Below are 272,597 nucleotides of genomic sequence, written 5' to 3'. Positions count from 1 at the left end.
AAGTTAATTAAAAATATTAGCTTGTTACTGTTTAAACTTTCTTAGTGTAAAATATATCATACCTTCACAATAGTGTATATGTGTATATGTGCTGTTTAAAGAAGAATAATAAAGGAAGAGCTATGTACCTACTATCCATCTTAAGAAATAGAACATAACCAGTACCTTAGAAGTTTCCTTTCTACCTCTCCCTGGTGACACTCCTTTCCCTGTCCACCATAAGTAACCATATGTTGAAACTTTGTTAATCATTCCATGCTTCTATTAATTGTTTTATCATATACCTGTATCCTTGAGCAATATATTGTCTAATTCTGCCTTCTTTTACAATTGATGTAAATGAAATCATACATATATAGGCTTGTATGATTTGCTTTTCTGTTCAACATGTTTTTGAGTTTTATCATCTATTGATACACAAAGCTGTATTTCATTCAGTTTTGCTACTCTGGTATTCCTTTGTTATGAGTAGACCACAATTTAGTTATCAATTCTACTACTGATGGGTGTTTGGGCTGTTTCCCTTTTTTTTTTTTTTTTTTTTTTTGTCTTTTTATGAACAATGCTGCTGTGAGTTTTTTTAAATTCACATCTCCCGTGTACATGTGCACAAGTTTCTTTAGAATATAAACCTAGAAGTGGAGAGTTTTAGTATTCATCAAAATAGATTAAGAAATCAAAGCAATGTCAAACCACAGTATTCACAGAACATATGTTTGATGACGATGATGATGATGATGATGATAATCTCCTTGCTGAATAGTGACAAAATAGGAGAGCTCATGCTTTGCTTACTAGCTCTGGCTTCAGAACATTACTAAATATCACCAATCTCACAGAAAGAAATTCCAAGAAACTTAACTCAAGTCCCCAGGTTTTTCCTGATAGGAGACAAGAGCTAAGAGTATGGAAGTCTTAATGAAGGGGTTTATCAATTGATGGTAAAGGTTTGCCAAGTGATACAGAACGAAGAACTGACTGCTATGGGGAAGAATATGGGCTGGATAGGAACAAGAAAGCTTGACTTCTAAGCTGCTTCTATCTATAGATGGCTGTGTGGTTTTTGAGCAAATCAGGTAATATCACTGATTCTCCGTTTTCATGTCCATAAAATATGAAGTTTAGATTCAATGACCTTTGGGTCACTTCCTGCTCTAATTCTGATTCAGTGAGTTTAAGTTCTTTTGGAAACGACAGCTTTGCTCGCCCCCTAGTGGTGTCCTCTGGCCTTGCAACTGGAGAAACCGGTTTAAAATGGTGGTTATTGTCTCTCAAAAACTTCCTTGTACAATGTATTTTAGGCATTATAATTAAAAGGCATGAAAATGAAAGGAAGCTTTTTGTGAAGTTATTAAATTTTTTGAAAACACACATTTAAATAAAAGTTTTTTTTCATTGACAAGAATATTTGGTTTTAACAATAATGTCCTTGAGCTGCACACTTATAATTTTTGCATTTATTTTAATAACTTTAAATACAAAATGAGAAAAAAAAGGTTCTGCCTTCTTCGCCCAAGATGTAAAAAGAAATTAATTAATACATTTCCCTTCTACTAAATTAATGTCATTAATCATTATTTAAGTACTGTAGATAAAAGACCGGAGAGTTCCTGAGGATTAAAGAAAATAACTTACATAGTACCCTGCCCATAGTAGGCATTAAATACAGGTTAGATGAGTGTGAATCTTGATCTGAAAAAAACCAACAACAACACTTTTCTTTCAGCTGGAGCCTGAGTTGTCTAGTGGATTGAAAGTAAAAGAGAATGGCATTGATCTACTTTGTAAAGCTCTTGGGAACAGACTTGCTTAACCACTTTAAGAATGGGTTTCTCTATTTGCAAGGAGGGAATAAAATTCCTGATGCTTCTTGAAATGACAGGGACATCATAAAGATTAGTGAGTCGAATGTTGGTAAAGAATATCATATTCCTTATAGAGCAGTGTTATGTAAAGACTCAGGTCAGTATCATCAGAAACTGGCTACAAGGGCACTATGAAATGCATTACCTGCCATTTTTGAAATAGAGTATAAAATCCCAACAAGAAAAATAGCCCTGCTCACAAAACTATAAAATGTCATTTTTCTTCAAAGAGAGGAAAATTAGAAAAACGAAGACTCTTACCTTTGAATTTAAACACCAAATCGATACATAAAAGAAAAGAATCAGGTTCTGAGTCCTGAATGTTTTTTGTTCTTTCAGAATTTTAATGAATAAATGAAAAATAAGTTTAATTATATAAAAATACTTTGACAGAAGTTTAGCTTTGTCTTTCTGTTGTTGTCTTTTCAACAGTGGCGCTGCCTTGGGAAATCTTTTCCTATGCTCTCTTATCGGTTCACCTGACTCATAGAGACAGCCCAGTTGAGGGGGAAAAAATGAGCTTCAAGTCAGGGAAACTAAATTGTAGCTCTGGCTCTGCCTCTTAAAGTATAAGTGACCTTGAGCAAGCCCCTTGAGCTCTCTGAGATTTACTCTTTTCTATAAAATGGAGGTTTTGATAATAGCAGTAGCTCCGCCCCAGTGCCGTTCTGATGATTAATTAAGAGTGTGTAAATTCTCTTTAGCGACTGCAAAATTATTTCCAAATGTTAATGACTGTTTTTCATATTTTTATTTATTATTATTATTTTTGTCTATACAAACTTACCCATCTTGTCTTTATCAAGTCTTGATGATTTTACCTTCAAAACTCCAGCTCTTCCTCTATATTCCCACCTCTTCTGCCCTGGATTCCACTAGGACCTTTTTATTCACAGCCCCACCTCTCCCTAAACCCCGCCCTGGACTCTCCCCCAGCTCCAGTCAAACCAATCCATCACCAGGGTGAAATTTCTCACCTGAAAATATAGGCACACCCTTCTAGTGATCGGTATTCTTTCTGGCTCCTAATCCACTGCAGAATAAACTCTCAGTTCCTTCACCATCTAGCCCTGCCTACCTGTTCCCTGCATCTTGTGCTCGTCCTTTCTTGTACTGCACAGACTCATAATTCCATAATTGTCTCTTTTTCCTGTCTGCATGCATTTGCACATTTATTTCTCCTGCCTAAAAAGTCCTCCTCCTCCCACTCAGCAACTCTAGTACAATTTTTCTGCAGAATCTTCTCACTGATTGCTGGCAAAATTCTACTTACTCTTCACACCTTTGTTCAAACTCTCTCCCTTTCACATGCTCCCTTTGCACTATGTTGAGATCTTCAGAGTTTTTAACTGGATGGCTGTTCCTCTTTCAGAATGTGGATTCTTAACAAGGGTCGATCATGCCTTTTCATGTTGCACAAGGCCTGCACCTAGCAAACATTTAACTTTTTTTGTTGCATGAATGACTATTTTCTAGTATGCTTAGCCCTGGACTGATTTCATTTTATACATCTTATTTTTCTAGTTTTACAAGTTTTAATCATTTCTGTATACCAGTTTGGCCTCCTTCCTTCACTCTCATGAGTATCAAAAGTTGTAACAACCTTATCTTGGGACAGCATTACTGTATCAAATACAACATTCTTGCTTAAGTTAGGGTATTTATAATTAGAAGGAACAGAGAATTACTCAAGCTAACCCAAGGGAATGGGTGAGGGTGGGGTTGTTTTTAAGACTCTGCAGGGATATCCTGGGGATCCTACGGAAGGCCTCAAGGGAAATGTGGTGTGTACAGAGCAGTTTCTCCATCTCTTGTCACATCTTCACATCATTCTATATATGCCCTCTAGGCCTTCTTTCCCAGCTCCATCTGTTTTCAATTTCCTAATAGCTTGCCTCTGAATTTTGGCTACAGTTCAAGTCCCCGACATCCTTTCACCCTTTGCCCCCGCACTTCCTCTGTTTTCTCAAATTTCACATCCACATGAGAGGACTCGAACTGACACAGCTTATCTCCTTGGGCCAAGCCACATTCATTCATTCATTCAATATTTATGGAACACCTGATATATGCTAGGCACTCTTTTAGGTGCTGGGGTAAAAGTAGTGGAAGAGACAAATAAAAATGTCTGCTGCCACAGAGTTTACGTTCTTCTGGCCACAGACAAGACCCTAAACTGGCTATCCCTAGACCAGATGCCACTTTTCAGCACCATCGTGTGTGGTTGGCAGTGGAGAGAGGCAGGGTCACGTGGTAGAAAATGTGGTCACCTGGTCACCCAAAATTGAGCAGGACAGAGTCCCTAAAAGGAGGTGTGTGCAGGCACAGAGACTTTGGTGCAATTTTTGTTTGAATCTTCTCTTTATTACTCATATTCCCTTACTTTATTTTCCTTCACATCTTAAATATCTCATATATGGTTTTAAAAGCATTCTTTTGATCTTCTTTGATCCATTCAAGGCCACCATGATATCTGAATACATTCTTACATATCCTAAGTATGTGTAATACTGGAAGGGTTTGTAATGTTTTTTAACGCCTGAAGAGTGTAGCCTGAGAGAGGATGGGTAACTTTTTATTCTTGATTTCACTGTATCAGCTCACTTTGCAAATACTAGATGTTGTTATTCACATTTATATCTATAGTTGGGGAAAAAAGAAATGACTTTAGAAGCCTTTAGGACCAAGCCCTAAACTCCATTAAAGTCCATCTTTCTTTGTGAGTCTACCTGTCTCTCTGGGATCACTATGTGCATGTGCACAGGTGTGTATGTGTGTGCACAAAAGTTTATGTGGCATAATATTCTCGCTGCCCCTTGATAGCACCATCTCTATCTCTTTGCTGTTCATCTCTTTCTCTCTCTCTCTCACCTCTTTATCTTTTTCTCCTCCCTCTTCCCACGAACCCTGAGTCCGTTGTTTCTCTCACTTATGTAAAACAGAACTAAAGGCAATGTTTTCTGCTGGTGCCACCACTTCATTGGGCTGGGATTGAAGATGAGTACCTCAGGACTGGATTACCATTTGGTAGCAGCCATCAACAGGTGAGAAGTAATGACCCAGCCAAGGGCCCAAATTGGAAGACTTTTTACAGGAGTGAATAACTGCCACTAAGAGACGCCTTTTCACTCAAAACTTAGTTACTGAAATGCATAATGCGTTATGTAAAATTCATAATGACAACAGACAAGAATTTTTTTTATTAAAAAGAGATCCCAATGTGTAAAAATGTCAAGGAAATCTAACATCCTTCTACAGGCAAGAACCTTTCTTATTAACCTTTAACATAATTATAGCTAAGTACCCTGCTCTGCAGTTCACTGCTTAAACTAACCCAGGTTCATTTAGGCCCATGCAGATTAAATTTGCCATAAATATTCTTTTAGAATCAGAAGTCTGCAGGGATGTCCTGGTTCCAGAACTATAGACTGCAGAGCTACTTTTCATAAACAAATTCTCATAGGCAGTTTCCACCCTGCTTTTAAATCCTAAGTGGATCCATAACTATTTGCTTACAATGTATAGAAAGAAAACATTCATTTAATTTCTCTTATTCTCCCTGTTTCTGTCTTTGACCTCATCTTTTGAGCCTCATAGCAAGAGAGAGGGAGGGAGGGAGGGAGGGAGGGAGGGGGAGAGAGAGAGAGAGAGAGAGAGAGAGGACAATGTTTAGCATAATCCAGACCTGAACAAAAATCCTAAGATTCCCTTTGTCAACAGCCAGTTCTACAACTATGGACTAACTTCATCCGATTTCTCTCAACCTCATAATTGATTTTTTTACCTTCACTTGCCATCTATGTATTATTAACTTGTTTCAAACAGCTTTAGTACAATTCCAAATTCTCTTTTAAAACTTGCTTCTTAAAGAAACTCACTCTTAAAGTGGTATCAGACCTTCCCTCTCTTATTCTAAAACAGTTTTCAATATGTTAAAATAACCAGAGTTTTTAAACAATTAATTTGATTTTTCAACAAACATTTGGTGAGCCCCTACTGGGCTGGGTACTGGGAATACAGCTGAATAAAACAGACAACAATCCTTGCCCTCTTGGAGTTTACCTCCTACTGATGATAGGGGACACAAACAAAGTAGCTAACAATTATGTACTATCTTAAAAGGTGAAGTGTGGTAGAAAAAATAAAGGAAGGCAGGGGGATAGGGAGTGGGAGTTGCAATAGTAAATAAAGTGGCCAGGTAGGCTGAGTCTTTTGAAACAGTTTCATGTTTTCTATTCTTAACTTTAAAAGCAAAGATATATCCATTTATAATCCTCCCACTATAAAAAGGTGAAATACTATTTTTAATTGCTTTTGAACTTATACACCCTTGATTAAGTATTTTTATGTGGCTCTATCACCTGCCAGGAAAAAATAATCCTAAACCAGAGTTCATGGTTTGCTTGTTGTATGCAGCTGCTTTAATTGATCGCTTTATAGCAGCATTCCACTTTCTGAAGTGAATAGCAATCTTGGGCATCAGAAGACCTGTCTCTAAGAGTTGAAGATCCTGTGAATAAAGAGTGCAGTACTCTAGAATATCTGGAACCAAAAGCCTCTGGTGAAGCCACCTGATTTTAGTTTTTTCAGACTAATGCAGAAAAAGCTTACATGCATACACTTCAAATAACAGTACTAACCAACTATAAATATTTGGGGATTAGTATGGCATGCAATTGTCATTGTTTTCCCACAAATGAAAATGGGTTTTGTTTCTCTGTCTTGCTTTGCCTGGATTCTCTTGAGCATCACTCTTACTGGCCAAATAGTCACACGGCATCAGTTCAGCTTCCAGTCAGCCAAACCAGTGGGTCTTAACCTTGGCTGTGACTGGAATCATCTTTTAAAATTACTAATGCATGGGCCCCTGATTCCAATTAAATCAGGATCTCTGGTGGGTAAATATATGTATTTAATTCCAATTATACAAGAGATTCTAATGCATAGTCTGGGCCAAGAACCTGTGCACCTAGCCTCTCAGTCCCTAGCAGCCCCCTACTCAGCACCTCTGAGGGGCTCCTAAGGTCATTAGCGATTTATTACCTCCATAGAGACCTCAGCTCTCACCCTCACTTGCTTTTTCTTTCAACTACTTTCCTCCCTTTCCTTTACTTCTTGTCCCCATTATTTCTGCTTCTGCCTCAGGCCTGCCGGCAGTACCTGGTAAGGTTGTTTGGCCCTATTGGTGGCCAGAGGTGAGCTAGGTTTTCAGCTCTCTGATGCAAAACACACTGATCTAATTACCTGCAGATTGCCCACTCATCACTTCTGCAGCTGCTTCTGTGGTTCTCCAGGGCCTCTCCACCCCCTGCCAGCCTGGCTGCCCTCCATGTCTGGTGCTCCGCTCAGGGCTGGCCCCCAAGGTGGAAAGCTTTGGCACTCAGGAGTCCCGTTGAATACGTACTATCATAGTGTCCTAGTATGCTCTCAGTGTGGCATAGAAGGCATTTCATCATCTGGGCGTGGCCTCTTCCCCACCTCACTCCCCTCCACCACCACCAGCACCTCTCCCACCCCACACACTTCCCCTTACATTATCACGTTTCTCTAGATATACCTGTTTGTTTGTTTGCTTGTTTAATCTAGAAACTCCCTTCCTCATTCTTCAGGCCCCTAACTCAAATTGTTGCTTCCCTAAGAAGCCTTGTCTTACCCCCTTGATTATAGCGTTGTTCACACTGTATCATGATGGCTTATGTGTTTATGCTCCTGGCCGCCCCTCTAGACTTGAGGCAGAGGCTGGATCTTTATCTTCCATATTTTAAAATACAGACTAGCTTCTTGGGAAATGTTGGGTGGAAGAAAGAATGAATAGACTCATAGACTGTGGATGGCAAACTATAGCGAGCCTGTGGACCACATCTGGCCCATCACCTGTTTTTGTAATTGTAGTTTTATTGAAACACAGCCACATCTGCTGGTGTATGTATTGTATAAATATACCCATTTGTATGTACGTATAAAGTTTTATTGAAACATAGCCAAGCTCATACGTATTGTCTGTGGTTGCTTTAGTGCTGCAAGGGTGGACTTGAGCAGTTGCAAAAGAGACCATATGGTCCCCAGAGCCTAAAATATTTACTATCGGGCCTTTCACCAAAAAAAAAAAAAAAAAGTTTGCTGACTCCTGATCTAAAAAACACCTGAGAGATCTCCTATGGCAGTGTGCCAAGTAAAAAGATAATGCAAACCATATAGGTAATTTAAAATTTCCTTGTAGCTACATTTAAAAAAGGAAAAGAAACAGATAAAAATAATTTTAGTAATATGTTTTATTTAACCCCAAATACCAAAAATGTTATCATTTCAACATGTAATTAATATCAAAATGATATGAGATATTTTACATTTTGATAGTACTAAGTCTTTGAAATCATAAAGATATTTTATACTTACAGACCATCTTAATTTGAACTTGTGCTCAATAGCCACATCTATAGCTAATGACCAAATTATTGGACAATTCTAGGCCAAATCCATCAGTTTATAATTGAAGAAATTGGTCCAGAGAGGTTAAGAGTTTAAAGTCACATAGTGGAAGAATCAGGCACTAAACCTAGCTCTCGTTATTCCTAGGCAAGTGGTCCTTCCACAGCATACTGCCTTTGGTCTTATTGTTTGTTTACTAGAAGAGCTATGATAAGGAGACCTGGTTTCTAATTCTGTACAAGCATCAATAAGTTGTGTGACTTTGGGATGGTTCTTAGCTTCCAGGATTTTCATTTCCTCATCTCTATAAGCATTGGACTGAGTGATCTTTAAGTTCTACTGTTATGTGACAATCAAACGTGTTGGTTTGAAAACCAGAATACACCGCAGTCATTTTGCCCAAGAATTCTGTTCCTAAGAAGCTGTGTGTAGATATGAATTCAAGACCATGTAGGTTGTCACCATAACTTAAAGCTTTTAGGGGCCAGAATTTTAGATAATTCATCCATTCAAATTTACATGTCAGTAATCAGGAACAAGCCTAAAGCCTGATACCTTTGTCACAGAAGCTCTCACAACATCAGTGTTATGTTCGCAAGAGATTTTGGAGATGATCCAAGAAGGCCACTGCTGAGCAGTGAAAAAGCAAAGAAAGGACTGGTGTTAGGGCCCATTCAGGGCAGCAGAAGGGTGCTTCCTTTCTCTGCTAACCAGCATCAGGGTCTGTCACAAATGATAGGAGGGTAGGACAGTGAGGAAATTGATCTGGCATAATACCTATGGGAAATTAGGGGATAGAGAACTGTGACCATGATTAGATAATGAAATTTTAGTTTGCAATACCAAATTTTATAACAGAATCAGTAGTATTAAATTTGTAATCCAAATCACAGAAGAAACATAACAGTGTAGGAGAAAGGTTCAGAAATGGAAGTGGACAGGCACCAAAGAGAGCTGCATCTTATTTACAAGTTTGCCTAAGACCAATTGTGCTCGCTTTTAAACTTATTCATATCTTGCCCCTCCTCCACGACGGAAAAACCTTTCTTTCCTTCCAGAGACTGGAGAAGATTGCAGTAGAGGGCAAAAGCTATGTGCTTTGGAGTTGGTATGAACCCCAGATCCTCCTTTTAAAAATGATATGGCCTTGGCACAAGTTTGTGCCTTAGTTTCCTTCTCTGTAAAATGGGCATGATAATAGTACTTACCACATCGGACTGAATATTAAATGAGGCAATATGGAAAAAAGTTTTTAGCACCATGAGTATCACATATTAAGTACTCAATTAATCTTAGCTAGTATTCTCATTCTGAAAACAGGATTCAAGAAGCAGGAGAGGAACTACCAGTGTGCTATACCTGCAAGTGACTGCCGGTGATTCACAGATGCTCTACCACGTTTATGGGAACATTGGTGGTATATACTAAATTGTGTGCATGGAAAGCAGTGGAATCTGACTGTGTCACTGAATCCTCCATTATTAATGCTTCAATATCAGTGACTGGGCAGCTGGACGTGATGGTGTGGAGTTCCCCAGTGAATCTCACTGGGCATTTTGCTTTTATTACTTGCTAGGTAAGTTCTTCAGAATTCTAAAGCTGAGTTTTGCTTCTTTATGACAGTATTTCATTTTCATAAGCTTGTGCATTGCTAGCTGACTTTAGTTTGCTTTGGTTAATCTGCCTTCTTTCTGGGAAAAACAACATGAGAGTAGCTTCAAGTTTACATCCTGTGTTGGGAAACTTGCCCTCCAGGACCAAGAGACTTTATAAAACAGTCCTTCAGCAGTTGTTCAGCCAGTGGAGAAGAGGTGGGTTCCCTTCCCTGCTGACTCATTGATCACGTTTCCTGCAGAATGGATTCAACTCAGCATATTTGGAATTACTGGCCAGAGACCAAGGTGACAGCCCTGGGTGTTCTTTCCTGGGACATTTATCAAGGGAAACTCAGCCCCTTAGATAGAATAGCAGGTTGGTTTTGAACCAATCATCAGCTACAGTAATTATCATCCCTATTTTACGAAACTGAAGGACAGTGAGGTTGAGTAATTTGCCCAAGATCACACAGCAAGTAAGAAGCAGAGCCTGCGATCAACCCTAGGCAGTCTGGCACCAGAGTCTGTGCCTTTATTTCCCTCTTCCCCCATCTACAAGTTAGGAGGTGCCTTTTTATTTTCGACCAGTTTTTTCAATGAAACTGCAAAAATGTAGATTTTTTAAAATTTTTATTTATTTTACTTATTGTTTTTTTGGCTGTGTTGGGTCTTCGTTGCTACACACGGGCTTTCTCTAGTTGCGGTGAGTGCGGGCTACTCTTCATTGTGGTGCGTGGGCTTCTCATTTCGGTGGCTTCTCTTGTTGTGGAGCGTGGGCTCTAGGCGCACAGGCTTCAGTAGTTGTGGCACATGGGCTCAGTAGTTGTGGCTCGCAGGCTCTAGAGCACAGGCTCAGTAGCTGTGGTTCATGGGCTAGGTTGCTCCTCGGCATGTGGGATCTTCTGGGATCTTCCCGGACCAGGGCTTGAACCCGTGTCCCCTGTATTGGCAGGCGGATTCTTAACCACTGCGCCACCAGGGAAGTCCGAAATATGTAGATTTAAAAGTCTATTTTGTTTAATCGAAATGATTTACAATAATTGATTTTGATACTAAGGCAATTTGCACTCTTTTAAGAACTTTTAATTTATTATTAGTTCCTTGCAAAAATTATTATAGAATTATAATATGTTTTATTTTGTGGCTAAACAATGAGACAGATGATAGGAAGTACGCTCCTTCCGCCCCTTATCTTCATGTTGTCTTCCTATACATCCCTCAAAACCCAGGAGTTCATTACTTCCTCCTCTGCTACTCCTACAACTATACACATATCTATAATTGCACTCATCACATTGCATTGTAATTATTTGTGTATCTCATTTATGGCCCCTGCTCAACTGGACAGGATCTATATTTTTCTTCATGTCTGAATTTGTGTAATAAAGTCAACAAAGAACAAATGCTCATTGAACTGTATGTGAGGAAAATGCTTATATTCAAATAGATTTCTTTTATGTGAAATGTCTTTTTCAGCTGATCAGATAGATTTAATACAAGAGAAAGTTCTGGAGTTACATGATCCCTGATACTCTATTTTTCAATTTTTAAAATAAATTTATTGATTTATTTTATTTATTTTTGGCTGCGTTGGGTCTTCATTGCTGCACACGGGCTTTCTCTAGTTGCAGTGAGCAGGGGCTACTCTTCGTTGCGGTGCGCAGGCTTCTCATTGCGGTGCTTCTCTTGTTGCGGAGCTTGGGCTCTAGGCGCACGGGCTTCAGTAGTTGCAGCACACGGGCTCAGTAGTTGTGGCACGCGGGCTTAGTTGCTCCGTGGGATGTGGGATCTTCCCAGACCAGGGATCGAACCCGTGTGACCTGCACTGGCAAACAGACTCCTAAGCACTGTGCCACCAGGGAAGCCCATCACTGATACTCTTATAAAAATTTTTCTTATTTGAAATACTGAGTGTGAAAAAATATGGAATAACTTATCTGCATTCATTCTAGAGAACTGTACTCTTCACATCATGGAATATTTGTAATCCATTCTTCCAACATTAATAACTGTGTGGCTATTCATGTTTATCTACCATTTATTCTAAAATCTTTTGGACTCAACGTTTTTAAGAGTTACATGAAATCATTGTGATCTGATTTTCTTCTTACTATTTCCCTCTTGTGTCTTAGGTATTATAATTAGAAAATGTACCCTTGCTTTTAAGTTTTGTTTTCTACACGCTGTCATGTCTCGTTATTATTCTATGAAGCGAATGTCATTGTACACAGGATAAAATGTTTAGCAAATATACAAACACCAGATTTTAGCTGAAGAAACAAAGAGCACAGTGTTGCAGCTCAATTATACACGTAGAAGCAAATACATTTATGTTACAGCTTACATTTTCACTGTTTTTTTAACAAGGATAAAAACAAAGTAATTATGTTGCATAATCTTTGATTAAAGTTAGTTGAAAACCAATATAACTCTAACATGTTATGTTGTAACTCACCTAGCAGTCAATCTTTTCAGCTTTTCAAACCGCAATTTATGTAATTCCTGCTGTTAAACATATTAGTTTAGCTTGAATTAAAGCAAAATTTAAGCTTATGCTATCTACAGACTGGTTTCTTAAGTTTATTATATTTTAAATTAAAATTTGGAGTTTATTTATGCCATTTTAAGATGATTAAATGTGATTTCATATGTTTAAATTATAAACATACTGGTGTTTATAATATTTTTATTACAAGCCGTACGGATCTTGGACCTCAGATTTCCTAAGGGGCTTTTAGGAACTTGTGGTAAATATTTATTAGAGGATATGAGCTTTCTTTTCTTATTTTAATCTTTCTTTTTTAATTTCATTTAATTTTATTTTTTTGGCCGTGCCATGTGACTTGTGGGATTTTAGTTCCCATCCAGAGATTGAACCCGGGCTCTTGGCAGTGAGAGTGCTGAGTCCTAACCACTGGACCACCAGGGAATTCCCAATCTTTATTTTTTAAGAAAGAGATATTATTTAATTCATCTATATTTATTCTATATTTTCATACGATAATGCAGAGGGGACAGCGTGAATTTATAGAACTTAACTTCCAAATTCCAAAAGGCTTTTTATATTGTGAATGTTTGCCTATAATGAAAGTCTGTTGAACAAGCTGAAACAATTAGAGAATCACAGGATACCAAAAGAACAATTTCCTCTCTTATACTACACTTACAACTAGTCTTGAAGATTTCTAAGAGTCAATCTAGAACCAAACTCTTTTTGCAAACATAGTACTGAATGACTTTTCCTTCATGTGTACTGTTTGATGTGTAAAAGGAAGCCGTAATTTTTGTGAAATCATCTTGCTTTTTAAAAATATGTTTGTTTTTAAGTTTGTGGCTTGCCCAATTTTAAAACCATGATGGGAAAAAATTTTAATGGCCTACAACCTCACCAGCTTCACAAATTGAGATTTTATTATTTTCTGTGTCTGCATAAGATTTGTTTTGCATATTGCTAACTAGCCTGTAACATGAGAATTTTAATAACATCATAGTTTTCTCTATATTCAGCCACTAACTAGGCATTTTAACTAGTATGGGGATGGACAAATGAAGGAAAAGTAATCATTAATCTCTGAAATGGCTGAATCTTTTAAATATCTCCCTTCACGAACAGTTTACACTCTTGCTGCTTTGCTCCTGATGGCAAAAAGCAATGCTAACTTTGGTCATTACCAGTATTTCCTTTTGTGCAAGTCCAAGTTGACTTTGTTCAACTTAAATTCAAGCCATTTTTGTTGATTTCTCTCTGGAGCTTAGAGTGCATTCAACAGACATGTGGACCTTTGATTTATTGGTCACAAATAAAACCTAAAAATCTTCCAAGAGGATAAAACTCATCTTTGTTTCAGCTTATTTTAGCAGGAAAAGTTGTTCTAGCCCCACAGAGACTCTGAACCTTATTTTGAACTTATTGCCTGGTGCCTTTGAGCCATGGGATCAATATTTTGAGGCATTTGTTCCAAGCCCCACAGTTCCAAATCAGTCTCAGCAAGTTGAACTAAACTTTATTTGGCTTTAGCAATTCAAACCTCCAATATTTCTTTCAATACATGATTGAAAGTCAATCATATCTGCTCATAAATGTGTTTAGGTTTTGTTTAAGCACAGGTGTTTTATTCATTTGTAAAAGCCTTGAATTTTTAGGCTTATGAAAAGAGGATAAGCTCATTATAAAAAATAGTCCAAACATTACAAAATTATTGTAGAAAGTCAAGCTCTTGTGATATGGCGAGCCATTATTAACAGGGGAGTAGCAGTATTCCACAAGAATGTTTTCCTGTTTACTAGCATGTATTACTGTCCTGAGAGACCTTTTTTCAATAATTCCTTGACAATTATATAGCTCTTGAAACATACTAATCATACAAGACATACTATTTTGCACATCGTATTTCTCATTAATATCTCTTGGATATCTTTACATGTTAGTACGTACAAAGTCTACTTCATTCTTTTCTTTAGCTAAATGTCATCCCATTATACAAATGTACCATAATTCATTTAAATAAATCCATAATTATGGGCACATGGGTTGTTTCCAGGTTGGTTTTGTTCATTTGTTTGTTTGATTGGTTGGTTTGGTTTGGTTTGCCATACCAATGTTGCAGTGAATATCCTTTTAAACATATCTGTGTACAGTTGGAACAGTATTTTAAAGCATTAAAAAAAGGTAATGGCATAATACTGTTTTCATGTATGTATTTCATTCTTGTTAGCACTCCAGATTATTGTTACCAGCATACCAAACTTGTAATAAATAACGTTTCAAATATTTAACTTGGTGGCTTTAGTTCTAAAGAATAAGTGCGTTTTTCTAGAACTGGAAAATATTGACCCATGAGTGACCTTCCAACACATTCTTTTATTATTCATTGAATGATAGTAATAATAATTCCTTGAGCATTATATAACTTCAGTTTACAAAGCACCTTCATATAATTATCTCATTAATAATATATTAATATAATTATCTGACTTCACATCAGTGTGATGTGTGCAGTGCAGGTTTATAGGAAAAAGTGGTGCTGACTTGGAATTTTTCACTGCCTGAAACAGTTATATAGAGTGTAAGTCCTCTGTTCTGCTAACTCAAGGAGTCAAGGCCACTGTCATAAGAGCGTTATATCATACTGGTACCTTAATGTGAAAAAACACTTATGTGACGCTTCAATAACTGGTGTTGCTAATTTACTATCCAGTTTTCAGGCATTTTTATTTAATTGTCTGATATCCAGAGATTAGACTCACCAGGCATTTATTAGCTAAATGCTCCAATAATTGCTACTCCAGAACCAAGTATTTAAAAGACATTTATGCAGCAGTTGTTAATGATGGAGGAGTCTCGGTGCCACTTTACCTCATTTGGAATTGGGAGAACTGAGAGTAATGGAAGAAAACGAAAGTCTGTAGAATGTAGCACCAAGAGGACAGTGCTTGCTAAAACCTTAGAAATTACTCTCTCCACCGATTATTACTTCTGTATTTTTATGACCCTTCCTTTACCCAGTGCCTATCATGGTAGGCTAGTAATAAATGGCGAAGCTTCTCTGATTTCCCACACTCCTGGTAGGAAGCAGGCTCCTGTGCAGAGAAAGGAAATCATTGTTATGTTGCCTCCAGTTTTGGGAAAGGAAGCAATCTTGAATGACTATTGTTGCAGTAGCTGCAAATTTATGTTGCCTCATTAGTGGATCTATCCCCACCCTGCGTTTAGCTGAGAATGCACTTCTGAACTTCCTCTCTTCCTACATCTATTGTAACATGTGCAGGACCACAAAATCAGCTCCCAGATCTGGAATCTTATGAGATGGTATCCACTTCAAGCCCTGCTTGTTGAATATGATAGCATTTCTAACCAACCATGATTCTACAGAGTGGCTACTGGGATAAACATATACATACTACTATATATAAAATAGATAATCAACAAGGACCTACTATATAGCACAGGGAACTCTACTCAATATTCTGTAATAACCTATATGGGAAAAGAATCTGAAAGAGAATGGATATATGTATAGCTGAATCACTTTGCTGTACACCTGAAACTAACACAACATTGTAAATTAACTATATTCAATAAAAACTTTTTAAAAATCACATTGCTGACAATACTTAGAAATTCTGGTGTTCTCTTCTCATCAGCACCATTACAGGAAGTTGATCTGCCCCTATTTCATCTGTCCAATATTACTTTGTACTTTTCAAAGTATACTTGACTGTCAAGTCAAGCTGGTTTTTTCATTGTCCCATGTGTAATACCTAGTTCATTTCCACCTTTCTGTCCAACCTTATATTTTTTCTCTCTCCTACAAGTCCTTTTTCTCTCTTGCCTAACTGAATTCTAATTGAATTTGAAAACAAACCCTCATGTCCTGATAAAGCCTTTCCTATTACGACAGCCTTTCCTGATGTTTGTACACAGGCAGAGAAACTCAACACCTTTCTGCACATTCTGTCTTTCCCTTCCCAACCTGTGGCTGAAATATCAAGTTTGTACTCTTGACATTCAAACTCTTAAAATAGTAACCTGTTTACTGGATTACAATAATCGTATTAGGCACCAGAGTATAGTGTATGCCTTTCTCATTCTCCCACCTCTGGGCCTTCTCTTTGAACCGAGTAGGGAGATATACTGATGAGCAAGGTTGGGTTTTAGTGCATACCTCTGGACCTATCAGAGGACTCCCATTGAAGTTCAGAGTCAGCTGCAGTTGATCAGTTTCTTACTCACATAGTGTATGGGAATGGTGGAGAGTTTCAAACTGATCAATGGCAAATACCCTACCATTCTTCTTACTTGACTAACAAATTCCTCTTATGTACACAAGAATGACCTTTTGGCCCTCATGGTCTTTTTACAGCAGGTACCTTTGGACACATTTCACTTACTCAGGATATTTCAAGCATGAGTATTCCATGGCTGGTTAAAATTTCACTAATACTTTCTCATTCAGAATAATATATTTTATGTGTAATAAATAAAAAATGTTTCCAATTCAGAAAATTTAAAAATACAAGAAGTATGGCATATCTGGAGGGTGAGCATTTCCTATGATAATTTTATCTCCTGTCTCCTGACTAGTCTTATGAACTACCTAATTTAAGATTTAAAATCCTGGACTTCCCTGGTGGCGCAGTGATTAAGAATCTGCCTGCCAATGCAGGGGACATGGGTTCGAGCCCTGGTCCGGAAGATCCCACATGCCATAGAGCAACTAAGCCCGTGCACCACAACTACTGAGCCTGCGCTCTAGAGCCTGCAAGCCACAACTACTGAAGCCCATGCGCCTAAAGCCCGTGCTCCACAACAAGAGAAGCCACCGCAATGAGAAGCCCACGCAGCGCAATGAAGAGTAGCCCCTGCTCGCTGTAACTAGAGAAAGCTTGCGTGCAGCAAAGAAGACCCAACGCAGCCATAAATCAATCAATCAATCAACCAATAGATCAATCAATTTATTTAAAAAAAAAGATTTAAAGTCCTGGGAATTCCCTGGTGGTCCAGCGTTTAGGCCATAACACTTTCACTGCCATGGGCCCAGGTTCAATTCCTGGTCAGGGAACTAAGATCCCGCAAGCTGCATGGCATGGCCAAAAAATAAAATTAAATTTAAAGTGCTGTGTTACATGTTAATTTTTTAGTATATTGACCATGGACTTTCTAATTAGATTATAAACTTCTCAAGGCCAAGAATCATGTCACCAATGACTTTGGTACCTCTCACAGCACTTAGTATAATCCTGAGCATATCAAGATGTTCAATATGTATTCATTGACTGAAGTCAATGTCATCTTTAGATTGAAGTGCTTAAATTCCAATTCAATGGCCTTTAGGTAAGAGATGGTGAATCAGTTGGGGTCCTAAGGAAGAAACAAAATTCACCCTAGGTGGTTCAAATGAAGAGATTTTAATGAAAAGACTACTCAAAGATATACAGACAAGGATAAGATAAAGTATGGTGAGGCACCCAGCAGCCAGCTACAGAGAGAGAGCCATTTCCCCCCTGGGGATGAAGAAACAAAGAAAGGAAATAGAGTTAGCAGAACCCAGTGAGAGCTGGAGCTGGAAAAAAAGAGTGATCTGACAGAAAATGTGGTTGAAGATTGATGGGCAAGAGCTGGGGTGCCAAAGCAGGGGGGCACAAAAAATACCCCACTTTCCACCCTCAGATCTCCTATGTGTTCCAGCTCACAAAGAGTCATGGAGATATAGTCAGCAAATTTCCGTCTTCTGAGGCATGGAGCAGGGCAGAGAAAGGTGGAGGAAGATTGGTGTGGCTAGGACTTGGGCAGGACTGGGGATGGGGTGAGAGGGAAGGCATGCAAAATAACCCCCATAGAAGGTTTCTATTATAAATGGAAACAAGAAAAAGGACGAATTTTTTTTTTTTTTTTTTTTTTTTTTGCTGCGTTTGGTCTTCGTTGCTGCGCACAGGCTTTCTCTAGTTGCGGCGAGCAGGGTCTACTCTTCGTTGCAGTGCACGGGCTTCTCATTGCAGTGGCTTCTCTTGTTGTGGAGCACCGGCCCTAGAGCTCACGGGCTTCAGTGGTTGTGGCTCGCAGGCTCTAGAGCGCAGGCTCAGTAGTTGTGGCGCATGGGCTTAGTTCCTCCGCGGCATGTGGGATCTTCCCGGACCAAGGCTCGAACCCGTGTCCCCTGCACTGGCAGGCGGATTCTTAACCATTGCGCCACCAGGGAAGCCCCAAGGCTGAATTATTATGTAAAGAATAAGAGAAGCCTAGAAATCTAAAAATTATCTGGGGAAAAACTAAGTCTGACTTAGCCAAATCTAAGCCCTGACTGTTAATTTTCTTCACTAAATCACTCTGAATACAATCTGAATAAGGGAATAAACACTCTGTTACATTCAAACTTTCAATTATTGCAGTTTCAAGTCAAGCAATGAACATGTATAGCCATGACTCATAGCAATGAATAAAATTCATTTGCAGATATAAGTGCCATCACACTCAAAGTGGGGGCTGTACTGCTCAATGGGCGCCTCAGTGGGGTTTTTTTGGCGGGTAGGGCTGTGAAGTAAAATAACAGAACACACATGTTCCTCCTGTGTGGAGGAATTGTTATGAATAATATCAAACTGTTCTCTTTCCACTTAAAAGAGAAGAACGTTTTCACATTTTTTCCTTTTGTTTGGTGCCTTTCTATTGACCACATAAGGTTATGAATATTTACATAAATAGAACGAAAAGGTCTTGTAATCTGCTAACACTTTTAACACATAAAGAAACAGGTTCCCACAAGTCACCTGCCCTTGCTCAAATAGCTGTTCGTGGCAGAACCAGCCCAGAATGCAGATTGTCCACATCCTAATCTGGCCACTCACAGTTCTAGAAATGCTTGATTTAGCTCCAATTAAATGGCAAAAGAGTATAGGGCTTAAGGGCAAAGGTTTGGAATTAGGCAGATTTGTGTTCAACTCCAGCTGGACTTCAGGCAAGCAACAAATAAATTCCTGCTGTGCTTCCGGTTCCTCTTCCATAAAGCGGGGGTGAATACCCACTCCATTAAAGTTATTGTGGGACTAAAAAAATATAAAATGTTCAGCACAATGCTTGGCATGTAGTAGATGTCCAATAAATAAAGCTATTATATAGTAGTTTTCTTTGAAAATCAACTGATAATTTAGTAATAGATGATGGTCAATAAGAATTTGAGAAGCATTTTGTAGGAAACCCTAAACCAAGAAAAGAAACTTTAAGTCAATCAGAAGAGGTAAAGCAGAGAATGAGGGGAATTACTTACCTGGAGTGGAAAGGAATACAACAGACAGTCCTAACGGTAAATGAATTGGTTTTCTTTTTTCTCCTCCGTCGTTACTAAGGAAACACGACCATGAGTCCCACTTTTAAATTATGTTTTTTTGATTAATAGGCTTTATTTTTTAACGTAGTTTATCTTTTGATTCACAGAGATTAATACTAGTGGACTCACGGAAAAGTGGAAAATAATTGAAAAGCATAAAGCACTATACAGATACAAGGTCATATTATTCTTATGAATAAATACTGTGAAGTGCCTGGTTACTAGTTAACACATCAGAAAGAGATGAATCAACAGAACTTCATCTACGTAGGTTTTTAAAGAACATCAAGGGTTAAATGGTGCAACTGCTGGCAAACTTTCCCGGGGACTGACGGATTGCTTATCTGAATTCTATCTAAATGAAGAATTGCAGGCATAGCTGTGGAAACTTACAGACAGCGAGTATTGCACCATACTGGATAAACCAGTTGAATCTGTAATTAAATGGTAGGACCATTGAAAAACGTATAAAACAACCTACTGGGGAAAAGTCACCATAGCTTGTAAGGGAAATTCACATAGAAATATTATGAGGTCTTTAGAGAAATAAAGACTATTGTGCCAAAGGGAAAACTAGCAGGCAAAACTTATAAGACTTTCCCCAAATCCTTAAATGCAAAGACATCTCCTACTATTTAATAAGAAATTTTGATGAGGTCATCAGTGGATTGGCAGTACTTTAAAAATAAAATAAGGATAGAGACCTGGCTTAAAATGAGGAAACAGAGTATATGAACATGTCTTAATGTAGAGAAGCATAAACAGCAGGATTTCAGAGACACCTCTGTGCTGAGACAAACCTATTTAAAATTTGTGTAGGTAATCTGGAAGACAATATCAGATTCATAGATGATAATGAGTTCCTCCAAGTAGAAAGTACCTATGAGAGCAATAGGAGAAATGATAGGAAAAATCTGAGAGTTTGGGTAAGTAGGCAGAAAGGTAGAGGCTTTCATTCCTGTACACTTCATGCTCAGGAGTGTTGACCCCCTTTTTAGATGAGAGGGTCCCAGGGAGATGCTGTTGGTTAAGGGAATGCCACGCACTGGAGGAATGCTCCATGTAGCTGAAGCCTCAGTGTTCACTCCAAAGCAGGTGCTGGGTGAAGGACAGAGGTAGACCACTTTCTCTCTGGCTCCAAACTGTGGGATGTTCTGTCATTCCAGAGAAGTCTTCTTGTAAGAGTGGGAAGGGCAGAAGAACAATGAAGAGAGATCTTCCCCTTAAGGAAAAATGTTTTGTGGACGATTAGCTAAAAACTGTAATAGGTACCCTAATGTACTCTTTTTATTTTTATCTTTTGGCCGCACTGCTTGGCATGTGAGATCTTAGTTCCCCAACCAGGGATCGAACCCATCCCCCTCCTGCAGCGGAAGCACGGAGTCTCAACCACTGGACCGCCAGGGAAGTCCCTACACTAATGTACTCTTAAGGGCTCAGTTAACTCATGCGGTAGGCTTTGAGGTCAACTTTGACTGAGATGTCCAAAGGCCTTTGAAGTTTGACATGAGCCTTTGTGCAAGGAAAGGCATTCTTTAAAGGCTGGGAGTTTACTCTGGTACCTATGTGGTAAATCCAGGGTCAGTGATAATCTGCAGACCAGTTCATGGATGGAAGAGACTACAATGTAGTAGTTCAGAAGGATTCGGAGATCACTGGGCAAAGTAGAAAAGATTTTGTATTTTTATGCTAGATTCTCTGTATTTGCTTTCCTTTTACACTTGATAAGATCACAGAGTTGGTATGGTATGCATCTGTGTAAAAGTCTCAAAGGTTTTGGATGCTTTAAAGGAAAGGAATGCATTTTAGAAACAACTTTGAAGTCAGTCTCTCTAATTCTTACATGGTCTAATGTTGCTTTTCCATGTATATAGTTCCTCTTACACAGCTGATTACAGAAGGAGTAGGAAGAATGCCATTAATTTTCATGCCAGTAAAAGAAATAAAAAACTGACAGCTGCCTTTCATACATAAAAAATGCATTTACTAAGCATTTGCAATGTACCAGTGTTTTATTCTTCATTTAATTATTATAGCAAACCCTTCAGGTATTATTATTATACACATTTTAGGGATTGGAAAGTTGAGGCTCAGAGATATTCAATAATTTATCCAGTCTACCTGGCAGGGCCAAGAAGACTCAAAGTCAAAGTCTGTCTGATTCCAAAGTCCATATTCTTAATATCCATATGTATAAACTTGTTGATGTTCTTTAGGTCCATGTTTGATTGTAATCTGTATTAACACAACAAAAGGAAGTTTAATTAAAATACTTTATCATCTTTAATCTGTAATATTTTAATCTCTACTTTTAAAATCTTTTCATTTTATTCTACATGCAGCTTACCCTGTTAGTAAAGAATCCACCATTACAGATTATAAAAAATATTTTTCAACAAGGGACATGCCACTGAATGTCATGACTATTCATGTGCTGGCTCTAGTGCTTTCAGACAAATTTGTTTTGGGGTGCCCACTCTATTGCACTGAGTAGGTTGTAAATCTTGTTAAAACCAATAAAAATGTAATTTCAGAATGTTTTAAAAGCAATCTCTCATGTCACTGGATTCTCAAATGCTTTCTGTTTCTACTTTCTTTTACATATAGTGCAAAAAAGATTCTGATAAAAATAATTTTATAGTTAAGTATAATATTTTTCTAATTATAAAAAGTAATACATGACTTGACAGAATTTAGAATATGTATAAAGGTATAAAGAAAAAAGTATCCAGAATTCCATTACCCACAGATAAAACATTATAAACATCTAATGTTCTTCCTTTAAATGTATATGAGAACAAAATGTTAACTGTGGATTATTTTGGAAAGTGGTTGAAGAATTTCAAGTAATTTAAAATTATGTATATGTACATTTTAAAAATACTTCTATTTTATATATGTATATATTCATCTAAGATATTCATTGAAGTTTTCAAATATTCTCTAAAGTTAATTCCATTTCTCTATATGGTGACTATGAGATGTTATGACTTTAAGCAAAAATTTGGCCAATTTGTCTAGATGAGAATTGAAAAAAATTAATGTGATTTATACATAATAGAAAATTTGAATTTTTGCATCTTTTAATTTTATTTTTCCTGTTTACAAAGATAATATGTGGTCCTTGTATACAAATCAAATAACACATAAAAGTATTAAAAATAATTAACATTTGTTGAGTGCTTTCTATGTGCCAGGCACTGTTCTAAGGGTTTTGTTTATATTAACTCATTTAATCCTCACAATAACTCTATGAAGTAGGGACTATTATTTATTGTTTTTATTTTACAAATGAGAAAACTTAGGCATTGATAAGCTAAGTAATTTGCTTGAAGTCTTGGTTTAGTAGGAAAACAATCATGCCAAACAGCATGGTTTTTATTTGTTCACTGAGTTGTTTTAATGAGAAACAAAGATGATGAATTAGAACCTTGTCATGGACATATTATAGTTTCATTTTGGGAAATAAAATGATCAAGTTCCACGTGATGTTCTTATAGATGAAGAAGGTAAAGGGAGGGTGGATGCACACCTAGGAGGATCTGGAGCTGGCTGAGCCCTGGGACTCAGGACAGGTAGTGGGTCACTGTCAAGGACATGTAGATGCTAAATGACAGAGTTGAGATTCAAACCCAGGCAGGATGTCCCCAGAGCCCACAGTGAAACACTCCCTTAATTGCCTCTATAACGTATAAAAAAGAAAGACATTAAGAAGAAAACCAAAAACTCTGATTCCACGACTCAGGGACAACAACTGCCATCATTTTGGTAAACATATTTCCAGACCCTTTTCGATGCAAAGCTTACCTGCAGCTGATCTAAGTTTTGGCAGACTGTTCTGTGATCCTCTTGGAACGTGAGACCGTCGGAAGCTTGTGAGGAACTGCTGCTGCAAAGCCATTTCTCACTTGTCTCCACATCTTTCTGGGAGGGTATCATGAGACCATTTCTCACCATCTCTTAGGTTCTGAACAGGCATGAGGTTTTCTGCCTTCCCCTCTGCAATGCAATTATGATGCTAACCACCCAGAATCAGGTCAGACTTCACAGGTTAAGAGCACAGTTCCTTGCTATACACCTGAAACTAACACTACATTGTAAATCAACTATACTTCAATATAAACAAACAAACAAATAAATAAAAAACCCAGTCCCCACAAGGCTGTGCTCACTTAAGACACTAGCCATTAGCTCAGGGGTTCTCAGGCCACCCACACTTCTGACCAACTAGCTACAAATTCAGGTGCTCCCACTATCCCCTCAAGTTTGATAATTTACTAGAACAACTCACAGAACTCAGGAAAGCACTAGACTTATGATTATGGTTTTATTATAAAGGATAAATCAGGACCAGAAAACTGAAGAGACACATAGGGCAAGTTCTGGAGGGTCCCAAATATGAAGCTTCCATATCTTTAGGCTGTGTAACCCTCCCACACATCCTGTACGGTTACCAATCAGGGAAGCTCACCTGAGTCTCTGTGTCTAGAGTTTTTATTGGGGTTTCTTTATGTAGGCAGGATTAATTGACTCATTGACCAAATGATTGAATTGATCTCTAGTCCCTCTCTCCTTCCCAGAGACTGGGGCTGATATCACCTGGCTCAAAGCCCCAGCTCTCTAATTATATGGTTGGTTTTTCTGGCATGGCCAGCTCCTGTCCCAAGTCATTGTATTAGCAAAAAATTCAGGTATGGCCCAAGGTACCCACCATAAATACTGAAGACACTCTTATGCCTTGGGAAATTCCAAGGATTTAGAGGTTATCTCCTAGAAACCAGAAATAAAAATGTCAGCCAAATCCTTTATTATATAACACCACCCCCCTTAGCACATCACTGCAGGCTATAAAACTACTTAGCTGCAGCATGGAATCAGTTCCTCAGCAACAGTGTGTCCCACAACTCATGTTGCATTGTCACCCAGGTCCTTTTGTTTCTGTGTTGTCTTGTGGGACAAGGGACATGAGGAGCTGGCACTTTTGCTGTCTTTGCTTTTGCTATTTATGTAAGTAATAAACTATTTGAATTTTAAAAGGGCTTGTTGTTTCTTTACCAGTCACATGTGTTAGCCTTTCTTGACTTATCGTGTACAGAAATAAGAAAATCCCAAGAGGACAAGTATGGGTATTAAGGTGTTTAATTTGCTTTAGCCATTTTGATTTTTAAGAACACTCAGTGGGGCTGTTCAGTAGGCTAGATGTGAGATCAGAGCATGGAGGGTAGTGAAGAAGGTAAGTTGTGCAGTAGCAATGACTGACATCAGAGGAGAGGGTAAGTTTTCTGAAGGAGACAGTGTAGAGAAGCTAATGGTGAAGGATGACTTTGATGTGAGCTCAGACTTGAATAGTCATAAAATCTTTGAATAAAAAATGACTTTAAAGGTCTTATATCCAACCTCTTACCCGATAAGAGTAACATCATCCCAACAATTGGTCATAAAGCCAGTTTATGCTGTAATAGACATAGTGAGGAAACAATAAGCCAATTATTCTCAGGGCAATCAATTCTACTGATAGAGATCTGATCGTTTTTGCATTCTTTCTCATACTGAGCTAACAGTTACCTTTTAATAAATTTTACCATTGACCCTTTACTACCTCATGTAGCACATATTCACACAGCTATTAACTGTTGTTTGGGACAGACATGCGATGAAGTCAGTCATCATGTCTCTCCTTGGTTTTGTCTTCAGCAAATTAAACATCTGCCTTCACCCACACCTCACATGGCCTTGTCTCGGTTTTCACCACCTTTGTTATCTTGCTATCTCGTTAGCATCTTTCCTAAAATAAAATATCCAGATATTGTTGCATCAGTGAAGAGTATAATGAAATCACTATTTCCAATAAAATATCTTATTTCAATTTCTTCTCTTTGTATAAATATATTTTTGAACTTACACAGTCTTCTTCAAAAAAGGATATGAGGGAGATAGGAAAATAAAATGTATATTAATGTCTTATTCTGTCCTCCTACTGTTAAGTTTTAACATATTTGTGAGTTTTAAATAATATTTTTAAATAATTTGGTTTGGTTTTACATTATGAAGATAATGTGTTAATGGTTAAAAAAAAAAATTCAAACAATACAAATAGTAATAGGGAAAAGTTTTTAAAAATCCCCCTAACTCTCAAACTTATAATCCCACTCCTTAAAGCACAATTTAGTTTACTGTATTCATCCGGAATTTTTTTATATTGGGCATCTTTCCTTATCAGCACTATGGATCTATCTCATTCTTTTTAATAGCTGCATAGTATTTTATTACACGGTTATACCATTTTTATTTATCAGTCCCCTTTGATGGACATAGATGTTGTTTGCTCTCCTTTTTTTATTTTATAACAATACAATAAATTTTTGCATGTGTCTCTTTGAATGCATGAGAAAGCATATCTGTGGGATAATTTCTTTAAAGTATTTAGAACCGCTATGTCAAAATTTATGTATGCCTTCAAGGGTACACCAATTTACACTCCTGCTAACAGTCTGTGGTAGTACAGTGGACCCCTGAACAACATGGGTTTAAACTGCACAGTCCACTTACATGTGGATTTTGTAATACTACGTGATTGGTAGTTGGTTGAATGGGAGAGGTGGGGACGGTCACTGTAAAGTTATACTCAGATTTTCAGATTTTCCACTGGGTGGAGGGACGGTGCCCTAATCCCCATGTTGCTCAAGGCTCAACTGTACTTGTTTTTCCATGTGCCAAACTCTAAATAATTGTTAATCTAACAGCTGACAAATAGAATATGATTGGGGCTGGATTCCTTCTGTTCACCCCACCAGATACACCCTGCACTCTTCTCCCTGCTCTTTGCCCCAGGAAGACAACCTGTATAGACTACATCACTGGACTCCTGTGCCCTCTAGCTTCCTATATGTCAAGTTTAGGAAGGGGGCCACCAGTAGGAGATGGGGAGGGGGTAAGGGGAGAGGTATTTATTGGTGAAGTTGAGATCTTTATTTCCTGGGCTCCCTCCTTGTGAGATCTCTGTGGGCTGGCTATGACCCTTAAGCCAAGGACTCAGCTCCTGTCCACACAATCTTCTCTGTTTCGTTTCTAGCCACTGCTTTCTATTCTTGTCCTTTCAGGCATAGAAGGGTGGTCTGCCCTGCTAAGCCAGATATTGCCCTCTCTCTTATGGTTTTCCTACACCCTGCCCCACCTTTGTAAGTAGTATCTTTATTAAGCATGCCTTGAAGTACCCAATTTGAATATTCTGTTTCCTGCCAGTTCTCATTCCTGAAAGCTCCACTTAGAGAGATTCCCCGGGATGTTCAGGAGGTATCTCTCAAGGGATGCAACGTGAACATAGACCTGAATGATAAGGAGGAGTGTGACTGTCTTAGGCATATGTGTTCCAGGCGGCAACGGCCCTGAGTTTGGAACAAGCTTGTCATAGTTGAAGAGCAGCAAGAATAGCAGAGCAGCTTTGGGCCGAGTGGCAAATATATGGTTTGCTTGTCCAAGAGCCATTGCCTCTTCTTCCTTGCTGAGAGAGCTCTAATTTTGTTCAGACACAATGGGAAGATTCAAGGGATGAACCGTCATTTGTCTAAGCGAATCATGAAAATTCTGTTCCAAAGCGTCAGTGATTGATTTAGGGATGGGCATGTAACCCAGTTCTGGCCAATGAGACATGAGAGGGAATTTTCTGGGGTCCTCTTGAGAATTTTTCTCTCTGGTAAAAACAGGCATAAAGGAGAAAATTCCTGTCTCTTTCTCTCGTTTTCTGCTTTGGATGCTTTTTGTGAGACTATGATGCCTGGAAATGCAATAGTCTTTTAACAACCATGAGACAAAGGGCCAGGTTTAAAAACCAACATATGAAGATAGAAGAGCGAAAGGTTGGAAAGAACCTGGACCCTAATGATACACTGGACCTTCCAAACCAACTGTAGGACCACCTAACTTCAGACTTCTTGTTAAGTAAATAAGCAAATAAAAGCCAATCTTAGCTTAAGTCACCATTAGGTGGGGTTTCTGATCCTTTGCAGTTGACACACCAACTCACACAGTAGCAACGGAGGGGGTGAGGAATGGTAACCAAGGTAAGAGAGGTGGGCAGGGGTTCCTCATGCAGTGTCTCTTAGGCCAAGGCATGGAATTTGGATTTTATTCCAAGGGTAAGGGATTTTTGCAGATGACCCGGTCAATACAGGCATATAATACAGATCTATCTAGCTATCTGTCTATATCAATATACATATTTATCATGTATATGATAAGAATATTATTTATTATTAAAATAATAGATACTGACTAAAGATATATTTACCATTTCCATTTTAAACTTTAGAGAAATTACTATTTACAACCAGATAAAAAGAAATAAAAAGTCTCACGAGTAGCTTATAAACTAACTTGGCTGAAACTCGCAAATGTTGAGAATCTTTTTTTTTTTTTTTTATAAAGCCTTTTAAATTTTATTTATTTATTTATTTAGGGCTGTGTTGGGTCTTCGTTTCTGTGCGAGGGCTTTCTCTAGTTGTGGCAAGCGGGGGCCACTCCTCATCGCGGTGCGCGGGCCTCTCACCGACGCGGCCTCTCTTGTTGCGGAGCACAGGCTCCAGACGCGCAGGCTTAGCAATTGTGGCTCACGGGCCCAGTCGCTCCGCGGCACGTGGGATCCTCCCAGACCAGGGCTCGAACCCGTGTCCCCTGCATTAGCAGGTGGACGCTCAACCACTGCGCCACCAGGGAAGCCCGAGAATCTTTTTTAATGTCTGACCTCTTATGCTTGGGAGACCCTTCAACACAGTTTCTAGGTATTGCTTCCGCCTGCTTTAGCCATGTCAGTCTTTACCAATTATGTTCTGCTTCAGAGAGCTTGCAATTGTCACCTCAACCCCTTATCTCTCTTTGAAAGAGCCCCCAGTTTTTGCCTCAGCCTTGTGTCTTTGAAAAGAAGGCAGCTTCCTTTAAGCATGGCTGTCCTAAATACCTTGGATGGTGTTTTTCTCCTAGCTGGCACCAAAAACATCACAAAATAAGGTAGATCATTTAAAACATTTTCCTCATGGTTGTCCTGTTCCCCCATTCAGCAGAAAGATTATTGGTTACCATGGCAATCAGCTTCCACAGCATTCCATTCTAAGGAACTGCACAGGTAGGGCGCAAGCTTTACTTTGCGTTCTTTACCCCAGCTCTCTGCAGATCTGCATATTTTTCCAGCCTGTACTCTGTAACTGCTGTTTAGAACAATCAATCAACCAACCAAACAAACAACTTGGAGTTAAGCCAGATAATTTTTTCAAAAGCACCATATCCCCTTCTCTTCTGAATATTTTAAAAATTTACATAAACCGTTGTACAATGATTTTCTCACAGCACCAACTGAAAACTTTCTGGTATGTTCTTTCACAAGTCTGGGATTCTAGTTGTATCTCTTTAACCATGTTTAGAAAACAAGTAATGAATTTACAGTAAAAATCAGAGCAGGAGATAGTTCTATGAGATCACTGCCCATGGGCTTTATAGCATATCTTTCCTAAGGATAATTCTCTGACTTCCCTTCCTCTACCACTCCCAAGCCCTCTGATAAAATAGTGCAGATACTCAGAAGGGTAAAAGTTGTCCTCAAGCCATTGCCTTGGAGGTGCCAAATGCTTAGACTTTCACCCCTGAGACCATTAACTACCCTGTTTCTATTCAGAACCTTATTGATAATAGTAAAAGATGGTTTTAAACAGGCCAAACAAATTACTGGCACCCAGTACCTGCTACATTTATGGAGGAGATGGAATAACTTTGGAGCATCAACCAGATAAATTCTATTTCCCTACAACTTTTAAAAAAGTCTTATTACTTTTAATCTTTGCTGATTATTTAGTTTCTTCATAACTATGTCACATAAATGAGGAATCTAGAGATTTCTGTGGTATGGAGAGATATCTTTCAATCTATTATTTCTACCTATGACTTTATTTGAAGCAATAGTGGTATTTTGGTAATGAAAAAGAGAGAACATGGAAGGGGAGTTGCTATTATCTAATGTTAAGCAATTAAAAATAAAATCTGGCTTTAACCCTCTTTCATGGAAGGCTTTTCTATTACCTAGATATCTTTTCATTGAAAAAGACGTATCTCATGACCTATCTATGAACATCCCATTGAACATCACCATCCCCTATTGAGGGCACGGAAGTAAACTCTGTAACTAAAACAGATGCCTCCGCCCACAGATTCTAAAATCAGTGGGTATTCATAAACCTTGCACAAATTTTCAGAGCATAGTGGGAAAAAGGAACTGTTAAAAATTTGAAACTCTACTGAAGTACTTTCTGCCTCTTCCGGTAAAAGAAAATATATTGCTTTCTAGGAAGCTCACTACTTTAAAAAACAAAACAATCAGGATAGGAAATTCATGACCAGCATTTGGGTTACATCAGCTCAGTTTTAGGAGAGAAAATATTTACTTTTAGATGGAAAGCCATATAGAATGGTTCTCTGACTCCTCTCAGAATGGTACTGGAATTGTTTCAAGGGAGGAGAGAGACAATTTATTATTATATTTTCTGAGCAGACATACCATGATACATAAAATGTTACAAAGTTTTACTTATTCCTTTGGGTACATGAACGCATGTATTACCTTATATGCTAATCCCACATAAGTTAGAAAGAAAAATTGACCAATTATTGGTAGAATTTTCTAGATTAAGTGCAGAGGCTAAAATAAAAAATAATCACACAAACTTCGAGTAATTATATCACAGTGCACCCTGAGATTTATATAGAAAAAAAAAGTTGTTCTCAATTTTCAGTTGACAAAAAGAGCAGTTGAGAAGGGACCATGTAGGTTTGAAAAGCAGAAACGCTAATGACGGGTCAACATTGTAAAAGCAGGGAGGCAGATAACATACTGTTTTGACAGCTGAGTAAAGATGAGGGGAAAAAAGATTGTAAACCAGAGGAAGTCATGATAAAAAGGTAGAATGAAGTGTTTGAAAATGGTAAATTGAGAGCTTTAACATTGATGGCAAGAGCACAAAAGAGAGAAAAGTGATTTAGTTTAGATAGGAAATGGCTTGTAGAGAAATTTGAGTAGAGTAATAATTTGTATTTTAATTTGCAAGAGCCAAGAGTTGACTTGATTTGAAGAACGATAGCTCTATTGCTTTAATATTTTATACACACTTAAGAAGCTCCATTTGTCTGATATATAAATTAGTACAATTTCTATTAATATGATATATATATTAGACAAATTGGCAAGCAGGGGTTTGCTTTTGATCAACTTTTGTTATAACCTTAATAGAAACTAGTTTCAATATTTCAAACTATAAGCAAGATCATGATTTTATAATGTGAAGATAACAGAAAGCTTGATTTAGTTGCAACTTGGTCCTAATTCTTTTGGCTAGTGTTCTTTAGTCCTGGGCTCCTAACCTGATCAAGAAAGCGTAAATGCAGAAAGAAGTAAAAACCAATGTTCCTTAATTAGGAATCATGTGAGTAGTTTAATATTAAAAACATTAAAAAAAAACTACACATGATATAAATTCCGTAGAGTTTTAGCTTCTTTTATTTAAACTGCACTGATATCCATTTACAGCTCTCCTAACAATCACCGAATAGGTTGGCAATCCTGTGTCCTGAATTTCCCAGGTCATTTCAGATTGCAAATATTTTGTCTATTGTTAAATGATGTGTTTGGATTTTGGTTTGGAAAACATGGTCACTGAACTTATAGACTAACTCTGAAATAGCACTAGCCTTTGGCATTTTGTAGTAGCTCTGTTTCGGGGCCATGGTTACCATGTTAAATCAGATCAAATCAAAGTTCATTATTTGAGTTGACCTAATAATAAACTATGAAATAACGGAGACATTTAAAAAACTTTGTAGTAATTTGGAATTTGAAGAGCATTCATAGCATGATTTATTATAGACACAAACACACACATAGCTAGTAAACCTATAGATAGGTGGCTCCTCATCTTTGCCATATAGGAAATGAAAAACAGCATACTTAAGAGATATTGTGTTATACGTTATACGGTCAAAACTAAGGAAGACAAAATTAGTCTAACTGTGCTTGTATTAATACTTAAAAAGGATTTGGTAGTCTTTTTTATTTACAATTTCCATAGACTGAAACTCATAATCTTGATAAACCAGAACTGAGAGGGTACACTGGGATTTGCTATGTGTTGTACATGACGATAATTATAAGGGAACAAAGTCAAGATTGACTCATTATCCTATGCCAAAACACTGCTGTTTTGCAAATGAAAACGTTTAGATCATTTGATGCCCCCCACCCCATTATTATCCTTCATATCATTAAGCTGGTGTTCATGGCTCCGCTCTTTATTCTTTAGTGATTTAGGTAGCCACTAAGAAAGAAAAAAAGTTTTAAAGACTACTAAGTCCATAATGGCATTTAATAACTCTTTCGAAAATTAAGGTGCTTTTCCCCAAGTCTTGCTGGAAACATATCTACCACTGTGCTCAGTCTCTCCTCCCACATTTCCGTGCTAGTGGGGACTTGAGAAACCCGGGAAAGCTGCTGAAACAGGGGTGGGAGTGGGAGATAGGCTATCACCCGCTTGACACTTCGGCACTGTTGCTATGAATGATTCACTTGTGTTTGGCACATTTGTTGCAAGGAAATCTCCTCCCGCCGCTCCTCTCGGCTGTCTCCTGCGCTTTGGCCTTTAAGGAGAAGCGAGAGCAGGTGGGCACAGAGGAGCTCGTCGAGTCCTCCTCCCCCTGCTCCTTCCCTAATTTAGCAGTACTTCCGGCCGCGTGACATCATCCCCCGCACCCCGGTGACGTGAACGGCGGGTGACGTGTGTGCGGAGAGGAGCGCGCTGACGTTGCTATTTAAAGGTCCTCCTGCGGGGAGGATGGAGACTCAGCGAGAGCAGCGGGTGTGGGGCGCGGAGGAGGCTGTGGCGGCAGGGAGCGGGGCCAGGAGCCAGCAGAGGAGCAGAGCGCACGGCCCGCGCGCCGCCGACCACTAGGGGAGGGGGGAAAGCAAGGACGGAGCGCCGGACCTGCCGCCTGGCCTAGCTCCCCACGAGGGCCGGCTCGGCCCGTGACCACGAGCGTCCCCGCCGCCCTCGCAGCTGCCGCCTCCTCCCGCTACCCTCAGGGCCCCGCCGGGCCCTCGAGACGGATCAGCGCCCCAGTCCCTGGTGCCCGACCGCGTCCTCGCGGCCGCGTCCCGCCCCCTCCCGCGAGCAGGGGGAGGGACCGCACTGCTCCCGATTCTCCCCGCCCCCTCCCCCGCCCCTCGCAGCCAGCTCCACTGCCGCGCTCGCCTCTTGCGGGCGGCGCTGACCTGGGAAGCGGCGCCCTCCGCTCTGTGAGCGGCCGGTGGAGGCGGAGGCAGCGGCGGGCTTCGGGCCGCCCGGCCAGCGCTGCTCTGCCGAGCAGGAGTTGGAGGCCGGCGAAGGCGGGCGGTGATGGAAGTGTGAGAAGGCGGCGGCGGGGCCCGGGGACTGTGAGGCGGCGTGTGGCAGCGGCGCGGAGCGGGCGAGGCGAGGAGCAGGGGTGGGGGCGCTGGAGCAGCGGCTGTTCTGCGGCTTCGAGCCCCTTTCCCCTGGTCCTGACGCGGGATTAGCCGCCCGCCTCGGCTCGGGCGGGCGCCCGTCGACCCTTCAGCCCCGGCCTTCGCCGCTGCTCGGCCCGCCCCGGAGCTGGGGGCAGGGTGCCGGGGGCCAGCGTGGGGCTTGGTTCTCTGATTCATTCATTCTCCGCCGCCGGAGCCTCGAACTTGCGGTGCTCCGAAGAGCGGAGGGAAGAGCGGCAGCAGCGAATGAAGGGCGCGAGCCGGGCTCCATTGTGCTCGGCGACGGGGGGCGGGCAGGGGCTGAGGGAGGTGGGATCCGGCCCCCTCCCCCTGCTCCCCGGCGTGCGCTGCGCCCCCAGCCTGCTGCCAGCCTGGAAATGGCTCCGTGTGTTCTCCTCGAGAGAATGAATCGATCCTGCCCAGCCTTCTCTTCCTCCTCCCCGCCTCCTCTCTGCTCCCAGTCTTAGGAGGGGGAAAAAAATTAAAAGACAGATTCCAATGTGGAGTGCCGTGCACGTCGCGAGCCGCTGGGTTTGCACTTCGAAGAGATTTTTCTACATAGCTTTTTCTAATGTGAGCGCAGGGAAGCAGTGGCATTACTGCGTTTAGGATTTTTATTTTCTCGTAGGGATCTCTCAAGTGCACGTCGCGTTGGGTTGCACGCTCCACCCCCAGGGACCTGGCGTGGTGGAGAAATTTGAACCCGCAGCCTTAGTAGCACCGAAAAGGCTGAGTTACCTGGGCTCTCCCTGAGTGTGGAGGAGGACAGGAGAGAAATGACCACTGAACTCATTTTTTATAGGACTCCGTGAAGCTGGATTCTGCATTTCCCGATTCATAGACTCGTTTTGTGGAATAGAGTTGACCACCGTCTCCTCCGCGCAGCATTTTAACTCTAATAAGCAAATGCCACCTCTGTTTGAACATTTTGGTATTTCCCAGAGAGAAATCATTTTACCTAAGGGAACTAACTGAATTTTCAGCATCACTGAAATACCTCCACAAAAGGATCTCGGGGGGTGGAAAAGCAACTGCGAAATAACGGACGGAGAAATTCCTTTGGAGTTATTCCGTAGCATAAGAGCAGAAACTTCCGAGCAAGTTTTCGTTGGGCAAAATGGGGTAAGGATTTTGTGCTTAACCCCGCTTCGAGTCTGTTTATGTATGTGTGTTACTGAGCGGTGGTGGTGAATTGTGTTTTATGTTTTCAAGCAAATTTGCCACCTTGCTAACCTGGTCGTACTTTTAAAATATAGGTGTATTAACCTTTTAAGAAGTTATTTTTGTGGAGTGACACCGGAGGCCGTAATTAAGGAACGTACGTCTATTATTGTAACCAGAATGTAGCTTTATTAGTGGTATTTAAGAAGACCACACGTACTGCCCTTTCCTGGTCGAAGTGCCGCAGCAGTTTATAATCAAAGTCGTGTTGTCTTAGGTTTTGTTGCCCGTATCTTCCAAAAAGAAGTCCTGCGTTCTCTCAGTACTTTGAGAATAATCAGGTGCACAGAGGACAATTGTAAAGTAATGAGTGGTTAGACTACAGTCCTTGAAAAGATCCAGTGTAAATTGTTGTCCTCACTGTGCCCTCCTTTTTGCCCTTGAATAGCCGAAGCTAAAATCTATAGAATTGCTCTATTGGGGCATTTAAAACGAAAATCTGAAAGTCTTAGGAGGACTCCACAGTGCCCTGCATTTAGTTGAAGATCAGAGCCTGAATAGGAAACAGCTTTTTGTTGAAGGAACTTGTTCACTTTCTCTGTTTTTTTTTTTTTGCTTTTATGATCAAGTCTTCAGTTTGTGTTAACAATGTCAGATGTATACCTTCTTTCAGATCCAAGTCAACCAAGAGTTCATTTTCCAACCTTTAATTAACTTTTCACACAGTAACTCGATAAAATGCTAGTGACTCTTCCTAATTTAAGCCAGACTTCCATAATATATTAATGGAGTAATGATCTAGTTTCATTGACAGATTTTCAATGATTTTTTGTCAAAGAGGAACTTCTAGAATTTTCTCTCTTTCTCTCCCTCTCTTTTTTGTAGTTGAAAAAACACATCTAAAGTGTAGTTAAGGGACAGAGATTGAAAGGACAGACACTGAAATTGGTTGTGACAGTTTAGGGGTGTGCACACCTAAACTTTCATTCTTAAAACGTTCAGAGGAAAGTTCTTAATAGTACTACCCTTTTTTGTTGGAATTAGAACTTGAAGTTTATTAACTTAAGTTTGAAGATGTAGAACGTACCGTTGTAGGAGTCCATCAGGAACTGATGAGAAAGAGCGATACTTGTTTTTAAAACTTAAATGACAAAGTGATGACAATGTATATAACTTGCATGTTTTGGGATACTGCTAACAGCAATTAAAATACCTCATTCTATTTCTAGTGCTGCTATTAGTAGCTTGGTGATCTGAGGCAAATTGCTTGACCTTTGTGGACTCTTGTTTTTTTAACCTGTAAAATGAAGGTCTTAGGTGAGTTTTAAAATTTTTTCCAGCCTGTAAAAGTGAATTATTTCTTTTTCTCCTTCAGTTTTCATATTTGCTGTTGGTTTCTTGAAGTAAATCTCTCAGATGGAGAGATTTTCTCTAAGCAGTTTTGAAGCATGTAAGCTGGAAAATAATGGCATTTGAAAAATGTTTTGGGTGAATTGTACCAATTTTAATGAGAGAAAATACTGAAAAATACTACTATTCAAAACCTTTGAAATATGGCTTCCCTTGAGAGTCTGCAGCTCTTATGTTTAAAACGTGTCAGAGAAGAAAAATCAAGTGGCAGTTTTTCATGTTGAAGGCGGCATTCTCTCTAAGCTGTGGAGTGGTGGCATCATGAAAGAAAATTCATGGTTTTCCACAACCTTTAAGCTGCATGAATGTCCATGGTTTTACCAAGGGAAGCTTGAGATGAACTTAATATGAAGGGGATTGGTCTTTAAAACATGAAAATAAGCCCCTGCACATAGCCTGGATTTTAGATACTTCAGTGTAATTAAATGTGTTTATAAACGAATTTATTAGTCCTTAATAAAGTCTTAAAGGTGGACTGGAGAGGCAAAGGAGTGAATGTTTATGGCATAATTTTTCTGCAAGTCTGCGTTTGGGGCTGCAATTCTCAATAATAGTGACTTGTTTCATCTAAGTTGTCAAGAGAAGGCATTTGTGGAAGTTTCCACACTTAGTAGGTGTTTGTACCTAATAAGTGTTTGTGGAATAAGCACAGCCTCCTGCACCTACTTAAAACAAAAGGGAACAGAGCTTTAAATGGCCTTTAAAGTTTTACCTAGGCAATCCTAAATTACCTTACTCTGACAGGTATCTAAAATTTAATATTGTGGGTGAAGAGTTTCATGTCTTATGAATACATTTTTGACTAATGTTAGGTTATAATAAAAATTTATCTCTGCCTTAGTTTTGGATATAATTGCAAGTGTAGGGGCAAAATCAAAACAAAAGGAATGATTTTGAAAGAAAATGAGTGATTAGTTCAGGCAAAAAACAAATCTAAGTCTCCTGTAATAGTAGTTTATGAACTATGGTGGAAATGAAAAAGAACAGCTGAAACTGACAGTTGGCAGAATCTGTCAAAGTATCTTGGATGCTGCCTGAACTGTTTTTAATTACAGTGAAGGTGGTTGAAGTATTGGTTTGTGAAATAGGTGTATCAGAACCCCTAAAAATGAGAGCAGGTATGTAAGGTAAAGTCTAGGAAAACTTCCGGGCCCCAGCGAGGAGCCCTTGTTAGGTATGACCCCCAGTCCTCCAAGTAGTATCTCCTAAGGAGAGCAGTGAGTCAGGAGCTATTTTGGAATGATTAGAGTAGGCAACAGAAATCACATAACTTCAGTGAGGTATTTCATGCTACCTTTTGTTTTACTTAGCTCACATTGGCAACTTAGTGACCTCAGCAAGGGAATATTCCCTCCCCCCTCTTATTAAGAGTGAGTTATTTTTAAAATGTGATTTTCCCTGCAAATGAGGTTGATAAGCTGTTTGTGATTTATCTCACCTGCCTGTGGGCGCCTCTGGAAACCCTCTTCTCCACCTCTCCTCAGATAACTTCCTGAAGCATGGAAGTGGGTGGTGCCTCATTGCAACCTGAACCAAGTCGCTTCTTTGCTGGGAGAGGAAGCTGACACCTCTTTCTGCCCCAGGCTACTGGGTGCTGCTCTCCGGGGACTTTAGCTAAAATGCAGAAATCTTGATCCAGCATGCACTGCAATCTGAATGGGCTTTGTTGCAAAGGCAACCACTCAATCATTTCTAACATCAGGAAAGTTAGATGGAAGTCTTAATTATTTGTTCTTTTTACCAGGTTTGAACCCCTATCACATGGCATGTACAGCAGCTCAGTACTGCTGATACAGAGACTAGTAACATGTGCTTCTTCCCTTAGGGAGTTTATAGCTTAGAAGTTGATCTAGGATAATTACCCGAAATGGAATTCATGGCAGTTAAGGGATTGACAAAAGTGTCTTTATACTTAGTTGTAAACTCAGTTTAGTTTTAAGTGATTAAATGTCTCAGATGAAAAGGTGGTTAAAATCTCAGAAGGTCCAACATCCCTACTGCAGTGTGTTTGTTTGTTTTTCCAGACCTATGGTGTTTAGTTGAAATATTTATTTTTAGTTACTCCATTGCTTTGTTTTGTTATTTAAGATTAATCCAACTCACTGGATAGAAGAGTAGGGAAAAAGAGTTCCAAATATTTAAGTGTTTCCTGATATAATTTTTAAATGACTGAATATAAGGCATTTTAAATAGCTTTATTTCTCAGTTAGGATCTGTTTAGTTGAATGAAATGTGCAGTTTCTTGTTTGTGTTGCATATTTGTAATGACCCATGGCTTATACAGTAAAGTGACCCTATAGTTTAAGAGATTGATTATGTTTGTGGAATGATTGAGATTTTCCTAGAAATCAAAAAGACTTCTCGGTTGAGGTTTGAAAAGTTGAGTGCTTTTTGAGACAATATAAGGTTTCATGCTCATTAAGTATCTTCATTTCGAAAGAATCTCCATGTGATAAGCAGCATTTATATACATTACAGGAATTGAGATAAAATTTTCCAATCTTATTGAATGGGCATTGCAAGAGTAAGTAAAACTTTTTAAAGGCTAATCATTCAGTGGTCTTTAACGTGTAATCATACAGAACTGAGTCTTACTTTTAGGTTAAAAAATCTTAATTTTCACAACATATCTCTGTATACTATAAAATTAGGACATCCATTATCACTCTGTTAAAGGAGACAGATTTATCAGTGACCTTGTGCTCTTAATTGCAGTTTGATTTTCCTTTCTTCATCCATCATAAGTGTAACACATTGGTTATTTCTGTGCTCCCTAATAAAATATCTGATTTGAAAATAACATGAAATTGATGAGAATCAGTGCTGCTTGTTTTAAGCAACATTTTTTAGGGAAGCAGTTGAAATTAATCACATGTATATGTTACCTTTTTTTGTGCTTTGTCATTACCCTCCACTTGTGTTTTATTTATTTCTCATCGTGTTTTTAAAAGTTTTAAAAAATCTCACTTCTCTGGTAGGTATAATTTAGAATTACTTTTATAGGTACAAAACTAAATTACTTGTTTTTTTTGGATGTGTTGGGTCTTTGTTGCTGCTTGCCGGCTTTCTTGGCGAGCAGGGGCTACTCTTCACTGCAGTGTGTGGGCTTCTCATTGCGGTGGCTTCTCTTGTCACAGAGCACGGGCTCCAGGCGTGCGAGCCTCAGCAGTTGCGTCTCACGGGCTCAGTAGTTGTGGCGCACAGGCTTAGTTGCTCCATGGCACGTGTGATCTTCCTGGACCAGGGATCGAACCCGTGTCCTGGCAGGCAGATTCCCAACCACCGAGCCACCAGGGAAGTCCCTAAATTACTTTTTAGTGACCTTGCAAAGGAAAAGAAACAAACTATTCTTTCTCATGAGGGTTTTTTTTTCCCCCCAATGATTAATTGTGAACCCAGTATGGCTCTTGTGTAGCTAAAAGAATTTTAAATATGTAAAACAAACATTTGACTTAGTTAAGATCTGAATTTCATTTACACATAATTATCTTTTCTCTTTTAAGATAGGCTACTGGAAGAAGGCAAAGCGTCATTGTTCTCTTTTTTGTATCAGAAAATAAAATTATAAAATCCGAAAAATTAGCAGTCTAGTCAGTACTTTCTCTTCATAGTACAGTTTACCTTTGCACTTTCTCTAGCTTTTGAAAAATCACATTAGTCTTTTAACACCTAATATTAGCTTTTAAAAAATTGCTTTGCTTTATGGACATTTTCTTTTAATGTTCTTCCATAAACCATGAAGCATTTCTGTGTTATCTTTGAAAAGAGTTGGCACCAGTTCCTCAAGGCAGAGCAGTTTTAAGAACTGAGGGCTTTCTGTAAAATTACCAAACAAGAGTTAGACAGAAATTAAACACAAACAAAAAAGTGTGCTGAGGGATCACAGATACCAAACAGCTTTTATTCCTTTGTTAGGTTGTTTTAAGTCATGTTTATGATGTCATGTCTATGGGCACATCTGGATCCATGTGTCCACATGCCTCAGAGTCCAGAGGGCTGTGGAAGAGAGTGTCCTTGACCCCTGCCCCGCCCACAGAAGGGCTTGCTCCTCATTTGTCCCTGTCTTTAGTAGGAGGACGGAGATAGAGAGCCGCAGCTCTGGTACGTATCTCTCTGAGTACTGTACAGTGTGTTTCCTAACCACCTAGGTTGTAGCAGAGCTCACACGTGCGGTGTAAGTTGAAGGGATCTGGGGAATTAGACCCCACTCTTAGTGTACAGAAAATGCCGATTCCTAGCAGTTGGGTATAAGTTGGATGTACCAATTCTTCTTCTGATAACTTTTCTTGGTAAATTGTTGGATCCTTTAACCTTTACATTTAAGCATGCCTCAATCTTACTTAAGTAGTGTTGCTTTCCTTCTGTTTCATTTAAGTATGAAGTTTAAGACGTTTATTTTGAATAAGGCTTTTCTATGAGTTGGTATTTTCTGCCCTAGTTACTTTCAGTTTCCCCCATTAGGCTCTTAATAACGGTCTCTACAAAATTCTCTTAAGTGGATTTGACTATCAAAGAGCTCAAAGTACTCGTATTAGAAAATTTCTGTCCATGTTCCTTTGTGGAAGGTAAGTCTGTACATGACTAAACTTAGGTAGGACAATTATTTTGAACCAACTGTAATATTTGAGTGTGCTTAGCTTATCCTTTTACGTTTCTGTGCTTTCTTTTTGCTTATCTTGTAAAACTGCTGTTTTCTGTCCTCTGTAGTTATGAATCTCTGTCATATGACTTTTAACATTAAAATTCATGTGCTTTGCTTAATCACCCTGCCAGCTCCCAAGATGTTTACAGAATGAGGATTCCACCTACTCTTGTGTACTCAGCTTTGCCAGGGATCTGTATACATTCAGCTGAATGGGAAGACTCACAAATCACCCTTCAACTCATCTTCCTTGAGGTTCTGTTGATTAAAAAAAAAAGTTCTGGATCTTGCAGGCTGCCTTTTTTCCCTACTCAACTGAAAATATATAGGATTTTAGTTGTCTATTTTTATTGTTGCTTTCATTTACTATTTTTTTAATGCTAAATTGATATTTATTGCTATGCCTATGTTAATGTGAGGGTAATAAGACATTAATGGCAGTATTGCTACTTAGTTTTACTTGGTAGCATATTAGTATATTTGGAGTAATTAGTGTATGATCTGTGGGTAAACTATAAGCTAGTCATATGGTAGGAAGCTAGCCTGAAAAATATTTTCAAAGATGGTGCAGTGGTCATTTAGAAACCAGGATGCAAAACCGTATATTCTCAACTATATAAAATACATCTGTACATGCATAAAAAGATTTGAAGGAAATTCATTAAAGTGCTACCATGTTTATTTCTGGGACATACGATTGTGAAATTTTGTTGAGTCTTTCTGAATCTTTACGTTTCTCTGTGATTAATGTATTAAGTTTTAGAGCTTCTCTTGGGTTTAAAGAGTGAAGGTATTAAAAAATACTAATATCTACAGTACAAAGTTACCAGGATCAGTCACTGTTCCTACATATACAGATACTTATGTGTTTGTATCAATTTTAGCTTGTTTATTTCAAATTTTATTTTTCTTTTCAAAATTGGCTAAAGAAATAATTACACCAATGATAGCAAAAATAGTTTCTTGTTTAAGTGTAAGGAGTAGTTCAGAATGTTAGTACTAATCCCCACTTTTTTTGGAGCTAGAGCTCAAAGGGAAAATGTGACTAGGGGGGGTTATGCAGGGGCAGAACATGTGCTATATCTCCAGCTCCTTGGGGTTCCTACCATTAGCTCAGGGGATCCTAAATGGATGCTCACATATACAGGGGGGGTTACTAACCCCTCATAGTTAAAAAAAAAAAAAAATTGTAATTTAATGTAAGCTTAGTGTCTTGATAGTGAGTTTTAACTAAATGTATGTTGTTTTCCTTTTAGATGGTACTGAAAGAAAGTGCATTCTAATTTTAGCGTAATCATTGTCTGCTCAGTGCATTATATTTTAAATACACTGAAGTCTTTCTCATAAATGAATTGAAATGTTATTACATGTGTTTTGTATAGTTTCCAAAGTTGATTCTACAGTGTAAATTCCATCAGTCAAAGCCCTGTTAACTGCTCTTGTTGTTACTGGACACATGAGCCTCAAGAATATGTGAGGAAGCAGGGTCTACTTCTCTGAAGACTTCAGACCAGAAAAAGAATGCTTAAGATGTTATCTTGAAACACTTTTCCTAGAGCTTAATGTTGGACCATGAGACCCACAAGTGGAAGGATCACTTGTAGCATACAGTACAATTCCTGAATCATCATGCAACAGCTGTAAGTTGTTTGATTCCCTAGAATTCGTAAGAGACAGCTGGGCCATATTGTATACAGATTTAAAATTGTTATTCTTTCTGAATCTTTTCCCCCAGAGGTCCCAAACTCTAATGCTATCATTGGCTGGGCAGAAAAATGTGTGAGTATATAAGGTAGAAGGTAGTGAGGATTGGTGGGGACTGTGGGAAAGTGAAGAGAGCATGTCACGCCTGAAGGCATTCATAGCCAGTGTTCTAAAAACCCTCTGGTGAAAGAAATATACCTGAATCCTAATCTCTTATTTATTTGGCAAACACTTTTTGAGCTCCTACCATGTGTTAGTGACTGTGATACTTTGATCTAGGTTGGATACAGTAGGTTTGGAAATGCTTTAACTCTTGACTCAAGAAGGAAGACCAGAGCATAGCAGGGTAGCGGCAGAAATTCACACTAGATTAGTGGTTCTCAAATTTGAACTTGCATCAGAATCACCTGGAGGGCTTGTTAAAAACACAGATTGCTGGACTTCAACCCACGTTTTTGATTCAGTAGGTCTGGAAGTGAGGCCCACGAATTTGCTGTTCCAATAACTTCTCAGGTGATGTTGATGTTGGTCCAAGGACCTTACTTAGAGAGTCATGGCGTTTGAAAAACGAAGCTTACGTTTGAGAAACTTCTGTCCATTCAGAAGCCTCGATGATTCTTGAAGCTTTCTTTTCTCTGCTTGCAAATTGCAAAACATTATAAATTTGAACTAAAGGGGGAAACCCTGATTGAACCTTTTATCTACTGTTTATAAGCTAAAAGATCCAGGACAACTTGAAACTGATCTCTGTCTCTTTAAACCTGATTACCTCCAGCAGTACTTACCAGTTAACGCCCCTTTCTTCAGAGTGACGTCTGCTTTCTGGCATTTCGGAATGTTTTTGAAACTACCTGACACTGCTTTGACTTCTGAAGTTTTTTTTGTTTTTTTTTAAAATTTAATTTATTTCTATTTTTGGCTGCATTGGGTCTTCGTTGCTGCATGCGGTCTTTCTCTAGTTGCGGCGAGCGGGGGCTACTCTTCATTGCAGTGCGTGGGCTTCTCTTGTTGCGGAGCACGGGCTCTAGGCACGCGGGCTCAGTAGTTGTGGCTCGCGGGTTCTGGAGCGCAGGCTCAGTAGTTGTGGCGCACGGGCTTAGTTGCTCCGCGGCATGTGGGATCTTCCTGGACCAGGGCTCGAACCCGTGTCCCCTGCACTGGCAGGCGGATTCTTAACCACTGTGCCACCAGGGAAGTCTGATTCCTGAAGTTTTTATGCTTTTGGAGGAAGTATGATTTCCTTCTAAGTTGTTTATCCTGTTTAGCTATCCTTAAGTTTGTCCACATCCTATCGTATTAGTTTTCTGTTGCTGTGTGACAAATCACCGTAATTTTAGTGGCTTTAAAACAACACCCATTTATCTTCAGTTTCTGTGAGTCAGGAATCCAGGCACCTTAACAGGGTCTTCTGCTCAGGGTCTCACAAGGCAGCAGCAGTCAAGGTGGCAGTTGGGACTAGAGTCTTATCTGTGGATCAGCATCTCCCTCAAAGCTCCCGTGGTTGTTGGCTGAATTCATTTCCTTGCAGCTATAGAACTCAAAGTGACTGTGACTTCAAGGCCAGCAGGAGGAGCCCCTCTCTGGTGCTTCATCTTCTTCTAAAGGACTCGCCTAAATAAGTCAGGGCCACCCAGGGTACCCTCCCTTTTGATTAGTTGAAAGGCAGCTGATTAGTGACCTAATTACCTGTGTGACATCCCATCTTATTCAACCCTTCTACCCACACTTAAGGTGAGAGTTTTATGCAGAAAATGCCCACCAGGGGGCAGTAATCTAGGGGCCATCTTAGAATTCTGCCTGCTGCACCACATCAAATACCTATGGATATTTTCCAAATGCTCAAGTGTCAGTATGACCATTCCATTTTTTTTTTTGTTTTTTTTCAACTTTTAAAAATCTGTAGTCCTCTGCATTCCTGCTCCACTATGGACTGGTTACTCTTTAGACATATTATATAGTCCTCATACTAGACTTTCCCTTAATTATTTTGGGGGGCGGTGGGGAGGCATCATATCTCCTGTTTCCTGGACACTGTTTGTTTTCTTCATTTAGCCTTTTGTTTTACTGAATCTCCTTTTCCTGTAGTTACCTGAAAATGACTAGGTAGGAGATAACTTTTTTGAGACATATGTGAAAGTGCCCTCCCCCTCAATTGAGGCTAGATCTCTAGACAGGAAGTAATTTTCTCTCATTACTGTGAAGGCACTGATCTATTGTCTTCTAGTTTCCAGTGTTCCTGTTGAAGCCTGCTTGTTTCTGATTCCTATTCCTTCACGTGTTACTCTTACCCCACTTTGGAATGTTTTAGGATTTATTTTTTTTTCCTCTGCTGTTCAAAAATTTCACGATGATGTGGTGTGGCACTTTTTGTTTGTATTTTTTTTTTTTAATTGTTCTTTTGGTCACTGCTGGACCATTTCAGCCTGTCAACTTCCCTAAGTTTGGGAGATTTTCTTCTCTTTTTAAAAAATATCATTTCATACATTTTTTTCTCTTTATGACCTATTAGTTGGATGGTAACCTTCTTTTTGTCTTATCTACCAGTTTTTTTCTTTTTATCCTGCCTTCTAAGGAAATTTCCTTGACTTCATCTTCTAATACTTTTATTGGATTTTTAATTTTCACATAATTTTAAATTTCCAGGTCTTCTTTCTCAATATGTCATCGATTTGAGGACACTTATAGTGTTTTGAAGTTTTGTTTTCTGTTCCCTAAATTTTCTTTTGTGTTCCTTTTTTGTTTGTTTAGTTTCTTCTTTCATGATGGAAACTTTCCTGGAATATCTGGTAATCCTGAGCTGTGTGTAAGAGTAAGATACTAAAAAGCTGGTTAGAAGCTCTCTGTGACCCAGTGAGTCCTGTCACCGGTGGGCTTCATGTTAGGCATTTAGGTGGTGAACAGGCCATTTTCTTGGGTGATTTCCAGGTGTCAGTAGTAGAGATCTGTTCTCTGAGATTGTAGGTCTTTTCTTTGAGACTGTTCACTCTAGAGAACAATCTTCCAATGTATATACCTCTTGGCATTCTGAGAGCAAAGTATATACCCAGGAGGCATATTACCTGCTGTAAACTGAAAACCATGAAGGGGAGGGTTTGCAGACTTTCTCTTAATGCTTCATCCTTGTTTTCTGCTATTGGTAAAGGTAGTTGCTTGACTATGGAGGGTGGGAAAGGGGGGAAGGGAACTCTTATTGTTCTGTTACTTAAACTTTGGATCAACTCCCCAGTATCAGTCCCATACCTCACACCCTCTCCTGCAATTCCTTTGCCTCTGAATTCTGGCCAGCAAGTTGTTCACTCTTTAGTTCCCTTTTTGCAGGCACTGTACAGTTTCCTTGGCTTTGCCAAATCACGTACTATTCCTTCTTCCAAATTACTTCTTTCAAAATTGTATTAAAATTACACAGTGGAGTCACTTCTGTTCTTTGGTTTCATGGGTTTATACCTTCTTTTTCCCTTCACTTTCATTTTAGTGTAGTTTCAGGAACGGAAGATATATGTGTGCAATTAATTTGCCATGTTTGACCGGAATCACTGAGCCTTAGCTTTTGAATTTGTATAGGGCATCTTTCAGAATGTGTTGACACTGTTGATGGTTAATTGATTAGCATTTGGTGGATGATGAAGTGTTGACTTTCTAAAAATCTCTCTGATTTCACCAGAAGGCTCAGTGCATGATGTAACCACATCTTAAAATTTAAAAGTTAAAGTTGATCATCAGCCCAAACCGCAGCAAAGCAGAGCACTTACTCTCTCAACGTGTCAGGTAGCTAAGGTGTTGCTACAGTTTGTTCCTTAGCACTGTGCCTCTTGAGCACTTGTAACAAACATTAAGCACTTTATTTGTGTCATGAGTCACGCTGGGCGCTGGCAATACAAAGATGAGTAGACAGTCATGTAAACAAGAAATTACATTACTGTGACTTAAGTGCTGTAATAGAGATGTATGTTGTATTTGCCAGCACAGAGAGGGAAGTGCCCACCTCTACCAGGGAAGGTCAGAGAAAGCTTCACGTAGCCAGTTATGTTTGTTTGGAGCGTTGAAGAACAAACAAGAGTTGATGAGGGCCGGGGGGGCCAGTGAGGAGAGGGAAAATGTGTGAGGAGGTTGTTAGGGTATTTTGGGGAGGGGAGTGGCAAAGGTACAGCTAGCTTCAAAGGCGGCATATGCTAGTTAGAAAGTTTAAGGTAGTTTGGCATAACTCAGATATAATATAAAAGTAGATTTGGCTAGAAAGTTAGTCCAGGGCTAGATGATGGCTGTGTCATGTTAGAGGATTGTACTTTCTGTAGATTAGTGGTCTCCACATGTTTTTGTGGCACCCATATCAATGAAAGATGTTGAGCATATTCCTTCATATGTGTATATTTATAAATTGCATGTCCTACTGTGTGTTTGTAAACACACATACATATATATTATAAAACATAAAAATAGAAATGAAAGAGGAGAAAATAACTTATTCCTGTACCCCACTTTAGAGGCCATTGCTTTACATAGTGGTGAGCAAAGGAACAATTTTAAGCTGGTAGAGTTAATACCATGCTCGTGTTTTAGATTAACTACTCAGGTTACAATATGGGAAGAAGTTTTAGACTTGGAGGAGGGGTGTGTGTATATGAGAGAGAAATGAGTGGGGGTCTTGGAGACCCTCAAATTTAATTGTGTAATAGGTTAATGGCAGCAGCTTAGTCAAGAATAATGGCTTGAATTAAGGTAGAGTAGAACATGGGCTGAATTCAAAAGAGATTTAAGTAGTACTATCTATAGGCGTTGACAATGAACTCTGTTGATGTAGAGGGGTAAGGAGATTGGCTTGGTCAGCCATTAGTTGAGATGGGGAACAAGGAGAAAAGCAAGTTTGCAGTGAGGTGAGATGACAAATTGAGTAAAAATTGATGTATTTATGGCCAACCACGTGGGAATGTCTTATAGTTGGGTATCCAGGTCTGGTATTCAGGAAAAGAGAACTAGGCTGATGATAGAGTTTTGGGAGTCATTAGAATATATAAGTAGTGGTTGAAACTTTGAATGTGGATGAACTCATTCAGGATATTTATAGAAAAGGGCAGATCAGACCTCTCTGGGGGAATAGACATTTAAGGGGCAGCAAAGAAGCTGAGAGAGCTGTCAGGCTAGAACAGTGAGAGAACAGTGTCGAAGAGCCAAGAAAGTGAGTTTCCAGAAATGAGTAGCTAGGATCAAATGTAGCAGAAACATCAAATGAGGCAAAAAGTATCTATTAGGTTGGGTAAGTAGTGGTCCTTTAACGACCTTACCTTGGGAAGTTTGAGCAGCCTGGGATGGAAGCCAAATTGCCACCGGGTGATGGTGCTAATGAAGGATGAGGAAGCAGGGACCATAAGTGTAGGCTTTTCCTTTAAGACTAAGCCTCTCTGAAATAGAGTGTAGCTTCAGCAAGCTCTAGAGTTCAAGAAATTGTTGTGGTTTTGTTTTCAAAATGGGACTAAGCATTCTTCTTAGGCCCTGAGAAAGGAGTCCATAGCTAGGGGTATTTAAAAATTAGAGTACAGAGGGATAATTACTGAGAAAGGAGATGGGAGAGAATGCAATCTGGAGCCCAGGAGAAATAGTTAACCTTAAATAGGAGGCATATCTTCCTTGTAGACTGGAGGGAAGTATGTATGGAAGGATATGATTGGGTTAAGTTTGTAGGTTAAAGGGCAGGAGACTGGGAGGGGGTTCCTTAGCTGGGGGACTCCATTTCCTCAATTCATTCCCTGATTCATGTAGTAAACAAATATTTATTCTAAATGCCTGCTATGCGTCAGGCACTATTCTAAGTATATGAGCTACATCTGTGAACAAAGAGCCTTGCCTTCATGGGCATGTATTCTAGAAAATGATGAAAGACAAGGCCATCTTCTGAGAATGTAGAGCAGCAGTCCCCAACCTTTTTGGCACGGGGGACCGGTTTTGTGGAAGACAGTTTTTCCATGGGGTTGGGGGAGGGATGTGGTTCGGGCAGTAATGGGAGCCCTGCGGAGCGATGGGGCGCGGCAGATGAAGCTTCGCTCACTCATCCACCGCTCTCCTCCTGCTGTGTGGCCCGGTTCCATACAGGCCGCGGACCGGTACCGGTCCGCGGACCGGGGGTTGGGGACCCCTTGTGTAGAGGATGAAGGTTGGTCAGAGCCTTGGGAAGAGAGGTGAAGAATGGGAGAGATTACCGACCATGAACGGTGAGGAGCTTGGAGGGCCCACCTGAGGTTAAAGCCACAGGTTTTGGTGCTCCTCTTGTGGAAACAGTCTAAATCCAGGTTGCTCCTGTACCTGAGGAGCAGAGAACTGTGTCTTAGAAGGGCTTTCCTGGCCTCCATTCTGCTAAAAATGAAGTACAAAAGAGGTATGTCCAATTTTGGTAGTGTTCTATTTAGAGTTATTTTCATATGCCACTTTTCCCCACCCCAGTGGCCCTTTTCCTTCTGTAGAGAACATTCTTATCTTAGGAAACCAACCTAGTAAGTATTAAGTTTGCCAGAATGGCACCAGTTTCTTAACATTTGAAGCCTTTTCTGTGGGAAGCATCCTGGAGCCTAGTCCTGTGGCATGTCCTGGAGCTCTCCTGAGTTCTGGGGCTCCATTTAATATTTATCTCCCCATCCCCAACTTGTGCCCTGTACACACGCCACACACAACACACACATGCACTCATGGGGAACCAGAGTGCAGAGAGGTCCTTTACTGAATTTTTTCTTCTGTCATACTGGGGAAAGTCACAGAGGTTAATTGATTGGCATAAGCACTCGAACATTGCTCTGATGCCTATCGAGAACTCAGTATAGTATTACTATTTTGGAAGCAGTTTTGCAACTTTAACTTACCCTATCTTTCTTACTCTTGATAAATGTAAATATTCTTAGTCTTCTTGGATGGGTGGGCTTTGTTTTCTTTTTAGTCATTCAAAGTACCTGTACTCCTTGGCTAATTCTAATTTCACTATCATGACAGCTTGGATAGCATTTTATTTTTTATGGGGACTTTCATGCTGGAGGAATATGTCTTAACTAGCAAATTGAACAGCATTTTTCTTTTTTGTAGTAGTTAGAATTAGTTAAGAAACAGGACTTTGAAGTGAAATAAATTTTACTTCATCTTTTGTTCTATAAAGTTTATTTCACCATCAAGCTCTAAATTGATGGGACTTGCACCATTTTTTAAAGTTTTTTTTTTTATTTTTAAAATTTAACCTCGAGAGATGGATTTAGGCTGCAGAAGCTCTAGCTGTGATATAGAATAGCATAGCATAATACAGGCAGAGCAGTTTAGAAATCAGATGAGGTCTCTTGAACCAGCCAGTGGCTTCATTTAAATTATTGATCCTCTTAGCTCTGTGATCTTGGGCAGGTTACTTAAGTGTTGTATGTCTCAGTTTCCTCATCTGTAAAATGGGGATAGAATTATGAAGGTTAAAGGATCACATATAAACAAGTTGTTAAAACATTGTGGCAATAGGAACTACTTAATAAATCACAGTTATTATAACTAGAGTTTTTATACAGTTACATTTCTGGTATTAAAATTAAGTTTTGTGTTTTTTTGACTTATAAATAAGAACATGAAAAAAATGTTTTAAGTTCTAGTATTACTGAAAGCCAAAGATAAGATTGTAGACTTTATCGCCTTCTAATAAAATACCCATTAAAAAACCCCTTCCTCCTGTATTTTATATCCAAAGAACTTAAGCTGTTTAATGTTCTAATTTCATTGATTATCTTGAAACATCCTGATTTGGGAGGCCTTGATGGAACCATGAAAATATTAATTCTCAGTAAGGAAGTTGAGGTTTAAATATTATATGTGGGCTTCCCTGGTGGCGCAGTGGTTGAGAATCTGCCTGCCAATGCAGGGGACACGGGTTCGAGCCCTGGTCTGGGAAGATCCCACATGCTGCGGAGCAACTGGGCCCGTGAGCCACAATTACTGAGCCTGCGCGTCTGGAGCCTGTGCTCCGCCACAAGAGAGGCCGCAATAGTGAGAGGCCCGCGCACTGCGATGAGGAGTGGCCCCCGCTTGCCACAACTAGAGAAAGCCCTCACACAGAAATGAAGACCCAACACAGCCATAAATATTATATGTGATAGGAATAATCACCTATTCTACTGTAATTAATTTTATAAGATGCACATACAACTGTTTTTATGAAAACTCTTCTGTATAGTTAAGCCATCTTGTTGGTCACCTTAATAGGTCTACAGAAGATTATTTAAATACCTGATTAGGTCTTTCTTATTAGACATGTTCACCAATTACAAGAATCTTTAAAGTCAGATATTATTAAATTACTCAGATTAGAGTTTAATATAGGAAAAGTTAAGTAAAAAAACAAAACAATAAAACATACTCATACTTATTACCTGAAAATATGTTTCTAAATTCTTATGATAGCATTAGTTTAGACCATAAGTGTCATGAGGGCAGGGACTGCCTTGTCTATTAATTCAAGTAACAGATGTTTATTGAGCGTCCACCGTGCACCCAGCACTTTTTGAAGTGCTGGGAATATTTCAGGGAACATAATAGACAAAAATTCCAGTCCTCATGAGATCACATTTTAATGTAAATTGTATCTGCACTGCTTGGCACATGACAGGTGTTCAAGAATATGTTCCTCTACACCCTTTAGCTGCCCCAGAGGCTGAGTATAAAGGTGCAAATAGTCTCCTTCCCTAGCCAGTTACTGTTAGGGGCTACAAGTCAAGTTATGCTAGGGGGCTTCGTATGTCCCCTCCATGGGTCTGTCTGCAGAGGTCATAGGACCCTGGAGGATTTTAAGCAGCAGAGTGAAATTTCAGTTCACGTCAAAGTGTTGCATTTATGCAGTTGAAATACTTGTTTGACCCCAGAGGGCCTGTTTTTCCTCTTTTAGTAACTGAATGTTGGGTCTAACTTGAATATAAGTTAAAAATTAAAGTAGTATATTAACTTTTTCAAGTAGAGTTTTCATGTAGATGGAGGAAAGAACCTTAGAGATATTCTGCCTGTTTTTTTTTTTTTAATTAATGTTTTGTTTCCCTTTGTTTTCAGATGCAGAAATAACCTTGTAAGTCGGTACCTGTGTTATTTTTAAGTGAAGCAGGTGAGGGCTTTGCCCAAAGTCCCAATGTTAGATGGTGGTAGAGCCTAGCCTTCTATTGCTTGGCCTTGTGTTCTTTCCTCTAGAAAGAAACATACACCACTCAGTACACCATCCATTAGTTAGTACAAGCCAACCTAAAAATCAGTTGTTTAACAAGTTTATACATTTCTTGTATTTTGAAATTTTGAAATCTCTCCCTTTTCTGAATCCTCTTAGCACTTTATATTACCTCTCCTGTGGCATTTATCACTTTGTACTCTTACATAATTATCTTCTATTAGAAAAAAATTTTTTCTAGTTGAAACCTCTCTGAGAATAGGATATGTATGTGGTTCCTCTTTGCATATTCCCCACAGCTCTTAACCGAATGCCTGGTATTCACTAGGTCCTCAAATTATTAAACATGTACTCACAGAGATTATATTTTGGGTCTGGTAACCATGAAAACCCACAAGAATCTATTTAGCCTACAACAATTTAAGAGGCTCTTTGGTTTAGCCTCAAATCTAGGTTTGAATTCTGGCTCCATCCTCAACTTGGCTTTGTGATCTTGAATAGGTCACTTACATCATTTTCTTCATCTGTAAAATGGAAATAGTATGTGCTCCATCCAGATTGAAGATTTAGGTAGTAAAATGTATCCAAAGGATCTAGTGCTTGATGTACTAATAGCCACTCAATAAACGGTAACTATTCCATTTTGAAATTTATTTTCTATTTATTATAAATGTGCAGATTTTAGTAATAGCTCTATTACTATGTGCAGGATTTATAATAACATAGAGGAAGTTCTGTGGTGAAAAGTTGACAATATTTTGGTGTGGTTATCAGATTGTAAAGTCTGGGCTTTTTGGCTTACTAGTTATTTATTTAGGATGTCTGATTTTGGGCTCTGTGGACTGATTTACACTACAAAAACTTAAAAGCGACTGATAAATAAACTGGAATGGCAACTTATTAATAAGTCATTAGAAATACATCCTCTCCCATAGAAAAAAATGCCACAGTGGAACCCTTGCAATCAGGAGGTTGCTTGATGAGTAAAGGTAATTGATTGGATGTTTAGTGCTACAGTAGTCTCATGAATCAATCTTCACCTGCCACTGGGATTGTTGGGACCCCCCTCACCCCCAGAGAGTACTAGGGGCACTGCCTAATCACCTCTCATGAATCACCTGTTCTTACAGAGTTATCTGCTTTTGTGTTGCATATTCTTGAAGGAAAAAGCAAAACACTTGGAGGTTTTATACTTAGTCATTAGCCTGTCATTTCTGCCTGAGTTTACACCCTCACTTTGGTTGGATTAGGGGAGCTTAGATAGACTCCTAAATTTTTAAGATTTAAATTTTGTATTACGAAAAGTTTTAAGCATACAAAAACCTAAAGAGATTTGTATAATTAACCCCTATGCATCCATCATCCAGCTTCAACAGTTATTAACATATGGCACATATTGTTTCATCTGTACTGCCTGTCCCTCTGCACATTATTTTAAAGCAAATTCTAGACATGATATAATTTTACCTGTAAATATTAAGTATGTATCACTAAGAAATAGGGCTATTTTAAAAAATATGTACAGTACTATCATCATACCAAAAAATCCCACTAATAATTTCTTAACATCTAATCAGTGATCAGAGCTCCCCAATTACCTCATCAGTCTTTTAAAATCATTGAATTGTTCAAATCAGCTTCCAGACGTGTTTCACACATTGCACTTGGTTGATACATTTCTTGGGTTTCTTTTAATCTATAACAGCATCCTCCCTTTCTTGCTGTTTATTTATCAAATTTGTCATCTAGGATTTTACATATTCTGGATTTGGCAGGCAGTATCCTCACGGTGTTGTTTAACTTGTTCCTCTGTTCTCCTATCTTTGGTAAACTTGTGGCTAGGTCTAGGCTTGATTGGATTCAGGTTTGAAATTTTTCCCCCAAGAATATGTCATAGGTGGTTGTGGTTTACTTCCTGTCTGTTGCATTATCCCAGAAGGCACATAGCAGTGCCTTGGCAGTTCTCTTTTTGTATGTTAACGTTGATCATGGGGCTCGGTATTATCAACTTGATCCATCAATTATATTCTTTCAGTGAAACCATTATAGTTTAGTTATTTCTAATTTTATTCTCAAGGAGTACCTTGCTGTCAAACATTATTGCCTTTCTTCTAATTTGTTCTTCACATGCAGACAGAATGATCTTTTAAATATTAGTTAGATCATGTACTACCCTGCTTAAAACTCTTCAATAGTATCCCATTACTCATAAACTAACACCTGAACTTCCACCCATTCTGTGAAGATCTGCATAACCTGGGCTTGATCTGCCTTTCTACACGTCATGTTATGCCATTCTGTCCTTTGAGTGGAAGTATGCCTTTGTTCATAGCATAGGCTCTTGTAGTAGACTTCCTGAGTGTGTGATCTTGGGCAAAGTCATTTAACTGCTCTGTGCCTCGGTTTCCGCATATGTTAAAGTCAGTGTTTTAAGAGTATATGCAATAGGATTCTAATGATAAAGTAATACATATAAATCACTCAAAACAATGCCATACAAAATAATAAATACCCAGTATTAACTGTTGGTTGTTGCTGGTGCTGGTGTTATCTCTCTCTCTGTGTTGCAGCCACACTGTATTTTTCAGTTTCTGGAACTGCCAAGCTCTTGCCAGCCTCAAGATCTATCCACATTGTTCTGATTATCTCTTGCTACATAACAAACCACTCAAAATTTAGTGGCCTAAAACAACAGTATCATTTATCTAGCTCACCAATATGCAAGTTGGGTAGAGCTTGGTGAGGACAGCTCATATCTGCTCTATGTGGCACTGTCTGGGGTGGCTTAACTGGGAGCTGCGAGATCTCCTTTTAAATGGGTCATTCATATGGTTGGCAAGATAGTGTTGGCTCTTGACTGAGAACTCAGCCAGGGACCTTGGTTCTTCTCCGCAGGCTGTTTAGCTTTCCTTTCTGCATCGTGGTCAAGTTTGAAGAGTGAGTGCCCCACAAGAACCAGGCTGAAAGCTGGATGGCCTATTACAACCTGGTCTCAGAAGTCGTACAGCGTCACTTTGGCCTCATTGTTTTGGTCTAGCAATCACAAAGGTCTATTCAGATTTAAGGGAAGCAGACATAAACTCCACCTCCTGATAGGCGGATGACATGGTTCTGGAAGAGGGACAGGAGTTATTGTTGCAGCCATCTTTGGAAAATGCATTTTGTCACACACATGCTATTGTCTGAGCCTATGAAACACTATTATCACTCTGATTCCCACTCTTTAGCTAACTATCCAATCTAAATCTCTTCCTCCATTCCTGATGTGCAGTCTCTTTCCCACAGCTCTCTATTTTCTTTGGCAATACTGATCACAGTTGGTAATTATCTCTTTAAGTCCATGAAGGTTAAGGCCTGTTATATACCCAGTACCTTGCATAGAATCCTTTGAAATGTTAAAATGTATTCTTAGTAACTTACAAATATAAGCATCATATATCACATTTTCATTATCAATAGCATATTCCAAACTTTGTTGGAAGAAAGGAACAGAGATGTAGAAACACCAGGAGTCAGTCCTTTAACTCCTCAGAGTTCATCTCCTGTTAGCTTAGGGTGAGGATGGGGTAGAGAGGAGAAACACATATATAAATTTTGTGAGGGAGAGGAGGTAGGAGGAGGAAGCAGTTTGAACGGCTGAATTCCTGCTATTCTCCCTGTACTTTTAAACCTAAACCCACAAGTCTATTTTCTATTCCCCTATTCCTCTAGGATCCAGTTCATGGCAAAAGGCTTCTAGCTGGTCTGACAAAGAAATACTCACAAAAAAAAAAAAAAAAGAAAAGAAATACTCACTACTCTCAGGGAGCAGCCAAATAGATGTACTTTATTCAAGAAAAGCTAACCAGACCCTCACTCAGAAACAGTGTTCTTTTACTTTTGGCACAGATCTAACAAGATTAGGTTCCAGGTTTCTCAGCCCCCAGGAGACTGGGTAGGAAAGAGAGAATAGACTTTTCGAAGTGAGATATAGATAACAGCAAGAAAAACAGCTGTTGGTGCCTCAGATATTGTGGCCTGGGAGTAGTTAGGTGGGGCAGAAGTTTTCACAAATTATAAAGGCTTTTATTAGTTAATAAACATAGCATGCCAGTTGCTGAGTGTTAGAGACAGAAGGGTGAACAAACTCATGGAGCTTGCGATCTGGGGATGGGGGTAGACTTTATGATTACCTTTACTTTTAACCTACATGTGTCTTTATATTTTAAATGATTTTTAAAATGATTTTCTTATAAACATCATATGGTTAGGTGTTCCTTTATATCCAGTCTGACAATCTCTGCCTTTTAATTGGGGTGTTTAGACCATATACATTTAATATGATTATTGATATTATTTGGGTTTAAGTCTACCATCTTACTTGTTTGCAGTTTGTCGCATCTATTCTTTGTTCCCCTCTCTTCTTGCTCTTTTGCCTTGTTTTGGCATACTTACTTGAGTATATTTTATAATTCCTTTTATTTACTATGTTGGCTTACTAACTATACCTCTAAATATGTTTTGTTGTTGTTTAATGATTCTTTAGTGTTTATAGTATGTATTTTTAACTCATCACACTCTACCTTCAGGTGGTATTATATCTCTTCACATATAATAAGAACCTTACAATAGTATAGTGTTTGTGCTATTGTTATACATTTTACTTCTACTAATAACATAACCCTCAAAATAAATTGTTATTATTTTTACTTAATCAATTATGTTTTTAAAATTTATTTTATTTATCTATTTTTGGCTGCGTTGGGTCTTCGTTGCTGCGCATGGACTTTCTCTAGTTATGGCGAGCAGGGCCTACTCTTCGTTGCAGTGCGCGGGCTTCTCATTGCGGTGACTTCTCTTGTTGCGGAGCATGGGCTCTAGGTGCACGGGCTTCAGTAGTTGTGGCATGCAGGTTCAGTAGTTGTGGCTCGTGGGCTCTAGAGAGCAGGCTCAGTAGTTGTGGCGCACGGGCTTAGTTGCTCCGCAGCATGTGGGATCCTCCCGGACCAGGGATCGAACCCATGTCCCCTGCATTGGCAGGTGGATTCTTAACCACTGTGCCACCAGGGAAGTCCCTTAATTATTTTTAAAGAGATTTTTAAAATAAGGAAAAACACATTATATTCACCCACATATTTACCATTTTTGGTGCTCTTCATTCCTTTGAGTAGCTCTAGATATTGATATCCATAAGGTATCATTTTCTTCTACCTAAAACTTCCCTTTAACGTTGTCCCACAGTACAGGTCTGCCAATGGTTAATTCTTTCAGCTTTTGTGTGTCTTGAGAAAATAATTTCACCCTCATTTTTTTAAAGGTTTTTTTTTTTTTGAGGTAAAATTCATGTAACATGAAAGTAACCATTAACTATTTTAAAGCATATAGCATTTAGCACATTCACGAGGTTATGTAAACATCGCCTCTGTCTAGTTCTAAGATATTTTCATCACCCTAAATTCACTTTCATTTTTGAAATATGTTTTTACTGGGTAGAGAATTCTTGATGAGTTTTTCTTTTCATACTTTTAAGATGTTGTTTCACTGTCTTCTGGCTTGTGTTGTTTCCAATGAGAAGTCTGCTATCATTTTTCTCTTTGTTCCTCTGTATGTAATGTGCCCCACAATCCTGAGATTGTGTTTAAGATTTTCTCTTTATCATTGGTTTTAAGCAATTTAATTATGATGTCCCTTGGTGTAGTTTTTTTTCATGTTTCTTTGTGCTTCACATTTGTCAAGCTTTTTGGGTTTGTGGCTTTAGGATATTTTCCAGTTTGTAAATTTTCCAACCGTAATTTCTTCAAATATTTTTTTCCATTCTTCCCATCTTTGAGGATTTCAATTGCATGTATATTAGGCTACTTGAAGTTGTTCCATAATAATTACATTGATACTCTATTTTTGTGTTCTTTTCCTCTGTGCTTTATTTTGAGTAGTTTCTATTTCTGTATCTTCAAATTAGTTTTCTTTTCTTCGGCAGTGTTTAATTTGCTGTTAATTTCATCCAGTATGTTTTTCATCTCCAGAAAACTGATTTGGGGCTTTTATATATCTTCAAGTCTCTCCCTAAAATGCTTATGCTTTTCTCTGCCTTCTTGAACATGTGGACTATCATTATAATAACTATCTTAATGTCCTTGTCTACTAGTCCTATCATCTGTGTCATTTCTGGGTCTCTTTCTGTTGACTGATTTTTCTGTTCTTTATGGATTTAATTCTCTGAGTGTTAGATATTTAGAATTTTAGTTTATTGAGTGCTGAATATTTTTGTATTTTAAATATTCTTGTAGAAGGGCCTAATGAAAAAAGCAGGATATTTTCTAATATTTATATGGGGATAATAACTTGTATAGTTATAACGCTCATCTCAGAGGGAATGAGGAAGTAAAATGTATTTGTTAGCATGACAATAACAAAGATTTACAACCTATGAGATTTTGAATCAGTCAGTCAGTAATTCAAAAATGAAGAAGAAAGAAACTTAAGTCTAGTTTTCATTGCCAGACAACATTCTCTTCTTTGGAAGTAGTGAAAAGTCCTGGGCTTTGCAGTTGGTCTTGGATTTGAATCCTAGAGATACCAGTACTGGCTGTGACCTTTGGCCAATTATTTAAACTATCTCCTCCTCCAAGTCCTTTTTTGTTTGTTTGTTTGTTTTTAATCTAACTTCTTTTATATCTTAGAGTTGTTTTGAGATGGAAATGAGAATTTATATAAGGTATTTACATGTAATAGGAATTCAACAAAATGTTACTTTCTTCCTCTACCTTTTCTCCTTTTAGCTGTTTCATTTTGCAACAGTGCTGCTTTTGAATCACATGTTGGTTTGAAATGGGAGAAAAATAGTCACTACTCAACTACTCTTGTTACTCTTGAACAATTATTGTAACTCTTCCCATGGCAAGAGTTATTCTTGAGCTTTAATTTTCATCAAATTACCAGCAGTTGAAAATACCCAGTTGGCAAACAACTTGCCTAAAATTGCTTTAATACATTCAAATTTGCTTCTATTAAGATTTTATGCTATTTTTTTTCAGTTATTCTATCCCTATTAAGTAAATATATTATTTGAGATATATGATGAGAAACTTATTTTTAACATAGTTGAGAATAAATTAATTCTATAAATGGCAGAGGGTTAATAGATTTTAACTGAAGATTTGTACTGTCTATTAGTGTATTAGTTTCCTATGTCTGCTGTAACAAATTACCACCAAGTTAGTACTAAGATAACACACATTTATTCTCTTACAGTTCTAGATGTCAGAAGTCCAAAATCAGTTTCACAGGGGTGAAACCAAGGTGTCAGCAGGGCTGCAGTCCCTCAGGAAGCTCTAGGGGAGAATGGTCTCCTTGCCTTTTCCACTTTCTAGAGCTGCATTCCTTGTATTCATGGTTCATGGCCTCTTCTTCCATTTCAAAGCCATCAGTGTAGCATCTTCCAATCTCCCTGACTCTTCTCCTTTTGTCACGTAAGCTTCTTCTTTACTTAAATCTCCCTCTGCCACCTTCTTATAAGGACACTTGTGATTACATTTCGGGTCCACCAGCATAATCCAGAAGAATCTCTCCGTCTAAGGAGTCTTAATCACAGCTGCAAAATCCTGTTTACCAACAAGGTAACATTCACAGGTTCTGGGTATTAGGACCTGGATATCTTTGGGGGCAATTATTAAACCTTCCACAATCATTTAAAGAGGATATCAATAAATCCTATTTTTCAAATGGTATATTTGCAGCCCTACATTTAAAAGATCTGTCAATTTATTGAAGTCTTCTGTTGCTCTCCCATTTTACATTGATTATTTACAATTTCACCTAGTGAAGTATGTTTTTTTCTATGTCCACGTCACAAATATTTAGTTGTGATGATTGTTAAGAAAAAGACTGTTTAAAAGTCACATCATTTTCAAAGAATTGATAAGTATTTCCTGAAGTAGTTCATATAGCCCACTTTATAAAACTTGTTTTTATGGAATCTAACCTTTCTGACTGTGTGTGTGTGCGTGCATGTGTGTGTAGGAATCCTGTAATGGTTCAGACAGCTTTTACAGAAAGTATAAAGTACAACTAGTTAGGGAATTACATTTTTAAAACTGAAGGGAAACACTTTCCCAGAAAAACTTCTTTATCAGAGGTGAAGTGTTCAATAAAATGCTGGAAGAATTAAATTCTTAGATGATTTTTGCCAGAAAGAAACCAAATCAAGGCAGGAAAAACAACAAGGAGAAAGTAGAAAGTATCTTCACAAGTGTATAGCTCCTCTGTCATCAAAATATGCGTATTATTCCTGTCATATAATCCTTTTCAGAAATGCCATGTGTGATGAAACCTAGTTAATGTCTGAAGCAGATATAAGATACATTGGAATTAGTAACTTCTAGTCTCAAAGACCAATGTTTTCACCTCAGACAGGCTAACACTATTATTGTTATTGTTGTTGTTATTATTGTATTTTGTTACAGAGGTGAAATCATTGTATCAAAATACAGATCAGAGAGTTATCTTCCCTTGCAGAAGGAAAGCTCAAGAACTATGATAATTGGCATGACTAAAAGTAAGTTTTTGGATTCTTCCAAACCACACTATCATTCCAATAAAGTGTTATAATACAAATTGTCTTCAAAATACAAGTAAAAGGTAAGTGGTGCCAGTGCACATACATATGTCCCATGAAAACACTTAAGTACTCTTAACAGTGCTTAACATGCATAGTAGGCATAGTTGTCTAGCTATACTATCCCACTTCTGTCAACAAAATTTCAGCTCAAGGGCCATGTGAGAGTTTGGTTACATCAGTGAACTCGGGTTTACCTGGTAAAAGAATTCTTTTCCCATCCAAGGAGTCAGTATAGGATAAAGATGTGGGCTCTGGAGCCAGGCTGTGTTTGTGTGCTGGCTCTACCATGTGTCATCTTGAGCAAATTACATACCCTCTCTATGCCCCAGGTTCCTCATCCTCAAAAGAGGGTTAATAGTAACTACCTCACACAGGTTGAGAGGACTAAATAACACAGGCGTAGTGCTTATAACAGTGTCTGACCATATGGTAAGCTCTCAAAAATGTTAATTATAACCAAAGAATTTACCACGTATCCATTTTGTAAGTTTAGGCTTTTGTTTTCAGGCTTAAGAGCGACATATTTGAATTTCTTAGTTTGAATTATCCAATCTACGGATTTCTTCCTTTGGCACAAATGATGGAAGTTGTATGCTTATTGATTTATAAAAGGGAAACGGTTAAGATGTTATATCATTCCAACTGCAAAAGGTTAAAAACTCAACTTTTTTGTCACTATTACTTTTTAAAATTCAATAACTAGTGTTTAAGCTATTCAGTTTTTATTATATTAGTTCTGTAATCTTTCAGTTGCTACAGAGAATTTCCAGTAATTTGTAAAATCAGGAACAAGGTAAAACAGGATGGTTAAAGATACAGTGTTGAAATATGAATAGATACAGCAGACACCTGAGATAAGATCAGTATTAGTGGAAAACAGAACATGGCTGAACTTCTTGACAAATGAGTGAGAAGTGTGTTGAGTTGTAGTCTTGTTTCGGCATAACAGCAAGCAGACAAGATTTTCCCTAGCACTGTCATATGAAATACTGAATAATATGGGGATCCAAAGGGAGTTTGTTGTTAGTCTGTTAAGAGATTCAAGGGAGAACTTTAAATCTTAATTCAGTGAAGGCATTCTTCTAAGGAATTGGCGATAAGCAGAAATTTGCCTTCTGACTCTATTAATAATATAGGGGGAGGGAAGGTTTAGTCTTGGAGAATTTATAATAGTTAGCAGGGTTCTTTTTTTTTTATCTTTATTAGATTATAATTGCTTTACAATGTTGTGTTAGTTTCTGCTGTACAACAAAGTGAATCAGCTATATGTATACCTATATCCCCTCCCTCTTGGGCCTCGCTCCCACCCTCCCTATCCCACCCCTCTAGGTGGTCACAAAGCACCGAGCTGATCTCCTTGTGCTATGCAGCACCTTCTCACTAGCTACCTATTTTACACATGGTAGTGTATACATGTCAATGCTACTCTCTCAGTTCGTCCCACCCTCCCCTTCCCCTCCCATGTCCACAAGTTTGTTCTCTACGTCTGCGTCTCTATTCCTGCCCGACCACTAGGTTTATCGGTACCATTTTTCTAGATGCCATATATATGTGTTAATGTACAGTATTTGTTTTTTTCTTTCTGACTTCACTCTGTATGACAGACTCTAGGTGCATCCACATCACTACAAATGACTCAACAAATACTTTTGATATTTCTGCCAAAGTAGAAAATAGTAGAAAAAAGTGAATGCATTTAGGATACTGGGGATAGGAAGGTGTTGATTTTTTTTAAAGTGTTATGGCCTAGCTTATAAATTCATATAAACTTTGCATTTTTCTCCATAGTCTAGCCATATTTATTTTTGATATGATTTTTTTTATTACCATGATGGAAAATTGTTGTAGGATAACATGCCGTGCTCATGTGCTGTCTGTAGTACCCTTGCCGTTAAGACCACTGCTCTCTTCTTGAGAAATAAGGCTAACTTGTTTTTTCTCAAATGTCTCAAAAAGAGCATTCAGTTGAGGCTCTAGAGCTCTTTTTCACATGATGAGAGGCTATGTTTGAGTAGGAAAGATTTAAGAGTAGATTTTACCACTTTGTCCAGAATCCAGGTTATAGACTTTTATAGAAGAACTGAAGAGAACTGGTTCCTAAATGGTCACTGAATAGTTGGATGAGGCAACCTTAATCCGAGTTCTGTTATTATCCACTTAGATAGTGTGGAATGTCTGCCAAACACAAAGCCTTTAGTAGAATTGATACTTTTCTATTTATCAATTGGTTCAGCTAATATTTGTACTTAATGTTTAGTTAATCCATCATCATCTTCTATGCTGTGTTAGCTGGAGAACCAGTTAGGGAACTTTCTCCAGATTTAGATGATTGGCTTTCTTAGAGTTGATATTTTACAGGATTTCTTAGGACAAGCTTGCTGGTTCACAATTAAAGGCACACAAGTAGTTTTAGATTACTGTTGTATAGGATAACTCTAGGTATTGTTACACACCATAAAGAGAATTCTGAGAAGACCTAGTTGATGAAAAAACTTGCATCAGTGGAGATTTGTGGATGATTTGTAGGAAGTATTCCACAGGCAAGAGTGTCTCCAAATCTCTGTTTGCCAGATGAATCCATTATCACTCAGGCTGTAATATTTTTAACTGTCATTCACTTTTTTAAAAATTTAAGGCATATATTCAGTAAAGTGCACAAAGCTAAAGCTCAATGGATGTTTACATAGCTATTTATTTGTGTAATCACCGAGATAACATTCCACTAACTGTGTTTTTTTAAAGCAAGGAAATACATTGCATTAAAATTGTTTGCTTAAATTTTTTTTCTTATAAATATAGTACATGTTCACATATTGAAAAGTTGAGATAAGAAAAAATAAGTCATTTGTAATCCCACCACCAAGAACTCTAAATGTCTTGGTATATAATCATTTATTCATTTATTTATTAAGTATTTTCTGGCTGCTTAATATGTGCCAGGTGTTTGAGTTGCTGGGAACACAGCCCTGATTAAAAATGGCAAAATCCTTGCCCTTGAGGAGATAACACTTTAGCTGGGGGAGAGGGATAAAAAATAAGAAAATACGTTGTATGTCAGATGGTGATAAGTGCAGTGGGGAACAGTAAAAGAAGGGGGATAGGAAGTCCTGGGAGAGGAGAGGAAGGGGCTACAGTTTTTATATAGAGCAACCAGGAAGGCCTCACTGTGAAAGTAACATTTGAGCAAACACCTGACGGAGGCAAAGGAAGATTCTAGACAGATCTGAGGGGAAAGAGTGCTTCAGGCAAAGGCCCTGAGGTAAGGGGTTCTTGGCATTGTTTGAGAAACAAGGAGGGCCATTGTGGCTGGGCAAAAAACAGTAAGCAAATGGCATTATTTTGTTCTTTTTTATGGCTGAGTAATATTCCGTTGTATATGTGTGCCACATCTTCTTTATCCATTCCTCTGTTGATGGGCACTTAGGTTGATTCCATGTCCTGGCTATTGTAAATAGTGCTGCAGTGAACACTGGGGTGCATGTATCTTTTCGAATATTACTCAGCCATAAAAAAGAACAAAATAATGCCATTTGCAGCAACATGGATGGACCTGGAGATTGTCATACAGAGTGAAGTAAGTCAGACAGAGAAAGACAAATATCATATGATATCACTTATATGTGGAATCTAAAAAAGAAAGGGTACAAATGAACTTACGTACAAAACAGAAGTAGAGTCACTGATGTAGAAAACAAACTTATGGTTACCAGCGGGTAAGGGGGAGGAGGGATAAATTGGGAGATTGGGACTGACATATACATACTACTATGTATAAAATAGATAACTAATAAGAACCTGCTGTATAGCACAGGGAACTCTACCCAATACTTAGTAATGGCCTATATGGGAAAATAATCTAAGAAAAAGAAAGAGTGAATGTATGTATAGGTATAACTGATTTACTTTGCTCTACACTTGAAACTAACACAACATTGTAAATCAACTATACTCCAATAAAAATTAAAACAAAACAAAACAGTAAGCTACAGACAGGTTGGAGAGGGAGCAGGGGTCATATCCTGTAGTGGTTTTTCCTCCTGGGAGGTGATTCCACCTGAGAATCACCTTGGAAGCGGGACTGCCCACCAGACCAGTGATTCTAGGGCTTGGGGCCAGGCGTTTGTAATGCAGCCAGGGTTGAGAAACACTGATGGCAGGTCTTTAGACCATTTTAAGGACTTTGGCTTTTACTATGAGTGAGATGGGAAGCCATTGGAGGGTTTTGAGCAATGCTCCACCTGATTTAGGTTTTGTTACTTTAAAACTCTATATTAGGAAATTTTTTAGACATACAAAAAAGTAGAAAATACAGTCTCCTATACCACCATTTTCCCACCCACTTCAGTAGCAGCCTCATTTTGCCTTACTTGGTTTATCCTAACCTCTCGCCCCCTTTTTTTTTTTTCCTGGAGTATTTTAATACTAGCTTCAGTTTTTAGAAAGATCACTCTGGTTTCTGTGTTGGGAAAAGGCAAGGCAGGGCAAGGGCAGAATATAAGTATATCTTCCATGGATTTTTTTCTCTGAATATACAGTTGACCCTTGAACAACACGGGTTTGCGCTGCGAGGGTCCACTTATGCTTGGATTTTTTTCGCTAGATACATATCACGATACTGCACGATCTAAGGTTGGTTGAATCCAAGGATACAGAGAGCTGGCTGTAAAGTTGTACTCGGGTTTTTGACTGCTCAGAGAATTGGTGCCCCTAACCCTCACGTTGTTCAGGATTCAACTGTAGATAAATTTTTAAACAAAAATTGAATTGTGCTGTGTTAACAGTTTTACATAAACTCTTTTCACTTACTATATTGGACACCTTATGTCACTGAATATTCTGGAACTTTGTTTTTTAATGGCTACATAGGATTCCGTTATGTGGATCTACCATGATTTATTTGATCTTACGTCATTAGATGTTTTAATTTACAATCTTTGCTTATCATAAACAGTGTGGTGATACATCCCTATACCTAAATCTCTGCATATATATATATAATTTCCTTAAGGTAAGTTCCTAGAATGGAATTGCTATGTCAAAGGATATACACAGAAATTTAAAGCTTTTGATATGCATTGTCAAAGTGTTTTTGGAAAGCCTTTACTAATTTATACTCCCACTAGGCGTTTCTGAAAGTGTCAGATTTCCTTAAACTCTAACATTGAATTTTTTCATTAAAAAAAAAAAAAGTTTCCTGTTTAGACAGGTGAAAAAATGATAACTCGTGGTTTTAATTTGCAGTTCTTTGATTCCTAGTGAGGTTGAATTTCATTTCCATTTGCATTTTTTAAAAAATATGCTTATTATATCATTTTCTAGCTATGTGACTTTGGATAAGTCACTTAGGACCTATGCTTTTGTACTATGAAATGGGTGTTGTATACCTGCTTCACAGAGTTTTCATGAACATTAAATAAAAGCATTTTTTATCTCCAGGTTTTTAAACTTTTTGACCATGATCCACAGTAGAAAAAAAAAAAAGACATCCTGCTTTGTGACAAGCATATATAAATATGTAGCCAAAAGTTTCATGAAATGATACATATACCCTTACCAAGTGTGATACACTCTGATGTTTTACATTCTCATTCATTTCTTAAAATGCCCATTAAATTAATTATAACCCTCTGGGTTGTGACCCAGTGTTTGAAAAACACTCTCATAAGCTCTGGAGTACTATATCTTGTCAGGTGCTCTTTTGTCTTTAGTGATTATCTCTTCCAGGTAGCTCAGAAGTCAGCCTCCCTTTACCTCTACTAAATTCATTTTCAGGAAAGCTAAAGAGGAAACAAACAAACAACCAAATCTAGCTTACTGTACTGTTGAATCAAATTTTTGGTCAGTGAAAAATGTTAAATAACTTCGCAGTCAGAAAATTTGTTTGTTTGGGCTTTTGTGATACCATAATGACTGAATTGTTAACACAATTGTTGTGTGATAGATCTAATGCATTTGAGCAAAACACCACATCATTACAGGGATTGATTGTATTTGCAAAGCCCCAAATTGGGACACAGCATCTGCTAGTTTTGCCTATAATTTTTGTTACCTGAAAAGCCGACAAAAATGGAAAACGTAAATCACATTTAGTTATATTTACTACAGCCTTTTTCAATGGAAAAATAAAATAGTATGAAAGCTAGGTAATCCTGAGATACTGGGAATGTGTGGCGACCATGCATAAAATACCAGATGCTGTTCATTGGTAGGACTTGTAGCTAAACTACTTGAGGACCACTCAGAAAGGAGATAAATCTAATTATTAGCTTTGACTAGAGGAAACTTGATCAGATGAAAGTGAGAATCACTTCCAAGCTTGAGGGCTGTTGGAATGAGAATTGCAGAGAGAAACAGAGTGGGAATGGACTGGTGGCGTTTACTATTTGGAAAGCATCCAGGAGTTTAACGTCTTTGAGAAGAGAACTGTGTTGTTACTTTTGACCTCTAGTTTAACATTAAATATGTTTTATCTGTTAAAATTATTTTTTGATGCTAAGACAGAAAAATTTTTTGATGACTCTAAGTTAAAAGTTTGACTAATACACATTTACCATTCTCCTACTCGCCCCTCCACAAAGGAGAAAATTTTGAGGCATGTCAGAAACAATTTGGTACAAAAATATGAAAACTAAATTTTATACCAAAGAACTGTAATTTACCTTTGAAAAGTAGCAGAATATATATGCTATATCTATACTATATTGATTTTTAAACATTAAATGTCATCAGATTTAGAAAAATTACGTAACTCTGCCTTTCTCTATGTTAGTGGGTGTTCACCTTAATTTAGTTCACCTTAATTCTAACATGTGGTTAGAATTGTATATATGAGATGTTTCCATGCATATAGTTTGAGTGATGACTTTGGATTCCGGACTTTTCACTCTCTGCAGCTAAAATAGAGTTTTAAACAACCTTAGGAATAAGGGTAGAAATCTTTGGGGCTCAAATGGCCCAGAAATATATGAAGACCTCCTCAGCCTCACTAGTAATCAGGGATGTGCAAATTCAGCAATGGTGAAATACCATTTCATGCCCATCAAGTTGGCACAAATTACTTGGACCTTACCAAGTGTTGTGAGGAAATAATATTAGACTATTAAAGTATAAACTGGTACATGTGTTGTGAGAAGCAATTCGGAAATATGCTATGGTGCATACCCCGTGACCAGGAATTCAGCTTCTAGTATCTCTCTTGCATGAGTACACAAGTGAACATACAGGGGCATTGTTTGTAATAGTGCAAAAATTGGAACAACCTATATGTCTGTCAGTAAGGAAGTGGCTACAAAAATTGTCCAGTATTTTCCACTTGAAATACAATATGAGTAATACATGTAATTTTAAATTTACTTTTACAGTTTTTAAAAGGTAAAATAAATTTTAATATATGTTGACAATACAGTTGACCCTTGAACAGTGCTGGGGTTAGGGGCACCAACCTCCCACGCAATCAAAAATCTGCTTATAACTTCTGACTCCCCCAAAATTTAACTACTGATATCCTATTATTGACCAGTACTGTTACCAGTAACATTAATAGTTGGTTAACACATGTTTTATATGCTATATGTATTATATAGTGTATTCTTATAATACAATAAGCTAGACAAAATAAAATGTCATTAAGAAAATCATAAGGAAGTGAAAATACATTTACAGTATTGTATTTATCAATATCATTAAGTATATATCATCTGCTTACAAGATGAATCACCTGTCAGTACGTACATTGATATTGTCTTATATGATACAAAACAGTGTAGATGTTATATATATTGCTAACACTAGACATCAAAAGTGATAAGATAATGTGAAAAAGAAATTCATTTTTATTTACAGGTGTAACAATTCATGCATTGATAATGAAGAGGCAACAATGTGATGGCTTTATGGTAGCCTAGTGTTAATAATCAATACAATTGCTTCACAGTAGCCTAGCCTATACACTAATGAATGAATTATTTTTATGGCATACAGTATTACAGTCATATTCATAATATAGTATTAGAAACATTGTTACTTTTGGGGGTTTTTTTGGCCACGCCGAGTGGCATGTGGGATCTTAATTCCCCGACCAGGGATCGAACCCGCACCCCCTGCATTGGAAGCATGGAGTTTTAACCACCAGACCGCTGTTACTTTTTTTTAAACTGCTTACCTGTGATGATAGGCTGATACGCAGTTTCTCCACTTATCAGAGAGAGGGGCATACTGTACAGTAATGTAATTCTTTGAAAGCAAAGTTAAAAAACAGTAAGAAAACTAACTCATTATTAATTTTATATTAAATATTACTCACCTTATACCTATGTGAGGATAGACCAGTATCTACATATATTTTATGCATTCATGACATACCTAACTTTTTCTTAGTTTTTCAATTTTCCTAGGCTATGTGGTTTGTCTGCGAGTTTTTTCAAACTGTTGTGTAATCTGCAAAATATTTTCTAATATATTTATTGGAAAAAATCCGTGTGCAAGTAGACCTGCACAGTTCAAATCCATGTTCAAGGGTCAACTGTATATCCATAATATTTTTAACATATGTAAAGAGATTCAGATTTTACATTCTTTTTTCATGCTATCCACTGTGTATTGTGCACTTAGATCATCTCTCAGTTTGGATGCTAAAATTTTTATCAAAAATACTTGATCTGGGGCTTCCCTGGTGGCGCAGTGGTTGAGAATCTGCCTGCTAATGCAGGGGACACGGGTTCGAGCCCTGGTCTGGGAAGATCCCACATGCCGCGGAGCAACTAGGTCCGTGAGCCACAACTACTGAGCCTGCGCGTCTGGAGCCTGTGCTCCGCAACAGGAGAGGCCACGATAGTGAGAGGCCCGCGCACCGCGATGAAGAGTGGCCCCGCTTGCCACAACTAGAGAAAAGCCCTCGCACAGAAACGAAGACCCAACATAGCAATCAATCAACCAATCAATCAATTAATCAATAAAATAAATCTTTAAAAAAAAAAAACTTGATCTGAATTTAAATTTCATAAAATTTACATTTGAAACAGTAGATTCACATATCCAAGTTGTTCCATACATGCTTATAAGTATTTCAGTAACTGACTTACTTGAGTATCAAATAAACTAATTCACTTTCTCAATTGCCCGAGCCACATTTCAGATGCTCAGTAGTCACCGTATTGGATAGTGCAGTTCTGATCATAGTGCCAACTTTTGCACAGCAGTTTAAAAAAAAAGATCTATATGTGCGTAAAATAAAATGTGGCTGATTTAGTCAGATCTCTCGGTGTTAATGAGAATTCTAGAGAAATGGTGTGCGGTTTTATTGTTTGTTTTGAGCAATTAAAAATATTCAGAATAATACAGGGAATAATGTAACATCTATGCAACCACTATTCAAATGTAGCAAATGTTAATATTTTGCCAAAATACCTTTGGATCTTTCTCTTCAATCATAGGTTTATTTTTTAGAGTATTTGCTTGTTCAGATAGAATATGGATTGCATATTCACTTGGTTAGTTTGTAGTTAAGTGTGAAGGAAAAGAGTACCTAAGAGTATTATTGTTCCTTGAAGTATTGTTGGTATTAGAACTTAAATAATCTTTTAACATTTAATTCACTTAAAAAGTTTTTAGGAATTGGATGTCTACTAGAAAATTACTTATTTTGGATTTTTAGGAATGTGCCATATATATTAACAAGATTAAATTCTCATTAACAAGAGGCTATTTTCCTCAGATTTCCCTAGTGTATACTGTGAGTTCTCAGAATATAGCTTTATTTAGTGGAAATCAACTGGGAAAAGAAGAATGTTGAAAGTACAGTACTAATTTTAAATGTAACTGAGTTACCAGGAATACCTCCTCGTATATTTTAAAACACCAAGTATTTTATCTGAAATAAATAGGGTTTTAAAAGGGGGAGTGGGGCAGAGATGATATCACTTGGGAGTCAGTACTCAAAGGACCTAGCAAGCCAGGTCCTTTGAGTATTGAAGATGTTGCTTAAATATATACATTGAGGGGGTTTACTTGCTCTTTCCTATGAATTTGAACATATTCCTTTGATCTTTTAAATGTAGCTACTGATTAAAGTGCCCAAGGTAAATGAGTACTGTAATCCCTTTTAATAACTAGTGCTGTGCCTTAATGAAAGGACTGAGACTGAGAAAAAAAAAAGAAAACTTAAAATGAAGGCTGTATATAAGGAGTATAAACAATGCTGTTACTGTTGAAGTACAGTTTTATAATTTAGTAATCTTAAACTCCAGATTGAAATTTTTAATTTATTTGATTATATTTTCTTCAGATATGCTAATTAAGTCAAATACCTGATGTCATGAAGATATTTCTGATGCGCAATTGTTATGATACAATGATTTTCTTAAAAAATCTTTCGTTTGAATGTGTAATTAACCAGTTCAAAGACCAAGGAATTCAGATCATACACTTTTTAAGAATTCTTCCAGAAAAGACGTTTTGTAGTTGTTGGTGTCACATTTTAAGTCTGTATACCTATGTTATAGCAATATCCTTTACAATTTTGTATTTGCTGTATAGTAACTTGGAAGTTTAAACAAACACCTGCTATGTTTTTGGTTCATCACTAGATGGCGCTCTTGTGGTACAACTATGTGTGGGGTAGCCATTAGTCGGATAAGCTTTGCTTGCCTCAGAGGAAGCATGTGTTGTTTGTTTGTTTTAAAGAAAATTCAAAATGGATAAGTAATCACCTGTTAAACACATAACATGGTAATAGAAATACATAGCTGATAATATGCAGTCATAATCTTTGAGCCGCATCAAAACAGCTGTTTTAGTCAGTAAGATTTTTCTTACAGGCGTGTGCTGGGAGAGTAGAGCTGGGTGGTGGGATAGGGGAAGTAAACCAATTACCTGATAATCCAGTGGAATTACACTTTATATTATTAACTAGTACAGGACAGTTCTTTTGAGGACATTCCAGTGCTTGAGCTCCAGCTTGTCTGAAGACGTGCTGTGCCAGCTCATAATGGCACTGAGACTAAATTCTTCAGGCATTGCATTTGAGGTTAAATGGTCATTAGTGTCCATCCACTCCTTGTCTTATCCTTGCCCATGTCCTTTTGGCCTTAACACATATTGTCCCACTTCTCTTCCCACTTCAAACTCCAAAAACCAAGCTAAAGGTAGAATGTTTTTTGTCTTACTTCCTGTGTATTTACTTCTAATGAAGGAGGGAAGTGGACATACCTTCAGCACTTCCAGAGCCATAGTTGGACACATTTGGAATTTCTGCTCCTGTCTTACTTTCCCTTTATTCCTCTTTATGAATAATAAGAATGCTTTCAGATGATGTCCTGTTAAGTTAGTTGAGTTCCAAGCTATTAAAAATTGTCACTTATTCTATGGTTCTTTGGCAGTCTTCAAAAGTGGCCCCTAAAGCATTCGTTTCTCAGCATTAACTGTGATGTAAGTGTAGCTTCCTACACTGTGCCACTTAAGAAAATCTTTTAGTACTAGAACAAGTTTTAAAAGTTAAATAGTACTTAAAGGTTTGTAAAGACAAGTACTAAGTTTCCTATCTCATCTAGCCCCATCCCCCCAGGCAACTGCTTTTACAAATTCCCATTTTTATTTCTCTTGGTGGTTGTCTGCATATCACTAATACGCTGTTATACTGCTGTTTCTTGATTAAAAGACCTGGATATTAAATCCTTATAGCAGAAAGTCAATTGATAATGAACTTTTATGATTTCCATGTTTCTTCCACCCATCTCAATCAGTTAGGCTTATAAATTTTTCCATTGATTACCTCTACAGTATTAAATGGGGCCCTAAAAATCTAATTGTATGTGGATCTGCGTTACAAAGTTAATGAATGACCAGTGTGTGCTAGCTAGCCAGAGGAACTGGAAGACCACCAATCACATTTTATTGGGGAGCACGTTATTGCAGAATTTATTATATGTAAACCTCTTTCCTCAATTATTATTTGTGTAATTTTTTAAATGACAACTGCTTGGAACAACTAGGAAACTTGTTTTATCACATAAAAAGCCTAGAGACTGAGTCATCGATTCAATGACATAATCAAGGAAACAGATTCCTGGTTTTTCCATCTGCTTTTGTTCACAATGTTGGCTTTGTTCTCAGGTTAGCTGCCCTCAAGGTCCTAAGATGACTCTTCAGGTCCGAGTGTCACTGCAAACAACGTTATTTAAGAGAACGTACCTTCTTATGTGTGTATCTTTTTGTGAGTGTACCCAGAAGCTTCCAGCAAACTTTCCCTGATTATCTCATTAGCCAGAACTGCTTCAGAGGTCCATTCCTAAACAGACTTCTGGCAAGGAGAATGGGATTGCATTGATGATCTTAGTGAAGCTCACAGTCATGTGGAGGAGGGTAGAGAACAACATCTGAGGTGTGTTAGGAAGGAGCCAGGAGGAATAGTTGGCGGATAGTCAGCCAGCAGTGTCTGTAGCAATGTCAAACTCTTAGTGGAAGGTATCATCTACCTTATACCTTTAACCTCTGCCAGGCTACTTTCTTTTGGAAAATTAAGTGGAAAGTCTGGCAATTGTTTGAAACCATAACTTTCTTCATATCCGCTTTGCTATGTATGTATTATCAATACTTTTACAGAGTTTTAGCCCACGATTAAGACCTTCAGAATTCTTCTTATACCAACTTCCTAGAATTATTTTACGAACCTTCTAGAAAATACTTCAGTAACCTCTTCTAACAGTAAGGTCATTTGAACTACTCATTGCCTTGACTTTTTTTTTTCTTAATTTTTCTTTCTTTCTTTCTTTTTGGTTGCATTGGGTCTTCGTTGCTGCATGCGGGCTTTCTCTAGTTGCAGTGAGCGGGGGCTACTCTTCGTTGTGGTGCGCAGGCTTCTCATTGCAGTGGCTTCCCTTGTTGAGGAGCACGGGCTCTAGGTGTGCAGGCTTCAGTAGTTGTGGCACGTGGGCTTAGTAGTTGTGGCTCACGGGCTCTAGAGCACAGGCTCAGTAGTTGTGGCGCATGGGCTTAGTTGCTCCATGGCATGTGGGATCTTCCCGGAGCAGGGCTCGAACCCGTGTTCCCTGTGCTGGCAGGCGGATTCTTAACCACTGCGCCACCAGGGAAGTCCTGTCTTGACTATTGATGTAAGAAATTACAAAGTAGATGATTCTCTAGGATTAAAATGTGTGTGTGTCTCTCTCTGTGTGTTCTGTGTTTAGTTTTGTTTCTCTAAGCTAGTTAAAAGCATTTCATGCAAAAATCTATTTGCTTTCAAAATTGATTTTTAGATTAATGTTTAATTTCTTAGGAGAATTACTTTGTGTTGTTATATCTGTTTAAGAAATAATACTGTAGTCATGGCTAAGGCCTCAATTTTGTATTATGCCATATATATATATATTCTAGTAACAGTAATGTCAATAAAGATGGTAGAATATACAGATTGGCTTTCAGTGAGATGTGTTTACCTCAAAATTTATCTTTTGATTCTCATATTGTGGTTATAAATGTAAGTCCTATGAGATGTTACTGTGTTATGTGAAAAAGAATTCTAGGATCAGATCACTTTGCTGCATGCTGGGTTATTCAGGGTTAAATGGATTTCTTTACTGCAGGACTTCTCAGAAACTTTAATATATTAACGTACATTATAAATGTTTCAGAGTGGAACACGTAAGTGTTTGCAGAACTTATTTAAGTATGGAACACTCAATTCTAGGACTTTTGTTCCATAGAACATACTTTGGAAAATGCTGGTATTTGATGCAGTTAGTTTTGTGTGAATTGTTATAAAGGAAGTAGTGTGTCTAACCTTTATTTATGAGTGCCATCCAGTTTATTTGAAAAAGTATTAGCACTTGAACACTTGGGATAATCAATGTCAAATGCTTTTCAGATCCTTTAAGAGATAAGTGCTTTAAGATTTCAGGTATAGCTTCTCTACTTCTGCTTCTACAGCTTTTCTCTAAAATGAAATTTATCCACATGCTTAGTGTTGAAATGTACCTTAAACAGACTAGTGATAAGCTCTCTTGATGATTCCCAAAACTTTTCACTTCAGCCTAGTTTTCTCTACTGAGCTCCAAACTAACATTTTAAGTTCCCTTCCTGACAGTTTTACATGCAAACCCTGTAGGCATCAGAACTTGGTCAAAACTGAGCTCATCCTTTCCCTCACCATCCCCCCTGTTCCAGACTTTATTTTCTGTTTACCATACTGCCTAGTGGCACTGTCTTCTTTTCAGTCACCCAGACCAGAAGCCCAGGAGACTCGGATTCCTCCTTCATCTCCTACATCACGATTTGTTAACCTTGACACTGTTGACATTTTTGGCTGGATAGTTTTTTGTTGTAGGAGGCTGTCCTGTGCATTGTAGATGTTTAGCAACACCCCTGGCTTCTTCCCACTAGAAGCCAGTAGCAATCTCCCTCCGTTGTGACCACCGAAAATGTCTCCAGACATTGTGAAATGTCCCCTGGGAGACAACTCACCCCTGTTTGATAAACCACTGGCCTACGTCCAAACTGTTACTTTATCTTATTGATTCTACTTTCTAAATTTACCTTTAACCCCTCCTCATGTCTTCATTCCACTCCCTAACCTCCTATTCTTTTTATTTTTTTAATACTTGGGATCCTTTGTAAGGTTCTGACTAGTGTTCCTATGTCCAATGTTGTTTCCCTTCAACCCACCCTTTTCAGTGCTACTAAATTTATCTTTCTAAAATGAAAAGCTGTTCCTATTTACATCTCTCAGTAGTTTCCAGCGGGTACCCTCATGAACTGGCTTCTCTCTCTATCTCTAGCCTCATTCTTCAAAGGCACACATACTCACTGAGGTTCTTGCTACACATGCGTAAGTACTATGCCCTCTAACCACTGTGCCATGGTTTCAGACTCTCCTTAGGCATCAGTTTCTCCACAGTAGCCTTTACCCACTTATTTTCAGAGGCTCTATCATGGTGAAGAGCATTTTATTTGTTTAACATATCTGTCTTCCCTCACCAGATTGAACTTTTCAAGGGCAAAGACCATCTCTCTCTGTTTTTACCATGTAGTAGATATTCCGTAAAAGGGTGAATCATCTGCTTGTATGCCCTGACAGACGTAGTAACATCCTCGTTACTTCTAGGAATTCTCTTCCCTGTGTATCAGCTGTAAAATTATTTCACTAGTCTTTATCATCCAGATGTTGATGGCTAGGCCTTTAGCCACGGAGATCTTGAACTACAACTTTTTTTTTTCTTTGAATGAACTATAACTTTCTTTAAGAAATCAGCTATTCAGAAAAGAATTGAAGAAAACAGCGTGTTTAGTTGATGTCAGACGTCATTTGCTTGTAAAATAGCTAGTTTACCCTAAAGGTTTTTATTCAGAATGGAATTAAATTGTGTGGAATAATTGTGCAGATTAATTACACTGTGTGAATTAATATGGTGTGGAAAGTATTTATTGGACTCAAAACATCGCATTTCCATTGAATAAGGATTTGATGATTGGTCATATAAGGCTTGCAAAAGCAATATCATTGTCTTAACAGTTTTACTTTTTTGGAAAATACATTTATTAGAACACATTCTTATAATTATCAGCCTACACTATCTAGAAATTTATCCCCTGTCAAATGAAAAAAATATTATCAAGTCAATAGAGACAAGAATGGCCCACTTCCCTTCCTTATGTGTCTTAAAACATAGAATTTTGTGTGAATGAATTTCCCTGTGAATTGGAACTAGCTGCAGTCACTGAACTTTAATTAAAAGGTGAAAAAAAGAAAAGCAGAGGTTGCAGGGCTTTTGGACGATAACCCAAATGTAGCACCAGCCTTACTATGAAAGTCAAGCATTGAGGATGGGGAAAGGGAATGAATAGGGCCTACTCCTAATTTGGAAGAATTCTGCATCCTGGCATAGTGCCTTGCCAGATTATTAATAATTATTTGCTGAATGAACCCATGTATAATGGCAGTTAAGCCGGAAGTGATGACTTTCTGCTTCATTTTTTAGGGAGGGGCATAAAATGTATCACTCACTTCCTTTCAAAGAGCCCAGTTACATACAGGGAAGGTACCTCCCTTTCCTAATAGCTCTCTAAGGGCTAAAGTAAATCATAGGAGACATATGTGACACCCAGCCCATTATTATTAATCCAAAGAATCATTTCGCCAAAGACCAAGATTTGCCTTGCCTGTTTTCTAATCTCACTCTTTTCCATACTCTCTTTTCCCTTCTTTAAATTTAAAATTGGAAAAAATTTTAATTCTTTAAAATTAAAAAATTTAAACTTACTTAATTTTAACATTATATATATAAAATACCAGTTAAAAGTCTCTTTAGGACCTTAAGCTGCTTTAGGAAAGAAAAGTGTTATGTAAATGAAAGAAACATTTGGACTCCAAAAAAATTTTTGGTAAATGCTCTTTACAAGAGAATTCTTACTGAGAACTTGGAAAATTTTGCCTTATAATGCTTCTATCACATACAGATCATCTCATGCTTGTTTTTTCAGACTGTAAAAGAAATCTGTAATGATCATATTTTGAATATATATTTTTGATAAGTTTTGGTTCTTGAAATTATAATTTTAAAAACCTCTATTTATCTTTAAGGCCTTACTTGATCTAAGTAAAAGATACTGTGATGATGGGCTACTTTTTTTTCCATATATTTTTCAGTATAGTAGAGATTATATTGCAAGTAAACTTTCCCAGTAAATTCTTTACCTGTTACCAGAATAATGTAGTTTTAAATGGGTAAAAACTTTTAACTTAGTGAGAGTCACATATAAGATACTTGTATTTTAACAGCATATCGTCAGTTCTAATTATTTGCAGTGGTTTTGTTCTATAAAGTCACCACAAACACTGAATTAATGAGTATTGAACCATTGTCCGGAGGGAAACACAGGGTTAGATTCCTGTGAGCCTCTGGTCACAACATATTCATCAGACAATCAATAATGACCTTGTTTGATGTATGTTTCTGTCTAAAGACACCCTATTTAATATATATTGTTGATTCATTACCATTGAACTCATGGCCGAAAGCACTGTAACTCATGCCTGAACAAAACTTATATAACATTTTTCTCCATGAGGCACATCACCGTCTGCTTACATCTAGGAACAGACAGCACTCAGCACTGTGCTTGGGGGCCATTTGAAACAGTGAAAGCACCAACAAAAAGAACAAAAATGCAGACTTCATGGTGCTAAACAGATTGCAAAAAGGACACTTGTTTATAGTATGAGAGCTGAAACAGGACGGCAGAGTGCTGCCTTGATCAACCTCAGGTGGAAAGGTGCATGTCAGGTCACTGGAAAAGACCAAGGAAGTACCTCAAGTATGGATTTTGGGGTTACAAATGCATTTTATTGAGTAGGCAAAATCACAGATACAGAATCTTCAAATAATAAGGATTGACTGTAATTGTTTTAAAGAAGCTTATAATACTGAGTATTCAAATTTAAAAGAAAGTTTCTCTTATTTTCAAGGATGTGGGAATTTTTGGGTAAGTGGAATCATACAGTTTTCATGTTCTATTGTCCAGTGGAATAAAAGTGGCTGCTTTCATCCTGTCATTTTGTTTTCTCCCCCACAGGGAACAACCCATCTTCAGCACTCGAGCTCATGTCTTCCAGATCGACCCAAACACAAAGAAGAACTGGGTACCCACCAGCAAGCACGCAGTTACTGTGTCTTATTTCTATGACAGCACAAGAAACGTGTATAGGATAATCAGTTTAGATGGCTCAAAGGTAAGTTACATTTACATTAAATAATCTTGCTGTTTTGCTTTATATAGTATACACTTCAGTTTCATTCAGAAGATTTTTTTCTTCATTAAAATAAAATATTTCCTTTTGAGCTTTAAAAACTTACCTTTTAAAAAACAAAATTGGGGGCTTCCCTGGTGGCGCAGTGGTTGAGAATCTGCCTGCCAATGCAGGGGACACGGGTTCGAGCCCTGGTCTGGGAAGATCCCACATGCCGCGGAGCAACTAGGCCCGTGAGCCACAATTACTGAGCCTGCGCGTCTGGAGCCTGTGCTCCGCAACAAGAGAGGCCGCGATAGTGAGAGGCCCGCGCACCGCGATGAAGAGTGGCCCCCGCTTGCCACAACTAGAGAAAGCCCTCTCACAGAAACGAAGACCCAACACAGCCATAAATAAATAAATAAATAAACTACATTCCTTAAAAAAAAAACAAAATTGATCATTTTTAGGGTAGCAACTTTTTCATCCCCTAAATTAAGTGGATTAACCACCTTATATATATGTATTGAGTTACATGCCAAAATATTCTACAAATTTGAGGTCAGTTTATTTGATAAATATTCATTGCATATCTGTTGTGTCAGGCACTGTGTTAGGTGCTAGGAATATAGTTTTCAACAGAATGGACACAGTTTCTACTCTTGGAGCATGTAATCTAGTGAGGAACTAGACTTCTTTTCAGATATACTTCTATAGTCTAGTAGGCAGTTTAAAATCCCTAAATCATAGGAAGTCTTTCAATATTAAGTTCAATATTCAATAATAAAGCTGACATCCATTATTCAGAAGAGAAGCGTATGGACAAGACCTGTTTTTATTTGTTAGGAGAGGCAGATAGTAAAATGTTTACGAGCATGGACTGCCTGGGTTTCTATCTCAATTCTACCATCTACGAAGTTTTCGATTTGGGGCAAATTATTTATTTATTGTTTACTTCTCTGAGCTTCACTGTTCTCACCTCAGTAGTAGTTGTAAGGATTGAGTTAGTATCTACAAAACACTTGGTTACCTCAGTGCCTGATGGAGTATACCCTTCAATAGGGGGGAAGTTCCATTTTTTCCTCAATGAATTTTGAATAATACATGTAGATAATTCCTAGGAAATTTTCACAGTTCAGTGTAGAGTTAAGACCACAGACTCTGAAGCTGGACCATCTGGTTTGAATTTTTCCTTTAATACTTAGTAGCCATGTGACCTAGAGCAAGATATTTAATGTCTTCATGTCTCAGTTTTCTCATCTGTAAAAAAGGACTAATGTAAATAACTACATCATTACACCGTGGGATTATTGTGAAGATTAAATAAATTAATTTAGGCAAAAGCACTTAAAGTGTGTATAGTAATCACTATACAAACACTTACTGCTATTGTTATTATTAATATTATTCAGCTTTTAATTATGTATTGCCTAGTGCTTTGGCGGAATAAAAGATAATTTAATTTAATGTTGAACTTTCAGTCTGTTTTTTGTATGTGCTCATTCCTTATCTCCTTAACTGGATTATAGGACTCCAGGGGCTATTTGCACTTTGTCTTGTATATAAGTGACTAACATGTATTTATTTGAATAATTGATCCTCTTTTCATTTTTACTCAGGATTTATAGGACTTGGGAAATAGCAATAGTTAATTTCTCTGAAGCTTTATTTAATGAAGAATAATTTTGCCACATTTTGTAACTGTTTAGTGAAATTAACAGATATTAATTATTATAATCTCAGACCCTAGAGTGTTAATTTATTTCTTTTCCCTGACTTGAACCTTCAGTTCTCTGTAATTTGTATTTCTCTCTTGGCCCAAACCATGGATAAGATGTGGTTTTATTAGAGAGGGCAGTTAAATGATATATAAAAGTGAAGTAGGCCCAAGTCCATTGTGATTAAATAATCCTCATGTGTTTTTCTCCTGAAGCAGTATGAACTATTGCTTCTGTCATTTCCATTTTTGAATACTTTGTAGCTTGTAATTATTAGGCTCTTATATAACTCTTGTGAAAAAGTTTTTTTATTTCTTTTAATAAATTCTACTCTCTGTACTGGAGTTATATTTTCTATCACATTTTCCATTTTCTAGTTACTTTTCTAAACTGATGCTATTAACTATTGCAGTTTCCTGCAGGAGTAGTTTTTTGGTAAGCAGTAGTGGTTTATTTGATGCAGCTAAGTGGGTGAGTTTCTTCTCCCCACCCTCACTTCTATTTCTGCACAACATGATGAGTTGGGAAAACCTTAGGTGCCCCTAATTAGAAAACGTCCATTTGTTCTCACTTAAGGCCTTTTCTGTGCATGTCAAGTTTGCTTGAAGGTTTTCTAATCCTGCTGCAGAGACATCAGTATGGCCAAGGGCCAGGATCAGGGTACTATATGATTGGTAATGACACAGCATTTCTACTTCTTTTCCTTGAAAAGACAAGAACTATGGGATTGAGAGACATATTTATTTTAAAGAACTAAAAATTTTTAAAAATGGATTTATAGTAGCATTCTATTTTAAGAATTCTAATAAATAATTTTAAGTGCAGAATCATCTATTATTTTAAAGTTTTATTCACTGATTAAAGAATCCCCAAACAAGTCATATGGTTGGCAAGGAAAGGTTCAGAATGGGGATTAAAATGGAACTCTTAAACATAAAAGCAGAAAGAAGTTAGTCTGAAATAGCCAAACCAGAAGGTCAGTGACCAGCAGCTCGTGAGTCACAGCTCTTACATGCCTTATAAAGCCTGTGGTCGCCTCACTATGTGAGAGTTATTAGGGTCAGCTGTAAGATGCCCATCTCTCCTTGGAAACACTCAGATCCCAGCTCACATGTACATGTACCCTCCTCAGGGAACACTCAAGGACCACCAAATCTAAAGTAGTGCTGGCCAGCCCTTGCCTTCCTGCCTCTCAGTCTTGATCCCATCCTGGTCTATGGTCTTCACAGAACTTAACCACTCTCTGAAATTTCATTGGTCAGCTACTTGTTTACTTGTTCAGTGACTGACTCTTCTTGCTCTAGAATGTAATCCACAATTACATTGCTTCTCACTGTTGTATCTCAAGTTCCTAGAGTTGTGCTTGGCATTTAGTAGGTACTTGCACACGCAAGAGAAGGCAAGCCACGACTCTCTTACTGTCTACTTTAGTAGGACAAATGTCATGCATCCATTATAACTTCATCAATACCTGCATAGCTCATAAATATTTACTGTTTATACTGTTGTTCATGTGGTATACAGATTTAGTTTTGTTCTGGAATGCTTGATTCTTATTCCACATTTAATAGTTCACCAAATAACTGCTTATGGATTTGATAACGTATCTATTTTTATTATTACTGGGATCACTTTGTAATCTCAATCTCAGTTACAGAGTCATTAGACTACTTAACTAAAACTGATTCTACACCTTAACAGTACTGGCAGAGGGCATGAACGAACTGAAATTAATGTGTTAAAGAGTAGTTGAAGTTTATTAAAGTGATCAGCAAAGTTAATATTTAATAAAGTACTAAAAGACTAGTTTTCTAAGAAACTCTGTTATAAACAGAAGTGATAGTGATTCTCATTACCATGATTTTATACCACTTTATATGTAAAGAAGCAAAGTATATATTTAAGGGTTTGTTTTTCTCTTGAGTAAAGGAAAACTTACTAAAGGATTGAAAGTCTTTTCTGTATCACAGTATATTTCAGGTAAGTTGGCTTTAAGAAAACTCTTGTTGATGGATTTTAGAAAATAGTGATCAAATAGAAAATTTGTTCTATTGCTGCCTTCATTTTTGAAAGATTCTTTGGAGAGGGGGACCTTACTTTTAAATAAACAACTATTAAAACCTACTTGCTACTGGTGAATATCATCCAAAATTCATAGATATTGATCCTAAATGTTCAAAGAGAAGACACCGACCACATTAAAAACTCTTTAAAAGTTTTTGCATCACAGGAAAACTTATTTTGCTTGTAAAATATTAAAATTTATGAGAGAGTGCCATTATATTTATAGTTCTATTATTACCATATTGCCACACTGTCGCTTAAAATGTTAAAAACTGTTTCTCTAACTCTCTTTATATATTTAACATTGTGGCACAATAGGAGTCCTGAGTTTTTATGTAACTGAATAGTCCTGTGCTTAAATGCCTATTTGCGAATTTTGGGCTGGTTACTCATACTTGTTTTATTTTTCAGGCAATAATTAACAGCACCATCACCCCAAACATGACATTTACTAAAACATCTCAGAAGTTTGGCCAGTGGGCTGATAGCAGGGCAAACACTGTTTATGGACTGGGGTTCTCCTCTGAACATCATCTTTCGAAAGTAAGTTAAATCATAAGATCTGAGTGGAAATCTTCATCTTCAAGTCAGACGTCTTAAATAATATAATAGAAAATGGAGAGTATAAAATGTAGGAGAAATTTCTTTGATATTTTCAGAACGGCTGTAGTGACAGCAGAGCAAGAAGTGAGAGATCAGTGGATCCCACTGTCAGCTGGAAACATTGTATACGTTAAAAACAGTCACCATTGATGGAGGAGGGTTTTTGTGGTTAACTAGGTATGATAGGAAATAAACTGTGGGAACTATCACTTCAGAATGGACTTTGCTCGGGAGTTAGCACCCTTGGTTGATGTTCTGTAAGATAGGTAGACACCAAACGCTTCTGAATTGTGAAAACTCAAGCTGATAGTGATATTTCAGACATAATAGCAGGCACACGTAAGTTACTGTTTAGGAAAGTGGTGCTTTGGCTGGGTGAGAATTACTCTGAGCTCTCTGATGCAACACAGAGTAAGATCTAAGAGACACCATGAGGAGTTCTCGGAACTGACCAAGTAAATTACTGTGGCTAGAATGGCTGATAAAATACAGAGCATCACCAGGCTAAATACTGGAAATAAAACAGTTTTCCTGCACATAAACAAAAGCCATGCAGTGTTCATACCAGCAGCATCTTGAGTTCTTGTGGATGTCACAAAGAAAGAGTTTATAAGGAAAAGGAAACAATCTCAGGATAACAAGATGATCAAGGAGATGAGGATTACTCACTTTTACCCTTCACATTTGATGCTCACCAGACCCAAAGAGTTATGCTTAAAACTTCTCTGTTTGAAGCATTCAGTTAAAAGAATAACCCTACATTTGAACCATATTTTATGTATGATTTGGTATACATAGGATCTGATGGCTTGAGAGTTGAAATTGCTCAAGTGCAGGATAATCAGGCTCTTGTTAGATATACACCATTAATACTTAAGTTAAACCTAAGCTGTTCGTTATAGAAATCATTGAGATTCTTAAAAATTATTTCTTTTAAAAACTCTTACACTTTTGTGAATATTTATTGACTTGAAGTTATAATTAGATAGTTCAATAGTTAAAATAATCTTTCTTTCCTTTTGTTTTAGTTGTAAACTTTCCTTAACACTATTGTTTTCAAGTGCTTTTGTTATCTTTTTGATATAAATTAGAGTTGAAAGCTCAATTTTATGACTATTTTAACTTTTGTCTTGATGATTATAAGTTATTCTCTGTAAGATGATTAAAACAAACAAGTGTTACCTGATTTCATTTCTCTTACACCCATTATATTCTCTAAATACATTTCTTGAACTGTGGTAAAGTTATAAGTTTTAGACTTACAGTATTTCATCATAGCAGGGACACAGGCATCGAGTTAAGCATTGCCCCTCCATAAACAATCCCCTTAGGAAATTACATGTTCATTCTAATAGTTTTGCCGTTACTCAGAACCTTTTTGGAAATTTTCTTTTGAAATTGTCTATTAAAGCCCATAGCAAAAACATTAAAACTATAATTATATTACACTTGCTGAATTTCTTGACAACAAAGGAACTAAATTGTGGATTAATTTCTCAAACCTGCATGAAATGATTTTTGAGCCTAAGTAATTTTAACTATATTAAGTTGTTGTTGTTTTTTTACTACATCTTTCAAGTTACTGGGCAGATAGCTAATGTGGCAAAGAAATAGTTTATTAAATTCTGTCAATCATATTGTCTCCGCTTATCTGATCTTTTTTCTGAGAATAGCTTTTATAGTTAAAGAATTTTATTTTTCCTCTTTAAAGTTAACATATGCTTTTGACCAAACTGACTGGTAGCGAATTCTAGTATTGTATTGTGAGGGTGGATTAACCATTAGGAAACAACTCAGTAGCTCCTGGAGCCAACTCTAGTTTGTTTATTCACTAGACTTGGCTCCAAGAGCTTATGATCAGTCTCTTCAGAATGTTTTGGTCCAAAGATCACAAAATCATGACTTATTTTCCAAGCTACCTTGAAGATTAATGTTGGTGCTTTGTAAACTATAAGGGACCCAAAGGAGTACATAATCTTTTACATGAATGAAGCAAGCATGTAAATATTCTGGCTTGTTTTTTCACCAAAATCATACATGAAATGAAACATTGTAAGAGTTTGGAGAAGGCTCTGAAGGCAGTTCTAGACAAGGTACTCTCAAAATATGAGAGAGCAGCAGCATTGAAAGAAATTTGTGGTCTCCTAAGGTTGATGTATGAGGAAAATTCCAACTATGCTTGGATTGTTAGAGTGCTTACAAGTTGTATTTTGTTATCATGGAAACCTAAACCTATAAAAATTAGCAACAGCATGGGTCTTTATGAAGTTGAGAAGACTTTTAAACATTAACTACTTTGGAATGCCAAATTAGTGTAAGAAAAACTTTGTGTATTATTTCAAATTACATAAAGAGAAATTAATTATGGTTTTGCTTTTATTTCAGTTCCAACAATGTGAATGAGACCTTTTTAGCTCTATATTCAGACTTTTTTTTTTTTTTACAGTACTGAGATATTCTCTTTAATTAGATAAGTATAATAATACAGATTCAGTTTCCTGATCTACAAGTTGTAGGTGGGGGTAACAAGGTTTAAGAAGGAAAGTTGTAATAATGACAACTTTTATTTTGACCCTCCTCCGTCTCCCTATTGGCAGGTCAGAGTATCATGAGACTTTCCTTACAAAGCTTTCCTTCCCAAGATGACAGTGAAATCCGGGTTGGCTTATGGGGTTCGAAGAGGGACCTATAATTTCATATTTTTATTGCTAGCTATAACAGATGTTTTGAGTTGCACAAAGATTTTAGATTTTTTAAATTTGGTTATTTTGTAGCCTTACCTTATTCTCTCTGAGAGCAGTGGCAGACTAGTTTCCACTTCCAGTTCCTAAATAGATACTGTTTGTGGCCATGACATTTATTTGATTACCATGGGTTCCTAAGAGTTAGCATTTCATATAAAGTAATTTTTTTAAATTGTTACCAATCTTAAAGACCTTTGTGGGGTCCTGCTTTTCCTTTCTGCTGCTGTGCATTAGCTGTTTAGGAATCTTTGGAAATGAAGTTTTAGTAATGTCAGTTAGCGACAGTAGTAAACGTTGCTGTTTGTACTGCTGCAAATAAAATGCCTTACATAATACAAGAGTTTATATTCTAGTAAAAGTTAAAAGCATGCTCCAGATACAGAGATGATTAGGAGTGGACACTTAAGCGATTTAGTTTTCTCCATGAGAAACAAACATAGTGTACCCATCTTTACTGATTCCACTCCCAACCTGTACCCCCACCTTGGTCTTAGTAAGGTATATCTGAACAACCAAGGAGAGACAAAACTAAGTTAGCTGACACCAAATTTTAACTTAGTTGTATCATGATTTTTTTTAATGAGATTTGTCAGTGTACTTTATAGTGCGCAAATGTTTGATATTAGGTTTATTTTCCTGTCATTTTCATATTATGCCTGTAATTGATTTGAGGGCTAAGTTGCTGTGTAAGAGTCAGTTATTCCGTAAAATGGAAGAAAACTAAGATAAAAGTGGGCATTAAGACCTATTTGTATTTGATTAATGTATATAGTCTTTCTGCATTCAGTTTGCAGAAAAGTTTCAGGAATTTAAAGAAGCTGCTCGACTAGCCAAGGAGAAATCACAAGAAAAGATGGAACTTACCAGTACACCGTCACAGGTGGGTATCTAATTTCTATTCTTACTTATAAGCCTTGTTCATTTTAGATGGTATCCTTTATGCCAGAGATAAGTTTAGGAAAATAATGGCAAAATTAAGGTGATTGGATTCCAAAGTAGACACAGAAATGCACCCTTCAGTTAATCCGTACTAGTGGAGAAAGGGTTTTTTTCCTATATACCAATGTGTACAAGAATCTCCGGGGGAAAAATCTGTTTAGTAATTAAAACTTAGTTTTTTAATGTGCATACAACTTAAAAACAATTGTATATAAAAAACATAGATTGCCCTATTGTTTGTATTCTGTGTTCTGTGACGGTCAGTCGGGTGCAGCCCTGCAAGAGAAGACATAGGAGAGGCTTGGGAAAACAAAAGTTTATTGTCCTCACAGGTCCTAGAAACAGGAGGCACGACACATCTCTGGGGGGGCATCAGGGATGCCTCAGGGTGGTCAGAGGGCAGAAAGCAAGAGTACAGGGGAACACTAAGGCTAGAGCCTGTATTGGGGTTTCTGTTGGTAATGGTAGGGCAGGGTGAACAGTTTAGGACTGGCTAGTCTGAATGATTTCAGTGGGCCGTAAACTAAAGAGTTAGTTCCTAGTTGCCTGGTACTGGGCCCCTTGGATGATTAAGGCAGAGGAATATTGTCTCCTGGGATGGAGGGGCCAGAGAGAGGCGGTATGGCCTGGAGTGGTTAATTTGCATATCAAAGCCATGCTCCCACCTTAGCCCCCTGCTATCTCTAAGAATTGGCTTGCCAGAAAGGTTTTTTAAGATGTCAAAACATCACAATAGGGACTTCCCTGGTGGCGCAGTGGTTAAGACTCCACGCTCCCAATGCAGGGGTCCCGGGTTCGATCCCTGGTCAGGGAACTAGATCCCACATGCCGCAACTAAGGTTTGCATGCCACAACCGAGGAGCCGGCGAGCTGCAACTAAGGAGCCCGCCTGCCACAACTAAGACCCAGCGCAACCAAATAAATAAATAAATAAAATATTAAAAAAAAAAAAACCCCAAACATCATAATATACAGAAAATAGAAATATATAAACAATATAGTTTGTTCTACCTGATTTTAAGGTGTGTTTAAATCTGACAGTTGGGACATTTTACATGTCAGCACTGAGACCCAAAGGTTGTAGGTTTTAAAAAAGTATCCCTTTTTGGGATTGGAATTGATACTATGTATAAAATAGATGACTAATGAGAACCTGCTGTATAGCACAGGAAACTCTACTCAGTGCTCTTTGGTGACCTAAATGAGAAGGAAATGCAAAAAAGAGGGGATATATGTATACGTGTAGCTGATTCACTTTGCTGTACAGTAGAAACTAACACAATATTGTAAAGCAACTATACTCCAATAAAAATTAAATAAATAAAAAGAAAAAAAAAGAAAAAGCATCCCTTTTTCCTTTAACAAATGAGTTAATACCTATTACTTGTCCATTGTAGTCTTTCTTCAGTTGGAAATTAATTACATCTCCAAATAAAATTCATTAAATAGTTACATTTCAGTACTTTCACAAAGGTTTTAATGTAATAATATGACTTATAGAAAGCCAATAATTTTCAGCTTTTTAATAATAGACTTTTCTAAAGTTAATCTTTATTTCAATTGTCATCTTAAGAGTAAGGTTCAGCTTTGTGCTGGGTTCTTCTCTAGAGTAATTGTTTGTTTTTGAAGTGTACTTAAGAGATTTTATAAAAGGAAGGATTGGATGTTACAAATGTTTCTGTGGAGTATGTCAGTAGTAGCTGATTTACATAAAACTTTCTTAAGTAAGTAGATAGTAATTGCCTTGGAATTTTGTGACTAGCCAAATGATTGGAACATTTTAGAAAATATTTTGCTCTTCACCTTCCTCCCCACCCCTGGCACCCAACTCTATTTGGTAAACCCTACTGGTATAAATAGTTTTGAGTGTTTTCAGAGGAAAGAAGAGTTCTGTTGAGTATGCTTAAAGTACATACTTCCTCATAAACTAAAGGTGTACTCTGGATTGAAGCCAAAGCTCCATGATACCTCCTCTGTACTTGCAGTGACCTGGAATAACAAGAATGATCATTTTGAAACTTCCCTTGAATCTATCTTCCCTAAGTGCTGTGATAATGTAGTGATGCTTTTAAGCATAAAAGCCTATTTAAAATTTAGTACCAGTACACGTTGGGAGCTCCAGTTCCTCGGGTGAATGATTCTAGTGTCACAAGAGGATGCTATAACACATTCAATAAGAGAATACTGAAAAAACTCCAATAAAATTGTAATGGTTTACACTTTGCCATTGTACTTAGTTCCTGCTTCTCTAATCATAACTTGTTTTTGTTTAATTGGTCATAAAGTGTTACAAGTTGCTGCTAAGATACCTGCTTCTCTTTGGTGGAAGGAATGTCTTTAAGCCTTTACTTTCTATCAAAAGAATATATCAAAGATGTTTGTATTTGGAAAGTGCTGTGAAATATAAGGAATAAAGAAATGTCTTAAGTTCATTAGGATTTGAGAGCCAAAATATGCTGACCTTAATTTATATTTTTAAAATATTTGAAGTCTGATTGTTAATTTATAGAGCCAGAGAAATAGGGGGGAAATGGTATTTTCATTTCTCTTTCCTCTCCTTTCTTTTTTTTTTTATGACAGTCCCTTACAGAGGTCATTACTATTTCTGTTTTGACTCGAATTGTATGACCTCTGGCCACTCTGATTCTATTCAGCTAGAAAGCACAGCTTGAGTCTCACTGGTTTAACCCAATCTACTAAATTAACGCTCTGCCTGAAGACTAGAATATTACTCAGGAATTCAGCAAAGGGGATAGAGAGATTAAATGGGATAATTGATAATAGTAGACACTGAGTTGGTCATAGCTTTTGCTTTTATTCGAGGTGGTATAACAGACCAGTTAGGCGTATGTATTTTCAAGTCAAACAAACTTAGACATAAATTCTTTTTCTGCCACTATGTGATATTGGAAAAATTGCTTAACCCAAGTCTGTTTATACATCTGCAGCATGAGTATTATATTACTTACCTTACAGGATTGTTGGGTGGAATAAGTATGATAATGGCAATGTCATGTTGACACTGTCATACAATAATGGCAGTAATGTAGATTCTAGAGCTTGGCTTTGATCTGGGCTCTAACCCTTGTTAGTTTTCTGAACTTAGGCATGATGGTATTTTCTTTAGTCCATAAAATGGGAATAAGGACAATATTTTCTTACAAAGTTATTGTGAGAATTAAATAAGGATTACAAAGTGCTTAGCATATAGTAAAGGCTTAATAAATGTTAACAGCTGAGTTTCCAATGTGGCTGTAATGATGAAGATGATGATGTAAAGCCTTGACATAGTTATTTAGAAAAATACAGATGCCTTAATTGAATAAAGTCTATATCAGAAGCCCCTGGAAGACATGTTAAAACACAAATTGCTGAGTCCCAACCTTAGCATTTCTGATTTAGAAGGGCTGAGATGGGACCTGAGAATTTGCATTTCTAACAGGTTTCCAGGAGATGCTGATGGCTCGGGGAATCAGACTTTGAGAAATAGTGCTGTAGACAAACCATTCCATCTCCCTAAAGGCTTGTGATGAAAGGAGTCTGGCATTTAGAACAAAGTTGGCCAATTCCCTCTTAGACTCTTGAGCTAAGGTTGTATACTTGATATAAATATGTGGTCATATCAGATAATCTTCATGTTGTCTTCATCAGGGTAACATCTCTAGGAATACTTTGAATCACATATTAGTTGTCAGTTTCTTTCACATCTCTCTTTAAATAACAGACATTAATTTAGAACTTTTCCTCTGTTGGAGATCTTATGTTCTCATGTTTCCATGGGAATATTTTAAACAGTCAATTTGATATAAAATCAAGAGAGATGATTGACTTTAAACTTGAAATTTCTTACATAGTTCACAGTTTTAAAAATACTGTATTTCAGTTAACTTGTTAGGCACTTTCCTCAGAATATGCATTGAAGAAAAAGGGGCTATATGATCATATAATCCACATTTTTCTTCATTGGAGTTTAGAAAAAAAATAATTTTTAGCTGTCAGTTGACTAAGACTTTTAAATTGAGTAAAATCTATTTACTCCATCACTTGTTTGTAACCAAACAAAAGTCATGGGCTTTTTTTTCCATTTAAGATATCAGGTTGTATAGCATTAAACATATTGTAGTAGCTATCTTGATTTATATTTAGTATGTCTAAACCTCTTCCTCAAGATTTTTTAGAATTCACTTTATAGAAAAAACGGATTATATGTGTGTGTGAGTGTGTGTATTCAAAGAAAAATAAAGTTTATTTAGCTTTGTTATAAATACCATAATTTTTAAAATGTTCATTTTAACGATAAATTATATTTACCCAATGGCACTGGTTTATTGTAAGTGATTATTAGGCTCTCTGTGACTAGCTATTTGATCCTATGAAAGTCAGTTGATCTCTTTGGCCGTGGTTCTTGAATCTGTAAGGTCAGAGGTTTGAACTATATCATTTCTAAGGACATTTCAAGTGCAGTAAATCTCGAATGTTTTAGATTTTCCTGCTATAAATGGATTTTTTGAAAAGTGGTCTGCATTAGCCAACTGTTACTATCGTAAACTATATTATTTATATATATAGCCCACAAATATACCATTAGAATTAGTGAATGCCTATACATTAATATGATGCCTTCTTAGTATCATATGACAAGTGTGGTTTTACTGAACCAAATACCACGAGAACAACTTTTACAACTTCAGGAAAGTTTCGCTAGAGTTCTCTGGATATTTTTTTTTTGCTCTCCAAAGTAAGGGCAGTGGAGATATGTGTCATTAATCCTGTTACTTGTCCCAATGGAGTATTTATCTGTTTCTCTATTGGGTTTACCTGCTAGGTATTGGCAGTGAGAATAGAGAGGGAGGGAATAGACATAATGGTGAACTTGACTGAACTTGGAGGAAATGTAAGAATTGAGGAAATAGTGAAGGCAAGAGAGAATGGTAAAGTAAAATATTAAGTTAGATGTTTCTGAAACTTCTATTCTTGGTTTGTAACATGAACTTCAAAGGAGGATATCTACTTCAGAGAATGAATTTCAATCCAATTGGACATACAGGTGAATAGTGTGTAGTTAGAAATTCGGAATTGGAACTAAGTCTCAAGAATCATCAACAAATGAGTAATAGTTAAAGCTGTAGGTGAGAATGATATCATCCAGAAAAAAATAGGATGGAAAGACAGGAGAGACAAGGGTCAAAAATTGTCACTTAAAGATTGTCACTTAAAGGGACTTCCCTGGTGGCACAGTGGTTAAGAATCCGCTTGCCAATGCAGGGAACACGGGTTCAAGCCCTGGTCCGGGAGGATACCACATGCCGCGGAGCAACTAAGCCCGTGCGCCACAACTACTGAGCCTGCGCTCGAGAGCCCGTGAGCCCCAACTACTGAAGCCCATGCGCCTAGAGCCCGTGCTCTGCAACAAGAGAAGCCACTGCAATGAGAAGACTGTGCACCACAATGAAGAATAGCACCCATTCCCCGCAACTAGAGAAAGCCCGCGTGCACCAACAAAGACCCAACACAGCCAAAAATAAAAATAAATTAATTAATTTAAACAAAAAAAAGATGGTCACTTAAGGAATTTGAGGGAGATATAGGGAAAGACACAGAAGTAGGAAATGAACCAGCAGAGAATGTTAGCACAGAAGTCAAGAGAAGAGCATTTTAAGTTGGAGACAATGACTTGGCAGTGCAGGGAGCAGAGTTCCACTAGGTTGAGACTTTAAGAGGACTTTAAACCTAACACAGTGGAGTCCACTTGTAAATACAGGGACTGTTGGTGAAGGAAGGGCAATGTGAAGCACTTTCTAGAATGAAAAGGAGATAGTTAGTGACTTTAGGTTATTCTTGAGGCCAAAATGCTTAGTAATAAGAATAAGGTAACAAATATTTTGTTCTCTTGTATGAGGAGAAAAAGGGTTAGCGTGATAATCTCAGGAGGATATGGAGCTAAGAATTTTTTTTCTGGAATGTATGTGTGGGAGTGACTGGAATGTGTTCTTAAATGGAAGGAAGGAGTTAGAGAAGGAAAAAGAGACGAGAAGGAAGGGATCATTGATGGAGCATTGTGCAGAAGAGGGTAATGTGAGAGGGAAGGGTGGAAACAAATTAGCTACTGATTTGAGACAAGAGGGAAGGATAAAAACAGATTTAGATGCAGATAGGTGGGAGATCGAGGAAGTCTATGCCAGTTTATTTCCATTTTTTCTGTGAAGGAAGAGTTAGATCATTCTCTGAGAGGAAGGACAACCGAAGGAAGAGAAAGCTTGAACAGAGGTTTGAGACTGCTGTTAGGTAAAGAAAAAGAAGAGTCAAGTGGGAATAAGTAAAATTAAAGAATACTCGGCACTTCAAGAGCATAATTGAAGTCAGAGCTCAAAATTATTTTCATGACACTAACCAGCATATTTAACGTATTTTCTCCCATAGCATTTGGTAGCTTGGGCACATGAGAATAGGGAATGATGATATGAATTAGAAATTGGCAAGACGGGTGTTGTGGAAGGTAAGGAAGCCCGGAAGTTGGGATGATGCTACTGAGAATATAATTAAGGTGATTGACTTTCTATTGCAGGCTGGGTATGGAGAGAAATAAAGCCAAGTTGAGCCTGACAACTAGCATAATAGCAGAGGGCCAAGAGGATGTAAGTCTTGATGAGGTTGAAGAGCAGGTGGAAAGGGAGTGGGACAGGTTGGGAGGATAGGAGGTTGTACAGCGTAAGCCCTCTTATCTGTTGGAATCAAAACCAGTAGTTGATGAGTTAATCTAAAAAGTCAGTTAAAGACTTTTTTTAAAAAAAAGATTCTTTTACATTTATAAATTAAAATTCAATAATATTATGTTTCATTTGTTCACCAGTATTTTGATTTAAAGCTGAAGGCTTTTCTTTGATTATTAATCTTTCTTACATAAATCATACCAGTAATTGATCGTCTGCAATTTCCTGAGTTTTTTTTTTCTTTCAGTAGAGCTAACCCTTGACACCCCATCCTCCTTCTATGGCACGTACACCTGAGAGTAGGCTGGTGACACCACCCTGAAGACCTGGCCTGGAGTGAGGGCCAATATCATTTCTCTTCCATGTGATTCAAGATATTTCTGGGGCTTCCCTGGTGGCGCAGTGGTTGAGAATCTGCCTGCCAATGCAGGGCACACGGGTTCGAGCCCTGGTCTGGGAAGATCCCACATGCCGCGGAGCGACTGGGCCCGTGAGCCGCAATTACTAAGCCTGCGCGTCTGGAGCCTGTGCTCCGCAACGAGAGGCCGCGATAGTGAGAGGCCCGCGCACTGCAATGAAGAGTGGCCCCCGCTTGCCACAACTAGAGAAAGCCCTCTCACAGAAACGAAGACCCAACACAGCCAAAAATAAATAAATAAATAAACAAATACTTTAAAAAAAAAAAGTTAAAAAAAAAAAAAAGATATTTCTGGAGCTTTTTGCTTTTTGCGGGGGAGGGCTTCCTTGCCACTTCATAAATGAGTAGAGAGAATTCTTAAGCACTTTCTGAATCTTACATCATTGCTCAGGTTCCTTTTTTATAGTGTGGTCACATGTGTTAGTTTTGGCTTCCTTGCTACTCTCACATTTTAATATGCAAACTTTTTTTTCAATCTGACTGTTATTTTTCTTTTTCAGATTATTTATTTTGGTGTGGGGTGTGAGGGAAATTTCCCAGAAACAGTGAGATGTGAGTTTTATTTTCTCAAACTAAGGATGGAGAGGTGATAGAAGTTGATTAAATCTCAGTTTTTATTTATATTTTACACTTTATATTTTTTTGATCAACTGTGATCAAAGAATATATTATTTGATAATTTTTTCCTTAAACATTTACCATAGAAGTGGCTAGCCATATTAGTTTAGGAATCTCTTTCTAAAGAGGAATTATCCTACTTTCTCAAAAGTTTGTAGTCTAACAGATATACCTCCATGCTTTTTATTTTAATGTTTGATTTAAAGATATAAAATGTAGGTTTTATGAAAGTTAGGGTTTTTAAGGAATAACTAAAGTGGAATGTTTAGGAAATTACACAAAATTTAAACTAAAAAACAACTAGATGTTTGGAACATGTTAAATAAAACAAGTTTCACAGTGCTCTTTTTAGCATATGTAAAATTTCTAGAAGGTTTCACACAACACTTTTGGCTGCCTGCGCGGCTACCTAGTTGGAGTAGTTGGAAGGCAAAGGAGTTTCATTTCCCTTATGTACTGTTGGAACTATTTCTTGTTCTCTTGAGCAAATGTTAATTTTTTTTAAACATCCTTAAAAATGAAACATGCTTTGGGCTTTTGTTTTCATTTTAAGTATAGTGTCTAGGGTAATTTCAATATGCCTTTTGTTAAATATAGCTAATATTCGAGCTTTCCGAAGAAAAGCTTGCCCTGTTGAGATGCTGGAATTGTTGCAACCTCTGTCCCTTTCTTCCTTCTCTCCTTCTTAGCTTGTCTCTGAGAAGTGTCTACTTCAGTAGCATCAACAGTTATAGCCTCCCCAACACCCATGCCTCGTAATCTTTCTTATTTCACCCCAGAAGGTAATAAGAACCAGAAATCACACTACTCCTCCTCTGACTCTTTCTTTTAATCCTAATCTATTTTTGGCCCTCACACTCTTATCAACCAAATCTAACAAATCCTTAGTTGCTAATACTGGTTATGCCCTTTCAGGTTAACAAGGTAATTTTTTCTGTTATCATTTCCACTGAATTAGGTCTTGGCCAACTTACTGTTTAGTTGATTGGACAGTCAATCTTGATTATTTTAGTTAGGCCTTTCTTGGGGAAAAATTTTCCCGATTTATTGAAACCAAATATGAATACCTCATGGTCTCTTACTGGCTGCTTAAACTTTTTCAGGCTAATTGACATGGTCCATAATTGATCTAGAGATAGTCATTTTGGATACTATTCCCTCAGTAGGATTTGACTTTGTTGTAAAACAAAATTTCATGTTTTCACAGTATACTACAAACTATTCATACACTGACTATCAGTTAATAGAAACAGTAGATTCAGAGGAAAGATTTTAAAAGAATGAAATTAAAGGTCAAACTACAGGTCCCATTAATAATTGAAAAATAGTTAAGTGAGGATGTGGAATCAAGAAAGTCGTCTTTTGATCTTTGATAGCTTGTATAATTTATAGCACTATGGTACTATTAGTTAAAATATTTAAATGTAAAATAAAACACATACAGCAATATAAAACCAGAAGCCCCAGAAAAGAAAGTTGGTCTCACCACATTAATATCAATATTTTCCATATTTCTTTCTAGTGTTTCTTCATGTGCAATAATTTTTATGTAAAGTATATAAATTATAATAATCTAGATATCTCCTTATATTGTCCTCTTTTTTCTAGTTATAAGCATTTTCCTATATTACACATATTCTTCTTATTTTTATTTGAGGAAATCTTATATTCTTTCAAGTTGACAAATTATGACCATCCCCAACTACTCCCCTATTGGACACTGATGTTTTATTGTGACATTTTATTGGTCAGAGATTGCAAGGGGTCTGTCAAGCTGCTCTTTAACAATCTGGTGCTAGGATGTCCCCTGGTTACTAGGGTTATCAAATGACTCCTCATTCTGCCTTCTAATATCAAATTTAGATAATCTGATGATGGCAGTCATAAGAGTAGGTGTCAGAGTGACCTTTGTTTTAAATCCCATCTATTTTCCAGTGGGATAAACTAAATTTACCTTGATAGAAATAAGATAGGAAATATTGCAAAGAGAAATAATTTCATTATGAGTAGCAGGCAAGAAAAGCTGAAATACATTATATATAATGTGTTATAGAAATATTTCCAGTTACTTTTCTAAATGACTCTTGGAATTGAAAGCTATGGAAGATCAAAAATATTGACTTGTTGAAGATTTCGTTCCCTTTCTCTTCCTACCCTCCCAAATAAAAAATAAAATCTTCTTGCATTTTTGTCCCATCTTCTTTTTCTTCTCAAGTAATTATTTGAATATCTTATTTTAACCAATTAATTGCTTATATAACCTAAAAGTTTTTCAGTTCTTTGAAACTACATTTCTAAATTGGTTATGTTTACATTTTTTAATTGTATTGTTTCAGTTAGTTTTCTTGTGCGTTGCTTTGCTTTAAAATTTTTTCTCCTTCAAATTTCATTTTTACGTCTTTGACTCCAATTTCAATTGAAATATAACTATATTTCATAAGTAAGCATACATCAGAGTCAGTTTTAACTTTTAGATGATCTTGTGTATTTTAACAAAAGTGTAACACTTTTTTATCCCCACTCCCTTTTTTTTTTTTTAAAGGAATCAGCAGGAGGGGATCTTCAGTCTCCTTTAACACCAGAAAGTATCAATGGGACAGATGATGAAAGAACACCTGATGTGACCCAGAACTCAGAGCCAAGGCCTGAACCGACTCAGAATGCATTGCCATTTTCACATAGGTACAGATTCAATTCAACCATTATGATTAAGTAAAATGTGTAGAAACTTACTTGGTTTCAGATAAATCTTGTGAAGTTACAACCCTGAGTGAAAATTCCAGGTCAGACTTTTTTTTTTAATTGTTAACCTCAGAAAAGTTTTAATAATTTATAGTTGCCTGGATGGACTGGAGTGGACATTTCCATTATCTTTGTAGAAAAAGGGCTACTGAGCTAATTATAGTACAAATTGTTTTTCAGTGAAACAACATATTATTGCAAATCTCTTCTACTTATTTCTTAACCCAGCCCCTAAAAGGCCCTCTTTGTTAACCTGGTTTCCATTTTCATGTATGTTCTTGAGGGTTATAAAAAATTTTTTAAAAAAATAGGTTTCCTATTCTGAAATTAAGCTTTGCCAGTCTTAAAGGTGATCTCACTGTATTATTTCAAAGAAGAAGACAAGTTATTGGTGTAACTTCCAGCATGGACCTGTTAATGTTAATGTCAGGTTCATTTTTGCACACCACCTAACAGGAGATAAATCTTCACATGATTCTGAATTTTAAAGAATTTGATACTTTAAAAGATGCAATTTATCCTAAATATGTTCAAAACCAGTTACATTAATTATTGGCCATATTGTGGTATTTTTAGGATGTAAGGAGGTCTATGAAACTGTAAATGTAAACAAATACCTCTCAGTCATTGTCTTAAAGTTAATTTTTATCCTTCTTTGGAAACTTTTGACCTAGATAATTTTAATTAAAATTCAGAAAAAAGTTTTCCTTTGTTGTGCATCTCTTTGGACCAGTTCAAAAAGATCAAATTCTTTAGCATATTCAGAAGAATTGTGAAGTGAGATATTCTAAACTCTCTTTTTCATGAGAATTTTAATTTTGATTGTATTGGTTGAATATTAGGGGCACAGGACTAAACTTATTAGAGACTAACATTGAGCGACCTCATAGTCAGGCTGAGGAAGAAGAAGGAATTTGTTAAGATTTTTCTAGGAATGAACGGGGAAAAACTCTTTGACTATGAGGCTATTCTAATTTGTTCCTAAAAATGCTAATAATTTTGCATAAAAGAGTTAGGCATATTTTAGAATTTTCATAGAGGTAATGCTTTAACTATTGCAGTATAAATGTGTTCTCTTTTCTATAGCTAAAAAATGACTGAACACGTGAACATTTTTGGTTCTTCCAATCTGAAGACTATATGTTTACATTGATTTGTAAACCATACTGGTTTTTAAAATACGCAATTACTACTAAAGAGCAATGTGATTCATATGCAGTTTTAAAAATATTTGTGTTGAGGGAAGCAAAAATTTCTTTCCTATTATATTTAACATGTCCAATTAATAAATAGATGTAACTACACTGAACATAATTATAAACTTGATTTCTTTGGCTGACACTTAAATGAGACATGTGCATTGGATACTGTAGCATTATGAAATAAGAACTTTTATATTTATCATTTGTAAAAGCTGTTTCTAGTTTACTTTATGCACCTAAAATTTTCTGAGTGTTTATTATTTTGCTAATCCTTAGTGTTTGGAGTTATTAACTGTGATTGGTCATCTGTTGATTTTCTCTGTTTTGGGGAGTCAAATAGGAGTTTACTTTCTTTGATGTGAAGGTACAGCTTCTTTGACTACTGGAATATATAATTAGCCAAGGAGATATTTGAGTTCTGAAAATGAAATTTAACAGGTCAATTTAAGCTTTTAATTACATTAAAGGCATTATATAATCTTACAGTTTTCTTATTATTTAAAAAACACTTTAGCATAGGATTTTAGAAGACTTATTCTCTGAACTTGTTTTTACATCAATCAGTATCAATGAATATTCGCCTAGTTACTTGATTGAAATTAAGATTTCTACCTGAGATAGAAAATTGAGTATTTTACAGCTAATGTTAGAACCTCAAAATAACAGAGGGGACCTCAGAGATGGTGTAATCTAGGATTTTTCAAACTGCAGTGGTTTGAAATCAACTTAGGTTATTCATGGCATTCTGAAAAAATGAAATATAAAATGAATTAAGAAACACCAGGATAAAACCCACATTAAGAGATGAAATTGTGTTTCAGTAACATACATATTTAAGTGTGGGCTGGATTATAGGGTAAAACGTCAAAGTTTGAAAGCATGGGCCTTTGACACATCCCAGAAGTTAGGTGATTTGTCCTAGGTCATAGAGTTCATTAGTAACAGCTTTAGAACTACAGCTCAGCTCTTTTGATCCTACTATGTGCTGCCAGTTAGTTAATAGTGCATTTTAGTCTAATCCCCAAAACAAGCACATTGTTGTATCAGGAAGTTAATAACTGTCTCTATTTTGGGAGAACTATATAGAAATAAGATCAGTGTTTCATTAATGAGAGACACAAAGAATATTAAAATAATTTCTATTCAAATCTGAAACTCACAAATGTTTAAACTTGATACACTATCCTTTTTTCCCATGGCAGAGAACATTTAAAATCTATGTTTTTAAGGCTTACTTATACTATTTATTTTTGTCTTTCTTCCTTAGTACTTATTTCAACAGAAAAGAATGAATAGGAAAAAAGATACTTTGCCAACATTCCTCTGTTCTGGTTGATACCATTTTATTGCTAAATTAGGAGCAAAATCACTAGAATATCTGTGTGGTTTTTGTTTTTTCTTTTAAAGATGGAAGGATATAGGGAACAATGATCTAGCCAGTCAAGTTGATTGAGTTGATTGTAGTAATGGCTACTTAGCAAGCCAGCTTGTGCTCTTCTTAAAATTTAAATTTTATGCCTAAATCTTATTAATTCATTAATTAACATACCAAAAGAAAACCCTGATTTTCATTTGGTCCTGAAAATTTAGTAATGTGTTTATAGTTTATTTACTCTCTGTAAACTTTATTTATTTTTTAAAAAGTATTACTTAACTTTAAAGAGAAAAGCAAGTTTTTTTGTTAGTCTTTAAACTAACACAAATTTTCAAGTATATTTGAAAGAGATGGTACTATAGTGAACTCCCATGAGCACGTCTCCCAGCTTCAACATTTAGGAAAAAATGGCCAGGCTTGTTTCATTTCTAATCCTACCCACTCTTCCACTTTTGTATTATTTTTAGAGCAAATTCCAGACATATAATTTCATCCACAAATACTTTTTTAAAATTACTTTTGAACTTTTTAAAAACTTATTTCCTAAGCTAGTACAACTTTTTATATTCCATCTAACTCACTGACATTATAGAGTTACCTTTATTTACTCTTTTCTTTGTTTTTTTAAAAATTACACTGCTGAACTAAATTTTAAAATGTATGGGCTGCTCAGTACTTAGTCAAGTGCTATATAGTACTGTGTTGTGTCCTTGTTATAAACTATGCAAAAACATTTGCATTGAATAAGTTTAGATAAATTAACACTTTTTTTAGTATATTTATTTAAATGCTTTTAAAAGTCTAGAGGTGTGTAAAATAGGAAGATTATGAGGATGAAAATGTTTACTAATTTCTTTGGGGAAATGGTAATAAATTTTATCTAAATTGCTATTTTTTCTTAAAAAATATTTTTTTAACCTAAATGATAATCTCCTTTTGGGACTGAACAGGTGTACACTCTGACCCACTGAAGTGTTCAGGGTGTCCTTTGAGACTGTAGTCTTAGATTAGCTATATGGTTGACCCTTGAACAACACAGGTTTGAACTGCTAGGGTCCACTCATGAGTGGATTTCTTTCGATAGTAAATATTACAGTATTACAGAATCCGCAGTTGGTTGAATCTGTGGATGTGGAACCATGGGTACAGAGGACTACCTGTAAAGTTATGCATGGCTTTTTGTCTGCACGGAGGGTAGGCACCCCTAACTCCCTGCATTGTTCAAGGGTCATCTGTATACTAAATAAAATAACTACTATATGCTTGATAGTATTTATATATATATGGAGGAAAGTTTTGTGCTCTCATTCCAGGAGGGATTTGCTTCATAGCATCAGCTGTCTGGAATTTACTTGTTATTTCTTAATAAATTCTAGGATTTTTTTAAAAGATTTAAAACTATCTAAAATTCTCTTGGAAATAGTTAATTTTATAGTTTCCCAGTGCTGTTAGAATGTAATACTGAAATATAATACTGAAAACGGAAACTTTTTATTTTGTTCACTGTGAATTTATGATCCTCAGATATATAGTGATATATTGATAAATAACTGCTGTTATCCTATTTTTGAGAGTTGAAAGCAGATATGTGTATACAGCAGTAGTTCGTGAAGCTATTTTTGTACTGATAAATTTTTAAAAGTTTGATTATCTTAATGGAAAATAGGCTGTTTTGAGCACCAATTATATTTAAATTCTTCTAATGTTTAGATAATGTATTCTCATGGTGCTGCTAGAATTTATGCATTTTGGGGGTTCTGCATGTATCTTCTATTCTGTTAAAGAGATTTTTTTCTGCCACTTTGTGTGTTTCCAACAGATATTCATTAAAGGATATGTGTAGAATCATCACTCCTTAGTATGTTGATTTTGCTTTAAATCAGTATAACTACAATTTTACCATAATCTGGGTGGGTTTATTCCATTTGTATTTAATAGAGTCATTTCTTCATTTATTTTCAGAGTTTCCAAAAGCTACTACTTTAAAACTGTGATTAGGGATTTTTGTAATCTCAAAAACTAAATTTCATTGGAAAATATACACACCATTTTAGTTTTATGTTAAAAAACCAAGCAGTATTTTATCTTGAATCAAATATATTTTGTACGTGCTTTGAAGATGATACAAACAGGAAAAAACTGAATGACTGTTAAGAGCTCTGGGGTACTATATTCTCCACAGCTGTGCCATTTGTCTCTCTTTTTTATGGATAGTAAGCAAAACTTCTAAGACTATAGTTATGAAGTAAAAGAGAAATAATTTCTGTGGATAACTCTTGTTTGAATAAAACTGTGTATAAAGCTGGGGGTTGATTTCACAAGAAGTGCCTTATCATTGATAAAATTACAGGTGAAAAATTTAACTTGTAGGATTCCCCTTATTATTAGTTACAATTGACTTGAATATTGTTATTCCTCTACCATCGAAGCTCAAAATTAGAATTAGTTTTTAAAAATTAATTTGAAGGCCAAGACAATTTGTGAGAGATCGCAACTAAACAATTTGGAGATGTCAGAATTTCCTGTAGCATAATTGTGAACAGATAGCATTTTGTAAGAGGTGCTGTGGTAATTTGGCAGTATATATAGGTCTGCATTTTCTGGGAACTAAGAAACAATTCATATATTTTTGAATAAGACACAATAAAAAATACAGTTTAGTGACTAAGACTGTTTATTAGGTTTTTACGTATGTATACTTAAATTTCCTATCTTAAATTTTTAAGAACTAATTTTTATTCTATTTTAATGTCTTCTAAAAGATTTTGAAGAAAATATAAAAATTTGCTAATGCATTTTGTTGGGAATTATCACTTAATATGGATTATTTGCAAGAAGAAAAATACTATTCGTATGAGATAAGGACATTACTAACCCACCTTCAATAGGGATCGGTCCCTTCCCCTTCTTCTTCTCTGCCTTACCATTGTAATTAATGGGAAGAATTTTCACCAGTCCATTCCTAGTGATTGTTAGTTTGTATTTTCAGGATGATGGGCTTGAAGTTAGAGGTGTGATCATTCACAGTGGAACAGATTGATCTTAGGTTAGTTATGACCTTTTTCCCGTGGAGGGCTTCTAAAAATTCTTTTTTCCTTCCATTTCTGTTCTTAGAAGACCATAGTGGGGCTTCCATTGGAAGGGAGGTGTGTGATAACAGTTCTGCTCTAGGACTTAGGGAAAAATACTCTTCCTTTGGATTTGGCTTTCTATCTTTCCTCTTACTAGAATAGTAAGGGACAAGATGAAGTAGTGAATGTAGGCACAGGCCAAGCAAGTCACATAAATGTGTGAAGTTTGTGATGTATATGACGGTATGGAATCGTGAGGTCTGTGGTAAGGTGGAATGTACACGGTTCATCTGAAGATACTAAAGTTTTTAAAAAATAAGGCCAAACAGAGAGATGAGGATTAGATGACCCATCTGGTTTCTAGCTTAGACTTTCAAAAGGAATCTTTGTGATTTGCATATGGTTTAGCCCAAGGTAAGGATTTTAAGCAAATTCCCAGCTAGTAATATCCGTTGTCATGACGCCTTATTAAATTCTTGGTGGTGGTATTTGGGAGGATATGATTTGCAGATTTGGAATCCTGGATATTTGCTCTTTGGTGACATATTACTCTGATAGGTGTTATTACTAATCTCAGACACAAAAATCTGACCATGTCACTTTTCTCCTTAAAATATTTCCATGGCATTATGTATGTAGACCAATCCATGGTCATCAGATGAGGCTTCCCCAGCCTCATCACTTTGTGATTCTGTAGTAGTTACTTGCATTTACTTGTAACTACTTACAACCAAGCAACCATGCTATTGCTCATCTGCAAGTCTTTGCTCCCTCGTTTTTGTAACGTTCTCCCTTCTCTTTAGAGTGGCTGCATACACACACACACACACACACACACTCCATACTTCCTTGCACCCCACCTCTGCCTCTAACTTGATCACCAACTGGTGAACCCTGGTATATCCTCAGAAGGTCCAGCATCGTCTCCTCCAGTAAGCTCTCTTTCATGTCCTCAGACTGAATTATGTCTCCTCTATTAAATCCCTTTTGCCTCTAAACTGACATATACAGGTTAACATTAGCTTTTCAGTCTCTCCTGGAACAAGGATTGTGCTTTATTCATTTGTATCACTGGTGCTTAGTACAGTAGACATCCATTAAACATACGAAGGAAACAATTTCCCTCACAGAAATTGAGTATATGCTCTGAATGCCCTTGGTACGGTGCTTCAGTCAGCTAAAGTTACACCTACAATTTCATAAGACCTTGAAGTTAAAATGTAAAACTAGTTATATTCTTTGAAAAGCAGTCACTCTTGTCAAACTTAAGACTTGAGTTTAACTGACTTCGTCTAATTTTCTTCAAAATTTCGTAGTTTGTGTAAAGAAATGTTAAAGATAGTGTTATTAATAAACAGTGTTATTAAGTACCTAATAATGTGAAAGATACTAAAATGTGCATTTTCAATGTAATAGAATCATTTTTCATCCCTTTCTTGAGAATAATTTTTCTTATTTCAAAAGCAGTGCAGAGTAATTCAATGATGTATTTTCTGTGAAATTAGGCAGTATTTATATTCTGTGTTTTTCAAACCAGTTAGAAGCAAACTGTGTTTTTAAAAATATCATCTCTTATAAAGTTCAGCACAAGTACTTACTATTTGACTCAAAGAAGTGAATTTAGGGACTACAGATTTTTTAAATTGAGAATTGTACTATGTACATTTGGCAAAAGTAAAGATGGAGACCAACTCTTGCTTTGTGGGATAACACATTTCACAAGGAAATAAGCTGACAAGTAATTCACTGAAACATATTGAAAGTAGTCCTGTTCCAGGGACTATCTTCCTTGTAGAGTATGTAAAATGTGAATACAACTAAACCATTGAAATACGTGTAAATTTTACTTTTATTTGTTTATCAGTTTGCCATTTTCCTTTAACAGTTTAGATTAGCCGTATATTCATTGTAGACAAAATAGTTAACCTTTTTGACTCTGGCCTAAATTGAAGTCTAGGTGTTGATATTAGAACTTTGGAGATAGAAGGAACCTCCACTATTAATAGTCCAGCTACTTCATTTTACAGAAATGGAAGCAAGTCCAGGGAAGAGGTATTCAGCATCACTATTTGCTGATGGCTAGATAAGACCAGAAAGGACTCCAGAGTCAGTGGTCATTAGGGTCCATCCTGGTTGTGGCAGCTCTCCTTCTACTAAACTCCAAGAGGGTTTGTTTTCTGTATGACCTTTCTGATACTCGACGTCTCAGTTTTTAATCATTGTTGAACGCATATTTAGCACCACTTGCCAAATTCCCCTGCTAGAGTCTTAGCTTCCGGCTAAGCCTTGTTGAGTTGTATTGGTACAATATTAGAATTACATTGGTTATATTGGTACCAGTATTTCTTGGTAGCCCATATTTTTTCTAGTCATTTAGGCATGTAAGAGATAAGGAATAAATGTGTTGCATAAAAAAAAATGTATATGCTCTTACTGTTACTGAGATGACAGAAAGGGGTAAATAAATTGGTGCAACTTGATCATTAGCATCAAAAACATACCATATACTAGGCAGGGCTAAAAAAAATACTGATATAAAGAATAATTAGTTTACCTTTTTAATTCTAATGGGGTCTACTTAGCTATTAATATTCCTATTAATATTGTTAATAACAGTTTTATTGAGATACGATTCACATACTAGGCAATTCACCTGTTTAAAGTGTATAATTCAGTGATATTTGGTACAACCAAAATTGTACAACAGAGTTTCTGCAACCATCACCACAGTCAATTTTAGAACACTTTCATTACCTCCCCCCAAAGCCTGTACCCATTAGCAGTCACTTCCCTATTTCGCTTCACACACTTCCTGCCTCCCCCAGTCCTAGGCAACCACTAATCTACTTTCTGTCTCTGTAGATTTGTCTGTTTTGGACATTGTGTATAAATGGAATCACATAATATGTGGTCTTTTACGACTAGTTTCTTTTACTTAGGATGTGTTTTCAAGTTTTATCCATGTTGTAGAATGTGTCAATACTTCATTTCCTTTTATTACTGAATAATATTCTATTAACCCACTCATCAGTTGATAAACATTTGGATTGTTTCCACTTTCTGGAAGTTCCACCATTGTTATGAATAACGCTGCTGTGAGCATTTGTGTACGAGTTTTTGTGCGGACATATGTTTTCAGTTCTCCACGTATATACCTAGTAGTGGAGTTGCTAGGTCATATGGTAATTCTATGGTTAACCTTTGGGAGCAACTGTCAGACTGTTTTGCAAAGCAGCTGCACCATTTTAAATTCCCACCAGTGGTATATAAGTGTTCCAGTTTCTCCACATCATCATCAACACGTTATTATCTCTTTTTTATTATAGCCATCTTCATAGGTGTGATGTGGTATCTCATTGTGGTTTTGATTTGTATTTCCTTGATGGCTAATGTTGACCATCTTTTCATTTACTTATTGTCCACTTGCATATCTTCTTTGGAGAAGTGGCTACTCAGATCCTTTGCCCATTTTTAATTGGGTTGTTTGTCTCTTTGTTGTTGAGTTGTAATTACTTATATATTCTAGATGTTAACTCCTTATGAGATAAATGATTTGCAGGTATTTTCTCCAATTCTGTGGGTTATCTTTTTCACTTTCTTGATGGTGTTCTTTGCAACACAAAAGCTGTTAATTTTAATTAAGTCCCATTTTTCTTTTGTTGCTTGTGCTTTTGGTGTCATATCTAAGAAACCATTGCCTAATCCATGGGCACAAAGATTTACACCTGTTTTCCTTGAGAGTTCTGTGATTTTAGCTCTTATGTTTAGATCTGGCCAATTTTGAGTATTTTTGTATATGATGTAGGATAGAGACGCAGCTTTATTCTTTTGCATGTGGATATCCAGTTATCCCAGCATCATTTGTTGAAAAGACTGTTCTTTTCCTACTGAGTTCTCTTGGCATCCTTGTCAAAAATCAGTTGACCATAAATGTTTATATCTGAACTCTCAGGTCTATCCCACTGATCTATCCTCATGCCATTCTTCATTATTGTAGCTTTGTAGTAAGTTTTGAAATTGGGGATGTGAGTTCTCCAATTTTATCCTTCCTTTTTTAAGATTTAAGATTATTCTGACTGTTCCGAGTCCCTAGGATTTCCATGTGATTTTTGAATCAGCTTGTCAATTTCTGTAAAGAAATCAGTTGGGATTCTGATAGGAACTCCATTGAATCTGTAGAAAAATTTGGATGACCATCTTAATAACGTTAAGTCTGTCAATTCATGAACATGTGATGTTTTCCCACTTAGCTCCTCAATTTCTTTCAACGGTGTTGTTTAGTTTTCAGAGTATAAGTTTTGCACTTCTTTTGTTAAATTTATTCCTAAGCATTCTTTTTGATGCTGTTATTAGTGGAATTGTTTCTTAATCTTATTTTCTAATTGTCATGCTGTATCTAGAAATACAGTTGATTTTGTATAGTGATATTGTGGCCTATAAACTTGCTAAACTCATTAGTCCTAATAGTTTTTTCATAGCTTCCTTAAGATTTTCTATATACAAAATCATGTCATCTGCAAATAGAGATAATTTTACTTCTTCCTTTCTATTCTTGATGTCTTTGATTTCATTTTCTTGACTAATTGCCCTGTCTAAAACCTTCAGTACAATGCTGAATAGAAGTGACAAGAGTGGACATCTCCTTCTTGTTCCTGATCTTAGGGGGAAAGCTTTCAGTCTTTCATCGTTAGGTATGCTATTAGTTGTGGCTTTTCGTAGATGCTCCTTATGATGTTGAGGAAGTTCCCCTATATTCCTAGTTTTTTAGTGTTTTTTCCATTAATATTTATTCTGATTGGTTAATGATTACCTCCCGTCAATTGGTAGCTTTAGGAAACTATGCTTTGACAAATGTAGCCATATGCTTTCCTTACATGGAATTGTTCTTAAAAGGTAATTTTTTAAAATTAATTTTTTTATTGGAGTATAGTTGATTTACAATGTTGTGTTAGTTTCTGCTGTACAGCAAAGTGAGTCAGTTATACATATACATATATCCAATCTTTTTTAGATTCCATTCCCATATAGGTCATTACAGAGTAATGAATAGAGTTCCCTGTGCTATACAGTAGGTTCTTATTAGTTATCTATTTTATATACAGTAATGTGTATATGTCCATCCCAGTCTCCCAATTTATCCCTCCCCCACTTCCCCCCTTGGTAACCATAAGTTTGTTTTCTACATCTGTGACTCAGTTTCTGTTTTGTAAATAGGTTCATTTGTACCATTTTTGATAGTTTAAAGGAAAAAAAAGAACTCGATTTGAGGGGAAGAATTTTCTTTATAAAACTGTCATTAATTTTTAAAAGCTCATCACTAGGCTTCAGTTTTCCTATCTAAAAATATGAAACCTTCCAGTTTTCTAGCTTTTTATCTCCAGAATATGTGAAGCAGCTTTTATAGACAGTGGGAATGGTGGTACATTCACTTCTTATCTGATTTTGTAAGTGATATAGTTGACTTTTTTCTTCATATTTTTTAATTAAGAGAAAACTGATTAAAATGCCCTTTTTTTTAAGAAGAGAAAGAATGTAAATAGTCTTTTTAAAATGATAACTGGATAAATCATAGCATTATTTCAATAAATATAAAGCATGTCCTTATTAAATATGAATAGAAATACACATATTAAGTTATTCATTGCAAATAACTCTGATTTCTAGTGTAAATATTACTCTTGAAAAGACTAATCCTGCATTTTTTCCTTATAGCATTATAGAAATGTTAGCTGATGATTATTTTAAATCATCAGTTACGTGATCAGTACTTGTTTTATGCCAATAGTGTTCTACCTAGTTTACCATGAAGGAGTTGTGTTTCTGGATGCATATAGTCTAAAAGAGTTTTCAGCATAGTTGTACATTAACCTTTAAGCAACATAAGCATGTTATAATCATGCCGCAGGACATTTTAAAGCCTGCCTTTGCATACAAAGTAGAAAATTAAGTTACTAGGTAAATTTAGTCAGATTTTTTTAGTGTCATTTACCAGGGGAACCAAAGTTTTTTTTTATTAATTTAAAAATTTTAACAATAAAATTTCTCCATGATACTTAATATGAAACCTTAGACACAGTTATATAGAGAGATTTCCTTCATAGCTGCTTTGGCATCTATAACATGAGTTTTATGGAAAAGCATGTTAGCAAAAGTGACTTTAGAAAGTATATATGATCCTTTGGGTTAATAGTTTTTTGTAATTGGATCATTTTAGGGTATGCTTTACTCACAAGCTAACTTATTATTAAAGAGACGACCTGAAGCCTCTCTGGCTCTATGAAATAATAGATTTTTTTTTCTCTAGAGATATAGAGAATGAATATTATTAATTTGTTAAATTACAGGAAGAAACACATCATTGGGTATTATCTGAGTGCACAAACACTGCTGTTGTATAGTAGCCATACCTTTTCAACTTCTTTTAAAAGGTGTAGCTAAGCCATTCTGTCATTATTACATATTGTCAGAAAGTCTTAGTTTCCATAGCAAAGGAGATGTACTTTATCCTACAGGTCTCACAATCCACGGGACCTACTAGGTGTCAAGCCCTTAACTAGTACTAGACATATATCACATTTTGGTTTTTTGGAGAGAAATAGGTATCTTGGGCAGAAACAATAAAGAAGAAAAATCACATACCTAAATGAACTCATTTCCCTTTCCCCCGCTTCCCACTTTAAGAAAAATTTCTGTTTGAACGTTTTTTCTTTTTATGGAAAAGCTGGACTCCTTACTTCCTTACATCCTTATACCTGCTGGATAGGGTTTTTTTTTGAAAGTCAGAAAAGATCAGTCCTCCAATTTGGATTTTTTTCCTACTGTGGAAACAACCAGTTTTCCTTGGTAGATGATTCCTGTGACCACCTCTAGTTTTGGAACATAGTGGAGTCACCATTTCCATGGAAGAAGAGGATCTGCAGTTTATCCTAATTGAAAAGATGCAAATAGACCCTGATGAGAGAGAGTAACTGACATGGAAGAAACATGACACTTTAAAAAAAATGACACTTTAAAAAGACCCAGTCGTCACAGATTTAACTTTGAAGAGCCAAAAGAATTAGTACCTATAAGGAAGATACTGAAATGTATCAGTTCCTCACCATGCCTAGATAGCATTTAAGATATCTCTGAGTAGCAGAAAAAAAAAATTACTTGGCATGGCATCTTGTGTTTCGTTCCTTTGGCAAAATGCTATTATACTTGCTCCACTTAATTTTCAGAAGTCTTAAAAGCCCTTGATGGAGAAAATTTTCTGTTTCTTAAAAATCAAAATAGCTATTATTCCTGATAAAGATAGTGAAAAAAATAAGCAACCTAATTTTTCTGGACTTCAAAGTAGAAGTGGTTCTTAGATGCTGTTTCTATTAAGACTGTAATGTAGTTATTTTCCTACATGTAATCTGATACTCATTTCTTGGTCCATTTCTTTTGTCGTCATATGACAACACTTAACTCCCCACCTCACAGGGATGTTGTGAGGCAAGTTTTAAATGTTTCTAAGAAAAGTGTAGAATTTATAACTCTTGACTGTCTCTTTGTTGGTAGTTTCTACAATCATAAGATTTTATTTTAAAATTTACAAGTGCTTTCCTATAGTTATAAATGGATATTAGGTGTATTAAAATGGAAGTAAGATAATGAAGTTGTATTTGATTTATCACTGAACATCCTTGTAAATAATTTAACTAAATGAAATGTTGCATTGATTTTTTTTTTCAACGAAGAGCTTTTATACAATTATAATTAAAGAAAAGCTAAAGTAAAAGTGTCTGGTTTCCCCTTTTATTTAGTTGAGATTTAATTACTCATGTCTTAGAGAGATGAAAGGTAACCCAATTCATCAATTTCTAATGAATAGAAAATGAAAAATACAATGAAATAGATATAATTTAAAGGAAAAAGTTATAGAGAGGTGCCCAGAATTTGGGTTTTGAGTAAAACTCTGTGTTATTAATTAGATAGAGGTGAAATTTTAGTAACATTTTCATTAAAAATAGGATTAATATAGGAATAAAGATTTGATAAGCACTTGCTTCACATCACAGCAAAAAGGGTTATAAAGGAAATTTACCTTATTAAGTAAAGGAAAAGTATTTAAATATTAGCTAAAATTCATGCATAGAAAAAACTTATTAGCCTGCAGAATTTGATTTCATTTATACAATTTCATTTTCATAACATATTTTAGAAAGTAATTGTATAACATATTCTCTTCCACATAAATCAACCAGCCCGATTTTGCAAATCAGACTTAGATATAGTGTGTGAATTATCAGATAATGACTCCCAGAGTGAGATTTTTAAATTGCTATCAAATGTCTACTTTCTGCTGCTTTGTTTTCACTGTGTACAGTATCAAAAGACAAATCAATTCAAAGTGAATCTTTGGAGTCAGCCTTATAATCTGGCATTTGTAAACAAATAATTTAGGAAATCTTTTATAAATTGCCATATTATTTAAATGTGTGTTTTATAACTTATTCTGTATGCTTTAAAAATGGGAATGGACATAGTCCTGGGTTAAGCGTGTTAGTATCAAGAAAGCATTTGAAACCAGAATACCGTATTTTTTGAATGCCTCACTTTAAAAAAATTGAATGGCTTTAGATGAACTTTGTATGCTTCGTTTTACCAGAGATCCTACTGCTCCCTACTGTCGTATATACCACAAAATTCACTCACTCATGTTGTTTGAATTATTAGTTTCTTTAACTTGGATAGGGAGGTGACTGTTGAGGGGCCTTTCTTTGGCTAACTTGGTTTATCCCTCTTTTCAACATTTTATAATTTGCCCTCATTTAAGCATTTTATGCATATGTTCATATCAACTACCAATATGAATCATATACATTGGTTCATAGTGTATTCCTCTTTATCCAGTTTAATGCTGATATGTTTGAATACTGCAGGGAGAATAATATTTTGGAAATTCTAACCTCATAATAATGAGAAAAACACTGTGTAAACAGCTAGTTTGAGGATAATTATGAAATTATTCGTAAATTTTATGTATAAGCATTAATAAAAATAAACTCCTTTAAGAATAATTCTGAACCTGTTTTCTCTTGTCCATACTGATTTTTTTTAACATCAAAAACACTGAGAAGTTATTTTTTGATTAAAAAAAGTAGAGAGTGCTTTCTTTTCCCCTTAAATATGATAGCATCTAATATAGTACGTGTGTTCTTCTAACCAATCTATCATAGAAAGCAAATATTAAAGTTGGTGAACATGTGCTTCAGAAATAATGAAGAAATATAACCACATTAGTCATTACCTTAACAGTATTCTTTTTCTGATGTTTAAAACTTAGAAGGGCTATCTTGTATCAGTGTCCATTTTATTATGGGAACAGTTTATAAAATACATCCTGAGCCTGACATAATTCTAGAGAGAATAATTTCCTGGGAGGAAATGTGAATAATATAATGGTTTTGTGATTACTTTGTTGGTCTCTAAAAATAAAACATGTTCTTACCATCATATACCTCTCAAAAATAAAAAGGTGAACTTGGGTTCTTCTGGCTATGCCACCAGTACTATTCTTTCAGGCAAATTACTTAATCAAATTACTTGAGCTGGTTTTCTTATCTATTAAGTAAAAGCGGAGGGGTGGGGGTGAGTAATGATTTATAAGGTCCTTTCTCTTGATTATCTTGAAGTGATCCTGCCTTTAATCCAGGAAATAAGATATCCTCTTGCAGTGTTCTGTGGCTGGGCGTGAGATTTAGTACCGAGTTTATAATCATTAAGAACTTTGATATGTTACTGTGCTACATAAAAAATTATACTACGTAGGTCAAATTAGCCATCTCTGTCTTTAAATAGAACATTAGGAAAAAGAAGTCTTATGCTTTTGCATTATGTGCACACATAATTAAAATTATTTAAATTCCTTCCAGATGACACTGGATTCAAAATGTGTGATCCATCGGTTATTACTTTTCAATGATAATAATTTTCATTTAAAATTAGAGCGCTAGCACAGGAGATAGCATAGTATTGTAATGTCCTGGATTGGATTATTATAATTGGATGAATTTCTGAACTAAATACCACCTAATAACTAGACTTATAGATTGAAACCCATAATGACAAGTAAATCTTCTATACTTGGGAATGGATTTTAGCAGTATCAAATCATAAACAGCAAACTGAAAGAAACTTGCTTTATGTAGTGGCTCACTTTGAAACATGGTATTAACTAATGGAAAATGGTGAGGTCGGATATGCTGTCCTTTGAGAAAGTAAGATGTAAAAATTTAATAAGTAATATATTGCTACAGCTAGAAATAATAGTGTAGGCATTTAACACTTCAAATAGTGTTGTTTGATGTCTCATCTGTGAATCATACCTCACAGTTTAATACAACTTCTAAACTAATTTGTAGAAAGCATTATGCCCAAAAAGGCGAGGGGAGAATAGTCCTTGCTGTTAATTCACTGAAGTTCAGTGATACCAATTGAGGGAAAAATCATCTTTGTGTTTCTTCTTCCTTTATTTTCTTCCTCAAGAGATCATCTTGTGTTTGTTTGGTTTTTTTTAAATTTTTATTGGAGTATAGTCAGTTTACAATGTTGTGTTAGTTTCTGCTGTACAGCAAAGTGAAGCAGTTATACATGTACATATATCCCGTCTTTTTTAGATTCTTTTCCCATATAGGTCATTACAGAGTATTGAGAAGAGTTCCCTTGTGCTATACAATAGGTTATTATTACTTATCCATTTTCACCTTATAATAGTCAGTTTATTTCAGTTCAGAACTCTGAATGCTAGGCTATGTGCACTATCCTTAGTGCTTCTAAAGATTAGGTGGTATGGTGTGTATGGAAGTCTATTTATTAAAGGGCCTTAGATGAGTATATACATATACATTTTACTTTTTTTATAGTTTTATCTCTACTCATTTTATTTTATAATTGTCTCATGAGAAGAAGAACAGATACAATTTCTTCATTTTCCAGGAAAAAAAAAAATCTGAGGTGTAAGGAGGTTAGGGAATTTTTCTAAAATCTATAGATATCAGAATTAGAATTTGTCTCTAACCCTCTGCTTCTCTGCCCCAGTCTTTTTGCAGTTTATCCTGAAGAAATTTTAAGCCCATGTGGAGACCAAAGTTGAAAAAGATAATTAACAAAATTCATTTGTTTTTTGGCACAATAGTTTTTAAATATGTGGTTGAAATTCACCAGTAAGTGGTAGGTCTGTAGGCATTTAATTCATTTGAGAATGTATTATATATTTTGGTTAAGTCAGCATGGTCATATTGATTTTAGAGTTATTTACATTGACAAATATTTTAATAGTTTATCGTGTGTGCTTGTACATGTGTATAGTCATAGTATTCTTGATTATATAGCTGCAAGCAAAGGAAAATCATTAGGGAATCTTAGATTTAGGTAATTTATATTAGTGTCATAGTAAACATTATACGCTTTCTTTGCTCTTTAGTCTATTGATCTAGTAATATAGTTAAGAATACAATCTGGGTGTTTACTGAGTAGCTGGCTATTGGTTTTATACTGCTTAGAGCTCACCTTTATGTTTCCAAAACCATCATGGCATGAACAAACATTTGGAACACTTGTCCTAAGAGTTCTCAGATTTGCATGTAAGGGTATGGCAACTTAATAGCATCTAGAGAGGGTCTCACAGCAAAGGTCATTTCTTAGGAGCAGCAAGTTGAAACTTGCAAATAGCTTCAAAGGTATTCTACAAAATATGGTCATAGGCCCTGAATAGTTCAAAATTAGATTCTAAATTTTATTTGAAGGTAAAGAGGTTAAAAGTAGCTCTACTATAAACCAGTGATTCTAAAGATGTGTCCAGAGGTGAGGAGCACCTGGAAAGAACAGTTATCTTTGTGGAGTGTTTTTATATGTATATGTATATATACACATATATAATCACATGGATTAGAAATCATTTAGCTAACCCATTATATATGTAAAAATTACCATGAGCCACATGCAAAAGTGTGGTCAAAATAAACATGACCCGCTGTTTCTGGGAGTTATCCACATATAGGTCCTTTTTAATACTCATTCGTTCAAAATCATTTATTGAGCGTGTCTGTGTGCCAGGACAAAGGGACTAAGATTGCCCTCAAGGAGCTTTGTGAGGCAATAGAACATATATTTGCTGGTGATGATGATGATGCAGAGGTAGTGATTCATGGAGTGCTCTGCAAGCCCCAAAGAGCCCCAGCTGTCTTCATAGCTACTTCAACACTCTCTGATCTCATGCTTCCCTTTATACTCTTTTTGACATATTTGAGTGCCAGGTACTGTGAATACCTCAGTGCACAAGGCAAACATCTCTGTTCTCATGGTGTTTAAACTTAAGTGGGGGGAGCAAGAAAAAGAAATAAATGACTGTATAATTACTGTTATGAAAAGTATCGTGTAAGAGGAGATCAAAGGGAGAGGGAGAGGGCAGGTAGTAGTCTGTCTAGATCAGAAGAGGAGGCCTCCTTGAGGGGTCACTTATCAGTCATCCTTCCAGAGAATAGAAACCACCTAGAAGACTGGGGGAGGAGCACTGCAGGCAGAGGGAGGGGTGCCTGCCTCCGCCTTGAAGCCCTTGGGTGCTCAGTGCCCTTATCTGAGGTCTTGGTAGTGACAATGGAAGGAATCTGTAGAGAAAAACTGGGATGGAAGAAAAGAGAGGGTTTTTTCACTCTGCAGCTCTGAGAGCAAGGAAATAGGAAAAGATAAAGGTGTTTCTACTCCACGAGCTTGTAAACCATTTGAGAACAATAGCCATGATTATTTATCCTTAAATTCACATTGCCTGGTAGAGTGCTTGACACATAGTAGGTGTGCAAAAAACATTTGTTGACTCAAGTGACTGAGTAATTGTTCCTTGTGTATTAGAATTTTTTTTCTACAATTAGGGTAGAAATTCCTTTGAGGATGAGAAAAATATATACATCTATTTAGTGTTAAGTGGTATCAGTAAATGGAATCTAAAATAGGCTTGTCTTCCTTCTTGAATTTCTCTGTTCAGTTTTACAAAAATGCATCTGAAAGAGTATTTATACTCTCAAAAGATTAACATTTTTAAGTTGCCTATGAAGTTAGCTGCCACAAGTCATGTCATTTTAATATAATTCTTGAAAAAACTCAGCATGGAAGCTAGCTTTCCAGATCTATATTTGCATAGAGTTTCTCCTAAGTATTTTTTTTTCCAGCTTGAGATATAATTGCTGTATAACATTGTATAAGTTTAAGGTGTATAATGTGTTGACTTGGTGCATTTATATATTGCAGATGATTGTGTTAACTAACACCTGTGTCAGGTTACATAATTACCATTTCTTTTTTTTGTGGTGAGAACATTTAAGATCTACTCTTAGCAACTTTCAAGTATATAATACAGGATTATTAACTGTAATCACTTTGCTGTACATTAGATCCCCAGAACTTATGCGTCTAATACCTGGAAGTTTGCACTCTTTGACCAACATCTCGATTCCTTTTCCCCAACCCCATCCCCTGGTAACTGCCATTGCGGTCTCTGTTTCTTGCGTTTGGCTTTTTTAGATTCCATATGTAAGTGATAGAATATAGCAGGGGTCCCCAACCCCCGGGCCTTGGACCACTGCTGGTCTGCGGCCTGTTAGGAGCTGGGCCGCACAGCAGGAGGTGAGCGGTGGGCGGGTGAGCGAGCAAAGCTTCATCTGCCGCTTCCCATCGCTCCTCATCGCTTGTGTTTCCGCCTGAACCATGGCTCGCATTACTGCCTGAACCACCACCGCCCCTCGCCCGCCTTCCGTGGAAAAATTGTCTTCCACGAAACTGGTCCCTGGTGCCAAAAAGGTTGGGGACTGCTGGCATATAGTATTTGTCTTTCTCTGTCTGACTTATTTCACTTAGCATAAATGCCCTTAAGGTCCGTCCAATGTTGTTGCAACTGGCAGGATGTACTTCTTTCTGGTGTCTGAATAATATTTCATTGTGTGTATACCACATCTTTATTCTTCTATTGATGGACACTTAGGTTGTTTCCATATTTTGGCTATTGTGAATAATGCTGCAGTGACCCTGGGATCATAAGCCTTTAACTTGTTTTTTATAAATCAGTAACAATCATAGAAATATAACTTAACTAATTGCAAGGCAAAAAAAAAATCAGTCATTGCAAGCTCATAAAATATTTACATAAGGACTTCACTAATATGGGCAAACTAATATATATGATAAAAGCTCCTGTGAAGCCTGGGATATGTAGTTATTTGGGGTTATTTTCCAAAGGCTGTTAATAAACCAAGGAAACCTCAAAGCATATTTTAGTGCTAAGAGCCTAGATTTAGTAGAATCTGCATTCATTTGTAGAAAACAGCAAGCAAATGGTAATAGAAGGCCCTTAAAGTAATTATGCAGATATTCACATTTATATGTTTTATAAAATTATTTACTTTTACATGTAAATGTAAGTAAAACAAGTCATCCATCTCTATAATATAAAGTCTTTTGATTTTGAGTTATTTAGTGATATGGATGTCTATTGTTTTCATATCCTCAAAAAGAAGTATAGAGACCCTGCTTTATTAGTCAATCCATACATGTAACCGTTCTTCATTTCAAAATACGTTTTGCAAATTTTGCTATGATGTCGAAGACCTTTGGAGCAATAACTTGAATCTGTTTAATCTGCTTAATCCAAACTTAATCTGTTTAAATAGTATAATCTGATAATTATTTTTATTAATCCACATTCTAAGCTAGTTGAAAAGTAGTCACCTGCATGGCATTCTCAACACCCTTACATATGATTGCGTATAGCCTATTGTGATAAATAATAGAGCAGAGGAGCACATGTGAAGAAAGGCTTTATGGTTTAGTTGGAAAAACCTTAAGGCAAGAGTCTTTATTCAAGTTTTAGGTCTGTTGCTGCTATATAGAAGGCAGAAAGTCCCCATCCATTACAGCATTTGGATTCAATAGTCTGAGTTAGTTAATTCAGTTACTTAAGCTTGGTATAAATGAAGCCCACGTCACTGATCTTGATATCATATGTGATAGCTTCACACAAACAAAAACTCTTTCCAAGTCACAGATTACGGAAGAGGTGTTAGAGCAAAAGGGAAACTTAAATTTGTGGGATGGTTATGTTCAAATCTGTCACTGTTACTAGAAAAACAACACAAAGCACATATCCTGCTGACAGTGATTTTAGTTGTATCATCTTTCTATTGCTAAAGTGGTGACTCTTGCAGAACTAATCTGCAGTTGGAGTACAACCAGTCTTCATCAACTTGGCCAATAAAGTTGGTTCTTGGAGTTACTTTGGCTTCCATCCAGGCTGAGTAGGCAGGCTTTAGAGGGAAAACCAAAAAAGCCTGTCTTGATAATAGCCAACCAATCAGTAGTTAGACTAAGCTATTATTAATTCTGAGGTGTATTCACTTATCATCTCCCCCTTTTTAAAGTTCGTTTGCATAATACTTCTGGTCAGGGCCTTTACTTTTGCATATTATTTACATAGCTCACATATACATTAAATAATTGAAGTTAGTAATGATGATCTGCCTCAACTAAAAAACCATAATAGTTGTAAGTAAAATTTTGTTCATTCTACAACTCAAACTTTTAAGTAATTTGAAGTTATGTCTTTTGACTCTGGCCTTACCTTTAAAAACAAATTTAAACTGAAATGCAAAAGTTCTCTGATTCTGAGTATTAACTAATGGTCAATTAAATTATTTATTACAATTGATTTCTAAAAAAATGAAAAGTTTTCATGACAAGAAATTGGAAAACAGATTTTACTGTAAAATTATCCATATATTTCTACTCAATTTTAGCTTTTGCAAAATCTCTGTTAATAGCATCTTTTCCATTCTGCTAGTACTGGGCGAGATTTCTATTTTATATATTTTGTTTTTCCCCAACAATACTAAATATTGTTGCTGAACAATTATTGCTGAACAATTTTTAGCATGGATTTTCTTTAAGTGACCTACTTTGCAAGGAAACAGAGGCATCTTAGCCTCTAAAACTCAATCAAATTATGGATAGATAAAAATATTCATTTCTGTCTTGAATAAAGTATGATGATTATAATGCTATTACCCTGTAAATAAAAGAACAGCCTCAATATTAATTGATCTCACTCTTTGTAAAAGATAGATGTATATTCATAAGAGATAAGAGGAACATAATTCTTAGTATGTAACGTTGTTTCCCTGAAGACATCTCCCCAATAGGATAATCTAACATCGTTCTCTGAATAAGTTTCCAAAGAAAGTTTTTAGTCACTGATCAGTTTTTATAAGAGGGAAACCAACACAATTATTGACTTGCCTGAAGGCAGTAGATGCACAATTCACAGTATCACCTTGAGTAAATTCTTTTCTTTTCTCATTTATGAACTAGCAGTAGGCCTAAATAGCTTTTTCTCCCTTCCCTTACATCCAGCATCCAACCCTCCAAATTCACTGATGGTAGGGAAAGTATGATTTACATTAAAATATTTTAAACACCTATAAAGTAGTTTGAGCCTTTCACAAATAAATATCTTTGAGCAAGAAGTTGGTATCCACACCTACTTTACTTTAAAGAGAATAGGCTGCTTTACATTTTCAAAGGGAATCTCTTTAAAGGTTTTAGAGGTCGAAGAGGTAAGGAGTTGCAGTGAGAGTAAAAAGGGAAAATGAAATTGGGACCTCCCTGGTCCCTTCACCTTGTTATCTCCATTCCTTGACCACAGGTACTTTAAGGCACATGGCAGAGACCACAGACGTTACTGTGCCAGGCAGGCCGTGTGCAGATGTTAGCAGATACTATAGTATGAAGCCATCTCCAGTGAAAGCTACTCTAGCACATAGATATGCTTCCATTACTGCTAGGAGCACAGTTATGGGTGGTAGGGGATTTCTAAGGGCCTCTTTTTAGTGGGTTTATGGGTCCCTCCATTTTAGTGAATAAAAACAGGCCTAGGGCTAGACTTTTTGTGTCCTCTAAAGTCAAATGGGAAACTCTGCATTGAAGTGCATGATGTTTTTATGAGGTAAACATAGCATAGTTCAAATTCAGATTTCACCTTCTCTTGTCACCCCTCACAATCAGAAAGCAACCTTACCACTTTATGAGAATCATTTTTGTTAACTTATTTTCTCACTCCTTCATTAGCTTGATAAATTTATTCTGAGGTCTACACCAAAGGTTTAAACTTATAAATAATACATCTATTTTACCTAAGGGTGACAGCAGAAATCATGGAGTGCACACCTGATGTGGTTTCACTTGAATTGTATCTACTTAAGTTATTTACATCACTAATCAAAAATATCTCCCTTAAAATATTTAATGTTAAATCTTTTTTAGCTTTATAGCTTACTGAAGATTCTTTCAGGATTCTTTATTGCCTGTACATGTACAAAAGGCACTAACATATGATGGTTAGGTGCTTTCTTCAAGGGTACTTTTATTTGGGCTGTTTATTCCTCAAAATTAATGAGGAGAGTTAGTATTAATCCTAATTTTACAGATGAGGAAGCTGAGACCCAGTGAGGTTAGATAACATGCCCAAAGTCCTGTAACTAGCAAATGGCTAGAGCCATGATTTGAACCATGTCAACAACAGAGTCCTGAGCCTGTGCCTTTTTTAAATTGAGATATAATTGACATATAACATTGTATTAGTTTTCAGTGTATCTGAGCCTATACTTTTAATCACTGTTTCACAGTTGGTTCTTGCTTAATGTGTACTTTTAACAGAATTCTTCGCAACTTAGAAATTTCTATTTATAGACTGATACAGACATGCATTATACATTTGGAAGTAATTTGCTTCAGATTAGTTTCATAACTTCCTCAGAAAAGTCAGTGGTATTTCAGTTTCTTTACCAGAACTAAGGAAAATTCTGTAGTTTATCTGATTCCAGATGCCTTTGATAAGACACACTATTATTTATATACTACCAAGAAAAAACATTGTCAATTAAACTGACTATAACAGCTCTTTCAGGTATATTTAAACATAGATATTAATATATCTATATAACACTTTTGTACATACGTAACACATGTCAAATAAATGGTTTAAGATGTTCCTATAATTTCATCATATTCAGAGTCCAACTCTTCAATACACTTTCTGATTCTATAATTTATGTCCAGTTTTACAACCCAGTATCATCTTTTGGGGCTGTCAATAATATTAGTGATACAGTGTTTCTTTAAAAACTACTTTACTCTTATCTCTGAGATTTTCTTCCAAACCACTGTTTATTAAAAGCTTTAATACTTAAATTCCATTTCACTTCTGAAAACTGTGTTTCCCAATTATAACCATGTGATTTCCAATTCACGACAGGGCTGTCTTTAAAACTTTATTGGCAAACATATCTTCATCTGTTTACCAGTAGCGATCACTTTCTATATTGTATGTTAATCCAGACACACCAGGCTCTGTGCAAAGATAATGGATTGTGAGGCAGGGAAGGAATCTGAGCTCGAAAGTAAAATTTGGGAGATTATCAAGGCAAACATTGAAAGCAATGGTCAGAGGAGGCAGCTTTTAGAAGCAGGTGCCAACAGGAGGGTAAGGAACAGAGCAAAGGGAACATCTGATAAAAAGGCCCCAAGGATAAGCATAAAGATAAGGAAGGAAGTTGCCAAAATTCCAATCAGCTTTGAGAGGCAGCTTGTTAAGCATTTAGGCAAATTGGGGCTTTCAGCCATATCTAGTAGAAAAATTCTTAGTATACTAGGTTCTTTAAATACTGTTTATACACAATGCAAAATTACTGTTTTCATTTAAGAGGTATTTCTTTGCTCTAAAAGGATAACTTACATTGTATTAAGAAAAACAAATTTCGATCCAAACTGTTGAAGAAGGCCTTAGTTTCTCAGTGGCACTAGCTTGGGGCCAGTAGGCTGGCATGAGAGCACCTAGCCCAGAAGTGGCACACAAATAGGTTGAAGGCCATGGTGGCTGCAGCTGCATCCACAGGTGTGGAGAGGGAGTGAGGAGAGAAACCAACAGGCAGGTCCTGAGACAAGGCAGTATGGTGGTGTGCTCACGTCAGCCCTCTTCCTTTCATAGTTAGGGAGTGACCTCACTACCAAGATTAATGTCAAGAAGTAAGCCTATTGCAACCTAATCTTAAATCCTCTTTTAAAAGCTTATCTGGATATTTTTCACAGTTCTACATAATTAACATGCTTATTAGGAAATATATATCAATACAAGGGGCTACCATTCCAGAGACTCTGATGGTGGATCCTGGGCCCTGGAGGCATGGGAGAGAGGCATCTTTCTTCAATGCTATAACTGACCATTCACATAGAGGATTCACTCCACAGGTTAAATAAGTGCATTGTTTGTGCATAAGATTCTTATTTTGTTAGACAGTCTATTTGTTAGATAGTACTTTTGAAGTACTTTTTCTTCTAGATTTTATGTAACTGATTTAATGAAGTTTACTACTTTCTTGCAGAACTCTGATGTTAGATGAAGGAAAACAGTAAAATTCCAGTTTAAGGAACCTTGCAAATGATGTTTTTGGAGTGTTTTGAACTCCTTCATCTGACTTCTAGATCTCAAGCCAACAGGAAATCAGCTGGTCCTTTTTGAAGGGAAACTCTACCAAACAGTCACGAGAATAAAGAATTATTTTGCCCTTTACTCCAGCATTCAGACATGAGATCATAGTTGTATTTCAGTATATCTTCTGACTCACCGGTGTCTCCAGCTAAGCAATTTCTTTGCAAACAGTTAATGTGAAACTATCAAAACTGTACCTGTAAAAACAGATCAAATAAGTAGCCAGAGAACCCCAGTATTTTTTTAAAAAAACAAGTGTTCTGAAATGTAAAATGCTAACTTAAAATGTTGGTATCAGAATTAATCCCAAGGTATTCATTACCGCTAAAAATCAGGAACGTGATACCTTAGAGTTGTAGACTAAAGCAAGGAACATTGTTTTTGCAAACTTGCGAAAGTGTGCCAAGTATTTAACATTATATGTAAGGGCTGAACATGTCTGAGATAGCTCACGTGTGGAACTTCCTTCAGGACACTCTAGAATTCATTATAAACCGAAATTGTGGAAGGTATTCTAATATACTGGATGGTGAAAGGAATATATAAAGAAGCTGTAGAGAGAAAACAGGGCAGATTGACCAAAATCAAAAACATTTTATTTCCTAAGTTGTGCTCTAGAAAGACAGATTATTAGAGGAGCAGCTCATAAAGTACAGGAAGCAAGAATGTTCTGAAAGATTCAGATTTACCAACAAAGATGAAATTTTGGTTGATATGGCAAAATAGCCTTAACAACACATATTTATTTACCTTGGAACCAAGTATAAAAAAATGCAGAAACAAAAACTTAGCATTGAACTGCTCTGCAATAGTATGCATTTCGGCACTATTAAGTCTCAAATTGTTATGGTTTACTGTACTCTTGTGCAACATGCGTAAAAGTATTTGATATGACAGTTTTTTCAACATTTGTTTTTTAGTGCAATCAGCAGTACTTTGGGCTCTGCAGAGGAAACAAGAAGAAGGTTAATGGGAATCCATTGATCAGCGTATCTGTGGCCAGACATCACTACTTAATACATTAGAGGTTCAAAACATGTTCAGGCATATGAAGTAAACAAGATATAGTACATCAAAACTTTGTTCATCTTTTTCTTTCCTGTTCCAGAGGCATTGTTTTAATTTTTTCCTGCCCAAATCAATTTTAATTATACCTTGTCTATGTCCCATTCCTTTCCTCTGCGTTTATCTCTGCCTCTCTAATCCTATTTCTCCTATCTACTTCTTATCACCATCTCCAGTTGCCCTCATCTCCTTCCTTTTAATTTTCAACTCTCTTATTATGTGTCACAGCTGTTCTGTTTCCTGCCCACCCAGTCTCTTCCTATGCCAACAAATACAGACATGAGTGGAGCAGCTTAGAGACCATTCTACCCATTTGAAGAAGACCTGACTTTCCAGAGCTCCTATGATTTGTAATCCTACAAGTTATAGAAAGAGTATCTAGGAGTGCTTCGATAGACTTTTTCTTCTTTTAGTTGTGTGATATTTTTATTTGAAGTATAATTTATGTATAGTAAAATTCACCTTTTGTTTGACAAATTTGTACAGTTGTGTACACATCAACACAATCAAGGTAAAGAAGGGTTCAGTCACCCCGCAAAATTATCTCCTGCTCTTTTGTAGTCAGCCTCTCCCCATTACCCCCAGCTCCTAGCAACTAGTGATCTGTTTTCTGTCGCTATAGTTTTGCCTTTTCTCTAATGTCATATAAATGGAATCATAACATTAAAGAAAGAATGGAATCATACAGTATGTAGCCTTTTTTTTCCTTTTTAAAAAAACTGGGGCAAAATATATATAACATAAAATTTATCATCTTAACCATTTTTAAGTGTACAGTTCAATATTTTTAAGTATATTCACGTTGTTGTGGAACCAATCTATAGAACTCTTTTATCTTGCAAAACTGACACATTATATACCCTTTAAACAAAAATTCTCCATTCTTCTCTTCCCCCTAGCACCTGGAAACTACCCTGCTACTTTTTGTCTCTACGAATCTGACTTCTCTAGCTAACTTATATAAGTGGAATCATATAGTGTTTGTCTTTTTGTGACTAATTTATTTCTCTTAGCATAATGTCCTCCAGGTTTGTCCATGTTGTAGTATGTATAAGAATTTCCTTCCTTTTTCTTTTTTTTTTTTTTAAAGTTTTTGTTTGTTTGTTTGATTTGGCTGTGTTGGGTCTTCATTGCCGCGCACAGGCTTTCTCTAGTTGCGGCAAGCGAGAGCTACTCTTCATTGCGGTGTGCGGGCTTCTCATTGCAGTGGCTTCTCTTGTTGCAAAGTGCGGGCTCTAGGCACGTGGGCTTCAGTAGTTGCAGCACGCAGGCTCAGTAGCTGTGGTGCCCGGGCTTAGTTGCTCTGCAACATGTGGGATCTTCCTGGGCCAGGGCTCAAACCCGTGTCCCCTGCATTGGCAGGCGGATTCGTAACCACTGTGCCCCCAGGGAAGTCCCAATTTCCTTCCATTTTAAGGCTCAGTAATACTCCACTGTATGTATGATGTATGTACCACATTTTGTTTATCCATGCATCAGTGGATTCTTGGGTTGCTTCTACCTTTTAACTATCTTGAATGATACTGCTATGAACATTGTTATGCAAATATATTTTAGATATTTACCAAGAAGTGGAATTACTGGATCATATGGTTATTCTATTCTCAATTTTTTGAGGGACTGCCATACCATTTTCCACAGCAGCTGCCCCATTCCCACCAACAGTGCACAAGGGTTCCAATTTCTTCATATTCTCACCAACACTTATTATTTTCTGTTTTTTTGGCAGTAGCCATCCAAATGGGTGTGAGGTAGTATTTCATTTTGAATTTAATTTGCATTTCCCTAATGATTAGCGATGTTGAGCATCTTTTCAATTGCTTACTGGCCACTTGTGTATCTCCTTTGGAGAAAATTTATTTTAGTCCTTTGCCCATGTTTTGATCAGGCTGCTTGTTTTTTGTTGTTGTTGAGTTGTAGGAATTCTTCATATATTCTGGATATATGATTTGCAAATATCTTTTCCAATTTGTGGGTTGCCTTTTAACTCTCTTGATTGTATCCTTTGATGCACAGAAGTTTTAAATTTTGCCATACTCCAGCTGTATCTATTTTTTTCTTTCATTACCTGTGCTTTCTGTGATATATCCAAGAAATCATCGTAAGTCCAATGTCATGAAGCTTTTCACATATGTTTTCTTCTTAAGGGTTTTATAGTTTTTGCTCTTATGCTTGATCCATTTTTAGTTAATTTTTGCATACGGTGTGAGACACAGAACTAAGTTCATTCTTTTGCATGTGGATATCCAGTTTTCCCAGCACCATTTGTTGAAAAAACTCTCGTTTCCTCATTGAATGGCCATGGCAACCATGTATGTGAAAATCATTTGATCACATATGTGAGGGTTTATTTCTGGACTCTCTGTTCCTTTGGTCTATATGTCTGCCTTTATGTCAATACCACATTATTTTGATTACCGTAGCTTTGTAATATATTTGAAATCGGGAAATGTGAGACCTCTAACTTTGTTCTTCTTTTTCAAGATTGTTTTATCTGTTCAGAGTTTCTTGAGGTGCCATATGAATTTTAGGATGGATTTTTCTATTTCTCCAAAAAGCACTGTTGGGATTTTGATAGGGATTACATTGAATTTGTAGATCACTTTGGGTTGTATTGACATCTTCACAATGTTAAATCTTCCAGTCCCTCTACATGGTATGTCTTTCTGTTTATTTGTGTCTTCTTTAATTTCATTCAGCAACATTTTATAGTTTTCATTGTACAAGTCTTTCACCTTCTTGGTTAAGTTTATTCCTAAGTAGTTTATTCTGTTTAATACTGTTGTGAACAGAATTGTTTTCTTAATTTCCTTTGCAGATTGTTCAGTGTATATAGAATCACAACTAGTTTTTGTGTGCTGATTTTTGTATCCTGAAACTTTGCTGAACTCATTTGTTAGTTCTAACAGCTTTTTTGTGGAATCTTTAGGGTTATCCACATGTAAGATCATGTCATCTGCAACAGAGATAATTTCACTTCTTCATTTCCAATTTAAATGCCTTTTATTTATTTTTCTTGCCTAATTCCTCTGGCTGGGACTTCCTGTATCATATTGAATTTAAAGTGGTGAAATAGTCATCCTTCTCTTGTTTCTGGTCTTAAAGGAAAAGGCTTCAGTCTTTCACCTTTGAGTCTGTTATTAGCTATGTGCTTTTCTTACATGGCCTTTATTATGTTAGGTAGTTTCTTTCTATTCCTAGTTTACTGAGTGTTTTGAAAAATCACAAAAGGATGTTGAAATTTGTCAAGTGCCTTTTTTACATCAATTGAGATGATCACATGGTTTTTTTCCCCTTTATTCTGTTAATGTGGTATACTATATTGATTTTTGCTTTGTTGATCCACTCTTGCATTCCAGAATCTCTTTTCATTTTTAAATAGTGTCTTTCAAAGAGAATGTTTCAATTTTTATAAAATCCCTTTTCTCAGTTTTTTAAAATGGATCATCCTTTTGGTGTTGTATCTAAGAAACCTTTGCCTAACTGAGGGAGACAAAGATTTTCTCCTATGGTTTCTTCTAGAAGTTTATAGTTTATATTTTGAGTTAATTTTTGTATTGAATATGAGATATGAGTCAAGATTCTTTGTTTTTCCTTTTGTATGTGGTTATCCAGTTGTTTCAGCACCATTTGTTTAAAAAGACTATTCTTTCTCCTTTGGATTGTCTTAGACCCTTTATAACTATCTTCATTTTAATCATTTTCAGATATTTTCCTGTCTTTTCTGTCTCCCTTGGAGATCCAGGTTTTGCTCTTGTATCATAGTCTTTCACCTGAAGAACTTTCTTTAATATTTCTTATAGTGTATGTCTGCTGTTAATGAATTCTCTCATCTATTGTTTGTCTGAAAAACTCTTTATTTCACTTTCATTTAGAGAGGTATTTTTGTTGCGTGTAGAATTCTGAGCTGAGAATTGTTTTCTTTCATGACTGTCACTCCATTGTCTTTTGAATTACTTAGTTTGTGATCAGAAACCTACTGTAATTGTTACTTTTGTTCCTCTATATGTAATGTGTTTTTGAGTTTTTTGGATCTGAGGTTTAATATCTTTTATTATTTTTTGAAAATTCTTAGCCAGATTCTCTTCAAAATATTTCTTCTGCCTTCTTCTCTCTTCTCCTTTTGGGATTCCAGCTACACATTTGTTGAACAGTTTGATATTGCCCCACATCTTGAATACCTTGTTTCTTTTTTCATTCTTTTTTCTATTTGTGTTTCAGTTTGGCTAATTTCTATTTGGTTTCAAGTTCACTGACTTTTATGCAGCCATGTCACGTTTACTGATGAGCTTGTCAAAAGAATTCTTCATCTCTATTATCATGTTCTTTACTTCTAGCATCTCCATTTGACTCTTATAGTTTCCATCTCTGTTGAAATTCAACATCTGATGATACAGGGTGTCCTCCTTTTCCATTAAAACCTTTAGCATAGCTATTTTACATTCCTTGTTTGATAAATACTACATTGTGGTCATCTATGGGTGTGACTCTGTTGACTGCTTTCTCTCTTGGCAGTAGGTTTTTTCCCTTGCTTTTTGGTATGTCTTATAATTTTTTATTGAATGCCAAAAGTAAGGCATTCAATAAAGATAAATAGTATTTACTCCTGGAGATGGGTCTGACTCTTCTGCTAGGTTGTTAGTGTGAAGGTTAAGCTGGTTTATTCAGGAGTTGACCTGGATTTGGAATTTGTTGTTGCTATGGTTACCATGAGTACATCACAGGCTTTAAACATGTCTAGCATCACCATGTGCTTAGAGTTGGGTTTGGCTTGCTAGAAGGTTTTCTTACTGTTTCTGCTCCACCCTCAGCTTTTGGTCTTTTCTATGTACCTTTGCCTCAGAGGGGGTCTGTCTCTTGACCTTCCCCCAGTAGAAGGCTGCTATCAGCTTGGTGGTAGGGGATAGGGTAGGTTTCTCTATTGTCCTTGTCCAGCCTCACTCTTGGGCAGGCCCTGTGTCCTGGGGTATCAGGGTGGGGTTCTCTTAGAGATCCTGTACCCCTCCAAGTAGCAGACAAATTCAACCTTGTAAATCGAACAGTCTTGTACAGGAGTTTCCTGCCCCATCCCCCAAGGTTGGAGACCTCTAATGGTCTAGGACCTCTAGTAGTCTAGGACTGTTTTTTGTTCTTTTCACAGGGTTATAGAGTTTTATTCCCTACTTTTCCCCTAGCCATCACGGGTCTTCATCTGTGTCTGGGAGGGTGGTGGTAACAAGATTTTCTCCCCTTCTCCCAGTGATTTAAGGCTTTGTTTCCATAGAGGAAAAGAATCCTGACTATGCTTTTTTTTTTTTTTTTTTAAACATCTTTATTGGAGTATAATTGCTTTACAATGGTGTGTTAGTTTCTGCTTTATAACAAAGTGAATCAGTTATACATATACATACGTTCCCATATCTCTTCCCTCTTGTATCTCCCTCCCTCCCACTCTCCCTATCCCACCCCTCTAGGTGGTCACAAAGCACCGAGCTGATCTCCCTGTGCTATGCGGCTGCTTCCCACTAGCTATCTATTTTACATTTAGTAGTGTATATATGTCCATGCCACTCTCTCACCCTGTCACATCTCACCCCTCCCCCTCCCCATATCCTCAAGTCCGTTCTCTAGTAGGTCTGTGTCTCTATTCCCGTCTTGCCACTAGGTTCTTCATGACCTTTTTTTTTCCCCTTAGATTCCATATATATGTGTTAGCATACTGTATTTGTTTTTCTCTTTCTGACTTACTTCACTCTGTATGACAGACTCTAACTCCATCCACCTCACTACAAATACCTCCATTTCATTTCTCTTTATGGCTGAGTCATATTCCATTGTATATATGTGCCACATCTTCTTTATCCATTCATCCGACGATGGACACTTAGGTTGCTTCCATGTCCTGGCTATTGTAAATAGAGCTGCAGTGAACATTTTGGTACATGACTCTTTTTGAATTATGGTTTTCTCAGGGTATATGCCCAGTAGTGGGATTGCTGGGTCGTATGGTAGTTCTATTTGTAGTTTTTTAAGGAACCTCCATACTGTTCTCCATAGTGGCTGTATCAATTTACATTCCCACCAACAGTGCAAGAGGGTTCCCTTTTCTCCACACCCTCTCCAGCATTTATTGTTTATAGATTTTTTTGATGATGGCCATTCTGACCGGTGTGAGATGATATCTCGTTGTAGTTTTGATTTGCATTTCTCTAATGATTAATGATGTTGAGCATTCTTTCATGTGTCTGTTGGCAATCTGTATATCTCCTTTGGAGAAATGTCTATTTAGGTCTTCTGCCTATTTTTGGATTGGGTTGTTTGTTTTTTTGTTATTGAGCTGCATGAGCTGCTTGTAAATCTTGGAGATTAATCCTTTGCCTGACTATGCTTTGTGGCTTTTCCACAGTGGTGGCCTCTTCCCTCACCCAAGGATCCCTGGAACTTCTGTCACTGTGGCGTTTGGGGCCCAGCACAGTGGCACGTGAATGCATTCTGGTTCACTGACGTGGAAGCTCTCCAAACCTCATCCTTTTGGGTTTTTGTGGAGGCTCCATTATGTAGACATAATTGATTAACTCACTGGCCATTGGTCATTGATTCAGTCTCCAGCCCCTCTTCCCTCCCTGGAAATCAGGGATTGGGACTGAAAGTTCCAACTCTGTTCTCATGGTTGGTTCCCTTGGCAGCCAGTCCCCCCATCTTTAGGGATTTCCCAAAGTCACCTCATTAACATAAACTTACTTGTGGCTGAACAGGGCTTATTATGAATAACAAGACACACTTCACCTTTATGGCTCTGGATCAGTTTCAGGAACTAAGGACAAAAGACCAAATATTATAAAAAAGGTGCTCCCATTGCTGTATTGCTTAGAAAAGTCTAAGGGTTTGGGGAACTGTTGAACTAGGAACAATGGACAAAGACCAAAATGTATGTTTATTATAAATCACAATATTAACAGATATATAGTGGGGTTTTTTTAAGTTATATGTAGTATTAGTTTGTTTGCTAGGGCTACCCTAACATATACCACAGTCTGGGTGGCTTAAACAATAGACATTTATTTTCTGTAGGCTGGAAGTCTGAGATCAAGGTGTTGACAGGGTTGTTTCTCCTGAGACCTCTCCTTGGCTTGCAGATGCTTTCTTCCAGTGTCTTCACATGACCTTCCTCAGTGCATGTCTGTGTTCTAATTCATCTTCTTATAAGGACACCAGTCATATTGGGTCAGGGATCACCCTAATTACCCCATTTAACTTAATTACCTCTTTTAAGACCCTGTCTCCAAATATACTCATATCTTGAGGTACTGGGGGTTAGTATTTTAACACATTCATTCGTGAGCAGACACAATTCAGCCCATAATGCAAAGAATTGGGGGAAAAAAACGGAAATGTAGAGATCATCTAGGACAGTACTGTCCAGCAGAACTTTCTGTGATGATGAAAAGTTCTGTATCTTTGCTGTCCAGTATGGTAGCCACTAGTCACGTGTGGCTGTTGAGCATACGAAATGTGCCCAAAGGGACTGAGAAGCTGAAATTTTACTTTTATTCTGAGCAATTTAAATGTAAATGGCCACATGCAGCTAGCGGCTAACATTTGGACAATACACAAATAATGACTGAAATAATTGTGATGTAGGCTGAGTTCTCAGATTCTTAATGGACTTTGCTACATACAGATTGTAAAATAAAACCTAGAGAAATAAAAAATAAAGCACTCTCATTTTTGTTCTTTTTCCTTTTATAAAGACAGTAATCTTACTTTATAATTGTGAAATTTTCAACAAATATGTTTTAGAAATATTCAAAATCATTTTTTCTGCTCTTTAATTTTTAAGAGGTTTGACATTTGCATGTATCAAGTGTTTAAATTAGTTCAGTAAGATTTTTGTTGTCAGATTGTAGAGTCCATTTAAATAAAACTAACATCTGTAGCAGAAAGATTGGTAGATGGTTTAAAAATCTGTAATTCAGTTAGGGCAGGTGAATTGGTGCATGGTTTACTCAGAAAATCTGAACCTGGAAAATCATTCCACAAAAGAAGAAATGGAAAGAGCTTTCTTTTTAAGGATAGAAATGGATTAAATTAATAGCTTAACTTATTGTTTGATTTTGTCCTTTCATGTTTGATGAAGTTTTTTCTGTAAACTTTAGAAAATTTTTTAACTTTTCATTTAAAACTAATTTAGACTTACAGAAAAATTGCAAAAACTGTACAGAGAATCCCCATATACCCTCATCCAGCTTGTCTTCATGTTAACATCTTACATAACCATAATATAATTATCAAAATCAGGAAATTAACATTGATATAATGCTACTAACTAAACTACAGGTCTCAAGTTTCACCAATGTCCCTTTTCTGTTCTAGGAACCCATCCAGGATCCCACATTGCATTTAATTATTTCTTCTTAGTCTCCTCCATTCTGTTTCTCAAACTTACCTTTTCTTGACACTTTTGAATTGTGCCCATCAGTTATTTTGTAGAATATATATGATGTTTTTTCAAAATTGGAATGATGGCTATGCATTTTTGGGAAGAATGCCACAGAAATGATCTTGTTATGCTGATATGTCTTCTTACTGGTGATGAGCTCTAGAAATCTTGATGATTGAAATGATGCTTTCTTTTATACAATATATATTAAGATTACTATAAAATATCAATCCACCAAAACATTTGCTCTGTGATGCAAATGACTTTTTAAAACCCAAAATGCTGATTAAAGAAAGCTATTATCATCACTAGTTAATGGGATGAAGTTAGTAGAATTTCACTAATAGGAATAAACTGTTCAATAATGAGAAAGAGAAACCATCTTTTTCTTTCAAATGAGGTAATCCTTTCTTCATTGGAAAGTTAAGAAGGAATTATCAAGAGAGGGGTCTTCCCACCTAATGGAATTGTCTTTGTAATAGAAAATTATCTTGGTTGAGATACTTAACTCTGGGTAACTTATCAAGTAGAACATTAAATGAGGAAAAAGGTGATTGCTTTAGTTTTGTTCTATAAGTGACACTGGAATTCTATCAGAAGTTAAGTTTTTAGAACCAGTTTCTAGGTCTAGCCTATCATATGACCTGAATTCAGTTTATTGCAGCAAATTTTGTATTTGGGGCAATTAAAAATTCTGAATAAGATGACGTAAATCAACAATTTCAAAAGAAATACTGTATTACATGTTCCAGACCTTATTGACATTGAAGCATCCTCATATGTTTTATATGAAGGAATGAAATTGTACTTCAGGCTTTGATGCTCTTAAAAAATATAGTACGTTGTTCGGTTTTGTTTATAGATATTTTTCAAGATATAATGTTTATTCCTCAAAAGAGAATGGGTAGAATCTCTTCTGCAGATACTTGTATCTGTCATAAAGAAGGGAACTCTTCCACATTAAGCCTCCTACTTTGGTAGCTTTTATATTTCTTTACTTGGTAGGTTTTATTCACTAGGAACATTTCAGTGAAATATTTGTGTTTTTATTCTTTTTGGGTTGTTTTTGAAACATTCATGGATTATAAACCAAATAATAGAAGTGAGTACTACTATTCTCTTCAATGTAACAATATTCAGCGTAATGGGTAGAATTTTCTTTTATTTTAGTTCAGCAATCAGCAAACATTGGGAGGCTGAACTGGCTACCCTCAAAGGAAATAATGCCAAACTCACTGCAGCCCTGTTGGAGTCCACTGCCAATGTGAAACAATGGAAACAGCAACTTGCTGCATATCAAGAGGAAGCAGAACGTCTGCACAAACGGGTAAGTTCAGGGCTGCTATCGGTAAGGATTTATGGCTAACAGATTTTCTTGATCAGAGGAAATTTACATGTAGATTCAGCACAGGAACATCTTATGGAGATTTTTATTGGTTATCAAAACATATATATGGTTTGTATTATATGTTTATTGGTTAAGAAAAATATTTTCTGCAGTTTAATGGGAATGAAGAATATACAGCTTTTGGAGTCCAAACACCTGATTTCAAATTCCTGTTGTGCCACTTATTAGCTGTCTGACCTTTGGTAAGTTATTCCCCACTTTCTGCTCAGTATTCTCATCTATAAAATAGGAATAATAACATAGACTCTGTACAATTCCTGTGAAAATTGAGATACTGAATAGACATGTAATTCCACTGAGTTAATGATGCTTTTATTATTTTATTTTATTGTTGTTTCTTAAAGAAACAACAGTAAATTTGAAAAATACAGGTAGAAAATTCTTTATAAAAGTTGGTAACAATACAAATATGGGGCAGTAAAAGAAAAATCAGACATCACAATACCATTAATATCAGAAGACTAAACAATTACTTAATAAAGAAGGTTTTTATTCAAAGCATATGCATTCACCCAATAGGAAGCAGATGCCACTAGTTTCTGTTTTTCAAACAGCTGCCAAAGAAGTGAACCCCATAGACAAAAGGAAATGGACTTAGAGCACAATTTGAGGAGTGTACTTAGTGGCCAGGATGACCAGGGAAGTAAGATACAAGTTGAGTAGAGACAGGAGGGAGAGTAAGAACCCTGAGTAAACACCATTCTATCCTAAGTATAAAAGTCAACTCATGAGGGGGAAAGAGGGAAGTTGTTGTTTAATGAATATAGTGTTTCCATTTTGCAAGATGAAAAGCTCTGGAGATCTGTTTCACAACAATGTGAATATACTTAACGCTACTGAACTGTACATTTAAAAATGGTTAAGATGATAAACTTTTACTGTGTTTTTTATTGTGCTTTTTACCACAATAAAAAAAATTAACTTAGGACAACTGATTCATAATCCAAAAAACATTCATTGAGGAGCTATCCTTTTTATGTATTCCCTGCCCTTGAGGAATTTTTGCTTTAAATAGTCAATTGAATTTTAAAGAATTTAAGAAACAAAGTATTTTTATTTACTCACATAGTTATAATTTCCAGTGCTCTTCTTTCCTTCCTGTAGGTCTGAATTTCCATCAGGTACCATTTCCCTTCAGCCTGAGTAACCTCCTTTAGCATTTTTTATATATATTTATAAATATATATACATATATATTTTGTCTTTACTACAGGTTGCGTTTTCCTATTTCTTCACATGTCTAGTCATTTTTGGTTGTATATTAGATATGGTAAATGAGATGATGTTATAGAGCCCATAGATTCTGTTATCTTTCTCTGAACATTCAGTGTTGAGTTTTGTTTCAGCAAGCAGCTAAGTGACTTGTATAGTCATCCCTTGGTATCTGAGGGGGATTGGTTCCAGGACTGTCCACCCCCCCACCCCCGCCACCTCCTGGATACCAATATCCACGAGTGCTCAAGTCCCTTATATAAAATGGAATAGTACATTCGTCCCTTCGTATCCATAGGTTTCACATCCACCGTGGGTATGGAGGGGTGACTGTACTTTGAAGTTTGGGAGGTATAGACTTATGCTTTACTAGTTGGTTTATTTCCGTTTTGTTCTTAATTCTAGGGTGAATCCTTGAGTCCTGGAAAATCTTTATTTCTAAGGCATAACCCTTCTGGGGTTTCAGTGGGAAGCTTAAGGTGCTTGCTAAGACCTAATTTGGTGGGACTCTAACCTCAAAGTGTCTTCTTTGTGAGAAGACACAAAGTGAGCACTACCACGGCTTAGCTCTGTCAGCCTTCTAGCTTTTCTCCCATACCCCTGAACTCCTTGGATTCCTACTTTTACATGTTCAGTTCAGAAGTCAGCCATAGATTTAAGGGGTTTCTATATGCTTTTTAGAGGTCTTTTTTTCATACAGTTCCCTGAATTTCTAGTTGCTTAAGCTGTTCTGAGGCATCCCAAACTCCTCAGACTCCTTGAGAAAATAAGATCTCAAGTTTTTGCTTGAGTTCTAGTCAAGCAACTCAGCCAGACTGCACAGTGCCTTCAGGCAAAAAGATGTGTAAATGTGTATCTCACCCAGTATGATGCTTTCTTTCAGTCTTTTGCCCAATTTGGTCATTCACCAGGGCCTTCTAACAGTTGATGTTTACATTTTGCCCATGATTTGCAATTGTTATCTGAGGGAAAGGTGATCCAGTACAAGCTACTCCATCATTATCAAAACTAGAACTCCTCGTGAGGAATATACTACCTAATTAAAAAAGCAAAGAAAACTAATATATATTAAACAGTAGGGAAATAATTCCCAAGATTTTTGAACAGATGTTCAGTGTTGTGGACCAGAGGTCAGCAGAGCCTTGAGCACTTGAGTAGATAGGAATGGCTTTCTGGAGAAGTGCATTCTGAGCTGAGAGTTGAAGGTTTGGTTAGTTTTGAATGGTTTTCGGAGGTAAGAGAAGACATTCTTGTTAAGTCAACAAGAAGGATATGAGCATGGTTTGTTCTTAGGACAAGGAGATTTGCCTGCTTTTAGTTGAAAGTGCATAACTAGGTGTCTTGAGCAATGAGATGTTTAAGTAGTTTGTGGCTAGCTTATGGAGGACCTGAGAGTTTAGATTTGATGCTATGAAAAAGATGAGCCATTGAAAGACTTTTAATTGGACAGTCACACAATGAAAGATGGTTATTAGCAGTTTGCAGAAGAGATAAAAATAGACAAAGGATATAATTAGGTCCCCTGACAGGTCATTGTTTTTGTTTACACCTGGATGATAAGGGTCTGCACAAGGCTATTAGAGCATGAATAGAAAGCAAGAAAGTGATATGAGAGGTAGAGTGACAGAATATGGAGTTTAATTCAGTATTTGGAAAACGTGAGGGAGAGAGATTTGCTGTTTCCTTAGTAGTCTACAATTTATTATATTTTAGTCAATTAAGACGTATGAGATCCTGACATGTGTAGAGAGCTTTGATAAGGTGTGTGTGTGTTTATGTTGACTTCTGTCTATTTTGACTGTTTTTGGATGGTATAACTTTTAGGGATAATACCGTTCTCTGTTCTCTCAAAAAATAGCAAGTGAACATTAGAAGTTACGTTGCTCTCTGGACCCTCAGTAAATTTGTACTGAGTAGAGAACTGTTCTCTTTTGCTCTAAGAACAAATTGATGTGAAGATATTCTAGTATCAAATGATTTAAGTTGTATTTTAAGCATATCTTTTCTTCCAGATTCCTTTACATTTTAGAAATGTCTTTGAAAAATTTTTCACTTCTGCAAGGCCAGTTTTCAGAACCCATATTTAATTTGAAGGCTACAGATGGAGGGCAGATGGCTGATTTTGGATTTGTTTTCAGAAGAAATTTTTAAAGAAGACTTTCGTTACAGGGGTTCTCTACTGTCATTAATCACTTAATTTAAGTTTTCCTAACCTTTTCATGACCAAGTCTAATTATTTCCTTTGGTCTTTTTCCTTAGTCCCAAATTGATATTTTTTTTTAATTTTTAAATTTTATTTATTTATTTTTGTCTGCATTGGGTCTTCGTTGCTGCGTGCAGGCTTCCTCTAGTTGCAGCAAGCGGGGGCTACTCTTCGTTGTGGTGTGCGGGCCTCTCATCGTGGTGGCTTCTCTTGTTGCGGAGCACGGGCTCTAGGCACACGGGCTTCAGTAGTTGCAGCACGCAGGCTCAGTAGTTGTGGCTCTCGGGCTCTAGAGTGCAGGCTCAGTAGTTGTGGCACAGGGGTTAGTTGCTCCATGGCATGTGGGATCTTCCCGGACCAGAGGTGGAACCCGTGTCCCCTGCATTGGCAGGCAGATTCTTAACCACTGTGCCACCAGGGAAGTCCCCTAAATTGATATTTTTTAAAGAATCAATTCTATTCATTCTACTCTGTCAGTATTTCTCAAAATTAATTTTGATATATTGATTCAAAATTCATTAGTCACCTATCAGGGACTTATATGTCTTCAGCAAGAAATCCTTTGAAATTGTTGTGTAATTTAACCTGTGTTCTCATTTAATTTTAGGTTACTGAGCTTGAATGTGTTAGTAGTCAAGCAAATGCGGTGCATACCCATAAGACAGAATTAAATCAGACAATACAAGAATTGGAAGAGACGCTGAAAGTGAAGGAAGAGGTATTTGCTACTTCTCACTTGTCTGTAATCTCACTAAAATATGTGTACAAACATTACAGTCTATGTCAGATTTAAAGGTACTTTATGCAGTAAGGTCAGGTTGTGGGGTGTTTTTAGGATGAAATTTTTCTTGAGTGATATTAAGCTTGTTCATATTTTTCCCATCCCTGTGTCTGTTGTTATGAACTACAGTGAGGCAGTCAGACTGAGATACTGCCTCTTGCCTTCTGTATGAGAGTTGCATTCATACAATCAACAGAAAACCATTAGAAGTTAAATGAATTTTACAAGCTGTTCCTTTCTCTAGTTTCCAGTCAAAAGATTTAATATCCCAGGAAAGAATTATATCAACAAAGCTTGAAGCAACCTTAAAATGTTCAGACTGCTGTTTCTTAGCAGTGCTGTACCAAAGCAACCAAGCTGATTTGTTGCTTAAGATTATGCTGTACTAGACAACATACCCATAAAGATGAATTTACCCCTTGAAATCAGTATAAAGGAATTTTTTTTTTTAACTTTGGTTTTTTTATTTATTTATTTATTTATTTATTTATTTATTTATTTATTTATTTATTTATGGCTGTGTTGGGTTTTCGTTTCTGTGCGAGAGCTTTCTCTAGTTGTGGCAAGTGGGGGCCACTCTTCATCGTGGTGCGTGGGCCTCTCATTATCGCGGCCTCTCCTGTTGCGGAGCACAGGCTCCAGACGCGCAGGCTCAGTAATTGTGGCTCACGGGCCTAGTTGCTCCGTGGCATGTGGGATCTTCCCAGAGCAGGGCTCGAACCCGTGTCCCCTGCATTGGCAGACAGATTCTCAACCACTGCGCCACCAGGGAAGCCCAAAAGGAATGTTTTTTAAGTCATCTTTTTTCTACGGACTGGGACAATAATTTCAGGGAAAAATAAGGCCTTCTCTTTCCTTGATATAGTTAAAATATCGTTAAAGACATTGCTCTACTTTTTCTAGGAAATAGAAAGATTAAAACAAGAAATTGATAGTGCCAGAGAACTACAAGAACAGAGGGACTCTTTGACTCAGAAACTACAGGTGAGCTATAATAAAATTTTTATTCATTTCTGCATAAATGAGAGTCATCAATCATTCTTTCACTTAGTAATGACTTTTTTTCTGCAACTCCATTTTGTAGGTTATTGGTCACTTTTCTTTTCCAGGACTTCTGATTCATGCCTGATCATTGATTTTTCAAATATTACTTGATAACTTCATCTACATAGCTTATCATCATAGACGGTCGTTTTATAAATTGTCTTTAGTAAATTATTTTAGAAATGTCTACTTTTTAACATAAAAAGTACTCTGAACTTAAAGAAAATTTCTCAGATGGATTATATTCAGTTTTGGAATTCTGCTCTTTTTTTTTCACTCTGAACTAATGTATGAATTACAGCAGTAGTTGTGCCCTAATGGAAATCAAGGTAGTGTTCTTTTTCTTTCTTTGCCCTAACTAATTTTACTCACTTTTCTCTGCATAAATAGTACGCTTCCTGACTCTAATTCACATATACATATCCTGTGTCAGTGGTAATCAGCCTTGGTTGGGGAAAATTTCTCAAAATTACAACCAAAATCTCCTGCTGCCAGCTCAGGCACTTTTCTTATACCCCATGTCCTCAAGAAGGGTTAGGACCACTTCAGGGTTTGGAGTAGTTATAAATGTATGTATAAAGTGATGAATTTGGGACAAAGGGTGATAAGTGGGACCTGAAAGCCTAGGATTGGAAATAGTACCTAGATTATTATAAGAATGACCAACACTTATTGAGTGCTTACTATGTACCAGATACTGTGATTTACTTATATTATGCATTTAATCCATAGAACAGTCATATGAGGAAACTAAGGCTTGGATAAGTTAACTTGTCCAACCTACATTTAAATGAGCGCAAATTCTGTAACAGAGACCCTTCATAAAACAAACAGTTTCTTTATATGAAATGAGATATTTCCTTCTTTCTCTCCCATCACTGACTTTCAGCAGTCTGGGAAAAATGAAGTTGCTTGTTTTGGTCTGCCCTATTAAACAGTGTTCCTATATTTAACCATTTGTGTAGATTAGTGGTTCTCAACTGGGGGTAGTTTTGTGCCCCAGGGGACATTCAGCAATGTGTGGAGACATTTTTGATTTTCGCAGCTAGGGTAATGGAATTGATATTTAGTAAATTGAAGCCAAGGTTGCTACTGAACATTGAATTATCCAGCCCAAAATTTCAAGAGTGCCAAAGTTGAGAAATCCTTGGTGTAGAATTAAAATATGAAGCATGTAATCAGTGCTGGAAGAAATGGGAGAAATGCAGGCTAGTTTTGTCTTTTGTTTTGGTTTGGCTCCCCTTGTTTAATTACTTGCTTTGATACAGGCAGTTGCTAAGCACTTACACATATTAGCTCTAACTCTCACAGTAACAGGTATGGTATCCCCATTTTCAAAGAGAAGGCAGCAGTTTAGAGGTGTTAACAAGTTTAATTAAAGCACTTAGAAAGTAGTGAAGCCTAGATTTGTTTTGATTCTAAAATCTCTGTTCTTTCTGCATTACCACACTGTTTCAGCAGCCAAGCATCCAAGCCATCCCTAACAATTCTTGGGAAATTTTTTTTCAGTTATGTATACATTTACATTGTCCCAGAGAAACCAAGAAATGATTTATTCGTATCAAACTTCTAAATGTATTTCATCACTGATTGAGCAGTAATTGAATTTTACAGCTGGCACCTAGAATTGTGACTATCAATTCTTACCTGTTCTTTCACTGAATATCAAAAATACTTATCAAGACAGCCTACCTGGAATAGGACAGGGAAACTTCCAGAAAACCTAAGGGTGAATTCTAAAAGGCCAAGCCACAGAAATAACCTGTATTTTTTCCAATTTGAAGAAAGTTCCTCCTTTATAGCCTGGCCCCTCCTACCTAAACATCTGCTTGTCAAAAGTTCCAACACTCTTGAACCTCCATTCATAAATTCAGTCCAAAAATTGGGATCATTAAATATTTGGAATGGTAGAGGAACTTTGAAATTGCAGTGCATGGATTTGGATTGTAGGTATGAATATGGATAAAAAATTTGTAGTTATGGGTAAATTAAAAATAGTATGATATGATTTTTCCAATTTGCAAGTGTTTTTTTCCTCAAATGTCAATGTAACATATGCTCATTGTAAAAAATTTAGAAAAGTGTAATTTAGCAGGGAAAAAAAACCCCATAATCCCATCATCCTAAGGCAAGTGTTTAGAATTTAATTCCCCCAATGTTTCTTTGGATAACTTTTTCTTTATGTGAGACATATAGATACCAATTTGTTGTCTTACTTTCCTAACTTAACATTATGTCATAAGCTGCATATGTCATATGGCTGTATAGTGTTCTCCTATATAGACGTACCATAATATTCTTCCAACATTCTTACAGGGATGGTTATTTGTTTTCAGTGTTAGCTGTAATAAATGATGTCATAATGAATCTTTTTACATAATCCTTGCCTTTCTCATTATTTCTTTAAGATGAGCTTTTTAAGAAGAATTACTAGGTGTCAATGTTTTTAAATTACTTATGCTGAGAAATTGATGTCAGGAACAGCAGGATACCCTCTGGATATTGGTCTCCTCCCATCTTTGCTGTCTGATAAGGAACAAAGGGGTAGCTTACTATTTTTTTAGTATTATCATTTTTTTGATTACGAGTTTTCCATATGCTTATTGTCATCCTTCTGTATCTTGGAGACACCAAGTACATTTTCACCTTAGAGTACCTGGTGTATCCTTGCCTGGAGGTCTAAGCCCCCAGATCTTCAAATGCACTGGTTTCTAATGTAATTTAGGTCTTGGCTCACATGTTAATTTCTCTGATTTCCCAATTTAAGCACTACTTTGCAGACCACCACGCCCCCTCCCCCAGTACTCTTTATAATATTACCATGTCTTATTTTCCTTGTAGCAGTTATCACCGTATGAAATGATCTTGTTTTTTTTTTTTTAATTTTTAAATATTTATATATTTATTTACTTATGGCTGCTTTGGGTCATAGTTGTGGCATGCAGGATATTTCATTGCAGCATGTGGGCTTCTCTGTAGTTGTGGTGCGCGGGCTCCAGAGTGCGCAGGCTCAGTGGTTGCAGCGCACGGGCTCCAGAGCACGTGGGCTCTGTAGTTGTGGCACGTGGGCTCTCTAGTTGTGGTGCACAGGCTCAGTAGTTGCGGCATGTGGGACCTTAGTTTCCCAACCAGGGATCGAACCCGCATCCCCTGCATTGGAAGGAGGATTCTCAACCACCAGGGAAGTCCCAATGATCTTGTTTTTTTAATTTATTTTTAAACTTTTTATTTTGAAGAAATTTCACACTTACAGAAAAGTTGCATGAATAAGACAAAGATTTTTCATGTACCTTTCACCCACATCCCCCAGATGTTAACATCTTTGCCATATTTGTTTTGTTTTATCATTATGGAACTCTCTCTGTATATATTCATATTTTTTTTCTAAACGTTTGAGAATAAGTTCCAAATATGCTATCCCTTTGCCTCTAAACACTTTAATGTGTATTTTCTTTTTTTACATAGTTAATTTTTTAATTAATTTTATTGGAGTATAGTTGATTTACAATGTTGTGTTAGCTTCTGCTGTACAGCAAAGTGAGTCAGTTACACATATACATATCCACTCTTTTTTAGATTATTTTCCCATATAGGTCATGACAGAGTACTGAGTAGAGTTCCCTGTGCTATACAGTAGGCTCTTATTATCTATTTTATATAGAGTAGTGTGTATATGTCAATCCCAGCCTCCCAATTTATTGCTCCCCTTTCCCCTTTGGTAACCATAAGTTTGTTTTCCACATCTGTGACTCTATTTCTGTTTTGTAAATAAGTTCATTTGTACCATTTTTTTAGATTCCACATATAAGCGATATCATATGATATTTGTCTTTCTCTGTCTGACTTCACTCAGTATGACAATCTCTTCAATGTGTTTCTTCTAAGAGTAGGACAGTCTCTTAGATAACCATCAAAATCAAGAAATTATCTAAAGACTTTATTCAAATTCCCATAATTGTCCTAATAATCCTCTTTATAACAAAATTTTTAAAATTGTTTTTCTGGTCCAGGATTCATTCCAGGATCACAAGTTGCATTTAGTTGTCATGTCTATTTATTTTGTTGTTTAAGTTGTCCCAGATTTGGCAAGTGGGAACCTTTTTAATCCTGCTTCTGTGTCCTTTGGATGTGACCCTATCATTTTTTAAAGAACTTCATGTTTTAGCTCAACTAGATATTCCTAGTTGTATTTATCAGCTCCAGCCTTGAAATTAGCTATTTCTTCAAAGAAAAATTTTTTTTAGCGAAGTTTGGCATTTAGAAACCAAGTTCTGGGCACAAGACATACCTTTTGCTATTGAGATGTCATTGTTTCTAGGCTCTATTAATGATCAGAGCTAGAAGTACACACATAGCACATTATGTCCATTACAATAGCTATATTGAAAAAAACAAACCTGAAATCATACTCATACCTCCCACTGCAGTCCAGTACTATGGAGTTCATTTTAGCCTTCCCCATTTTCCTGTTAGTAACTCCTTTCCCCAATATTGTTATAAAGCAGAAACTAACACACCATTGTGAAGCAATTATACTCCAATAAAGATGTTAAATAAATAAATAAGTAAATAAGACACAAAAAAAGAAACCACAATATGTTTATTTGCTTGCTTAGTCCTTGAAAGCACAGAAAGTAGTTTCTAATTGATACCACTGCCAAAACAACAACGACAACAAAACTCTACTGACTAGAGATCAGTATTCTTTTTGTCCTTAGCCTGTGTTCAAAAGTTAGGTTAGTTCTTCCACTCCCCCTTTTCAATTGGTTAGTTATTCATTTGAAACACACTTATGTTCATTTGTATCTTATTATATTCCATTTTAGTTTCTTCTTCCCCATCCTTCTTTATTTCGTATTTGTGTGCATTTACAGAGCGTATGAAACATTAACATGGTTCTAAAAATCAGAACTATTCAGGAAGATATCTTCAGGGACACGTCATCCTGTCCAATCCAGTCTACCCCCATTCTTGCCCCCCATTCCCAGCTGCCCCCTGTGGTAACCAATCTCATTAGTTTCTGGTTTAACCTTTCTGTGTTTCTTTTTACACAAATGAACAGATATGTCTCTTTCTTAATTTCCTCCCCTTTTTTTCCTATGCAAATGCTAACATACTCTAGATTACTCTTCCGCACTTTGCTTTTTTTTAATCTAAGGTATGTCCTGGAAATCACTCTATGTCCTGTCAGTTCATAGAGACCTTGTTCATTCTTTTTTTTGGCTGTATAGTACTTCATTTGCATGTGTGATAGTTTTTTCAACCACACTCCTTTATATGGGTATTTAGGTTGTTTCCAGTATTTTGCAGCGGTACTACAATGAGTAATCTTGCACATAGGTGTTTTGTTATTGTTGGAGGTGTATCTACAGGGTGAACTCTTAGAAGTGAGATTTCTAAGTGAGAAGATCATGTAGTCAAATTCCTCTCCATGATGGGTTGTGCCAGTTTTCCCTTGTATCATCAGTGTGAGAGAGTGCCTGTTTCTCCACAGCCTCACCGACAAAATGTGTTCTCGTACTTTTTTAACTTGTGACAATGTATGATAGGTGAGAAATGATAGTTTTAATTTGTGTATCCCATATTATGAGTGAGATTAAACATCTTTCATAAGCTTAAAGGCCATTTTGGTATCTTTTTGTACCTATGTAGATTGTGTATTCTTGTTTTTGCCCTTTTTTGGTCCTTCTTCCACAAAATTTCAAGAGTTCTTTATATATCTGCAATTATATGTTACAAATATTTTCTCTCAGTTTGTCAATGTTTTTTGACTTTGCGTAAGATGGTGGTGTTGTTTTATGTAGTAGTCAAATATATCATTCTTTTCTTTCATTGCTCTAGCTGTCAATCATAGTTAGATAGCTCTTTTCCAAACTCAGATCACTTAGGAATCCATCCATATTTCCCTTTAGTACTTCTGTGGTTTCATTTTTTACATTTAGATCTCTGAGTCATTTGGGGTTTGTCCTTCTGTGTGTGGTGTGAGATATGGATCTAACTTTATCTTTTTCCAAATGTCTATCTAGTTATCACTACCATTTATTTAAAACTTTATCCTTTTTTCCAGAGATTTGAGATATTCAATTTCCATGTGTGTTTTGGTGTATATCTGGACTTCCTATTCTATTCTACTAGTCAGTCTTATCTATTCCTAGTACCACAGTGCTTTAATTGTAGAGGCTTTACAGTATGTTTTAATATCTGATAAGGCCAATCAGTCCTCATAGGCTTTCTTTTTCATTGTTTTTTAATATATTCTTACATGTTTACTTTTCCATACAAATTTTAGTATTAACGTTAGTACCAATTTTAGTATCAATGAAAAGTTTAGCTCTATAAAAAATTTCATTGGGATTGCTTAAAATTTATAATGCTAGTTTAGCAGAAGTGTGATTTCCATCCTATCCAAGAATAAGGGATGTCTTCTTATTTGTTCACATCTACTTTTGTGTTTTTCAGGAGCATTTTAGGATTTTCATGCTGTGAATTTGGCATGTCTCTTGTTTATTTGTAAATATTTAATATTCTTTTTTCCTATTGAAAATGAAGTTTTCTCTACCATCGTATGTTTTAATGGATTATTGTTTATATATTGGGTTGGCCAAAAAGTTCATTCGGGGTTTTCCGTAAGATGTTACGGAAAACTGGAATGAGCTTTTTGGCCATCCCAATATACGAAAGCTGTTGAATTCTGTTTGCTAATTTTATATCCCTCTACCTTACTAAATTATTTCATTGTTTGAACTAGTTTTGTCATTTATTCCATTTATTCTCTAAGATTTCCTAGGTATACTAACATATGATCGGCAAATAGAAATAATTTTACTTCTTTTCTTCCAGTTCTTATGCCTCTGTTGATTTTCCTGTTGAATTACACCTGTTAAAAATACAGGTACAGAGGCGGAGTCAAGGTGGCCTACCAGAAAGACGCGGAGTTCGCGTCTCCTCACAACTAGGGCACCTACCAGGCACCAGTGGGGGACCACGGACACCTAAGGGGACAGGAGGAACCCCCAGCGACCGGCTTGCAGGATCTTGGTTCCCAGGCCGGAGGTCAGGCCCAAGCTCCTGTGGTGGGAGCTCCAAGTCCAAACTGCTGGACTAACAGAGAACCTCAGACCCCGGGGAATATCAGTTGGAGTGAGGCCTCCCGGAGGTCCACATCTCATCACCAAGACCCGGCTGTATCCCACTGACTGCAAACTCCAATGCTGGACATCTCAGGCCAAACAACCAGTAAGACAGGAATACAGCACCGCCCATCAAAAAAAGAAACAAAAATGAAACGACAAAAAAAAAAAGTTACAGACGAAGGAGCAAGGTAAAAAACTACAAGACCAAATAAATGAAGACAAAATAGGCACCCTCTCTGAAAAAGAATTCAGAGTAATGATAGTAAAGATGATCCAGAATCTCGGAAACAGTATGGAAAAAATACAAGAAACATTTAACAAGGATCTAGAAGAACTAAAGAGCAAATAAACAGTGATGAACAACACAACTACTGAAATTAAAAATACTCTGGAAACAATCAATAACAGAATAACTAGGCAGAAGAACGGATAAGTGAGCTAGAAGATAAAATGGTGGAAATAACTGCCAGGGAGCAGAATAAAGAAAAAAGAATGAAAAGAATTGAGGACAGTCTCAGAGACCTCTGGGACAACATTAAACAAACCAACATTCGAATTATAGGGGTCCCAGAAGAAGAAGAGAAAAAGAAACGGTCTGGGAAAATATTTGAAGAGATTATAGTCGAAAACTTCACTAACATGGGAAAGGAAATAGTCAATCAAGTCCAGGAAGCACAGAAAGTACCATGCAGCATAAACCCAAAGAGAAATGCACTGAGACATATTAATCAAACTATCAAAAATTAAATACAAAGAAAAAATATTAAAAGCAGCAAGGGAAAAACAACAAATAACATATAAGGGAATCCCCATAAGGTTAACAGCTGATCTTTCAGCAGAAACTCTGCAAGCCAGAAGGGAGTGGCAGGACATATTTAAAGTGATGAAAGGGAAAAACCTACAACCAAGATTACTCTACCCAGCAAGGATCTCATTCAGATTCAACAGAGAAATTAAAACCTTTACAGATAAGCAACAGCTAAGACAATTCAGCACCACCTAACCAGCCTTACAACAAATGCTAAAGGAACTTCTCTAAGCAGGAAACACAAGAGAAGGAAAAGACCTACAATAACAAACCCAAAAAATTAAGAAAATGGTCATAGGAACATACATATTGATAATTACCTTAAGCGTGAATGGATTAAATGCTCCAACCAAAAGACACAGGCTTGCTGAATGGATACAAAAACAAGACCCATACATATGCTGTCAAGAGACCCACTTCAGACCTAGGGACACATACAGACTGAAAGTGAGGGGATGGAAAAAGATATTCCATGCAAATGGAAATCAGAAGAAAGCTGAAGTAGCAATTCTCGTATCCGACAAAATAGACTTTAAAATAAAGACTATTACAAGAGACAAAGAAGGACACTACATAATGATCAAGGGATCAATCCAAGAAGAAGGTATAACAGTTGTAAATATTTATGCACCCAACATAGGAGAACCTCAATACATAAGGCAAATGCTAACAGCCATAAAAGGGGAAATCGACAGTAACACAATCATAGTAGGGGACTTTAACACCCCACTTTCACCAATGGACAGATCATCCAAAATGAAAATAAATAAGGAAACACAAGCTTTAAATGACACATTAAACAAGATGGACTTCACTCATATTTATAGGACATTCCACCCCAAAACAACAGAATACACTTTCCTCTCAAGTGCTCATGGAACATTCTCCAGGATAGATCATATCTTGGGTCACAAATCAAGCCGTGGTAAACTGAAGAAAATTGAAATCGTGTCAAGTATCTTTTCCGACCACAACGCTATGAGACTAGATATCAATTACAGGAAAACATCTGTAAAAAATACAAACACATAGAGGCTAAACAATACACTACTTAATAACCAAGAGATGACTGAGGAAATCAAAAAATTCCTGGAAACAAATGACAATGAAAACACGATGACCCAAAACCTATGGGATGCAGCAAAAGCTGTTCTAAGAGGGAAGTTTATAGCAATACAATCCTACCTCAAGAAACAAGAAACATCTCAAATAAACAACCTAACCTTACACCTAAAGCAATTAGAGAAAGAACAAAAAACCCCCAGAGTTAGCAGAAGGAAAGAAATCATAAAGATCAGATCAGAAACAAATGAAAAAGAAATGAAGGAAATGATAGCAAAGATCAATAAAACTAAAAGCTGGTTCTTTGAGAAGATAAACAAAATTGATAAACCATTAGCCAAACTCATCAAGAAAAAAAGGGAGAAGACTCAAATCAATAGAATTAGAAATGAAAAAGGAGAAGTAACAACTGACACTGCAGAAATATAAAGGATCATGAGAGATTACTACAAGCAACTCTATGCCAATAAAATGGACAACCTGGAAGAAATGGACACATTCTTAGAAAAGCACAGTCTTATGAGACTGAACCAGGAAAAAATAGAAAATATAAACAGACCAATCACAAGCACTGAAATTGAAACTGTCATTAAAAAATCTTCCAACAAACAAAAACCCAGGACCAGATGGCTTCACAGGCAAATTCTATCAAACATTTTGAGAAGGGCTAACACTTATCCTTCTCAAACTCTTCCAAAATATAGCAGAGGGAGGAACACTCCCAAACTCATTCTACGAGGCCACTATCACCCTGATACCAAAACCAGAAAAAGATGTCACAAAGAAAGAAAACTACAGGCCAGTATCACTGATGAACATAGATGCAGAAATCCTCAACAAAATACTAGCAAACAGAATCCAACAGTATATTAACAGGATCATACACCATGATCAAGTGGGGTTTATCCCAGGAATGCAAGGATTCTTCAATATATGCAAATCAATCAATGTGATACACCATATTAACAAATTGAAGGATAAAAACCATATGATCATCTCAACAGATGCAGAAAAAGCTTTCGACAAAATTCAACACCCATTTATGATAAAAACCCTCCAGAAAGTAGATATAGAGGGAACCTACTTCAACATAATAAAGGCTATATATGACAAACCCACAGGCAACATCATTCTCAGTGGTGAAAAACTGAAAGCATTTACACTAAGTTCAGGAACAAGACAACGTTGTCCACACTCACCACTATTATTCAACATAGTTTTGGAAGTATCAGCCACAGCAATCAGAGAAGAAAAAGAAATAAAAGGAATCCAATTCGGAAAAGAAGTAAAACTGTAACTGTTTGCAGATGACATGATACTTTACATAGAGAATCCTAAAGATGCTACTAGAAAACTACTAGAGCTAATCAATGATTTTGGTAAAGTAGCAGGATACAAAATTAACGCACAGAAATCTCTTGCATTCCTCTACACTCTTGATGAAAAATCTGACAGAGAAATTAAGGAAACACTCCCATTTACCATTGCAACAAAGAGAATAAAATACCTAGGAATAGACCTACCAAAGGAGACAAAAGACCTGTATGCAGAAAGCTTATTATAAGACACTGATGAAGGAAATTAAAGATGATACAAACGGGTGGAGAGATATAGTATGTTCTTGGATTGGAAGAATCAGCATTGTGAACATTGTGAAAATGACTATACTACCCAAAGCAATCTACAGATTCAATGCAATTCCTATCAAGCTCCCACTGGCATTTTTCACAGAACTAGAACAAAAAATTTCACAATTTGTATGGAAACACAAAAGACCCCGAATAGCCAAAGCAATCTTGAGAAAGAAAAATGGAGCTGGAGGAATCAGGCTCCTGGACTTCAGACTATACTACAAAGCTACAGTAATCAAGACAGTATGGTACTGGCACAGAAAAAGAAATATAGATCAATGGAACAGGATAGAAAGCACAGAGATAAACCCACGCACAAATGGTCACCTTATCTTTGATAAAGGAGGCAAGAATATACAGTGGAGAAAAGACAGCCTCTTCAATAAGTGGTGCTGGGCAAACTGGACAGCTACATGTAAAAGAATGAACTTAGAACACTCCCTAACACCATACACAAAAATAAACTCAAAATGGATTAAAGACCTAAATGTAAGGCCAGACACCATCAAACTCTTAGAGGAAAGCATAGGCAGAACACTCTATGACATAAATCACAGCAAGGTCCTTTTTGACCCACCTCCTAGAGTAATGGAAATAAAAACAAAAATAAACAAATGGGATCTGATGAAACTTAAAAGCTTTTGCACAGCAAAGGAAACCATAAACAAGACCAAAAGACAACCCTCAGAATGGGAGAAAATATTTGTAAATGAAGCAACTGACAAAGGATTAATCTCTAAAATTTACAAGCAGCTCATGCAGCTCAATATTAAAAAAACAACCAACCCAATCCAAAAATGGGCAGAAGACCTAAATAGACATTTCTCCAAAGAAGATATACAGATTGCCAACAGACACATGAAAGAATGCTCAACATCATTAATCGTTAGAGAAATGCAAATCAAAACTACAATGAGATATCATCTCACACCGGTCAAAATGGCCATCATCAAAAAATCTACAAACAATAAATGCTGGAGAGGGTGTGGAGAAAAGGGAACACTCTTGCACTGTTGGTGGGAATGTAAATTGATACAGCCACTATGGAGAACAGTATGGACGTTTCTTAAAAAACTAAAAATAGAACTACCATATGACCCAGCAGTCCCACTACTGGGCATATACCCTGAGAAAACCATAGTTCAAAAAGAGTCATGTACCAAAATGTTTATTGCAGCTCTATTTACGATAGCCAGGACATGGAAGCAACCAAAGTGTCCATCAACAGATGAGTGGATAAAGAAGATGTGGCACATATCTACAATGGAATATTACTCAGCCATAAAAAGGAACGAAACTGAGTTATTTGTAGTGAGGTGGATGGACCTAGAGACTGTCATACAGAGTGAAGTAAGTCAGAAAGAGAAAAACAAATACCGTATGCTAACACATATATATGGAATCTAAAAAAAAAAAAATTGTCATGAAGAACCTAGGGGCAAGATGGGAATAAAGATGCAGACCTGCTAGAGAATGGACTTGAGGATACGGGGAGGGGGAAGGGTAAACTGGGACAAAGTGAGAGAGTGGCATGGACATATATACACTACCAAACGTAAAATAGATAGCTAGTGGCAAGCAGCCGCATAACACAGGGAGATCAGCTCGGTGCTTTGTGACCACCTAGAGGGGTGGGATAGGGAGGGTGGGAGGGAGGGAGATGCAAGAGGAAAGAGATATGGGGATATATGTATATGTATAACTGATTCACTTTGTTATAAAGCAGAAACTAACACACCATTGTAAAGCAATTATACTCCAATAAAGATGTTAAAAAAAAAAACCTAAATGTAAGGCCAGACACTATAAAACTCTTAGAGGAAAACATAGGCAGAACACTCTATGACGTAAATCACATCAAGATCCTTTTTGACCCACCTCCTAGAGAAATGGAAAAAAAACAAAAATAAAAAATGGGACCTTGGGCTTCCCTGGTGGCGCAGTGGTTGAGAATCTGCCTGCCAATGCAGGGGACACGGGTTCGAGCCCTGGTCTGGGAAGATCCCACATGCCACGGAGCAACTGGGCCCGTGAGCCACAATTACTGAGCCTGCGCGTCTGGAGCCTGTGCTCCGCAACAAGAGAGGCCGCGATGGTGAGAGGCCCGCACACCGCGATGAAGAGTGGTCCCCACTTGCCGCAACTAGAGAAAGCCCTCGCACAGAAACGAAGACTCAACACAGTCATAAATAAATAAATAAATAAATAAATAAAAGAACGTGAATTTCTTTAAAAAAAGAAAAAAAAAGAAAAAAAGCAAACTGGGCTATTCATTTCAGTAACAGTCAAGTGGTCTTAGTTTGCATTCAATTTCCAATCAGTTTCTCAATCTATTTCATCTGAAGTCTTCACATTACCCACTATAAAAAAAAAAAAAAAATGGGACCTAATGAAACTTAAAAGCTTTTGCACAGCAACAGAAACCATAAACAAGACAAAAAGACAACCCTCAGAATGGGAGAAAATATTTGCAAGCGAAGCAACTGACAAAGGATTAATCTCCAGAATATACAAGCAGCTCATGAAGCTCAATATCAGAAAAACAAACAACCCAATCCAAAAATGGGCAGAAGTCCTAAATAAGCATTTCTCCAAAGAAGATATACAGATTGCCTACAAACACATGAAAAGATGCTCAACATCACTAATCATTAGAGAAATGAAAATCAAAACTACAATGAGGTATCACCTCACACCAGTCAGAACAGTCATCATCAAAAAATCTGCAAACAATAAATGCCGGAGAGGGTGTGGAGAATATAGGGAACCCTCTTGCACTGTTGGTGGGAATGTAAATTGATACAGCCGCTATGGAGAACAGTATGGCGGTTCCTTAAAAAACTAAAAATAGATCTACAGTACGACCCAGCAATCCCACTACTGGGCAGATACTCTGAGAAAACCATAATTCAAAAAGAGTCATGTGGGCTTCCCTGGTGGTGCAGTGGTTGAGAATCTGCCTGCCAATGCAGGGGACATGGGTTCGAGCCCTGGTCTGGGAAGATCCCACATGCCACGGAGCAACTAGGCCCGTGAGCCACAATTACTGAGCCTGCGCGTCTGGAGCCTGTGCTCCACAACAAGAGAGGCTGGGATAGTGAGAGGCCCGTGCACCGCGATGAAGAGTGGCCCCCGCTTGCCGCAACTGGAGAAAGCCCTCGCACAGAAAGGAAGACCCAACACAGCCAAAAATAAATAAATAAAGAATTAAAAAAAAAAAAAAAAGAGTCATGTACCACAATGTTCATTGCAGCTCTATTTACAATAGCCAGGACATGGAAGCAACCTAAGTATCCACTGACAGATGAATGGATAAAGAAGATGTGGCACATATATAGAATGGAATATTACTCAGCCATAAAATGAATCGAAATTGAGTTATTTGTAGTGAGGTGGATGGACCTAGAGTCTGTCATACAGAGTGAAGTAAGTCAGAAAGAGAAAAACAATACTGTATGCTAACATATATATATGGAATCTAAAAAGAAATGGTTCTGATGAACCTAGGGACAGGACAGGAATAAAGACACAGACATAGAGAATGGACTTGGGTACACCAGGAGGGGGAAGGGTAAGCTGGGACGAAGTGAGAGAGTGACATGGACATATATACACTACCAAATGTAAAACAGATAGCTAGTGGGAAGCAGCTGCACAGCACAGGGAGATCAGCTCTGTGCTTTGCAACCACCTAGAGGGGTGGGATAGGGAGGGTGGGAGGGAGATGCAAGAGGGAGGGGATATGGGGATATACGTATGCATATAGCTGATTCACTTTGTTTTACAGCCAGAAACTAACACAACAGTGTGAAGCAATTATACTCCAATAAAGATGTTAAAAAAAAAAGATCTCACGCACTGAGGAGTAAACAAACAAAAAATACAGGTACAGTGTTAAACAGTAGTGGAGGTGACAGACTTATCTTGTTCCTCATCTTTGTGGAAATGCCTCTAATATTTTTCCATTAATTGAAATGCTGGCTTTACCACTGAAATATACGTATCTTACCATATTATGAGAGTGGCTTATTCCTATTTTCTTGAGTGTTTTTACTACGAATGAGTGAATTTTGTTAATAGCTTTTTTAGTATCGAGATAATCATAGTTTTTCTCCCCAGATCCATTAATATGGTTTATTTTATTAATGAATTTTCTAAAAGTGAACCACGTTGCATTCCTAGAATAAATACCACTTAGCTGTGGTGTATCGTTTTTATTAATGTGGTACCAGATTTTTGTTCCCTATTATTTACAGTTTTTACATGATATTCATTTGTAATATTGGTCTGTAACTTTCTTCCTTTTTCAGGTGGGAGCTGATTTATAAGATTTAGGTATCAAGGCTATACTAGCTTCATAAGATAATTTGGAAGATTTTGTTTATTTTCTATGCTCTGGAATAATTTATGTCATATTGGAGCTGTCTAGTCTTTGAAAGTTTAATAGAACTTCCCCTTGAAACCATCTGGGCCTGGTGCTTTTTATGGAGTAATTCCTTGATTACTCTCTATTGCTTCTGCTGATATTGGGCTGTTTAAGCTTTACATCTGGGTTTTCAAATATTTGGTGGGAACTCTTACAATTTCTTATTTTATATAGTTGTTTTTTTTCCTTTTCTTTCTTAAGTAATGGTATGTCTATTTTAATTATTTTGCGAAAGGAGATTTTGACTTATTAATCAGTGTTACTCTTTTTCTGTCCTCTACCTAATGAACTTTTACTTTTATTTTTATTTCTGCCTTATGCTTTGTTTTGGTTTACTTTTTTATTCTTTTTCTAGCATTTTGAGAAGGGAGTTTAATTCCTTTATTTTCATTTTTATTTATTTGTGTTTAAGGCTATAGATTTTCCTCTGGTCATTGCTTTAATGTGTCCCATAGATTCTGACAGTGTTTCCATTATCATTATTTCTTGAAATTCTGTAATTTTGGTTTTATTTCCCTTTCACGCTAGAAGTGTTTAAAAGAACATGTTTTAATTTGCTCTTGGGAGGGCCTTTTAGTTTTATGATTTAGTTACTTATTTCTAGTTTTACTGCATTGTGATCACAAGGGTTTGTTTATGTAATTTCTGCTTTGCATAATTTACCAATTTTTTGTGTAATCTAGCATATGATCAATTTTGTGAATGCTCTTTGTTGACTTTGTAGTTTAAGCCTTCTATATCCTTACCTTTTTTGTTGTTGTTCCTCTTGATCTGTCCTATATTGAGAGTGGAATATTAAAAGCTCTTATCAGTGTATTTTTTTCTATGTCTCCTTACAGCTCCTGTAGTTTCTACTTTATAAAGGTGGCTACTGTGTTTCTTGGTACATAAACATAATTGTTATATCTTCATTGTGTGTTGTCACTTTTAGCATTAAAGGTGTCTTTCTTTGCCACTTTTTCTACCACTATTACAACCCCTGCCTGGTATACCTTTGCCCATATCATAATTTTTGGACTTTCTAAATGAATTTCCCAGTGGAAGGACCATTTATTTTATGATTAGCTATCCCCAAAGTCCCTTTCTCTTCTTTTTACTCTCAGAAGTATGCCTTTCCAAGGTTGCTTTCTCGAGTGTCCTGTACACTGTGAATTCGCTTCTTGTAGGCTGCTCTGGTCTACCAGGACTTTTTGTTTTCCACCAGTATTTTGGCACTTTCAGTGGTCTTTCTCTTTCTTCGGATTATTAGAGTTCAGTCTTAGGCCTTTCATTCTCCTCTTCCTTCTTCTGTACATTTCCCCACAGCCCTGCCTTGCCCTCTGTGAAGAGACTAAGAACTTGAGAAATATCTTTGCTAGAAACTGGTGCTTATATCTCCTAATTATAGGTAACTTGAAGTTTGTATTGTTCTCTTTCTTCTAGTTGAAGTTGTGGAATTCGTGTCATTTTATTTGTTCTTATTATTGGTTTACACAGTTTGGAAAGATGGTTGAAAGATTTCAGTGTACACAGTGATTTCCTTAGTTACACAGACGTCTGTTCTGTTGACTTCTTTGTTACCAGTATCTTCCTTCTAGAATGCATGCTCCATCAAAACAGGGCCCGTCTTTGTTTATTTTCTACTTTATCTTCAGTGCCTAGTATGTAGAAGACAGTAATAATTGTTGAATAACTTCTTCTTTTACCCATTTTTCTGTTGAATTATTAATACTTGTTTTGATGATTTATGTCATGTTATATATGAAGGTTAATAATCTAATAGAACAATAATATATCTTACTTTTAAGAGTTTAAGGTGTGAATCAGATATCAATAAAGACAATTTTTGTAGCTTTTATTTAGATTAAATGATGCAAGATTTAAATTTATAACCTGACCTGGTCCCATTGATGGTGGTAATAATTGTTTACATTTTTTTAATCACTGTAGTGTTGTAGACTCCATATCTAACAAATACAGAGCATTTGTATTTATATACTTTCAGTTACTGCCTTTTAAAGCACTCAAAAGGGATTTAGCAAATTCTGGCCTTAATGCTTTATCTTGGTGCCCCTGGCATATGCTCACATATCGGTAAAGGAGAAGGGGAAATACTAGCACAAAAATGATAATAAGCAGAAGAATGAGTTGGGAGGAAGAATAAAAGTCAAGAAGAAGGGATGGAAAATATAGACAGAAGGTAGAAAACTGGGACGTGCCACCAATCAGGTTGCTTCATACTGATCCTGGGTTGTCTGTTCTTCCTCTGGGATCTTATTCTCTGCCTCAGAATAGACCAGCACCAACAGCATTGTATTGGATCCCTTTTGTTACGGGCCTAGTGAAATTCCTCCATCAGAGAAATGGCTTAGAGCACAAGACTCCTGGAGAGAACAGCTCAATTTTAATAGCTGAGGGAATTTGATGTTTTGCTTGCTTCCACTGAAAATGGTTGGATGTTTCATTGATTGGCAAGGAGAACAAGGAAGCCTTTCATTTTTAAGGACGGCTTTAGAGGGCAAACTGGGCGGTGCCTGGTGAAGTGGGTGTTTTCTAGTGAATGACATTTGGTCTATTTTTACAGTTGGAAACATTCTACAGTACTCTTAAGCTTATTGTTTAAGCAGGCAAGAGAGCATGCTGTGCAATCATGAGTGGAATTTTTACATTTGATCCCAGGGTCTGTTTTCTCCCCCATAGTTTAGAGCCTCCATGAACTTGGCTTCTGAATTTATAAATATTTTATTGGTTTCAGAATCTGCTCTCAGTTTACTTATCTTCACCTTGTAGATTATTCAAAGGAAAAAGATTAGAAACATACCTGGTTAACATCTAACAGTAAATACTATAAGATTAGATTGGAATTCCCTAAATTCTTTCTTTATAAGTCATTATAACTGCTTTCTTCCTTTTTTTTGTATTTTCCCAGGCTCTTCGACTCATCTGTGGTGTCCTTTTGCTTGAGCTTTGCTCTTAAACATGTGAATATTTCTTTGTGTTGAGAATGCTAAATCAATGGTTACTTTCTTATATGTATTCAAGTCAATTTTCCAATTATTTTTCTCAAAAGTTTAATTTTGCTGGTATTATAGGACAAATACATTTTGGAAAGAAGTACTCATAATGCCAACAACCAGAACTGTTTCCTATTTTCTGTGTGTACTTTAATTCCCATTGTTTGTCCTCATGCATACAAATTTTTGCCTTGTTGCAGTGTGCTGCTTCATGTTCTGTTATTTTCATTTAACATTTACCAGATTGCCTTTCAATAATTTTTTTTAAAATATCTACTGTCCTTCAGATATAATATATAGTAACTTCTAAATAATTTTTAAGTATGCCAGATTTTATTCTGTTTAAAAAGTTAAAAATGTTTTTGTTGTCATGAACTTTTACTTCCCTTTTGTCATTTTTTTCTTTCCTTAATCTGCAGTATATTGGAATTGTTAGTTGTATAATTCTCTTATATGTACAGTTATTATATATCTTCACTACAGTTTTTAGCAGGTGAGCTATATTCTCTACCATATGCATTCATTTGATATTGAGGCGAAACAAAGAATAATTAACATATTCAGAGGGTCCTAAAACCTTATTTGAGTCATTTTTCTTCTCTAAATCTTTCTCCAAAATTTCCAATAAGGAGAAAAAATTAATTTCTCTCTTTTTCTCTGCCTGCTTTCATCTGAGATTGCTAACAATTGTGCCAGAGGAAAAGGACATGGGCAGAAATAGAAAAGAGATGCGATAATCCACAAAATGGGTCTTCATCCGATCTCAGTATTTGAAGTGCCTAGACTAGTGTTGCCTGGCACAAAGCAAGCAGTCAGGAAATTTGTGTTGGGGGGACAGATGTGTTCATGAACAAGCCAATCAATAAAACCACATGGATTTCTCAGATGGCAAAATCTAAAAACCTCCTTAAATTGCATTGAGACTCAGAAGGTCATCCTAATTATCAAGCTGCATTAACTACCACAATATTAGTCATAACAAAAGTTATATTGTTTGTTAACTCTTAAACTGACACACATATATATATCACACTTCTGTTTCTAAAGGAAGTAGAAATTCGGAACAAAGACCTGGAAGGACAGCTGTCTGACTTGGAGCAACGTCTGGAGAAAAGTCAGAATGAACAAGAAGCTTTTCGCAATAACCTGAAGACACTGTTGGAAATTCTTGATGGAAAAATCTTTGAACTAACAGAATTACGAGATAACTTGGCCAAGCTACTAGAACGCAGCTAAGGAAAGTTAAATTTCAGTGCCAATTGATTAAAAAATATACTGTCTCTCTTCATAGTACTGGTTGGGCTCTGCATCAAGATTGCACAAAAAATTTGAATATCCCTTGTCCAGGAGGAGGATCTTTTGAAAATTGGAATTGTATATTTCAGTGTAAATTTTAGAGTTCAGCTTGTAGCTAGTTGGGGAAAAAGAGATGAAAAACTTGAACTACAGATTACCTCCATGTATATTATTGGCCATAGTTAACTAGAAAGTTATAAACAGACACTTAATGCAATCTTTTTTTCTGATATTAGCCAATGGGAGAATTAACAAATGTCTGGGTCACATCCCCTTTTTGTGTTCAACACAGTGAAGGTTATCTGCTTTTTAAATTAATTTATTTATGATATCTAAAGCTGTGTTTTGTGCAAAAACTTAGTGATGAAAGCCCTGTCTTTTGTTGTAATCTGAATAATTTCTCAGGATATTTTTGCACTGCTGGCAGCAGTGCCATTACCAATTAATTCTTGCCAGGAGTGAGAGTGAGCTGCATCTTTAATTGAAACATACTTACTATAACTGGGTGTATAGAGTTCTTCCCTTTTTTTATACTGGAAGATATTTCACTCTGGTGACCACTCTGGTACACTCTGGTGTTCTCTAATCTTGTCTGCTGTATAGTTTACTTTTCCATATTGATTCCATGTATTTATGAGAAGATACTGTCTCCCATTTTATTACACATTTTAAAGCCAACTAATGAAGGCAGCTGAGTCCCTCCAAAATCTTTCTTTTTAAATTTCTAATAAATTTGACACGCAGTAACTGAAATACAGCAGCCCGTCCCTGGCGGTCTGGTCTAGCAATGTTAAGTATATTTACAGAATATGCAGTTACATTTATTTATATATTTTGCAAGAAATCTTTTCTGAATGATTAATGCATTTCAATTTACAAATAATAATGGTTGTTGGGAAACTGTTTATTATAGATCATTTTAAGGTGTATAGCTATTTTAAAGGCGATCCATTTCCATCAAGCAGCCAATCAGAGGACTATTGGGATTGGAGCCGTGTACTCTGTCTGGGTCTTCACATCAACCACGTCTCTAGTCAATCCTCACAAGGCAATATTCTAAACTGTTAACTAGGCATTTCAAAACAGGAATTCAATTCAGCGGGCTCTTCTCAGTGAACAGGATTTAATGTTGTTTTGAGGTAATTTTAAAGGACTTTTAGCAAACATGCATTTCTTTATATATTTCTTTTAAGAAACTGTTTTAAAAGTAAGTCAAGTGCTGTCTAGTCTGCTTTGGAGTAGGAACTGCATTAGAGTCCATATATTCTTGCTGTCCAATGCTTGTGATGTTGAGGAGGGTTCTTATTTAAAGTGTATGCTTGAGTATCTGACTCCATGGAGTTTACAAATGCACTGACTTTTTGTCTGTACCCCAAAACAGTTGAATTGTTAAGTACAGAATTAAGCTGGTTAATCAATCTGTAACCATTTTTTCACTCACAAACAGCTAATCAACACTAGACAATTTTGTTTTATATATGTATGTGTATGTATGTAAATACATACATATTAATTTATATTAGAGTGAAAAATAAATGGTTTGTTTCTAAAGTTAGTTTCTAAAGTGAGTTTTCAGGTGTCTCTGAAAAGTTTATATCAGACACTTAATCATCTTGTATTATATGTGCTATAATATCATGTAAGTTACCTCCATCTATTTTAGGGTATTTTCCTCACCTGTTTATAATAGGGAGGATAATTTAGGTACACAAGCTCAGCTATTTCTCTGATAAATCAGGTAATAAAATTTATTTGATTGATGGAATTTTGAAGTAGATGTGATTTTATCCATCAGTTTCTGAGTAACAGAGCACCAGATTTTAATTTAAATAGGGGATTTAACACTAGGGATCAGGAAATTTGTTTATGAAGAGTTAAAAATTCAAAAAAAAAAAAGGGTAAGCTGTTGAAATGGTAAGTGAATTATTTTAATGATGTAATAAGATATTTTTAAATTTTGACATAGTTGTCATTTAATGGGAAAATAACTCACCAAAATGTCTCCACTTGAATTGTATTGATATATGAGACATCTGTAATTCAATATATACATATACTCATATGTATATACAGAAAATTATTTTTAATATTTTCCTATGGACATGAAATCTAAAATTGGAAATTTTGTGAGTTTTTTCCTTTCCAATAGAGTCTAATTTTTTCTTTTTTTAGTGATTAAACAATTTCTTGAGGGCTGCACCTTTAAATTCCCAGATTGTCATTAGACGTGTACAGTATATGGGATAAGGTGGACACAAGTGCACATATAAATAAAATTTTCTTATTAAGACTATTTTAAACATTCATTTACAGTAGGAGAGTATCTAGAAATCATCATCAACAAGTCATAATTAGGTTGTGTGCCTACTGTAGTTTTCTTCATTTCTGTATTATATAAATAAAAGTTTGCATATTAAAATTTGATTTTTCCCAGAGACAAGTATTATATAATGTATATTTAGATCAAACTGTGGTAATATATTTATCAGAAAATAATGTTGGGGACTATAGCCTGAACATGTGGACTTGAAGTGACACAGAAAAGGAGAGCAGAGATTGATCCCATTTGTGTGTAAGTTATTATATGATAACTATGAATTCTTGTACAAAAAAAAATTGAAAAAAAGAAAAACAAAAATACAGTTTTTATTTTGAAATACATTTGTTGTTCTCTGGAGAATGTATCTTTTTTTCCTTCAGTCTTTTACAGATACTTTTTAAAAAGCATTTAAGTGATGGCAGCATTTACTTAAATCTTACAGGTGCTACTGGATTTTGCATTAGTGTGTTATGTTGTGAAATCCTAACTTTGACATAAAAGGTTTTATAAGTATTTCCCTGCCTGGAAAATTAGTTTTTGTTTCTACTCTCTCTCTCTTTCTCTCTGTCTTTTTTTTCTCCCCCTTTCTTTCTGCAGATTAAAAAAAGTTCATGAAGTTGCATCCCTCTTGTCCCTAATAGAAGAACTCCAGCACCACCATAGATTTAAAGTTTTGCTGTCATTGAACTGTTGGGAAGCAGTTAGAGGAAAAACTTACACCTTTTTTTCAAGTGGAACTAAAAGAGACACTCAGTTAAACCACCACCACCTTTTAAAACTCATTTCTTTGCCTTGTTAAAATTAAATGTATTCTTTCACATGTGTGCTCCGGCCTCCCATGTTTTTACTTAACTCTGGAGTATGCAGCTCAGCTGCTGTCTCCTTGCAGACCTGATTTTCTGTCAGCTCTGGAATGCGAGGCAGGCCATTTGGGAAAATGTGTTTGGTGGCAGTGGTTTCTTGTTTTGTTTTTTAAAGAAATCCTTTTGTTTATTTGATATCAAATGATTTTTAACATTCCTGATATTCAGTGCTTAAAGCCATGAAATAGTCTTCATTGAACTTTTTTCTTCTGGATATTTAACATTGTTCCTTTATCATTCATGAAGTCAATTAATTTATATAAATCTTAAAGAGGAAAACTTTCAGGTAAGAAGTAGTTGAGAATGACACATTTTTTTAAAATTTCTCAAGTAGGATACTATGCTTTAATAAGTATTTGTTGAGAAGATAATTTTCATGTGAGAAAATATTGTAAAAATTACTAGAAAAGGATCATTTTAGAATGGAAACAGATGTATCATTCACCTTACTCTAAATTGTGAAAGTGTATTTTTAACTAATATTCATGTTAAATTGGACCTTAAGTTTTTATGGCAGTTTTTCTCTATGGGAAACCAATATATAGGTGTCACACAAATAAGCATAGCTAATGAATTAAAAGAAATGAATGTTTTTCTCTTTTTGTTTATATATTGATATTACCTAGTAAAGTAGCTACAAGTTGCTAACAATTTTATCCAAGGAAAAACTCAATCAGCACTACACTGCCAAGTGATTTCTGCTTAGTATATTAGATAAAAAAGAATTGAGTTATTTTTACCAAAAACAGGTGACCCAGGGAGAGAAATTGCATCTAGAATAGGGGACAGGCCATAAGCTCCCAACAGATTTCTAGTCAATTCGTTGATCTCTTTAAGTACCCTTTTTATCTTGTAGATTAAAGGACACATTCCAAAGGCTACCAGAAGTGTATGTGGGTAAGGAGAGGATATTTTTTGTGAAAACAAAGCCAGCAAAAAGAGTAGGAGCATGATGACTTCAGCTTTTATCTAAGACACATCAGGGTAGCCAGAGTCACATGAAGTTCTATTTCCTACCTTGCTGCTGCTTTTAACTAAACAAGTTGGGACTGCCCTAGTGAACTTCAAAGGCTTTCAGAAGATCCTGTCATTATTGCCTGTCAGGATTTATAACCTAATATAAGACACCTAACATTCAGACCTCACCATTCCATGGGATTCTGACCTACTTTTGTCAATTATTTTCACGTCAGATCTACCCAGGGACAGAAATGTTGCTCTCTTTTCTCCTAATAAAACCAAATTAAGGTGACAATGGGTGCCCCCAAAAATTAAGCCCATTTCTGTAATATAGAAAAATTTCTTTTGTGGGTATTTTTTCTAACTACATTCATGATTTTATCTTGTTATCCGTGTTTTATAACTATGTTACTATATATGCATATATATGTATATATATATAGTAAGTCATATCTATATGACTTGTGTATATGACTTATTTGATTGTTATACCTTAAGTGGAATGACTGTTTCAGAAAACAGGGCTAGAGAGCAGACGTACTTGAAGTAAATGCTTTCCCAACAACTTCAGTATAAAATGGAATAGAAATGGGTGTTTGTTGAATATCTGCTATGTGACAGGCACTGTACTAACTGTTTGACATTTCATTTCTACGTATAGGGTCCCTGCCAGGGGTTTTCCTTTGGAGGGGGGATGAGGGAAAAAGGCTCAGATGATGTACCTGCTATGTTCCCACAGCAGTCAGTCTGGTCATCCAGCCCACTGTCAGAAGGTGGAGATCTTACTCATGTTGCTGGTACCGTTTTTCCCTTGAGCTTGCCTGTCTGGAATACCTCTGTTAGGACACTTCTTAACTATATATTTCATATTTGCTCTTCTTGAACTTCTTCCTTCAGGCTCCTTTGATGTTTACAACGCTTGTCATCATTCAGTTGCAAGTCATACTTTGTTTGCAGGTGTTATATTCATGCAATATGTTTTACTCCCCAGTTTTTTTAAACTTACAGGCTTCAGATAATCCAAGGAAAGTAAGTTTCATATGCAGAATTTCAGTCTATAAAATTTAAGTAGCAAACTGTTTATAAAGGCCTTGGGAAGACAATTTATCTCTTAAGTTCCCTAATGAAGTAAGTTGTAAACCTGTAAAACTCATCCTCCAACACTAAATAATAGTTCAGCAGGATGTGGGTTTTGCAGTCAGTACTAGGTAACTTTGTGGTCAGTTCTGTTTCCACAGAAGTTAAGGCCTCTGTGACTGATCAGGCCATTAGATCATTCACAGAAGTGACTCATGGCCCTAGGTTCTTTAGATGGGTGGTAGCCCTCATATAAATGGAATCATATAATATTTGTCTTTTTGTATTTGGCGTATTTCACTTAGCATAATGTTTTCAAGGTTTATCCATGTTGTGGCTTATGTCAGAATTTCATTCCCTTTCAATGTTGAATATTGCATTGTATGGATATACCACATTTTGTTTATCCATTTATCTATTGATGGACATTTGGGTCATTTCTACCTTTTGGCTATTGTGAATAATTCTGCAGTGAACATTCATATACAGATATTTGAGTCCTGCTTTCATTTCTTTGAATATATACCTAGGTGTGGAATTGATGGATCATATGGTAATTCTATGTTTAACTTTTTAAGGAAATGTTGGGTTTGAATTGAATTAATTAAAAAGACTCATAGAGCAAGGTGCCTTCTCACTGGGAATTCACAGTTGTGGGGTTAGTATTTTGTTAATAGGCCTGTAAGTGATCCATTGGCCTCTTAAGTCATGCCTTCTATTCTCTTACCTAAAATATTTGTTGAGCACCTGGTATATCCCAGGAATAGAGACACAAGAGAGAAGCTCATACTTCGGTGCAGGACACAGACAGTTTACAGTGCATAAGTACTCTGATAAAGAGGACTAGCATGAGGAAGCCCAGAGGGAAGAAGAGTCAAGAAATCTTTTCCAGAAGAGACGATACCTAGCTGAGTTTGGGTGGGGGAGTAAGAGCTAGCTAGTTGAAGGGGTGTGAGAGAATTGTAGAGAATTTGTCATGTGCAAAGGCTTAGAGGGATGAAAACATTGAGACATTTAGAAGGTTAGAATAGGTTAGTACACTGACACACAGGGTGTTAGGGAAAGGTATATGGCAAAAGATGGTGATGGAGGAGTAGGCGAAGGGTAGATCAGGAAAGACTTTGTAAGTCATATGAAAGATTTGGGTTTTATTCTGAAGATAATCTAGAGATATTGAAGGATTTTTTTTTTTCTAAAGAAGTGATACAGTGTTAAAATATATGGTTTAAAAGTCTAGGTAGTTCTGCAAATCACAGTAGTCCCTGTTGAGAGGTGGCTTTATGGTGGTTGTACTGGGATGGAAAAGGTGAAATGGATTCAGAGAGTATTGGGGAGGTAGAATGAGTAGGGCTTCTTGGTGGAATCAGTAGATGGCAAAGAAAAGAGAAGAATGTAAGATGACTCCTAGATCTCTTGAGTTGGACAGCCAGGCGTTACCATCCCATTTACTCAGATAGTGAATTCAACATGGGGAAAGGGTTAGTTTTGGTGGAGGCAAGACAAAGCAAGATGAATGATGGGTTAGATCTGTTTTGAGTTTAAGATGCCTATAGAATATCCAAGTAGAAATGTAATTCTAGTTGGAGCTTAGGAGAAAAATATGAGCTGGAGATAGATACTTGGGAATTGTCAGCATATGTATTGATAATTGTAATTGAGAGCATGAGAAATGGGGAGATTACAAGACGAAAATGTCACTTTGAGCCAGGTACAAGACAAGAGCTTGTGAAAGAGACAGAAGGAATGACCGAGAGCAGTGAGTAGACAGAGTGAGGGACTCGTGGAAGCGCACAGTAGCCAGATTTCACACGCGAATAAATAAATCAACAAATCAACTCATGTCTTGAGGCAATGATATTCCAACTGTGTTCTGTTGAAACTCTTCATTAATATTTGATAAATATATTTGAACATAAAAATTAAAAGCCAACAAACTCAGATACGCAGTTTATAACATTTTAAAATACTGAAATCCAGCAAACATCAGTACCAGGTTAACTCTTTTTGTGCAGATGCCAGAATAAAGCCATCTCTGGTAAACTGAAGAGCGCCTTGGTATTTCAAGGTGAGCTGTTAAAGAACTGCTACCATTTCTTAATGTGAATCAGGACTTTCTCAATACTGTGCAACTGAAACAAAATACAGAAATAGGGTCTACGTAAGATAATGTCTGTCTTCTGTAAACCCAGTCTCAAATGCTGTTTATGAAAATAACTTCACTTTTCTTATTGACTTATTAAATTAAATGTTACATACCATTCTTTCTGTTAATATATTGGTTTTCCAGGTGGCTGTCATTTCTAAAAGGTTACAGGGGTGAGGGTCACTGTCCCCTAGTAGAACTTGGCTTATTATCTTTCTGTGGCTCAGCTGCCTCGCCTCAAAGTCAAGTTCTAGAGGCTTAAGTGTATTACATGTACCTTTTTAAATGTGTTATTTTGATACTAAATTCACCACTAGGACCAGACGGCGTTTGTGTTTGCATTGCTATAGAAAGTTTTGAGAGTTAATATTTCTGTTATCTTAAATGATCCTTACTTTTTTTCATACTGATTCATAAACATAACTGTATACAAATTATCTCTGGTAGAAATTATCTCAAACAAGGGCAACAAGCACAAAATACTCTCTGTATTTGGTTTTAGAATGCTGTGTGGTATATTTGATTTTTATTTCTAGTTTAAGTTAAAATTGGCTTGAATTCCTTGAGTAGGCACGGCTTGCACTACTTGGGCAACAAATTAGAGCATGTTAGACATTCCAGGAAGAAAAGAGGAGCTACTGGTTTTCAAATTTGGCTCCAACTAATCCATAAAACTTGCAAATCACTTGTGAATTGTCAAATAAACTCTAACTTTTCAACCACCTTTGTTCATATTTTTCTTATGTAGTGATTAATCTTGGTCTCCTGTGGCAGAGCCTTTATTTTAGAATATATTCTGTGCATTAAAATCCCATGTTCTATGTAATAGTATAAAACGGAATGTCACTGTCTATGGCACGTGGCCATCTCACAACAGCTCACAACAGATTTTCACAGCAATGTCATGACCTACGTGTTATTGTTATCCCCATTTTATAGATTTTGTAGAGTCTGAGATTCAGCAAGATTAAGTGATGGGCCAAGTAAGAGACAGGAGGAGGAGTAGAACGCAGGTCCTCTGCCCGCTAATCGTGTTCCCTTCCCACTCCATCGTGTCTGAACTATGAACTGCAGACCTTTTGTAAGAAGGCAGGTACAAAAATTTATCAACTCACGATACTTAACAATCTATCACTTAATGAGAAAAATCGTTCGTTTTCCATTTCACAAAGGTATTATATCTTTGAATGCTTATCTCCCTGCTTCTCTCCTTTTTTAGATAAAAAACCCCTTTATTTTCATTTTAATTATGCAAGTGGTTCATATATGCTTTCCTTTTTCAAATGTCTTTAAAAGTATAGGTAAAGCAAATGTCACCCTTGATCTTTCAGTTCCAGCCCCAGAAATTACTAGTATAATCTATTCCATGTACGTCCCTCCAGCATTTTTATATGCATTTATATACAACATATATGTGCTTATAGAAATAACTAGTTGTTTGGAGGGGAGGGAGTACATAACTTTCATCAAATGGTATGTCTTGTTATAAATTTGCTATTTTTTACCTAATCTCTTGGGAAGATCTGTCCAAGTTGGTACACATAGACCTACCTCATGCTTTTTAGCTTCTTCAGAGTATTACATTTTATGGATGGATGATGGTTTAAGTACTTCCATATTTTTTTCTTACTTTTTGTCCTACCCCCTTCTTTCTGACCTTGATGCTACTTTTTCAAGTATTAGGGATATTCAAGATTGATTAATCATCAGTTAATCAAATCAAATGTTCCACAGTCCCTCTCGTGTCCCCGGGGAGTCAGAATGAACTCTGGATAAATAACTTTTCCTGAAAACTAAAAGTGCAAAAAATTTTTAACTGGTCTTGATGAAAATCTTTCTAAATTACACTACACGCAGCAACCAGCAGCATGCTTTGGACGTAGTCATCACTCAGTAAATGTGCTGCATGACCGAACACGCTTACTGTCTTAGAAAAGAGAGGATGCTTAGTGTAAATGTTTACCTTTGCTTAGTGACTTGGTCCACCAACCATCATACAGGGCCACCATCTGGGATGCCTGGAGGACCCCCAAGGGTGTGTAGGACAGTTTAAAACCCAAAGTGCTGTGCTTTATAGCCTTCAAAGTGGGGAAGAAGGACATATGTTTAAAAAGGAAAGGAGAAATAAGGAGATGCTTAAACTGTGGTGTATCCAGCTACTGTCTCCCTCTTATGCCAGGAGACTTTTGTCACCTTACTGGTGGCTTTGCTTCTGGTCCATCCCCTGCCATTTGGCTGTTCATTCAGTGAAAGATTTTTTGAGCACCTACAATGTCACAAGGGACTGTGCTGGGCCCTGGAAATACAAAGCTGATAAGACAGAGTCCCTACCCTCAAGAAGCTTATAGTGTAGTGAAGGAGGAAGCATGTATGTTAGCCAATAAGTGCAATAAGACATTAACCTTATCATGGAAGGAGTCATAGCTTCTGGGGAATATACAGAGAGGGGAGATAGTGTCATTGAGGAGGTGGCGTTTGAATGTAAAAGATGAATAGCAGTCCACTTTGAAGATCAGGTGAACGGATGGAGAGCCGAGGAGAAAGCCTCATCACAAGGACAGAGAGACGTGCTCAAATTCAGTTTAATGCCCAGTGGCTTAGCTTGGAGCATCAGAGCAGACAACGGTGGACAGATTCCAGATGGGACCTTGTCTCGTGTTCTTGGCAGTTCTGACTCTTCCTAAAGGGAGTGGAAAGCCACTGAAACCTCAGGGGAGGGAAGTAATGGGACTGGATTTACATTTTAGAAAAAGTAAGTCACTCTGGCCACAGTATCAAGAATGAATTCAAGACTATGTGAGGTGATGGAGGTGTTAACTAACCCTATCCTGGTGATCATTTCACAACATATACATGTATCCAATCATCACGTTGTACACCTTAAACTCACGCAATGTTACATGTCAATTATATCTCAGTAAAGCTGGGGAAAAGAATGGGTTAAAGAAAGGTTCTGCAAGACCAGATTCAGGGTTCAGGGTGGCTTTTTTTTTTTTTTTTTCCCAATTGTAACAATCCAGGTAAGAGACAAAAAAAAAAGTGATGCAAAAACAGCTGAACTAAATATGAGAGATGTTCAAGAGATATGTGTTGGGGTGATATTTTGGAATTTTTAGTTTCTCCTTCTTTCCTGGCATTTATTGCTCCTTTCCCTCCCCTGCGCTCTCAGCAGTTCAGGCAACAGCACAAATATCCTCTTCCCTGGCTCTCAGGACTGGGTCGTTGCTGTAGTAATGAGAGAGTCAACTCCCTACTTTTGAATTTCTCCCCTCAAATGAGGTTTTTTTTTAAAAGACCCTCCCTCCTTATGTCAAGGAAGAGGAATGGAAGGGAAATAAGACAATGAGAGGGCGGCAAGTATCACCAAGAAGGAGCCCCGAGCACTGCCTCTCCTGCCAACACTGCCTGAGATGAGAGTTTGTGGGACAAATAAGTGAGTCCCCAGAGAGGATGGAGGATCAAAGTGACAGCCCTGCCTCAGTTTCCAAGTCTTGCCTGGAAGTTTCCTGGGGGTCCAGGGTGGCATAGGGAAGCAGCTGAGAAGTTCCCCTGCCTCACCCTCTCTAGCAGGCACAGAAGCCACTGGCAAAGGAGCCAGTGAATCGGGATAGAGGGTCACCTGCGTGGATCCGGCACCAACGACCAGACGGACATCTCAGTGGATGCTGGTACAGAAACATGCCAGTGACCAGGGCCAAGAGGGAACCCAGCCATGTAAGCAAATGCAGCATCAACAGAAGTGGATAAAGAGCAAGGACCCATACTCTCCAAGCCCCCCCAAGCGCTTGATATGAGGTGAAACTTAATTGTAACCGCAGGGAGGAGGTGGTAGAAGGGAAACTCTGATTGGCTGAGTTTATGTTGAATTGACAAAAACAATGTTTCTGCTGCTATGCAGAATGTATTTTAGAATAAAATTATATTCTTTGCACACTCTAATTGTGGCCTGGGAAAATGTATCCACTAGCAGTAGACATTGTAGGACTTGGTAAATGTCGAGGACTTCTAGGTTTCCAGATTGGGTTTGAAGAAAGATAAATTCTGTTTGGATCTGGTGAGTTTGAGGTACTTCTCCAGAAGCCTCATGGATCTGAAGCTTGGGAGAGAAGTGTAGGCTGAAGAAATGAATTTGAAAGTTACCAGAAAACAGGCTATTGGTGAAGCCATGAGTAGAGGAAATCAAACAGAGGGTGAGGATTACAGGACCGGAGCCCTGGAAAGCCCTGACGTGTAAAACAGTGTGCAGGGAAAATGGAATTAGAAAAGAGCCCACGAGGAAAGGTCCAAAATAAACTAGAGAAGAACTAGCAGGTGACACCAGATAATCCAATCGATAGCTCTCATTTAATTTTATACTAAATCAATAGGATCTAGCTCCAGCATAGTTCATGGATACAAACTAAAATTCTCTGTGACATCTCTTCTCCTTATTATCCAGGAAATGATCTTCCTCATGTCCAAACTCAAGGCCACATTCTGGTTGCCTGAGGATGCCGGGATTCCAACTACAAGGGCCTAATTTGTGTTAAAATGGTGAAGCCTTACTTATTTCCATAGTGTTCCTGCAAGGTAGATCGTACTTCATGTACACGGAGAGCATTTTTGCATGTTATGCCAAGGAGCTGTCAGAACTTTTTTTTTCACTATCTTACCCAATTCCCCTTTTAAGAAAAGAGCTCTCACAAATTATTTTCAGAGATTAAGACTAAAATAATTTGTTCTTTTGACCTGTGCTTCTTATTTCTAGGCATTGACAACTATATACATCCATTATTCCCTTATTACCCTGGCTGCTAGGAAGCTCAAGACCAGATTTTGGGCTTAATTGCTGTAGGGTTCCTCAGATAGGTGTTCTTAGAATTCTAGGTTTTTTTCTTCCTTTTGGCCCTTACTTATTTGTTAGTGTTCCTGTTTTTTTGATCAGTAGTTTGGTTTTGTTATACTGGCCTGATGGTACCCATATATATATATATATTTTTTTTTTTTTGGGGTGGGGGCTGCGTTGGGTCTTCATTGCTGCACAGGATTTTCTCTAGTTGTGGCGAACAGGGGCTACTCTTCGTTGTGGTGTGCAGCCTTCTCATTGTGGTGGCTTCTCTTGTTGCAGAGCACAGGCTCTAGACGTGTGGGCTTCAGTAGTTGCAGTGCGTGGGCTCAGTAGTTGTGGCTCGCGGGCTCTAGAGCGCAGGCTCAGTAGTTGTGGTGCACGGGCTTAGTTGCTCCGCGGCACGTGGGGTCTTCCCGGACCAGGGGTGGAACCTGTGTCCCCTGCATTGGCAGGCTGATTCTTAACCACTGCGCCGCCAGGGAAGTCCTGGTACTTATATTTTTATAGTAAGCTACTTCAAATCTTTTTTTGAGTTTGGCAAGAATTAGAATAGCTACAAAAAAATAAAAGATATGTCATCATAATTTTGCAGGGTTTTTTTAACCTGTATGTCTAAGGCTAACCATTGGTCTATGTTAGTAACTGTCTTCATTTATTAGTTGTAAAGTTCATTCTGTTGAATAATTCAGAGAATCTTTTTTTCTCTATAGTCAACCCATATATTAACAATAGCAAAACTTAAAAATGTGATTGCTTTATGTTATAGAGCATTTAAGAAGACAAGGTAACCCCAGTGAAGTGATAAAATTAGCTTTCCTCTTTTGTCTGTTAGCTCTGCTTATCTGTCATGGCACGTTGGTTAGAATAGTGGCCACTAATCTTATGTCATTGATATAAATTTTTTTTCTCCATATCTCATGTCAGAGCTGATAACAAGCTTCTTGCTCTGACTGTTGAACTATCATGAGCAAGAACTCAACAAAAATAAATAATAGCATATGTACTGTGCTAGGTTCATAACTGTGGGCATGCTTTCATTTGTCACATCTTTTGGACTATCACATCTTTTTTAGGTGTCAGGATCTACTTTTACCATCACCAGTGAGGAAGATACAAGGCTTCCCTCCAAGGTGAAGACTGAACGATTGAAAGAGACTATGTCAAGACAAAATTTTTCCCCAAGAGTCCTGCCAAAAATTGGCCCCTGGGGAGGATGCAGCCTCCTTCAGAGAGTGAAGAACATACCATGTAATTCTCCTTTTCCTCCACTGGCTACTAAGTTAACCTTTAAGCCACATATGCCAGGTTAGAATGCAGTCACCAATCACCATTGCTTTAATTCTCCCAACTTACATGGCGCTGAGCCACCTGAACTGAACGTTGGATGAAACTCTCCTTTGAATAAGGCTCATCACAGGACTTAATGTAGCCTGGTTCCTCAGCCAATGCCTGCTAAATACCAGCTTGGACCCCAACAAGGAGAAAAAAGGTCCAAACTCTCCTTTTGGCTAATGATTTGATTGTCAAACCAAGATGTCTCAAACCTATAATTCTAGTTTTAATTGACTGCATTCTGTTTGAAAGAGCAATAGCTTCAGGGGAGGAGAGTAAGAACTTTTATTAACCACAGAGTGTGTATTGGGCCCTGGACATGTCAGGTCATTTGGTCCTTAAAACAGCCCTGGGAAGGGCAGTAGTGGCTCTGCTTCACAGAGTAGCACCCAGGGACCCCAGGAAACCAGTGGTCACCCAACGCCATATAACTAGCAAAGAGTGGAATCTAGTTTGAACTCAGATGGGCTTAACTCCTTTTTTCCTCTAAGAGGCATGTTTTTCCTTGCCAACCTCAACAATGAGAGAAAAAGAGGCAGAAAGATAATCTAAGAAATGGAGTGACTGCTTACTTAAGAGGCTGTAACAAGATTGGAGCTTGGTGGCTATTGCTAGAGTCTCCAGGGCAGGGTCCTTAGGAAGATTCCTAAATTGCTGACCGTGACTCATTCAGTCCTTTTTGTTGCCTGATTTATCATCTGATCCTAAGACTGTGCTGTAACTTTGGGGTGAAAAAAACAAAGCTAAGAATCCATATAGTATTCACAGCTCCCATCTAATGCCTTGATCTGAGATGCCTACTTTATACATAATGGGGGAAATGCATACAAGGAAGTTGCATGCCGTGATTGAACAACACTCCAAATACAGCTTCCGACTTGTGCCAGGACAGACTAATTCATGTGGACTCAGAGGAGCCTCAGGGACAGGTTTTTGGAAAAGCAGGCCTTGGGGTTCTGGAAGCTTAGTGCTCTTACTACAGAGCCCTCCTGTTCCTGTCTCCTCTTCCCTCTGGAAAGAGTCCCGGGGTTGCTGGAGTCGGGGTCAAATGAGGGGTCAGTAGTAGCAAAGGTGATGACACTCCCTCATTCCTCCGCCTAGAGAACCTTCTTAGCCTTTCCCCAGACATGTTCTCTAGTAAAGAACTCCTTCCACTTCAGCCTTGCTGGGATCCACAGATTTCAAAATGAAGATTTTGGTTCCGCCTTGTCTAAACACTGAGACCGTTTTCGTTGCAGACTGGGAGCTGGCAGCAGCTCTTCAGAGCCAGGATATGTAGAATTCCTTAAAAACATGCAGCACAGAGCAGCATGAAAACCTTAGAAATGCTTTTGAGAATCAACTTAATCTTCCAGCTCTGAAACCAGCTACGTGATGATGGGGGCTTTTGTTTTCTTTGCAGAGCCTGGGCTCCCTTTGAGAAAACTGACAAATTTGTAAATGTGGTAAAGATAACACTTTTCAATAAGCTGTTATTTCTCCCTCTTTATTATTTGGGTCAAAGAAGTTTTTGAATTCATTCCAATTCTTTTCACTTTGTGTATCAAGAAAAACAGTCATAGCAAGAAAGACTTGACCAATATATTCTTTTCATATCACAAATTCTCAAAGTTTTTTTTTCTGAGAGGAATGAAAGTAATTTTATTCGTTGTTGGGTTATGTTCAAGTACTTGCAAATGACATGTTTTCTTCCATGAAATAGGCACTTTCTGATCTACCTGATTGCAATACTTAAAATGTCATGCATCCAGTGGCGTCCCGTCTAAAATGATTTGTTGTTACTGCTAAAGATGATTTTACAAATATCCCTCCAAGTGACAACAGAAAGCAGACATGAACTGATTTTTTTAAATTAGAATTTTGTTAGCCTTATGTTTTGGATTAAGAAAGAGATGTGGTCAGTTAATGGTTTTATTCCATTTTTATTGCAAACAAGAATGAAAAAGAGAAAATATATTTCCACACTGGATTCCCCTTGAATGTATTCAAGCAAAGTTCATTACTAGTGGTTTTGCATCTGGCAAAGGTGTAAAATTGTGCCCATAGAGGTGTCGATTTGCTCCAATTCAGCAGGGCCCAGCCCTTTGGTGGGCAGTGCTGGCCTGGGAGAAGTGGCCTTCTCTGCACATCTGTTAAGTCCCAGGGGCTTCTGGGGTTTGGTCAGAAGCTCATGCTAAAAACGATCTTTTTCCCCACCAGATTCTAGGTAGAAGAGGTATGTCATCCACTATAAATGATGACTGGATCATTTCAGACTCTGACAATACGAGCCACGTCTTAGGACTATGCAGTTCTTCCTGACATTTCCTTCCATGAACAATTGCACACAATTTCACACACTTGTGTTTGCCATTCGGTGTTCCTCATACACGTGGGACCTGCCAAAATCTTTAACGCGCCCTGCAACTCTGCTTCTGACAGGTCCCTCATCGCCCCAGGCCCCCGTTTCCTCCTCTGCAAATGAGGGAAATGCTCTATAACTCCTTCCAACCTCTTCTTCCATCTCTAGAATATTCCATTAAGAGGACAGGGTTAAGAATCATTGCTTCGAAAGAAACTCTAAGGTTTCTATCACCTGAGGGCAAAGGTGGGCCTGCAAGTCATTTATTGTCTCAAAAAATTAAGACCTTTCTTTAAACATAGACCTACCATATGATCCAGCCATTCTACTCCTAGCTACTTACTCAAGAGAAATAAAAACATGTCTGCACAAAGACTTGTACAGGAAGCTTTATTCCCAAAAACCCCAAACTGGAAACAACCCAAATGCCCATTAATAGATGAAAGAATAAACAAAATGTTGTACATCCATACAATGGATTACTATTGAGCAATATAAAGGAACAAAATGATACATGCAATAACATAAATGAATCTCACTATGCTGAATGAAGGAAGCCAGACACAAGGCTACATACTGTATATTCTGGTTATGTAAGATTCTGGAGAATGCAAACTAATCTATTACAGTTACACAAGGCAGGTCAGTGCTTGCTTGTGGACTGCAGAAGGGTACAAGGGATCTTTTTGTGAAGGGAAATGTTCTGTATTTTGATTGTGACGGTAGTTTCACAGGTGGATGCAACTGTCAAAGCTCATCAAAATGCACACTTTAAATGAATACAACTTATGTAAATTGTTTCTCAAAGTTATCAGGGAAAGTTTTTTTGTAAGCTCTTGACTGTTCAATCTGAGGCTTGAATAAAATACATAATGGGCAGCGGATAAAGTTTTGAGGGGCCATGATATCAAAAAAGGATTGATAAACCCAAAATATTCTTAAACATTCTGGAAAGCCCTTTAGTTTCTGGGCAGCATGTATGAATTTGTAGGAAAAGAATTTATCTTCTGATTTCAGGTAAAGCCCAGAACAAAGAACTGCCTTGGGAGCTAAGCAAGGTATGTTGCTCCACGAACAAAGGCAAGTACATGGTGGTGCGCAGCTTCCTGTCTTTGCAGCAAGTCAGGCTCCTTCATACCGATTTCTTCCTTCACTCTGCCCGAGGTGGTATTTACGGGTCTACTCAGGAGTGGATTCCATTCTACTTTTTGAATGTCTATTCAGAAAAACTAGAAAGCTGTAGGGCATATTCTTCCTTTATAGGCTACATGGGGCGACCGATTTTAGTTGGCACCACTTGTAGAATCACAGGATGTGAGATTTGGAAGGAACCTCAGAGATTCTCCTGTCCAACTTCCCAAAGGAGGAAGCTGAGGCCCAGAGAATGTAAGTGACTGGCCTAAGAACACAAAGCACAAGCAGGACTAAAAATCACTGCTCTCCGGGAGTCTCTCCACTTTAATACAGTGGCTCCTCACGTATTGAAAAAGTACAACCCAAAATCTCTAGCCAGATCCTAAATCCGAGCTTAATTAGCCTGCTGCACCTTTATTTTTTTTAATTTTTAAAATTTTTTTATTTTTTTTTAATGAAAGCTATAAAGTGGTTGGATTCTAGCTGAGAGAAAAGCAGCAAATTCTGTTCTGGCCTACTGTGAGGAAATGTAAGGATCAAACCTCGGCACGGGAATGAATGCAAGGCATTTATGATTCTTGTAGAACTTGGCAGCAATTACAAAAGCCTGTTCCATGGTGGAAATGACCATGTTAAATTTCCATTCTTATTTGCATTTGCAGAAATAGAATAAAATTATTTCTTGGGTAGAAGCATTCTCTGTGACTGGGAAGTGCTTCTTGTTCGTTACTGCTCCTTTTACTCTTCATGTATTTCCCCTTGATGGCTGTTGAAATAGCAGATATTTCATACAGAGAGAACATTCATCACAGCAGATTCTTGACTGAAGTTGAGTCAGATTCTGCCGTCAGAAGCAGCCACTGCCAGGGAGTAAATTAGGCCTTTCTGGAAGCTCCACTACCACCCAGTCTAATATGGCTTTAATTTCCAAACTACAGTTTGGTAGTTTGGCAACCTCCTCCTCTTGCATCTGACCCCTTGGCGCCTGGGCAGGCATGGGGTTTCACGGGGCCGAGACGTCCCCTCGGGGGTCGTGAGGTTGCTTCCCAGTGGTATCTGGATGGCACTTGCCAGCTGGTGCTGGTGCAGGGGAGACAAAGATGATAGCGGTGTAACTTAGCATGGCCTTGGCCCTTTGGTTGGCCGGTGCACTGGTAACATGTTTTGCTCTTCCCGCAGACCCTGCAGAATGTCTGTTGTAGAGTTTGGTAGAATGACTAGGACAGTAACTTCTGGAAGAAGACTTCGGATTGTTGGAATCACCCCAAGCCGAAGAAGCAACATTGGCGGCCCCTGCTTCTGTGAGGGGGCTCCTGGATCACCAAGCGACGGCACGTCCTGGGGGTGTCGGCAGTGCTGGGGCCCACCCTTCCCCGTGGTGGTGTTTCCTGGGTCACTCTGTCTTGTCCTGAGGGCCATGCTGTGCCGTGGCTGCGGGACACACCTTTCGTGTGTGGGCACCGTGGGTGGGCGGGTCTGACCCTGTACCCAGTGCGTCCCGCCACTGAGCACCGTGAGGGACAGGCCCCCTCACACTGCCGACACCTGTGCGTCCACGAGGGCATCTGTCAGCGCTGAATTCCTTGTTGAGCAAGTGGATAATAAGGTACTGGCCTTAATGGTCTAATCAAACCAGTGTAGCAGTGACACAAGAAATCATTGAAAAACTGTGGGAGAAGAGCTGAAACTTTCTCTAGAAAGTTCATTAATGACCAGAATAGATTATATAATCTACATACAATCATGGAGAATTGAGATGGGTACTTGAAAAAAAAAAAAACAACGAAGAAAACATATTCTCCCCACCTCCTCTAATCCTTTGAATTTAAATCATTCCCATCATTGAGGTCAAAGGTGTTTGGGCCACCTGAAGTACAGAATTAATTTTCTTCTCCATTTTCTATTGATTTATTAATTATAAATGTAGTCTTTTGTTTACCTAAGAGACAGGAATACAATTGCTATTTCAAGTCACTTTTACTTTCTATTTACTATTTTTTTTTTTATCAGCACACAAGCATGTCCTAGTGTCTCTTACCTTTAAAAAAAAAAATCCACCCTTAATCCTTAGAGCTATCAGTTGATTTCTCCCCTCTTCACTGAAAAACTTCTGAAAGAATTGTGGGCTCCTGAATTATCTCCATTTCTTATCTTTCCATTTGTTCTTCAGACTTCTCCACTCTGGCTTCTGCCCACACTGCTCTGCCAAAAGTGCTCTCTCCAAGGTAACCAGTAACCTCTATGTCGTCCTTTCTGGGGAGCATTTCTGAGTCCTCATCTTCCTGGAATGCTCCTTAGAGGACCATCTGAGAATCCTTCTACTGCACACGGAAGAAAAACCAACTCAAACTGTGGCAAACAAAGCAGTAAGTTTATAGTATGGTTTCTTTAATAATTTTCTCCCCTCCACTTCTCCCTTCTTTCTGGCATTAATCAGATATTAGATTAGCTGAATCGATCCTCTATCTTTTCTATCTCCTTAGCTGTTTATTCAGCTCTAAGAGTTCCTCGCCTATCTTTTAAACCTTGTATTGCATGTGTAATGTCAGCTGTCAGAGTTTTTGTTTCTCAGTGTCATCCCTTGTTCTCAGATGGTTCCTTTTTATTGCAACACATTCTTGTTTCATGGATGTAGTATTTTGCCTTACTTTTCTGACAAAATTAATTTTAATTTTTCCTACTACTTCCTGAATTGTCTGTTTTCTGAGTTACCTTGTTTGTTTTGGTCTCTGTCTATTGTGTGGGGACTTTCCGAAAATGTGTGTGACTCAAAGCAGTCTGTTCATATTCTACAGGGAGACCCTGGGAGCTCTAGGGGACCAAGAGGGCAGAGCTGGTGGACTGGTGGCTTTGGGGGTAGGTTGATTGGGTGGGAGGCCAGCTTTGTCATTTGATAATCTCCATCTCTCCTCACACCCAAATATTAACATGTGCTGGTCTTTTCTCTGGGGTGATTTAGTTTCTCCGGAAAGGGATCTTCCAGACTCCTCTGGGAGGGTATAGATGCCTAGCTGAGAGCCATCTCAGAACCAGGCAGGAGGAGGAGGCCAGGGGCCTTGTGATTCTGAAGGTAGATTGTAACTCGATCCTACAGTGTTCAGCATTACCTCTGCCCTCCTCTTGGACTGCTATTTGAGTCTAGATCTTCCCTGGCTCAGTTTATCCAGGGAATGAACTTCTAGACTCTTGCTGTGGGAAAGGAGGGTCTGGAAGGTGGGGGGAGGGAAGGTCTCTTGCTCCTGTTTGAGACTCCCACCACTCTCCTTCTTTTCACCTGATACCTCCTCCCCACCTTTCACAGAACACAGCGCCCCCCCAGTGGTGCCACACCCCTCAGGACTCGGCCGTCCCCTCAAGTGTCTCACTGCACACTCTCAGGTCAGCTCCCTCCACTCACTTAAGCCATTTACCTCCCATACATCTTTCAAAGGCTGGACATTTTTTGTCCATAATTTTCTCCTCTTTTGTTCTTTATTCCTTTACTGTCATGTTAGGGCTTTAGGAGGGAGTATCAATAAAGGCATGTTTCAAGCCACCATATTTAACTGGAAGTATGTTGGCATTCTTTATAACTTTGGATTATATTTTGATTCTTTAGGTCTGCCTTTCCACAGAAAGTCAAAATAGAAATTCTGACTTTTTCAGCTACACCCAGTTCTTTCTACAAAGAGTAAACATGAAGGTAAGGATTTTTGTTGTTAATTTAAAATGTTGCCTGTTACGTAATATTCATTTTGTGTCATGTAAGTAAAATTATGTTCTATTGAAGAAGGAAATCTATATGGTTATTGCTGCTTTTTCAAATTATCCAGGAGCATCTATTCTACTCTCAGATGTCCTTGCTGCTAAGTTACTCAAATCTTTGTAGTTCTTTGTGAAGGATTTTGGTATCAGATCTTCCGAGTAATAATAGCTAACATTCATATATGTGCCAGGCACTCTTCTGTGCACTCATTTAACCCGTACAACAACTATATGAAGATGATATCATTATTTGTCTGTCCCTTTGGAACACAAAACTGAAGCACAGAGAGTAATCTGTCCAAATTCACATGGCTAGTGTCTCAAGAGTCCTTGCTCTTCACCACTGTGCCATACTCTGTTGCAAAATCTTTTTCTTCTATCTGATGAAATTTCTAAAGATTTTCCCACCTACTTCCCCAGAGGAAACTTACAATATTAAAACACCTAGAGATAGAGTTTAAAACACACACACATGCATACACACACAGAGCCAATTAAAGGAAGCTGTGTAGACCGGAAGTCTGAGATGAGTTGGTTTTTCCATTGGAGCACTAAATTTGGCTCTGATTTACTGTCAACTAATTTTAAAAAGTGAAATGTTAGATTATATGGTTCTCATTGTTTTGTAGAGCAAGCATGCACATTATTTTGCAGAGAAAAAAGTTTTTGGCAACTGAATTCTAGAAGCAATTTCTAGAACGCTAATAAAAGAACTCTAGGGTTTTTAAAAAGCTTTTTATTGGAAATGTAATACATAATCAGAAAAATACAAAAACATAAACACATAGCTTACTGAATTATTATAAAGCGAACCCCCATCTCACCACTACCCTGGTGAGGAAAGAAAAGCTTAGCCCCACAGAAGCCCTCTGTATGCTCCTTTCTGGTCATGAAGCTCTGCTCTCCCCAAACGTACCATTATCGTGACTTTTGTGCCAATCATCTTCTTTTTCTTTCTTTTAGTTTTACCACCTAAATAATATCCTAAACACTATAGTTTTGCGTATTTTTTTTAAAACTTTGACTGGAATCATGTATTAGATATTTTTGCTTTTTGCTCAACTTTATGTCAGTGAAATTCATCCAAATTATTTTGTGTAGCTGTGTTCATTTTTATTCTATAGTACTCCATTGTCTAACTATACCACATTTTAGGGATATACTACAACTGTCCATTCATCAGCTGATGGACCCTTGGGTTGTTTGGTTGTTGGCTATTAGGAAGAATGCTGCTATAAGCATTCTTGCATATGTCGTCTGATTCAAGGATACACATGTTTCAACTGGGTCATTGGGTGACCATATTTTCCTTATGTCTCTTCCCATAATGTTCCATCTATACATGTCTATATCCAAATTTCCCCACTTCATAAACATACCAGTCATAGTGGAATACAGCCCACCCTAATGACCTTATTTTAACTTGATTATCTCTGTAAAGACCCTATCTCCAAAAAAGGACACATACTGAGGGTCAGGACTTCAACATATGAATTTTGAGGGACACAACGAAGTTGGCCATACTAAAACAAGGAACAATTCTAGAAAGAGGACAGTTTGTGCATAGGCCCTAAGGTAAGAGAGAGATTATACACAATGCTAGAGCTCAGTAAGCCATGAGGCTGATAGGAAGGGCCAGATCACATTCAGCCTTATAGTCCATAGGAAGGAGATTCAGATTTTATTCTAAGTGTGATGGAAAGTAACTGGAGGGTCTTATGCAGTGGAGAGACATGATCTCACCACTTTTGAGTGGAGGATAAGTTGGAAGGAGACAAGAGTGGCAGTGAAAGATCAGTTAGGAGGCTACTGCAGTATCCTACTTGAGAAATGAATGTGGTCTGGACCAGTGTAGGGGTTAGGGACAGAGAAAGCAGTGGATGTATGCCAGATGTAAAATGGAGTTAGGGTTGATAGGACTCGTTGGATATGGAGGATGAGGGTGAGAAGGGCAGCAAGGATAACTTCCGGGTTCCGAATTCCAGAACTGGATGAATTCAAAAAAAAAAAGAAAGAAAGAAAAGATAAAACTGAGAAGGATTGGGTCCAGGTTTTAATAGAGTAGGAGTCAAGGGAACCATTTTGGACATGTTATACTTGAAATTGCATGAAGCATCCAAATGAAGAGATCACGGGGCAGCTGAATACATACAGATCCAGTGTTCTGAGAAGAGGTATAGGCCAGATAAAATTGGGAATCATTATGACACAAATGTCATCTAGAACCATGGGGAAAGGTGAGACTAAGAAGATAGAGAAAAGGGTTATGAAGAAAGTCTAGAAATATTGCTTATAGTGCAGTGAAAGAATTGCTGGAGTTGGGGAGATAATATTCTACGTATTACCTTCTGATGATTCACCTTAATGCAATACCAAAGCTTAGATAACGTTAGAGAAACTCATAATTGAAATGTAAAAACCTTTCAGCAAGTTCTGGGTCACAGTGAATTTATTGTTGCATCTTCTGATGGTTGTTGGAAGAGTTAACCTTCTGTTTCAAAAACCTGGCCCTGACCCACACACTTGCCCGGATAGGCCATCCTATTTCAGACAAGAGGTGGGTCACAAAGTGGCCTGTAGGTAAGACCAGAGAATTTTTAAATTGAGATTTGAGCCACTGGAACACTTGCACTTTTACGTAAAGAAGATTCCAGAGGTTTGGGTCTTTAAGCATGAAAAAGATCATTTTGGCCTAAAACATTTATGGGATGTTTTTGCCAACTGGACTACTTCCACCATAGAGCCATAGTGTGGCTTTTGCATAATGTAATTTTGAATAAGATTATATTGCAAAATGCCCATGTTGGCTACTTTCCCTCATCTCACTCCTCTCCCAAGTCAATAATGTTAATTTACTGTTCTAGCTTAAATATATATTTACACACTGTAGAATATCTGCAAAATAAAATAATTCAGAGTAGTGCTTATTCTAACTCTTTCATTAAGAAGTTTTAGGAATAACTGATTGATTCCTGCTAGACTTCATTTTCTTTCCATTGGAAAATGGTTACAAACAACCTAAGGTTTCTTTGAGGTTTGCCAATCTATCATCTTCAATTACACAAAACATCTGTCAGTGGAGGAAGTTCAATGCCCTTGGGGATGAGTAACTTTTTAATTGTTCTTGGTGGTAAACTATTCTGACAGAAATTGGCCAGCGGCTTTAGTTGCTTAAGGCTTTTCCTCAAAAACCATTATCATACTCATAGACTTGCTATAACTTGATAAAAGGACTTTTAAATATTATTTCAATATAAAAGGCCTCCAGATAACCACAGAGATAGACTAAGACATTTATTCAGGGTTGAAACAACTCAACCTGGCTGCAGTCACCGGGAATTTTCTAGCTCTAGAAGCACATGAATACAGATAAGCTGCTGAGGCTAAGAGAACACCCCAGCATCTGAAATTCTTGAGACATCACTGGAAGTGAGACAAATAATGGTCTAGGAGTTTTTATGTGGGGATATATATGTCCCCATGACTCTCCCTGCAGGAACTATGATCTGGGGAACAAAGTTCCTAAATCCACAGAGCATAATAGCACTATGTTACACCTAAAGCACTTCAAAGGAATCTGCTATATAACTCATTCATGTCTTAAAATAAGTTGCCTCTGAAGAGATTTGAACTTGATAGCGTTTTTTGGACTGACTTTACTTGAATATTATTTGAAGTCGCATCTTGATGTCTTTGATACTCTGTTTTTATTCTTCTTGAAAATGTTTAGTGATGAAGTGTTTCTCTAGCACATCTCAACATAGGAGACTCAGGCCTAGTTTTAGCCTAGAATGAAGTGCTCTTCTCCAGACCATCTGAAGCGCCACTTGCACCTTACAGGGTTAGGGTTAAGAGGAAGTTGGAGATGCTGTGGGAGATAATTGGGTGGGGCAGTGTTTAAAGCAAAGCTCCCTGCCACTCAGTAGTTGTCACCCCAGACACGTTTAATATCTAACCCTTTTCTTGTGCCTCATTTGAATTGTGAAGATTAAATCAGATTCTGTGATTCTTCCTTTCATGTCTTGTTTTCCTTTCAATGTTCTGATTAAGCATGTTGACAGACAAGGAGGGCCAGACACATACTGCCTATGTGCTTTCCAAATGAACATACTTGACGGAATTTAGATTATGATGAGGTCTAAGAACAGCATTTTAGAAACGTGCAGGTGGAAAGGCATGAGCTGAGCATGAAAATGCAGATACTAGAGGTAGACTTAGGAGACCAAAGTTGGCCCACAGAACGCCTTGTGGCATTGGTGCACGATTTCCTTAACCAGCATGGAGCCAGGGAGCCCAGGACTCTGCCGCAAGGCCTGGCCATTGGAATTGGTGACAGGGAAGAAAGATGCATAATGTCCTGAGTATTATGAAACCCTCCACAGCAACAGGAACAGCAGGTGGAAGAGGCAGGAATGAGGGAAAGTAGGAAGTGAATGTGATTAGAGGACGGACCCGCTTGAACTCTGTAGAAGAATTAATGGGTCAGCAGTCTGTCAGAGGTTAAGCTGACAAATAGTTGAGTTCAGAGAACGATGAGAGCACAAAACTGGTGAGCTCTTGTGAACAAGCAAGATTATTAGTAGAGAGATCTGGAGAATGTTAGCAGTGAGGAAGAACTAAGTTTCTGGTGAGCAACAAAGTTGTGGGTCTCTGTGGGAAAGGTATCCACTTGGCACTGGGACAGAGCGCTTGGGAAACGTGCTTAAACTTCAGTAACTAACAGAATGCGATGGTATTCTGGTGGGTTTGCACCAAAGAATTTTAAACCTCTTCCACACAGACTCCTGTAGCAAAAAAATGAAGTTTCAACCAGTTTACAGAGCTCAGCAAGGTCAGGATGAACGACGGAATCGCAAAGGACTAAGGAATTCCACAGGGCCTAGATTTCCAGGAGAGGTTTTCTCCTGTCTTGGTAAGTCACCCAGTAAGCCCATTCCAAACCAGCCACAGCATGATTTTCACAAGGGTGGACTAGGGTGTACTGTGTTGAGAGCTGAATTAATGTATTAACTCATTTTGAGGCAGAAGGTGATTCTATCAGTTTGGCTAAAGCACTTCTATTAAGTCCATTCTCTAAACTCTCACAGAAAAACTACCTAGTAATCAAAGCCCTCTGTTTAGTTTCAGATATATTTATGGAGGGAATACATGGAAGAAAGGCCCTTCCTTGGGAGAAATGTCTCCCTTAATCTCCCCCAATTTAGATGATCACAAACTGACTGCTAAAATGAAAGGCATTTAAGGACCTTCCCAACTTTGGAGGTCAACATTTCTAAACCATATTTTGTTACAAACAGTGGTTGGGAAGAGGCAGAAGTACAGGGGTGGAGAGTCTGAATCCTGTTCATCATGTTGTAACAAATGCACAACTTGCTATGCTCCTTCTTATTAGAAATGAAGTGACATAATATACCACCATTGCCATTTTAAACAAACAAAATGAGCTTAACTCAATAAATATCTTTTATTAAAGAAAAAAAGGAATATTGTTAAGCACCAAAACTGTATGTTGTTATATTGCATGTACAAGAAGAGAAAGGTGATTGCAATACTTAGTGTACAAGTACTTTGAAGTCGTGGGTGTAAAAAACATGAAATACAAAGCGATACAGTAATTACAATGCAGAAAGTTGCACTAAAGAGCAAAAGGCAACAGTCAAAACCATTATTGGAGATTTCATAGTATTGCTCTAAATGCTTGCTTAGTTTTTTTTCTTTGTACTTTTAATACTTTAGAATGTTAACTGAGCATATTTAAGTACTGTAAATTTGCAAGAGTTGTCACTTACAATACATTTTGCACACTGTCCATTTAGTGTAACGGTGTTAAAGCCATCCTGAAAAGACAAGCACAGTGTGCTAGTGTTTTGCTTAATATTGCACAAAGCTAGTAAGTGGTGAATTGGTTTGCCATTAAAATTTTCATTTAACCAGAAAGGCTAAAAGAACATATCAGTTTCATTCACCCTAATGGGCTTTTATTCATGCAAAAGGATCTGTAGCCTTCGATTTTTCATAAATTATATATTATGGTTTCACACTTTGCAAGACATATAGTACAATAAGAAATTCAATGGAACAGTGGGGATTCTGTCCAAGTCGAAGAAGTCAGAAGTCACTTGCATGGGTTGTACTGTCTACCCTTCTTTGGTCACAAATGAAGGGAAAATGTCATCTTGTGATTATGAAGAATTCTTAAAACCAATATAATTAGTACTCGGAAAAGCTGGAATAACCTGTTGCACTCTTTGATAGTTAACCATAGAACATGCAAATTAAAGAAAAAAAAACTTCCCTTGTTAAAATTGAACTCTTTAACCAACACCCACACCTTTTTAGTATACATCTCAAATCACTTACCACAGACTTTCCTTAACTCACCAGTTGGAGCCTCTCTTAGTCACACCTGACCAAAAAACCCAAAACTTTCTCTTAACCCTCAAAATAAATGACTGCTTTGAGATTCAGCATAACATTGATAAAATATTTAATATATCAGCCTCAGAAGTATTTTCTGTACATGCACCTTACAGTGGCATAATAAATGTGTCTGGAGAAGGGGAGAGACACATGAATTTGGATTTCCATCAATTAAGTCCCTCAAATACCAAGCTGAACATTTACTGTGGGTAAAACAGAAAATTTTAGAATGAACATATCTTTGAAATAATTCAATGGGCAAACATTTATAACAGACTGACAGACACACACATACACACACACACACGGAATCCAGACTCCCTTTTGCCTTTAAAAATCCTTTACATAGATGATAGTTTAGGCAATAATATAAACTCATTTTGTAGGAAAAACTTTTAAATTAGACTATATTTATAGGATAAAAAATACCATTGCTTCATTTTACAAAGCAATTAAGCAGAGACTTTAATGTGCTTTAAATAAAGAGCACTTTGCAGCAAAGTTCAGAAATAACTACTGAATTGTTCAGTAGCACTAAATGAATGCAACATGCTCCAATAGTAAGGTGCTTCTACTTTCTTACCTCTCTTCCATCTAAAAATCAATCTTGTGGTCAATCCTCTAACACTAAGCATAGCTGTTCTTCTATGCTAAGCAATAAATGGGAAATAAAATCTATTTAAAATGCACATTTAATTTTATATTATTTAAATTCAGTGCAAGAGTTAGGTAAAACTTGTTCAGGTTTCTGCTTTCACTATCAAATGGATGCATGTTAACAATGCATTTGCCACAGTTTTTAAATGTTTTACAGCTGTTCAAAAAGACTTTTTACAAATAACCTGGTATAAGTATATGAAATTTCAACTCCCTGATAAGGCCTTTAGGGACCCATTAGCACTTTACAGGTTGGTATCTGATGTTAAGTACATAATAATTAACTTATAAAGGTTAAAAAAACAAGCTTGTATTTAGTGAAAGAAAAGCTTTCCTTATGCACACACGCAATGAACGTAATTTAAAAATGGAGTCTTAGGGAATGTATAAATTTAAATTGTATTAATTGTATACTGGTCCCATTCCGAACAGAGAGGGTACTGCCCATTGATTTTTGTTCCACTGATACAAGAGTTTTAATTCTTAGTGTCTGCTATGGCCAAAGTATGCTTTACAATCTAACACATCACATTTTATGACATAGAGACGTCATGCCACATGTTAACAAATATTGCTACATAGTTCAGCTTCGTAGAAACAAGGCTCCCCCCACCCCCATTATACAGAGTAGAAAATTTTCTGTGGGTTCGCATAATGAGAAAAGCCCCCATATTCTCACTGTGGAAATACTACACCTGATCAACTGTTACAGCTGTGCATTTTATAGAACTGTCTCAGTTCCACAATGAAGAACTAAAGAATGATTGTTTTTATACTGCTCACAAACTCAATAAGCCTATAAAATATACATGAAGTGAGCAATTCTCATCTTTTAAAATTCCTCTTTAGCCAGGTATTTCCTCCTCAGACTGCTACCCTACAGTACCACCAGGATTTTAAATCATTAGGAATACCTTTTCTATACAGGCCACACTGATTATATATACATAATTTTAGTTGTATTAGTAGAAAAAATATTCAAAATTGACATTCAAGTGAGCAGTAACATTAACCACCAAACATCCAAGTCATCATCTACTTGTTTCCCTATTTTAAGTATACTGCAGTTGAGACGAGATTGGTAAATTAACTTCTAAATTGATTCAGCATAAGCAAGCAGCTGTTTGTAGATTCTTGATACAGAAATGATACATTAACAGAAATATAACTGTCAAGTATTTTAAACCATATAAGTAGTACAGGCAAATTTGGAACTGGAAACATGATCATATATAAGTACCATCATAACAATATACACAAATTTTATACTAAGGACAAAGATGCTCATTTTATTAGGGGCAAAGATAAGAAGGAAACCATGCTTATACAATTTTTGTTGGGCTCTGAAACTGCTTTTTAATTATCATGTAGATTCAACTGGACACATGGACTGTAGTTATCTGAAATTCTAATATTTGTGAGAACTCCAAAGGTTGATGACCTATAGTAGTAACATGTAATTTTGTGGAAGGAGGAACCTGAATCCAGAGGAAGGGAAGTGGATGTGTTGGAGAGAAAGTTGCTACCAGAGAATAAGCATTGGGGTTGCTAGTGAGGCTCTACAAGTGTGAGGACAACCTTCAAGGAGTGCTGTGGTGGGGTACGCTTCCAGCTGTGGATGCACTCCTGAAGGATTCATGCAGATCTGAACACCCTGCATTCTTTGCTAGAGACTTATTACAACATGGCTCAGGAAAACAGATTATAGGACCCTTTAAAAGTGAGCATTGTCTCTTAATGGAATCCCGGCTGCAACACTAAGTGGGTAGCAATTTCCTCTAGACATATTAAGGTTCCAGTGCTTCTGCTGTCAATAATGACATAAGATCCTCCTATATTTTTCTAAATGTCAATAAATGAAACAAAACTGAAAAAACCGTTATGAACAAGCATCCAAAGGCATAAAATCGATACATGATTTAAGATTTGCAAATTTGCTTTAAAAATTTTTTCAAATATATCAATCAAATCAATCATTCTTTAGGTTAAAAGGCATGTTTCAATGCATTACTGAAGGTGTGTTACAAAAATCTACAACCCATCCCCACTGTAATCAGGGGATTGACATTAACTTTATATTAGATCTGTATTTCTAATATTCTCAGACAAGGTGTAAGAATGATGCTAGAATAAAGCCAATATATTGTGAAAATGCTCATATTCTCATCAATAAACATAGTCAACATTTAAGCAGATTTTGTTTTATATAACCTGTTGCCAGAAAATTTTCTCCATAATTATTTCAAAGGAAATAACATTTTCAAGTAACAAAGGTGTGAGCATTTTTTTCCTTCAGGATCACTAATTCAGATACATTTGAGGGCTTTTACTTCAGGACTGCTTTCTGGGTCTAGGCCAGAGAACTGCCTCATAAGAAATAAAGTTCATTTTGGTATGTCAGCCATTCATATAATGGTCAAGACCTGTCTTACACAGAATTACACTCTACAGAGTACTGTAAACTGGGTCCAACATATCTACCTTCATTCAAGCCCACAACAGTCCTGCTGAGAATTAGTATTGGCTCCATGCATTCTTCAGGAGTCCATTACAGCAAAATCAGCACCTAGAGCTACATACATATGTTTAAGAATTTAGTGACGATAACAAAGGCTGTCTCCCAAAATTCAACTCCAAGCATGTGAAGATAGTGAAATGCCAGCCAAAGAGGCTTTTCTGCCTGTCTACTTTCTGTACATTTGTAGAGCATGTTTTTTTTTTTTCCATTGTGGAGCATAAAAATAAAAACAAATGGTGCATGTTAAAAAAGACTTAAGATCTGCATTCCTACTATTGAATCCTGATTTTTGATTCTCAATAGGAAAGTCATGTTGAGTTATAGTAATCAAGCAATAGTTCAAACAAAAAGACTAAAAATAATTTGAAATATCAAATTACAAAGTATTGCTTCTCATAAACAATGCTGCACATAAAATTCAAACTATTATAAATTCACAGTTATGAAGGGCTATTTAAAAGCATGGAAATTTTTACTCTGAAACCTTACAAATTGTAAGTGTGTGGGCTTCTAAAAATAGGCCATGTTAAATGCATCACGTTGTGGTAAACACATTTATAGGTGCATCTCCATGGTTATGTATCTTTTCAGATGTTGTAGAACATCTTTATGAAAATTCCTTTGGAGATGAGTAATGTGGGAATTATCAGTGCATTTCCATCTGATTTCTTCCAATTCCTGCCCTATAGCTATCATGATTAACTTCTTTTTCAGAATGTCACACTATTTAAGCTGATATGGAAGAAGCTCTGTATTTTGGGCAGACGACTATTCAGTGCACTGAACGATGGATTTCAAAGGAATCTCAACGCAGCTCACAGTAGATCTGTCAACCCAGTGTTCTTCCAACTCATAGCGACCCCTAGCTTTACTGGCCACTACAAGGATGTAAATGGGTAGACAGGTGGGGAAGGTGCTTAAAAAACAGGAATCTTCACAAGGCCTTTTCTCCGTTGCAGTCAGGAACACTGCACATCTAAAACTCATGTTAACCACCATCTGTTGGAATGACTGGAAAAGTGGTAACTTGCCGATTGTGCTTCCTTTTTCACACCACTGGGCCAATACACTTTGGATCTAATGGAATCCAATTGTGGAACCACGTTTACAATTTTGTAAGAGCCGATGTTCAACTGTAGGTATTTTTTTCGTTCTGTTGAGTCACCTGTTTACAAACAAAAGTAATACTGTATGTTAAAAAGGACAGCCTATTAAAGACAGTATGTATATATATTCCCTCACACCTTTCACAAAATCCGGTATGAACACTGATGGTTTTTTCTTTCAAATGACCTTTTTATATAGATGTTATATAAAAAAATCTTACAAAAGGATATGTTTGTATTCTTAAAAAAAAATTAAAACAAAATTTGAACATGGATTTTGATTTTGATCACTGTTAAAAGGTCATATGTCAAGATGACTATAGTTAACACTGCTGTGTGATATACAGGAAAGTAGCTAAGAGAGTAAATCCTAAAGAGTTCTCATCACAGGAAAATTTTTTTTTTCTCCTTTTTCTTTCTTTTCTTTAAGATGGATGTTGGCTGAACCTACTGTGGTAATCATTTCACAATATATGTAAATCAAACCATCATGCTGTATGCCTTAAACTTATACAGTGATGTATGCCAATTATTCTCAATAAAGCTGGGGAAAAGAGTTTTTTAAAAAGGTTGTACGTTAGATTCACTTTCACTTTTCTTCCTTTTACTCTTAACATTTTATGTCAAAACTATACACTAAAAAGATAAATACAATCTAAAATCTTTGCCTCAAAACTGCCAGTATAATAAGAACTACCAAATGGCAAGTTTAAAATACACCAGAGAGAGTTGTCATTATAATTGAGATTTAGAGGACAGAGCTAGTACTGTCTTTAAATGGATGATTTTACGAGGACTTTGTAAAATTCAAAATAGTTGTGTTCGAGATCCATGCACTGACCCACAGCACAGGAGAAACATATATATGGCCTACTTGTCAGATAAAAGCTGACATGTGGCTTTTGAGCACTTGAAATATGTCTAGCGTGACTGAGAAACTGACTTGAATTGGACTTAAATTAAAATCTAAAACTTTGTAAAAAATACTTTTCCATTAAGCACAACTTGGTTGTTTTGGTACGACTATGCAATTTAACCAATGAATACTTGGCATCCAAATTGAGATGGTGCTACTAGTAAGTGTAAAATACTCACTGGATTTTGAAGACTCAGTACCCCAAAAAAAAAAAAAAAAGTAAACTACAATGTGGAATTTGATATTGACAAGATACTCTTTTGGATATATCATTTAGTAAAATATTACTAGAATCAATTTCACCCATCACTTTTAACTTTTTTAATGTGGCTCACATTATATTTCTCTTGGACACCATCATTATAGTTACTTATGAGTTTAAGAAGGACCCCACAGGAAACAAGTTAGAAATAATAAAAAGTCTATACAATTATATATATTTCCTTATGTTTAGAAATCTCCTTCAAAGACACTATTACCTACGGCTGGTCTGAGATGAGTTTTTAGAGGAGGATGAGGCTGAACATGTCCAGGACCTTCAGTTTTTATTTCATGAAGTTTTAAGAAATTAGTTCTTCAAAAACAAGTATGTAATTACATTAATTATTTTGAATCTATAAGAAAGAAACCAATTAATAGGAAATACAAATTACACCCTTTTTAGCCATCTGTAGAAAAGTGTCTAAAAGTTCAGAGCCTTTAAAAATGACTTCCTAGGGACTTCCCTGGTGGTTCAGTGGTTAAGACTCCACGCTCCCAGTGCAGGGGGCCCGGGCTCAACCCCTGGTCAGGGAACTAGATCCCGCATGCCACAACTAAGAGCCTGCATGCCGCAGCTAAAAAGATCCCGCATGCCTCAACTAAGACCCAGCACAGACCAATAAATAAATAAATAAATAAATAAAATATTAAAAAAAGAAAAAAAAAGACTCCCTAAGACCACACACAGGCAGTGATAGATAGCTCTTTATCAATGGCTGCTCAGCTGGCAGGGATCACAACTAGTCTGGTTTGCTTCTGGTGTAGGATACATTTAGTCTTCAGTGACTTTGCCACTATCCCAGTGCATGCATTTTCTGGCAGTATTTCATTGTTCCTCTCAACATTATACTACATACACCAGCCATGAACAATCAGCCAAAAAAAGGGAAGGTTTTAGGCAATTTTCAGAGTGGTATTCATTATGGACATATTCTTAACACCTGACATAAGGTTAAATTAGCAGCCAAAAGCTATAAATAACATCCCAGCTACTTGAATATATGAAATGCAGGCTTATGTGAAGGTCCAGCACTGGGATTACCTAATCAGTGCCAACATGGTAGTTTTTGGCACAGGTTTAGGGGTTTACTGAGAAGCTACATGCTGAAGGGGACAAGGCAAGAGGTAGCAAGCACTGTGAAGTGGGACACAATCTACAGTCACCCAGTGTGGGAAAGATTCCCAGTCAGGCACACCTGAGTCTCTAGACACAGTCACACACTTGAGTGGACACATTTACATTCCTCTACAAAGCATGGTGTACATATGTACAAGCACAAATAGTTTGAAGTTATTTGGGGATCCAAAAACAGTAAGTGACCGATAATTAAGGCCTCTACAACTAACAGGAAAAAAGGGTGCCAACAGTCCCAAGACCCATGGCCATGGCAGACAGTGTTACTATCAAATGATGGTTAGAGCACATTAAAGTTAACACCCAACCACTTATCAAGATTTTTCATGCTTTCTGTTAAGCTACAGTGCAGATGCTGGTGGGGAGGGGTGGAGTTGGGGAGTGTGGAATCGGCACATTTTCCTGATGGACCCATGCCCAAAAGGGTAAAAACTGCTTTTAGTAATATTCTGATATATCCAAAACAGTATCTTCCAACATTTAATCAATATTTTAAAAACTAATGACACAGTTTCTGGGTTTTGTTTTATCTTTTTGTAATAAGTCTTTAAAATCCAGATGTATGCCTACATATAGTTCTACTCAGTTCTACTCTTTCAGAATCTTTGGGAGTGAAGGCCATGAATATGCATTTTTAATAAGCTCCCCCTGGTAGTTCTTAAGATCAGGCACAGTGATTCTTCCTTTACCTACTCCCACCTACTTCCCCCTTTAGTAAAGCCCATAGATACATATTCCATCAAGAGAGCGTAATGAGGGCTTCCCTGGTGGCGCAGTGGTTGAGAATCTGCCTGCCAATGCAGGGGACACGGGTTCGAGCCCTGGTCCAGGAGGATCCCACATGCCGTGGAGCAACTAAGCCCGTGAGCCACAACTACTGAGCCTGCACGTCTGGACCCTGTGCTCCACAACAAGAGAGGCTGCGATAGTGAGAAGCCCGCGCACCGCGATGAAGAGTGACCCCCGCTTGCCGCAACTAGAGAAAGCCCTGGCACAGAAACGAAGACCCAACACAGCCATAAATAAATAAATAAATAAATAATTCCCATTTAAAAAAAAAAGAAAGAGCATAATGATTAATAGAATGTATTTGCATACTTTATATTCTGCACAAATAATATTTCAGTTATGGTCATCAGCAATTCGATATACTATTTGATTTACAGCATGTGTTATCTTTACCAATTCTATGTATTTAGCATAATTTGTGCCACACAACTATATAAATTAGCTTATTAAAGCGTAGTGGGGGACAACTCTGTATTACCTTGGGAGAATGCCATATGTGTACCAATTCCCACAGGGTACTCAATAAGATATGTATATTATGTCAGCTGCCATTTTATATATGTCAGCTGCCATTTTATCTAGACAATGCAGTAATTACAATAAGCCCTAAATGATAAACTTTAAAGGCTTAGAAAGCTAAATAATCTGACAATGCAATGACTTTTCTAGATTCCCTTGTGGGCAGCTAACAAAGCATCAAAATTCAATATGCATAACAGTTTGCAACTGAAATACCTAAGTTAGAAAAAGCCTTTTCTGTTTTTTTAAAGCTAGAATAAGACTGTCACTTTACTAGAATAAGACTATCCTTTTTACTTGGGATATAGCTTGTACTGAAGAAATTTTTAATGAGCAGGATATAAAAAAACACAGCATTTACCCAGGAACATCTCTGTAAAGTACTTTTTTGGTTATGTTTCCAGAAACTACAGAAGTAAAACCTGAAGTTATGATCCAGGCTATAACTGAGCTGTATAATAAATAATGAACCTCAGATTCAATGAAATATAACAGACCTCATCATCCAATACAAAAGCTGTGTTACTGAACACTACTGAAGAAAAGTAAGACCATTTACTTGTTAGTTTTCCCAGTCTGTGCAAGGCAAAGCCTCCTCTTCATCCTCTGACTCAGGGGATGCTTCTTTGATTCTTCTAAGAGCTTCATGGATGCTCCGTGTTAGAGGGTCCGTGTCGGGCAGAAGCGTGAAGGATTCTCTCAAGACTTCCTTCTGTACCTTCTTCAATTTTACCCCCTTCCTTATCTGTGCCAAGATATTATCATCATCTTCATCAGGAAAAGGAGGCAGAGTTCGCTGTTCAACCTTTCTCAGGTGAAAACTACCACGCTTCAAGGAAGCCAGCACCTCATCCATGGGTGAGCTCACTTTAGAAAATGAAAGAGAACAATTATGATTGCACTTAAGAGTCAGGAACTGTGTAACCTCCAGACTCTAGGACTGTGATAGCCCAGGATGCTAAAAACACATCTACAGAAGGGACCATGAAGCATGGACAGAACATTGCCAGAACACAGGGGATACTAATTATGCTTGTTTAAAAAAAAAAAAAAAATTCCAAGACCCAAATTCCATGTCAGGCATTACTGGTATTCCTATCATTTCCCATGTGAGAGAAGTGAGCAGACTGGGGGCTGGGGGGTGATCTTTAGTATTATTATGGGTGAGACTCCTAAAGAGTTTCCATAATGCAAAAGTCCAATCTAAATTCAGACAGTGACTGGACTGCACATTTAATTTTAAAAAATTAAATTCTGGTTCATTATGGTGACTGTGTGTGTGTGTGTTTTTCTTTAATAACTGCTTTACATATGAAATTCCACTTGGGCTATGGTAAGAAATATTTTATAGGATGGTCTCTCAGATTAAATCGTAATATACAAATAAAATGTTCTCTCTGTGAATGCTAAAGCTCCTAAGGGCCAAAATTATTTGCTGTTTCAAAAACATCTTTATTAAGGCATATCTGACATGCAATAAATTATACATATTACTCCCTATTCTTCTTTGCTTTTTTATACAAGATATGCCAGGGTCCTCAATAAACATGTAGCCAAATGTTACATGGTTTTGCCAATGTTCTCCTGACCAGATAGCTTCCCTTTTCTTGTATTTCTGAGATTTAAAATCATATTCTAACACAAAAGGAGCCACCTAATACATGTTACCAAATAGATCAAGTCAAAAGATATAATTTAAAAAGCATCCCTAAGAGCTCAAGCAGGTCCATATTTGTGTCTGTACACATTTGCAAACATGGGTTGGTAAGAATTCTGCCATGCTGAGACCCTGAAAACCTGTTTGCTAGCAAATAATGTCCAAAAATAAAATGTTTAAAGCTTTGTAATGTCCTAGGAAATAAACAGTCCTTTAACTACATGCCTCAGTCAACAGATGAACTCAAAAATCTTTTTTTTTTTTAACTCACCTCTCTTCCTCTGCAAACCTTCAGCAGTCTTTTTGAGCTTCTTCCTGGCACTGACGAGCTGGCTGCTGTCGAAGAGGTGTGCTGAGGGGGCACTAGCTGACTTTGGGATCCTCTTCTCGTTCCCCTCCACTCTAGGCAGACCTTTCTCCAGTGTCTCTGGGGCGCCGTCCTTTCCGACAGGCAGAGGCGGTGGCGGTGGGGGAGGAGGAGGTGGCGGGGGAGGTGCCGGAGGAAGAGGTGGGGGGAGTGGATCTGCTGTGGCAGAACCTGGTTTAGGGTCAATCTTGCTCAGAAGTGGAGGAGATACGGCGGGAGGCAGTTCAGAGGTAACACCACCGGGAGGTAACAAAGTAGCTTCAAGTTGTGCTGATGAATTGTCTTCAAGCTGTGTGAGGTTTTGGGCTTCTGTTGTCTGTGATGACCTGAGCTTGCCCCTTCCTTCCTCCACTCCCTCACTTTTCTCTTCTACCTGTAGCGCTCCTGGCAGAGGGTCGCACTGGTCTTCACAGGACACGGGACTGGCTGCACTTCTTCTTCTTGCATGAGCCAGTCGCAATCTGGTTGATTTAAGTATGACCTGGCCTGGGTATCTCTAAGAAATCAGAAGTTATTATAACTGGTTAGATTATAATTTATGAACAAATGGCTGTTTATTTTCTCCCTCCAATGCAAGATTTTATTTCAGAGCTTTTGTGATTTTTCAGGGAAAATATACTGAAAACCAAAATATAATAATACCTTACAAATAATTATCACCAAATTCTTTATTATTTGCTTATCATCAAATCCTTCTCCCCTCTTATCCACTTAAGAGGTCAACTGTTCAGAATTACCACATGATTAAAGAAAGATCCTTAGTGAATAAAAGTACTAATTTAAATGGAAAAATAGCAGCAGTGTAAAATACGAAACAAATGATGTCAAACATATATATGCTACTGGTATGCAGAAAGCTAAAAAACTATTCTTAGATTCTTACATGTATTTTCAAATGCTTACAGATAAAAAATTAAAACATTAATGTTCTTCAAAGGGTAACATGGCATTTTTTAAAGCTCTGAAAACAATATATGCATTTAATGACAGAATAGAAGGAGAACGAATAAAATTTTTTGGAGTACTGATACACAGAACTCTCATTCTTTTACTATGGTAAAACCTAGCATTAATGCATTTGGCAGACAATATTTTCTTAACACAAAGCTTATCCTTGTGTTAAGGACCCCATTCCCACCCACCCCCACTCTTTCACTTGATCAAAAGCTCCCTTCACCTATAAGGAGACCCCTCAGAATAAAGAGTAGAAGTAAGGCTCTTGAGTGCTGCTAAGAACCAGAACTACCTAGTTTAAGCACATTCCAAGGACATGCTTAGCTGCTGTGATGTCAGTGTCCACAGTCATGGATAAGCCTGGCAAGAGAACTGCTGAAGCATTTCTCACGTATGTTGATCCACCCTCTAATTATGCCATTGGTCAGATTATTACCACAGTGTTGATGTACACAGAATTAATAACAAGTTGATGCTTAAAATGGATAGTCAGTTGTGAACTAACTTTATTAAATTCAAGAGGAATCCAGGCTTCCCAGAGGCCCTGACCATTCCTCTTCTATCGCTGAAGTGGTAAGCCAAGGACTGCCATAACTAAAATTGTTTTCTAGATAATAAAGGGACAATCAAGTTTTTCTCATAAAAGAAATCTTACAATAGGAGTATATATGTAGCTCTGTTTAAAAAGCAATGAAAAATAATAAATTGACCATACTTTTACTACCTGTTTAAAGGTTCGAAGTCTATCCAGTGTTCTCTGTCTTTCTTGGCTAACCCAGGCACTTTTTCTTTCTTCTTCATCATGTAATTTTTCTCTTTTCTGGTAAAAAAAAAAAAGAGTAATTCCATTACGATGTGTCCCATTATATTTTATCATTAATAGAAAAAAGAGAGTTCTCCTAATATGTAAGCTGGATTACTCCAAAGAATGATGTATTAAGCATTGTTTTGTGGCATGAAACACTATCAGTTCTAATTGAAATGATATTGTTGTTTCACTTTCTGCATGACCTACCAATTAAAAGACGTTTACTCTGTAAAGTAAATATTTTCTCTGAACTGAAAAATGTTTCATCTTTGGGGTTCTGGCTTGAACAATTTTATTATGCAATACTTGTAACTGCTATATTCTGCTAACTCAAATAGTTGACCTTAAAAACAAAAAACAACCACTTGTTTGGTAATTTAGATATTATATACGGGTTAAGCCTGATGTTCTGCAGATAATGTCTACTATTACTGAACCTGTTCCTCTTGCCACAAATCTAAGTGTGTGTTTTAATACCTCATTCAATTTTTTTCCTTCCCATTCCCCAATCCCAAACCTCTTTGATTTTGTATTCCCAAACTGGATTAACAGTATCACCACCCACCCAATGTTGGCCAAGTTAAACACGAATTGCTCTTTCTAAAGGAAAGAAAGTGGCATTCTTGGCAGGAGGATAAAGAGTGGGAGTAGTGCTTTTGACAACCTCACTACTGAGGGTCAGGTGACAGACAGGTAGTTACCAATTAGGGAATGCACTGCAGAGTGCCAAGATGGCCAACCACGTCCCCAGAGAGATGTAACTATCACATACAATACAGATCGGTTCCACTTTCTATCTCTTGATGAGGTGGGTTGAATCCTTTGTATATAAATCAGCCCATGGAACTCATGGTCAGGGTGCAGGGGTGTGCCAAGGGTGAATAAAGATGAACATTCTTCCATCTCTTCTTATGGCAGGTCAAGAAGACCTTTTCCCTTTAGAGAGCTCTCACTTGGGGAGTCTTTAGAGGTCAAAAAGGCCATTTATTAGTAGATAAAAAATCAGGTATTTCTCAGTAACAGTCCCAGATTGCTATATATAATCCTAAAGGTTTCCAGATGGGAAATTAAAGAAGATACGACCTGAGCTCTTCATTAAAAAGAAATAAACGTCCCATGTAGATTCTGTCCTTTACAGAGGAAAGCCCAGAATGGCTCAAGGACACAGTGAGGCAAGAACTTATCCCAACTCCTCACCCCTACTGCATACTCAGTTCCATTCACATAGCTGAGCCAACAAAAAGGAAGGAACTGAAAAAATCTCATATTTACATCTGGTAACCACCTGGAACTGGGAGTGAGCTTGTACTTTCCCACACTGGGATACATGCCATGGGATACTCAGGGACAAAGGGTCTTCTAAGGCCTATCGAGTAGCACTGGCTCAGAGATGAAGAGATTTTTCTATACTTAGAGTGTTTTATCTAATGAATATAGTGCTTAGTACTTGAGAAAAAAATTAGTTGTCTAAGAGATATTCAGCGTTTTCAAACTCTGAATCTGCATCTCTAAACATAATATACAAATAGCTGAATGTGAAGTTCAGAAATAAAACTTATCAATCATTTTGCTGGTCTGTCAGCCGGTATAACCAGAGTCAGATCATACTATTATCTAAAAGATCCCAAATGGAAAGAGAAAGTTTCAGACATGTTCAGGCATGAACTGATGGGTTTGTATGGACTTTTCATAGAGCACAGTACTGTATTTAAGAGCCTAGTGAGTAACAGGCCTGGGGTGAATATCACCTCTCCCCCTCTGGCTAGCTAGGGGAAAGTTATTTAACGAAGATAATTTACCCTTTTGTGGAGGGGAGGTGGGGAGGGAATACTTACTAGATGGTGACACAAGGGGCTTTGAGTTTCTGTTAACATTGTTTAACAAGCTGGGTGCTAGCTGTATGCATATGTTCATCTAGTGAAAATGAAAACTTATGAGCTGTACACTTGTGTGGGTGATAAAGGTGGTTTAAAGCCAGATTTGATCTAAGCCAACTTTCATTTTCCTCTAGCTTTGCATGTTAAGAATTGATGATTAATGGATTCATTCTCCTACAGTGAGGTATTCCACCCAAAGTCGGTAGTAGGCAAAATTATAAGGCAAATGACATTCATCTTTGAGATTTCCCCAAATATCAATTTCCTCTTTTTACTCATCTTTGCCACGTAAAACTCTTTGAGAAAGGATTTGATACTCATTCATTCTAAAAGGCGAATTAGTTCCTCCATCCATAAAAATATTGGCATTTTATCAGAATCCAAAACCTTCACGCAATAAGGAACGCATTCTAAGTGTGGAGTTTAAAGCTGACAGCGTAGAGGCCGATGGTGAGAGTAGGAGGCATTCTTATTCATCTAACTCTTAAGCTGGCCCACAGTCTGACTTTCCTTACAAAGCAGTTCCTGGCCCATGAAAACAGTACTGAACAATAAAAATACAATAAATTTGCTGTTGATTTAAGATGAATCTTACAGTTTACGGGTAGTTTGGCTACTCTTACGTGTTTAAATTCAAGAGTTTTAGCTAATATGTGCTGAAATGAGCTTGAAGGATAACATCAAAACCCCTACAGCAGCTAACATCATTCTTAATCACAACAAATTAGAAGCTTTCTGAAGACCAGGAAAAGACAAAGAAGTCTCCTCCCACCACTCTTTTTCAACACCCTACTGGAAATCCTAGCTAACACAATAAGAAGAGCAAGTAAAAGGTATACAGACTGCTACAAAAGAACTAAACTGCCTTTATTTGCATATGACCTGATTGTCTACCTAGAAAATCTCAAAGAACAACCAAAAAAGCTACTAGAACTAATACACAATTATAACAAGATTGCAAGGTACAGGGTTGACATATAAAAGCCAACTGCTTTCTAATGTAACAGCAATGAAACACTAGAATTATGAACCTTTTATATAACCCCTACAATACTATTTACATTACCACACCCCAAAAAGCAGATAGATAAATTTAGGTATAAATCTAATAAAATGTGAACAAGATCAATGAGGCAAGCTATAACTCTTAGAAAAGAAATCAAAGAAGAACTAAATAAAGAGATATTCCTTGTTCATGTATAGGAAGACTCAATACTATTAACATATCAATTATTGAGAGGGCAGACAGCAGAAGCAAGAAGAACTATAATCCTGCAGCCTGTGGAATGAAAGCCACATTCACAGAAAGATACACAAAATGAAAAGGCAGAGGACTATGTACCAGATGAAGGAACAAGATAAAACCCCAGAAAATCAACTAAATGAAGTGGAGATAGGCAACCTCCCAGAAAAAGAATTCAGAATAATGATAGTGAAGATGATCCAGGACCTTGGAAAAAGAATGGAGGCAAAGTTCGAGAAGATGCAAGAAATATTTAACGAAGATGTAGAAGAATTGAAGAACAAACCAAGAATACAAAAACTGAAATGAAAAATACACTAGAAGGAATCAATAGCAGAATAACTGAGGCAGAAGAACGGATAAGTGACCTGGGAGACAGAATGGTGGAATTCACTGCCGCGGAACAGAATAAAGAAAAAAGAATGAAAAGAAATGAAGACCGCCTAAGAGACCTCTGGGACAACATTAAACGCACCAACATTCTAATTATAGGGGTCCCAGAAGGAGGAGAGAGAGAGAAAGAACCTGAGAAAATATTTGAAGAGATCATAGTCGAAAACTTCCCTAACATGGGAAAGGAAACAGCCACCCAAGTCCAGGAAGCACAACGAGTCCCAGGCAGGATAAATTCAAGGAGAAACACGCCAAGACACATAGTAATCAAACTGACAAAAATTAAAGACAAAGAAAAATTATTAAAAAAAACAAGGGAAAAACGACAAATAACATACAAGGGAATCCCATAAGCTTAACAGCTGATTTCTCAGCAGAAACTCTACAGGACAGAGGGAGTGGCACGATATATTTAAAGTGATGAAAGGGAAGAACCTACAATCAAGATTACTCTACCCAGAAAAGATCTCATTCAGATTTGACAGAGAAATCAAAAGCTTTACAGACAAGCAAAAGCTAAGAGAATCTAGCACCACCAAACCAGCTCTACAAAAAATGCTAAAGGAACTTCTCTAAGTGGAAGACACAAGAAAAGGACCTATAAAACGAACCCAAAACAATTAAGAAAATGGTAATATGAACATACATATCGATAATTACCTTAAATGTGAATGGATTAAATGCTCCAACCAAAAGACACAGGTTGGCTGAATGGATACAAAGACAAGACCTGTATATATGTTGTCTACAAGAGACCCACTTCAGACCTAGGGACACATACAGACTGAAAGTGAGGGGATGGAAAAACATATTCCACGCAAATGGAAATCAAAAGAAAGCTGGAGTAGCAATACTTGTATCAGATAAAATAGACTTTAAAATAAAGACTATTACAAGAGACAAGGAAGGACACTACATAATGATCAAGGGATCAATCCAAGAAGACGATATAACAATTATAAATATATATGCACCCAACACAGGAACACCTCAATACATAAGGAAAATGCTAATAGCTATAAAAGAGGAAATCAACAGTAACACAATAATAGTGGGGGACTTTAACACCTCACTTACACCAATGGGCAGATCATCCAGACAGAAACTTAATAAGGAAACACAAGCTTTAAATGACACAATAGACCAGACAGATTTAACTGACATTTATAGGACATTCCATCTGGTAACAGATTACACTTTCTTCTCAAGTGTACACGTAACACTCTCCAGGACAGATCACATCTTGGGTCACAAATCAAGCCTCGGTAAATTTAAGAAAATTGAAATCATATCAAGCATCGTTTCTGACCACACTGCTTATGAGATTAGAAATAAATTACAGGGAAAAAACTGTAAAAAACACAAACACATGGAGGCTAAACAATACGTTACTAAATAACCAAGGGATCACTGAAGAAATCAAAGAGGAAATCAAAAAATACCTAGGGACAAATGACCATGAAAACGCAATGATCCAAAACCTATGGGATGCAACAAAAGCAGTTCTAAGAGGAAAGTTTATAGCAATACAATCCTACCTTAAGAAACAAGAAAAATCTCAAACAATCTAACCTTACACCTAAAGGAACTAGAGAAAGAAGAACAAACAAACCCAAAGTTAGTAGAAGGAAAGAAATCATAAAGATCAGAACAGAAATAAATGAAATAGAAACAAGGAAAACAATAGCAAAGATCAATAAAACTAAAAGCTGGTTCTTTGAGAAGAAAAACAAAATTGATAAGTCTTTAGCCAGACTCATCAAGAAAAAGAGGGAGAGGACTCAAATCAATAAAATTAGAAATGAAAAAGGAGAAGTTACAACAGACACCACAGAAATACAAAGCATCCTAAGAGACTACTACAAGCAACTCTATGCCAACAAAATGGACAACCTGGAAGAAATGGACAAATTCTTAGAAAGGTATAACCTTCCAAGACTGAACCAGGAAGAAGCAGAAAATATGAACAGACCAATCACAAGTAATGAAATTGAAACTGTGATTAAAAATCTTCCAACAAACAAAAGTCCAGGACCAGATGGCTTCACAGGTGAATTCTATCAAATATTTAGAGAACAGCTAACACCCATCCTTCTCAAAGTCTTCCAAAAAATTGCAGAAGGAACACTCCCAAACTCATTCTACGAGGCCACCATCACGCTGATACCAAAACCAGACAAAGATACTACAAAAAAAGAAAATTACAGACCAGTATCACTGATGAATATAGATGCAAAAGTCCTCAACAAAATACTAGCAAACAGAATCCAACAACACATTAAAAGGATCATACACCATGATCAAGTGGGATTTATCCCAGGGATGCAAGGATTCTCCAATATACACAAATCAATCAATGTGATACACCATATTAACAAATGGAAGAATAAAAAGCATATGATCACCTCAACAGATGCAGAAAAAGCTTTTGACAAAACTCAACACCCTTTTATGATAAAAACTCTCCAGAAAGTGGGCACAGAGGGAACCTACCTCAACATAATAAAGGCCATATATGACAAACCCACAGCAAACATCATTCTCAATGGTGAAAAACTGAAAGCATTTCCTCTAAGATCAGGAACGAGACAAGGATGCCCACTCTCACCACTATTATTCAACATAGTTTTGGAAGTCCTAGCCACGGCAATCAGAGAAGAAAAAGAAATAAAAGGAATACAAATTGGAAAAGAAGAAGTAAAACTGTCACTGTTTGCAGATGACATGATACTATACATAGAGAGTTCTAAAGATGCCACCAGAAGACTACTAGAGCTAATCAATGAATTTGGTATAAAGTTGCAGGATACAAAATTAATGCACAGAAATCTCTTGCATTCCTATATGCTAAAAACAAAAGATCAGAAAGAGAAATTAAGGAAACAATCCCATTCACCACTGCAACAAAAAGAATAAAATACCTAGGAATAAACCTACCTAAGAAGGTAAAAGACCTGTACTCAGGAAACTATAAGACACTGATGAAAGGAATCAAACATGACACAAACAGATGGAGAGATATATCATGTTCGTGGATTGGAAGAATCAATATTGTGAAAATGACTATACTACCCAAAGCATCTACAGATTCAGTGCAATTCCTATCAAATTACCAATGGCACTTTTTACAGAAATAGAAAAAAAAAATCTTAAAATCTATGGAGACACAAAAGACCCCGAATAGCCAAAGCAATCTTGAGGGGAGAAAACAGAGCTGGATGAATCAGACTCCCTGACTTCAGACTATACTACAAAGCTACAGTAAATCAAGACAATATGGTACTGGCACAAAAACAGAAAGATAGATCAATGGAACAGTACAGAAAGCCCAGTGATAAACCCACGCACCTATGGTCAACTAATCTATGACAAAGGAGGCAAGGATATACAATGGAGAAAAGACAGCCTCTTCAGTAAGTGGTGCTGGGAAAACTGGACAGCTACATGTAAAAGAATGAAAGTAGAACACTCTCTGACACCATACACAAAAATAAACTCAAAATGGATTAAAGACCTAAATGTAAGACCAGACACTGTAAAACTCCTAGAGGAAAACATAGGAAGAACACCCTTTGACATAAATCACAGCAAAATCTTTTTTGACCTACCTCCTAGAGTAATGGAAATAAAAACAAAAATAAACAAATGGGACCTAATGAAACTTAATAGCTTTTGCACAGCAAAGGAAACTACAAACAAGATGAAAAGACAACCCTCAGAATGGGAGAAAATATTTGCAAACGAATCAACGGACAAAGGATTAATATACAAGCAGCTCATGCAGCTCAATATTAAAAAAACAAACCCAATCAAAAAATGGGCAGAAGACCTAAATAGACATTTCTCCAAAGAAGATATACAGATGGCCAAGAGGCACATGAAAAGCTGCTCAACATCACTAATTACTGGAGAAATGCAAATCAAAACTACAATGAGGTATCACCTCACACCGGTTAGAATGGGCATCATCAGAAAATCTACAAACAACAAATACTGGAGAGGGTGTGGAAAAAAGGGAACCCTCTTGCACTGCTGGTAGGAATGTAAATGGATACAGCCACTGTGGAGAACAGTATGGAGGTTCCTTAAAAAACTAAAAATAGAATTACCATATCACCCAGCATATACTGGGCACATACCCAGAGAAAACCGTAATTCAAAAAAACACATGCACCCCAATATTCACTGCAGCACTATTTACAATAGCCAGGTCATGGAAGCAACCTAAATGCCCATCGACAGATGAATGGATAAAGAATATGTGGTACATATATACAAGGGACTATCAGCCATAAAAAGGAACGAAATTGGGTCATTTGTAGAGATGTGGATGTACCTAGAGACTGTCATACAGAGTGCCGTTAAGTCAGAAAGAGAAAAACAAATACCGTATATTAACGCATATATGTGGAATCGAGAAAAATGGTACAGATGAACCAGTTTGCAAGGCAGAAATAGAGACACAGATGTAGAGAACAAACGTATGGACACCAAGGGGGGAAAGCAGCGCGGGAGGGGGATGAATTGGGAGATTGGGATTGACATATATACACTAATATGTATAAAATAGATGACTCATAAGAACCTGCTGTATAAAAAAGATAATAATAATATTAAAACAAACAAACAAAAACACTCTGCTCTTGGAGATAATGTCAAAGAATGAAAAGGCAAGCCATAGATTAGGAGCAAGTATTTGCAACAGACATATCTGAAAGGGGCTATTATCCACAATAAGAAAACAAATAACCTAATTAAAAATGAACAAAATATCTAACACTTACTAAAGAAGAGGTACAGATGGTAGATAAGCCTTGTGAGAACATGCCCAACATCCTACACCATTAGGGAACTGCAAACTAAAACAACTATGAGGTACCACTACACACTTATTAGAATGGCTAAATTCCAAAACACTGACAACATTAAATGGAGGATATGGAGCAAAAGGAACTCTAAATTCATTGCTAGTGAGAATGTAAAATGGTACAGCCACTTTGGAAGACAATTTGGCAGTTTCCTACAAGGTAAGCATACTCTTCCCGTAAGATCCAGCAATCATGCTCTTTGCTATTTACCAAAAGAGCTGAAAACTTAATGTGCACTCAAAAACCTTCCCACAGTATCAGCTTTATTCGTAAGTGTCAAAACTTGGAAGCAAGATGTCTTCACCAGGTGAATGGACAAATAAACTGTGGTATATCCAGACAATGGAATATTATTCAGTGGTAAGAAACAATCTACCATGCCATGCAAATAAAAAGAGGAACCTTAAGTGCAAATTACAAGTTACATAAGCCAATATGAAACAGCTACATATATGGTTCCAATTAAACGTTCAGGGGAAAGGCAAAACAAAAGATCAGTGGTTGCCAGGAGTTTGCGGAGAGAGGGGTATGAAAAGGTGGAGCACAGGGAATTTTTAGGGCAGTGAAAATATTCTGTATGATACTATAATGGTGGATTCATGTCATTATATATTTGGCAAAACCAATAGAATGTACAGCACTAAGGATGAACTGTGGACTTTGGGTGGTAATGATGTGCCAATGTTGGTTCAGACTGTAACAAATATACCACTCTTGTGTGGGACTGCACTGGTAGAGGAAGCTGTGCTATAAGGAGTATATACACAATTGGGCCTCTGAACCTGAGGGTTCCATATCCTTGGATTCAAACAACCTCGGATTGAAAATACTCAGGGGGCAAAAAAACCACAGAAGGTTCCAAAAAGCAAAACTCGAAGAATTTGCCTACTGGCAACTACTTACATAGCATTTACATTATATAAGGTATTATAAGTAATCTAGAGATGAAGAATATAGGAGGATGTGCACAAGTTACGTGCAAGTACTATGCTATTTTATATAAGGGACTGGAGATTTTGGTGGGGAGGTTGGGGGAGTTGGAAGGGCAGGTGTCCTGGAACCAATTTCCCCATGGACACTGAGGAATGGCTGTACAGTGACTTAATGCTAACATCTAGCTATAACATTTTCTTATTCTCTACAGATTTTATTCACTTTGAGATACGTAAAATTCGAAGTTTTATTCTAAGTCTTCCAGAGTGCAAACTTACTAGTTGTACTGTGTGGTGGGTTCTATATTCATCTTCACTCCGAAGGCGCTGTTGGAATTTTTCTTTGTGTTTTGCAATACAAATTTCCTATAAATACATGAAATGTGTTTTAATATAAGTGAAACTTGAAAGACTCAAAATCTAATTCAATTTGATAAATTTTAATCTTAACATATACCTACACAGCAAGTAAGCCACCTCTGGTTTCTCATCTGGAATATCAAAGCAGCATAAGCCAAATAATTAGGATCTTAAAAGACTCTTCTATTAAACTACTTAACATCTGTAGAATTCCTGATTTCTCCCTTTTCTTGGAAGGGAAGGAATGGGGTATGGTAGAGTGGAAGGGGGGTGTACCTAGATAATCTCAAAAGTTTCTTTCAAATCTGAAGACTGTGGCCAGAAGATTCTAAGTATTATTGTACTCTTTAAACTAGTCTGAGCAAAAAAGGACACATAACTCTTGACTTAAACTCTGTTTCTTAAGTGCTCTCTGATGAAGTAAAGAACATGATTTTGCCTGGATTGGTTTAAACAATATCATGAAATCTGAATCTTTTGATCATAGACTTCAGAGCTAAAAAGACACCTTAAAGACTAGAAAGTACAATAATAGTATGCTACAGATTTACATGAAAATAATATTAAGAGATATGTGCTCTTTACACATACCCTATCATCTGGCAACTTCCTACTGGCACCATGCTAAGTCTTCATTTTCTCTGGGTCCTTCCGGAGAAGTCCTCCAGATAAACATTAGTTTCTAACACTCTCAAAGCTATACCAAAAGATTAGTCTTATAACCTCGTTAAGTCATACATGAATAACCTTTCAGGCCAGGAAGCTGTATTTTAAAGCAGCTCTTTTATCTCCTTCCTATCTTTACCCACACTGCATTGACTCTACTGCCTAACAAGTATTGATCATGGATTGAACCTGTCCAAGGCAGTCCCCAAGGGGGAAAAGTGGCATGATGTAGTGATATAATGGCTCAGGCTTCCAAGTCACACAGACCTAGGATAGTATCCTACTTTGACCCATACTAGCTGCTTTTCCTTAGGTAATTTATTTAACGACTGGAAGCCTTAGTTCCCTTGGTTATAAAATGAGCATACAAGTCTACAATTCCTTATCAAGAACAGAACTCAGATGTGTTTCAAAATTAATTTTTTTTTTAATTTTAGAAAGGTGATATGTTGCATACACCATCTATTGCCCAGTAACTCCAGCAGGATCTGACGCAATACCCCATAATAAGTATTACTGATGTTTTTGCAGCGAAACAGATGAATAGTCAAAGTAAGTAGGACAAAGAAATGTTCAGGTCTGGGCTTGCCACCAAATCAAGTATCAGAATGCTTTTTGGCTACTGGGAGAATAAAAGAAGATAATATACATAAAGAACGATGTTATTTCTATTATTCTTCTTGAAAAGTTTAATCACAAAGCATAGACCTCAAGTCCTCATGGCACAGCCAGAGACCATCTTTGTTCTTTCAAGAGGGGAAGCAGGGCGTGATTTACTTATAGCCAGAGAACTACCCCTGGGTATGAAATTCTAGTGTGGGTGCCAGATTAACCACGGAGCCTGTGACCCTGGGGATGCTGACATGCAGACAACAAGGAATGTAGGCTGCTGTTACAAAGAGAGCCATTCTGATCTTTGGTAAAGTATGACTGATCTTTCTTCTCAGAACAGTGTTTCTAAGTTCCTCTCTTTCCAGCCCTTCTTTTGTCATTCCTCCTTCCCTCTGCAGTTCTGTCACCTAAGCCGTTGGATTTGGGGGTCTGGGGGCAGGGAAAGGGGAGGACAGGGGGTAAGACCATTCAGAGACCCTTGGCTGTGTGCTGTGATAGGTCACAGCAGATCAGAGGCTGCGGTGTAAATGGGCAGAATCTACAGGGCTGAGTTTCCCTACCTCAGATAGTTTAGTTTAATATAAGAATGAAGAGTGAAGAAGATAGATTAAATTGGTACACACTTTTATATATAAATAAAAATTTCTTTGAAGACTGAGGTCAGAACCAGTCAACTTAATTGTAGAGCATCCCTGGCCTCCTTAAAATAAAAAGGAGCCAGGAATTGCATTACATGGAATCCTGTAGTCATGATCAGAGCCACCTTTGGGTGGCTGAGGGAAACAGCATATCACCACTGGCTGTTCCAATGTGTTTAAGAGAGTAATGCTCAGACAACCATATAATGTCAATATAATGGCCCAAGTATTGAGAAGATACAACTCGTACTCAGTTTTAAAAGGTATGTGGCATTAGTGACAAATTGGGTTAGAATTATTGGATATGGGTCAAAGATTAAGTAATGAATAAAAGCAAGATGTAAAATTAAGGTTATATTCAATAAATATGTAACCTATTATACCTTTTTATTTCTGAGGTATGCTTTCTTGGCTGAAACCCGTCCACGTCTTGCCTCCAGCTGCCGTGCTTTCTGCTGAAGTTTCTGTAGCTCTTCTCTCTGTAAATGCACAGACGCTGCCATCTCTTCCTTCTCCAGCATGGCCTCCATGCTTTCGTAAGTGTCATAGTATACCACTTCATCTCTCTTTTCTGTTACAAAACAGCAACAAGGGGTAGTGGTTAAGAGCATGGGCTACGGAGCCAGACAGAACAGGGCTCTGATCCACTCACTGATTCTATAACCTCAGGCAAAGCCATTACCCCTTTGTAAAATAGTGATTAGGAAATATACCTCTTAGGGGGAATGTGTGTGCCAGTGTCTGGCACATAGTCAAGTGCTCAATGTAAAATGCCAAGAACCTTGTCTCCCAAATTAAAAATTTGAGAATACAGATTCTGGCTGAAGCAACAAAGCAAGTTACTTACAAAGTAAGTAGGAAGGAATAACATAGTTGCACTGCTACATCTACTAAATCACTTGTTTGACTTTACATTAAGTTTTCTTAGCCTCAACAGAAGAAATAAAACTGGTGTCCATGTACATTTTCCCTATGTATGCAAACAAATACATGGGGAAATTCCATCATTCATTCAAATGTATTTTTGTGGACTTATGTATTAGACACACATCATACCCGATATAAGTCTTTTGATGCTTTCCAGTTGTGCTGTCAACAGTAGCTCTTCACACTTTAAGATTTCAAACTGCACTTCATACAACTGAAGTTGCAGATCATAATAATCAGCTTCTAATTGATCCAATTGAGCGATGGCTTCTGTACCGCCCTGCAAACTCTGCATCTGCATTGAAAATAAAAATAAGAACATATCTAGTTTGAGAGAACAAGAAATTAAGTTATGATTAGAAATGAATACTAACTAATCAGACAGGATAAATCCATGAAGCAACTGAACACCAGCAGACAATGTGGGATCAGAGGCTCATGTACAGATAATTTAAGAACCTACTAAATTTGTGTATAAAGCTGTGTGTACATGCATATTTTTCTCTGAGTAGTGTTCCTAGCTTTCAGGAACACTACTCAGAGAAAGTCTGTGACTTAAAAGAGGTGAGAATGACGATAATCAAGACTCGGTTAAAAAGGAATAGTACTTACTCCTAAGTGTGGTTAAAAATTTTTTAAGTCAAATAGAATTTTGCTTGCCTGGGTGATATTTAATGTTTCAGCGTTACTTTACAAATTGTTTGATGTTTAGCATTATACCATGGCAAATACCACTGCCACATCAGGAAGACGTTTTTGTTTTTAAAATAACCTAAGGAGATGTGACATATCAACATTTTTTTTAAAGAACAAAAGTCTCCCCATAATTTAAACCACAGAGTAGTACTGTACTATAAAGCAAGGGATTTGTTTCGGCTGGGCTTAATAAATCCCATTTGGTCTGTTTCTCATGAGTCATGTGGTCATGTTAAATTAATGCTAATAAAACTAGTGCAGTCATCATCACAGATATATATAAAAAGCACAATGCATATATTGTATCACTCAACAGGCATAAACCTGGAAAGAATGACTAACTGACAGCTTTACCAAATCCTTTGACGAATTCAAACACAATCGAGAACATTCAAAAACAGACTATTAAGGTACTATTAAGGATAACCCCAGGGAAAATGACCCCACAGATAAACATGCCAGACTCCCTGGCCCATTTCAGCCTCATCCTTCCTCTACCATAGGAGACCAGTTCCAGTAAGAAATGTTCTTGCAATAGCACATAGTTATAAATCTTACCTCAGCAGCTCTTTTAGGCACCCTATGTTGTCATTACAATTCATCCTGGTTAGAATAAAGCTAGTCAATCTGATGAAGACAGTGGCACTCTATTTCAGTCAATAAAATGCTAGCATTTCAAGTTTTAAAGTTCAAGACCTTAAGAAAATTCCAGATACCTAGTAACATAAAGGAGAAAGCTAACTAGAAAAGAAGATTAGAGTACAAATGCCTCAGGTGAAGGAGAGATGGAGCTGAAATCTGTGAAGAGATTCTGAATAGTGTGGAAAAGTTCAGAACAAGTTCTAATTTTTCCTTTAACAATAGTAGCAAATCAGAAAATGTAAGGGAAAAATAAATCCATTAACAAATCTAAATCCATAATTTAAAATCCATTAACAAAAAGATCTTTCTAGATCGTACCCTTAAAATATTATAGATTACCTCATACACTATTTTTTAAACAAGAGTTAGACATGCATATGCACATTCGTAGAACAATATATTTTACATAAAGCTGTATTAATAAAAGCAGTGATGACATTTTGTTCTTCTCTAGAGAATATACAACTTTCACAAATACATACTCAATGTATTTAGAAGCCAATATGGTCAAGCCACAGAATGGGAGCAAATATTTGCAAATCATATATTTGATAAGACTTGTATCTGGAAGATGTAACGAACTCTTTCAATTCAGTGATTTAAAAAACCCAATGTTAGGGAGTTCCCCGGCAGTCCAGTGGATCCCGCAAGCCTAGCAGCACAGCTCCCCCACAAAAAAAACAATTTTTAATGGGCAAATGACCTGAATAGACACTTCTGCAAAGAAGATATATAAGTGGCCAATAAGCACATGGAAAGATACTGGACATAAATGCCATCAGAGAAAGGCAAATCAAAGCCACGAGATACCACTTCACACCCACCACGGTGCCTATAATAAAAAAGACAGTGTTTAGTGATAATGTAAAGAAAGATGTGGAGAAATTCTATCCTTTGTACACTGCTGGTGGGAATGTAAATGGTACAGCTGCTTTGGAAAACAGTCTGACAGTTCCTCAACAGGTTAAATAGCATTTCACGCCAAGATAAATGAAAACCTTGCACATGGATGTTCATAGCAGCTTTATTCATAAAGCTCCAAAAGTAGAAAGAACCCAAAAGTTCATCAACTGATGAATGCATAAAATGTGGTGTGTATCATTTGGCCAAAAAAAGTAAATTAAGTAGTGATGCATGCTACAATATGGATGCACCTTGAAAACATTACACTACGAGGGGGAAAAAGCATTAAAAAAATCGCATCTTTTATGATTCCATTTATATGAAATGTCCAGAATAGTAAATCTATAGAGACAGAAAATAGTTGCCTAGGTGTGGGGAGGACCGAAGGGGAGATAGGAAACGAGTGCTCCTTTTTCTTTTAACAGTGCTGCCTACAGTCATGCTGGCATGCTGTGAAAATGCCATAACTCTAACTCTTCTATCAGAGGCCCCATGGTGAAAGTTATCATCATCTCATGGAGATAGTGCAAAATTAACAACTGCCTGTAGAGTCAGAAAAATTTAAGTCTTATACCAAAAAAAAAGTCAAATAGCACATCTTATTTAAAAAAATTTTTAAATATATTTTTCTCATGGCTTTTGTTACCTCTTCTTTTAGTGCATGTTTCCTCTGTTCCAAACAGATCTCTTTAGCTCTCATCATCTGCAGAGTCTCCTTAGAAACTGCATACTGGAGTTTTTCCATACGTTCAGCGGCTGCTGCCCATGATGCTTTACCAAATTTCTTCTGATCTGCTCGCATTCGATCGTACACAGCTATTGATAATTTTTAAAAAAACATTGAGACATTAAGACGTGAAACAACTTGATACTAAAGAATTGAAAGTCTTAGATTCCACTGATCACACACTCAAAGATAAACACACAAATCCGACCCTCATGATAAATTACCTACAACAGCTCTAAAATATAATTCAACAGTATCTTAGATTCTCTCTAATGTCTCCAATAAGAATTTTAAATAATCATTCTCAGAAATAACTTTCTGAAGATGAAACTGAGTTTTCAGGTTAATTTTAAAACTTACTTAAAAAAATACTCTTTTCACATTGTCCAGTGTTATTAAATTTCTAAGTTTCTATAAAACTTTATTCTGTGACGGTTTATACTTTTTCCTAGGTATATTAGTTGAAATCAGAACCATAACTATTAAACGGTATTTAAAAATTATTTAAATTCATGTACTTTTGAGTTCTCCAAGAATATTTTAACGATATGACATAGGATGAAATAAATCCTAGACATTAGCATGGAGCTGATTCTGCTAAGGTTAGTGCTGGAGCAGAATCAGTTAGTGCTGGGCTTAACTAACTAAGCCACAAGGAAGACACCCAACTTCTCCTTGCCACCACACAAAAAAAGGAAGAACTTCTTAGTTTGCCACAATAGAGGCCTCATTCAAGAAACATTTCTTGACAATCAAACACCTAGTATCTTCCAGTTAAAGAAGTTTATCACTGATAATAGCATGGTGCTGGCTCATCTTGGGTCCTTATACAAATGAACCCAACCATCCTTATGACCCTTATGCCTAATAGGTCAGAATCAGACATGCTTTAACTATCATAAAAGAGTCAGGCAGGCAATCTGATTACGCAGTACCTAATGTAGTCTTTAGATCAGTGTACATTCTCTAGTAGTTTCTTTACTACGTTCAGAGATAAGTGATTAATACTTTTGTAATGCTACTATATCATAACCCTCTTTGCAAGAAGTATCTCAGTAACATTTGTCTCAGAATTTTAATTTTTTTACAATAATACGAGTACATACTTGAAAATTAAAACTGTACAGAGACGCTGATAGTGGAAAAGAGCAGTTTCTCATGCTCAGCTCTCCCCCCACCCTTAGTCCCAATGCCTAAATGCAACCAACTTGGAACCTGCTCCTGGGCAGTTACCTCCATTCAAGAACGTTACCATTTCTTGATTTAGTCTTAAAAATCTGTTGAGTTCTTATGAAAAATGAGCAATCTACTTACTCAGAATCTCCTCTCAATATAGTTCTTTTGGTTTCTCTGGTTTTTCTTTGGCCTTTAAATGCTAACATATTTGAATATTGATCTGATCCTTTATTTTAGGGTTTCTAACAAATAATAACTAATTCTGTTGCTTACATATCAAATGATTCTGCCATTTTAAATCTCTATCTTTTAAAAATGTATGATAATATTTATGCAACCATAAGATCAATACAGTAGTGCACTGCAGGGGAAAAAATAACAGCAGGTGGTTTGGAGTTAGACAGCTTGGAGTTAAATTCCCACTTCTACCCATCAACATGTAACTTTCAGAAGAAACTTAACTGTTCTTGGGCTAAATTCCCTTGAATGATAAACGTAAGGAAATACAGTACCTCCTCGGAAGCCTTGTGGAAATTAAATGAGAGAATAATAGATATTCAAATGTTTCTCTCACTTCACATGGCAATATTAATCAAATACATGGTCTGTTTTGTTTCTTCTCTCCCTCATGCACACGCGACCACAATCACTCATATTTATATGATGTTGTGTTCATTTCAAAGTGCTTTTTCCAAGTGTTCTATTTATCTGCCCAGCAATCCTATAGAATAGGCATGGTATGCATTATCAACACCTTCAACATAGATATGTGAAACTTGGTGACTTAAGACCAAGGTTACACACCTATAAAAGGAGAGTTATATTAGTACCCAAGTTGCTTAAATACCTAGTCTGCTGCTTCTATCATTTTTACCTGAACTTGTAATCACAGCATATAGTCAAACATTCTGCATAATCAAAACTAGTCTGGAGCCTTACCTCTTGCTTCCCACTTAAGGACTGTGTCTGTGGAGCAGTTCCCTGCCCTAATTCAGTCTCAGGTTGTTACCTACCACAAGAGCTAGTCAATACTTTGTCTTCCAACATCTTTAGATAGAATGTATTCTTCTGCCTAATTACTGCTCACTTCACCTGGAGTTATTTTCCAACAGCTCAGGAATATGAAGATAATGTAGAAAATTATGAATACAGAATGCTCGGAATACCCCTAGAACAATATTGGAACACCTTGAAAACAGATTCTTCTCTCCCTCTGCTGGCAAGAATAAAGATTCTTGCTAAGATGACTGATAACATTAACAGGATAACAACCATGTAATAACACCCTATGGTGATCATTATATGTAAAAAAGCTCTGAAGGCAACAGTCCTGGTGTTTACAAGGAATCATGTTAAATTTGTTTTAAAAACCTTAATGTTCTAACATACATATACCTGTCAGAAAAGGGCCCATTTAAGATGTTTTTAAAAACTAAGCAGTAAAATTGGGCTACACCTGGCTTTGCATAAGGAAGGAAATAAAGGCCTATTTTACTCCTCTTCTAATATATAGATAATACAAGGAGATCTTATATAGATCAATAGGGGGAAAACAGCCCAATAGAAAAATAGGCAGAAGACAGTAACTGGGAAAAAAGGAAGGATATGCAAATACCAATTATTACATGAAAACAAAAAAGATGAACACTCAGTAATAACCAAAGAAATGCAAATTTTAAAAACATGGTACTACTTTTCATCTATTAAACTGGTTTTTTTGTTTTTTTTTTAAAATGACAATGCCAAATGAGGCTGAGGAATAAAGGAAAGTATTCTCATTCAGCACAATTGCTTCGAGTGAAACTTTTAAGGAAACGTGGATTTGCTGAAAGAATAACCTGAATGACTACTTTAATGCCAGGTATACAGAGAGATTATTAAAATAATGAATAATTTAAACTGCTTCTCAGGGAGTGGTGGAACGATTTCTGTGGCCTCCTATGGAAGGGAGTTGGAAGGAATGGACCTTGCCAGACAGACCTTGCCAGATGTATCTCTTCTTTTGGCTTGATTTGTATCCTTTATAAATTGTAATGGTAAGTATGTGTTTTCCTGAGTTCTGCAAGTCACTGTAGTGAATTTTTGAACCTAAAAGGGCTATAGGAACCCCAAATTTGTAGCCAGTTGGTTAGACGTACAGATGGCCTAAGGACACCCCAAATTTGCAAGTAGTGTCTGAAGGGCAGGGAGTCTTGTTGGTGACTGGGCCTTTAAGCTATGACGTCTGTAACTGTGAACAATTATTGTCGGAATTGAATTATGCTATACTAATACCCATCACTTTTAATTTTTTTAAAGGTGGGCTATATGTAAACACATATGCCTAGAAAAGACTGAAAGGATATACCTTAACTTGTTAATAGTGGTCTTCTTTAACTGCTAGGATTATGAGTGGTCTTTAATTCTTTTCTATATAACTATTTCGAACATAAAATACTTAAACCACTCATTTTTGAAAATACCTCCATCCATTTTGAAAATACCTAACAAAAATAATTCTACTGGGAAACTCACCTTTTTGAGCTTTAGCTGTTATTTCAAAATATTTGACAGTAAGATCTTGAATGGACAGCACAGCCATATGAGCTTTCCGCTGCCAATCAGCATCTTCTTTTTGTAGACTTTCAATTCTTCGGGGACCCAGGTAATCATTCTCTATAGAAATCTATAGAGAGAAAAAAGAAAAATGGAAAAGATCATTTCTTTCTCTCTTTTAACATTTACTGAACGTTTATATATCAGGCATTGTGCTTGGTACTAAAAGAAAGAATACTTGTTTTTCCCTGCTCTGCAGTAGAAGCTATCAATTTACAAAACAATTAAATTAACAATAATGTTGAAGACAGTTGATGCAGAAATTTGTTCCCCCTTCCTCCTCTATCTTCTTCTTCATCCTTCCCTCTTCTATATATAAATAAAGGACATATAACAAAATGCTTAAGACTGATTATTTTCAAGTGCTGGGATGAGAAATTTATTTCCTCCTTTATGATAATTATATTTTCAGGTTAAGAATTATTTGTGCCAATAAAATGCTTATTTAATCATTGACATAAATAAATAAAATAAGATTGACAATATATAAAAATCAGCCTATCTGCCCACTGAAGGACTCTGGATATAAGTAACAGAAAAACTGGCTATGTATTATTTATAAGAGTCACAACTAAAACAAAAGGACAAAGGAAAGCTGAAAATCAAATGAGGGACAGAGGTGTGCCAAGTGAATGTCACAGAAGTAACAATATCAATATTAAAGTATAGAAAAGTGCTAAACCAGTATGTTAATATGGAAGAAAGGTACAGTCCAGGAAGAACAGCAATAGACCCTCTGTACTGCTTTACCACATACTGAGTAAGAGACTTAAAACTTAAACAATAACACCATATTAGGATGATGGGGAAAAAATATTATAGAGAAAAATGTTAACCCACCCCTGGCACACTTAAAAAAAAAAACTGATCAAGTAATTTATCATACACCACTAAAAAATTATAATGAATTTCAAAAGTAGAAATAATGCAGGTCATAGTCTCTAAACAGTACAATAAATAGAAATCAAAGGAACAGTCTAAAACAGTTGATTTAGTCTTGAAGCAACAATATACTGCTCCTTAAGCAAATGAAGTCTTCCACAAAGAGGGAAAAACGTATGAGCACTCACTGTAGTGCTCAGCACACACAGAACAATTAATTAGCAATGTTAAGGGGACAGTGGCAAGGTAGAGGAAGAGGTCAAGAATGATCCTAGGGTTACTGGGAAAAAATATGTACATGGAATTGCCAAGGATTTCATTTTGCATGCTAAGTTTAACTTCGCAAGTCATACCCAGAGATATAAGCTTGGGTACCCCTGACACACTAGAAGACATTTAAAGCAACGAGAGTGAACGAGTTCATGTAAGGAACTGTAATCATATAAGTAGCAAGATTCAATGGAGGAGAAATCAACACTATCAAACACTGCTTAGGGGTCAAGTAGATACACAACAAGTACCCATGGACCTGGTACAGCATGAACTTGGCGACAACAGTTCTGCAGTACAGGCAAATTCCTTTTGCCTATTAATTCCCACCATATCTTCAGACCTCAGTTCAATTACTGGTTCATGGATGTCGTCCCTGACTCACCGTTATAGGCAGTATAAGCTCTTCAACCTAACAAATAGCCTTCATTCTTAAGTCTTATCACAATCATACTTCATATTATTTTATATCACCTGCTTTCTGCTCTGAATGTTCCATGAGGGCAGAGAATGCACAAGTGGTTTTTATCTCTGCTTGCTTGCTTTTCACTAGCACACTGCCAGGCATGAACTAGGTAACCTACAATATTTCCTGAATGAGTGAATAAAAATTCACTTCCATACATGTTTTTAATGAGGAGAGAAATGTAGACACATGTATAATACTCTTTTGAGAAATCTGTGTGAGTGAATAGAGGGGAAAAGGGTGGAGAAGAGGATAAGGCTTAAGGGTAGGCACTCTGCTTTATTTTAATGGGAGATCACAGAGCAGGTTGAGAGGGAGAACCTATGTCTTCCCCTGTGAAGAAAGAACCCAGTTATGAAAAGAATCTGAAAAAGAATTATGTATATGTATAACTGAATCACTTTGCTGTACATCTGAAAGTAACAGAACACTGTAAATCAACTATAATCCAAAATAATATAAAAATTTAAAAAAGAAAGAAAGAATCCAGTTAAAAATAAATTGGTAGAGGAGATGGGAGGAGAGAAGACACAAGACAGCTGTTTTCAGATGGTAGGGTGACAAACCATTTATCGTAGGAAGAAGACTCATTAAGCAAATATTAAAAACAATACTAACCAAGGTTAGTGAAGTCACGGTGAAACAGGCACACATAATATACTGCTGGTGGAACTATAAATTGATTAAAACCTTTTCTGGAAGTATTTTATGATACCATAATCTTTGAACACATTTAGCTGTTTAGATCAGGACAAACTTTATTGAGGCCCATTAATTGCAGAGGGCTTTGAAGGAGCGATAGGATTTTGACAGCTACATGGGGAGCATATGGGAAAAGAGAACCACCCAAAAGGGATGCTGTAGGTAAGAATTAACCTGAACAAAAGCCTTGAGGCAAGTAAGTTCAATGCATGGTAAAGGACAGAGAGCAGTCCAGCCTAGCTGGAGTTTAGGTAAAACAGATGAAGGTAGTGGGAGATAAGACTAGAAAAGTAGGTTATGATCACTATGAGGAGGCTGGGGAGTTTGTACTGCATAGGACAGGTAACTGGAAACCACTGAGGGATTCTCAGCAATAATAAGTGGCATATTTAGACTTCAGTTTACATTTAAGGTTTTAGAAAACTTGTTTTCTGTAACAAAACCATCAAGGTTTTGTGCTTTCATTTGTTGTGATTGCCTCTGATTTTTAAAACAAGTTAAAAAGCAAAAGATTAGTGTTCACAAGTATGAAAAAGAAATTTAATAAATTGATATTATGATAAATTTAATAAATTGTAGCAAAAATTTAAATTCTTACTCGGCACGTTATGATGGAAGTCCTTTTCAATGACATGATTAAACTTCGTATGTTTATTATACCTAAGACCATAAGCTAGGTTAGCTAAGTTTTTTCCCTGACTTTGAAAGTCAAAATGTATTTAGATTCTATCAACTCCCAAGTTCAACCTTCTGCCTTGTGATGCTAGGGTTCAGGCTCTGAAAACCACATTTAGCCTTTGCCAACAGAAAGGGTTGGAGGAGATTTCAGAGTTGAAGGGAAGAGAAGATTTGCTTCTTCCTATCTGTATCACTTGACTTTCCTGTTTGCTGTTCCTGTGATCGTCATCCCAGACTCGCTTCTTCATCCCAGCATCTGCAGTACCTTCTTAAAGGAGTTAACAGAATCAAGTTTGCAGTTTTTTAACCTTCGCAGAACTGACCTCATTTGTGTGCCCAAGACAAACCAGCACCTGTCCACCACTGCCCTATCCCCAGAGATCTGGTTCTCTCCATTGAGATCAGACACACCAGCACTAGAAGAGCAATGTCTTCTTTCTCAGAGGTCAGCTCCACAGGTCCTATCCTTTAATAATTACCACCTCTTCCCTTTGTAACCCCCGATCCTAGGAGTGGCGGCTGCTTTTGCAATTAACTCTGATATCTTAGAGTTGCCTTCTTATCTACCTTGTTAACAACTTTATACCTGGTTCTTAAAATTCCCTCTGTTGAAATAACTGATTTGATCTTCTGGTCAGACCAACAGACACAACTATGGAATAGAAATGTAATAACCAGAACAGGCACTGCTCAAAATTCAAAAATCTTAACTCAGATCATGAAGATAGAAACCCTTTTCACTTTCATAGTTAAACACTGTACAGAAATGAGAAACCTTGCATTATGGCTTTTTGAAGAGAAAAACTAATATAAAAAATCTGGTGGTAATTATTTGGCGATAACTTGTTCTTTGTTGTTGGATTATTTTTACCTTCATTGTACATGTATATTCAAATATACAGAAAACAAACATGCTATGCTTAAATGCTGGTTTTTTAACTGACTTCTGAAACTCAGTAGCTAATGCTGCAGCCAACTGTTTAAAAACATGATTACAGTTTACTGTACCTAAGACATTAAGCTAGGATACTGAGTTCTCTTCCTAACTTGGCAAATTTGAAGATGTACAGCACTGGTCAGCTGGATCATGTGCTAAAAACAATGACACCTCTGTTTTCAATTTTAGGGCTAGAAAGAAAACAGTGTCTGTTTTTAAGATGGAAAAAAATGTGTCAGTTTAGGTAGCTAGGATAGTGAGACTAGTTTATAAACACAAATTTCTTGGCAAGGAAATACTTATTATAAAGTACATCGCTAGCTTGGATACTGGGTTTTATATGAGAAGCTGAAGTGTTACTTCTGTCTATTGCTGAGATTGTAATTTAAAAAAAATTCCAATTCTTAGGTGAAACAAATGTCAAGATAAACTTGTCAATATACTGATGTAGTAGAGACCTTAATGTGAATTTTCCAGGCCCAGGAGTCATCAGAAGGTGACTCTTGATTAAGAGAATGACATGATTAGACTTGGCATCATCTATTTCATGCATTTTTACATTCAAAGCAAATATTAAGTGTACTATTCCCAGGAAAGAGTGTGAAATGAGGCATTTTTTGAAGGTAAGAGACATCTAAAGACAAGGAAACCAAAAGAAAAAATAGTTGAGGTAAGAGATAAGTACCTTAATGTACAGTGGTAGCACTATATATTTCATAGTGTGCATGGTAAAGTATATAGTGGTCCAATGGTGTAAAAATTGCACCCTGCACAAAACCAGGGGGGTTTGCCAAGCCATGCGTACTGCTGCATATGCCCATTTGTCTGCTGGAATAAGGGTGGAGGTGGGTGACTTTTTCTATTTCACACAAAGACACCTATAGATTTGCTTGGTCCTGGGGAAGGGTGGAGGAAGAAGAGTACATTCAAGTTTCAACTAGAAGACAGCTGAATTGCAAAATGACATGACTGGCTACAAAGGGGAGGGAAAAGCTGAGGGTGTCTTCTAGTTTCTAGCTTATGTACTTTCAACAAGTCATTAGAAATAAGTTGGACAATGTGTCTGAAGTGCTTATAGTTAATCCAGGAAGACTACCAGTAGGTCAACTCGCTAACTAACCCTGACTCATTAAGACACTGGGCCTAAAAATCTAGAGAGGATCATCTAGTTTATTTATTTTTATTTATTTATTTAAGGTTTTTTTTTGGTCATGCCACGCAGCCTGCAGGATCTTAGTTCCCCGACTAGGGATTGAACCTGGGCCCCGGCAGTGAAAGCCCTAACCACTGGACCACCAGGGAATTCCCCAAGGATCATCTAGTTTAAATCTCATTTTATGGATGAAAAAACTGGGGCCCAGAGAGAATGTAACTTTGAATTTAGTGTGCTCCATCCCTTAGCTGTTTCAAATTTTATTAGACACGTGGTTCTCAAACTTCATATCAGAATTACCGGGAAGACTTGTTAAAACAAAGATTGCTGAGCTTCTCCCTAGTTTCAGCAAAGGAGATCTGAGGTGAGGCCTAAGAATATGCATTTCTAACAAGGTTCTAGGTGATACTGATGCTCCTCGTCTGGGGGTCACATTTTAAGAACCAGTGTATTAGAGTCTGGGAGCTTCCGAAAGGGGTGTGTATTTTAAAGAGGCTAAAGAATAAAAGTCAAATTCCATAGGATGAGATAGCATTCTAGCCCCTGACCATCATTCCTCTCCTACAAATCCTTAGACTGAGGCATATCAAACAATTCACACCCTGTGGTATAACTAAAAGAGCAGGCTTTGCAGTCAAACATGTGTTTCAATCCCAGCCATGCCACTTACTGGTCTCCACTCATGGTGCTGGGTTGGTGACTCAGTAATGTTTGAATAACTTATTGTGACTAAAAGCCCTAGTATTATGCCTGTTCACTATACCATTCCTGTTTTTATATACCTATCTGGAATATTCTCAATTCCAATCTCCAATACAGACATACATACTCACTTCTTACTGAACTCTTATTCTTCAGTGGTGAAGCTTGATAATCCCCCTTTTTCCATATATCTTCAGGCAATGGTGATCACCTCATAATGCATCTCTACATAAACTTGTACATACTGCTCATTTTTCTTTTAAAAAATCATCTGACTTATAATTTACATACAACAAAATGTACCTGTTTTAAGTGTAAATTTTGACAAATATATATACCCATGATAACAGGCACCATAATCAAGATTTAAAGCACATCAATCTCCCCAAAGGATTCTGTTACATCTGCTTCCTCTCAGTGGATCTCCCCGGCCCCACCCCAGGCAACAGCTGTTTAGGACAATCTTCTAGAATTCCATGTAAATGGAGGCACAGTTTATACTCTTTGTCTGGCATCTTTTGCTCAGCACAATTTTTTATAAGCTATTTAATCAGGATTTAATTTACATACACTATGTTCAAGTGAATCCATCTAAAGTGCTCAATTTGATGAGTTTTGATTGCTGTATACACCCAAGAAACAACCACTACAATCATGATACAAAACATTTCCATCACCTCCAAAATATTCTCGTACTACTTTGCCATCCATACCTTCACACATATACAGGAGGGTATATACCCTCCTGTATATGGCTTCAACTTAGCATGACTTTGACATGTGTCTGTGTTGTTGTGTCTATCAATGGTTAATTCCTTTGCTTTGCTGAATATTATTCTACTATATGGAAATATCACATTTTGTTTATCCATTCACCTGTGTATGGTAATTTGGGTTGTCCCAGTTTGGGGCTACCGGGAATACAGTTGGCACGAACACTGGTATGTAAGTCTTTTTTGTGAACAGATGTTTTCGTTTCTCTTGTATAAGTAGCTAAGAGACAAACAGCTGAGTTGTAAGGTATTGTACAGTTGACCCTTGAACAATATGGATTTGAACTGCATGAGTCCACTTACATGCAGATTTTTTTCCCCATATTACAGTGCTACAAGATCTGCTGTTGGTTGAATCCACGGATGGGGAACCACGATCTGGAAAGCCACTTTGGGACTTAAGCATTTGAAAATTTTGGTATCATTGGCGGGTCCAGGTCCTGGAACCACACCCAAGGGTTGTTCAAAGATCAACCATATATGTTTAACTTTTGAAGAAAGTGCCGAACTGTTTTCCAAAGTGGTTGTACCACTTTAAAATTCTGTTAGCAATGTATGAAAATTCCAGTTACTCTACATCCTCACTAGCCCTTGGGAGGGCCAGAATTTTTTCACTGTACTCACTTCAATGGGTGTGTAATAGTATCTCACTGTGGTACCAATTTGGATTTCCTAGATGAGCATGTTGAGCATCTTCACATGTGATTATTAGCCATTTCTTTGTGTCTTTTAAAATATTTAGCTCATATTGAAAATTTTGGGGTTTTGTCTTACTGAGTTGTACAGTTCCTTTTTCAGATGTACTACAAGTTATTTTCTCTCAGTGTGTGGCGTGCCTCCTCATTTTCTTAATCTTTAAAATAGCAAAAGTATTTAATTTTAATTTTAGTGAAGTCCAATTTTATCTTTTTTTTTTTTTTTTAGTTTTTGGCTGAAGTTTTCTGCATCCTATCTAAAAAACCTTTGCCTTTCCTTCTGAAAGATTGTCAAAACTTCCTAGTTTTGTTATAAAAGTTTTATACTATGAGCTTTATGTTTGGGTCTAAGATGTATTTCAAATTAATTTTTGTGTATGGTATAAGATAAGGAAGCCTGGACTTCATTATTTCTATATGGGTATACACTTCTAGCACCATTTGTTGATGAGACTATTCTTTTCCCACACTGAATTGCCTTGTCACCTTTGCAGAAAACTAATTGACTATATAACCACAGGTTTATTTCTGGATTCTGTTTAGTTCCATTCATTTACACATCTATCCTATACTATCACCACAATGTCTGGATTTCTCTAGCTGTTTTATAATTGGCTGGTTAGTTTAAAAAAAAAACAAAAACACCCTACTGGAATATTAATTTGAATCTACAGATCAGTTGATAACTGACATCTAAACATTATTGATTACTGTTAATAGATTACCTTCCAATCTACTAACATGGTCTATCTCCCATTTATTTAGGTATGCTTTAATTTTTCTCAGCAAAGTCTTTTAATTTTTCAGTATATAGTCCTTTCATATATTTTATAAAATTTATCCCTAAACATTTCATGTTCAGAGATGCTAATGTAAAAGGCATTTAAAAAATTCTGATTTCAACTTCATTTCTGGAAGATAGAAAATGCAATTGAATCTTTAATACTGACCTTGTAACTAAACTTACAGATTATTTCCAGTAGCTTTTTTAGATTCTTAATTTTTTTTACATGTGTGATCACATGATCTACAAATAAAGAAAGCTTTACTTTTTTTCTAATTTATATATGCCTTTTATTTTTTTTCTTGCCTTATTGAACTGGCGACAAACTCCAGAGAAATACTGAATAAAAGCTGTGGGAGCAGACAATCTTACCTAGTTACCAATCTTAGTGGGGGAAGAATTCAGTCATTCACCATCATGTATGATGTTAGATAGGCTTTCCATACTACCCTTTATCAGCTCAAAGAAGTTCCCTTCTCTTCCCAGGTTGCTGAGATTTTACCATGGATGGGCAATGAACTTTTTATCAAGTGCATTTCTGCACCCAGACATGTTGATTTTTTTCCTTTATCAATAATATGGTGAGTTACATTGATTAGTTTTTGAAATGTTAAACCAATCTTGCCTTTCTAAGATAAACCCTAATCACAGTATATTATTGAATCCTATTTTTCAATATTATGTTAAGGATTATTGCATCTACATTCATGAGGGATGTTTATCTGTAGTTTTCTTTTTTTCTATAATGTCATTTGATTTGGATAATGCTGACCTCAAAAATGAGTTGGGAAGTGTTCCCTCTTTTAAATCCTCCAATGATCCTTTACCTGGCCCTGGAGTTTTCTTTGTGAGAAGGTTTTAAATTATGAATTCAACTTTGTTAATATAGCGCTACCAAATTTTTTCTATTTTTTCTTGACTCTATTTTGACAATTTGCATTTCTCTAAGAAGTGTATCCATTTCATCTAAGTTGTAGAATTTTTTGGCACAAATTTGTTCATGTTCTCTTACTAGCTCATCATCATAGTTGATGGGGCATTTGAGGGGCAATGCAGTAAAATACGATTTTTACCTTTGAAAACGTTAACAGTTTAAGAAATATGTTGTCTGTTCCTCCTCACCTATACTCTGCTTCCCAGGGGAAAAAAATGGAGTAATAAGTGACGCGAGTGGACAATACAGCCTGACAAGAAGGTTCAATCCATTTGCTAATGTTAATACTCCATACAAACCATGATATAATACGAAAGCAAAAATTCACATAGATTCTGATAATCAATGTTAAGCTGTATATAGATTATCTCAGCTAAACACTGCAGCCTAGTCTAGAAGTAGATGGGGCCTCCACGTATATCATCCAGTTCATCCCTAGCCTTCCAGTCAAGTTTTCAATGGACAAATATCTATAGTTCATTTTTTAAAATTGGAGGAAACTGTAGTGTCTAAAAATTCTTAGTTACTAGTTACCATTTTACCCAAAATGCCAAGTTTATGATAAAACTGACTTAACAACCCAATATTTTTCAAAAGGATTAATAAAGAAGAGTGTGTCAATTATGTGACAGTCTGTGCTGCTCCATATCTTGACTCATTAGTAAAGAGAAAAAGACACACAAACATGCTTTACCTTGTAATAATTTTTCAAATATTATGCTACTCATTCTTGCCCCCAAGCATAAAGTTTTCAGAATAAGTGGCCATTTCCCAGATATAAATTTTGTAAATAATGTTCCAAATTCACGCATTAATGCACAGTTTTTTAATATCCTAGTTCAGCAATATTTCCATGTGAATTAAACACAGCAACATTGATTTGAGGTCAGCTATAAAACCAAACCCTTAACACCTGCCTCAAAAAATGTAATATATATTTTACACACAAAAGTCAAATGTCATGAATTTTAAAGCTGTACCATTAATGCCTTGTAACTTGCAAAACAAGGTCTTCCCAAAACAAATGTTCTCAAAACTCCTGCTAAAGAAGTCTAAGACTAGATAATACCCAAAACATTAGAAGGGAGACAGGAGTAGATGGAGAGGGGAAAAAAAGCACAGGAAAGGGGGGAAAATGGGAATCTCAATGTACTTACAAATTTCCTAGGTTTTTCTCAGCCCTGGCTACTCAGCAAAGTCACCTTTTCAGATGCTTTTAAAATGAGGTGTTCAGGCTCTATGTATCACAAAACTACCAAACTAGAATCTCTGGGGACAATGGATCAGATATCTACATTTATAAAAGCTCCTCTAATAATTAAAATGTATAGCCAGCCACGCTGAGAACTATGGAACAGGCAGGTTACTATTTAGATTTAAAAAAAAAATACCTTGATCTGCTGTCTTCGTAGCATGGCAAGTTCTCGCATGTCTCGGAATGGCTGTAGTAAATACTGATAGAGTTCAGTTGTGGCTTCTGCAAGGCTGCTGTAGGCTTCATCCTCCATCTGATACAAGTCCAGAAGCTCTACCATGCTCTCTGTATTCTTGTGCTTATCCAAGAGCTGTGGAACAAGAAAATTTCACTACAAAGAAATCCAACTGTAATAGCCTATAAAACTTGCAAATTCCCTATCACCTCAGGACCTTGGAACTCTGAAATGCAGAATTAAAGAGAATGAGGAGCACTAACTTGCTTTCATCACTTATCTCCATGCCTTAGGTGTCTTACTACAAGACCACTGCCTAAAGCATCCTTTTCTAACTACTGTCACCATATTATTCCTGTTCTCTGCATTTTCTGGAATTCCATACTACCTGCCTACCCTTAACTCTTAAAATTTTTTTCCCAGCATCTAGTAGCTTTCTCCATATTTATATAATCATTGCTAATCTACAAAGTAGTTATCAACACTTGCCAACATTATTTTACTAATTTCCCCAAATAATCCTGCCACTCTTTTCCTCCTCCAAATTTGGAACATTCCCTCAAAAACTTCAACTCATGCCTATCACTTCCTTCAAAATCTAGGTGAAAACACCCCTCAACTCTATTGAAGAGTTTAAGACTGACTATAACAGATTTTTATAACTTTCTTACTTTGCATTCCTTGGTACTCACGTGTATATGTACGTTTATAAAGATATTCATTCATTTCTCAACAAGTTAGGACTGAGCATCTTAATACATGTTAGGCACTGGGCATACAAAAACATGGTTCCTTTCTTCGGTTTGCAAAGCAGAAATAGAGAGACAGATGCAGAGAACAAACGTATGGACACCAAGGGAGGAAAGTGGGGGTTGGGGGTGGGATGAACTGGGAGACTGGGACTGACATATATACGCTAATATGTATAAAATAGGTAACTAATAAGAACCTGTTGTATAAAAAAATAAATTAAATTAAATTTAAAAAAAACCATGGTTCCTTTCTTCATGGAGTTTACTGTGTAGTAAATAAACAAACTAAATAAAGTTTTAAAAAATTACAAACTGTGATAAATGCTACGAAAATTATTACTTTTTAAAAAGTAAAGAATAAAAGTAACACAATGAAACAATGGGTTCCAAGAGAAAGAATAAGAGGTGGGGAGATGCTGAAAAACTATGACCTAGCTCAGAGCAGTTTAGAGAGAAAAGGCTATCCACGGAAGCTTAAGCTGAAATTTAAAGAACCTTTGGATGAACCATGTGGCAAGACACTATTTTATTTTTGGCCATGCTGCATGGCTTGCGGGGTCTTAGTCCCCAGGGATTGAACCCAGGCCCACGGCAGTGAAAGTACCGAGTCCTTACCACTGGACCGCCAGGAACTCCCAGGACACTATTTTATATACTTATTCTTGGTGTCCATTTACTTGGTGACAGTCTCATCTCCTCAAAAGCACAAAATTCTGCTATTCTTTCTCATACCTAAAGTTTCCACTACTATCCTCTTTCCCAGCTTCTTGCTTTGGTTATCATATTGTGTTGTACATATTACAGTTGACCCTTGAACAACTGTAATATGGGGTTAGGGGCGCCAACCCCTGCCTAGTTAAAAATCAGCGTATAACTTTACAGACAACCCTCCCTCCCAATCCACAGTTCTGCATACAAGTATTCAAAAAATGAAATACACAGGTATAAATCTAATTATGTACAGGATCTATGAGGAAAATTACACAACTCTGATGAAAGAACTCAAAGACCCAAATTAAATGGAAGTATTCCACATATGGATTGGAAAACTCAGTATTGTCAAGGTGTCAGTTCTTCCAAACTTGATCTATAGGATCAATGCAATGCCATTTAAAGTCTCAGCAAGTTATTTTGTGGATATCAACAAATGAATTCTCAAGTTTATATGGAAAGGCGAAAGATCCAGAATAACCAACACAATATTGATGAACAAAGTTAAAAGACTGACACCCTCCATTCAACTTCACTAGTTACTATAAATCTACAGTAATCAAGACAGTGTGGTATCGGTAAAAGAATAGATCAATGGAAGAGATTCCAAAAGTAAACCCACACACAAATAGTCAAGTAATCTTTTGACAAAAGAGCAAAGGGAATTAATTCAATGAAGAGATCAGCCTTTTCAACAAATAGTGCTGAAACAAACGGACATTCGTGTACGAAAGAAAGAAAAAGAAATCTACAGACCTTACACCTTCCACAAAAATTAACTCAAAATGGATCACAGACCTAAATGTAAGATGCAAAGTTATAAAACTCTTAGAAACTAACACAGGGGAAAATCTAGGTAAGCTTGGGTTTGATGACTTTTTAGATATAACACAAAAGCACAATGCTTTTCTACTCAATTTTTCTATAAACCTGAAAGTGATAAAACAGTCTAATAACTTTTAAATGATAGCAAACCTATTTAAAGACATAGTTTTATATTTCACTGTATGCATGCTTTTTATTTTTTAAATAAAACCGAGAATCATTAAAAATAAATCCGTAATATCCAATTAACACTGATTTTCATCCCTGTTAAAGCCCTACTGTTTTAAGGTGATCAGACCAATCAAACAATATCTTTCTGCTTTGTTAACAAGCAGTTTTCGGTAGGTTGGTTTTGTTTGTTGTTTGTTTTTAATAGAGGTCCACTAGAAGAAAGAGAATCAATTCAAACATCAGGGATTTTAACAACAGATAACACATAAATAATTTACAGATGCAGACAGAAGGCCAGACCAAGTGGGATCTTGCTTTATGCCGAAAGCAAAGAGATGCCATAAAAGGATTGTTGTTTTGTTTTTCCTTCAAAAACCTCTCTGGTTCCAGGGAAGCATTAGGGAATAAATACTTTCCCAAGTAAGGGAATCTTGACTTTTATTCTGAAGGATAAAAAGGGATAAACTAGGCAAAGTGTAAAGGGAAGACTGGGTCAGAAAGACAGAAGGGCATATCCCTGGATACCATAAAATAAGGTTTACAAACTGGAGTAAACAGAGAAAGGGAACATAATGAAAGACAATTCTGGAGACACTAACATACATGATGGACCTGGGTTATACTATAGTGGTGAGAAGGGGCACCAGAGTGGATGCAGATAGATCAGTTCATAATCTCCTGGGTCAGTCCATGTAAGCCTAGATTGGAGGAAGAGAAAAGCAAAGATTTAAGAAATGCTTTGGAGGTAAAATTAACAGGACTTGATGAAAGAGTGGATTTTCTCTTTACCCTAAGGTCTTTGGTATTCACTGATACAAAGAACACAGAAATAGAAACAGGTTTTTAGAGGCAAAAATTATGGATTCAGAGACACTGTGTCCAAAGTGTTTTTTAGATATCCATTAGGAGAGGTCATGAAGGGAATGCAAAATGTCCAAGATAAACCTTATCTTAAAGAAGTCTACAATCTAACTAGGGAAACAAACAGACATGTAAGTAAAATACTGATTGTAGAAGACAATCACGGTTCATAGTGGGCTAAAAGCAGCTGAAAAAGATGTTCTAAAGCTAGGATTTGAACTGGGTCTCAAAGGATGGGAAGTGCTAGACAGGTGAAGAAGAGCAACCCAGTCTGGAGAAATCACATGAATAAAAGCGTCACATATTTGAATCCTGGATGGGAGGACGGGGGTGGCAGAGTGTCACCGTGCCCCCTGGGGTAGGGGGTACACACTAGTGAGCAGGACATCACATTGAGACTGTAAAGGCAGCACATTCTAATAAGCAGTGAAACCAATGATGAAGTAGAAAAAAAGAATGATGCATTTGATCAATGGGACCTGTTTGATTTTTAGTTTACAAAGTTAAACTTATCTAAATAACCATATTAAATTCATGGGTCATTTAGTACCTGGTTACTTGAAGCATGGTCTGGGATCAGCATCATCTGATTACTTGTTAGAAATATAGAACCTCAGAGCCCACTCCAGACCCCCAGAATCAGAATGAGTGATGAGTATGCACAGCAAAGTTTCAGAAGCACTGCTTCAGTAAACACCTTATACAGCCACATTAACTAAAACATGAGGCAAGAGTCTCTGTAAATTATACAAATTATGTAGTCCATTTTCAAACTGAATTTTCAAACTGAGAACTGTAGAATTATTGTATGTAACATTTTTTTCCTGGATCTAAAATCATTTTCCCCTCTCTTTCTCTTACTATTTAAGTATTATTTTATTTTAGCTCAATTAAAATTAACCCAAAACTCCCATTTCTCATGGTTCAGTTCCCTATTAAAGCATTTTTAGCTGATCTAAGAAAAAAAGTTACTACTGAAGCCAACCCCAGAATGATCTTCATCTTTAGAAGACAGGTACAGGGACCTTCCCTGGTGGTGCAGTGGTTAAGATTCCGCCTGCCAACGCAGGGGACACGGGTTCAATCCCTGGTCCAGGAAGATCCCACATGCCGCGGAGCAACTAAACCTGAACCTGTATGCTACAACTACTGAGCCTATGCTATAGAGCCTGTGAGCCACAACTACTGAAGCCCACGTGCTGCAACTACTGAAGCCCGCGTGCTGCAACTACTGAAGCCTGAGCACCTAGAGCCCATGCTCCACAACAAGCCACTGCAATGAGAAGCCCGTGCACTGCAACGAAGAGTAGGCTCTGCTCACCGCAACTAGAGAGAAAGCCCGCATGCGGCAACAAAGACCCAAAGTGGCCAAAAAAACAAAAACCAAAAAAAAACAAAAAGAAAAAAAAAATCCTGTTTAAAAAAAAAAAAAGAAGATGGGTACAAAGAGACAAAGTCAGCCTGGCCTTACCTCCAGCCCTGGCCAGGATGTTACCTCTAATACATGGGCCATTCAATGAAACTGGATGTTTAAAAGCAATAACCCACCCCTCCACCCCTGGCAAATACATTAAATAAATAAATAAATAAGAATAAACAAAAAATAAAAAAACAAAAAATGAAAGCGATGGCCATTAAAATCATCAAATTAACTCCATTCTGATGTGTTTACTTGTTTTTTTAAAATTATAATTTAGCCTTTTACTACTACAAAGAAACAGTGAAATGATCATGAAGATATTCCAGTTCTTTTGATAGAATTCTATCTATTAATTTAAAAACTAGCAATTGAGAATCCCAATTTAGAATAAACTGAAAAATCACAAGTGAAATAGAATTCAGTAAGGTGTTATAATTTACACACAGAAACCAAGAGCCCCTTTCATATTAAATACAAAACAACCAGCCAGGATTCCATCTGCAACAAAACAGAAAAATACCTAGGAATAAACTTAAACCTTTTAAGAGCCATGTAAATAAAATGTTAAGGTACAAAAAAACTAAGTAAATAAATGGAAGAATAAAAATAAAAATATCAATTCTCACTAATCTATAAATTTCACATGGTAATAAAACAACCTCTTGGGCTTCCCTGGTGGCGCAGTGGTTGAGAATCCGCCTGCCAATGCAGGGGACATGGGTTCGAGCCCTGGTCCGGGAAGATCCCACATGCCGCGGAGCAACTAAGCCTGTGCGCCACAGCTACTGAGCCTGTGCTCTAGAGCCTGAGAGCCACAACTACTGAGCCCGCGAGCCACAACTACTGAAGCCCGCGTGCCTAGAGCCCGTGCTCTGCAACGAGAGGCCACCGCCATGAGAAGCCCGCACACCACAATGAAGAGTAGCCCCCGCTCACTGCAACAAGAGAAAGCCCACGCACAGCAGCGAAGACCCAACAACAAAGACCCAACACAGCCAAAAATAAAATACTAAATAAAATAAATAGATTTATAAAAAAAAATAAAACAACCTCTTTACACTTTCATGGCACAAGAAAAGGCCAATTTTAAAGTTCACATGGAGGGGGTGCCTTCAAGATGGCGGAGGAGTAAGATGTGGAGATCACCTTCCTCCTCACAAACACATCAAAACTACATCTACATGTGGAACAACTCCTACAGAACACCTACTGAACGCTGCCAGAAGACCTCAGACTTCCCAAAAGACACCCTCAGGTGACCTACCCACAGAGGCGGGACCAAATCCAAAGCTGAACCGCAGGAGCTAAGTGAACAAAGAAGAGAAAGGGAAATTTCTCCCAGCAGCCTCAGGAGCAGCGGATTAAATCTCCACAATCAACTTGATGTACCTTGCATCTGTGGAATACCTGAATGGACAACAAATCATCCCAAAATTTAGGCAGTGGACTTTGGGAGCAACTGTAGACTTGGGGTTTGCTTTCTGCATCTAATTTGTTTCTGGTTATATGTTTATCTTACTTTAGTATTTACAGCTTATTACCATTGGTAGATTTGTTTACTGATTTCGTTGCTCTCTTCCTTTTTAAATTTTTTTATATATATATATATTAAAAATTTTCTTTTTTCTCTTTTTGTGAGTGTGTATGTGTATGCTTCTTTGTGTGATTTTCTCTGTATACCTTTGCTTTTGCCATTTGTCCTAGGGTTCTGACTGTCCATTGTTTCTTTTTAGTATAGTTTTTAGCGCTTGTTATCACTGGTGGATTTGTTTTTTGGTTTACTTGCTCTCTTCCTTTCTCTTCTTTTTTCTATTACTTTTTTTAAAATAATTTTTTCTATTTTAATGACTTTATTTTATTTAATTAATTATTTAATTTTCTTTCTTTCTTTTTTGTCTCCCTTTTCTTCTGAGCCATGTGGCTGACAGGGTCTTGGTGCTCTGGCCGGGTGAGCCAAGTTCAGGACTATGGTCCACCAGAGACCTCCTGGCCACACATAATATCAAACGGCAAAAGCTCTCCCAGAGATCTCCATCTCAACGCTAAGACCCAGCTCCACTCAACGACCAGCAAGCTACAGTGCTGGACACCCTATGCCAAACAACTAGCAAGACAGAAACATAACCCCATCCATTAGCAGAGAGACTGCCTAAAATAATAATAAGTTCACAGACACCCCAAAAAACACACCACCAGACATGGTCTTGCCCACCAGAAAGACAACATCCAGCCTCATCCACCAGAACACAGGCACCAGTCCCCTACACCAGGAGGTCTACACAACCCACTGAACCAACCTTACCCTCTGGGAGCAGACACCAAAATCAACGGGAACTACAAACCTGCAGCCTGGGAAACGTAGACCCCAACACAGTTAAGTTAAGCAAAATGAGAAAACAGAGAAATACGCAGCAGATGAAGGAGCAAGGTAAAAATCCACCAGACTGAACAAATGAAGAGGAAATAGGCAGTCTACCTGAAAAAGAATTCAGAGTAATGACAGTAATGATCCAAAATCTTGGAAATAGAATGGAGAAAACACAAGAAATGTTTAACAAGGGCCTAGAAGAACTAAAGAGCAAACAATGATGAACAACACAATAAATGAAATTAAAAATTTTCTCTAAAAGGAATCAATAGCAGAATAACTGAGGCAGAAGAACGGATAAGTGACCTGGAAGATAAAATAATGAAAATAACTACCGCAGAACAAAATAAAGAGAAAAGAATGAAAAGAATTGAGGCCAATCTCAGAGACCTCTGGGAAAACATTAAACACACCAACATTCGAATTATTGGGGTACCAAAAAGAAAAAGAGAAAAAGAAAGGGACTGAGAAAATATTTGAAGAGGTTATAGTTGAAAACTTCCCTAATATGGGTAAGGAAATAATCAAGTCCAAGAAGCACAGAGAGTCCCATACAGAATAAATCCAAGGAGAAACACGCCAAGACACATATTAATCAAACTATCAAAAATTAAATACAAAGAAAAATATTAAAAGCAGCAAGGGAAAAGCAATAAGTAACATACAAGGGAATCCCCAAAAGGTTAACAGCTGATCTTTCAACAGAAACTCTGCAAGCCAGAAGGGAGTGGCAGGACATATTTAAAGTGACAAAAGGGAAAAACCTACAACCAAGATTACTCTACCCAGCAAGGATCTCATTCAGATTCGATGGAGAAATTAAAACCTTTACAGATAAACAAAAGCTAAGAGAATTCAGCACCACCAACCCAGCTCCACAACAAATGCTAAAGGAACTTCTCTAGGCAGGAAACACAAGAGAAGGAAAAAACTTACAATAACAAACCCAAAACAATTAAGAAAATGGTAATAGGAACATACATATCTATAATTACCTTAAATGTAAATGGATTAAATGCTCCAACCAAAAGACACAGGCTGGCTGAATGGAAACAAAAACAAGACCCATACATATGCTGTCTACAAGAGACCCACTTCAGACTTAAGGACCCATACAGACTGAAAGTGAGGGGATGGAAAAAGATATTCCATGCAAATGGAAATCAAAAGAAAGCTGGAGTAGCAATTGTCTTATCAGACAAAATAGACTTTAAAGACTATTACAAGAGACAAAGGAGGACACTACATAATGATCAAGGGATCAATCCAAGAAATATAACAATTGTAAATATTTATGCACCCAACATAGGAGCACCTCGATACATACGGCAAATGCTAACAGCCATAAAAGGGGAAACTGACAGTAACACAATAATAGTAGGGGACTTTAACACACCACTTCCACCAATGGACAGAACATCCAAAATGAAAATAAATAAGGAAACACAAGCTTTAAATGATACATTAAACAAGATGGACTTCACTCATATTTATAGGACATTCTGTCCAAAAACAGCATATTACACTTTCTTCTCAAGTGCTCATGGAACATTCTCCAGGATAGATCATATCTTGGGTCACAAATCAAGCCTTGGTAAATTTAAGAAAATTGAAATCGTGTCAAGTATCTTTTCCGACCAAAACACAGTAAGACTAGATATCAATTACAGGAAAACATCTGTAAAAAATACAAACACATGGAGGCTAAACAAATACACTACTTAACAACCAAGAGATGACTGAGGAAATCAAAAAATTCCTAGAAAGAAATGACAATGAAAACACGACGACCCAACACCTATGGAATGCAGCAAAAGCAGTTCTAAGAGGGAAGTTTATAGCAATACAATCCTACCTCAATAAACAAGAAACATGTCAAATAAACAACCTAACCTTACACCTAAAGCAATTAGAGAAAGAAGAACCAAAAAAAACCCCCAAAGTTAGCAAAAGGAAAGAAATCATAAAGATGAGATCAGAAATAAATGAAAAAGAAATGAAGGAAACTATAGCAAAGATCAATAAAACTAAAAGCTGGTTCTTTGAGAAGATAAACAAAATTGATAAACCATTAGCCAGACTCATCAAGAAAAAAAGGGAGAAGACTCAAATCAATAATGAAAAAGGAGAAGTAACAACTGAAACTGCAGAAACACCAAGGATCATGAGAGATTACTACAAGCAACTCTATGCCAATAAAATGGACAACCTGGAAGAAATGGACAAATTTTTAGAAATGCACAACCTGCCGAGACTGAACCAGGAAGAAATAGAAAATATAAACAGACCAATCACAAGCACTGAAATTGAAACTGTCATTAAAAATCTTCCAACAAACAAAAGCCCAGGACCAGATGGCTTCACAGCCAAATTCTAGCATTTAGAGAAGAGCTAACAGCTATTCTTCTCAAAACTCTTCCAAAGTATAGCAGAGGGAGGAACACTCCCAAACTCATTCTACAAGGCCACCATCACCCTGATACCAAAACCAGACAAAGATGTCACAAAGAAAGAAAACTACAGGCCAATATCACTGATGAACATAGACGCAAAAATCCTCAACAAAATACTAGCAAACAGAATCCAACAGCACATTAAAAGGATCATACACCATGATCAAGTGGGGTTTATCCCAGGAATGCAAGGATTCTTCAATATATGCAAATCAATCAATGTGATACACCATATTAACAAATTGAAGGAGAAAAACCATACGATCATCTCAATAGATGCGGAAAAATCTTTTGACAAAATTCAACACCCTTTTATGATAAAAACTCTCTAGAAAGTAGACATAGAGGGAACTTACCTAAACATAAAAAAGGCCATATATGACAAACCCAAAGCCAACATCGTTCTCAGTGGTGAAAAACTGAAACCATCAGGAACAAGACAAGGTTGCCCATTCTCACCACTATTATTCAACATAGTTCTGGAAGTTTTAGCCACAGCAATCAGAGAAGAAAAAGAAATAAAAGGAATCCAAATCAGAAAAGAAGTAAAACTGTCACTGTTTGCAGATGACATGATCCTATACATAGAGAATCCTAAAGATGCTACTGGAAAACTACTAGAGCTAATCAATGCATTTGGTAAAGTAGCAGGATACAAAATTAATGCACAGAAATCTCTTGCATTCTTATACACTAATGATGAAAAATCTGAAAGAGAAATTAAAGAAACACTCCCATTTGCCACTGCAACAAAAAGAATAAAAAATCCAGAAATAAACCTACCTAAGGAGACAAAAGACCTATATGCAGAAAACTATAAGACACTGATGAAAGAAATTAAAGGTGATACAAACATATGGAGATATATACTGTGTTCTTGGGTTGGAAAAATCAACATTGTGAAAATGACTATACTACCCAAAGCAATCTACAGATTCAATGCAATGCATATCAAACGACCAATGGCATTTTTCACAGAACTAAAACAAAAAAATTCACAATTTGTATGGAAACACAAAAGATCCCGAATAGCCAAAGCAATCCTGAGAAAGAAAAATGGAGCTGGAGGAATCAGGCTCCCGGAATTCAGACTACACTACAAAGCGACAGTGATCAAGACAGTATGGTACTGGAACAAAACCAGAAATATAGATCAGTGGAACAGGATACAAAGCCCACAGATAAACCCACACACATATGGTCACCTTACCTTTGATAAAGGAGGCAAGAATATACAAAGGAGAAAAGACAGCCTCTTCAATAGGTGGTGCTGGGAAAACTGGACAGTTACATGTAAAAGAATGAAATTAGAACACTTCCTAACACCATACACAAAAATAAACTCAAAATGGATTAAAGACCTAAATGTAAGGCCAGATACTATAAAACTCTTAGAGGAAAACATAAGCAAAACACTCTATGACATAAATCACAGCAAGACCCTTTTTGACCCACCTCCTAGAGAAATGGAAATAAAAACAAAAATAAACAAATGGGACCTAATGAAACTTAAAAGCTTTTGCACAGTTAACCATAAACAAGATGAAAAAACAACCCTCAGAATGGGAGAAAATATTTGCAAATGAAGCAACTGACAAAGGATTAATCTCCAAAATAAACAGGCAGCTCATGCAGCTCAATATCAAACAAACAAACAACTCAATCCAAATGTGCAGAAGACCTAAATAGACATTTCTCCAAAGAAGATATACAGATTGCCAACAAACACATGAAAGGATGCTCAACATCACTAATCATTAGAGAAATGCAAATCAAAACTACAATGAGGTATCACCTCACACCAGTCAGAATGGCCATCATCAAAAAATCTACAAACAATAAATGCTAGAGAGGGTGTAGAGAAAAGGGAACCCTCTTGCACTGTTGGTGGGAATGTAAAAATTGATACAGCCACTATGAAGAACAATATGGAGGTTCCTTAAAAAACTAAAAATAGAGCTACCATATGACCTAGCAATCCCACTACTGGGTATATACCCTGAGAAAACCATAATTCAAAAAGAGTCATTGGGCTTCCCTGGTGGCGCAGTGGTTGAGAGTCTGCCTGCCAATGCAGGAGACACGGGTTCGCGCCCTGGTCTGGGAAGATCCCACATGCCGCGGAGCAGCTGGGCCCATGAGCCACAATTACTGAGCCTGTGCGTCTGGAGCCTGTGCTCCGCAACAAGAGAGGCCGCGATAGTGAGAGGCCCGCGCACCGCGATGAAGAGGGGCCCCCGCTTGCCGCAACTAGAGAAAGCCCTTGCACAGAAACGAAGACCCAACACAGCCATAAATAAATAAATAAAAAAAAAAAAAAAAAAAAAAGTCATGTACCACAATGTTCACTGCAGCTCTATTTACAATAGCCAGGACATGGAAGCAACCTAAGTGTCCATCGACAGGTGAATGAATAAAGAAGATGTGGCACATATATACAATGGAATATTACTCAGCCATAAAAAGAAACGAAATTGGGTCATTTGTAGCAAGGTGGATGGACCTAGAGTCTGTCATACAGAGTGAAGTAAGTCAGAAAGAGAAAAACAAATAGAGTATGCTAACACATATATATGGAGTCTAAAAAAAAAAAGGTTCTGAAGAACCTAGGGGCAGGACAGGAATAAAGACGCAGACATAGAGAATGGACATGAAGACACAGGGAGGAGGGAGGGTAAGCTGGGACAAAGTGAGAGAGTGGCATGGACATATGTACACTACCAAATGTAAAATAGATAGCCAGTGGGAAGCAGCCGCATAGTACAGGGAGATCAGCTCGGTGCTTTGCGTCCACCTAGAGGTGTGGGATAGGGAGGGTGGGAAGGAGATGTAAGAGGGAGGAGATATGGGGATGTATGTATAGGTATAGCTGATTCACTTTGTTATAGCAGTGAATAGCAGAAACTAACACACCATTGTAAAGCAATTATACTCCAATAACGATGTTAAAAAATAAAGTTTACATGGAAAAATAAGAGAATAAAATAGCAAAAAAAATAATTTTTTTTTTTGGCTGTGCTGTGAGGCATGTGGGATCTAACAGTTCCTCATCCAGGGATCAAACCCGTGCCCCCTGCATTGGAAGCATGGAGTCTTAACCACTGTACCGCCAGTGAAGTCCCCCCCCCGCCCCAATTTTTTTATAAAGAGTAATTGTGGAGAAAGGCAATGGCCTACCAGGTAGTATAAATATTTAATATAAGCACCAAGTACAATGAAGTAGTAAAGTGTTCAGATATATGAAAGTTCACTGCACAATAAGCATGAATCATTCAAGAAATGTTTGTGATAATTGTCATTTAGTCAGGAATAAAAAAAAGTTGGATTCCCACATTATTCCTTACACCAAAATAAATTAAAGCAGTGTCAACAATTTAAATGCAAACAGCAAAATCATCTGGCTACAGACAAAAAAACTAAATCAAGAAACAAGTTAACAATGGGAAAAATATTTGCAATATAGACAATTTCCAAGATCAAAACAAACCAAACAACAAATAGGTAAAAAATGGAATCAATGAGTTCACAGAAATTACTCCTGAACAAATGAAGACTCATTCATACCTCAAAATAAATCACAAACTGAAACTTTTCATGGATAAGATCAAAAGGTTTTGAAAATACAGTCTTGTGTTTAAAAGGATACAGAAACAAATAGCAACCTCCTCCTTTTGTTTGAAAAAGTGTAAATTGATACATCCTCTACGGAAAGCAACTTTAACAAAATGCATACTTCTCTTTGACCCAGCAATTCCTCTCACAGAATTTTATCCTGTAGCTATACATGCACATGTGGGAGAAGATATGCTATTTCAACAGCAAAAGATCAGGAAAAACCTATATATCAAACCAAATCGATTCAATGGAGCATTATCTAGCAACTGGAAGAAATACTGTTTATTAAGAGAAAAAAAAAAACAAGATGTATATAACATGCTACCATTTGAGTTGTTTAAAGGCGGAAAATAGGACATATATATACTCTATGTCTTTGTACATGTAACTGAATCTGCAAGACACACAAGAAACTTATGGGTGACTGCCTCTGAGGTGCCTCTGAAGAGATGAGGAGATGGGGGAAGGAATTGGGTTTACATTCCACTTTTCAGTCATGATCTGTCAAGTAAATACACTCTTTTTTTAAAAGGAAAGTCTTATACTCTATTTCTTCTTTACTTTCCCACCCCAGAAGTATCCTGGCTTACACATCAAAAAAGGAAAATTAAATTATCCTCTTTGCCCTAATATCCAAAACTACACATATAACTTTTACTAAAGTATGAGAAACATGAAAATGATACACGCTTCTCTTCCTTTGCTCACCTACTTATTATTCATAAGTAGCTAAGTCATGTGTTAAGTCATCTATTTTAAGATACAATTGAAAAGGAGGATTATGAAAATAATAGGAGCTGTGTGAACAATCAATTTCTAATCACGACACTCTTCTCAAGTCCCAGAAATCAGTTCTAACTCGTGGCAAAGGTGCTCACCTCCACCATAGCTTAACACCAAGGCTGCAGCACATCAGAAATAAAATAACCAGATTAAGGAAGAAGAGGACAAGAAAATGGGGGGGCGGGGGTGAGGTGAGTGTATAATAGCAGCAAAACAATGGTAATCTTTACAATGAATTATGAACTTTTTTTTTTTTGGCCATGCCTTGCAGCTTGTGGGATCTTAGTCCCCCAACCAGAGATCGAACCCGAACCCTCAGCAGGGAAAGCACGGAGTCCTAGCCACTGGACCTCCAGGGAATTCCCTAAACTATCTTTTTATAGTTTTAATAAAGGCAATAATTCTCTCCTTGCAAGAAAATGTACATTCACAGAAGCCCTTTATTTTTTATTCCACTTGAAAATGGAACATTTACGTTGATTTTCTACCGAGTCCTAGGAATAGCAAAACTGTTAAAAGAATGAGGAAAAACCCAACATGGTAGCAACGTCTCTCAATAATAAATTTCCCCGAGCCATTTACAAGCACTCAAATGACAGGATTCATCAGTAAGACAATCCTCAAATACTAAGCTTCTTTGAGCTCTTCTTACAGAGACACTGAAGTAAATATAACGCACCAAACAGTTCAGATACTATTTTGTACCAACACAAAAACGTCAAGTCACTATATGCTTGTTAATTAAATCATAATAAGACTCTACACAGACATGCAACCACAAGAAAGAAAATCAGTTATTCTATTCAAATATTAACATTTATTTATTTCCCAAATGCCTTTGATCAACAGAGCAGTACTTCTGCAAAGCTATTATGAACCAACTAAACTTAATACTCCTGCAGAGAAGCTCAAGGCATCTCACCTAACACTGCTAATTTATTAATTTGTCTTCTTTGCTATAAAGTTTCATGTTTTTCTAACATTCGATTACCTAAAAACCAATTATAGCTTCAATTGGCAATCTATTTTAATCTATGGATCCGAAAATAATCTTAAAGGAAATGTATTTTAAAATGTCAAAAGATGCAATTTACTAAGCATTAGACTGTTTAGTCTAAACCATTTCCTATAATCTCTGATAAAAGAATTCAACTGTAAAATATAATCACAACCTGTTATAGTAACGTATTTAATTTTCTATTTTGCTAACCAAAGCTGACTAAATCCAGGGACTAAATAAACTGAACTGTGGCTATTTGCAGGTTATGAACTGTGAAATGTAAAAGGTGCTATAAATAATACACACAAGAAAGAGTACAAAGAAATTGGAAAGAGAGACAGCTTGCTTAGGATTAAGGATGTTTGGGATGTACAGGGAAGGCCTGAATTTAAAATGGAGAAAATGCTGTTTGCTAATTTGAGAAGATTCATCGATGGACACAAATGGAGTCAGAATGCAGATGGATCTGAGAATACAACATGCCTGCAAAGGATGATTTCAGAAGGGCTCAACTGCACCCAATACAATATAGAGATGCTCACTACAGGATGCAGAGGAAAGGAGGACAGGCGGGAACAGGGGTTGAAAGTAAAGAGCTGAATTATTTGTTTCCAAATCTGACACATCTCTGATGCAATTTTAGAAAGTTATTGTGCTCTACTGATTCACTTAAAAGAAATGAAGCAGAATTATATAAAGCATTAATTAAATATATTAGCCTAATAAGTAGAACACTTCTCCCCTACCCTTCTTTCTAGCTTTCCTAATGGACACCTTTTTTGCCTCCCCTGATCTAACCTGATAAAAACTAAGCTTTTAACCTACACTGATTTTTGAAACAAAGCTCTGCTTATTGCAAAATTTCTCTAGGGCAAGGACCCACAACTTTCATCAGGTTGTTAAAGGAGGCAGTGACAACAGCTTTTAAATAATTTCTTTCAAGACTCCCCATAACCACTGCAACAGAGAAAGTACAAAACTACCTTGTGCCATTTACTCCCTTCCCTAGTCCTATTCAACTTAGCTTCTAACCCAGTGAAAAGTTACAAATACAGGAGAGAAAAAGAATGCACCTCCTGTGCTTAACTGTGGAGTCCCCATCCTGTACCGTGCCAATCAGAGTTAGTTCTACAGTCCTCTTTCTGACTTCAGGATTATAGGACTGCCACTATCCTTGAAGATCTAGAATAATTTCTGAAGTCCTAGGTATAAAATTTAGAAGCTAAACTCTCTCCTGAGCAGAGTTTTATAACTTTCTTCCTACTTTAATGTGTCAAACCCCATACAGTGCCTCATTTTTTTCCCTTAATTAAGATGTTAAGGGACTTCCCTGGTGGTCCAGTGATTAAAGACTCTGTGCTTCCACTGCACAGGGCGCGGGTTCGATCTCTGGTCTGGAAACTAAGATCCCACATGCCTCGCAGTACAGCCAGGAAAAAAAAAAAAAGATGTTTAGGACTTCCCTGGTGGTGCAGTGGTTAAGAATCCGCCTGCCAATGCAGGGGACATAGGTTCGATCCCTGGTCCAGGAAGATCCCACATGCCACGGAGCAACTAAGTCCGTGCGCCACAACTACTGAGCCCACGCTCCGCAACTACTGACGTCCCCCATGAGCTCTAGGGGCCCGCGAGCCACAACTACTGAAGGCCCCGCGCCTAGAACCCGTGCTCCGCAGCAAGAGAAGCCAACGCAATGAGAAGCGCACGCACCGCAACAAAGAGTAGCCCCCGCTCGCAGTAACTAGAGAAAGCCCGCGCCCAGCAACAAAGACCCAACAGAGCCAAAAAAAAAAAAAGATGTTTAAGAAGCAACATAAAAATCTACAAATAATATCATCATTAATTATTAAGACATGCAAACAATTATCTGTTTGTGGAAAAGGGTGACTCAAGACTAGCAATGAGGTGCTCAGATGGGAGAGGCCTATCCCAGCAATGAAATTGGATCTGTGGCCCTAGGAACTGCCCTTAGGTCTAGGTGACTTGTTTCCCCAAACTGTCAAGTAAGGACCAATGCCACACACATTTTCCACATTCACAAAGCACTGCTCAACTCTGTTCTTGTTTGAATCATTTTTGTTATTTCTATGTTAATCACTGATTGTCAACAACTGTTAACTGTTAATGCTGAAATCCAATTTTAGAAAGTGTAAGGGCTACTGACAGTAATGACCCATTCTGATATTTTAAAAATTGGTTTTCAGATTCTTTACTTCATAGGTGAGTGGCAAATTTGATTTCATTTTACTCCTGGGGAGGAGACACCTTTAATTAAAATGTTAGGTACATGTATACATATCATACACAGAAACCAGCTTTATAACATATCAAAGAACATCTACCGAGCACCTGCTGTGTACAGAAACACTGGGGAATTCAGGCATTAGAAAAGAATAACAACAAAACCCATCTCTGTCTCCTGGTTAAATGCATTTTAAAGGGTAAAAGGGGTCCATAAGGAGAAAAACCAGGGCAGCAGTTATGGATGATATGAACCGTATGTAACATAAGGCCTCTCTGATCTCTAAATTTCTGACAGCAAGTCCTCTGGTTTCTGACAGTGGTCAGAAATGACTTTCTTCAGGAAGGGCACCTGACCTGGCCCTGGAAAGAAGGGTGGAACTTAGACAAAAAAGGACAACATGGGTGGGGTGGGTGTCCTATACAATGGAGCATGGTGTACAGTGAGTTCAGTGAATAATGGGTAAAAGAGCTTGACTAGAATAATGAAAGGTTCACGTAGAGCAGAGAAAGAGATAAGAGACTGGCAAGCTAACCAAAATATGCATGACTCTGAATGTCAGGAATTTGGAATCTGTTCACAGGACAATGGTAAGCAATGGAAGAGTTTGGTTTGGTGTGTGTATGTTACAGCTAAAGAGCTGGGTATGAAGATATGCAAAGTAATGCTTTAAAATAGTTTGGGGGACTTCCCTGGTGGTCCAGTGGTTAAGACTTTGCCTTCCAATGCAGGGTTCGATCCCTGGTCGGGGAGCTAGGATCCCACATGCCGCCGGGCCAAAAAACCAAAACATAAAACAGAAGCAACATTGTAACAAATTCAATAAAAACTTTAAAAATGGTCCACATCATAAAATAGTTTGGGAGCAAGGTATACAAAGGCTACAATGCAAGGAAGACACTGAAGGAGAGCTAAGGATGAAATAGTGAGATGAAATAGTCCATCCATCCAAACTAGTCAAAATATTGAATAGTTTCAATATTTTCATCCTTGAAATAGTCCAAGGATGAAATAGTGAGATTAAACTAAAGTGGGTGTAGGAGCAACATGAGAAAACAGTAACCAATGCATGAATGACTCCATAGTTCTTCAGTTCTGAAATTCATATTTAACATTTCTGAATCAGTACGCATTTACAAATCAGTATGTACATATAACACAGTGATGTAGGTATAACTATTATGCCATTTTACAAAGAACCAGAGGCAAAGAACCAGAACTTGCCTAAAGTTAGGTAGCTGGTGAAAGATAGAAGTGAATCCTCCGCAGCTTAACTCAAGCTCTTAACCACTACCTTATGTGTCCCTACTCATAACCAGTCTATCACCTTTCCCTTACGTGAATGATACCAATCTTCTGGGTCTAGGAAGACTGAAAATACGATGAAATATATATACAATGGAATAATACTCAGCCATTACAAAAAATGAAATTTTGCCATTTGCAACAACATGGATGGACCTGGAGGGTATTAATGCTTAGTAAAACAACTCAGAGAAGACAAACACAGTATGATATCACATATATATGGAGTCTAAAAAATAAAACAAAGGAATGAACATAACAAAAAAAAAGAAACAGACTCTGAGATATAGAGAACAAACTAGTGGTTACCAGTGGGGAGAGGGAAAGGGGGATGGGAAATAGAGGTAAGGGGATTAAAAGGGACAAAGTATTATGTATAAAGTAAATAAGCTACAAGGATATACTGTACAGCAAAGGGAATATAGCTAATATTTTACAGTAAATTTTTGTTTTATATGTAAATTTATTTATTTATTTTTGGCTGCATTGGGTCTTCGTTGCTGTGCGCGGGCTTTCTCTAGTTGTGGTGAGCGGGGGCTACTCTTCGTTGCGGTGCACTGGCTTCTCATTGAGGCGGCTTCTCTTGTTGCGGAGCACGGGCTCTAGGTGCGCGAGCCTCAGTAGTTGTGGCACACGGGCTCAGTAGTTGTGGCTCGCAGGCTCTAGAGCGCAGGCTCAGTAGTTGTGGTGCACGGGCTTAGTTGCTCCACGGCCTGTGGGATCTTCTCGGACCAGGGATCGAACCTATGTCCCCTGCACTGGCAGGCAGATTCTTAACCACTGTGCCACCAGGGAAGTCCTGCAGTAACTTTAGACGGAGTATAATCTACAAAAATTTTGAATCACTATGTTGTACACCTGAAACTAATATAATATTGAAAATCAATTATACCTCAATAAAAATAAATAAATGATAGGGTTTTTTTCCTTCAAGTTTTAGGTCTCATAAGACTCAACATATAGAGCAAAACCTGCTCAAGAGCCAACTCCAAGGCCCTCCAGGGAGCCAGAGACCTTTTAACACACTGTTTACAAAAATCAAGCACCTCGACAGGCTTCACCGTGAGCTGGCACATAATTTCCTTTTACCAAAATAATGCATGTTCAGATATTGCTAAAGTTAATTCTTGTCCCTTCCTCTCTTAATCCTCCATTTCTTTTTTTTTTTTAATTTTTGTTTTATATTGGAGTATGGTTGATTAACAATGTTGTGTTAGTTTTGGGTGTACAGCAAAGTGATTCAGTTATACATATAGTACATGTTATCTATTCTTCAAATTCTTTTCCCATTTAGGTTATTATAGAGTATTGAGCAGAGTTCCCTGTGCTATACAGTAGATCTTTGTTGGTTATCTATATTAAATATAGCAGTGTGTACATGTCAATCCCAAACTCCCTTTCTCTAACCCTACTTGTCATAACCTTTCATTTTCATCTGGCAACCCCAATACCCAAATTCACACCACCTAATATAAAAGGGAAAAAAAGGAGGCAGGATTTCCAACTGAAAATAAATCAAGAGAGTTAACATCCTTAACTGCCTTCCTCCTCTGCCTAGCCAGAAAAATAAGATAATGATTTAGTATAGTTATGAGGGGAAGGGGAGTACAATATTAACAATTCAAAGTATTAACTATTCAAAGTTATGTACCATGGGGGGAAAAAGTATCAGGAAATGTTTGGAGGAGAAAATAAATTTTCTTGAAAGTAAGCTATTATCACACCATCTAAACCAACTCACCCTTAGCTAGCTTAATATAGAACAGAACTTACAACAGATATTTAAACATCAGTGTAACATTTATTCTTCCTGTGGTTACAGGAAAATTATTTTTATGAGTCTGTATAAGAAAGACATATGCATTCTGTCTCACATTAGAGTTTTATGTACCATACATGCACAAATTTAAATTCACCTCCTCTGGGATTACAATGTTCTCCAATGACAGACAACACTGTTGATTACAGTATATGTACATAATCAAGGTTTTCCAAAAACAGTCATCAGCCAAACACTGTTAATGTTTCTGTCCAATGATGAGACATTAACCATGTATTTCAATTTGACAAAGGCTAAGTTTATCAGTTAGCCTTACTCCCTTTCTACAGGGGTGAAGATAGTCTAGTGGTTAAGAAAACCAGCTGGAATCAGGCATGGATTTGAATCTGGTTCTCTTACACAGATAAGTTATCTTAGGCAAGTTTATCTAATCTCTTTGAACCTGTTTCCTCTACTGTAAAATCCCTATCTCTTAGGTTGACATGAAGATTAATATTAATAAGAGTTAACATTTATCAAGTGTTTATTGAGTAAATGGCACTGTTCTAAGTACCTTACATAAAAGCTACTTTTAAATCACTCTATGAGGCAGCAGTATTATTCTCCTCATTTTACAGATGAGGAAGCTAAGGCACTGAGAGAATTAGGTGGGCCCAGATACATAAAGCTATTCAGTGGAGGAGCCAGCACTCAAACTCGCTTGAACCCTACCTCTTAACTCCTATCAACATGCTAACTTAATGTATCAATATTTAAATACCTCTACACAGTGCTTGACCCACAGGAAGCATTCAATAAAAGTTAGTTATTGTGATCATTAAAAACTAGAGCCTCAGGACTTCCCTGGTCGCACAGTGGTTGAGAATCTGCCTGCCAATGCAGGGGACATGGGTTCGAGCCCTGTTCCGGGAAGATCCCACATGCCACGGAGCAACCAAGACCGTGCGCCACAACTACTGACCTTGCGTGCTCAACTACTGAGCACACATGCTGCAACTACTGAAGCCCACCCGCCTAGAGCCCATGCTCCACAACGAGAAGCCAGCAGAATGAGAAGCCCATACAGCGCAACGAAGAGTAGCCCCTGCTAACCACAACTATAGAAAGCCTGTGCACAGCAACGAAAACCCAACGCAGCCAAACAAATAAATTAACTAATTAATCAATTTAAAAAAAACTAGAGCCTCACATACATCTCTATATATTGGCTGCCCCAGTTATTACCCTGTTAAGAGTCAGTAAAGAGGGAACAGACTCAGATAGCAAGGTGAAGAGGAAGAATGGCTTTCAGAAATAATTTTAGTAATTAAACATTGGTTTTGTAATGTAACTTCAGCAAGTTATCAAAAAAGTGATGGGAAAGCAGTTATAACAATAAAGTTCATAGGGAAAAGCACACACAAAAAAACCCCTCAAGTAATGGTAATGAACAAAGTGAGGACTAGCAAACAAATACAAAAAACAGGCAGAAACACCACTCCTGCCTGCTTCAGTGCCCTCGTGTACTCAAAAACGAATCAGAGCTTTTTCAAAGCCTGAAGAAACATTAGAAGTGCTATGTCCTAGACAGTCACCTTACTACAGAGGGACCCAAAACTGGATACAAGCACATAAAACAAGTGGCTCAGGTCCCAACAGTTGCCACACTGTGCTTGTAAACTGCCCTGGATCCTTACGGAAGAGAAGACTGTAATTTCATTCTGCAAACATGAGATTAACGCCCACAGAGGGTAAGTGACAGCATAAGGTCAAGCAACTAGTATCACAATTACGACAAAAACACAGATTTTCCTGAGCCATGTTCAATAAGTTTTCTTTCCACTAAGCACTAATTAAGATAGTGTAGTGAGACATTTCTTAAAAAGTACCCTACCTCAACTAATTGTTAGCAGCAGGCTGACTTGGTAACCAATTTTAATTAAAATTTTTTTCCTGAAGAAAATGACCATTCTTGTTTATCACTGTATTCTCCCTGTGCCTATATTATTTCATTGTACTAATAATATTTGTTGAATAAACTAAACCCCAAGCCATCACCCTCACTGTACCCTTACAAGTTACAATAAAGCCCCAAATCATTAAATGAACTTCATTTATCCTTAAGACCACTCTCTATAAAATGTCTAGCTCACAAGGCCTATTTTTATTTCATAGCCTATTATACAAAGCCTTCACTATAGTCTGAAAAGTCTATTATATGCAATTATAACTATATAAAACTTAAAATTCAAGGACAAGCATAAGGGCAATTCCCCACACTTAAGAAAACAACTCAAAAATTTCTAGCTTTTTGCTGAATGAATCCTTCTCTGCTCCTATGCAGTTTTAGTAACTTAGATACTCTGTGTTAAGGCTACTTGGTATTAACAGTCCCCTACAAGAAGCCTAAAAAGCCAAATGAACTTCACCACCTCCATCAAAAAACAAATAGCACCAAGAACTATTGTTCAGTCTTCACTGCCTATGCCTCTCACCCATACAGCTTAATTTTTCTCCTATGACAACTAAGGAAACTGGGTAGATTCAGAGGAGCAGATCTTGGCCTATTAATGAGTAGTAAAAAGAGCCACAGGGAAATTTCCCATTACAAAAAAATAAACACACATACATCTAACCATCAATGGAAAGCCACCCTGTGCTTTCAAGTACCACTTCCAACAATATTCTACAATCCATAAAAGGCCAAATAAAGCAGCAATGGAGAACAGTGAGACTAAAGTTACATGTTAAGATTTTGGGAATGAAGATTGCTAATTCAACCACAACAACTGTTATGTTTGACAAACCAAACCTCCCACTTACCTTCTCCCTTCAACACATACACACACACACATATACACACACACACACACACACATAATAGTACTCACATTATGAAAGTATTTGTCCAAGTTGGTCTTGCTTTAGCAAGGAGGAAACACGTCTGTGAAATATCTGGTGGGCCGGGAATCATGTGATGTTAAATGGCAAGCAGAGAAACCACCACATAAATTATTTATCAGGAAAGCTGCCATCCTGCCACCAGCCTCCATGTTTCTGTTTTACAGAAACACTAACTGAGAAACATACATTCAACTTTTTTTCTACACCTACCTTTTTTTTTTTTTCAGTAATATGACAAATGGCCAAAAGTTTATTGGGACATAGGATTGAAGAAAGAGATAAATATCTAAGTCATTATTTTAACAGTTTCCAGCTGTTAAAATAATGTTGTTGTCTTTCATCACAACTTTCAAGAATCCCACAAAGTTCATTTAGCTTCATTATTCCTTAACTGTTTTACAGTAAAAGAGCAGTTTGCACCAGGTTTATGGAAATATCCAGGCAGAACAGCTCTCTCCTCTGCAACTAAGTACATTATGTCCTTCCCGAGACTGCTTCTACTATTTATACCTAATCATGCGTTGTGGCTCACTGGCCCAAAGACCAGCATCCTAGGACTCCTAAATGACTGTCATTTCTCTAATGTATACACAGATCTTCCTTGACTTACACTGGGGTTACTGCCCGATAAACCCATCATAAGTTGAAAGTATTGTAAGTCAGAACTGCATTTAATACACCTAACCCACTGAACTTTATAGCTTAGCCTAGCCTACCTTAAATATGCTCAGAACACTCACATTAGCCTACACTTGGGTAAAAATCATCTAACAAAAGCTTATTTTATAATAAAGTGTTAAATATCTCATGTAATTAATTGAATACTGTACTGAAAGTGAAAACAGAAAGGTTGTATGGGCACAGAATGGTTCTTTACCCTAGTGATCCTGTGGCTGACTGGGAGCTGCAGTGTGCTGCCCAGTGTTACAAGAGTAAGTTACCCAGAAAAGATCAAAATTTGAAATATGGTTCCTACTGAATGCGTACCACTTTCACATCATCTTAAAGCTGAACCACCTTAAGTCGGGGACTGTCTGTAGTTGGGGCTTCAGCAGTGCTCTGGAGTTTTATAGCTAATCTTAGTTTTCCAGGAAAATTAGGAAAGTCATAATTGGGAAGAGGGGAGATAAATAAACAATCTTCATAGAGCTCCTTGCCCCTTCTCTTAAACAACTCAAGTCAGGAGTTGTTTATAGTCATTTTAAAATACAAAGGAAAACAGTGACTGGGCACGCTTGTCTAACATAAACCCATCCTTGCACCCTAGGCAACCTACTTCTTCTAAAACACAACGTGTGGACTATGCCCTACACTATGCCTATCATGATTAATTTGAAGTAAAACAAACAAGTTACCTTAATTTAAAAGTTCATTATTGACCTGACTAGATTTTAAATTATTGATGCCACCCTCCCATTCTCAGGAGCGGAGACTGACATCCTTTCTAATGTCATCAGAGAAACAAGGCATGTGCAGAAAAGGCCTATGTTTGGATTAGGACAAATCAAGTTTGAATCTCTGAGTTTAGTCACTCCTCAGCAGTTTAAAATTGGCCAAATCTCAACTTCTGCTTCAGTAAAATACGTATAAAATGCCACTTGTCTCAAAAGATAGAGTGGAGGATGAAAGGGGATAGGTAATGTGAAGCGCCCCAATACCTAAGTAGTGCCAATATTTACATTGCCTTGAAACAACACTTTCTGGAAGCCTCCTTTATAAGTACCAAACACATTGTTAGGTACTTTTTCATGTCTTAAGTCTTCAGAAATCCTTTAAGCATTTCCCCCATTTCTCTGTTTTAAAGAGGTTAAATAACTAAACAGGTCACAGAAGTGATGAGTACTAATTCAAGCCCAGATTTTTCTGACTCCAAACAGAGTACGCTCTGTCTACCGTGTGCCTTACATGGCACTTTTGAAAACACATGTTTCTCTCAGTGGTTTCAACTGGAAAAGTTAGAATTGAGCAGTTTTATAAACATCATAAATTCCAAAGTGAACAATGATTTTTAGATTTTAATCAAGCCTACCGTCATAGTTAAGGTTTACTATCTAAAGGACCACAATCATTTCAATAGTTGTCCTTATACTGAAACCATTATTTACAAAATCCACGTCATCAAAGGTAAACCACAGTATGGCTTGTAATATGATCCTTAGCTTTAACCAACAACCAAGGCTACTGTAGAAACCATTCCAAGAGGTCTTGGTGGCACTTGATTCATTCAGGGATTTAGTGCTCGCTATATAAATAGCACTACTTACAGTAAATCCTTGTAAAAGTCCAAGACAAGCCTACCATGTAATAAATTTCACATTTCATTTGTACTCAAGATTAAAGCCCTAAGTAGTATACAATCTACAATTCTTATGTCATCTAAAAATAATTTCATTAGTATTGTATAAATTATACCACCTCACAAACTAGTCATTTGACCAAATTTGTAAACCATTAACAAAAACTTCTGGCAGAAAACTTAAGGTTTAATTCTACAATACTCCACAAGACAGATGTAGGACTGCTTCTTATAACCCCATATTAAATCATAAATATATTCCAAAAATTAAATTCCAATAGAGGTTATGTCCTAAGCTTACAAAGCAGATAATTTATAATTGTGGTTTTAAGGCTCTTTTTGAAGAACACCTTTAAGCCTTTCCCTCCAAAACTGTGACTATGCCTATGCATATACAGGCGCCTATGCATTCTACTTAAGGTACTCTATTAAAGTCCATCTATAGCTCCCCTCAATTTATAGGAAATTCACCAACCCCAGATAACAACTCCTTATTTAGGAAGTTACATACAGTATTTACAGTTTTAAGAGATTTTTCTCCTAGTTTTTAATCAGTATGGTCCCTTGAGGAATTTACATTTATCAGCTCAAAATTTTTATTTACTCACAACTCTACATTAAAATGACACTTCTAAATCTTTTAAATTCCTGCAACACTAAAAAACAACAACAACAACAACAACAAATTGGTGTCCTTTGTCCACTATTATTAAGAGTGCTCACAAGATGTGTGGCCCTGAACTAGGGGTGGCAAAGAAGAGAATTCCATGATACTGTCAAGGCTGGTGACCTTGAGAAGTTTACAGTCTCGTTGTACAGTCTGTTCTATTAAAAAAAAAAACCCTCCTTCCACAATTTACTGACCATTTTGCACTAATAGGTGTGGTCTCTAAACTGAAACCTTTAAATGGATAGGAAAAGGAAGACTGTAGAAAAAAAAACCGGAAAACAGATTCAGAGAAATTAAAGGAAAAACATGACCAAAGGATCAAATTTTCCAGCAACACATACCTAAGAATATGTTTGATTTACCACATATACCTAGTTTTTAAAAACCTATAGTCAATTCCACAAGAATTGTGGAACTGGGAATTAAAAAAAAAAAAGATTTAGACATAATTACTAACTCAATAGAATTGATAAAACAAAAATGACACAACTTCTACAATGATTTTACCTAAAAAAATGGTACTGCAAACTATTAAGACAGCAAAAAATTTAAGCAGATGGGGAAGAAAAAAAAATATGGCAGTTATGCTATACACTCCCACTGTCACGCCCATGGCAGACATCACTAATTAATCATGCAATTCTTTCCCCCTACTGAGCTTAATTTCTTCCAAAATAACCTTCCAATAGAAAACAGGGTGGGCATTAAAACTGAAACTATTTGTTGTCCTTGATAGCTATTTTTCAAATACTGTTCAACTAAGCGAAGAACCAAAAATTTATGTATTTAATGTTCAATGCATTTATAATAGACTTCATTTAGAGTTTTTCCCAAAACAAAATACTCATTAAAAGTTTAAATTTTCTCTGTTGAAGAGAATAAAACATTATGGTCAATATAACCTTAATTAGGAAAAATACTCTTTTTCAAAAAAGTACACGAGTTCTAGAAAACTCTAATTAACTATATTTTTCAGCAGCCTTCGTTTTTGACCCAGTTTGAATGAAATAACCAGAAAGAATTATTTTTTCTGAGTATCAGTAAAGTTGAAAGCAGACATACCTACATCATTCAGGGATTAAAAAATAGAAAGTTTAAACAAAAAGGATAATATATACCTGTAAAATGAATAAGCGAAAGAAGCACTAACTTTGTCCTTGCAGTTTAAAAGAAATACCGGTCACTATTAAAACTCTAAAGAGAATGTGACCATTTTAAGATTTGTCACTTCCTTCCAAAAAGGATTTAAGGTAAAACACAGACTCCAGAACTAAGATGATAAAAAGGGAAATAAAAACAGATTCCTGGAACTACAGGATCATACTATGATGGGTGATGTTTATAACATAAAGTAAACTAACAGAAGTTAAAACCTAGATTCACTCTAAGTTTTAAGAGAGCACTGTGGGATAAGTGATAAAGTATTATTTCCTAAATCCTTAAGTCTAACAAAGACTTCGTAATATTCTATGAAGAAACCACAAGGCTCCAGCTTCGTAGCACTAATAGCAGGATTCAAGTAGTACATAAACATAGGCAAGGCTGACAGATGACAACACAATGTCAGCAATATAAACATGATAAAAGGGGGCATTTCCCCACCTCAACTCCAACCTCAACTGATACTAATACTAAAAATAATAAATTGCTTTAAAAACGAGAGTACTTCTTTAGTAGTTTTTTCGGCAAAAGCTGATAAGTACACATGACCCCAAATTATACGTATCTTTTCCACATCGTAGAGCTCCCTGTGTATAACCATTCAGACCTTTTCCCATTGTTTCCTGTTATTTTAAAGATTCGTTTGAAACAGTGTTTGCACTACTTTTACTCCTCAAGTCCAAAAGCATAATAAACATTCCTGCCCAGGGCCTTTTTTCTGCCTAAAACAAGAGTGAAACATGAGCCCTCTTTAAAGACTTGCTATATTCCTAGAGTGTGTATAAAACCTTTCAAAGTCCATTTGCATCCAATTGTCAGTAGGGGGTTTTTCATTTGGACAGGCCACTCATCTGGAGGACAATGATTTTTAAATTTGCCTAAGTTGCCAAATGACATATGGAGACAAAAAACTGACCGTTTTTGCTCCATAAGACAAACCATTTTGAATAAATGAACATGACGCCAGGAAAGTAAGGTTAATAATCTAGGTAATTACTGCTGGAAACAACTTCAGGGACAAAGAGAAACGCTCATTTAGCTTATATTTATGGGACAGCTTTCTGCTAAATGGCTTTAATCTTATTACCAGTACTCAGTAGCAAACAGAGCACTTTATAGAATCTATGTGTTAAGTGGGAGGCGGAAATCTAAAGACTTATCAAAGTTCCTTCAGAGGGCAAATAAGGAAAGCCACGGTTTTCCCCACTACTGAAAGGAATAAAGAGGGAGATTGGTCAGGAACCATTCTTTTCCCTTGTCTAACTAGAAACACAAGCGCCCCAAATGCGCACAGCCTAGACCGAGGCTCCAGCCTCCGGCAGTGAGGAGGGACCAAAAGCGATGAGTGGAGCCCAGACTACGTTCTTACCTCCTGGATGCGCTTCCTGGCCCGCTGAAGCACTTCTTCGTAGCCCTTCTGCCGCAGCTCGCTAAGGCTTTCGTAATACTCCTCCGGGTCATCGGTCTCGGTGAAGAGTACCTGGGAGAGGATCTTCCAGCCACAGGTGTCCAGGCCGTGACCCAGGTAAACCTGTAGCTGGTAACACAGCGTGTCGATCTCCTGCTCGGTCATCTCCGGGGCGCCCCCGAACAGCACCGTCCACATGCCCGAGGGCTCCTCGGGGAACACAGGCAGGCACGGCTCCAGCTGCGAGTTCACGGAGCACAGCTGCTGGTGCACCGCGCGCAGATCCTGGAAGGAAAAGAGCCCGGCCCAGCTGCACTCCTCGGCCGGGGACTCCAGCTCGGCGGCGGGCTGCGGCTGCTCAGCGTCCGAGAGCGCCAGCGCCGCCGGGTCCGCCTCGTCCTCCCTCACCATTTCCAGCACCTCGATCTCCTCGGTGACCGTCCCGCAGGCGCTCACTACCCGCACCGACGACACCGGGGCCTCCTTCGGCGCCGGCGGGGCTGCCGCAGCGGCGGCCCCCGCCACATCCCTGCCTCCAGATGTCCTCCGGACCGGGCTGGAGTTGGCCCGCACTGGGCTCCGAAGAGGGCTCTCCGCCCCTTTGCCGGCCGACCTCCGCAGCAGTGGGTCCCCCCGAAGGCTGCACGCGCTCCGCGGAGAGCCTCCCTCCGCCCAGGCCAGACGCCTCCGGGACCCGGGGCTCCTGCCCAGAGTCGCGGAGGCAGTGGCCTCGGGGCGACCCTTGCCCGCCGGGCTGCCCGGCCCCCGGGTCCCGTCGGACGCTGGTGCGCCAGGCTCAGCGCCCCCTCGCGCCCCCGCCTGCTCCCGGGTGCCGCTCCTCTGCCTCTGGGCCGTCCGGTTGTGGCAGGTTATGGCAAACTTGCCCTCAATCTCGTTCCAGGCTACGATGAAGACGAACTTGTGCTTCTCGCGCTCGTCGAACACATGGGGCCGCACGGCCACCCAGTCCGACTCGAGCGTCTCCTCGAGCGCGAACGACATGGTGGCTCCGGCGCCAGGCCGCGGGGAAGGCGCCGCCGGCCCTGCCCGCCCGAGGACTCACCGGCTGACTGCACCGCGCCCCCAGCTCACCCTCGCCGGGAGCCTTCAGCCATCTTAGCGCGCCGGCCGGCTCTCCCCGCTCGCTCGCCCGTCTCTTCGCACTCGCACCCGCCGCGCTCCTTTGTGGTGCGGCTCGCGGGAAAGACAATACGCGTCGCAGGAGCAGGTAGTTCACATGGTCACGTGCGGCCGGATCTGTTTACAAGCCCTGCGCTGCGGCAGCGCCTCGCGCCCGCCCGGGCCGCCCCCCGAGCGAGGCCGCGGTGCTGCGTCTGCGGCGCTCCGGAGGTGAGGCGCGGGTTGCCTGGCGCCGGGCAGGCGGGTAGGTGGTCGGAACCGGGGGCTTGTGAGCCTCCGCCGGTCGCCCGGACCGATCTCCCCGCCCCTCCTCCTCTTCTTCCCGACCCACTGGAGCCGGCGTGACGGAGGGACGCGTCTCCTAAACTCTGCGCCTCAGTATCGCCACAATGTTGCCATTCGGCTGCTGACGTCGCGGCTCCACGAGGGACGTAAACACGGGCACGTGCCGCACGCTGGTGACGCGGCGGCGGAGGCGCGCACACCCCGCTCGCGCGCGTCGGCCCCGCCCCTCTGCGTCTCCCGCCCCCGCCCGCTCGCGGCCGCGCGCCTGACTCTTCTCTTCCTCCGACTCAGCCTCCTTCTCTGGCGGTCTGGAGCCAGTGACCCGCATGCAGAGAGAGGGGCAGGTGTACTCTGCGGGACAGGTGGCCTCCGAACCCAGGAAAAGAGGAACGAAGGTGGAGGAGCTGAGAATTTTTGAACTCCAGTCATTCAAAGGTACCCTCAGGTGTAAATTTTCCTCCATTCGCCCGGAGCGGTAACTCCTATATTCAGAAAGAAGTAGTCCGTAACGTTATGTGAACTATGTGCTAAGCTTTATTGGGATCCTCTAGACTACTGGGTTCTCTCCTAGTACCCTTGCGATACAGTTTAAGATATGAAAGGAAGGTGTCTGAAGACAACCCAGTAGAACTCCAAAACAAAATAAAATTAAATGAAAATTCAGTCATGTGCCAATAGTATGAATGTTTACATCTCGGTTCATCAGTGTTTTATTGCTTCAGGATTCATCATTGTGTGCTGTTCTGTGAACCTCGTTGTGAGGTCACTGACTTGAGTCTTTTGAAATAGTATTCAATTATGAGTTACCAGAATGCACATACCAAAAAAAAAAAAAAATCATGTAAATATGAAGAATTCTGTTCATACTGAACTATGATGAAAATTCTTAAAATTGCCTAGTGGATCTTATAATCTAGTTTATATTATTGGCATTCTTTTTTCCTGCTAGTATCCAATTCATATTGCAGGTATTCTGCATTCACAGTAAAGTACAATGGGAATTATTTGTTACTTTTATCCATATTTCTAAAATATATGCGAGACCGTTTGGATTAACCTGGCATTGTTAGCCATACTTCCTTCAGTATTGTCCTAACATCTGAATAAACAGCCAAAAGCTTTAGTCCTGTCACTCAGCTGGACATTTTAGACCTGTAGATCTGCTCTGACCAAAAAAAAAAAAAAAAAATGGGGGCACTTTGGGCAGGGCAGGATGAGCAAAAAGGGAAAAGGACTGGTTTTTAAACCTTTTTACAGTTCTTTATGTGAACCATAAATTTTCAAAGCTTGTAACTGAACTTGTGGCAACTCTCAAATGCAAATCAGAAATAACACCTTTTGAAAGGCAGGAAGAAAGAGAGAAAAGCCATTGCAAATCTGTATCACCAGCTAAGCAAACAATAGCACGTTATAGAAAAATTTCCTCTTTTCTGTGGAAAAGTTACTACTAACAGTTTTTCTGATAAAAAGTGATGAGATAATTGTAGCTCTCTTCTTATAATACATTATAGGTAAGTATAAATACTAAGAATGAATGCCAAAAGAATATGTTTATGGGAAGTATTTTTATTTACATGTATATTAAAATTGCAATATTTATCCACAACATTACGTCTTATCACAATAGTGCTAGAGAAAAATTGTTTGTGGTCACACAGGTGTTAAGTATTTTCCCCCAATACTCTGGCAACTGTGTTTTGTCAAAAAAGTTGTTTCAATGTTTCTGGTCTCCTCTATTCTCCTCTATCTTAGTAACTGTTATCCTAGAAATAAAAAAAACAAACAAACTGAAATTCCCATGGCAGGTTACTCTAGTACTTTACAATTCTTTATTTAGGGCTATATCTGATTGTCAAGCAAGATCTCTTGAGTGTATAAATACTCCCTGGGAATAAGTAAAGCTACAGAAATCTACATTTTGACCTTATTCCATAACCCCAGGAGACTGGGTTGTGATTCTCCCACTGGGACTTGCTGAAAACTTCACACCATATCTTTTACTACTACTGCCATCTCGAATACCATAGGGTGTGCTGGGATTTTTGTTCTAAGCGGCAGGGTTGCTTGTTCTGCAATGAGGACCTGCTGCAGAGCCATTCTCTACTTTGAGCCCTACTCAAAGCTGGCACCTTCCACATTGCCTGATATATGAGCTGGAGCAGTTTTCCTAGGTGTGGAATGTGTTGCATCCAAAGCCCAAGGAGGCTTAACAGTCATTGTGGTAGTGGCTGCATCATGCACCAATCTGTCCTTTACTTTGAAGGGAATGTCCTGACATACACCTGACCATAGGATGTGCAGAAACTTTACAGAGTTGGCAAGTGCCTGAATTTTTGTAGAGTTTGTCTCCCTCCCTCTGGAGTGCATATGTCTCCAGCATGCCAGCACCCTCTTACTCATCCTGCCAGATCACCATGATGTCATCAGTGTAATGTATCAGTATGATATTCTGTGAAATGTCCAGGTGGTCCAGATGTCTTCAGGCTAAATTATGGCAGATGGTGGGAGAGTTAACATGGCCCTGGAGCAAAGTGTTTCTGATCTTCTTTCCTGACTAGGATAGAAAAGTACACATTTGCCAAATCAATGGCTGCATATTGAGTACCAGAGACCATATTATCTGTTGTAGCAAAGAAACTACATCTGGCTGGGCAGCTGTGATCAGGACTATTTCTTGGTTGAGCTAGTAATAGTCTTTAGAATCCATCTGGATTCTGCAAGGACCAGACCAGCATATTAAACAGAGCTATTCTAGGGACAACCATGCCTACATCTTTAAAAGGGGCATTAATCTCTGCTATCCCTCTCCAGGGTTATAGTGCTTTTGATTCACTATCTTGGTGGGAGGTAGGCAGTTTCAGTTGCTTCCACTTGAACTTCCCTGCTATGATAGCTCTCATCAACAGACTCAGTGTATGGGTGACTCCATCTGCCACATATGTCAATCCCAATATGTATTTGGGGACCAGGGAAATGAGTACCAGGTGACTTCACATACCTGGTGGACCCAGACTTTGGTCAAGACTCCATTTATTACCTGGTCCACAGAGCCCACGATGAAGTCTCTGGTTGTCAACTTAGACCCTGTCCTCAGTAGTCCTTGAAATGCCTGAGAATTTCCCTTTCCCCAGTGAATAGTCACTCAAGTACACAGCCTAGATCCCTTTGGGGAAGCACTGGGGAAATCATTATGTATTGCAGAGTTCTTTGCACTGGGACCCAGTCATCTCTTCAGTCGATGGTACCAGGTCTGAAAACTGAAAACTGGGCAAGAGACTACTTTGAGTACTTCCCTCAACCTCCCGCTCATCCATTCTGGCTCTATTTTGACTATGTATATTAAGCAGTGTCTATTGGCTGCTCTGCTATTTTGCCCCTCGGGATGCTGTGGTTTATTAAGCATCCCATAACTGTGGACATTGTGACCCTCTGACTTCTGATGGTGAAATGCTATCAATGGCCTCTGTTGCTCCAGGGCCTTCTCATCCCCATTGCTATCAATGAGACAAATTCTGTGACCACTTCTGCCTTTAACCCTGGCCTACAAAGGAGAGCCACAATGAACTTCATGAGGATGCTGGGGCCCCTCTCACCAACACATTTCTAACAAACACCCTTGGTGAATGGCATATTCTTGGGACCTTCCTGGGAAACATATTTGTTCTGGCCTCACATAACATACCCATTCCAGCATTCCCACTTCCCTGAGTCTTTTATTCCCTTCCTCTTTTGTATACCATGGCAATTCAAGCATTTCAATTCAGGCTCTGGGAGGCTCATTGCTTTTTCCAGGTTTCTAGGAGTCACCCTCATGGCAAGTTTTCAACATCCACTAGGATCTTAGCTTGGATGTTAAATTCTCTTGTCCTGAGAGAGTGACCTTCAAGTCTATAAACAATGTTAGTTACCCACAGCTTTTGCATTATCAGTCTTAGGATGACAGCCCAATCTCATAACAACCCTCCACTTACATTATCCTTATATATTATCGTTACCCTTACATTTCAAACGCCTAAATCTTCGCACCAGCCACTGGTACATGTCCACTGGTACGTTGTCCCAACTCACCACCAGTGAAAATTTTAGAAAGAGGACTCTCACCTTTTGCCAGGACCTCTCAGTGGCAAAAAGAAAGAAAAGCAATTGAGGGGAGCTGAGAAGGTGAACAAAATTTACATCTGATACAAATCTGCTTTCAATGTTTGACAGTACCTAAGAGTAGCATGCTTCATTAAGGACTTCAATATTTCTTTCAACCTTAAAAAAACTTTCTTAGGTATTATTACAAAAGCAACCCATGTTCATTGTAGACAAATTTAAAACTGCAGATAAACCAAAACAAGAAACTTTAAATACTACCTAGAGATACCACTTTTAAAACCTTGATATGGATATTTTTATACTTTTTTCCTATACTTATTTACAAAAGCGAGATCCCACTATAAATACTACTTTGTAAACTATCTTTTTCACGTAATAATGTCTCCTGAAAATTTTAATAAGTATACATCTTTGATACTGTTTTTAAAAGAATTCCATTGTGCAAGAAGCTCCTCACTCAGTCCTGAACAGATTTTTCCTCCAATTGCAGCCTGAAGTCTCATATTTATCTTCCTGCCCCTATGGAGTTGCACCACCAAATGTGTCAGAGTATAGAGACACCCTTATTCTGCAATTGTTTAATATACTCTACAATGTCTAATATCTTTTAAGGCATCCATCCATGTATCTGTAATTTCAAAAATCTGGGCATAAGATGAGCATATACTTATGCTTAGTATTTAATGGTAATTTAAATGTAAGTACAATAAAAAGTGAAAACCAGAAAAAAAAAGGAATTCCATTGTGTACATTTACATAATAATGTATGTTATCAGTCCCTTCAGAACCAGATTTAAGTTGTCATCACTCACGTCCTTGAACTAAATCCTAATCCTATATCTTTATGTCCTAAATCTTTGAGCACCTACTGAATTGTTTCTCTTTTGTTCTCAATGTCCCATCTAGGGAATCCTTTGAAGCCCATACCCTTAACCACAGTATTAAGATCCTCCAGTAAGCAGATAGAATGATGGGATTAGATGTGTAAGAGAATTTGGAGGGAAACACCTCTAAGGGAAAAATGGGGAGGGATCCAGAGCAAAGGGGAGAACTGGTGGTGGTGAAGGAGTGGGGAAGAAAGGAAGTTTCAATAGAAAGCATCTTGGAGTGCAATGCAGTTTAGAGTGTTTTCTGTAGGTCAATGGGGAATCCTTAAGCCAAAGTTACCTGTCAGAGGAGTTTCGTGTCTCACAGCAACAGGCCTGCCATACTCCCCATCTCCTCAGTCAGTGGCTGGGAGCAGCCTGGAGGAAATGTGGTGGATTCGTAATGCAGCAACCCGGGCTGTCAGGATTACGCTTGGAGATCTGAGGTGCACGTTCTCATGGGTGCCACAACACCATCTGTGCTTTACAAAACCTTGGTACTATTCATTCATTGATTCTGACACATCGAGGGCACAAATAGAGTACAATGTGGTGCTCACATTCTAGTAATTGGCTTCAGTTTGAGTGGATCATCACAAATAATTTTTTAGAAATTAGAAACAGAAATAGATTTCCAGACTCTCTTGAGGAAGATCTTCAAGGTATGGCTTCATTATCTTGTTTGAAATGATTTTTCAGGATCTAAGGTAAATTCAAAGCTAAGTACTAAATAGGGTTTGAGTTCTTCCTCATTGCGTAGACCCAGTCCTGTATTCATGTCACTTGATGCAGATAACCTGGGTGAGTTTTACATAATAAAGTCTAGAACCTGAAACAATAACTGCCATTTCCAAAAAACGTTTGAGAGAGAGAACAACATACCTCTCCCAAATACATACTTACTTTCCTATCCTTATATCCCTTCTTTTATATATATATGGTTTGTGTTAGTTTTCTATGGCTGCTTCAACAAATTACCACCAACTTAATGACTTAAAACAACTCAAATTTATTATCTTAAGGTTCTAGAGGTCAGAAGTCTGAAGCGAGTCTCACTGGGCTAAAGTCAAGTTGTCTGTGGGGCTGCGTTTCTTCTAGAGGCTCCAGGGCAGAATCCATTTCCTAGCCCTTTCCAGCTTCTAGGAGCTGCCCACATTCACAGGTGTCTAGCCTCTCCCTCCATCTTGTAAGCCAGCAATAGTGGGCCAAATTCTTCCCACAGCACATGACATTTCTTCTCAGAGACAGATCCTGCTTCTCTTGTCACATCTCCTTTGACTCTTGACTTCTACCTCCCTCTTCCATTTTTAAGGACCTTTGTGATTATATCGGACCACAGGGATAATCCAGGATAATTTTTTTTTTCACTGTGATTTTTTTTTATTGAGATGTATAAATCAGGACACTTTGGACTTACTTTAAAAAATAAGTTATTTGAAACTTAAACACAGAAAAATATTAATAATAATGTAAGAGTTCAGTTCAAAGCTTAGATTCTGCTATTTTTAAGTTTTTCTAGCAAAAGATAATCAAAGTGATTGTCGTAGGAGGAGAGACACGGTCAGGGTAATTTTTATGTCTGCTGATTAGCAACCTTAATTCCATCTGCAACCTTAATTCCCCTTTGCCAGGTAACCTCACATAGTCACAGTTTTGAAGATTATCATGTGGATATCTTTGGGGGGTGGGGCATTATTCTGCCCACCATATGTCTTATAGCTAAAGCCTCTGAAACAATATCTATTGGAAACAGTTCTGGTGTTTATTAATCTTTTGGATGTTCATGGGAATGAAACTAAAGATTTATCATTCTTAGAATATTTTTCCTAGCTTTCGGTAGCTATACATTATCATGTTAAGGAAGTTGTCTTCTATTGCTATGATCTCCTTATATATTACTCTGTAATAAACCACCCCCAAACTTAACAATTTAAAACAATTTATTATTATCGCTCATGTTACTGCAGGTTGATTGGTCTTAGCTGGATGGTTCTCTCTTGAGGCTTGAGCAGGCTGGGTGTCCAATATGGCTGCTTCCCTCACATGTCTGGGCTTCTGTGCTCCTCCATGGGGACTCTCTCCCACAGAGTAGCTTGTGGCATGCATTGGGATAATCGTATTTTTCTTCTTTAATCTGTTAACGTTGGCAGTGTTTAACATGCAGGTTTACTAGGTTTTACTAGTGTTTACTAGGACACGCCCTTGGGATCAAGACCTGAGGAAAGAAAGAGGAGGGAGCAGGAGTAAGGAGAAGGAGGTCTCAAGCTGTGGTGGGGGCCTGATACCCCTGAGTCCATGGAGATCATTGTAGCTGAGGTGCTCCCACAGTGGGCCAGGTGTTTATGCATTCACCCAGTTGTTGGATGTGGGTTGTCCCTGGAAGGGTGTATAACCCTGGATGAAGCTGAAGTGATTCCCTAAAGGTGAAGACTGAATGAAGATTGTACACTGGCAACTCTCTCAGCAGGTGAGGCAACGAGCCATTCCTTGGAAGAGGATCTGGGCTGAGCCTCTCCATGTCTCTTCCACAAGGTTCCTAGTAGTAATATTTATAAGAGTAAAAAACCAGAAAAACAAAAAACCAGAAAACAAAACAAAAAAACCCTAGAAACAACCTAAATCTTCATCATACAATAATCAATAAATATATGTAGAATAGCTACATGATGAAAAAACATACAGCAATGACAATGAATAACTAACACCACATCTGTCAAGAACTAGAGTCACCGTCTGTCAGCATGGTTAAAGCTCAGAAACATGATGTTACATGAAAAAAGCATGTGCAGAAAAAAGCATGCCTGTCATTTCTATAAAATTTAAAAGCATTCAAAACCCAACTATATTTTGTATATGGATCATGAATATATAGGAAAAGTAATAAAATATTCATCAGGATCATAAATTCGTCATAGTGTCTAGGAACGGAGGGTGGGAACTAGGATCAGGAAAAGGGGCTCAGAGGCTACAATTGTATCTGGAAGTTTGGTTTCTTTAAAAAAGATCTGAACTAACATGGCATTATAGCACAATGCTATTATATGATGAAATGTGGTCTCGAGTACATGAAAGTTTATTATATTTATTTTTTCTGTGTTAAAACAACTTCATTATAAAATTAATAATTTTTAAAACTACCATGCAGTCATTAAAGCAAAATTAATTACCCTTACACACATTAACATAGATATATTGCAAAAGCAATGCTAAATGAAGAAAAGAATTTGCAGCTGGGTATATACATGATGATGCCATTTCAATTTTTTTTTATTTTTAAATTATTTTTTTGTTTTTCTCTTTTTCTTTTTTTAGTTGTTTTTTTTTCTTTTTTATATATTTTTGCCATTTCAATTTATTTTTTATTTCTTTAAATTTTTTTTTGATGTATACCATTTTTAAAGTCTTTATTGAATTTGTTACAATATTGCTTCTGTTTTATGTTTTGGTTTTTTGGCCATGAGGCATGTGGGATCTCAGTTCCCCGACCAGGGATCGAACCTGTACCCCCTGCATTGGAAGGCAAAGTTTTAACCACTGGACCACCAAGGAAGTCCCCCATTTCAATTTTTAAATAAGCAAAGTGACATTCTGTATTATTTATAGATCTATACTCATGTGGTAAAAGTATTTTAAAATGCAAGGGCAGGACACACACCAATAATATCCAAATAGTTTTACCTTTGAGAAGACAAGGAGATGAATAGGACTGGGGAAGGATACAAAGAAGATTTCCAGACATTCACATTGGCTCAATCTCAGTGTTGACTACATGGCTATTTATTGTATGACTCTGTGTGCTTCTTGGTATGCTTGAGATAGTTCATATTTTTTAAAAACTTAAACATTCCATTTTGATTGGTCTTTCCCTCTGGTTATAATGAAAATAACCACATCAGTATATGCCATCACTTGGTTGGCATTGAAAAGGAAAGGAAAAGAGCGTCTTCTATAAATCTCCAATTGCCATTTTTTTCTGGTATATCCTTTGCTGCACCCATTTTTTCAAAACATGACTTAGTGTCCCTGATTAAAAACAAGTGCCCCAGTACTTACGTGTCCAGTTATTTTTGTGGGTGTTAAACTCCATTGCTGCAGTGGGACAAAATCACTGGTGTACTCAGGCACTGGAAGTTAAGAGAAGAAGCAAGGTAGGCAAGTCTTAGGTTATGCCTCTCCCTCATTAAGAAATCCAGATTTTAAACAATTTTATGGAGAAAGGATATTAAGTTATAACTATTTGCACCCTCCATGTTATTTTCTGATCCCTACAAAGGGATTTTGGTGTTGTCTTTTTATTTAGCATCAGTTAACATTTCTGTGTATCCACTTGGCCCACACACTAGTCAGTGTTCCATAGTTTCCATCTTGATAATGCACTGCGGTTTACTTAGCCTTACCACTATTGTTGAAGTTTTGAGATTTTTCCAACTTTCCAGTATTATAAATAGCATTTCTATGACCATCTTTGTGCAAGCTACTCCTTTTCTTTCTGGTCATTTCCTTGAGGTATAATCCTAAAGTGGAATTAGGCCAAAAGGTATGAATAGTTTTGTGATTCTAAGTTCATATTCCAGTATTATATCAATTCATCTTAGATCTAAAAACGTTGGGTTTACACATTTGAACATACTTTAAAAAATTTAATAGGTACAGAATGATTGTTAAAAGGTGCTTAATGAAAAGTTCTCTCAGCTGCTTTTTTAATCTTTTTCTTTTTTTGTGTGTGTGTGTGTCTAATTATTAAAAGTAATACTCTCACTGTGGAAAAATAAAATCAAGTAAGTGAAAGTACCCTCTAAACCCGCACTCTTAAAAGATTCCATGTTCCAATTTGACTTACACTTTTTCACATGATTCTATATGCATGCAATGTTTCATTCTTGAGACTTCAGGCAACATTTGGAAGTTCTTTAGAAACCCATCCAATCAAGACATCCTGTGTGCTTGGGCCTTTTCTCTCTTTGCAATTCTTTCAATTATTCCCTTTCTCTTCAAATCTACAGCTCTACTCTCTTCACCAGCTATTTTTCCTGAAACTTCCAACATAATCCAATCTCCCAAAAATCTTTATTTGCCATGTTGGATCTTTCAACTACAAGTTTATTTTTATTCTTCACAATCTGTTCCAAACCTCAGCACCATCTCAGAACAATATCCTTGACCCCACCCCGAATTATTGAAATCAGGATCTTAAAGCATGGGACCCAGGAATCTTCACTTTCAAAAGTTCCCCAGGGGGCTTCCCTGGTGGCGTAGTGGTTGAGAATCTGCCTGCCAATGCAGGGGACACGGGTTCGTGCCCTGGTCTGGGAAGATCCCACATGCTGCAGAGCAACTGGGCCCGTGAGCCACAATTACTGAGCCTGCGCTCCTCAACAAGAGAGGCCGCGATAGTGAGAGGCCTGCGCACCGCGATGAAGAGTGGCCCCCGCTTGCCACAACTAGAGAAAGCCCTCACACAGAAACGAAGACCTAACACAGCCATAAATAAATAAATTAATTAATTAAAAAAAAAAAAGTTCCCCAGGTGGGGCTTCCCTGGTGCTGCAGTGGTTAAGAATCTGCCTGCCAATGCAGGGGACATGGGCTCGAGCCCTGGTCCAGGAAGATCCCACGGAGATGCCATGGAGCAACTAAGCCTGTGCGCCACAACCTCTGAGCCTGCGCTGTAGAGCCCGTGAGCCACAACTACTGAGCCTGTGCTCTAGAGCCCGCGAGCCACAACTACTGAGCCTGTGCTCTAGAGACCACGAGCCACAGCTACTGAAGCCTGCGTGCCTAGAGCCCGTGCTCCACAACAAGAGAAGCCACCACAATGAGAAACCCGCGCACTGCAACGAAGAGTAGCCCCCGCTCGCCCCAACTAGAGAAAGCCCGCGCGCAGCAACGAAGACCCAAAGCAGCCAAAGAAAAAGAAACAAGAAAAAAAAAAGTTCCCCAGGTGATTTTAAAATACAGGCAGGGTGAAAACCACTGTGTTGCTCTAATTTCTGGAATGATTTCTCCATACCTGCATGTTTTTACTTTTTCACTAATTGTTTTCTCCTTAATTCCCTATAAACTGGACTCTGAGTCTTCTGCTTTACTGAAACCATTAACTTTAAAAAAAAAAAAAAATCAAATGCAATACCATTCAGTCCTGAGAGTAGGTCATAAGTTCAGAAGTTGCCTTTTCTGCCCCTGGTATACTTTTCGTGTTAGTTTACTTTTCGTATTTGTTTATTTCGAAGTTTCATGTTTGTTAATGTATGTTATCTACTGCTGCACTGCAAACTACCCCAAAACCTAGTGACTTAAAGCAATAAAACCATTCCTTTGTTCCGATTCTGCAGTGTGGGCAGGCCTGGGTGGAGACTGCTGGTATCTGCTCCAAGTGGTGTTGGCTGGGAAGGTGTAACTGGGGCTTGAGGATCTATGATGCTTGACTCACATGTTTGGTGCCTCAGCTGCCTCATTTTTTCTCCAATGGGGAGGTTGAAATCTTTTACATAGTGGCTTGGGGCCCTCAAGAGAGCAAAAGCTGAGGTTGTCAGATTTCTTAAGGCCCAGGCCTTTGGCCAGCAGGGTGCACTTTTGCCACATTCTATTCATGAGAGCAAGTCACAGGCCAGCCAGATTCAAGGAGAGAGGAAATAGACTCCACTCCGGATGGCGAGGAACGGCATGTGTGAACAGGGATGGGAGGCTTCAAGCAGGGGAAAATGTGCATGTAGTAGACAAAGAATATCAGTTGGAATCACTGAGTGATTGAATGAAAGAACAAATGAACAAGTGAATGAATAGAGTAATAAAAAACGCAGGACAGAAAATATTTTAAAATATACAGACAGTACATAGACAACAAAATACCCTTTTATATAAATGGAATGTATTTAATGGTAGAGACTGACTGCATTCAGTTTTGCACCAAAAGGGAAGCTGAGGGAAGCAATAGATATATTCTACATCAAGACAGATTGTGTTAGGCCAGGCCAGATGGTGTGAGGTGAGAGATGCTTCAGCTAGACCAGGAGGAAGTCTCCATGCAGGTGCCTAAGGCAGGCAGGACAGAGGTCAGATCCAGAGAGATCAGTTCTGGGTGCGGAGTGAGAGCAGGAGTGAGAAGTGAGAGAGGTTCTGCAGGTCAGGGCAGCAAGTCCAGATCAGCAATGTCAGACTCCATGACCAGAAACTCAAGACAGGAAAATGGGAGACAAAAAAGGGACCAGGCCAACAGGAGACAAGATACCAGGCATTAGCATCAAGTGTGACAGTTGACACTGGGCATACTGCTCAGCTGCCTGATCGGTGGGTCCTGGAGTCTAGGTTCACAGGGGCTGACCCAGCACTGGGTTGGTCAGGATCTGTGTTTTATTTTCTTATTGGATCATCTGTTCTATCTAAATCTGTAGAAAGAAGCAGCTTGTAGATGATATTAGTCACTTTTGCCAGCATTACCCAAAATGTAGTATGGTAGCCAGCCTCCAAGACAGCTTCCATTGGTCCTCACTTCCTGGTATTCACACCCTAGTCTAGTCCCCTCTGACATTCTATGAGGACTGGTCTGTGGGGCCCATAGAATATGGCAAAAGTAATGATATGTCTCTTCCAAAATTAAGTTATTAAAGACTGAGGATTCCATCCTGGGCTGTCTCTATCTCTGGTCACGCACTGTGAGGGAAGTATGTGGTCAGGTTGTAAGCAGCCCTATGGAGAGGCCCACATGGCAGGGAAATGAAGGCTCTGGCCAACAACCACGTAAGTGAACTTGAAAGTCCGATTCTCCAACCTCGTTGAGCCTTGAGATGACTGTAGCCTCTGCTAACGGTTTAACTACACCCTCATGAGAGACCCTGAAGCAGTAACATGGAGCTAGGTCCCTCCAGAATTTCTGACCCTCAGAAAACGTGTGAGATAATAAATGTGTGTAGTTTCAAGTTGCTAAATTTGGGTAATCTCTTACGCAGCGATAGATACCTAATACATGTGGTATGTATCAGAATTTTCTGGAGAGCTTATTGAACATGCAACTCTCAGGTCACATCTGAATGAAAAAAAACTATCTTTGGTAGGGGCCAGCCATCTATATTTTTAACAAGCTTCTGAGGTAATTCTATGTACTCTTAAACTTGAGAAACATTACCTTATGCATTTAATCCCTTAGTGTTACTTCTTCCAAATGAATTTGCATTTTAATCCTAATTTCTATGAAGACCTTATGCAATAAGTATTATCCAAGGCTTAAACACTAAACCCAGAGATTCTTGATGTTTTTGAGTTCAAGACACTATTTCAAATATTACAAGTTTTTGTGATATGTTTGAAACAATTAAAAGGCTAAATGATTGCTAAGCAAGCCAGCGATGATTACAATCAATCACTGCTACAGTATAGCCTTGTCCATAAAAGTGTCCGTACTAAATATGCTTTCCCCTGGTTACCCTTCAGCCTTGAGGATGAATTTATTGCTCTGTATGTGCTCACTCATAAACTCAAGAGGCCAAGTTTTTCCACATTCCAGCAGGAGTATGTCAAGCTTTGTGCTAAACATGTATTAGGCCTCACCCTTATTTTTGCACTCTCTTCCATGCCCTATCATATATCCAACTCAGCACAGTGTCTCACTGGTAAAAGATTCAAACTGGGTGAGTACCATATTGATGATACTCAGCAATAGAGATGGTTGTTATATTAGTTAAGGTTCTGATATGAAAAACATTACATATTCAACTTGGGATCATTCAAGAAGAGTTTAAGGAAGGGAGGATGAACAAAGGTGTAAGACAGGTGTAGGGAAACACAAGACATAGACACTAGTAGCAGAGCCATCCCTAATGGCAAGAGGCGGGATTGGTTCCTAGAACTGGAGATGGAGAGAGGGCTGTGTGGAGAGGACCACTTGACAGGAGTTGAGACCTTTGGTGGGAGGAGGCACCCAGCCTCTAGTGACCCCCACATGAGGGGGGGCAGGAGATTAATACCCAGGCCATGCTTTCTTCCCTTCCTTTATCTCTTGCCAGTGCTCTGCATTGGTCAAACCCAACAGGAAGCCAGAGGGTAGGAGAGTTCATGGTGGCAGTTCATAGAGGTCAGCTTCCTGGAGAAGAGGGCCAGTGGTCTGGGGTTACAGGAAGGGGAGAGATATAGAAGATGTCTACATTACAGTCATCCATCTGTCTTTGCATAAAGCCGTCCTGAGAAGTTTTTAGACATAAAATGAACTACTTCAGGCTCAATGAGACATAACTTATTTCATAATGTGAAATTTGATGAATACTTGTTTGTTTCCAAAACTTCATGACCACAAACATGGCAGTCATATCCTCTTTAAGTCTTCATATTTCTCAACTGATTCTTAACATTTTTATTCTGTTTTAATATGTGAAACTACCTTCTTGGTGATTTTAACTAGAAGTTGTAGAGGAAAATGGGCTGTCAGAAGTTGTATCTGGGATTAGGTGGCAAAGTTAGGGGAAGATGAAAGTGTCCTGACTTAACAGTAGAATGTTGGAGAAGGTTCAGAGGTAGAAGGGGACCCCTGGCCTGTGGTGAGCGGAAGGAAAGAATGGACCAGGAGGAGAGAGAAAGTTAAATACAATAGTTCGAGGCACGCTTCTGAATGTTTTTGAACATAAGAAACAAATGGTTAGATTAACTCCACCAACTCTTCCTAGTTGGTAGGCATGGCCTGTAAATGGTCCTCTTCTCCCCAGTTTGGGAGGTAAGCAGGGGCTTTATGGGTAAAAGTTCAGTACCCAGTAATTCTTCACTTTTATGGGCTTTGAACCTCTGAAATGTGTAGGTGGAGAGGAGGTACCTCTGTGATACCAGATCACAAAACCCAGGATTTGGAAGGGATCTTCTACCACTATGAATCTAATTTACAACATCCTTACTATGCGACTTCTCAGTCATCAAAGGTGGCCAGTGATAAGGAGCTCAATATTTTATTAAGCAACTTTTCCACTCTTTGCCTGCTCAATCACAAAACAAACACTTTTTCCTAAGGGCAGAGATATGCTTTCTTACAACTTCTGTCCGCCATCTAGACAGGCTTAGAATAGTCTATTTCCTCTGCTATATGAAAAACTCTCCAAACACTATCCTTCCTCTTTTTTCCAGCCTTCTTTTATCCTGCTGAAATAATTTAAACAGATATACATTTTTTTTTTTTTTTTTTTTTTTGCCACACCATGCAGCTTGCAGGATCTTAGTTCCCCAACCAGGGATCGAACCTGGGGCCCCGGCAGTGAGAGCACTGAGTCCTAACCACTGGCTGTCAGGGAATTCCCAGGTATGCATAATATTTTATTGCCCACTATGAACCAGACACTGGCCTAGAGATTTTTGTTTGTTTGTTTTGGCCACACCACGGATCATGTGGGATCTTAGTTCCCTGACCAGGGATCGAACCCATGCCCCTGTTGTGGAAGTTCAGAGTCTTAACCACTGGACTACCAGGGAATTCCCTGGCCTAGAGGTTTTGTGCACTGTATTGCTAATCTTTATAAAAACATGAGGTCAGCATTTTCATGCTCATTTTACAGGTGAGAAAGCCATACAAATTCTATGTGGCTGAGTTGGGAGTAGAAAGCAAGATGTGTGAGTCCCGGACTTCCCTGGTGGCACAGTGGTTAAGAATTCCCCTGCCAATGCAGGGGACACGGGTTCGAGACCTGGTCCAGGAAGATCCCATGTGCCGTGGAGCAACTAAGCTCATGCGCCACAACTACTGAGCCCACATGCCACAACTATTGAAGCCCGTGCACCTAGAGCCCATGATCCGCAACAAGAGAAGCCATTACAATGAGAAGCCTGCGCACCGCAGCGAAGAGTAGCCCCCACTCGCAGCAACTAGAGAAAGCCCACACACAGCAATGAAGACCCAACGTGGCCAAAAATAAATAAGTAAATTTATTTTTTAAAAAAATGTCGAATCAAGTTTTTGTGGCATGATGCCAGGAAATTCTCTCTCCCTTTGTTTTAACTCTGCACAAAGTTGCAAAATTTTATCACTTAGCTTTCCACTGATTTAAAATCAATTTGTTGAGGTTTCATATAGCCCTGTCTTCGTGGTTAGATTTAACATAAACATGGAACCAAGACTCCCTAATAATAGACTACAGCTCTCAACTTCCTGAAAACTATGCTCCTTTATTTATATGTTATTTTTTTTCTTATTCATTTCTTGCCTGGTATTTAAATCCTAAAATGTTGGTCAAAAAACCCCACTTTGAGACATTTTAAAAATTAATAGCACAGGGCTTCCCTGGTGACGCAGTGGTTGAGAATCCACCTGCCAATGCAGGGGATATGGGTTCAAGCCCTGGTCTGGGAAGATCCCACATGCCGCGGAGCAACTAAGGCCGTGCGCCACAACTACTGAGCCCACGTGCCACAACTACTGAAGCCCACGCGCCTAGAGCCTGTGCTCTGCAACAAGAGAAGCCGCCACAATGAGAATCCCGCGCACCGCAAGGAAGAGTAGCCTCCACTCGCCACAACTAGAGAAAGCCCACATGCAGCAAAGAAGACCCAACACAGCCAAAAACTAAATAAATAAATTAAAAACAAAACAAAACAAAAAACCAACCATGCACTGGCAATTCTAAACAATGTCAGTGATAAAATACTTCCCCCTAAAAAATTTTTTTTGTTTAGTTGTAAAAAATTGCTTTATAGTGTTGAATAATACATATAAACTTCAAATTAGCACCTTTTATTGCTTATATTTAAATAAACATTGTATTCTAATGGCAGTTAGAGAATTGTTAGTTACACAGTTGGCCCTGAACTACAAGCATTCATTTTGTAAATTCCTAAAGGTTTTGAATTATTGAGCTATATTGGGTGGGTTGTGGATGAGGGAGACACAGCTCGTGTCTGAGACCCCAGTGGTACTAATATTTCTGCATCTAGACAGTAGATGAACAATGATGGCATAAGGACTGTAAAGATAAAGAGAACTTGAGTTACTACAATTCCGTCATTCTATGTAACTGCTTGGAGTCGTTATTTGGGTTTAAAACTTAAAACAGTGAAACAGTTTGAACTGGGAGGTGAAATATTTTTGTTTGGTAATTTTACATTTTCTAATACCTAAACAACTTTTAGTTTTGTGGACAGAATTCAGATATGGGTT

General features: G+C 37.5%; 2 protein-coding genes across 4 annotated transcripts; one reads left to right on the top strand and one right to left on the bottom strand.

The window, feature by feature from the left end:
- The first annotated feature begins 33,000 nt into the window (after nt 1–33,000).
- Nucleotides 33,001–158,328, top strand: HOMER1 (homer scaffold protein 1). Of its 2 annotated transcripts, XM_068535561.1 has the most exons (9): nt 33,001–34,366; nt 77,477–77,633; nt 81,824–81,955; nt 85,547–85,639; nt 95,987–96,126; nt 132,044–132,200; nt 136,304–136,414; nt 137,381–137,461; nt 156,622–158,328. In XM_068535561.1, exons 1-9 carry the CDS (start codon nt 34,362–34,364, stop codon nt 156,808–156,810), a joined length of 1,065 nt encoding a protein of 354 aa, XP_068391662.1. In that variant the 5' UTR covers nt 33,001–34,361; the 3' UTR covers nt 156,811–158,328. The 2 variants fall into 2 exon arrangements, with proteins under 2 accessions (XP_068391662.1, XP_068391663.1); XM_068535562.1 differs by lacking the exons at nt 33,001–34,366; nt 77,477–77,633 and adding an exon at nt 81,230–81,328.
- Nucleotides 158,329–183,564: 25,236 nt separating this feature from the next.
- On the bottom strand, nt 183,565–255,661 carry JMY (junction mediating and regulatory protein, p53 cofactor). 2 transcript variants are annotated; one of them, XM_068535559.1, is made up of 11 exons: nt 254,046–255,661; nt 225,342–225,515; nt 214,894–215,044; nt 211,123–211,292; nt 208,365–208,530; nt 207,692–207,879; nt 205,312–205,398; nt 195,627–195,731; nt 193,862–194,453; nt 192,493–192,800; nt 183,565–188,372 (listed from the first exon to the last, which is right to left on the bottom strand). In XM_068535559.1, the coding sequence occupies exons 1-10, from the start codon at nt 255,084–255,086 to the stop codon at nt 192,496–192,498; spliced, it is 2,979 nt and encodes a 992-aa protein (XP_068391660.1). In that variant the 5' UTR covers nt 255,087–255,661; the 3' UTR covers nt 183,565–188,372; nt 192,493–192,495. The 2 variants fall into 2 exon arrangements, with proteins under 2 accessions (XP_068391660.1, XP_068391661.1); XM_068535560.1 differs by having other exon boundaries at nt 195,636–195,731.
- Between the last annotated feature and the right edge of the window lie 16,936 nt (nt 255,662–272,597).

Source organism: Eschrichtius robustus, chromosome 2, assembly GCF_028021215.1.
Source record: "Eschrichtius robustus isolate mEscRob2 chromosome 2, mEscRob2.pri, whole genome shotgun sequence".
NCBI lineage: Eukaryota > Metazoa > Chordata > Mammalia > Artiodactyla > Eschrichtiidae > Eschrichtius > Eschrichtius robustus.
This window is presented reverse-complemented; position numbering and strand designations above follow the sequence as displayed.

Coding starts and splice junctions, on each gene's coding strand:
- HOMER1 (XM_068535561.1), top strand. Junction 85,640..95,986: donor TTACCAGTACACCGTCACAG/GTGGGTATCTAA, acceptor TTTTTTTTAAAG/GAATCAGCAGGAGGGGATCT. Junction 132,201..136,303: donor CAGAACGTCTGCACAAACGG/GTAAGTTCAGGG, acceptor ATTTAATTTTAG/GTTACTGAGCTTGAATGTGT.
- JMY (XM_068535559.1), bottom strand. CDS start 255,086: ATGTCGTTCGCGCTCGAGGAGACGCTCGAGTCGGACTGGGTGGCCGTG. Junction 225,516..254,045: donor CCAGGAAGCGCATCCAGGAG/GTAAGAACGTAG, acceptor CTTGTTCCACAG/CTCTTGGATAAGCACAAGAA. Junction 192,801..193,861: donor AGGTTTGCAGAGGAAGAGAG/GTGAGTTAAAAA, acceptor CATTTTCTAAAG/TGAGCTCACCCATGGATGAG.